The sequence below is a fragment of the Aulonocara sp. 'chitande type north' Nkhata Bay genome, linkage group LG9, assembly GCF_057382095.1.
Source record: "Aulonocara sp. 'chitande type north' Nkhata Bay isolate Kocher_YH1m ecotype deep benthic linkage group LG9, A_spYH_male_GT1.1, whole genome shotgun sequence".
In the NCBI taxonomy this organism is placed as follows: domain Eukaryota; kingdom Metazoa; phylum Chordata; class Actinopteri; order Cichliformes; family Cichlidae; genus Aulonocara; species Aulonocara sp. 'chitande type north' Nkhata Bay.
In genome coordinates, this window is record NC_141352.1 from 26,591,021 (window position 1) to 26,818,855 (window position 227,835).

At 38.6% G+C, this 227,835-nt stretch overlaps 1 protein-coding gene across 2 annotated transcripts; it reads right to left on the reverse strand.

Annotated features, from left to right (window-relative positions):
* Positions 1–25,588: 25,588 nt before the first annotated feature.
* LOC147322264 (cadherin-18) lies at positions 25,589–219,616 on the reverse strand. 2 transcript variants are annotated; one of them, XM_086306746.1, is made up of 12 exons: positions 219,563–219,616; positions 97,185–97,717; positions 79,345–79,639; positions 75,095–75,214; positions 64,532–64,699; positions 63,319–63,506; positions 62,429–62,682; positions 50,714–50,850; positions 47,803–47,924; positions 45,214–45,331; positions 32,773–33,024; positions 25,589–26,383 (listed from the first exon to the last, which is right to left on the reverse strand). In XM_086306746.1, exons 2-12 carry the CDS (start codon positions 97,413–97,415, stop codon positions 25,878–25,880), a joined length of 2,391 nt encoding a protein of 796 aa, XP_086162872.1. In that variant the 5' UTR covers positions 97,416–97,717; positions 219,563–219,616; the 3' UTR covers positions 25,589–25,877. The 2 variants fall into 2 exon arrangements, with proteins under 2 accessions (XP_086162872.1, XP_086162870.1); XM_086306744.1 differs by lacking the exon at positions 219,563–219,616 and adding an exon at positions 122,124–122,318.
* Positions 219,617–227,835: the final 8,219 nt, after the last annotated feature.

The window sequence follows — 227,835 nt, forward strand, 5'->3', positions numbered from 1 at the left end:
CAAACTACACAAAAGGCAGCCGCTAAAGCGTTTAAGTTTCAAAATAGAACAAACGAAACAGACTACTAAATTGTCAATTCCACTTAGAAACAAAATATTAATTCTAAAAATAAATCTTAGTTTGTTTTACAGAAGAACAGACAAAACTGACTAACTTTTGTCAATATCAAATAAACTGAGAACTAAAAGGAAATTCTCAATCTCTCCTTGTTGTATAGCTTAGGTTTTCAAACAGTATTAACAGTTACTTTAGTCTGACAAAAGCCGAATGACGAATTAGCGCTTCCAGTCAGAGACTGAGGCTACGTCCACACGTATTTTTGAAAACGGAGATTTTCCGTTTTCGTTTTAAAAAATAATCCCGTCCACACATAAAGGGAGAAATGAAGGAAAACGCTGCTATGAACATGCCAAAGCAGCAGGTGGAGCTAGATTCCTAACCGTGCAGAAATGTTGGCCAATCAGAAGTCTAGAAGCCTCGGTGGGAAAAAGTAAACAAAGCTGGGGCATAGAAGCAGAACCGAGTCGTATGTGTGGAGGGACAGTAACTGTGTGTATATGTAAGCATTTAAACACTGCAGAGAGTAGAATTAACAGTAACAGTATTGTAGAAATTCATTTCACCGAAACAATAATGTGGCGCACAGTGTGACGTCAAAAAATGCGCACACCTTTGACGCTGCGTTTTCTCCGTTTTTCTAGTCCACACGCAAATGCAAAGACGGAGTTTTTAAAAATCTTCGTTTTCAGTGACCAAAAACGCCGTTTACGTGTGGACAAAATGTGCAAACGCATAGAAAAATCTGCGTTTTCAAAAATACCCGGGTACGTGTGGACGTACGCATGCACCAGTTTATTGTATTTCCAGACTTGCTTTCGGCACAATTTACAGTGCACGCTACTCTGTTTTTTGTCAGACTTGAAATAGCCGAAATACCTTCACACTACGGAACTTTTATGGCTCTTCCGTTCGACAATCTCTCCGGCACTGGAACCATCATCTGTTTTCTCTTCGGTAACCTTCGGTCACGCTCGGTTGATTTTTCTAGTCGGCACACTCATTTCCTCCATTACCCGGGCGGCACGGTTGCTGGCTGCTTCCCAAACAAATACACATGTGCGGCTTGGCACTTGTGCTGTACGTAACAAGTCACGTGACGTGACGCTGCGGCTGTGATTGGTTCGGCTCTGCGCTACTTAATTTGGATTGGCTGTTCTTTTTTTTTTTTTTAAGACGACAAGAGCGGCGAGGTCTTTAGTTTAATTTTTCTATCGAGAAAAAGTTATGTAGCGATACATATCATTATCGTTCTATCGCCCAGCTCTATTACAAGCCATTGGAAACCCAAACAAAACACACCCACCATTTGACCTTAGAATTGAAGAAGCTTCTCGGATGAGAGGTGAAACGCCTTCAAGTAACTTAAAGAAGTCCAGACACTATTACTGAAGGTTACTCGCCATACCAATACCAACTAGATTTTTCAATCTTAATATAAAAAGAGTAACAGTAGGGTGGACATTAGGTAAGGCTGCACTTTTTTCAGCGATTTGACTACGAAGACCTGGATGACTGAGAACCTTCACAGACTTCAGTAACAGTAATAAATCACATAGCAATAGTACATTCATGTAGTTGTAAAAAGCATGACAATATATTAAGTATTCAGAATACGTTACTCTCGTTGAGTAACGTAATAGAACACGTTACAAAATACATTTTGGGGCATGTATTCTGTAATCTGTAGTGGAATACATTTTAAAAGTAACCTTCCCAACACTGTTTAGATGTTAGGCTATTCCTTCTCTAACTTTGGTAATTCTACTCATTGCCGGAAACCCAAACAAAACATGCAATAAGAAGCTCTAATATAAGTGTCCTGTTAATGTTGGTGGCGTCAGTTACACAATGGACCCGCAGCCAACACAACAGAGCCAGCAATGCACAGGCAGGAATGCATTTCTTACTTGAAAATTCTGACACCACTTCACATTTAAAGAAGAAAGGGACGGGTGAAATCTGACCGTGCAATGCAAGCTCTGCAACCAAGCTTCTCTCAGTGTCAAACAACTTCACCTCCAACCTAAAGAAACATCTGTTCTTTTTTAGTTCTTTTTCTACATTTTTACATTTTAAATCCACTAATTATGCTATATAAACTTTTTTTAAAAAATTTTACTAATATTTATCAAACATTTTTCTATAATTCTTGTTTTTTGTTTTTTCCATTAATTGTACTTCTTATATTATCTTCTTTCCATTTCTTATAAACAGAAGTTCTATTCTAATTCTGTTTTAGTATATAACCAGGTAAAAAGAGCTGTGCTGTCTCTGATGTAAAGGTGTTTCTGATTTATCCAATATATGCTTTACTCAATTTTGAATGTAGTTCATAGACTGCTTTCAGAACTGCACATGATTATTTGCAGCTAGCAAAATCTAACAGTCTGCAGTCTTTGAACTAACCTCAGCTAACGCCGGCTAACAATGTTAGCTCGGTGGCAAGTAGCCTTCAGTAATAGTAATAAATCACACAGCAATAGTAAATCGATGATACTGAAGTAGCACATAACCCAGGTAGCTACCACAACTAAAACAAGGTAGTTGCACTAGGCTAACATTAGTTTTTAACAAAGACATACGTGTTTCAGTCTGGATATGCATAGGAAATATAAGTTTTCATACAATTATGCATTTCATGTGTGTTTTAACAGTGATGCAGGTCGTTGTAGGTAGGCAATCTGTGAACAGTCACCATAACTGAAGCAAGGCTCTACAAACATGCTTCTATTATGGGTTTTTGGGGGTTTTAAGTTTGCAAAAATGAAATGTTCTCACCACTCAAATAAAGATGTGACATTCCAACAAAACAGAGCAGGCGAATAAGAATGGCAGATGGCCCTCATGGCATCAGACAAACAAAGGAGAAGGCCAGCCAAAAGTTGTGCACCACCACCAAACTACACAGACAAAAAAAATGGTCAATTTGAATTTGCAAAACCACCACTGTGCAGGAATCCAGTCATTTGCTAACTGTATGGTAAATGTATAAAAACAGATAAATTATATAAAATAAGGAAGAGGTGTTAAACTAATTTATTCATGTTAAATTCCATCTTGAATTTTTTTCCCCCCATTTCCACATCGCTGTAACAGGCTCGACTTTCTCAAAAAAAAAAAAAAAAATATGTGTATGCAGTGTCTGAAGTGTGAGGCACATACCTCAGATTCTTTCAAGAGTACGAGTTTATGTGTCGGAAAAGCTTTACACAAGTTTACTGTCTGTAAATTATCACCCCCTGCATGGTTTGGTGTTGTTTTTGCTTTGGTCTGCTTTCTTAGTTTCTATGGTTTAGATTCTGCTTCACTTCAATTTTATTTATATAGCACCAAATCACAACAACAGTTGTTGTTATATTGTAAGTTAAAGACCCTACAGACAGACAAAACAGAGAAAACCCCAACAATCACAATGATCCCCAACTGTTTTGTTTAGAGTGGGAAGGTTAGGGTGAGGGGAGAAAGTTAGGACAAAGAGACGCTTTACTCAAATATAATTTAAGTTTAAATATAGTAAATTTCAAATGTAATATTAAGCAATTTACTTTTGCATATGTAAGAAGTGATGTCATACCATCTGCTACTAGAAATCATATGTGATAAAGCCCAAATTTCCAGCTCAAAACTCCACCTACAAGAACTGTTTCATCGAACTTTTCAAGTGTGTTGTTTGACATTTTAGAATCCCAAGGTGTCTGAAATGCAGTCTAACTAGGAATATGGTATGTGCTGTACCTTGATTTTTATTGACAGTTTCAAGTCAAGCAGCACAGAGAAAGAAAAGAGGTAGGTGATCTGTCACATAAGTATATACACAGCTATAGAGCTCTATACTGTGAAGCACATCTAAAATGTTTCTGCAGTGCTGTTTTTGTTTCTTCTTGGTTCATTTGTTTCTCTTATGTGTTCACCCAAGCAAACATACAGTATAGTTGTCAGTGCTGAACACCAGCTGTGAAATGTGGATGTTATTCACCAAGCACAGATGGCGAGGCAAAGACTGCTACCAGTCTTACTTAATAAATGTTGGCATTACTAATGAGTCAGTTCCTCATATTTTCATCCAAATAGAAGTGTGTCAGTATTCCAAAGAAATACTTTTTTGTTGCATGTCAATACTTGAGTTCAGTCGGATAAAGGCAAATAAACACACACACACACACACACACACACACACCAAGTTGGGAATCATGAAATATCCACCAATGACAACAATAGATCAAGATGTTTTTCACAAGGCATTTTATCGTCTTCAGTTTGGCTTCTAGTAACAAAGCAGCAGTAGCAACCACTTAGAGTCCCTCTACTGTCCTGGGGCCCAAAGGATGGACAGACCTTTACCTTTACATACAGTTCATATTTCACAATATATTCCAAATCAATTTTGACCTGGGCCATGAATTCTGTCTATAATAAATCTTGACAGATATAGTTATGGGGGACAGTATGTCTCCTAACTATAAAAAATAAACCGAACCAGAAAAAATAAACCAAAATAAAATATTATGCTACTGTTTAATGTACTTTTTAAAACATTGCTGGCATCTTATTTAAAATGTGTTACAGGAGACAAAACATAACATCTGTTTCAAACACAATGATTAGATTGTGCTTATATTTTTGAAAAACAGATTTTATTTCAGTTGATTTGGTATGTTAGAAAAAGCAGATATAGATTCAAGGTAATTTGATTAAATAAACATTTAGGATATTATTCTTCAAACATTGATCATTTTTTAACATTTAAAATCATTTAATCCTACATAACACGTTTCTAAATATAACATTTTTTATGACTTTGTAAATTAAAGAAAACTTTAAAATGAAATTTGAAGATATAATTACAGGTCTTAAAAATAAATATGTCTATTTCTGTCAGCTTTAAATTCTACAGAGCCCTGCAAGACACATGGGAGAAAAAAAAAGTACGATGATCTTTTGAGAGATCTCGCAAAAATTCTTGTTGACTCACATTTTCATCTTTTGTTTTTAAATCATGCTTATATACAGATTTAGATCAATATAAAGTGTCAGAAGGTTGTAGAGATTTGCATTGTGACAGTTTCAGATAGATCAGATAAACCAAACCTGGCAGCTCGTTCCAACTGAAAAAAGGAAAAGGAGGCATCAGGAAATGCTTTGCATAGGCATGCAAGAAAAATGATCCTATCCTGATGCATTATTAATTCTGTTCATCTTATCAACCATATGCAAAATGATAAAACATTTAAAAGGCTTACATGTTTAAAGTAAATAAAATATTTGTTTTTAAATCCCATTAAATATTATTTCCTGTTACTTGATATAGGCATGTCTTTTGCTACAGCATAAAGAGGCATTTTCTGCTATTTTAATGGGTCAGTTAGCTTGCAAGTTGTGTTACAGTGACACACACACACAAGGAAACTATTGGGGGCTCCCCATGAGTTCGCAGTGGTGGTTCGACAAATATGAGGGTAGACATCTCTTTTTGTGAGATGGTGACCAGGCTATTATCCTTTAACGTTTTGATGAGCGTTGAAGTATTTCACCTCCCTTCCTTCCCTCCCCATCTCCAGCTGCCTCCCTCTTCCCGCTCCACCACAACCACCCACACATGCAGGACTTTGGAGTAGGGGTATGTCACCAGGGCGCAGAGGAGACTACCCCCCCCCCCCGTCCCCTTCTGGCTGCCTCTGCCTCAATTTTATCCCACAACTTAGACATTCACATTACTCACACTCTCATTACACATACATATAGGATCTTGGGGGTGGGCACGATACACGGAATCCAAAGTACCATCAGGATGTACACCTCACCCCTGGCGTCGTTGCCCACCTCTCAATTTTAAATACACGTAGACATTGAGGGCTAGCAGGAGGGACCATGCGCTTACCTGCTGCTCCTTGGCAGGTAGCTCCATGCCCTCTTGGGTTTTAAATGCACCTTAGAACACACATGCATCAACACTACAATGAGCAGGTGGAGGGAGGTTTGGATTCTTCTCTCACCCCCATTCTCTGCGGCCTGCTGGAGCGGGGGGGCTAGAAGGAGGAGTTGGCCGTCCGACTGCGGTCTGGAGTGTGGGGCCTCCCTGCTGCTGCGGAGTCGGGGCGGTCTGCCTCCCCACCACCTGGGTCTGGGTGCAGTTCCCCCCTCCAGGGGCAAGGGTACCTAGACCCGGTTTGTAGAGTACGCTTGGGGAGTGTGATCGTGTGTACAGCGTCTCTTTATGTCTGTCTCCACGTTGGTTGAGTGTGGAGTAAGTGCATATGAGAGCATGAGGGTGGGAATGGATGTTTGTATCTGTGTGCGCCTGTATGTCTGTGTCTATATGTCAGGTTGGGTGTCAGACGCCACCTCTCTGGGGACATCTCAGGCCCTCCAAGGTTTGGAGGCCTATCTCCCCCTACCACCACTTCCCCTGCCAGTGGCGGACTCCCTCAGACATCGGTGCGTTGGTGGTTCTTTGTGTCTGGGGATGGGCGTCCAGGTACACACCGGCTCACTCCTTGGTGGCCGCTTATCGGGGCCTGGAGCCTGGGGCTCGCTCGGGCCACTTCGGAGGTGGGGTGCCCCCGGCCTTTCGGCCTGGGGCTCGGTCACTCAGGCACGGCTGGCTGCCGGTGGAGCTCACGGGCGCGTCACTGCAACCCCCCTGGCTTCTGCTCCGCAGCTGCTGAGTGAGCCCTCATCTGGGACTCTCCTCAGCTCTTTCTGGGACAGTGGCGCGGCTGCCCCTCTGTTGGTCTTCCTTGGTCTGTTGTGTTCTGGGGGCCTCTGGATGTCTGGAGTTTTGATCTCCTCCATACCTGCTTCATGCCCTGGAGGATGGGGCTGTGGCCCCCCCCCACACCCTCTAGCAGATCATTACATGAAGGAACCTTTTAAAAAAACAAGCGCGTCCATGCTCACAGGTGTACACACGGGTGGTCACACCCACAAACTACACCCTTTTTGGCTCCTACCTCAAAGCACACTGTGTTCTGTTGATCTTATGTGCTGCACAATAATGTTTAATATTTAGTATTTACTGTCATATTCCCATATATCATTGTGATGTTGTTTATTCTATTACTCTTGTTCTCTTCTGCTTGTTTTCTTTTTTCTTTCTCAGCAGGTGATCCAGGTGATTGATAGATGCATTTTTTTTCTTTTTCTGCCCGTTCTGTTGGTTTTTGTCTTTTGCCCTTCTCCCCCGTCCCTCTTCTCAGCTGTTTCTCTTTCCCTCTTTCTTTCTCCCCTTCTTTCCCCCAGTCAAGTCTGTCCCGTATTCAGTAAGTGAAAATAAAATAAACAATAAAAGGTGAATCAAATGGACCATTACGGCAAGGCTGGGATGGTCAATTTGGTAAAGTAAATCCGTTGGGCATCTTTCTTTGCCTTTAGACAACAATTCTGATGGCAAAAGAGCCAAACGGGACAGGCAAAAATAAATAAATAAATAAAAAACAAAGTATTTCACCTGACTTTCAAAGAAAGTTATGCAATATAAGGGTCAGATTTAAGGACATTTGCAAAAGTTAGCACTGATTTGGGGCCCCGAGGTTCATCCCACAGTCAGTGTTGGCATCACAGTGTATATCCGAACTTATTGGATGGTGTAGCTGTTACAGCTCTGTGCATGGCAGTGAAGTTCTTCATCAACAAACTAGGAAAGTTGAAAGTACAGTATTGCTCAAATCATCATTTCTTATGATACTAGTTTACATTTTCTAATTATCTTGAGTAGAACCAAGAAGTCAAGCACATAATATAAAAACATTGAAGTACCAATTGGGATTTGCAACTGTGTTTCATTTTACTTTCAGCTTCTCCACCTTTAGCCCTATTTTCCCTCAATGCTGAATGGACCAACACCCCAGTCCTGTGAGCCAGTAAGATTCCAGCACTTGTCACAGCAGGTACTTTAAAAGGGCTGCCAATTTTTCATTCACATCAACTTTGCAGCATCAGTGTTGTGTTGTTTGTGTATGTTTAACCTAGAAGATACTTATAGATAGTAGTAGTTTTATAGTTTGTATTTGACAACCTTTGTTCCTGCCTCTGGGACAGAAACAAGCATACAGTACATAAAGGGAAAACCTCTGTTTTCTCTTTATATATGCCTGGATTTTAGTTCTTTAACCCATTCTGAGTCTGAACTATGAATTAATTTAAGGTTTAAGGATTAGGGCCACGGCATTCTTTTTACTTTTGGTTAGTTAGAAAATGTAATTATGAAGCACATCGGCAATTTTCTTTTCTCTTCACAGGATTAGTTAATGTCTCTAAGTAGCACTTAGCTTATGTATTTTTAGTTTTTAGTTTTTCTCTTTTCCTCCTATGCCATTGCCAATTCTGAAAATTTACCCATTGAAACCTATCCATTTGACTCAGTCTGGCAAAGGCTGACTGTGTAGAGAATGAATAAAGGACCCAAGTGCAGACAAAAAAACAGAACGTGGAACACAACTTGAATGAATTAGTAAACAGCCGTTTATTATGGCTGATAACAGTAGTTCAAAAATATGGCAAGGTGAACACTAAACTAAAACCTGAACTGAGAAACACTAAACTGTGTTACTATGACGAAGACATGAACATGATTCAGGGCAGGTATAAGTGGGAACCTATGAAGGACAAGACCTGAGCTGAATCTGACAAGATATGGACAAAGAAACGCAAACAACCTGACACTTAACAAAGGAATACAGAGGAGTTAAATACACACAAGAGCTGATCAGGGGAAGTGGAAACACCTGGGGACACAACTGACTCAAATGAACATAACGATATCACAGGGGAAGAGTAAAACTAAACACACTGAACAAAGAAACAAGACTTTCAAAATAACACTGGAAACAATGAGACATAGACATGACACACAAGCTTGGAAAAACATGAAACATGCAGACAAGAAATACATAACAGGTGACACAGAACACTTATGTGAGAAGAATTCTACATCATCTTCAAAATATAACAAAAGAGATCAAAAAGAACTGAAAATGCAGGGCCACAGACCCAGTCCCTGACAGATAGTTGGGGTGGTAACATGCTATTGCAAAGGATAAAGCCTCTTATTTTCTTTGACAATCATTCATTAGTTGGTATCCTGTTTAAAATGACTCAACTTTTTTTTCAATATTCAATATGGGGTCCTCATGCAATATAGAGACAAAATGAAACATCAGTTCGAAATAGATACATTTTATTATGCTTCTTCTGTGTAATTGACAGATGTATTTCAGCTGTAAAAGTGTAGATGAAGCCCTCCATAAAATGAGATGGTTTATTAGCCACCTTTTTTAGCGGTTACATTAAGCATCAATTAAGTTTTTTTTTGTTTGTTTGTTTGTTTGTTTTGTTGGTATTTTTTTTTTCTTTTTGGATGAAGGCTACCCATTCGAAAGAGGTTCTCCCTAAATGCTACATCAAAATAGCTCAATCATATTTTCAGACTTTGAAATGATATTTCATTTTTTGCAAATATTCAAACCCATTCCGTTTCAATTTGTCTGTCTTTGATCTGTTAGCAGAGCTGAATGCACTGCCTCAGTGCATTTGATGCTGCTCAATGAGAGATTAGTGTCTCAGACATGTAGGATGGTGATGGATATGAGGCCTTCATCCTTGGGTAAAGGTACCTTATCATGCAGCAGCGGAAATATCTTAGCTTCCTAATGAAGTAATCAGACCAGGCAAGATGTTTATCAGTCCAGTAATCACACACTTTGAAATTCACTGAAAGACAGCCAGATGTATTACACGACACAACCAAGCATATCAACAGTAATTTACTTTTTCCATCAGATTTTATCCCAGGTTGTCAGCATTCTTGTTCTTATAGCTCTGATTTCGATATATGTTTGGTTTTAGGGGAATCATCGAGTCAGTTTGCATAGTTTTTTTTTGTTTCGTCACCAGAGCATTTGCACTTCACCACGCTGTTTCCTGCAGCTGTAGCATATGATTTTCATCAGTTTTCCTAAAAGTTCACACTAGCATTTGGGTGTACTGGCAGCCTAGCCACATAAATAGTCCCAATCCCCAATGTCCTTCAGGGTCCTCCCCAGGCAAGGTAGAGATTAAAACTGGGTTAGATATGTAGCTTGTAATATTTTGTGTTGTGCTGCAGTATGTTTTCCGCTACATTACAATACTTGTACTTTACTGTCCTGTAACATTTTAGTTTTACCATAAGCTTGAAAAAGGCTGCCCTCTATGATCATTAAGTATCATATTAAAGCCTACTAAGCCACCCCCCAGGTGTAACGACAGTGAGCAACTGTGTCTTTAATTATTGAATTTGCTCGATGACCAGACACAAGCCTGTATTATATTTATACATGATATTTCGAAAGAAAATGAGGCGAGTTCACTCTGACTGCTGGAGAGTGAATCTTATTATGGCTGCAGATTTGGCTCAGCATTAACACTGTTGCCGAACAGCAAGAAGCCCCTTCGGTTCATGGTTATTTTTCATCATTGACGGGAGGACTCTTATGGTTAACTGCCAGAAGATTATAACATGACTAACAGAATAATTATTCACATAGTTTCACAGCAATTTGCAGTACATTGCTTGGGAATGAAGAAGTTAGAAGCAAGGTAATGCAAACTTTACTAATGGGTAACAAAAAGCTTTTTAAAATAAATGCTTGCTGTGTTCTTTAGGGGCTGCTGTAGGAAACGACCCCAGACTCTGTCATTTACCTTACTGGGTTGTTTTTATGGGATTTAATTATGTCAGTTATAACCAAAACATAGCACACCAAAAACATTGGTTTGTGGCAACTACAACATTTATCCTGCACAATACTTGGAAAGAAACAGAAGATAGTGTAAGGACTTTTTTTCTGGCAAACTTTACTGTTTGTAATAAACGTAGGAAAAAAGCTTGCATACTTTGTCATGAGATATCTTTTTGAAAGACTGAAAAGTTAAATGCTCACATTTAAGGAGAAAACTATATAGAACAATAGAGAGTAGTATGAAAAAGTGTTTGTCTCCTTCACAATTTCCATTTTTTTGTATACTTGTCGCACTTAAATGTTACAAATCATCAAAAAATGTAAATATTAGACAAAGATAACACAAGTAAACACAAAATGCAGTTTCTAAATGAAGGTGTTTATTATCAAGCGGGGATCCAACCCTGCATTGGCCTGTGTAAAACAGCAGTTGCCCCCTAAACCTAACAACTTATTGGGCTACCATTAGGAGCAACAACTGGAATCAAGTGTTTGCAATAACTGGGAATGAGTCTTTTGCAGCGCTGTGGGGGAATTATGGAATCTATGCAGAATTGTTGTAACTGAGCCACATCAGAGGGTTTTCGAGCATGAACAGCCTTTTTAAGGTCATGTCACAGCATCTTAATTGGATTCAGGTCAGGACTTTGACTAGCCCACTCCAAAGTCTTCATATTGAATTTCTCAAGCCATTCGGTGTGCTTCAGCTTGACAGCACAATCAGATGGCCGGACATTCTCCTTGGAGAAGTTTTGATAGACGGCAGAATTTATTGTTCCACAATATGCTGTGTTACTTTTATGCTAGATGTTATGGGACACACACCATCCAAAAAGTATCAGCTTTTGTCTCATCAGTCCTGAGTATTTTCCCAAAAGTCTTAGGAGTCAAGCTGTTTTCTGGCAAAACTGAAACAAGCCTTTATGTTCCTGTCAGCAGTGGTTTTCATCTTGGAACTCTGCCATGCAGGTCATTTTTGCCCCGAACACTCAATTGTTTCTGAATTTCCTTGGCTTGATGCATGATGTCTGGCTTTTGAGGATCTTTGGTCTTGTCTGCGTTGTCAGGCGGGTCCTGTTTAAGCAATTTTTTGATCGAGACAGGTGTGGCAGTAATCAGGCCTGGGAGTGGCTAGAGAAATTGAACTCAACGTTCGAAACATATGATACACCATAGATAATTTATGTTATAATGGGGGTACGATTACTTTCTCACACAGGGCCATGCAGGTTTGGATTTTTCCCCTCTTAATCATAAATGCCTTAATTTAAAAACTGCATTTTGTGTTTGCTTGTTTTTATCTTTGTCTGATATTTAAACTTGCTTGTTGTTGTGAAACATTTAAGTGTGACAAACAGAAACACAGGCAAACACTTTTTCACATCACTGTAGATAGAGAGAGAGCCACAGTGAGAGATATCATTTCAAAGACAATTTGGAAAGTATGGATGCTCCTACCACCAATTGGCTCCTTCTTATGTCCTTTTTATTTGTATTTTTGTATCAAACATAGCCAACACAGAGGGAATACAGTCAGAGAAATAATAAAACTCTTGTGTTGCAGGGTTTCATTTATTTGTTTATTCCTTCTCAAGCATCATATTAAATAAACTTCCCTTGGAGATTTGTCTAGTCAGCTGGGACACAACTACACTATGAGGCAGCCACCATGCAGGATCCACATATTAGCTTATGAGTAACTGGGACAAGATTCAACACAGCTGTATGATTTCAATATGTCATCCACACATATGGGTTGCAAATATTTCCCCGGAGCCTGGAGCTGAAACTGGAGTCTGGAGAATCAATTGTGTTCCTCACACAACACACACTTCATAAAAAATGATTTTACCAAGTTCTCAGCAGGGAAATCTCCTGAGATAAGAAAACTTACTGTCCACGTTTGTTCATGTCTGCTTTTGTAGTTTTTAACTGTTTTCCTGTCTTAGTTTTGCAAAATACTGATGTGAGAGGATTTTTCTTTGATGTTCCCATGAAGGATGCCTCAAGCAAAAGAAGAAACAGCCCTCTGAAAAAATTCCTCAAATCAGTTTTGCAAACAATTTTTCAAACAACAACTACAGTCACCGCCCAGTTTCTACCTGTTTGATGTTCCTTCTTAATCTGCCTGCAAGTTCTGCTTTTCATCTTTCTCCTTATTTTGGAAGCAATGAGACGTTATTTAGCTCAAAGATGAGTAAGTTCCTAGCTTCAGGTAAAAACACACGCGTATGAAACAAGCAGAAATACATCACACACACAAACACACACACACACACACACACACACATATATATATATATATAGCTTGTCAGCAGGGATTATATATAGCTTATATATAGCTTGGAATAGCTTGTGCTTTGTTTATGATTCCACGCTGCTATGAATGTTACTCTTTTGTTAAACACTATAAACATTATCCGATGTTGTCATGACTTTGAATTCTCCTTTATTATTTGTTGCTTACTGTTTATAATATTCCTTATACTTAATTTTCTCGCTCTTTAGGATTTTGAGCCTTAGTTGCTTATTCGAGTTCCTGTTGATTTTCCATTAGGGTTTAATTTGTATTAATCCTTATTGTTATGATTGTTTTTATAACCTTGTGTCCTTCTATTTCAAGTTTGAGTGTTTTAGGTTCTTGCCAGTGTTTTATTATAATAGTTGTTTGTTTTCTGCGTCTTTGTACTTTTAATTGTGCTGTCTTGTTTATCTTGATTCGTTTCCTCTGCTTTGTGTTGGCCATCTTTTCCCACTTCCCTTGGCAACTTTCAGTGTGTCCCAGTATAAACAGCCATGTCTTTTCATCTCTTTTTTGTGTTGCATCATATCGTGTTCTGCCGGCTTGTTTGCCTTGTGTGTTTACTTGCATGTTTCTGGGATTGCATTTCTTATCTTTCTGGAAATTTACATGATTTTGTTTTTTGGACTTTCAAAAACAGATATTATAAAAGCTTATAAATAAATGGCTCTACCTCTCAGAATGTTTGCATTTAAGCCTAACCTGTGCATTGTCTATGACAAATGTTAGTTTCTACAGTACTCATAATGTGTCCAGTTCCATTCCCTACACTGCAAACATTATTTTGTAGGAAGTAGCAATTTTTTCTCCACCCATTTCAAAATATTTGATGTAGTTTCAGCCTCAGGTGTCCTTCCAGAAGTCTCTGGGGTCTTTTAAGCATATCTCAGTTACACCAATAAAATGCAATGTAGCTGCACTAGAAGGAGTACTGAAAACCACATAAATATTTTTTCACACCCTGGAACAAAAACAAAACAAGCCAGAAACAAAAAATCTCAATTTTTGCTTCTTTTTTTTTTTTTTAGGCTAGACGACTCTCATTTATTATTAAAAAATAAATCATTAGAATTTGTCAAAAGGACTCAAGTGTATTATTTTAACAACCGTTCAACCAGGGTATTTAATGCTGCTAAAAGAGAAAATGGTCCATTGTGCACTGTATAACTTGACAGTTACTTTCTGTTATCCTTAATGATTGTTAACAGAAGTGAAATAGTGCCGTGGCCTTCCTTTCACAGACAGGAGTTTGAGAAAGCTCAGTGGTTTTGTCTCTTATGAAGGCAAATCAAAGTGTTTTATATATTCTGTCCCTCATTCAGCTGAATGTCAGACACACTCATCGGCGTCTCCCTGAAGACCTCATTATCCTCTTAATTTCCAATAATTTCAAAGACAAATGAGTACACCTGGCCTCCCAAGCAATCCTGTCAATGAAGAACACAGGAGACTGTATCATCCTCGCCTCTCCCACCGTAGATAAATGGGCTGATGATCAAAACCTATTTTTCTCCCCCTACTCTAAGTAGAACTTCATTCTCATACTAGCAATTTCCTTTTCTTTCACATTCACAGGCAGGGTTTCATGCAGTCTGCAATGCATCTGATTTGCTGCTGGGGTGTAGCTAATTTGGTTAACACTGACATACAATCTGACATAGAACTCAACAGTTTGCAGCTTTTATACTGTGTTTGGCTTTGACATGACCAGGCCCCAGTGCAAGATAGTCAGCAGGGCAAAGCATCAATAAAGTTCCTTTCTCTACTCAATGTATTCAATCTCTTGCCTCTGCTCCTTAGAGCATGCCACAACTGTTATTATTATACACACTGATTAAAACAAAAATTGGCCATTAGTGGCCATATGCACTCCACAGAGGCAGCTCGCTCAGTCTTGCAATATCACATTTAGACACACCATTATATACTGGCAATGGCAAATGAAAGAAATAAAGGCATGTAGCATGTAATGGCATATAAAACATCCAGCAACAGTGAAATGCACTGCGTGGAAGACAATTATGAATAAAGTGAATTCTATAAAACAGACATCTGTGCTCTACATCACAAAACCAAGTGTTAGAGCATCATAATAGGTGAAAAGAATCAGCGACAGTGTTCCAGCTTATTAACAACATAGCTCATGGCTGCACATTTGTATTATAAAGACAAAACAAAAATGTGAAGGCTGATTATTACCTCACTTTCACCTTCACATGCTGGTGCATTCGTGTGAACTTTAGCACGTACAAGTTGTGTGCTGTTGCACTGCTAGTGTGTGATCCAGCCATATTGTCATACTCTTCTCTTCTCCTCTCTTCAAAGGAGTGACCATTTTTCACAGCTTTGCTGTCTTTTTCCAGTTGCTTCTGTTAGTTTTCTCCCAAAAGGTTGATTTTGTTCATCTGGACGTTTTGGGACTTACTTACCTGGATGATTGAGCATGCATCAACACTGTTAGTTTTCTGTTTTGTAACTGGCTTTTCTGTTTATTACTGTCTGTCGTGCTGTCTGCATGTGGATTTGCCTTCTTCTTTCAGCAGTTCTCTTTAGGGGTCATCACAGTGGACCATCTGCCTCCATCTCACCTTATTCTAGCATCCTCCTCTGTCACACCAACCTTCTGGATGTCTCCCTTCACTACATCCGTGTGTCTTCTCTGTGGTGTTCCTGTTTTCCTCCTTCCTGAAAGCTCCATATTCAAAACCCTTCATGCAGTATATTCACTATCCCTCTTTTGCAGATGTCCAACATGTCAGCATCTCTACCTTTTTTTCCAAACTGCTCGACCTTAGCTGTCCTTCTGATACACTAATTCTTAATTGTGCCTGTCCTGGCCAAAAATCAATCTTGTCATCTTGCTCAGCCTCTTCTTTCTTTTTTTTGTTAGTGCCACCATCTCCAAACGAGACTTCATATGAGATCTCACTGACATTTTGTAAACATTTCCTTAATTCTTGTGGGTATCCTTTTATGAGAATCATCCCTGGCAATTATCTCCACCGACTGCATCTTGCCTGCAGTCTTCTACATGTCTCTTATGCACTGTGCGCTGATTTAGATGGTTGACCACAGGATTTTAAACTCATCTACCTTCATAAACTTCTCTATATGTTCACATTTCAGCCTGTGTCCTTCTCATTTGCACACATGTTAACTCAACTTACTATTTTCTATATCTTCATTGTATAGCTAATCAACGTTATGCACCCGTAGTTGTCATGGCTCTGCACATCACCCATATAATTGAAAATTGGCAATAGTGCACGTAGTCCCCATTCACATGGGTTTTTCTACTTCTGTAAAGACCCTATAGTAAAACATGTGAACAAATTTAACAACATGGGATTCATCTGTTAATCCTTATTCTAATTTGAAATGTAATTTAGGAGTATGTGCTAATAAACCACCCATATCTGTGTTTTTAATGTACAAACTGTTTGATTATTTTCCTGCTTAATAAAGAATTGAGCTTGGCAACCAGACTAATGTATGTACTTTCTTCTTATCATTAACATTTCTTTAGCACTTTTTTGTAATGGAAAGAAGGTTCCCCAGCTGAACCTGCCATTCAGCTACAGTTTTTCTGTGTGGAGTTGAATGTTTTCCATGTGCCTTGTGACGTCTTACCAGGCACTTTGGGTTCCACCCACCATCCCAAGGCGGGATACTTGAGATGTTATTTCAGTTGGAGAAATTGAAATAGCATCTCAAGCATGGCTCTCTGACTTTGTGTTAGCCCTGTGACACTGGTAGCTTGTCCAGGGTGTTTTCTCCTTCTCATCCATTGTCAGCAGGGATAGATTCCTGTCCTCTGATGACCCTGAATTGGACAAGACGTTATGAAAATGGATAGGATGAAGAAAGACTTGTCTCTGCACACCCTGAGTCTTCAGAGGCTCTAGCCCTAGTAGCCAAGTAGTATAATGTACCTGTCTTTATAAACATTTTACTGGCTTTAAAAATTTAAGAGCAATTGAATTTGCACATAGCATAGTTGATTTCCTTGGTCAAGTCAGTACAAATATTTTATTAAGTTCTGATCAGACCGCCTGTATGTTTTCCCCTTTATCTCTGTCTGTGCATAAAGTTGCTATAGACCACCTCAAATAAATAAATTAACACCAAATACCTACAAAAAATATGTTAATAATATCACAAATTTTCTATTTGTGTATCTTTTTCATATTTTGACTCTTAGAGGTAAATTTTGCCAAGTAGGCTCATAGACTTGAATAAATTTTAAGGAATTTGTGAATGCTGGCATGTGTAGTAATTGTGGGTATCACAGATGTTAAAACAGTATGTTGAATTAAGCCTGTGAACTCTGATGAGACCTGAACTCACTCATACGGTGCTGACAGCACACAGGCTTACATTAATCCCACAAGAGACCAAAATTACCAAGTTAAAAACACCTAATTTTAATTTGATGCAGGAAAGTGTGATTCTCCCAAATGAGCTCAAGGAATACATTAGTTATGCCATGTGTGCAGTACATATGGCTTATTTAACACTTAATCATTTAGACTGGTGTGATTTCCAACTGTCAGAGTGGTGGGGGGGAGACCAGAGAACCTTGATGAATTGTTAATGCTTGTAATACAACTGCAGTAATCACTTGTTTTGTTTATGGGGCTGTTGACAGTTGGGAAGGTATCAGGAGCTGTTCACAGCAAGGAAGGGATCACTTCTCTATTATTAGTGAAGGGCTGTACAAATTGCTTGCAGCTGTCTTGACTCACATATTAGCAGTCTTCAAATCTAACACATGTTCTCAGAAGATGAAAAACTTTGTGAGTGTTTGTTCTTTAGTTATAGATTCTTACTGGACATCTAATTCCTTACTTTAACATTATGTAAATTTTATGGCAAGATAACTACAATGTAGACTGGAAGTGTAAACAAACACAAACAAATCAACAACCAAATGCAACTTTAAAAGAAGAGTAGAAATAGAGGGAGTAGAACTTGTTCAAAGTTAAAACATCACTTTTTTATGTAAATGATTTCACATAAGCTGTCCAACGAAAACTTTCCTGTTTCAGTAGGAAAGCTTATGTGGGAAAAGAGCCACATCAGGGACTAATTAGTGCATGGAACCCTGACGTTGGAGCAAAGATTTGATATGAGGATGTTTTGCCTAAACTTACACAGCATTGGTTTGTCACTCCAAAGAGATCTAATGCATCATTCTGGCGTGGTTCATTATCCCCTGTGTGTTAACTTAATATATTCCTTCTCCATTTATAGTCACTATAAACTTACAATACAAACACAATGTAAAGGCCCAACCCCATTTTTTCTAAACAGCCTATGACAAGTAAACTTTTTTAACATTAAGATAAGCCAGTGGAGACAAGACAGGGGACTTGAGAGAGAGCAAGGAAAAGACACAAGTTTGAGCACTTTGAACCTGACAGTATAACGCATTATTTGCTCTCATTTCTTTAATTTTATGTATGAAAAATGAACATAATCACAGTTTAACTGACATAAAATTATATTTTTGCACAAAAAAGGCAATTTCCAAAATCTTAGCATATTTAACATGGCATTATGTGCAATAATTCCTTGAAAACTTGGAAACGGGTTACCTAAAGTGGAGGGCAAAAGACAAAATGGCAGTGCTAAGAAAAATATCTACAGTAGGTAAACAGTATCTGAAGGTCATGTCCTTAAGAAACAGGAAAAAGAAAATCAACAAAGATTTGACATAGAGCTGATCCATCCATTTCTCACCAAAGCCTCATCAGAAAGTGTGTACACGAGGAAAACTGTCAAGAAGTCATTCTTAATCAAGAGAAACGGGTAGAGAAGGCTGAAGTATGCCAAATTAGACAGGAAGTGGACTGAAAACCAGGGAAAAAGTTGTTATAGTGATAAATCCAAACTTGATTTTTCTGTTCACTATTGTAAGCTGTATGTAGAGGCGATTAGGAGAGAGGTATAATACTGAATGTCTACAGCCATCTGTAAAACCTGTTGGAAATGGAGGTGAAGACTAAGAAAGTGTGAGCTTGCCTAACAGAGTTCATGTTGTGCTGAAGAATAAATGTGGTCATACCAAATACTGACTTCCAAGCTTAATAAAATTATACAAACTCTTTGATGTTTTGGGGTTTTTTTTTTACCTTAAATACTGCATTTCACTATATTTCGTTTGAGTGTTTCAATTCACTAAAACCATTTCCAAACTAAATGTGGAAATTTGGAAGAAAACAAAAAATAAATAAGAGGTGGCTCAAAACCTTTTTAGAGTACTTAAATGAAATTTTTACAGTGACATTTGTACCTGTAACCTGTTACATTTTTTTGTCTATTGTACACTTAAATAATATTAATTAGCCTCTGAGTGCTAATATACTGGTATTTAAAACTGTACTAATCAGAACTAAACTAACAAAAAACAAAAAAAAATAATTAAATAAATAACATTATTTTTACATGTAACACTATTTTCTAACTAATTAATCTTACTGTGCAGTTCAGACTACTGATTGAGTTCCACCTTAACACAAGCAATTTGCAATCACGGTTTGCTCAATGTGCATTAAAAAGAATGTTAATTTTTCTCTTGTTCGTGAAGAGGTTTCAATTTCATGATGTAGCTTTATATTAGTCACACAGTAGTGAAGGAAGTCAGCAGCAGCCTGTCCCCATTCCCCTCCTGCACAACTTTTCAAGGCTATCTAGGTCAGCTGTCTCCATGATGGTGCTGTTGTAAGCCATGAGTTTAGGTCCTTCATTGTTTATTCTATCATGTCACTGGAAATTATCTGTTACTGCAGAAGTGAAGTATTAGGAAGACAAAGCTAAAAAAAAAATAATTAAAAAAATCCGTCTGTATTCCCTGAAAACAGTAAAAGCTACATAAATCAGTTATATAATTGTGTTTTCTAAAAAGACTCATTTTTAAAGACTGAACTCAGAGGCACACAGTTTTCCCATTATAACCTCTCAACAGTTATAAACATCAGTGGGATAAGTGACACTGATAAGTCATTTTGCATCTTATAAGATGATATTCCAACTTCTACAAAGTACTTTTTAAAAAGCAAACAAACCTCTGCAGCACAGACTTTGGGTAAAACAACTTTAATGATCATGAGCTTGAATTTGAAAGGATTTTTGCTCTCTTTGATCGTTTATTTCCAGTTCACCTTCACATACTCCAGAGTCATGAACATTTATAATATGCAAAGTATTCTCCATTAAACCATAATCCATGTGAAAGCTTCATACCTGCTTGGCACCTTCTGACCTCAAATGCTATGAAAAGCAGCACTGGTTGGGTCTACTGGTCCTTAGTAAAAATATAATTTAAAAAAAAAGGGAGAGAAACACCTTAAAGTGCAATTAAAGCTGTTTTAGTATGCAATTTGCACTGTAAACAAACTCTACTATAAAATGCATGGTTCCATCCCCAAAACATATGAAGGTGTTATAGGTGAAGGAGGCAGTAAAATATAACCCTTTGCAAAAGGACTAGTATTAGATAATCCATTCTGCTTCTTTTGATAAAAGATAAAAACCTGGGGAGCTTTTTCCCCAACAAATATCCTCATACGGTTGAGATATTACCCCTGCCTTATCGCAGAAACATAGGGACAGTGCTTTGATAGATTGTGGCTCTATAAGAAATCTTTATTCAGGGAGTGATGGTTTAATCCATGTAAACCTCTGTCTGTGTCTAACACTTATCTTACCATTCACTTTTTACAAAAGCCCAATTTAGCACTCTTCTGGAAACTTTACACCACTTTTTAATTAGTTGCCATTTGATTTCATTTTTCAGCTAGAACTCGTTCTGTAAGTGTCATGTATGCTTAATTTCCTAACAAGTAACTAATTGCCTCGAGATTAGTTTTTCCAGTCATGGATGAAAAAATCTCTTTCCCTTAAAAAGCTTCACTCTCCACAAGACTTATCTTTTGCACAAATTGCATGCCTATGGACGTGATAAGAACATGCTGTGCACAATAGAATGATATTACATCAGCTTGGGAAATTATGTTCATTTCATGTCATTAGGCTCGTGAGGAGAGGCCGCAGTGTAGCATAAAGATCACACTATCCATTAGGGGTCAAACTCAATGCCTTCAAATGAAATAGGATCCTTAATTACATATAGTAAAATTGGCTAATTGTGCAGCTAAATCATTTAGAGAAAGTAAAATGATTTCCTCCCCTGAGGCTGTTTATTGACTTCGACATCATCAACTATAGGAAAGTTTAAACTTGATTAACCAAAATCAGTTGCATCCACTTAATGGATGGATTGGTCAAAGGAGATTTTCTTCATTGGATGGAGGAGATTGAGAGAGCCATCACAAGCACAAGTAGAAGGCAAGGCAAGTGTCACCTCTCATCTTAGAGCCTTTTTGTCAGATGGGACCTCTCGTATGAGAGTTGAAACATCTCCAAGAACCTAAAATGAAGTCCAGTTTCCTTTAACTCAAGTGCTTAATACTACAGTGACCTGGAGGACTCAGAGCCTACACATGGAGCCTCCAGCTTCTTCACAGTGGACCTCAAATTGCCCTCAAATTCCCCCACTTAAAGTGCTACATACTGTATGTCAATTTAAGAAACACTGGACGGCTGCGTGAAAGTGGCAACATTCAGTAACACTAATGAAAAGACTTTGTGAAAGTTGTATATCATAGTTATTTTGATTAGGCAGTAATAGATGAAGTGTGCATAGTCCAAACATCCCACAGTCTACATTCCAGGTTCATGTTGATCGCTAATAAAACTGAATGCTCATTAGCGCATATGCTCATTAGAGAATGTTTCTGACTGACAAAGAAAACGCATGCTTAATTGGTGATGGAAACATTGTTTCTAAACTAATCAACAAATCATTTTTGCTACATAGATGGACCTTGCAACAATTTGCCACAGAGATTGAATCAAAATACGTTTTGGCTGAAAGAGGAAAATGTGGTAAAGTACATTTTGACCCTACCTGCTTTGTAAATGCATACCGCTTTCAATCTTCAACCAGCAGATAATTCAACCATTTAGGTTGAGGCCAACATCGTCCGGAGTATGACTCCATGTTTTCTGTACTTTAAATTTTCACTTGTTTACTCATACAACCCTATTGCTTGAGGAAAGACATTTAGATGATTTAGAAGCCTATGAGTCATCAGAAATTTGCAGATTTGTACGATATAGTTCCCTTGGCAGTCACACCAGTAAAGAATGATTTTATGAAGGATGGGGGGGACATGTAAAGGATTATGGCAATTAAGATTTGACTACCTGTTGCTGTTTTTCCCTGATAGTCAAATGATTTTGATTCAAAACACCTCAAATAGAAGAAACGGAAAAGTAGCCGCTGCATGTCAGTTTCAGGAAGTTCTCTGCTTGGCTCTCAGTGAATGATGTGACCCTTGCTTGGGGGCCAGCCTCGGGCTCCTCAAACATGCTAGAAAAATTTCTGTGCCTGTCTCTCTGTTTCAATCAAATTGTGAAAAATGACAAAAGCAAGTCAAGTCTGTTCTGTTAGCAGAGGGAAATGTTGAGCAAGGAAACATGGAGGCAGAAAGAATGAGGCAGACGATTTTTATAGTCATGAGTGGTGGGGGTCTGAAATATTCATTATGTTCCCTTTGTCTTTCTCGAGAGCATCGTCAGCATTTCTGAGGCAACCAACATTGAACAAGAGCATGTCAGAAAAAAGTAGTTAGGGCTGGGTAGTGCTATAACATTTCTACAGGTTCTGATATGTGTTTAATAGGTTTTGCTTCCTGTAATGACCTAAATGAAAGCACATTGTGCTTTTTATCAAAGAGCTGTGGAAAAGCTAGTTATGTTAATTTCTATGTGAAGGCATTTGACAAAACTGGCAAAATCCAGAAACCACAGCAAAATTGTGTGGACTGTTTTGGGGATTGAATATGCCCCTGGATATTTTATCCCTGTTTGAGCCCGACAAAGGTGTGCCTGTAATACACTAATTGCTCTCTCTACCTTGCTTGCAGGAGAAAATCAAGCAGTGAGAGCAAGAAAGAGTTGGGCAGTTATAATATATGAATGTGAAAAGCTAGAGAAATCAAAAATTGACTTCATCACCTTTTTGACTTTGAGTTGTGCTTTCAGAAATGTCCGGTCTGTAGTAAACAGCTTCTGAAGAAAGGCTCCACAACAACCATTAAAATTGAAAAGTCAACCATGAAGTGACTCCAGTGGATATTAAGGATATCGAGGTTGCGTCTTTTTTGTCTGTGTTCTCTTTCTAAAAAAAATAAAAATAAAAAATCTTGAAAGGAAAAATATTAATGGAAACACTCCCCCCCCCCCCCACACACACACACATTTTGCCATGTAATGGCCAAAACTGTTTAAATTAATCTTTCACCTCATAATTCTACCCATAATGCACCATAATGACAAAGTGAAAACAGTTTACTTGAAATTATTGCAAATTTAGTAAAAATCAAAAGCAAAAAATTTTTACTTACAAAAGCATACACAGCCTTTGCTTAATACTTTGTTGAAGCACTTTTGGCAGCAATTATAGCTTTTAGTCTTTTTGGGTAAGATGCTACAAGCTTGGCTCACCTATTTTGGAGCAATTTCTTCCATTCTTCTTTGCAGTTCCTCCCAAACTCTACCAGTTTGGATGGTCATTCTCCAATATTTCCAGAGATGTTCAGTTGGGTTCAAGTCTGGGCTCGAGCTGGGTCACTCAGAGACATTCACAGAGTGCTCACAAAGCCACTCCTTTGTTATCTTGGCTCTCTTCTTAGGGTTGTTGTCCTATTGGAAGATAATCCTTCCAAGGTCCAGAGTGCTTTGGAGCAGGTTATCATCAAGGATGTCTCTGTACATTGCTGCATTCATCTTTCCATCGACCCTGACTAGTCTCACAGGTCTTCCTGCTGAAAAACATCCCCACTGCCATGCTTCACTGTACGGATGTATTAGCCAGATGATGAGTGGTGCCTGGTTTTCTCCAGATATAACACTTGGCATTCAGACCAAAGAGTTCAATCTTTGTTTGATCAGACCAGGGTATTTAGGTGAGCTGTCATGTAGTGGCTTCCATCTGGCCATTATGCCATACAGGCTTGATTGGTGAAGGGCTGCAGAAATATTTGTGGAGAGGGGGGAACCTTCGAAAAGGCCAGAGTAACACTGGAAATTGTAGAAACATCTCACAGATGAACGCAAGTGAGTTTGACTTTCATGGAAAAGGCTGTGAATATCTGTGGATTATTATTTTATTTTTTAATAATCTTTTTTATGGTATGTGTAGAATTTTAAGGTGAGAAATGAATTTCATCCATTTTGGAATTAGACTGTAACATGACAAAATATGGAACAAGTAAAGCACTGTGAATACATGCAGACGCACTGTACATTTATTCTTTGCAAATATATATACCTCAGCCCTCTGCACCCCTTTATGGCCGCATGTGCTCTGTTTCCCTATAACTGCTGTGGATGGCCAGCAATTTTCTACAAGCAACTATGAAATCATTTTTGAGACCTTATATTTAAATTTACTTGAATAACACCAACACAGAAAAAATAGATATGCCAATGAAATATTCTGTAGTGTTTTACATTTGTACCCGAGATACTTTAAATGTTCTGGTCAGTGTTTCACCTCAGATGTGAAGCGTCGACATATGTTTGCTCTGGATGAGGCTGTTAAACTTTGTAAAATGAGTCCGATACAGGTCGACGAGTCAGTTCCCTTTTAACCAATATGAATGATGATTTGCTGAGAATATCCTTAACTTTTCTATTGGTTTCAATGCTGTGTCAGTGTTAGTGAACCTTCTAACATTGTCAGACTCAGGGAATTAGCAAATAAACTCTTACAAAGTGGGAATTTAATCAATCTGCTTATTACAGGAAAGTGTGATTTTTAGGATACTTGAGCCTAACATTAGCTAGCATAAAGGTTCATCATCAGTTGATATTTAGCCACCTTGTTGTCAGCTGTCCAGAGCAAGAAGGGTCATAAGCATGTTTAAGCATGCTGATGCCTGTTTTCTGACTTCAGTTCAGGAAATGAGGCTACAGGTAAGGAGGAAGAGGATAAGGGAATACATAGTGCAGTCAGACGAACAATAGGATGAGAAAGAGATGAAAGTCTAAAATTATAAATCTTAAATAGAGAGGTGTTTAGTGTTCACCAGATTTCCCATTTCTTTCTTTCTTTGGGAATTCTCACGACTCTCGAACATTATTGGGGTATAGATGGTTAACTGGATAAGTAAGTACTTTCCTTTTTCTTAGTTAACAAGTGAGAAGTCAGCCTAACAACCACATAAAATAAACAAAACACATTGTAAGCTCATTTTGCTGGAGGTTTCATTGTTGCGCATATGGCTGCCTCAGCACCATCCTCTGTGTGTTGAATCATGAATAGCTTTGGTAATGCCTCCCACCATGATAATTCCATGCTGTGCTGTTATATCCATGCTTGGAGGAAGAAGACAAATGTACAAATTTTCACATATCCACTTATATGGATTTCAGGACTTTATTGAGCATTAAAAAATATACAACAAGGAAAATATCATTTTCCTTTCCCCATATTTATGTTTTTCCTTTTCAAAATCTGATTTAATGCTTCCAGATGAACGACCCATGATCCAAAGGGACAAAATGAAAAACAAAATAAATAAAAATAGAGCAGTCCTTTTTAGTTCAACAGTATAAGTTGGAAACCACTGAAACAGTTAGCATATCTGTTTGTTGATATCCTTCACTGAAAATCTGAAAAACGGATTTCAAACAGATTTGGTTTGAACAAGACTGAAATCACAGACTAGGTCGTCACATCTGACTCTGGATCTCCGTAGAGTTCTGCTAGTTTCTGGAACTGGGGTCCCCAGTTATCCAGATAGTTAAAATCCTGCTCCGAATGTGTGCCGGGTGAGTCTAAAGGACTGATGGATCCTGTAGGTGAGCCCTGACCCTCGTAAGCGTAGGTCTGAAGTGAATCGTACGGCGGCACGCTAGTGTCCATGTCGGCCTCCACTAGTTTCTGCTTGATGAATTGATGCACATCCACCTCATCCAGCTCCACAGACGGGCTGCGATGGATGCGGGGCGGGCCGCAATGTTTCCTCCCCTCTGGGCGAATGTCCCGTCGGAACTTGAGCTCCTCTGCGGCAGCCGGGTTACGAAGAGCGATGATGTCGAAAGCCTCCGTGTCCTCCTCGCCACCGCCCTCATCATCATAGGTGACCACATTCTCTCTAATGTCTTCTTCAGAGATGATAAGGGGCTCTTTCTTGCTCCGCCTTAGAGTAATAAACAGGACTACAATTGCTGCAACACAGAAAAAAGATGGTTTGCAGTGTTAGTGCTAATAACGGTGAGGACAGTTAAAAGATGCTAATGTGCTATGTGCTAATATCGGGCCTGTTAAATGTGTTTGTTTCTTAAAAAAAAAAAATCACTGCACCAAAGCTGGGTTTTTTGGCATATATACAGTATATAATTTCCACCAGGATGCTTAAAATAACACGGGGCTAAAAAGCTGGATACCAGTAAGAAGCATTAGAAATCATTAGCAATGAATCCCTGATTATTATTTGAATGCTAACGATTGACACGGTGGCGATGTGCACATCAGAGTCATTGCTGGAGCCAATTCAACCTCATATTCAATCAAAATGTCCAACATTTCAAATACTTTTCTCATGCAATGACCTCTAAGTTTTATGTGAATAGAAAGAATGTGCCTGCTCATCTACATTAAAGGAAATACGGCCTGATGTTGCCAAATGTCTGTACTGACAAGTAGCTTACAGTGTAAAATATATTTTCCAACTCTTAATGAAGTCATGAAGTCAAGTAATACTTGATAACGTGCTAGAGTTTGAAACTTGTTACTGCAGCTAATGAGAGTTATGCTTCTTTGAGTTAATGATGACCTCTTAGCAATATGTTAACGTGAACATTTATTTAATAAAATGGCTTCAGTGAGAGAAGAAAATTTTTACAGCAGTGCAATATCTAAAAGGAGTTCATTAAGTTACATTAGCACAGACAAGTGAGATATATCAGTATTACTGCAGAGCCGACTGGGCTTCACACTGAAGCTGCATTGCAAGCTACCAGGAGAAAAAACTGTGCATTTTGGCATTGCACATCTAACTGTTATATTCTATATTCACCTAAAAGCAACACACTATTGTGTTAGATCGGCCTGTAATGATGAGGCACCTAACGCATACAAGGTGAGAGATAGGAAGGTGATGTGTTGGATAAAGAGTAACAGGATTCAGCTTTCATAACCTCAGGGATGCACCGATGCATTTACCTGATCTATTCAAGCAAAACATTTTTTGTATACATATTGCAGTAGATTCGGCATGCTGTAACTGACTATAAAGCAGTTCTGTTGTCAGTGTACCTCAAAACATCCTCTCTTCAAACTTGAGTTAGTCAACCACTGGAGACTTTATTCCAGTAGTTCAATTTTGTAGGTAAGAAAAAAAGTAAAACCAAAGTGCAGAGTTTCAACTGAATTAAAAAATCTATACATTACACAAAACACCCTTTTATTTTTGCAACTTTGTAACACTGCTTGGCTTCTTATTAGATTAGATCTATGGATCTGAATTAAACTAGCCTCCTTAAGTTAAGCATGAGGACTCAAATAGTGAAATGTATAAAGAGAAATTTTTTCATGTCTTTAATATTTGATTTTTTTTTTAATGGCAAGATAACAACTTTGGTGCAGTGAGACACACACACACACAAAACTGTCTCACTATACCCTCATACACCTGATGAATAAAGTGATTACACTCAAATTCATTAAAAGTTTCACCACTGAGTGTGTTTCCATGCTTGTGTTTTAAAATTTATTTTTAAAAAAGGGTGATTAATCTGTACAAACCCCCCCTAAACTTTATTCCACCTGGTGCTTTGCCCAAGTGGGGTTATAGAGGGTGAAAAATGCAATTTGTCTGGGACAGTGCTTATCACTCAGCTTGTTTAAAGCAACCAATTACACAAAGCCACCATGTGACTGTGTGAGGCAACTTGGGAAAATCACTGAGCAGAAAAAGGAAACAATTTATTTTTTGATTATTTATTTAACTTTGTCATGCACGTGTTGTAGCTGATACGGTTAAAACTGTTTTGCACCACGTCTCTCTTGCGCTATCTGCAGTTTAATGCCTCGCTGTGATTTGGAGGTAAACAACCTTAGCATACAGTAAAAATGTTACTGAGACTCTGAGAAAACGCACCTTTATTACTTGCTGGCATTTCATACACCAGACAGCAGTTTCCACAGTTCATGATCTACTTGCATTTAAAGTATATTCCTGTCCACTGTGCAAACTATATTGGAATACACTTTCTCCATTAAAGCTTCATAATGGGCTATTCAGGTCATTCCATGTGGCTAGCCTATACCAGCTATAGGGTATATGTGTTGCTCAGTATAACACTCATGGCACTGGAAGCACTATTTGAGTCTACAGATTTGTGTCAGTTACAGTAGAGACTGTTGCACAAGTCACATTTATTATGTGATTATAGGAGATGTGACTGTGTTGTATTATAAAATTAGGTTTCTACAGTAGTGTGCGAAAGTCTTTAGCTGTTGCTCATTTCCTAATATTTTGCTAGAAAAATGGGAACTAGGTAGAGCAATATGGAAATACAACATATAAGGCAAAAAAAGGATTTGTACAATTCTAACAAGCTTGAAAGTCAATATTTGGTATGAACACCTTTATTCTTCAACATAGAATAGAATAGAATAGAATAGAATAGCGTTTATTTTCATTGTACAAGGTACAACGAAATTGGAGTGCCACTCCCTTGGTGCAAAATGCAATAATAAATATAAGTATAAAATATAAAAAGTTCAATAAAACAACCAAAGTACTCAAACAATAATAAGTACGATATATACAGAATAGCAAAATTCATATAATGATAATATGAGTAGCAGCATAATATAGTGACAGTGGCAAGTATGGTATAGTTAAGCAGGTTCAATTGTTTTGTGCTTATTTACTACGGTGATAGCTCTGGGAAAGAAGCTATCCCTGAATCTGTTTGTCCTGGTTTTATGTGACCTGTACCGTCGGCCTGACGGTAATAGTTCAAACAGTTGATTACTGGGGTGAGAGTAGTCCTTAATGATATTGCCGGCTCTGCTGAGGTACCGAGAGTTTGCAATGGCCTCCAGGCTGGGCAGAGAGCAGCCAGTGATCTTCTGGGCTGTGTTGATGACCCTCTGCAGTACTTTCCTGTCTGCAACTGAGCACCCTGCATACCATGTTGTATGCAGGACATGAACCGTCTTAGACAATCTTACTTGAAATTTCTTTAACTAGTCCTCAGGAATAGTTCTCCAGGCTTCCTGAAGGACATCCCAAAGCTCTTTTTACTCTGTTCTCTGTCAAGATGATCCCAGAATGGTTCACTAATTTTGAGGTCCAGACTCTGGGGAGGTAAATCCATGACTTCTGCACAGCAGCCTTTCTGTTATCATCCAGTTAGTTAACCAGTTTCCTTAACGTTTTAATGACATGCTGGACAACATGCCAAGACATTCTGAACCTTTGGCTAATTGGTCTTTGGAAATCACATTGTTGTGAGATACTATGTTACGCCTGTTAAACTGTGTTATCTGTGGACTTTTTCATAGATTTAACTAAAGCACAAATAGTTTGCTTTTGTTTGTTTTCCTTTTTTGTGTGATCCCTCCTAAAATGATCAGGTACAAGGACTGGACTGAAAATGAGTGAAATAGTAGCAGTCAGTGTCCATAGAGAAACTTTCAGAAAGCCTATTGCTCAAGACCAATGGACCATGTGTCTGGCTCCTTGGAAGCAAGACTAAAGAAATGAGTAGTAGCTTAGAACTTTTGCCCTGTGTGATATAATAAGTAACTGGAAACTCATAAGCATCAAACCAAAGGTCAAAGAGAGCAAAACTTGGTTAACTGGAACATTGCTACAGAACTTCTATTATTTTTATGGATCAATATGCAAGCCATGGAGTTCATTATTTATATTTCAAATATGCAAGACAGGCTTTAAAATCATTATTAGAAAAAAAACGTGGTTTGTAAATAAGAGATGGAGTCCTGAGGGAAAAGAATGAGTCAATCAGATTAACACTGACACTTTGACTAGTAGCCATTTTATTTGTACTAAAACGAAAGGCAAGTTTCAAGGCTTATTACATAAAATAAGATGCTAAAATGAACTTAAATCTTACCCTTGAAATGATATTTATGGTAATCTGTGTCAGTACAAACTCATAAGGGTTTAGATATCAAGGAGGCTGTAGAGATTATTCTAAAATTCCTCATTTAACCCAGCTAGTAAAGTAATAGTGTACTATTTCCTCCATAGTGAGTTAATATTAGTATTGGAAACTACATCCAAACAATGATGGGCTTATGAATATTTTAAGCTATTTAAGGCATGCGTAAAGGTCATTATCAGCTGAATCATTAGTTTGCATCCCTTTCTGGTTTGCTGCAGGCCTAATTAAATGGCTTATTAGAGGGCACAGAGATAAAGCACGGACATTAATCGGACAAACAGAAAACAATCAGCCACAGACAAGTCACACTGACAAGCAAAGATGAGCAAGAACTGAAACTGCGTGCGCTGTGTGTTTAGGCGATACACTGATTTGGTAGCACTTCTCTTTACTAAACAGCTAGCTATAGTTTACATGTTTTTAAAAAAAGATTTTTGTATTTTCTGGTCCAAGGTTTATAGCATATTCATTATTGCCCATTAATTAGCTTAAGCAAACTCTCAAAGGCTGCAAAGAGTTTCAAAATAATCAGTGCATGCACATTGTGTTGCTTTCTTTGACTTAGGATACTCCATGTGTGCATAAGCTCTTCCTAATTTGCACTGAGGTCTGATCACAATGACAGCAATATAATGGAAGATGATTAAAGGCCTGTAAGTTTAACGTCATTATGCGGTAAATGTCGAGATACATGTTGGTTGCATGCTAGTACCAAAGCCTAAACACACTGAGATGCTTAGCCTGACAGTACTGAGGGACAGGAGTGTATGACATGCAAAAGAAGTCTCCCAGGGGAATTAAAAAAATGAGCATATCATGTTTAGAGAACGCGCACCATCATTTCAATCCGACATTAAGCTACTTCTTCATTATATTTGGTAAAAGAATGGTGCAGAGGTGCCAAATTTTGAGGAATGGTGAAAAGATGTTGAATTATGAAAAACGACACAGGCAAGAAAAATGGAATGTATTTATTTATTTTTTGACTGGGACACACTGACAAAATCTCAAATTTCTTCGGATGACCCTCTGTCGAGAGGCGCTACGTGAGAGACAAAGAACCTGAGACTAGAAAGTGTGAAAGCAAAATACAACACAGGTGAAACACAAAAAGAAAGCAGGTGTGATATTTTGTGTCTCTTCCTTGTTCTCTTTGCTTCTCTGTTCAAAACAGGCTCTTTCTTGTGCTGATGATTAGTGATTCAGCATGTGTCTCTCGCTCAAGGGTTTGCACCAAACAGTGGTGATGGCCTTTTGTTCGTCTCAGCCAGAGGCTGGCATAGAGGACGAAGAAAGCTGGTATGAATATGCATAACCTTCATGCACTAATGTCCACAGACAATCAGTAAAGAGAGGAGGGGAGAGGAACATTGATGAACCTTTGTTATTACATAGTTTTTCCTAATCATGTTCTGATGTACTTTGGTTTGCAGCAATCCTCACACCTTTAGTAAATTTAACAATTTTCATTCAATCTTCTGTTTGAATTTTCAATATATGTCAAAGATTTATTTATTTTTTGGTCTGACCTCTGATGCTTGCTGTCCAATGTTCTAAATTCATGCGGCCAGATCATATTTCCAAGTTTACATATAATCACTTACTGTCACTGCAAAGAGGGGTTGCCATAGTAACAAGGCATGCATTTTCATTGAAGACATGTTTTCTCGGTGCTGTGACAAGCTGGCAACACCAAATAAGCCCTGTGTATTTTCAATGTATTTCTGATGGTCTTTTATATTCGTGGCGCGTAACACATCCTTCACACATGAAATCAGCAGAGTGGTATCTATGTTGGCTGTCACCATATCCTTCCAAGCTTGTCCTATGCTCTTCTAGTCACAACATGCAATGTCAAACACTTTCCCTGCAGGGAGTGATGGAAGGATTAAAAAAAAAGAGATTTGATTGTAAGTAAGACAGAAGACTCAAACTAAATTCCCAATTTTAAAGAAATTGATTGGATTCACATTTCTTTCTGAATCGAGTTGCCTCAGACTAAAAAAGTTCCCGTCTTCAAGTGGCGCAGCGTCATTCATAATAGCCTGTCAGTTGTACACACCGCCTCTCTCTTCTCGTATTGACCCTACAATCATCATTCCTCTCACCTTTTACTGTCTTTGTCCTTCCCATCTCCTTTTTAGTCACCTTCCTTCTAAACTCTTCTTTGTGTGCTCTCCTTCTCTTCTGTCCTTCACATGCTCTTCCTTTTCTTCTAACTCTTTCTACCCTCATTCCAGATTCTACCTGTGTCCTCACATGCCTTTTCATCCTCTGCCCTTGTCATAGCTTTTCAAAACCTCCCACTCTTCCTTGCACTTCTATGGTCCATCTCCTCCATCCATGGCCTCCATATATTTGCCCCCGGGCAGCACACCCCTGCCGAAATCCCCACAGTGGCTGTCCCAACTTACCCAGCAGGATAACGATGCACAGCAGGATGGCAATCAAGGCCCCCGTGCTGAGACCTGCTGATGATAGGAATGCTTCGCCTTGGCACATCCGGATCCTGCCATGGCGCTGGCATGGGCACACCCGCAGGGTCAAGGTGCTGGTTCCGCTCAACGAAGGCTCCCCACCGTCCCACACTACAATGGGCAGCTCGTAGAGCTCCTGTGTCAGGTGGTTGAAACGGCGTCGTCTTGCAATAATGCTGGCTGTACTGTCTGTAAAAGAAAAGCAAAAGTAAAGAGTTAATAAAAATGGTGTCCTTGGTTAAAAAGACTTATTCTCTGGTTCCTCATTTTAGTCAGATGTCTTTTTAGTCAGATGTCTCTTCCTGTGAAGTATATAATTTCCTGTTTATGTATAAGTGTCATTAGCTAAATACATCAAAAAAAGCATTCACTGGGTATTGTGAATGCTATTTTTTCTTCTTCTTTTGAAGTATTCGAAGCTGGTCGATTTCTTACAAACTCTACAGCTTTCCTGTGTGCCAAAGCTAATTCATTTCAAAGGTATTCATTTACTATTTTAATGTGCTGCAAAAGAGCAGATCACCTTGGCCCTTGCAGAAACATTTCTGTCAATGAAACATGTTACTTAGATAAACAAAAGTAAAAAGGCTGGGGAAAAAAGGAAATGAGGTAGACTTCTAGTAGGTTCTATAGCAAGGCTGAGCAATAAAACTGAAGCAAATGACAAGACACACAAAATCACTGAAAAATCATCTTTGGAAATTACATTAATATTTTACTAACCTTTACCCTGAATGTACCATTTTATAATCGTGTGCACTCACCACATCTATTGGACAGACTGGGGAGTATAGTAGCAAATATTTATTTTAATAATGAAATTACAGATATATAAAATCTAAGGGCTGGATTTACAAAGCAAAGTAAATTAGCAGGACACAAAAATTCAAACAACATCTTCCAAGAGTACAATCATCTTTAAACAAAGTTTACTTTCAATGAGTCAACACCATCAAAGTAGTGGGCCAAAATATAAGAAGAACCACTGAGAAAGCAAGTCATCTAATAAGAAAAATACATATACAATATAATGTAAGCTCAGGTTTACTTGGTGTATTTCTCCACTGGAAGAGTTTAGCAATTCAGATCAATGAAAGGTAATTGAAGGAAATTCAATATGAATTTGATAGAGAGCAAATTCTTCTCAAAGAAATTGTATTTGAGCTGTGTGTGATCTTGAGGGTTTAAAAAGTAATTCTCTGGATAATACTGGAAGCTCTGATAAAGATTCATATGCGAGGCTTGGTTTTCAAACATTCAGGATGACTAAGTGAAGAGCAACAGGACGGGATTCACCCATGCCAATAAAACACTTGTTTTGATGCCTCTGGCATTCCAAAAACAATAAAATTGCCGTAAACTGCCTACAACAAAGGATAGTAAATCAGGTTTGCATGACCAATTGGAAAACTCTCCTTCCAAGATTTTGAGCTCCAAAAAGGAAACTCCCAAAACGGCCAGCTGCATAAATACTTGTGTCTACGCCTTTAATCTGCAAAATTGACACAGTGCCTTATTAGTAAATTCCATTAATAGATTTTTAATGGGAACAGAGGGTTTTGAGGTGGCATCAGTTGCAGATTATTATGCAGATATATAATTATATGCTGCAGCTTCACCAAGCTTTAGAGATCTTTTATTTTTAATTCCTTTGGGATATTAATGACAACTTAGCTGCTGCTGGTATAGGTGTGTGCATAACGACAAATACATATTTAAAATATGAGCTACACATAAAACTGGATAGTTGTATTGTATATTCGATTTGGAAAAGGAATTTCCCCTCTTCCAGTGTAAGAGATGCATTGCAGGTTTAAGTAACAACTTAAGTGCGATACATACTAGTGCAAATCTTAATATTTGGCGGTAGATTTATGAATTTGAAGACAAACGTGCATCGGTGTGCAAAATCTGGAAACGTTAACAGATGTAACATGAACACTAGGACAGCAGCATAAGCAGGACTTTTAAGGTATTGCACATAACTGGACGTAAGACATGTAGGTGTATAGTAACATAAAGATAATGATGATGATGTATCAAAGTACTATCCTTGAACAGAACCAGCTTTGCCATCCCTGTTCATTTTAGCTATAAGCATGGGTGAATCAGCTACCTGGATGAATAACTTGGGCCTCACATGACTGGCTACCCAGAAACTAGCAGATGACACATTGCATGCTGATACATATTCGTGAAGTATTTCAGGTTTCAAAAATGCTGAATCGTGCACAAGGGCAACCTTTTCTCTGCACTCAGTGAAAACACCTCCGCCATGCTGTACTATCGCTCTGCTGCTCAGAGACCTCGCCTCCCACTCCAATCTCTGCTCCATCTATGAATAATTATAATGATCGACAGTTAGAATGACAACACGTACTTCAAGCTTTATTAAGTCAGACTCGCAGTATCACTGTATCAGCAAGCAGATGGGTGGGGGTTTTGAGAGAGTGCAGTGTGAGAGATGCAAATAACAAGAGAGAAAGATGGGGAGGTGGAAGATGAGAGCAGAAGAGGGCGATGCATGGGGATGAATGGAGGAGGAATGTATGTATGTGTGAGCCAAAGGAAGGAGTATTGAGGATGGAGAAGGAGGCTAAAGCACACAGAGACAAACAAGCTCTGTGTAAGTGATGTTCTCCAACAGAGCTTGTGCACTTTGAAGCACAGTTCCACAGCAGCATAGGTCCTTGTACAGACCACAGCGAGGAAGTTCGCATCAATTATGTCATGCTAATTTCACATTAAACCTCCTGTCATCACAGGTGGGTGGAGGAGAGCTCTGTGCTTGTTGATTAATACTGCAGCGAGAAGGGCCATCTGCAAGCACACTGAATCCACGTGAGAGGAAACACAGTACTCTTTCGTAAAGTCTCAGTTTAACCATGTGGCGTCTCCAATACCATGTGGCATTTCTTGCAGTACATGACAGGTAATCAAACAGCAAATGAGAGAAGATCTGGTTTTTAGGAAAGTATTAGGAAAGTTATATTTTGGCAATCACTAGAAAAAATGCTCCTTTTTTTCTGGTGTCTGCTACAGCATGGTGAAAGCCTCCTTACACTGGGTTTTAAAATGGCCTATTTTTTTTTTTTACTTTACCAGAAGCATTAGCATGATGTTGGTTATCACTTACATAACTTTTGTGCCACTTATTCATTCCAGTCTCTCCTTTTTTGAGATAAGGCATTTATTATACAGTGCATCAGAAATTTTACAGCAGAAAAAAGTAAGTTTCATAAAATGTGGTTATGATAAAATTTAAATAGCCAGTTATTTAAACTTTATTATTGCCTTATTTTGCTCTTAACCATGAAATGACAAATAACAGCATTAATATTAATCATTAGTTATGACACTGCTGCCATGACATTCTGATGGTATCAATACACACACACAATATTTTATGATGCACTTGTAATTGTTTAGAAATTGCCAGTGTCAGTTTGTACCAAGGTCACCATTTGTGCTGTTGTTCTGTGAGAGATGTTGTGTTTGACATCTAAGGGTTAATAATGATTAATAACAAAATAAAAGATAGAGTGAAACTGCTCTCTATTCAAACAGATGAAAACTGCAGTTTAATTCACTACAATGTTGCAGTTTATTAATCATGGTTATTATAAAGACCTATCAAATAAGTTTGGTAGACATGCAGAGATGATCAGGATAGTTAATGGCAATGTCTTTACTCAATAATGAGTCAATTATGAACTCAATTGTGTGCTCAGGGTTGTATTTTCCTATTGGTAATGTTCATAGTGTGAATAGGGAATCCTTGTTCTGATGCTCTATAGAACATATGAAGTGTGCCTGAAAAAATAAAACAGAGCTAAAATAAACCAACAATAGACACATGCGACGCAACCACATCTCTGCAGACTTCACACTTGCCTACACATGCACTTACTTGGATTCCTTGTGAACTTTGGTGGGTGTGTGTAGGTGCCGCTGATGGGATTCAGCACGAACTTTCTTCTTAGCTGCCACTTGAAATTTAACATTGTTCTATAGTTCCACTATTTTGGGAAAAATATATTCTGGGTCACAGAGCAAACGTGGGTACTTAAAGTTAATGATTACAGTCATTGCAGATGTTTGTACAGGCTTATACATACAAACAATAAGAAAATATGTTTATTTAGGTGTTACAGACTCAGCAATACTTTTATTAATTAATTTAAGGGTAAGTATGATGTGTCAGTATATTGAATTTGTGGCTACAATCTCACAGTTAATTCATAAGACAATAATATGAGACTCAGATAACAGTTTAATTTACAATATCAAAGAGTATTAAAAACACTTTCTGATAAGGTTCAGTAAAGAAGTGTGTCAAAGTGTAAGGCGAGGAATCAAATCGGACAATTTTGGCACAAGGCACCAATCCCTGTGTCACCTTATAAATCACTCAATGCTGCTGAAACTTCTTTTACTTTGGATGCTGAGACTGTATCATTTATCACAGATGAATGACACTGGCTAGTTTCCAAAGAAAGGCAGAAAAAATAACTTTTTTAATGTGGTATGGTAGCACATCATAAGCACAATGTCTTATGACCTATTTAAACAAAATAGGTGCTTTTTCTTTTTTCCAAATAAGCTTTTATCAGAGAAAATAAGGTCACTTGAAATTGAGTAAATAATGCAGAAACACAGTTTTCTGCCAATTCAATTAAGGTTATAATTCACTGTGAAACTATAATGCTACCAAATATTTAATATTGTGGGAGGGCTTATATGCTCTGGCGTACTATATGAAAATACTAAAACTGTGAGGATTTTCATGTAGTGTAGCTCAAGCTAACCAGGTTAATGTCTGCTGGCAAGCAGTTTAACAACCAAACTACTGTCTGTGAAGGTTCTCAGTCATCCAGGTCATCGTAGTCAAAGGAGCTTGCAAAGAAAAGCGTCTGGACTTCTTTAAGTTGCTTGAAGACGTTTCACCTCTCATCCGAGAAGCTTCTTCAGTTCTAAGGTCAAATGGTGGAGAGTCCCAGATATAAACCTAGTGGGAGTGACCCCCCACAGAGGGACAAAAGGACCCCCTGATGATCCTCTAATCGCCTGAGCCAAGGTGTGAAACTGGGTGTGGGTCCCAATCAGCCAGAGTTTCGGGTGTGTTCATTGTGAAACCTGGCCCCACCTTATCATGCGAATTCCTGAGGTCAGATGGGCCAGGATGTGAGTGGGCGTTAAGGCGTCTGGGAAGGGATCTCAAAACTGGATTATAGATGGCAGAGAGTTGGTGTTGTAAACCCCCTCGCTGGTGTCTGGTCTTCTTTTCTGTGCCTCTTTGCTGACTTTAAGAACGCCCATTTAGGATAGCCGCACGTTTTGAGTGCTTCCTTTACATGTGTGTGTTCCTTCTTTTTTCCTTCAGGCTTAGAGGGAACATGTTCTGCCCGGTGGTGTAGGGTCCTAATTACTCCAAGTTTGTGTTCCAAAGGGTGATGGGAGTCAAAGAGGAGGTACTGGTCCGTGTGTGTGGGCTTCCGGTAAACTTCGATGTTGCTAAAGGTTACTGGGTTGAGAAACTGTACAATGAGACTAATCAGACTAAATATATAGGTTAGGTTAGATTTCAATCACACGCTCCTAGAGACATCTTTGTGACCTTCTGATAGCCACTGGTTGTAAGGGGAAAATGCTTGTTTGACAACTAAGTGCAAGGTTTCTGTCAGTTGTTGTGAAATTGATTTCAAAGTTCCATTCACACAGGCCTGGAGACTAAGTCTGGGGAAAGTGTTGTAAAGGAAAAATGTGCTTTGTATGACTGATTGGTGAGTGGAAATGACATTGATTGATAAGAGGTATACAATGGTGCACTAAAAGCCTCTTTTTGATTGGTAGCAGGTTGCCAAAGTAACCCGTGGTTCGCAAGGATGACACTGGCAGACTACTCGCTGAGTGACAGTGAAGTCCAGTGAAAATGGACAAGGCTTGCTTTCAAAGTAAAAGTTGTAGGTAACTACAAACATTTATTTTGGAGGTGATTGTTCTGTATCCACTTTGTATTGCACTTTTTGAAGTTTCACTGTAGTTTGGAGAATAAAAGGCAAGTGTTTTCAGACAGGTTGGCATCTTCCAAACTATGGGCGACCATGGGAATTTTGCAGAGGAATTCCAAGTAATCGCAAGGAGGATTTGCTGCACTGCCCTCTTTGTCATCCAGTCATCCAGGGGGATCATCGACTTGTGTCTAGGCTTATGTGACTGTGCCCTAACATATCTTTCTTGAGAAAATATAAGACATTTCATGCACAATCAACACTTCTTTCCATTGTTTCACATGACTCCTCATTATATTGAACAAAGATTAATGGGACTCAACTTAATTTATGACAATATGTTCAGTGACAACAGATAGCAGTTTGTGTTTGAGTTTACGGTTATCATGTGTGATGAAGGGTTGTGTTTTGCATGTTTAGTTAATTATGGGTTCATCTTTTTACTTTTGCAGGATGCCGTTGTGCACCTCTTTGTTACTGCATCACATTTGTTCAATTATAAAACGTGACTGCTGTGGCCTTTCATGATAACATAAGCTTATGCATATGAGTTTTTGCCCCCGTGATTTTGTGTTAAGTTTAAAAAATGGACCCAGTTGCAAACAAAAAAGCTAGACTGACTGGCAGGAGGTATGACTAAAAGGAACTCTAATCTCAACATTGTGAAACAACAAAAGAGCCTGCAGCAGGGTTGCAGGGGGAAAGAAATCCACAAGGAAAAAGCAAATTTTCAACAGGGGAAAAAGACTAACTCAGGAAACACACAAAGGGTGCACAAGTGCTTGACAAAGACCTACAGTAGGAAAGACACACAGAGAAACTACACACTGGGGAGAAGAGCGATAAGACACAGATAACCTTAAACAGACACTGGTGAGGTTGGGAAGAGAAGAACATGAGGAATTAAAAACCTGAGGGATCAGCCTTCGAAATAAAAGAATGGAAGTAGTTAGGAGAGTTAAGAAAATATAGATGAAAAAAACAAAACAAAAAACTCACAGACACAAGGGCAAAGCCAAGAAAATGTTACGACTGATCATTTAGAAAACCAATTGAACTTCAAATGAATAAAAGGAAAACTAATCAAATCTTTCAGTGTGAGTTTGTGACAGCGTTTAGTTGTTTGCTATAGGTTTTGACAAAGCAGCACATGACAGGTCTACACAAACAATGCTGTTTCAGCAGATACTAGGTGCTTGGGAATCTAGCAGCGTGACACCAATTGCAAGTGAAGTGTGAATGACATAAAAGCTAATTAAACGTCCCATATTGCTGTGGCGTGACAGCGTTACTTTCAGAACGGCTGATTAACTGAAATATTATAACGGCTTCTGTATAGTGGAAGAAGATGCTTTCAGAAATCGATTGATCTATTTACGTATGTGGCTTATTCAGAGATGATAGCCTTAGTTTAATTGCCTTTTTAGAAGAAAATGCCATCACAATGTGAAAGATAACAAGATCAAAGAGGCATTCAATTTTCAGTCATTGTAATGTAGGCACAGTCAAGTTGATTATATTTAAAGGGCTTTTAACAGAATAGGTTTGTCACAAAGTGCTTTCCCAGAGCAGCTGAGCAGAAGCATCCCCTTGCTTTTCAGCTTTAATGGTGCCTAATAAGCTGTAGGAGTTTGACCTGCAGTTATTGTAGTGCATCCACCACTTCAGCTGCATCAACACGTCTGCATGACAGCTCAGTATTTCAGGTGTCCTGGCTTCAGCTCCACTGCAAGCAGAAGGCACTGATCTAATTTTAAGACTAAATCTGTGTTTTCCTTTTTAGCTAAAAATCCTCACTCAACCTCTTTGCTGATGTGATTTTGTGAAACAGAGCCAGTGCTGTTGCACATCTCTGCAGGAAGCGCACTAGCAGTAACATGATATTAGATGTGATATGGTGAAGTAAAGAAATAGCTTGATGGGAAAAAAAACCCAAAACACACACAGAACTTTAGCTGTCATCTTCTTTTCAAGTGAATACTAAATATCAGGAATGAAAGGGTGGATTCTAATTGGTTAATTAGTTAAAAATATATCAGTGAGTCCAGCTGAACCTGTTTTTCTCACACAAAAATCTGGGCACAAAGCCACCATAATTCACGTTTCATGGCGATCCATTGCAAATGGTAACTGAGACGGAAAGGAGGTCACGAGAGAGTTAGCCGTGTGAGTGACTGAGAGGGATTTTCATCAGTTGCACAACAACAGAGGGGGGTATTAGGCCTTGGCAGAGAGCTGCTACCAACTGTTGGTCTGCTACAACAGAAATGAAAGAAGCTGCTTTGAGTGTGAAGAGCTTACTTTAATTATCAGACAGTGGAGTCAACAGTATGGCTCACTGTGCCTCGCTCTCACTCTCACTCATATATCGTGAGCAGGCAGATACCTTCTAACACAGAGCGCAAGCAAAAAGCTACGCATATGTTTTTTACACCATTTTCTGAGTGCAGCACATGTAGGCTCTAATATTTGAGCGAACTGAAACCACATGAATTCTGAGTCCAGCAGCTTAACATTTCAGAGAGCGATTTATGCAGATGAGAGACAACTTTAGAATAAAAGGTGATATGAATCATTCTAAGTGGACAAGGAATTGTAGTATAAATGAGTAGGCAAGCGAATTAAAAGATCAGAAAGTGCCAAATGGTAAGCTCAATGCTATGTGGGAATAGAAGCACATGTGCTTCCGAGAGAACTTGGAGGTGTCAATCCTTCATCTGGACAACTGCACATCTTGAGTTAAGATAGTCATTAGTACTTCTATGCTAACATAATGGGGAAATACTAGGAGGTTTGAAAGTTACAAATTATGATTATTGTATAACGTGTAATGTGATTTTCTTCCTTTTAGTATAATGTATCTCTAAAAAACTCTTTCCATACCATAACACATAATTGGGTGATCCTTTATGGGATTATATAAAAGATCTACTATGTCAAAAACCAAGAGCCTCTGAGATGGTATGCACTCAAATCTCAACGAAATCTAAAATGAAAAGCACTATTACTCAAACAGCATGAAAAAAACCCTAACTCTTGCCATCGATCCTTCAAGAATGAAGAGCTCCTTTTATTTAATGCTTTGGGAATATTTTACTGCAGACGGTTCTGTTATAATAAATCTAAGAACTTTTGAAAGAATCATTTTGCAAGAGTGAGAAATATTTTCAAATGATGGGTATGTGGACTGGACGTGTAGATTTTCAAAAGCTTTAAAAACTTGAATGATGCAGTCCTCGCCAATCTTAATAGTCACAGGCATGCATTACCCATGAAGCACTAGCCTCTAACACCTGGCTCCAGGAAGATGCCCTGGTTTCCCTAATACAAGCAGATCTTTCAAAAGACTCAGATCCAAGAAGGGCTGTGAATCACTCTTATCTGTAACGTGAAACCAATTTACCCTGTTATACCCTATAAGGAGCTTTTATCCCTACACAGAAAAGCTGCCAGGACCAAAGGTCTGTAAATCACTGGATTAAACTTTTACAGTGAAGCAGGCACCAAAGAAAATGTTGACTGCCCCTTTCACCTCACTATGCATTTACACTTTGATACTGTCTGCTGTGAAGAGCATCATTTTATTTCTAAAGTTCAAAACCATAAAATACCCCTGTCACAATAAAAAAAAACAAAGAAAAGCAAAGAGCAAAGCAAAGAATTACTGTCTCACTGTGACAGCTTGATGTTGTCCCTTTTCTTAGCTTTGCATTAATAAATAATGTTAACAATAACAATATTAATAATAATGAGTTGTTTAAAGAGACACCCTCCCACTGTGTTTGGCATATTCCAGGTAATACACTCAAGACAAAAACACTTCCACAAAGAAATTTAATAATAGCTCCTTTGGCAAGTGTCCTTTCTCCTCTGTCTCCCAGGTGCATCTCAGGAACATCAATTGACCAGACTCAACTGATTTCCAGTGTTTAAAGCTCGGATTAGTGACTGGCTGGTCATCCTTTCATACAAGCGACCCAATACATGGAAAATGTGCACTGTGACAGAGGTAAACAGTCGCACAAACCCTCACAGCTCCATGCTACGCTGTTAGCACGAAAGTGAACGAAGAAACAAAGTTTGCAAATGCACATGGACAGTTTAATCAAGCTAACAAAGGAAAAGTGGCTAACACTAAAGCTATCGAGAGCTCAGAATCAGCCACAAGCCAGCAGCGAACAGTAAAAGATGAAAGCTGCCACGAATAAAAATTCTAGAGTCAAGAGAAGAACTTAGCTTTGAAGCATTTAGAATAAAAAGTGAAGAGAAAGGGTCAATGTCCTGTTACCTGGTGAAGTTATAAACATATTGGAAAATGATGTGTGACAGAATCTGGTTTTTGTTGTATAAATCTGATGCACCTGCTTTTGATCGGTAAGGTAAAATATGTCAGGTAAAGGCAGGTGTACAGCAATTCATTTTCAGATCCTTATTTATGTTGCTTTTCAGTAGGATAACAATATATTGTCAGTTGTGAGAGTGAGAGAGGATCCTGTAAGTTATTTGGGGGAAATTGTTAATTTTAATAATGTCTTTGTTATGAAAAAGTTTCCACAGAGAAAAAGTTGAGTTTTGTTCATATATGCTGTCAGTTACTGTTTCTTAGAAATAAAACTGAAATCAGCGAAATTGGTATAGGCAAGTCACACTAAGAGTATATTTGAAATCAGCCAAGAACATTTTGTAATCAGTGCATGTTTAGTACAACTCCAAGAGCTAAGTTTAATCCTTTGTTCCAAACAGGAACTGGCCCAAACACAAGACTACTAAACAACCAAGCCACATGTCATAAAACTCTGTAGAGAGAAGCAACATGGCCCAAAGCAGAACCTATATAGTTCTGTTGTAGTTCTAGATCACTTTCTTTGAATTTTGTTTAGGTATGGGCATAAAATTTCAGCTTATACTTTAACCACATTAACCGCACAAGGTGCCAACACTGAAGAGTGCCATCAAAAATAAAATTAATCCACTGCGCATTTCAGTAACTCAGATGCCAAGAGTGAAGCCAGGAAAACTTGTTTGCTCACAACATTTGGAAGAAGAAAATTATATACTCCTAATGAAGCCCTGCAGGCAGTTTGTCTGCACTGCTTTCTCCCTTTGCCGAAAACGTTGGGCTTTATTACCTGGCAGGCTTTTAATGTGCACAAAAAAGGAATGTAACACCCTAAGGTAAAACCCAAAAACGCTAAATATGGTCACTTCAACACAGCATATGGCAAATCAGCAAGAGATGTTTTTGTGACAGTGGAGGTGTATGTCTTCATACCCTTTAAAGTGACAAAAATAAGAACTATATTTAACAAGTGTTTTTCCAGGACAGTTACACACACACACACACACACACACACACACACACACACACACGCACGCACGCACGCACGCACGCACACACACACCGACATATCTAAAACAGTTGTAGGATTTATAGCAAACTCAAACTTTCTGGCTTCCTCTGAAAAACTCTTGCACCACACCACTATCTGGAGGTTCAATAGCTGACTGCAGAGCTGCTCTGTATGCATGTCATGTGTAAAACTGCTAAAAAAAACAGGAGCCAAATTAACTACTTATACTGTGTATCCACTGAAATGTTTTTTGGAGCAGTGCTAAAGTCGATCTTTGCCCTGTTTGATTTATGTACCCCTTAGGTGTGGAGGTGGGCAGGGAGTGAGGGATGTCTTTGAGTGCCACTTACATGAATGCAGCAAAACTTCCCTCTGCACTTTAATGTAGTTGAAGTAGGCAAGGGAATTCTTGTGGTGGGAAGTAACTGGACCAAGGGCTAAACAGACTCATCTCTGGTTATCACATTGATTTTTTTGATCTCTCTCATACTACCTTCCTCTCTGTTTTTATGCCCCTCTCTGGCTCAGAGATTCTTCTGGAGTGCTGTGAACTCCTCTTCTCAGTGGGAAACTGTGAGATCTTCAGGCTGAGAGCTTTTAAAAGCCCTGTGATTGCAGACCAACCCAGGGCTAGGTATTCCCCTAAGACTGAAATTGTTGCCATGGAAACACCCACTGTTGGCCCTGGGCTGGAACAAAATAATGCACACATGAGGTGGAAAGAGAGTGCCTGAGCAGGTAATCCATTTGACAACACAATGCTCAAACATGCCAACCCTCTATGATGCTTATGTTTCATGCAAACCTGACTCGCAGTAGGTACTACTGGCAGCATTTGAGTCTTCAGATGCTTACCATACCCAGCTGACAGAGAGAATATTTTTATTGCACCTCCAAGGTGCTGGAATATCAGTGCAGCTTATTGGATCTCAAAGCGTGAGCAACGAGGATATCTCTGTAGGCAGAGTGCAAAACTCATAAGGAATGCAAACAAACATATTGATCACTTTGATTACCTTCATTGTCCTTAAGGGTAAAGTTGGGATTAACTGGTAGCTGGCTTGGTGAAGCAAAGGAAAACCGCTGTCCGTTGGCAAAGTCATCCTTATCCACTGCTGTGACAGTCTGGATCACCTGTTGTTCACAAGACAAAGGATAAATCACGTTCCAGCGACGACACCTGCAACATTTAATTATCTGCCACACACTAACTCTGCACAGAGGACAAGGAGCTGATTTAGTTTCTCTAGCATGTCTTGTGATTTGTTGATCATAATTAGTCACAGTCAAGAGTGCCTCTGACCTCCAGCCAAATGCTCATGTAACTATTTTTTCTTTACTTGTGTGCGGTGCTCGAAGGAGACTATCTAGTTGTGACACTTGCATCTGAGAGCTTTTGGCTTGTGCAAGGGGGAGCTGGAATCTAACAATGAAAGACGTGCTCTCGGGGCAACCTTACTGCCACTTCTGTCAGATTACTACGCTTAATTGGTAAAAGACATAGTGAGAGCGAGGAGAGATTGTGAGGAGAGAAAACAATGACCTGATACCCTCTGTCACCGAGAAAAAGTTTAAATGTGAGATTAGGGGCATTTTTTTTCTTCTTCTCCTGGTGCACTTGCTCAAGCCTCTGTCCTTTGTGTCTATTTGTACTTATGTGGATGTCATGCTTGACAGAGTGGCTGAGTGGAGCAGAGCTCTCTTTCTTCTAAGGGCTCAAAAGCTAAGTTCTAATTGTTGTCGTTTTAATCAGTGTGAGAAAAAACAGACACATGCTAAAAAGATCATTCTTAAAACTCAGTGGGATGTTTGCAAACAAGATGGAGCTATACAATTTGCTGTCAGCATGAAAATGTCTGCATGGTTTGATAGCGGGTGCAAATTTGTCTTCCATTAATCCATTGTTTGGCAGATAGTGACAATCAGCTCTTATTGTAGGCATCTTTTGGGCTGAACATGCCCAGTGATCTTTGATCTAATTAGTAAATTAGTTTAGTGTAAATAAATAAATAAATCCTACATGTCACAATGTCAAATTATACACCAGAACAGCCCAGTGACTGCTGAAGTGAGAATTCACACTGAATTTGTTGCATTGAAAGAGTCACCTATAAAACTAAACAGCCCATCTTGAAAAGTGTTATCATCCCTACTTTTAAAAGTTGTACATGTACACTGCTTGACCACCACCTAATGTAAGGTTTATGCCACAGCTGCACTAAATTAAAAGTACTTCTAATTACTAAACTCGTGCTTCATGTTTATGTAATGATTAATCCACCAGTATGTGCAAGCTCTTTAATTTAAATTACATTTCTAATGCTAAGATGTAATTATTGTTGCCATTCATGGATTTTCAAATATACAGTTTTACAAAAAAAGCCAAAAAATAGTAAAGAACATTATTACATTTTCAATTATTATTGCTATAATCCCTAAACAGAAAACAAGTGTCTTAATAGCTGAATGTAATTTTTAATTTTCAACATGTTTCTAAAATATTTGTGTTTTGTTATTGGTCTAATAAATGTGTTAAACACACGAGGTCACTTATACAAAAGTCAAGCATTTTTACTCCTTTAGCAATTGGCCAGTATTGCTGTAACAGTAACTCATTTTTTTATTCTAACCATGGGACACCTCAAGCTTTAAAAAAAATCAGCTTAAACTTAAATGTACCGTAAAAGGCAAAAACGTGCTCAGTTAGTAAAAAAGAACTATATAAGAACCAGTTCCCAACCATTTAGTGTGTACCACTAAATATAACGTATATATATAACTAAATATAGGTGTGATAAAATGTTACTTCTTTATTGGCAAGAGGTATTGTGTCAAAATTTTGATTGTCATCTTCCAACAAATTAAAAAGAAAAAAATCGAATTGCTGTGGTATTAAAAAGAAATACAAACATATTCTAAAACATTAATGAGAAGCTCAGTTTTTAAATGCATTGTCTTCTGAATAGTGGTATCCTGCTGTCTCATTCGGTGCATTATAATACTTACCAGTTAATCCCGTGAGCCAAGAACCCTCAGGCAACAATGTAACCTTAATACAAATTTAATACAAACTTTCATTCGAACTTTTCTTCAAACTTTTCTTCCAACAGCTCAAAACTATTAAAAATGTATTTAGTTGTGTCTTCCTAGTCTTTACTTCATCATCCTTTGCCGAACCAGCCTTTCAGCCATTTTCCATGCTGCTGATCGCGCTGTATCTCAAAAACCTTCTTAATTTGAATGAATCAAAGACTACTGAGCGCAAATTGGAATGAGCTTCGATTTAGAGCTGTCATGGTTTGCTGCTGAGATACTCATTTTGAATGAGGGATGATTAAGCAGCTCTCTCCAGTGCCTTCGCAGTCTCTTATTGCTCAGCTCTCGGTGAGCAACCCGAACTGCTGAGGGAAACAACAGTTCGGTGCAGAATTCATGTAGCCAGGGAAATGACTGTGCTTAATGGACAGCGCTCAACACTTTACTTCTGAGGTGTTTTTGACTTGAAGGAATGTTTTAATGTTTGAAGTCAGAGATGTAGAGGGAAAAAAACCAAAAAACGGAAATAGGTGTTTTTGTGTTTTTCTAGGCGAGTCCCTGACACTTACCTGTCCCGGTCTTGAGCTCTCACAGACAATAACTTCCTCATCTGTTGCTATTTCTGGTGGATTGTCATTCACATCGAGGACCTGAACAGTTACAGGAACGTGACTGAGAAGGCTGGGATTGTCTGAAGCAGAGAAAGAAAAGAAAAAGAGACAAAAAAGATAAAAGCCAAGCGTGAACCTTAATAGCAAAGTGAAACATTCAACATTTCAAACTAGGGCATGGTGTGCTCTTCCTGTTAGATTGTTTATGGGTTTTGTCTGTCGGTTTGTCCTTATAAAAGCACTGAGGGGTGCAATGCTGCACAAATCAACTTTGTTTATTAAAATTGATATAATCATGGCATTTTTTTCAGTTGTAGTTCTTGGTTATAATACATAACCCATCTTACATGCAAAATATTCACTTTGAAAGATTAAAAAAAATATACTCAATGGTTAATTTTTAAAGTCAATTTAGTGAAACATTTTTTTACTATCTGTGTAATGTGAAGAAAATTAGTATTTACAGGATGTTACAGGTCCAAGACTGCAACATTGTCTAAGAAAAAGGCTTTTATGACCTACGAAGACCACCTGAAACAGCATCAGTACTAAGCAAAAAAAAAAAAAAAAAAAAAAAACAGGGCTAAATGTACTGTTATAATGCAAGTGTCTGAAAATGGCAGATTGAGCTACTCTTATGACTGGGAGTATACAGGTCACATGTAATTTTTCTCTGGCCCCACAGCAAGGGCCCTTGAGCAATCTAGTTAACCTCAGCAGCCTGCAGCCCCTCTGTCACTGACAGAAGAGTTGTTTTGTAGCTTCCAGGTGCGAGTATGTTTTACATTATGAGTGTACCAGAACAGTGCTGAAAAATAGCATGCTTCCTCAGCAGAACCTTCAGTGAAAGAAAAAGATATATATATATATATATATATATATATATATATATATATATATATATATATATATATATATATATATATATATATATACACACACACACACAAAGTTAACGCAGGTGTTCATGTCTTTGATTTAAATGAATGCTCCTGCATCTTTACTTACTTTATCTTGTGCAGCATTTTTTTCACCACTAATTGAAGATTTGACTTTGCACCAATGGTATTCCAAGACAATATGTCCACCATAAACTACCAATTTAAACCCCCAAACACTAAAATGTTATTTTATCATACGTTCATCCTCTAATTCACTTTCTCAGTTTGGACAGTCCATCTATTCCCACGCCTTTTCAGGATAAAATCTCTACAGGATGGTTCGCAGTGAACTGTTTGGTGCTTTGTCTCGATGACACTGTCCTTGCTCATTCAAAGAGGTAAAAATTTATCATTCTGCCTTTTGACAGTGTCTTGGCATGTAACTGTATCCTTGAATACTAAAGAGAAGTTAAAAGAAACATTAGCATTCAGAATCCCACTCGCCTGGCAAGAGATTTGCCTAATTGTGATTACAAATTATCCAAGTTACCTGATAGCAATTGGAGTTAGAGGGGCATGTATTGATTTAATTAATTTTCACTGCAGGAAAGGACACTGAAACAATTGAGACTAATTTGATTTTTTTAGTTAATTATAAGAAAAAATTATACTGCACATTCTAATCAATATGCAAATATTATCCTTCACTGTTGTTTTCTCAAGTCTTCAGACTGTTAATTCCATTACTTACACTGGACTGTTTAAATCTGTTGATTATTTTTGTATTGCTGTTAATAATCCCATTTAGGCATCTTGGTGCACTGAGTTAAACGTGGATAAAATATAAACAGTCCACAGACTGCACACCTTTTTTGGTTAACTACAAAACTTTAATTACTTGACTTTAAGCAGTTTTCTTAATAATGATTAGAAAAATATTTTCCCTTTTTATTTACCATTCAAATTACATTAGATTTTTGCAGCATAGCTCAAATAACACACATTTATGGTCTGTATTTCAAAATAAGAGGAATATAAGATTTTATATATTTAGAAGTTGGTACACCTGTGAGCCATAATATGATTTTATTAACTAGTTTTCAATCGAAGACCTGGGTAGACCTGGGTAGAACAAGTATATTTGTTTGTATTCCAAACATTTAATATAGAAAATTAAATAACTGCTACAAATCTGCAGCAATGAAAGTGTCCATTAACATACACTGTACTGATGCACCTTCAAATATGATTATCTACATGCATTTTTTGCTCAGTAGATAAATGGAAACTGTTCAGTGCAGATTCATGTGCTCATTCCTTTTGGAACCTTTTATTTTGGTGATATTGATTTGGACTCCAATTTTACCCTCTGTCTGAGTATATGATCCCCGCAGGGTGTCTTGTTATCTGGTGGGAGAGCATTTAAGAAAAAAACAAACTCGGGGTAGAACTACAGCACACACCTATTTTGTAATTCTGCTTTTTGAATCATCTTGCTGTCATGACACAGAACTCAACCATAGTTTGAATGTGATTCTGATTTATAATGTCTCTTATTAGCTTGAGGCAAAACAAAACAAGAGTGGAAAGATTGATCAATCTCTTGAGTGCCTCTTTCAACCGAATGCATTACAGCATTTTCAAGTGTTTATGACTGTTCAGTTCATTATGTGCAGTGCATCTCCCAATTTGCTTATTTACATTTAACAAACAGTACATTTAATTTTTATGGATTTATAAAACAAAAAAAATCCACTTTGTTAAATACTATAACTGTAAAATTAAAGTTTAATTAACTACCTGAAATTGTAGGGCTACAAGAAAAGGCAAGTTGTTACTTCATATAAGCTTTGTTAAGATGAAGCACAGCTGGTATCACCACTACCCACTCATGAACATTCACATAAGAGTAAACAGATGTACCAGTGGCATTACATTTACTTACTCTTGTAAACATTTTGTATACGGAAAGCAACCTGGATACCTACCAACCTCCGAGGCCATAACAGTGATGTTGTGCCAAGGCATATCTTCCCTGTCCAGGGGCAGTGTTGTATATATAACTCCACTGTATTCGTCGACTCTGAAATAATTTATACCTTCCTCTTTTCTGTCCAAGAAGTATCTATTGAAAGAAAAACAAGATTGCATTTGATGTTATGTATACATTTGGAATGTGCAGTACAAACCCACAGCGAAACCCTCTGTTAGAGATGTCAGTGTTGTCAGGATAAGGATATCTACACACTGTTCTTTACATTGAGATGTCAGAAAGTTTTTGAAATGCTAATATCTTATTGTATTCTAGGAAATTCAAAATGCTAAACAGACTTGAGCATAAATGACAATCACTCTTCACATGGCCAAAAGTCTGAACGCACCCCTCACTTTTATTTTGCCAGTAAAAAGGTGAATAAGAACAGCAATTTATTTATTGTGCATTCATACATAGAAATACATTGAATAAGGCAAAACCCAGAGTTTGTCCAATTCTACAAGTCTCCCAGTTCTACCAAGCTTGAAGTAAATATTTGGTACGACCACCTTTATATTTCATGTTTGTTCGTTTTTTTCTATCCAGGTATGTTTGTTTAGAACCATTGTTGTGTTGAGAAATGACACCATTGCCAGTCAAATCTTCTGCATGGAAGATCAAAATCTGAAAGTATATGTTTTCATTGATTCCATCAATTCTGACAAGACCCCCAACATCACAGGCTGAAAGACAGGCCCAAACCATGACAGAACCTCTCCCGTGTAAAAGGAGGTCACCGTTGAGCCTCTGTCCTTACCTCAGTCTATTCTTCCTGTTTCCCTTGTCTCTTTGGAAAGCCTTTTCCTATTTCTTGAGCCTAGAGAACTATTGGTCAAGATCACTTTAAAAAATTATAAACATTACAAGAAAGTCTTGGAAACAAAGCATAAAGAAATAAACACTAATTTGTTAAACACTAATCTAACATTTCAGTATTTCATTAACACTACGCCACAGCAACGTGTTTATCAACAACCTAAAATCTCTAAAAGTGCCATTCTGTACTAATTTTGTTCTTCGTTTCCTATTTTGTGTGTAGAATACTTTTAATGTATAATAAAGAATTATAAAACTTTAAGTATTTACTTAACTTACCTAAATTGCATAAATTTAAATGGCTCGTAAGACACATTAAAACAAAACAAAAATATATGAGGTCAAATCACAAAAATCAAAACTGCATCTGTTTTTAATAGGTAGTCTTGTTTTCCATCCCTTTACCATTCTCTGTGCTGCTGCTACTTTTGGATAATTCTTATTTAGTCCTGTCCTGACCACTTGCACATTTGAGAAGCTTGCTGGATCTCACCCAATGTGACAAGACAGCAATTCTTCAACTTTAATGCCACATTGAGGAAGAGGACAAACTTGCAGGGAGCCTAATCTGGTGAGTACAGCAGGTGGCATGGAAAGATTGTTTCGGCAAGGCCGAAAAGCTCTTGTATTTTCATTGCCTTCTGCTATGGTAAACAATGGCCCACACCGCATGTTGTGCTCTTCCCAGATGCCTTAGGACATTACAGCTGTACCCTGTTTTAACAATCTGACCTCAGGGGATGAATTCCCTGTGCACAACTCTGTATTTGGAAGAAATAATGATGCTCATGGTCAGTTCCTGACCTTGTGTGCCACCTTTAGGCTTAGCCTCCACATTCATTCATGGAAAACAAATAAAAAAGAAAAACAAGAAAAGAAACAAGTCTGGTGTCAGAGTCCTGGAGCTTTTATTACCAGTGATTATTCTAGAATCGTGACATTAAGGGGTTAGTCTCACACACTGTTTGCTCTAGATGTTCATTGAGGTGAAATTGCAAATGCACAAGGGTAAGTGGCTAGAAAAATCTAAAATCTGCAGGAACATGTGAAGCGGTCCAGAGTTGCACAAGGAACAGACATTTCATAAAGAGGAGATCAGCAAAATTTTAATTAATTGATACCAAACCTGATGGAATTCCTCCGGTCATACAAAAAATAACTAAAATAAGACGACATAAATAAACTCTTTTAAAGTTGGTTCCTCAAGTTTGCATCATTTTTCCAACACAATCTTGATAATGTGATTAGGAGATTAAAAAAACAAAACAAAACTCTTGGAAGCTCCTTTAGACCCACAGATGACAATACACAACCACCATCACTGAGCGATACTGGTCAAGCGTACACCAATCCATCCATCTATTTTCTGGTTATCCAATTCAAAATCACCAGGGCGTGGAGTCTATCCCTGCTGCATCTTTGTATGTAATTCTTTTAGTATCCTTTTCAGTACCAAGTTATAGAAGCCTCAGGATATTATGCAAGGGCATTGTGTTTTGACCCTGGCTTAAAGTTTACCAAGCCAGAGTCAAAACACTATGCAATAAATATCTATTTGTTTTTGTTTATGTCCATTTTATGGACAAAAAAACCAAAAAAAAAAAAAGAAGTAAAACAAAACCCCGAATTAATAAGATTTAGTAAAGCACAACAAGAACAAACTGACACACTGACGTGACTGAAGTGGAGAGGCAGCGTGAGCCAAAGGAGACATATTTATGCTCCTGTGATTTTCAAAGCCTGGTACCTCCACTAAAGCACATGAATAGAATAATCCCTACAGCTTTTAAATGGACTTTAGGTCTTGACAGAATGTTCTGAAAATACACATTTCTAAGTCAAGAGCAATTATCTTCAATATTTAATAATAACAAAAGGCAGTGTTCTCCTGGCAATGTTTACACTCTTGTAATGGCTTTCTAGCGACAGTGTTATCAAACTGAATGCAAAGGAGTCTGTGGAATACAAAGCAGAAATGAGCTCCAGTGCTTCTCAAGAGTTCAAGCACAAAGTGAGCATTGACTACGTATTCCCTAATTTATCTCTTAATGACCTATTTATACCTTTAATCCAGCATTCATTCTCCTGTGCAATATACCCTTAAGTCGACAATTTTCAATCGACATGAGAGGTAGAAATGCAGTGGGTTTACTGATGCCAGGATTGCATTTATTGAATATTTGAGCTCAGATTGCCAGTGTTCCTGGAACCTGCATGTTGTCATGATTTATTTAATATTTTCAGGCTCATAAGAGCATGACATCCTTTCAGCTGTAAAAGTAAAGGTCTTCAGAAGAAAAACCTATAGTTTGATGGCATGTCAGATAACCACAGTGAAACGTACACAATGCACAACACTAAAAATATGTTTTGTTCTACTTTTTTTTATTATAAACTGCCAATTGTTTAACTAAGCATTTAACCTAAGATTTTAATTTATACACAGTGTTTAAAATGGTAAAACACTATAATAATTATAATGGTAGACTTTAGTGGTATTTCACTGTTTCCCGTCTTACTTTAATGAGTCTGTTTGATACTACAATTGATGCAGTCAGTTAATACTGGCTGAAGATGGGAGTCTGTGCTGTGAGTAATGGTAACTAGGCCAAAAAACTTTTCAAAACTATTCCTAATAAATATGATAATGTATAAGAGCAATCAGAGGTAAAGACCTCTGGAAAACTCATTTGATTATTCAGATGTCAATTTCAAACCATTTCCCAACATTTCAAATGTCACTTCAATCACATATTTATTTCATTGCATGCATGGGCAGACTTCTGATGATCAAAGAGAGGCAAACACTGCTGAATTTTACATTCTGATGCAGACACAAGAAGCAGAGGCACACTTGTTTAGCTTTCAGTGTTCAAGTGGATGTTATCAAAATACTTCCTGCTGCCTTCTTCTTTACGTGATGAACAGCGCAAGTAATGTACTGCGGGAATGGACCAGGTATTCCTCTAGGAACGCAAGGAAAAGTCTTTCATATGTAGATTACCTTTTTGTTTACTACACATCTTTCACAGCTTGTCAAGATTAATACATGAATCAGAAAAACAAATCTTCACCCTATGTTTTCCAGACATTTCAAACTGTACAACATTCATCAAGGACGACGAAGCTCACCTCATGCAAAACAGACTTAATTAGAGATGCTGTGATAGGGGGTTTTATGGCTGATTACCGTAATTGTCGGGCTATAAGCCGCTACTTTTTGCACAAGCTTTGAACCCTGCGGCTTTTAGTCAGGTGCGGCTTTTCTATGGATTGTCCATGATTTTTGTGATATCGTAAGACGATTTGTTTTGTTTGTTCCGCTGTTGTACGGCACTACGTTGCCTGGCGGAAGGATCGGGGTTCAAGAGTGGTATGTTAGTCACATGTCCGTCCGCCAGGCAACGTAGTGCCGTACGAAGTAGCGCGAAAAACAAACTTCAAAGTAGCGCTACGCATTCAGCAGGAGGCGTGGATGACGAGCGGCGATAAACTTGCGAAAAGCAAGTTATGCCCAACTCCACCGGTGGATTCTGACAGCGTGGAAAAGTGTGAAAACATCCACGATCACCAACGGATTTTGAAGGGCTGGACTGCTGCATGATGGAGAGGAGGACACCGCCACGGCCCTTCTGAGGGTGTTCGACTCTGACACTGACAACGAGGATTTCTTTGGTTTTGAAAGTGACAACGAAGGAGAGAAGCGGAGAGTGGATGACGAAGCCATCCTGAGCCTGTTCGTTTCCGACACTGGAGAAGAGGACTTTGGTGGTTTTAGAGCGCAGGAAGAAGAGAAAGATGGTGAATGACTGACTTTTCTTCTTGTTAAAGCCGTGTCGCTGCACCTGAGCCTAAAAGGTAGGCCGAATCTATTTTTCTGGTGTGCTGTAGGTTACTGTTATGTACTACATGTGCAAATATGTACCCATAACTTGTTTTTCAAAATATTAATAAAAGGGGTGTGTCTCCAAACAGCCATCTCTTTCCTGACAATTCCCTTTGTGCATATTCTCTTACATATGATAAGTCAACATTGAAACACCTGCGGCTTTTAGTCAGGTGCGGCTAATGTATGTACAAAACAGGATTTCCCCCTGATTTTAGCTTGTGCGGCTAATATTCAGGTGCGCTTTGTAGTCCGGGAAATACGGTAAGTTAACGGGTGTCATATCTGTGTGGTGCGACTGACACCAATACAGCAAGTCATAATATTATCCAAAAGAAACGTTGAAAAATGAATAGAATAATGGACAGAAAGAAATCTTTTTTTTTACCACTCCAATGTGAAAAGGAATTTAGTATCCCAATTAAAACCATAATGCTGTTTGAAACCAACTCCAAAATGTAAGTTTAAAAAACAATATATAGTTTCTTTTCTACAATAGACCAGCTTCACAGCTTTGAAAATACTCTTCAAACCTGGACTTGATTATTTTTGGTATTTTTAAGACCCTCTTGATCATATAACCATCATTTATATGTAGAGTTGTGAAATCTGAACTAACAAGGAGAAAAGTAAAGACTAATGATTGCATACTTTTAAATTCGTGAAACCTTTACTTTGTCTGTGACAACAAAAATGCCAAACAGTTGATTAATTAGTCTTGGTTTGATTAATCTTGACCTGTGTGCTTTGGTCTAGATGTGAAAAATAAGGCAGAATAATGATTAATGAGCTGAATCATATAATATATTTCATATATTATGTTGAGCTCCGGATACAATGCCAGGTACCTCAAACAAACCTCTGCATACAGTTGGTTTTGATATTATTCCAAAAAAAAAACTTCTGACTGGTTATTCATCTTTGCTGGAAAAGAAGCAGAAAAATCCCAACATAGACTTAATAAAATGGAAAGAAATCCAAACTGTTTCTAAATTAAATATCCTTTCTGGCATTAAAATTCTGAGTGAAGTTTCAAAGGTATGAAGAACACACCCTGCCTAAATAGACAGTGTAGCTTGAGCAGCACATTAGCAGGGCAGCAGCTGTCATGTACCTTGCACTCACAATTATAGCAACATCTCTGGTGCTCCATCTAAGTCAACACAGGAAGCATTCAGGCAGAGTATGAAAGGAAAAATCCTGTATTTTTAAACCTCCACCCTCCATTTCTTAACTTTTGGCTTCTGCATTATTAAAAGCGACAAAAATATTTAGAATTTTTTCAGTATTGGCAACTACAAAACAGTCGTGATACAATGCCATGGGCCAACTGTCCACTTAGTAAAAATGGTTATAGCTGCCAACAATAGGTTTTGATTGTAATATAACAAAAGTCTCACTAAGAGAGACATGCCAACCTAAAACTAAGGTGAGTGCGAGTTAGAGAGAGCAGACAATGTGGCGTAACAATACTGTACATAGTAAATATATGCTTTCTATATATAAATATAGAAAGGTTAGATTAAAACAATAATAATAATAATGGCTTGAGGTTTGGGCAGCAGAGTGATCTAGTGGTTTGGATTTATGTCTCAAAGCAAGAAGGGACATTTGCACATCCTCCCAGTGTCTGGGTGGATTCTCTCCAGGTACTCCAGCTTTCTCCCACAGACATGACTGTTAGGTTAAATGATTATTCTAAACTGGCCATAGTTGTGAATGTGAGAGTGATTGGTGACCAGTCCAGGGTGTATCCAGTGCCATGCCCTACAGCAGCTTCAGCCCAACCATGACCCTGAACTGGATAAGTGGATGAAGACTGATGGGCTTGGGGTTTAAGCATTTCCACATTGTAAGTGCCTTTTAGGGAGCAGTAACTTATTGAATTTACGTGTATGTAAATGCTCTGGTATGTGCACATTTCATTGCAGTTAATTAGAAGGAATAAATAAAAATGCATGAAATTGTCAGAAGTAAACCTGTTGTGATTTTAGTGTTTTCTTTCATATTCGTATTTCTGTCATGTTATTGATGTGATTAGAGTCAGTGCACGTAATTTCTTGCTTCTGACAGTTTTTTCTACTCTTGGGTGTATGATGTCAGTGTGTATTTATATCTAATATTGTCACAACTTGGCCACCTGCTTTTCAAGCCTTTCATTTACTAGGACCAGCCAGTGAGAAGGTTTTTAAAGGGCCACTGTCCTTATTGGAATAACAGCTTGTTTTAGATAGTGTATAAACATCATAAATTCCTTTTCAAATTACCATCCAAGCAAGTGAGTAGTAAAGATAAGGAGATGGACAAACAATTCGTGGCTTTCTTTGCTCAGTAGTGGACTCATTCCAAGCATTTTTGCCCCTTTGATTAATTTTAGACGGAAAAATAGATCCCAGGATGTATGTAGATATAAATAAGCCTCAAGCATAATGTGGCTCCTGTGAGGTAATAAAAATACATAATAAAGTCTTTGGCTCATGTTTACAGTTGTTATAGCATGAGTAAAAGTTTTCATTAGCTTTGTCCTTGAAGTTGATGCGTTGAGCATCATTTGAAGCCGGCCACAATGGATATGGAAATGGAAAGTACACTTGCTATTGGTCACTGTCCTGCAGAAAAAAAGGTGTGTAATAAATTCTGTGGCCTTCACCACCTCCACCCATTTCCATGGGACACCTTATAGACATCAACTACATACCTGCAGCTGTACATTTACTGAAATTCTCCTGCTGGTTATTTGCTAGACTGCTCCTTCAGTAGCTGTTGGAGTGTGACACCCTGACCAATGTGCAAATAAGACTCTTCTTGTGCCCAAGTTTCCACTCATCTATTAGTCAAACTTTAAAATCCACACACCCTAAAAACCTTGCTATGTTAAATGAAAACAAATAAATAAATAAAGCTCTCCATGGTTAAAGGACCTTAATATTAAACAGAGATGTTTGCTGCTGTGAGATTCAGAAAGCATCATACACCAACTGGGCCTAAAATGCCTGCAAAAAGGAACATGTATTTTAATTTGTTGAAGTGAAAGGTCAAATCGATGTTGACTGATAAAATTTGCTTCTGCTTCGGGGAAAGCTGTGACATACTTCAACATTTGAGGTCACCACTTTCGTTTGCTTAAGCTGTGTAGGAGGTGACTAGCAGAGAGATGATTTCAACCAGTGGCTTACTGTAACTGTTTGCTGCTGCAACAGTACAGTATCAAGAACCCAAACAATCTTGTGCTTATGACATGCGCCACTGCAGCTCCCATCAGGCTCCAGCATTAATGGAAGAGTCTTTAGGCACTGCATGATGCCCTGGATAAACAAATTACTGGGAGAGATTACAATTCAGAGTTCTGGGTATATATATTCCCCCCCATGTAACCCCTTTATATTACCTTAGGGTATGTACTAATGAAAATAAACCTTCAGTGCCAGTCCACATTTTTTTTTCTTTTGCACTTCATGAGCCAATATGTTCCAGTTTGAGTCCAGCTGATGCTGATAATGGCTGACACAGCTTTTCCCATACATCCTTAACTGCAACTCTCTTACAAACCTCTGGAGCATGCCTTGTCATGTACCAGTCTCAGATCTTTAGTTTGTTAAAATGTGTGTCCTACACTCTCTCTAGACTTTTCTACAGTCAATTTCTGTGGTTTTTAGAGTATTTTAGTGTTAATAACTAAATAAAATTGTCATTAAGAACTGGGATTTGCGTATCGTACCTTGCCTGCATCCATGCCCCCATTTTAACTCATAATCTTTGAATAATAATGTAATTTTCTTGCTCACCTACTATTCCCACTACGTGTAGTATCAACCAAAACTGTAAAGTGCCATGCTGCTGTTTAAAAAAACCCATTGCTCTGTGGTCCACGGCATAAGAGGTTAACAGCAATATAGGATTGCTTCTTATTGATATAACAGCAATACTTCATCTCAAGAGGAGTATCATGTTTACAGCTGGTCCGCCATTTACATCAAGGCTATAAAGAGAATTCAAATGATTACAAGCAGGACAGTTGCTTGAGTGTAATGTCATGAAATGAGATACCTGTTCAGAGAGACAACCTAGGATTAGTCCACAGCCTAAGGCTAATACCAATCTTCTTTCAACAGTGCAAAACCATGTGTTTATAGTGCATACAAATGTGCTAAGCAGTTGCATTGCCTCAGGTTACTTCATAAGCGTAGAGACAAAATAACCAGCCGTCTGATGCCAAAAAATTCAGATTCACTAGGCTCACAATCTACACTGCAGTTGTTTTTTTGTGTTTGTGTTTATCTACAATTCTAGTATCAGGATAAGACAAGAGTCTATTTGAAATGTTGCAGGGCATCTATAAAACATGATGTTGTACAGCACCATGGAAAAACCCTTTAGACACTGAGAATATAAAGAACATAGAGGAATGATAATTTTCTTGGAAAGAGACAGACATTCTTGCATTTTTAAAGTGGCATTGAGTGATAGTTCTCCAGGCTTTCTAAATGTCTTCCAAGGCCTTTTTTGGACACTGGTAGCTTTTTCACTCTTTGCTTATTTTCTTTTATTTGTTTATTTTTACACAGGACCTGAGAAACGCATCTGCCCCTGAAGATGATCCACGTACTGTTTACTGAAACCTCATCATATGACTCAGTATCACAGCAAAATGTGTAATAAACAAGCTGGTCCACTGTGTCCATTTGACGCTTTGCCTCTCCAAACCGTCAAATGGACACACGTGCTGAAATTACAAGCACGGGGAGATGATATATTCAAAGCCAGGAAGTCAGCAGTGAGCAAAAAAAAATATTAAATGCACACCAGGGTCTAACATGTATGGACATGTAAATGTGTTAATAATTTCTGCTTAAATGTTTTCCCCATGATTATTTTCATGCTGGCTTGAAATAAAATATCCCCCTCAGCTGTTACTGCAACTTCTGCATGCGTGTACACTTCAAGTTTTGGAGAGCTAAAGCGTGAAATGGACACGGTGGACTGGCGTATCTATTACATGCTTTGTCATGATATCGGGTTAAATCAGATATGGTCTTGATTGTTACTAAAGGGAAACAGGGAGAAAAGGCTGGGGTGTGCCAGATTACACTAAACTACACCAGAAATCCCACCAACGGGTCTTATGGGGTGATGAATGCAAATTTGAAAATTTTGGTTCAAACTATTATATACAGAGGGAGTCAGGAGACTATAATAGTGAGTGTCTGAGGCCATGTGTAAAACATAGTGGAGGATCTGTCATGATTTTGGGGTGCATTTCAACCAGTGGTGAATTGATGGAATTTTGACACAGAAGTATCATCAGATTTGGATCCACCATGGAATACCATCTGCAGAGCATCTGACAATGGTAATAGTTTCATTTTTTAGCATGACAATGATCCCAAACACAATACTAGTAAAAGCATATCTGGATGTAAAAACACACAATAGAACACAGAGTCTCCCCAGAGCCCAAATCTTAACATAAAATGGAACAAAAGGCAACCAAATTCCAGGGAAAAGCTTTGAAATGTCCTTTAACCCTTTAAGACCTACCATAGAACCAAGTCCGCCAGAGCTTATATTATATTTTTACATGCTGTGGAGCCATTTTTGGGAGCATTTCAAGTTGCTATACATCAATACAACCATTATAGCCCAGATTTTAATAATATGTATTCATTAAGTGCATAGTAATTACATAAATTGCAAAAAAGTGCAATAAACTACAAAAAAATTGAAAATCGTTTTTGATTTTTTTAACATATATTTGTAGTTAGAGAAATTTAAGAGGCTTATCCCTCAAAACTAAATACAAAAAAGTTGCACAAAATAGTTTCCCACCACAGGAAATTTATTTTGAGTGTCTTCATAGTTTTATTTTTGAAATACACCAATTTTTATACACTGCAGGAAAAACGAAAATAAATATTATAGTGCAAATTTGCAAAAAAGCAGCATGTGCATCAAAATAAACTATTTCCAGCAGTGCAATACGAGTCCTAAGCATCCCAGAAACGACACAGAAAGTCATAAAGTCAAAGATAACTTTTAAAAAGAGCAGTATAGGCCCTGAGGCCCTGATCGCAAAAAAGACTACATTTCCGCGAAAATGACGTCACTTCCGGTTTCGGGCAGGTAATGGCGGAAATGCAAAAGTTCGCGCTGACGTCTATTCCAACGTAGGAAGTGTTATGGACAGCTGATCGGATCGGTAAAGCGTGTTTCTGGAATATTATGTTTTTGTTCCTGCAAGTGCTTTTTATGCAGTTTTTGCAAAGCTTTATGTGGAAGGAAACCGTGACCTAGGACAAGCTGATGGCATAAGATGTAAGTACAACTCCTCCGGTTTCATATGCAAAAAAAATTTTTGCGTTAGCTTACGTGGTTGCAGTGCTACTGGGATTTAAAAATAGTTACGCATAACAGAGCGTTCCCGCTCCGATCGGCTCTAAAGGGTTAACAGTGTTAGATAACTATTCCTCAAGACTACTTAAATACAATAAATAAAATCTGGCTAATAGTTCAGCAGACTCTATTGAAGAATAAGGGTAGTCATACCAAATATTGACTTTCAAGCTCAGAATTGTAAAAACTCTGCTTTTGCCTTATGTACTGTGTACCTTGGATGTTTACACTACATGTGTTATGATACATAACTCCACTTATTTCCAATTTTCCCAAAAGATATGATTAAATGAGGGGTTGCTCGAGACTTACGGACTGTAAGTCTTCTAAATAATGCACAGTTTTTAACATTTCACACGTGTTGCTTAAAGATACTATCCATGGGCTACATCACTTGTTATGCTTTATTCCCAGCTGATTTTGCTTGGCAAACTTATGTTTTATCAACTGAAAAAAGTCTAACTAAAGTCTAAAAGTGTTTAAGTGTCCAGTGTTTAAGGACTGCCCTTCTTCTGAAATGTCTATAATTCTTACAGCAGATTGTATATGTTGGTAAATGTAATAAGAGTATCTCACCTGACATGACTGTTCCTGCTGTCAGGATCTCGAGCTGTTACAGCCCCCACCTCCGTGCCACTTGGTGAGTTTTCATAAACATCCATGATATAATAATCCATAGAAAACACAGGGGCTTCGTCCACATCCCCAACTGTAATTTTAAGGGTGGCAGTGTCTTTGAAAGAGCCAAGATAGGAAAAACGAGGATCCACATGTGTATTCACCCCCTCGATGTTGAGCGTGTAGGTCTTCTTCCTCTCGAAGTTCAGAGGCTGTTGGGGAAAAAGCCCCACAGGGGCCACATGATTAGCATGCTCATAGTACAACTAATTTAATCGCACCCACTATTTCTTTTCGTTTTTTAAAGCGGGGTAGTGAGGAACTTATACCTGTGGTCAGGGCCTAGTGTGTATGGGAGTAGGCGTGCCCCCAGTTTTTAGCAACATAAAAAGAGACTGTAAAGGATTATGGCTTTATCTTGCCATAATTTCTATCAAGAAAGTGAGACTGTTATAGCAGAAGGGATTATTTTACCTCACAGACCAAAGGAGTTTCTAGTTTATTGCTTCCTCAGTTGGTTGTTTTCTGCTGGGTAAAATAACCTTCTAGTGGTTTTGAAGAGATTCATATAACAACTTCATTTACCTGCTGGTAAATAGTACAAGCCCACTTTAAAAAATCCTAAAGCTGACCCATTAATTCCAAACAACAACACACTTTCTGGACCAACTCCACAAACACAACTGTGTGTACTTTGTGGTGAAATTAGTGCATAAATCAATTGCTCCTATATGCTATTACAACACTGCATGTGATAGATCTGTGATATGAGGATTTTATCCTAATGGTCTATGTTCCAACGACATTTTAAGCAAATGTTCCAAGCACTAAAGTGAGAATGCACTTACCTTTTTTAGGCTGATGATTCCTTCCCTCGTGTCTCTGTCTGCAGAAATTGAGAACATGTTGGCCCCCTCTGAATTGATGATGCTGTACCGAATGTCCGCATTGACGCCAAGGTCCTCATCATTGGCTTTGATCTTTCCTACAGGTTTCCCTACTTGAGCTGATTCAGGAACGTAGAGCTGGTAGTTTTCTGTGGATGAACATTGATGTTAGAGACAGCAGAACAATTTTAAACACATAATCTGCCTCCTCTGCCTCATACACTTGTCTGAGTATTCTCCTAAAAAGCCTTAGCTAAGCAATTCTAATGTGTAACCACTTGTTCCTCGGGGAATGTAATTAAAAATATTTTGCTGTGTTTCAATTGTCATTAAATGAGAAACTTAGGTTGATAGCGCTGCAGTGGAGCACATCAAACTCAGAGGCAGATGATTATTCAGAAAATGTTGATGGTCTTGAAATAGTTTTTTTTTTTTCATTGCAGCACAAATGGAAAAAACTCAGAGCCGAGGGGGATTATACTTGATGAGGCGCTTCCAAAGACAAAGAATCACAACTTTGTCATTACTTAAATTTATCATTATAATTGAGAAAATTCAGACTGCAAAACACAGGGTTTTGATGAAATGCTCATTTAATTTAAACAGCTAATTATGGAAAATTTGACTCCAATGTGAGGATACACAGTTACAAAACAAGTATCATTCATCACAGTGACGACTGCTGAGTTGGTGAAATTTATAGTATGAAATGACAATATATGCTGCAGAAAAACAGCCCCATGTTTCCTGTGCAAACGCATTAGGACTTTTAGAAACGCCTTCCCTTTAACGTAACACACTTAAAATACAGTAGAAACTTCCTCTTATAAATGCATCTTTAATGTAACTGCCTCAGGCAGGTGTGTTGTAAGTCTTCTGCCCAAGGCCAAGCCTGCATGGTCATGCAATGCAGCAGAAGCTAATGTATTCAGATAAGCAAACTAAGATGTCAACATTGGCACTGGTTATTTAACTACTGTACATTCACCTTGTGGCTAGTTTGCCAGTTTAAAATGCGCTGCCATACAATCTCCCAAATGGAATTGCACGATATTCCAGCACAAATGCAATTGGAGGAGGTCAGTTCTGCAGCATAATAATTTACTATAATGCCCCTTAAAATAGCACTAAACTTTGTTAGGTCAAACATCGTCTTCAGGTGCATTGTACATACTCTGGGGAAACTTGGGCGGGTTGTCATTGACATCTGTCAGTGTGATGTTGATGGTGGTGGAACCAGAAAGGCCTCCAACTTGACCTGCCATGTCTTTGGCTTGGATGACAACAGTGTAATGTTCCCTGGCTTCTCGATCCATGTTAGCTAAGGCAGTCCTGATGATTCCTGTGCGACATTTGAGAGGGAAAAAATAAACACAAAACATAAACTAGGTTAATAACTTTGCAGTTAACACGTTTTTTATTTATTAGTTTTTATCTAGAGGACAGATAGAATATACTTTTTTCACTGTTACATTGCTATATTTTTTTTCTTACCAACACCTCTTGTACCACTGACACAGCGCTGTGTCACTCTTCTTCTTAAAGGCTAACACTATAATACCGTGCCTCTTTATCTTTGATTTTCCTCATCTCTCACTGTCAAGGTTAGCTTTTCCTTAATATTCATTATGTTATAAGAAATGACTATGCAACCTTGGATTAAGGCAGAATGCAACTTTCTGGGGGACCCAATTTGTCACATTTATTACTACAATAACACAGCAAACACTGCCATGAACTTTCACAATACTAACTCGGTGATATATGACCGGAACTCTTCCCACTATTAGAAACTGTACACAGGTGAATCACAGCACAATAACAAGCTAAAAAGATGGAAGCAGTATTAGCTTCCTGTGTTGCCATTAGTAGGTGATTTATTGAATGTAATAGGTTCATGGGAATGTGTTTGTGCGTGCGAGTGTGTGTTTGACTGCAACTGTATCTTATTTGTTAGCCTATATAGCTTTGTGTGCGTGTATGTCTATATCTGTGCTCGGGGCTTAATTCGCCATCTTTGGTCCTGAAACCACAGCAGCACATGGAGCCTGATCTAATATGTTCTGTTACATGAGCGTTGATTGTAAATTGTGCTTTTCCCCACAGCAGAGACCCTCTGGCAACCACTGAACTCGTGTTCTTTTGAACTTCTGAACTCTGCCATAATTCACAGGGGTTGTCCCGGTGCAGTGCAGTGACACCTGCGGGTTGGTGTTGATCACAGGGTGAAATCCACATTGCTGCTGTCGATTCCTGTTGTGATTCAACAATCAACATGAGAGAATTAATCGAGGCATTTCTAAGGTCTCGGAAAAACCTAACCTGGCTTTTTACAGGTTTCCCATCAACTGTGTTGCATGATAAAACCACGTTTTTCCTCATTGTTTGGCTATTTTATTCATTTCTATATGAAGTTGCCCTGACATAAAGGGGGTTGTGTGTCCCTCACCTGCTGCTTACATTCTACAAAAAAATCAAATCACCTTCATGAGCCTATTTAAAAAAACATCCCTTTTGTATCTTAATTTTGCTCTATTATAAGGTCACCTTCCTTACAGTTATCTTCAAACTTTAACTCACAAAAAAGAATTACAGTATTGTATTTCTATCATAGGAAGACTACGTTTAGATATTATTATATTTGATGTAAAACACTTGCATTTGGAAAATTTAACAGGGGTTAAACTGTGATATGTGAGCAGTGGGATGGGGGCTGTGTCACAGTATAGTGAATTGTTTTCATTACTGGGTCAACTGTCTGTCTGTTGCCCCCCCTTTTTTTTTTAATTCACAGAGTGGTTAGATCAATTTCATGCATCCAGCCGTGCCACTACTGCAAGCAAGCTGCTTTTAAGCAGCAAAACTAAACTATCTGCAATAATCCACTTGATATGGTAGAGGAAAAAATGTGAGGATTCTCCAGGGGAAACAATATTTGGATTTAGCTGAAATTAAAAATGTAACTCTAGTGCCATTGGATTCATCCTGAGTGGGAGTTTTGTTCAGAATGATTTCACTGCAGAAACTGTGAGTCTGAAGCAGTGAAGCAATTTGCTATAGAGAGAGAGGGATGTAATAAGGCTACATAAGATCACAATGGAAAGTCAGAATATTAAAATAATAAATGAAATTACTACTCCTGTGTTATGTTCATAAAATGCTCACAGCACCTATTGCAATATGGGGACAGTATAGATGCTGTTGCTGCAGGTGTGTGATGCTATAGGTCTTTATTGAAGTGGAGGAAAATACAGCATTTTACATTTGATTGTTCGCTGCTACGCAATGTCTGAAATTTGAGGGGCCAAGTAAGTTATCAACATCTGATTTGTGTTCTAAACTCAGCATTTAAAAAAAAATTGAGTTAAGTGAATTATGGCAGGGCTATGATTTCCAAAATTCCCCAAAAGAGGCAGCTATATACCTGAGTTATACGATGGGCCATTTTCCTCTTTCTTTTCTCCTGGACTATAGACAGAAACTAATCCACTTGCCTCAGGCTGAATAATCATTAAAAGTGGGTCAAGGAGTAAGGCAGCCAATAGTATTAAGATCCAGGGGATCTTAGGTTAAACATCACCTGTCACACAGAGCAGTGGCTGAAGTCCCACAGAGTGCTAGTGAATTGGGATTCATTAGTAGTGAATCAACAAAAGCCTTGCCACACTTTAAATATCAAGACCAGAGTGGACAAGTACTATCTAAATATAAAGGCAGGCTTTATGAGGAAAAGGAATTTACTAAAAAAGGCATCCAGGATTTCCCCCAATGTGACTGTGTAATCTTAATGCAAGCTTTAACTTCCTAGGACCTGGCGTCCACATATGTGGACATCACATTTTGGGATGTCTAGACCAAAATAATACATTTTGCTCCACAAGGGCCTGATATCCAGTAACAAGGACATTATACTTTACTTTTTTTTACTAAACTTTTAAGCAGTTTTTTGGTGACATGCTTTCAAGCATAATAATAATAATAATGGATTGCACTTAGCGCTTTTCGAGACCTCCAAAGCACTTTACAATTCCGCTATTCATTCACACACTGGTGGAGGCAAGCTAGCTACAGCTTCCCTGGGACAGACCGACAGAAGCAAGGCTACCATATTGCGCCATCGGCCCCTCTGGCCATCACCAGTAGGCAGTAGGGTGAAGTGTCTTGCCCAAGGACACAACAACCAAGACAGACAGAACTGGGGATCGAACCGGCAACCTTCCAGTTACAAGATGAGCTTCCCAACCCCCTGAACCATGGTCGCCCGTGGTATTCTGCCAAATGCAGTCGTTGGAAGATGGCTGTGAAATTTAAACAATTCTCATGTTTCAATGTATGCCAAGAAAGAACACCCCATACCATTAAACTGCCAGTGTTGGCAATCTGAGCCATTGATACCCTATCATCTGATTATTGCAGCATAAATTGACACTCATTAGACCAGGCAACATTTTTCCAAACTTCTATTGTCCAACTTTGGCGAGCCAATGAGAATTTCCTGTGCTAAGCTAACAGGTTTGGACATATTTAGCATTCAGAAATGCTCTTCTGCATACCTTGGTTGTAATAAGTTGTTATTTGATTTACTCTTGACTTCCTATATGCCTGAAGCCAATCTCCTCTGACCTCAGGCATCAACAAGGCATTTTGCCCAGCAAACTGCCACTAACTGGATGTTTTGTCTTTTTTGTCTTGCAGGTAAGTCCCAGTAGAACAGCAGTTTCTGTCTGTCTGGCACCAACAACTATGTAACACTCAAAGTCACTTAAATCACCTACCTTCCCCATTCTGATGCTGGGTCATCTGGACCATAGCTGCATGCATCAGTGCATTGAGTTGTTACCATGTTACCAAGTGATTAGATATTTGAGTCAACAAGCAGTCATTGTACATAATTAATAACCATTCTATGGAATGTTTAAATTGGGCATATGTTTTACATTATTATTATTATAAAATAATAAAAAAGACATTAAATAATTAAATATAATGACTAACATATTTCACATATAAAATATATTATCAGAGAGGGTAGAAACACAATGTTTGTCTTTTAAGCCTCTCCAGGAGATGAAAATACTCCAGATTTTTATTGAAAAGCTTTCATTAGAGCACAAGCATTTTATTCTTGTCACAGTGTTCTTTTCAAATGCCTGATCTCAGCATGGCTCTGCTGCTTTTCTTAGTTTTAAAACTAATCAAAGCGCTTGCAGCCATTTTCATGTAATGATGCGAGCTTTGCAAACTCTATTGGAAGGCCTTTGTTATTAACTGCAGTCTTGGCATTACTTAACCTGGGGTCCTTGAGACACACAGACCTTGGCAAGTGGCCATGCTTTCCATTAAAACCACACCAAGACAGACGATCTGACCTTTCAAGTCTCTTATTACCCCTTTACTCATGAGGGTGCATCGCTCCTCAGCAATATTTCACGGCAGTGGTTTTAAGAACAATGAGCAAACACGAAAGTATGAGGTTTTCTTCTTTTACTATGGGAATTCCACTGGTATTCACAATAATGAGGATGGACAACTATCAGACATTTAAAATCAAACAAGCAAATGACATAACACCTTCTGCAACGTGTGACCATTCTTTCACAGCTGTTGCAATGCATTTATTGTAGTAATGTACAATCAGCGAACTGCATTCAGTATTAAATAAAAGTCCCATAACAATACAGAAAAGGCGATGAGGGTATTCTTCAGAAAGTGCAAGTACCTGAAAGGTATGTCAGTACTTTGACACAAAGATCGCACCCCTGAACTCCCTATCCTGACCATTTCTGAGCTGTAATACCTCAGAAAGTCTCTGCTAAATCTCAGTGGAGCTCGTCAGTTAATTTAGAAAATAATTGAGAAAGAGCTGACTTCCTTCAACCTAGGCCCATTTGACACAGTGAGGTGGTTAGCCTTTTCCTCAACCTCCCCAGTCTATTAGAGTTGATACCATCATACTATCCACCTCTTTGTCTGGCTGGAAACTTCTAAAGGAGGACAATCTCCTGGGTGAACAAAAAGGATTATAGGAGATTACTAAAGCGCTCTTCAATCTCCAGCTTCAGGAATCTTGGTTTTTTGCCCTTCGATGTTATCCCTGTGTGTCTGAACTCGAAGAGCATTTCCCGGAAAAAAAAAGGTAGATAACTTCAGCAAAAGCCACTTGAATAATCAAAGATATCGCACAAAAACACGGCTTCTTGTTACTTTACAAACTTTTCTCTCTGTTTATATATCAGTCCATCTATCTAACTGTGAAAAACTGATTGGGCTGCTCAAGCCTACATCACAAATGACTTTCCCTGATTCAAGAGGTAAGACTTAATCCGTTAACGGTGAAAATGTCTTGATCTGTGTCAGCTCCATCAGTAAACTCGAACAGTCACAAATCCCAGATCAGCAGAGAAATTAGCCTATTTAAGATGCAAAGGGGACTTAGTGGGCCTGTACTGTGGTTTGTCTTTCTGTGTGTGTGTGTGTGTGTGTGTGTGTGTGTGTGTGTGTGTGTGTGTATAAAAGTGAAGAAGGGTTAAGGGGCAAGACTCAAAAGGAACCACTTTGATGCCTCTGTGACAGATGCACTGTAGTAAAAACAGGAGTTACAACCCAACCACAGCATTAAAAGGATAAATGCTGTCACCATCTTTTGCTGACTTTTTGCTTACTAAATTTGCTGGCTTGCAGTTTTGTGATTTCCAAACCATGCAATCAAGCAAATCCATTGCAGTGAATGTTCTTAACAGAGTTAGCAAGTCGCTAAGCTTCCAACATCAGACTATCAATATTTCTTAAAAAGTTCAACAGCACTCGGATAAAAAGGGACAGAGCCATCACAGAGAAATGTGTGTCAGATGCACACCCATGCAGCATTTTGGACTCTTTCTCTGCAGTGATTAACATTCACTCAGCAGAAAGCAGTTCAGTCTGTCTGTCTAATTCTCTGTTGTCCTTGTGCTTCATCTCTTCTGTTTGACCCAAATCCCCAGACAAGTCACAACAAACGCAGCAGGTAGGGGTTTCCAGGTCCTTCCTCAAAGGGCACCTTGACATGATTTGTGACTCGTATTGGAAACTTTTAACCGCCAAATGTTTTTAAAATGTTAGTTTTACAGATGTCCATATAATGCATCACTTCTGTAAATGTTATCTAACTCTATAGCCTTCAGTAGATAGTCCAGTGTCAAGGCTGGAATTAAGATAAAACATCTAGCCTGCCTTTGCTCAAGGGTAAAATCCACTTACCGGCAACTGTAAAGTTCAGTTAATAATATGGTACTCTCCAGAAAAAGTGAAGGCGACAAGCAGAGACAGCATGAAAGCTGCTGTAGTTTGAAGTGGAAAAGAGGAAAGAAGAAAATAATAAGAATAATCCAGTGAATTGGTGAGTTTAAAAGTGCCGGTAGACAATTTGCATGTTTCCCCCTGCAGAAGTTGTAGTCTTCTCATTTACCTCTTGGCAACAATTTAATATGTTTCGAAAAATGTCAAATATCAAAGCACTTCTTTTTTGTTAAATCCATTTCTAGGAAAATGCTATATATAATAATTCCATGCACACACACAAAAAAAATCACATTGTTTTAAGAGTGTTGAAGTTAGCAACGCACGGGGTAATCACTGATAAGCTTGTGTACACTTCTAGAATATGTGATGCTGTTGTAGCGTGCTGCTGCAGAGTCTCCGTGCATCAATTTCTGACAAGTGAATAATATAACACACCTCTAAATTACATTTGCTTTGTATAATACCAGGGACACCGTGTACATTTGGCTCTGCATAAATACTATTTACATTATTCGCACATTTATTGGCAAAGTTTAAGCTAGCATGCAATCATATTTCTAGCAGCAGTCTGTTTAAAGTACACATTTGGTAGCAATGTCAGTGTTACTTTAATATACATACATATACGTCTTTTGATTATCTGTGAAACTGTTATTTAAGACAATTCATAACATGTCTTGGAAACGCTTGGTTTCACAGTAAATAATGTTAAAATCATGACAGTGTCCACGGGCTAATTCAGTCATTACCTTTTTTCTTTTTCTGCTTTAGCAATCTCCTCTTTACTTACTCTTTTATTAAACCGGTATCATCGTAATTAATTATATCAGTAAGACAGACTGCCGGGCACCTTTAACCATTAAATCTGGTTCTCCTGTTCTGATTCTTCAAGCTTACAAGGACTTAATGAGCTTTATCCAGATGTCAGATCCTAAATATTGCACATACTGGTGAATTGAAATGGTTGTGATAGAAATATTATTCTGTCAAACACTGTCATTATCTGCACTGACAAATCAGAGCATTTAAATTGCACATCATATCGCTAGAGTAGGCAAAGACCCTATTATGTTATATACAGTATGTGCCTGCATACAAATTTACTATTTTCTATGCAACATGGGAAAAATTACAAATGAAAATGGATTCTGTGGCCTCGTTTTTTGTTTTTTTTCCTGGACACACTGTCCCCTCTGGCCTTCCATCATTACCAGTTGTATCAGTATTATTTATAGGCAAATTTACAACCTAGGAACTGTTCATTCTTTTACTTGAAGTACCTTCTCTTCTGTTTCTACACTGCAGAGACTGTGGACAATTTTAGCTCCTTTTGTCAGGGTAAGTCCCAGCACAAAGGAACCTTTGAGTGACCCAAATGTACGGGCGCTTCAGCACATCTGTCTCATCAGTCTGTGACTGACCTTGAAATGCACAGTGTAAAACAGAATTGGACCACGGTTAGGTAAATATCTCAGATGTTTATTTGTGTTTTAATATCTGGTATGTACGAAACTCTAGAAAGAACAAAACATCAGTTTGACACCACGTCCTTCACCAAATGCTTTGATATACTGGTTTCTTGATACCAATGTTTTATGTGTTGTATCCACAATTTTAAATGCATCACACTCTTAGAATCAGTGACCTACAGCTGTAGGATTAAAACGGTTAAAGAAAGCCTTTTTTCATATTATAACTATGTGTGTTAACCTTTTTAAAAATGGTGAAGTAACAAACATAAATGTAAACCAATGTCAAGCTTGACTGTTTCAGGAAGTGTTTAAAGCTTTATGGGATGTTATAAATTAAGCTAGCACTTAATTTGCAGTTAGCACTGCGACAGACGGGCAACCTGTCTGAAGTGTACCCCGCCTCTCACCCTCTGGTAGCTGCGATAGGCTCCAGCCCCTCCGTAACCCTAATAAGGTTAGGCGGAAACAAATGGATGGACTTAATTTGCAAATTAGATCAAGTAATCCTTTTTGAATAGCTGAAAGATTTCTTTTTTCACTTGAAAAGCTTACATAAACTAAATAATACATCCAGGAATGGTTGGTTTGTTTGTTACTTGAGGGTTTTTTGGGAAATCCGAGTCCTAAAATATAAATGTTTTGGCAGTATATACATGATATTTCTGATTACTGAAAGGCATAAAGTACCCCACAGCAACAACCGCAGGTGCCCTTTAGTTTGATCAGGGACATTAAGGTAAAGTAATTTTATTTAATCAGACAGCTGCAAGACATTAAAAATTACTTAATTGGATACACAAATGCTTCAGGAGCTGAAACAACAATTTTTGAATGCTTTGCTAAGACAACCTGTAATGTCAGCATTTTGTCCTCCTCTGAGGTTGAAAAGAGTAATGCACTGTAATTGTGGTCAATTTAGCATTTAACACAATTCATCCATCTCATAACACAAGTGGTTGGGATGATAATGTTAAAACCACTGTGCTCGGGAGAAAGCACAGGTAAAACTGTTCACTTTGTTTCTTAGTGAGGATTTGGGTCAAGTCTGAGAAAATCCTTTGGGTATTCCCTCAATGCCATATGTGCAGGCCAAATGCTATTATTCCCCTGTCCTTAAGTGATCTTTCTGTCTACCTCATGAGTCTTGTAAAATCTATCACTGCTGTATCAGGCCACCAGACCAAGGTCAAATGGGAAGAGGTGCGTGTGTGTATGTGTGTGTCTGTTTGTCTTTGTCTGTATGTTCTTGTAATCTTGCTACTAATATGTGTTTCCCATGACAGCATCTCTGCACTTTAAGCATAGTGGGAGCCAGGTACATGAGGCTAGGAGAGGGTGTAAGCAATCTAATGCACTGTGAGACAGATGCAGAAGCAGCTTCATTTCCCCATTGTGGCACTCAAACGTGGCAGCATGCCAACTCCAACAGCTTTAAGACTTGGACTTGGCATATTAAAGACCACATGCAAGAGTAACCTGCACATTTTCCACTGACCGCTGAAGGCCCTTGTCCTAATTTGAGGGAGGAGAGCGGTTTGCTAGTGGCAAAATCAAAAGCCAACTCGTATAGATTAATACGTGTAGGTGGAACAGCGCTGTGCAGAGTGTGCAGCTGGAAAAGCCTTCGATCGCATCCCCACCTCCTCCTCTGCACCCTATGCTGAATTACAATGAAGACAAGATGCCTAGTCAGCTCAAGCAAAACAAGCCATCTGATGTGTCAAAAACACTCTGCATATGGAAAAAGGAAAAGGAAATCACTGGTGATTAATCATTGTTATGCCTCCAAGCTGGCGGCAATCATGCCTAAAGAGAGCTTTTTTTTGTACACTTGTCCATACATATGTTGATCTGTACATCCCATTTTCGTGAACATGTTGTCTCAGGAATGGTTAAGAGAAAATCCTTATGCTTTATGCCATGTGGACTCAAGGGTGAACTAATTATGGGTAAAGTTCACTGTGATCCCATCAAATGTTATTTTGGTGGCAAATAATGTCACAATTTTACAAAAGCTGTGACAAAATTTCAAAATCGCAAAAGTTAGTTCTGTAGACATATGAATTTAAAGTGCCAGTGTCTATCTGGCAGAGGCATACCTCAAAAACGTGACTTAAATAGAAAGCTACGAATCCAGTAGCTGGGAGGATCAAATATGCTACATTGCACGAGAGAGCCAATTTTCATTCAAAAATCGGCATTGCTTCTGAATCACCACACCCTTGTGAAATTGCTCCATCAATCCCCACTGCCTTTTCCCTCGAGGCAAATCCAAAATATTCAGCAATTTATTTGTGTTGCTATTTCAGCAAAGAATTCATGTTTTACATGGGCGGTATGGTCTCACAGGGACCAATACTTGTTCCAGACAGCAATGAATCAATTCCTACAAGTAGAGTGTTGTTCATGTTAACCAACAGCAGCAGGAGCAACAGAGGCAAGCGTGCAAAACGTCAGACATGTATGCACATGCACAGTCCTCCGTGCTTTTTTACATTATATAAAAGTTATATATGTCTTGCACTTTAGATGCTTTATTAACATTTAATAGATTCTATTAGCCTCCCTGGACAAAAAATAATTTAAAAAAACACTGAGCGCTGCCTGCTGTGCGGCCCCCACCAACCCCTTTCAAAAAAGGTAAGAAACAATGGCTTCTGAAGGCATCTCAACAAATGCCTCCTTTGACCCCTGAGGAGTCAGTTATTGCTCACAAAAAGTGGATCGCATGCTCAACAATACAGCAGTTGCACTGTATGAGCAGTCCATAACTCTGCTGTGGCTGCTTTAGCTTTTACGATATGAGACGTGCTGCAATAACAGAACAGGATGTTCCACTGTGAGAAGCAAAGACTTCACAGCATGACGCACACATCATTTTAGGAGATCGACATCAAAGTTATACCTCCCATTTATAACTCATTGTTACCATGCTTTCAAGAGCATGGATGCATTTTTTCCCCAAGCATGCAGTTATACCATACCTGTTTTGGGGTCAACAGAGAAATATGGCTGTCCTTGTAGGATACTGTAGACTATTCTGGCACTGTTTCCATAGGTGGGGTCGTCCGCATCGGTTGCTGTGACTTGCAACACAGATGTGCCTTAAAAAACAAACAAACAAACAAAAATCCAGCACATTAGTCTTGTTGTTTCTTTAAAAGGTTTACAAATGTTAATGCAACTATGAGTTATGGCTACTTTCAGCTGCTTCTTTGCCACAAGAGGTCACCACAGCGGGCAGCTCCACATGTTTGATTTGGCAGTTTTATCCTTGATGACCTTCCTGCCACAACCCAAGCTATAACTGTGCAATTGTTTTTTTTAACAAATAGATTCATGTAAAAAAATTATTTCCATGTAAAATAATAATAATAGTAATTTGAATATGGGATAACAGTGCTAGATTCAGAATGATATGATATGATATTTAAAATGCTGGGCATTTCTTAACTTATCCATAAATTCTGAACTATTGTTGCAATAAATAAAGAAATGAATCTAAATTAAAAAAAAATCTTGCCTGCAGAATGTCATGAGCTATGTCATGTCATGTAAAAAGATCATTTGTGTTTCCGATTACGCTTGAATGGGAAATTTTTTATTTTTTTTTTGTTATTTAGAAATTAAACACTTGGAGTGTTACTCATTACAAGGTTCATTAACTCATTATAATTACTTGATGAGTAGACTGTAATTGGACTACAGGCTAAAACATTATTTAATGTATATGTATGTGTATTTAGAGGTAGATCTAGAGGCATGCAGATAGATAAAGTATAAATATCTTAAGGCATCTGGACACTTGCTTTCTTGTGCTCCTTAGAGAATTAAATTATATTAAACAAGAAAACTGAAAAAGGGAAACTCACTCTACTGTGTCCCACCAAATATGATTTATTTTTTCCTTGGAATCCTGCTGGAGCAGAGGAAAATGCCAGCCATAATGAAGCGTGTACCTCACAGTATGCTTGTGTACTCTCAGCCTCGCAGCGGAAATTGTGCCGGGAATTATTTGGACTTCATCACCTCTGGGATTGCTCTGGAAACTCAACTGGTTCTAAATCATCTGTCAATTAAAACTTATTAGAACATGATTTAACTGACAGACCTTAGCTTGTTCCGTGTTACAGGCATAAGCAACGTCTCTATAAATCGTAGCAGAAACGACAAAACAGCTTTACTCTGCTTTCTATTTGGTGTTTGCGTGTATGTGTGTGGGTAATGTTTTGCTGTAATATCCCAGTAGAGACTTTAAACTGACTGCAAACGGAGCCATGCAGACTGGACCAGACTGCGTTTTTTGAGGGTAAAGACTTCATTTCAGGATTACGTTTAGAATTAATGTTCAGGTTAGATTCTAATTTATGGTGGTTAAGGTAGGGTTAAGGGGCTAAAGGCTGCATTATATGAGGGAGTGTCCCCACAGGAATAGCATATATAATGTTTTTGTGTGTACGGCTGCTGGAAGAGGCAGTAACGGGTTCGTGTTAACGCATATTCTGAGTGATAATGCACTCATTATGCTGCCCTAATACACTGTACAGTGTGCTTGGCTTTGCTCACAACGCACTTCAACTCAAGTGTTCAAGTACTCAGTGTATATATGTACCGTATATTTACAGTTATTAACTTGATGAGTTCTGATTGTACTCAGCAGAAAATGAACACTTAAATCTCATTTCTAAAAGAACAGAGAAGTTAAATGGAAATCTGTTTTTTTTTCAGGACTTTTAAGGTCACTGTGCCTTCATTTCATGTTACAGTCTTCCAAGGGATTAACACTTTTACACCACAAATAGCTGGTGGCTGCTTGACCATCATGTCTTACACAACCACTCTAACTAAAGTGGAGGCTGGAAACTTTTACCAGCTGAACTATGGAAAACATTGCTTAACCTAAACCCTGTTTACAATTTTTACATCTAATTTCATTACCTTATTTAAAGATTTTAGCAATATTTCTGTCATACGGGACAACAAATTAACTTTAAAGGGATAAAGGCTCGTCTGACTGTGAAACTGGATAATGAGGTTACCAGTAGATTATTCTCACGTCTCTTGTGTTAGCTTCTTTCCTAGTTTGGGATAAATTAACTTGAAATGTGAAAGCAAAAACAACATGTGCTACAAGTACATTAGAACAAAATGTATCTGTGCTTTCTCATAGATAACAGCATCTACTGGAAATAGCAAGAGATAAAAAAAAAAATAAGTCAAATGCGTGCAAGCATTACATTTTATTATGCTCATTAAGAGTTTAAGACTTACCTGATTGTGAGATTCTGCTTAACATTCTTATCAATAAGATTTATATTCCCAATAACACGCATTTAATCTAAACTATTCATTTAAACAGGGGGCTATCCAAGCCTTTGGGTTTTGAAACCACTAACTTTTCCCTTTAAAGAAAAGAGCAACTATAACTCCATCTCAAGTGGGAAAGATAAAGCAGGAAATTGATACTCCTTTCATCTTGTACTCAAAATATAACTGTTCAATTAAATAAAAGGAATGAAACAGTTGGACAACCTGGAGCATGCCCAGCTGATCAATTTAGACAGGAAAAAGAACATCACAACCAATTAGTTGCTATACTCCAAGACAGCCCTTTCCCACACTTGGGAGCTCCGGTATTGACAAATGCAGGGGGATTAGCGCTTTAGAGTGTGATGACAGTTGATTGTTACAGCCGATTTGATGCTGCAGATGCCAAACCAAAGAGGAATTACTTTAATGGACATGAGCAAAAGAGAGGGTGGGGGGGAAAAAAGGCTAATTATTTTCCTCTTCACAGACCTTGATTTCCTCCCTTGGGTCATCAATGGTGATTGATTCTTATTGTGTAACCGATGACGAAGTTTGCAGCGAACATGGGAACTTTAGAATAAGAAGTCTTGTTAGAACTAAACTAAGGATGCCAATACAGAAATTAGTGCTGTTTTCATTAACCTATAATGAATTAATTTGTGCTGACGATTACAGCAACTGCTGAATTTTTTTTAATTACGACCGTTTCATGTGGAGTTTAAAACATGTGTAAGGGGAAGACTCTCCCTTTAATGTACTTAAAACTGGACCCAAAAACCTAATGATAGTCTGTAAACAAGGTATCACAGCATAGAGTGCTAAAGCACACTCTCAAAAGAGATTAAGGCATGCGCCTGACACTTCTGAGAAAGAAATATACTGACTAGAAATATATGTTCATGAGGCCTGCCATGAATAATCATGAACACAACCAGGAAGATATTGACTGTTTATAAAGAGGGAGCGTACAGGTCTGCTGGGGTTTGCATATTTAATTTCTTTTATCACATTTCCGTCTCGCTCCTGCATGGAGCTGATGAAGTTATTAATTTTCTGTTTAAAGAATTTTCCAGTAACTCAGGAGATTCCTTTAGACAGATGGATAGAAATGGAATGTTTTCAACAAACTGTCAGCGCCAAGAATTTATTATCACATTGTATACCGAGTAAAATTGCTCTGACAGCAGTTTGTCTACCATTTGGACAACCTACATATTTTGAAAGAGTGTTGTGAAATATTAGAGTAACGTTTTTGAGCTATTGTGTCTTGAAGCAGAATCCACTGGACTGAGAAAATGGTGGCTATTGTTCACACAACCTAAAAACAGAACAAGAGAGTAAAGACATACAACATCGATGTTCGCCACAAGATGCTATGCGTATGGGACGCTGTCTCGGTGGAGGTGGATAGAGGCTTTACTTTTCTCCGTGATATGGAAGACTTCACTGTCTCAATGGCGGGGATTGCTGCAGAGCCACTATTGAGTGCTTTGTAAAGACCTGCCCACCAGGGACGGAAACCATCGCAGCAACCAGAAAACAAAGATGAGAAAGAGGACTTTGCTGGCTTACAGAACATCAAACATTCTGGAGAACATTATCGCAGAGGACAAACCAGAATGCTGCATGGGGTAATGACATATTTGATAGTGGTTCTTCACACTTATATCTTTAAATCCATCTTGTTGGAGCTTTGGGTTGTACTTTAGTGTGTAAAGGCAAAGATCTAACTGTAATTTATTGTTTTGTTTTACCTTTTTTTCTTTTTTTTAAGATGATGGATTAAAAAGGATTATAAACATGAAGAAGATTTGAAAAGCAACAAAAGTTTTTCATCTCTCAAACCATTCAAATGGAGGCTTACTGCTATTGGCAGTAGAGAACAATCACTTGAAGGTCCAGTATATTTTGAAGAGCTACTCACCCACTTCAGACATCTCAGGGACCGAAGCTACAAAGGGTCCATCTGGAAATTTGGGTGCATTGTCATTGATGTCTTGTACTTTGATGATGAATTCTGACTTTGGTTCCAGGGCCTCCTCTGTGTTACGGTCCAATGCTTGCGCATGGAGGACATAATGTGTTTTCCGCTCCCGATCCAAGCTCTTAGTGGCATGAATATCCCCTGTCACCTCATCGATGATAAATATAGTCCCAGCTCCTTCGCCGCTCAGAATGTACCTGACAGATCCATCACCTTTGTCTGAGTTTGAGTGAAGCTGGAATGAAAAACAGACAAAGTGTGTGTGAATATGGAGAAAAAACAGTGCAAAGTCAAATTTCTTCTTAACAACTGCAAAATACCTGCAAGATAAAATTACTAAGGCACACTTAAAGTCTGTTTTAAGCTTTTCTCATTTTAATTACAACTTCATCATGAAATTAATTGGAATATCTGCAGATTTTGGTCTTAGTAACATGAAGGCTTTGGAGTCTTGGAAATGATCTGTAGAAAAACTGATAAAATACTGTTGAAAAATATTAAAATTAGTATTAGAATTGTAACATCTAACTTGAAAATCCTTTCTCTGGCTCGTGCTAAAGTAATGCATCCTTGGAGATTGAAGTTTTTGGGGGACAATCCTTCCAAAGCTGCTCTTCTTTCTCACCAGGGGAGAGAAGAAGAGAAAACCAAGCCACTTATTAAGCCATAATTGTTACCAAAAGGGTTAAGATTTTTATCCCCACAGCTCAGCAGGCGGTTAGATATGAATAACATTTTACTATTTTACAGAATGTCAAAAGAAGGATATAATGGTATTAAGATTCAGATTTGAACAATTTAATTTTTTCATCTTTAAGCAATAAAAAAGCATCTGGTTTGAGGGAAGATTTAGTCTATGGAGACACATAGATGTAGGCACGTATGCACTAGATAAATAATTTATATTAGTTGTAAAGACTAAATAGTAAGCAGCACAACACAAAAGGTGAAAGAACATAAACTCATACAAACTGATATTTTCAGTGGATCAGTGGAAAAGATTTCTCACATTAACTATTTTTAGCTGAGAAGTAATAAATCACAGTCACATTTCTGTTCAATGACAATTAGCAGCATCTGTCATAGCACTAAATTTTCACAGTCACCAACAGTTCCTAACAGAGGACCACAGAGGGTAAATCATAGACACGCTAAAGAAAAAACGTAAAAAAAAATCAGTATTTATTAAAAAATTGCAAACACAGACAAGAAACAAGCTGGGACTTGTTTGATTTGCAGGGGTGCAGCAGCAGTGTTTCCAGGGAGACACAAGTCAAAGCCTTAGATGCCTAAACTAGTTTGTCAACAAATAACCTTCTCCACTGACATATCGAGTTTGGGCTCAGCGATATGAAACTTAAAAACACTGAACGCAATAAAGAATTTCCTCAGTGCTTTGTCAGCTTAAGAATATCAACCTTTTTGTCCTTGAGATGGAACACACTCTCCCAAATTCAGTTTGACAAGGACCAAATGATGATAATGTACAGTATATGCAGTATTATAATACAAACCTAAACCAAATAAGATAGAAAACCCTCTGCATAGCACACCCTCTCAAACCACAGCAATTAGACCCATTTCCTAGATGAGATAAAGAAGCAGTAAGGCTCTCATAGAAACACTGGAGCAACATTACTGTGAAGCAGTTGCTTTTGTATTAGCACAAGACATTAATGAGAACTTTAAACCAATGGAACATAACTGGTACAAGTATTTAGCTTTCTGGCTGTATCATTTTACAAAGTAAGAGTCACAAAGGCTTATACTGAAAATCATTTGACAAAGAATTGTTTATTTCTATAAATAATTAAAGTGATTATTTTTAGTGTATATGAAAGTGTTGGTAATGTGCTATCAAGGATTTTTAATAAGTGGCCAGCTAGCAGCTTTGATTTTATTGTGGGGGGGGAAGAAAAAGGACTGGTGCAGCGTCTGAATTAGGACACAGCTAAAATGTTTTGAAGTGCAGAACTGAAGACAAGACAGCCCATTTTCAAAGTAACCTAAATATAGTAGCAATTCATCTTACCATTCAATTCATTGAGCGCATTTAGGAGTGCACTCGTTATTGACTAAGACTCATCATATTGTGTCTTTTTTGTGTTTGCTTTTTGCACCACAAGAAAAGCTGTATAACCTCCCTGTAACATGCAATAGGACATGTGATGTTAAAGCGCTGCTCTATTTTCACTTTCATGTGAGTAAAAGAAAAGCTGAATTAAAATAGCAAAGAAGGACACATAGTCTAAAATGTACAATCGTTATAGAATACACAGAGTTATTTAACATGTCCTCAGCAGAGGTCCTCTGGCCACATCTAATCAAAACCTGGACTAGCAAATAAATGACTAATTAGAAAGCTGCAGCTGGTTGCAGCCTGACTCTTGATGAGAGCTGACTGTCCTTTCTGTGGTAAATATCAAGCCTGTAATTAGATAAGCAGTCAAAGATCCTGTTGAATTAGGTGGTTAATCAGCTTCTTGATTGTACTAATATGAACCTACAAAGCAAGAAATCAGGATGTGTCCACATACTAGTGGACACAAGTTACTTTTCAGACATGATTTGACCCACTTTTAATTCAGTTCCAGCAATTTAGAAATATTAGCTTCAAGTGTTGGCTGTAGAAGGATAATCGAATCACCCAATATATTAAATAATTCAAACATAGAGAATTACAGATATTACTTAACAGTTCAATTCTATATCTTCAACATGCACGTATTCGCTTCTATCAAGCAGCACTCTGCTCCAGCTCATAAACAATTTTGCCTCCAGTCAGACTGCTAATTTAGCCATTGACTTGTTTTGAAGGAGTTAATATATTATGCTTGGCAAAAGCACAAACCAATGATGCACATGGTGATGATTGCCTTCCAAAATCTATGGATGACGAATGATTGTTAACAGGTTGCGGGTCGTTACATAAACACCATAGGCTCAAAGTACAGCAGCTGAGAATAAAACAATAAGACAATGAACGTTTAAATCAAAGGAGTTTAATGAGCAATAAGGATGCCTGCTCAGTATGGTAAGTGGTCTTGACTCATCTTCATGATAGACATGTAGCACATGCAATGCCTTTGATAAATAGTCTGTCCATTTTGATCATCAACATGTTCAAGCTCCCCAACCTTCTCTGCTAACAAATATGGTCTCTTCAGCATTTTTAGAGTTTCTCTAGTCCATTTACCTTGCTGCCTTAGAAGACACGGTTCTGCTATAAAAAGTAAATCACAACCATAGGTGTTCAGCAAAATATAACTGAGGTAAATTTTCCCTTCATTACATTTAATATTTCAGAGTTTATAACATTTACTCATCGGCCACTTTTTGCATCTGTACAACTGCTTGTTAATGCAAGTTGATTTCCAGCTTGGCAGCAATTCAGTGCATTTAAGAATGTAGACATAGTCAACACGACGTGCTAAAGTTCAAACTGAGCATCAGAATAAGGGAAACAGTGGATTTACATGACTTTGAATGTGGCATGGTTGTTTGTGCCAGTGTTTATGGAGAATGATCTGAAAAAGAGAACGTATCCAGTGTATGGCAGTTTTTTGTTGATGCCAGAGGTCACAGCTGATAGAAAGGCAACAGTGAATAATACACAACTTGTTAAACTAAAGTATGCAGAAACGCTTCTCTGAATGTAGAGCAATGGGAAATGGAAGCACAGGAGCTACAGTTGTAGAAAACCACACCATGCGCCACTCCTGTCAAATGAGAACTGCTAACAATTTGCAAAGATTGGAAAAAAAAAAAATGTCGCCTGGTCTGACGAGTCTTGATTTCTGCTGCAACTTTTGGATGGCAGGGTCAGAACTTGGCACGACATGAAAGGATGGATCCATCCTTCTGGGCATCAACAGTTCAGGCTAACAGTGGTGGTATAATGGTGCAGGGGATAATTTCTTGGCACACTCTGGGCTCCCTATTCCCTCCTTATTCCCTCCCTAAACAATATTTTAAACACCTCAGCCTACCTGAGTATTGTTGCTGACCGTGTCAGCATTCTGACAGCTGCTTCTAACGAGATAAAAAACCATGTCCCAAAGCTCAAATCTTCTCAAACTTGTTTGTTGAACATGACAATGAGTTCACAAATGCCTTCCACAGTCATCAGCTCTCACTCCAGTAGAGCACCTTTGGGATGTGGTGGAACAGTAGACTTGCATTATGGATGTTCAGCTAACAAATCTGCAGCAACTGCATGACACAGTCACAATAGACCAAAATCTCTAAAAAATGTTTCCAGCACCTTGTTGAATCTGTACCAAAAAGAATGAAAACAGTTCAAAAGATGACCTGGAATTAGCAAGGTGTATGTATTAAAGTGAGAGGGTGTGAGTGGACTTGATCCTCATGTGAAAAGATCAGCTTTTCAAATGTATTCATGTTCAAAAAATAGCCCCGTCCCTTCATTTTTGTCCCTTCATTTTGTTGATTTGGATGAATTCTGGGTGAATCATAACATTGCTGTAGGTAACCATCCATTATACCATAAACAGAAATAAATAGTTTCTAAACATAGAGGTGGACTTTCAAACTTTTTTCCCCTAGATATTATTTTCCCTTCCAGGCCACAGGTGATCCAAATCACCCAAATGTCGAGTAATTTTACAAAATCTGCCTACTTTGGGGTTTAAATCAACATTATTTTAAAAAGTCTGATAACCTATTTAATCGTAAATACCGTGAAACTTAATAGACTTTACCCAGGACGGTACCCTGACTTTACCACTGTCCCTTTATGGTCCCCATCACTGCTATTAAGGGGGACATTTATACTTCACATATTTCCTCCCCTAACTGTACCAAAACAAGCTTGTGGCAATTTGCTGTCACACTATTTTGAAAACTAGGCTTTATTTCTCTGCAGTGGGTGCTTCCACTACATTCCGCCTTCAGTGTTGGAATATTTTATTTATACTTCATTAATTTTGATCACACGGAAAATTTCATGACATCCTGCCTTAATGCAATTAGTGTCAATTTTGTTAAACCACAGAGCGGGCTTGATGTGAACTTAGCATACATCAAGACCATGTGTGGCAATCCAGATGATGGGGGATTGAAAATGGTGGCAATGTCCAAGTCTTGCAGTAAATAATAAATGAAAATACATGACAATCTTTCACAAATGCTGCCAGGAAAGGTCCAAGAATTTATGAGGAAGGTGAAATATAACCTCTAAACCTTGTTGTTTTGATATCTCTGCACAAAATCTTTGAGGAATTCTTTTCATCCACAGGCCATCAAAACAGGATTGTGTTTATCTCTCTGCCTCTACTGGTGACTATATTAAAGACTAGTCGAATAGATGATTGGCATGTGGCTGGCAGCTGGAAATGCATTTCTGAGGAGTTTAAAGAGATCAACAGAGTCTGGAGCTCTAAAGCTGCATAGCGAAAACACTCCAATGTCAAAGAAAACCAACCTTGTGCTTTCATCATATGCCCACAGGAGCAACCCGGTATCTATAGCGTATCTTCACTTTCTTTTGTCAACATGCTGTATATTTTCACAGTTTGGGCTACGTAGACTCATTCTTGAGAGTGGCTTGCAACTGTTTGTGTTCACAAGCTAATTGGTACTCAGAGCCAACCAGTTTACTTTTGGTACTGTCAAGCCAATTACAGGAAGAGAAGAGATTTGAGGAAGAGAGGGATCCTCCAACCTGAAAGAAATCTGCAGCTAGAACATAAGTTCTGCAACATTAAACATGGATTTTACTCATTGTAGTCATGCTGGAAAGCATAATAAAGTTAATGGGTCAGACGTAATCAAACTAAAGCTGTAACTTATGATTACAGTAACAGAATCGCCCATTTAGTCTGTCAGAGTTGATGACAAATAGAAATTCTCAAATTACAAATTATGAGTTACTAAAGCATGATGTGAAAAATTGCACCCGCAAATTACAATAACTGAGCAGCACACGAACAATTTCTTCTACACCTGCATATAACATTTAACCAGGAAACATATTTGAAATGTGTTTTCCGCGAGTGTCTTGGGATGAGACCGGCAGCATAATCTTGGCACATTTTTTGATGGTGGGAGAAACCACGGCGCCCTGTGTAACTCATGCAATCCTGGGTAGCATATAAATGCTCCACACTGACGAGCCCTGTCAGATTACCAGCTGACTACCAGCCTTTGAAAGGGTTCACATTAACAACTGATCAAAATAATCAAATAGTATAGTATTTGCAGTATTTTTCTTTTCTTTTGCTTATTTTTGATTTGTTTTTGTTGTAATATAAGATTGCTGTGTTGAGTTATAGCTGGTTTAATTATATTTATTGTTGCTAATCTTGCACTATGTGCAATTGGTAAATGGCCTGTATTTATATAGCGCTTTACTAGTCCCTAAGGACCCCAAAGCACTTTACACATCCAGTCATCCACCCATTCACACACACACATTCACACACTTTTCACTTTTCACACAATTCTTCTGGTGTATTTATTAAATCTTTACAAGTAGAATTAATTAATAAGAGGGTCACACAGTTATGTAGCCTTACAAATGTGGTTTCATACTTTACCCTCCCTTTAAAAGGACCCTGTCTAACAAACCCTGTCTAAATATGTGGACAGCACCTGTCTTTCTATGTAGATGTCCCTGAACACACCATGGCAAAGCTCAGCTGAAGTAATCAGCTGATTTGGCATATCTGGTCTGGGGAGCCAGGATAAAAGCCACTCCAGCTCATTTAGCCTTCTCTCTCCCTCTGTGGCTTTCCATCTGCGACTGTTCATTCTTTGGTGATTTAATTTAGTTCATGCTCCAAAATGCCCCACAACTCACCATGCTCACATACATACACTTAATGGTAGCAATATTTCTGATGAGTACGTGCCACATTTAAACTGATTTTTATCGTTAGGTTCAAAGAAATTGTGTACCCAAAAATGTTACTACAACAACAAAACTAATTTGTAACATTTATTATTATTATTATTATTATTATTATTATTATCATCATCATCATCATCTGCTATAATAATTAAGTTACTGGACCCATCCATCCATCCATTCGCTTCCGCTTATCCTTTTCAGGGTCACGGGGGGCGCTGGAGCCTATCCCAGCTGTCATAGGGCGAAAGGCGGGGTACACCCTGGACAGGTCGCCAGGCTGTCGCAGGGCCAACACACAGGGACAGACAGCCATTCACACTCACTCGCATATTCACACCTAGTGGCAATTTGGATTAATCAATTAACCTATCCCCACAAGCTGCATGTCTTTGGATGGTGGGAGGAAGCCGGAGTACCCGGAGGGAACCCACGCAAACACGGGGAGAACATGCAAACTCCACACAGAAAGACCCCGGCCTGATGGTGGAATTGAACTCAGGACCTTCTTGCTGTGCGGCAACAGTGCTAACCACCGTGCCACCTGTTACTGGACCCTCTCATCATATCTAATTTAAAATGGCTGAAAAAAAAGAGTTAAGTGTAAAAAGTTTCATAACTTCATATAAATTAACGGGAGAGCTTTAAAAATTCACTTAGTAACACTGGCACCAGGGCCTTGGTATTTACAGTCAATAAATAAAACCACTGCTGTGTTTAAACTGTGCAAAGAAATATTTCATACACAAATATGTGATCCCTCAATAATTTCTTACCTGATTTTACTTATAGTCTGAAAACCAACAACAATAAAAAAGCTCATAAAATAAACACAATTTTAAAAGAATACAACATCTTAGCTGAAAGGCTTAAGTGTACATTTTTCTTTTAAAATATTCTGATAGAGAACTCTCCGCACTTCATGAGAGACTCTCGGCTTTCATAATATTAGCTGTCCCACAACTGCAACATTTCTACAAAATAGTGATTATGCCCTAGTTTAATATTTGTTATACAACAGCAGTCGCTTTCTACTCAAAGCGCCTTGAGGCAACTGTTGTGATTTGGCACTATACAAATGAAAATTGAATTGAATTGAATCTTAGGCTAACAGCTCCTTGTCCTCCACTTGGTTCTTTTATTTTTTCACATCCACTTTGGTGTCAAACTTTTTGGACTTGAGCCACGGTCCATGTCTCAGGGGCTATGGCATCCAATACCTTGGTTATTGCAGCCAAAGCCTTGCTTTTTGTCCCTAAAAAAAATTGAAGAAAAACATCGGCTCTCCAAAGGAAATTTGTGACTTTTGAAGGTCCTGACACTATAGATTAATTTTCTTCAAACAGCAGTTCTCCTCTTTTTTGGTATAGTTCTCAGGGTTGTCTCTTATGAGAAGATTATAACTTTCTCTATGAAAAACCTTCATGTTTTGTATTCTCTAACGTTTCAATGGTGGTAAGAACAAAAATGGCTGGTGTGCATTCTCCATCTGAAGGTAATTTTCCGTGTACTTTTTCAATTCGAACAATTTTCTGCACGTTATAGTGACTGACCCAATCAGTGTCAATGCAGTGTCAAGTCCCAGTCTGTGTCTGTGCTGCTGATTAAAACTCAGTATAAGTATCAATCTGCAGTTGGTGTGAAAAATGTGAATGAAATCGACATTGTCTGCCCAGTCATCAAGCCTAACCTGGCAAGCATGCTCTGTCAAAACTTTCGGGTGAAGGTTGTGCTTTAGAAATGTAATTTCAAAAGGTACAAGTAAGTAGACATGAAAGACTTCGAAGACTAGCTGACTCACAGGGTACAGTGAGCCAATGAATCTTTACACCAAACGGATGTGAATACAAATTTGACAGATTCAGATTTCACAACTGAAAAATATTAAATCCTTTGTTTTATAATGAGAAAGAAACACATCAAAACCACATATCCCTAAGCTTGACCCATCAAATATTGAATTAGCAATTTTCTGCCAACTGATCATCCAATGTATTAACAGATTTTACTACTAAAAGGGACATTATCTAGGAGCTGTTTAGTCCCCCTACATAGCTATTTTTCAACCAACAACATACAGAGAACAAACAGTTCTAAATGCAATGGCAAAAAAATTATAGGTAAAGATTAAAAGTCTTAATTTATGAAATATTGGAACATGAACTATTAAGGCATTAAGTTGTGGCTTAGACATAACCACCATGCCAACAATTCTCTTCCTTCCATTCTTCTCTGCTGAAGAAAGAGAGCTGAATGACTGCCTGGTTCTGCAGCAATCAGGCAAACGGCTTAGAAGCTGTGTGCAAATCAAACCAGAATAACTCTTCTCCCATTACAGGTGGAGACGGGAAAATTACTTAAAGCCTGCCTGTGAACTTAAATGGAGTGTGCAAATATCAACTTCCTAAAATAAAACAGTAACAGAATCTTAACAATTAGGGCTGTGCGATATGACCAAAATCTCATATAAGAATTCTATCATCCCGATAACGATATAAATCACAAAAATGTAACATTTTCTGTAAATTCTGTGAATCTCGGGCAGCTCGACTTGCAGGAAGTGTTTCAAGCTGCGCGTCATGTAGCTGGAGTCGAGTGTTTTAACCGATGCATGAAACTATACATTTTTAGACATAAGTTGTAACGGCCGCCGTTTTCTTTGTGAGTATATAATACACGGCGTGCTGCCGGGAAAAGCCTCTTCTAACGTTTGAGTCTAAGGTTTATTTTTTAGCACCTGACGGCTTTTTTTTTTTTACTTCTCATCCGTAAATAATCTGCTCTTTCAAGTGATTCAGTTTATTTTGAAAAGTCTCAACAGGATCTTGAGCTTTATTGTGAAAGGTTTGTGGAACATAAACAAGCGGACACGCGATGGTGTTACTGTCGTTGTTGCTAACCACAACGCATAACAACAGTATTAAATATAAGAGAAAGAGAGAACTTTAAGAAATGAATATAGCCACTACAGTGACCATCAGGACGATGAAAAAATATTGCCGGAAACAGTTTATTTTGCGACACCACGAAACAAACGATAGCGTAAAATGAAACGATAGACGTTTTTATATCGTCATCCAATATATATCGTTATATCGAACAGCCCTATTAACAATTACATCACACTAGCTGCGATACACTCTACTGAGTGCCATCCTGATACATTATTAGTGGCTACGCAGTTTGACCTTCATCTGTTTCCCCCCTTATACTTCTTTTCTCTCCTTCACTAGATCTATCCCATTCATTGTACAAAGCCTGATAATGTATGTGTCTCGTTGGATTGCATTATTGGTGAATGCCCTTTCTAATGACTTTGTAGTATTCAGTGTAGAGATCTACATAATGTATGTGCCTAGCTTCTCTTGTTTTCTCTATGTTTGTTTAAAGGAAGCCACTGTGGAGCTGATATGTCCAATCAATATCAACTGAGTGAAGAAGAATGTTCTCCATGCAGACAGAAAACGAAGTACATAAAATTCTCGATCAGATTTCATACTACATGTCAAATACAACCTTTTTCCAGAAATGAATCTTATCCTATTTCTAACTGGTTTTCCAGAAAGCTAATGTTCAGTCGCATGTTAATTTTATGACCAGTTAAATCAGCCTGGGGACTAGTGGGACACAAAGCAGCGAGTCCATAATTCTAGGTCAACATCTTTGTTTACCAGTGCATGTGCACTGTCGTAGTTTCACAACTCTGTTAATCAGAAAAGCACTAGACAAAGAATAGACACATTTAGTTCATGCTGTTTCTGAAACATTGCTTTGATGTTGAAAGAAGGTCTTTCTAAAGCATGCACAGGAGTTGAAGGTGAGAGTCACACCGAAGAACATTTATTTCATCAACAATGTGCATGGCAAGTGGGGTGAGGGTGGGGGCTTGGAAAGGAAAGAGAAATGAGGAGGCTATGCACCCTTGCTGATAATCAATGTCTTGGCTTCATATTTGCAATTAGTGAAGGGGATGGGTTTGTTTTTGATTAAATCGCGGCTCTTATGCTCCACTCAAGAGGACTTAATCACTTTTTATGTGGGTGTGCTTGATTGTCTGATTATCACCACATTTTGACCATGCTCCCTCCCAATCAACTCTTCTGAGCACCCCCTTCTATTAAATTGATTTGTAACAGTCACAGTAAACCCTGATGATGAAGCACCCGCCTAATGACCATACATCAAGAGGTGGTGATGAGGGGCGTGCTGAAGACATGCCGTCGATGCACATCGCGGATCCGCCCTGATAGTTGTCCTCTATTTTGACATCTGGGGGGAAACGGAATGAGTCGTTGTCTTCGCAGAAGGATGGTTTACTTCTTGATATACAGTAATAAGATTATCACTGTCCCGGAAGCAACTCTGACACTAATTTAACAGCTCTGCCTCTAACCGCTGCTAAATTTGATATTTGAATGAGAGAAATGAAAATGTGAGCACATCAGCTTTTGAAAACTTGAAGCCTCTGCCTCATAGTCAGTCATAGTGAGTGAAGGCAAATGGTTGAGGCTCCAAGTATCTAAATTGTGCTAATATTGTTGAGTGCTTCAGCAAAAAGAGGAGGGAGTGCACCTTGGAAATAAGGCTTGTCTACATAGTTGTATAATTTTCTGAAGTGTAATTTACTTAACCCAGCTTCCGCTTGTTAATTGTTCTCTTTTGTCAAAGAGTAATTGCGTTGCGTTTAGAATATATAAAAACATATTGATCAGCTTTTACAAATGAAGACTGATTATAATAAATCATTTGGTTTCTTTAAACTTAATTTTGTGTTCATACAATATGGTCATCATGCAAAAGTTGGTTGTATATTCATACCCAAAGCTTTTTAATAAGGTTTTAATCTTATTTTGATTTGACTTTTTCTTTTCAATTTAGTTTAGTTTGTGTTAGTTTCAATCTTAATGTATGGAGGATATATGCCAGCATTTAAGGACATGTGCACAGATATGACAATCAGAACACACATTTTGAAAGCAGCTGAGTCTTACTCTTGTAGACATCCAATGTCTCTGCGAACACATCCACCAGCTAAATTAGAATAACATTTATTTATTTATTTTTTTACAAATATTACAGGGTTTTTTTTAGGTGTTTCAATTTGTTTTAACCTTTAAATACCTTTTTTTTTTTTTACATGCCATTTTAGTCAATAACCTTGCTAATAGCTAACCTAATTGATATTGAAATTCATTAATCATTATTATTTTATTATAATAATAAAAAGTACACAAATTATCCAAACCGTTTGGGTTTCATTCTTAATCATTTTTTGTGTCTGAAATCAAAGTTAAAATTTTTTCTTCCATATGATTATGGGCTCTCCCATTGCTAGTTTTTTTTTTTGTTGTGATTCTGTGTTTTTTTATTTATTACTTTTAAAATCGAATACGTCTTATTTATTTATTAATGTCAGTTTAAGTTCCCTCACCATTTTTTTCTCATTTTCCATCTACTTCTAATTACTTCCCATTTTAAAGGTTAGCTCTCTTTTGTATCCTGCGATTCCTCCCCTGAATTTCTTTTTCACCTGCGTTAATTGCTTTCACCTGTGTCTCATTCCCCTCCTGTTTGTCATCCCCCAATCTGCCCTGAGAGTATAAATAGTCTTGTCTTCCTCTTTGTCAGCTCGTTTGTCTGTGCTCCCTGCTGTGCTAAATCTGTTTTGTGCAGCCCTCTTTGTTCCTTTTTTTTTTTTTTTTAATTCCAAGACTTTTGTTTTTCCGGATTCCTATTTTATCTAATCATTTGGACTTTGATAATTTTGGATGTTTTACTAACTGTGTTTTTGTTTTCCTGGACTTTTAGTTTTTTAGACTCTAAATTGGCCAATAAAGAGCTTGCTTTTGTTTATCGTCTGCCTTTATGTCCTGCATTTGGATCCTCTCTCGTTTGCAATCCTCATGCTATGACACTACCTGCCAGTCAGTGTTTACAAACTCTGATAAATTTAAAAAACAAACCTCATAAAGTGAAATCATTGTCAGACTATAGCGAGTTGTTTAGAATGGATTTTGACAAATGTCTTTACCATTTTGCTCTTCGCATGTTTACCTGCAGAGAAGCCAAACCTGAGGCCTGCGCTGGAAAGCAATTTCAACATACCCACAGAATCTGTATGATTTCTATATTCACTTACCCTGATGCCTGCAGTCAGAATAAGCCGTGACATGAATCTAAGTCAGCCCAGGCTTTAACACGTGTGTGTGTGTGTGTGTGTGTGTGTGTGTGTGTGTGTGTGTGTGTGTGTGTGTGTGTGTGTGTGTGTGTGTGTGTGTGTGTGCGCGCGCGCTAATAAAGCTAAACCTATTCGAAGCCAGGAAGCAAAACTGGTAAAAATGCAGACACTGTAAGCGACAGACTTATCATAATTGACTATTTTATAAAATTTTATTAAAAAAGTTACCTGCTCGGGGTGAAATATTGCCTTTATAGTACAGGCTTCTGCTCAAACATTGGTAAATAAAACCAGCAAATTGTTCAACAAGGAGTCTAACTTAAGATGCTGCATTAACCAGATTTGGTTCAAACAGCTGTGAATGTGTTCGACCGGAGTTAAGTGCATCCATGACTAATGGGGGGGGGGAAGGATCGTTATCAATGGAACTTATTGCCTATATTCACCATGGCAACTTGTAAATAAAAAGCAACACCTTAATTTTTAATCCAGTGGAGAGAGGAATATGAATCCATGTCTGTGTGGATGATGATGATGTCCTTTTATTCAGTGCCATGCAGTCATCATTTATCAACTTTACATTTATTATAGTTAATAAATGTAGCTGTAATCCCAGTTTACTGTGGGATTAACCAGTTTACTTACAGGTCTGTGACTTTCAGAACCAGTAAGACTCATTTAGTTGATTTCCTGGAGATGTGGAGGTTCAAACTTCAGACAACATACATTTTTACTGTATTTCATCGTGCCAGCATGTTTTTAAGATGAAACATTAAAACTCTGCTTTTAATCCAGTTTTAGAAACATGACTCATGTTCACATCATCTCCAAGATCCAATCTGTGAGTGTTGCTGATCACAAAAAAAAAAAAAAAAGATTCCTACAATAGGAAACAGTAAATGTTTCAGTGTAGAGGAACTGATGTTAGGCCAGCTGCTGATTCTAAACGGACTTGAGGTGTGAATGTGAGCGTGAACGGTTGTCTCTGTGTGTTAGCCCTGCGACAGATTGGAGACCTGTCCAGGGTGCACCCTGGCTCTCGCCCTGTGACCGCTGGCATAGGCTGTCACATTGCAACCCTTAACTGTATAGGCAGAGGGAACACAAACGGACGAATGAAAATAACAAGCTAATGTCTAACCTGAGCATAAACGGATGCAAATTAATGCGCTCTGAAGAATGATGAAATGACTCCAAATATCAGTCGCTTAGCTTAGGTGCATCAGGAGGGGAGGAGTCAAGGTTTTTTTGTTGTTGTTGTTGTTTTGTTTTGTTTTTTTTGAAGAAAGCTTGCCAGCGAGCAGGTTAGGTTGACCTGGTCTGTTGCTTCATTAAGGGAATCAAAGTTTAAGTTTTTCTTTTTAAAGGAAAACTCAGAGTTTCCCTCATCTCAGGGTTAATACACTCTTCACTAAACCTGCTTCCTGGAACGCGGCCCAGAAAGCTTCAGATAAGTTTCTACTTGATTTGTAAATAAATCAAGTAGGACTATAAATATGATGCTGCTGTTCTAAATTATTCACTGTGCAGCTCCTAAAAATCTATTTGATGTGCATATGGATGGAAAATATTTCAGTTTTGAATTAACAGGCACATCAAAGACGAAGGTATTTCAGCTTTTAACATGTCATTAATAGCGCACTATCAGCTCTGCAAGTTTGGTGTCACAGATCAGGCTGAAAGCAAACCCAGCTGACATTTATACCTACATCAACTCAAGGTGGCCAGTCAATCCGTGCATGTTTTATCAACATCTGAACAGTAATTTTAGTGCAATCAATACTGAAAAGTGCATCTTTAGCGCTCTTGCATGCATGCATACAGACACACATCCTCGCTCTTGCGGATGACTGTGTCCCTAAATATTTCTCAGTGGTTGCTGAATATTTTTCTGCCCTTTTTAGAAAGTTTCCAACAGCGCAGCTTAATGGTGAGATGCTGGCTGTGAAATTTCTCTTGTTACTTCGCTTCAATGGTTTAATGCTGAAAACATCTGAACGCCCTTGTGAAGAATGATGATGAAAAGAAATGTTATGTAAAAACTTTACTTTGCTATTTTTCTTCTTCTTCTTCGCACTGTTGCGCTATTACTATACATACAACAAGACAGTTGCCTGATTCTGTCAAAGCACAATCCATTTTTAGATGCATGAATAAAACATTTAGCCATCTTAGAGGTTGCCACTTTGCTCTGCAAATGAACACAGGATAAGACAACTGGTGCTCCCTCTAGTTTGGGCTGGAGCTCCCACTCCGTCAAATATCGCATTATTTAATGTATAATTTAGCGGCAGGCGCATACCCAGTGAAACTCATTTGAAGTTTTTTATTTCCTGACTAGGGGATCTGGTTCCAACAGCTTCCACTACGTCACAGTAGTCAGTGAAGCTTCACTCATATACTGTATTCAGGGTTTGGGGATTTCCATCATTTTCAAAAAATTACGGTCCAATCTGTACCCGTCTTACGACTTCAAAGCAGCCTGCTGAGCTGACTGACATGGATACATTTGCACCTCCCATTGGGAGAATGGGTTGTCTCCTGTCTACTCTCTGGGCAAGCCCTGTCCCCTGCCAAGCATTTGCGTCTCACTCATGCACGAAGCTGTCATTTTCCAAATGCATCAACCCCCCCAGAAAGGTGTCACTGGGGATTATAGGATACCTCGGGGGATTAAAATGTTCTTGACAGACTGGCTGTTTCACTTATTCCCAGGCGTCTCTCTATGCTGTCGTATGTGAAAGTATTGATAAAAAGTTCACCTGAGGTATCTGACTGTCAAAGGCCAAATCTTATAATGCGATAGACACGTATGTTTGACTGTGTAGATGTCCTAGCACAAAGCGGCGGGTTTTTTTTTTTTTTTTTTTTTTGTGGTTTTTTTCTTTGTTTTGTTTTGGGGGTTTTTGACCATGCAATGACTTTATCTGAATTTTTTAATGATCACGGAACGTCTGTTTCAAATTTTACATTTTTAGATGAGTGTTGGCAATTCCCTGCAGTGGAGCTGCTCATTTGCTGCTTGCTAACGTCCAGAGTTTTTTAATCAAGCAAAGGGGGAAAAAGAAAAAAAAAAAAAAAAAATTTGCCAAGTGCATTCCTCCTCCTCCTCCTCCTCCTCCTCCTCCTCCTCTGTCTTTGTCTAATTAAGGGTCATTCTGTCTCCTGGCCACATTAGGACACTGCACACTTGTCTCAACCCACATAATTAAATGTTTTTGTGCTTACCATCTGGAGACCTCATCTCTTTAAACATGCATGTCAAATTGACTCCTTAATAATGTTTATGTTTCTTCTCAGTGCTTTATTATCATCCAGGATTAGCTGTTTGTGTTTACTTTGCTTTCATCAGCATCACCCTCCACACACACATATACAAACACTCACACAAACACAGAGTGAACACGCAGAACAAGAGTACCCTTAAGGTAGCAGCAGATCTAGCACAGAGCAGTCAGCAAACTTAACAATCGTGAACTTCAAAGCAGTGGACAAATTTAATATAAAAGTAACCATGTTTATGCAGTAAGTGCATCAACAAACCGGTGCCCCAGATATGGTGCAGCTATTGTTTATTACTGCTTCTACTAAGGATGCGATGCCTCATCGATGATAAGGATTATATATTTTTGGTTTTCTGGGAGTGCCGATGTGGGATTTTACAATATATTAGGGAAAAAAGAAAACTTTTCAACAATAAAGATCCCAGATTGGCACGAATAGCAGACATTTAAGGTTGAAAGAGATATTTGCTGATGCTTTTTTTTTTCCCATCTCACCCTTTGTCCAAGCATGTCATCCCTCTTTCCTTTCTTTCCCCCTTCAAATAGTACCATTGTTGAAATACAGACATATGTGGAGTCAGAGAAGCGTTCTGCCTTTCTCATTCCCTTTTTCTCAGAGCGCAGTTGAGGATTAGTCTGTGCCTGAGTGCCTAGAATAATGATCACTGCAGCGGAGAAACACATTTTCACATTTCAGGAGATAAGGGCAGGCAATCTGCAAGCAGAGGACTTAACCAGCTCCCTGTGGCTTATTGTGGAGCTGACAGAAAAGTCACAACCAAACGCCAACACTAGGCTGCATCATACCTTGCACAACCAGGAAGAACACCCACTACTATGTTTTCCACTGTGAGGGATATCAGTCACTCTGACACTCCGGTGGCACTTGTAACATTTCCAACGACGAGGCATCCCAGCTTACTGTGCCAGTGTCCAATTTCTTACTGAAGTGGTTAATTTCCCACCATCTGATCAAATCTGGGTTTATTTCCCACAGAGAAACCAAATCTAATATTTCACTTCAAAGATGGCTTGATGTAGAGGGCTACTCTCACTTTCAGCCTTAATCCACTCTTGCGCATAGCTGGCTTCCCAGAGTTGTAGGCATGCTGAGAGGCACTCATTAACTCCAGAGAAGAGCACATTTTTGGACATTATCATGACAGAATTGGTTGGACATCATAATGTCAGAACTACACACCTTTACAAATGAGACCTGAATATTTCACATCAGAAGACAAGGGATTTGGTGTAGTGGGGGGCACATGTATAATGTGCAATAAAACAGCTTGCTCCTTTTGTAAACTGTTATAAAATAATAAAGAATATGGGGGAGGGGGGGAGAAAAATGTCAAGTAAGCATTTAAAAGCAAGTTCCCTGAGATAAAAATAGTGGTTTTTTTCCCTTTTTTTTTCCTCCACGTTTCAGTCAATTGAATAAAAACCCTACCTTTCCCACATACTGTGCATCTGGTCCCATGTGTTCTTCTAAAACAAAGAATTGGTTCCAGATCCATCCACGCTTAGGCCTGTGGTGCACCTCCGTCTCCCCATTAGCCAGTTTGGTCTGGTTCTTGGAGGGCACTTTGGTAGGAACGTGATGGCTCGCCCCAGAGCACCTCTGGATGAAACAGAGGCAGACCAGAAAGGGACACAGACAAGAGGTGGTGGATATCCTCATGGTGGCGTGTGCTTTTGTAAAGTTATCCCCGCGTTTCGAGGTGGCAAGGTCCTCCCGCCGCCGCTGCAGCTGCCACCTACAGCCACCGCTGCAGACCTGTGCAGTAGTCCCAGCAAAAGAGGAATCTAAATCCAAACTATAGATGGGATGGTCCGGGAGGATCCTCTAAGGTTCATGACCCAAAGTGATATACATTTACATTATGGAATTTCCCCGACTAAGAAAGGCTGTACACATGGACGTGAACTTCTGGGTAGATCTATGAAGAGCAGAGGTTAATCCCGGAAGCCATTCTGGATTTCCTGGGAGAGGGAGAAGAGGGAAGAGAAACACAGAGTTAGAGATTAATTTGATGGATATTAGAAGCTAAATGTTCACTAATTCCCTCCAATTAAATTGCGGCTCGTAAATCCTTACAGATGAGGATGCCCACTTCAAACTGGCTGACTGTGATAAACAAAAACAAAAACAAAAAAAGCAGCAAGAAATCCTGCTTCAGTATTGCAGCCAATTTTGCCATTATGCAGATAACAAAACAACTCCTGACTTGTTGAGTAACAGTGCTGTTAATAAGGTTGTCCGTGCCTATGAGGTCAGAGCGCTTGGTGACTGATCCTGCCCTGTAAGGTCTGATTCATGGATCGCAACAGTGTGACCCAAACGAGGACTTTAAAACCTTTTATTAAAACCTTTATTAGCTTTATTTTTTTTTAATGTGGATGTTTTAAATACAGCTAAGGCGTACTGTGAGGCTGAAGACTGTGCCACATGCACAGTGAATAATAAATGTGGCAGGAAGAAACACATTTATAATGAAAAGGACAGACATCAAGCCACTCAGACGTAAGGCAGAAGGTGATTTTCAGATGGCAGTGGAATGGAAAAAAGGGAGAAGGAATATTTTTCCTAAATCAAAATTATATACAGTATCGAAGATGGAATTAAAGTAGTAAAAAATAACTGCAAGCACTGCTGGATTTCTCTTAGTGTGCATTCAAGTGAAGCGCAGTCAGTCCCTGAATTCCCTTTAAAAAGAATGTGCATTACAGGCGCACCTGCAACTCAGCGGCCTTTAAGGAGGAGGTATGAGTGAGTGAACTGTCTGATTTCTGGGGTGTATTTTAAAGCTAGATGTGCTATTTAACTGCTGCTGAAGCATGACATCAGTATTCACTGCTCATTTTCCTTTTTGTTTTTTTGCTGAGGAAATTTTTCAATGTGACCTTGCTATTCTGAAATGCCCTTCAGTTTGATGCCACAACTAAAGAAAAATGTCCAACTTCAGTGTCTGATATGTGATTCTACTGCACGGGGACACAGGAGAATTGTGCATTAGTAGTAGGTATAACTGTAAAGACACAGAGACGCATAATGAGTTTTGTTGGGTTTTTTCTTTTCCTTGTAATGCGCAAAGCTAAAAGTACTTAGCTGGAGAGCTGTCCGCTGTTACCAACTTAAATGAACACAAATGTTGAAATTACCTTAGGCCAAAACAAAACACCTTGTCATGGACAAGTTTGCACCATTTTTGTAAATCATGTTTAGAGTAGAGATGGCACGATAACACTTATGTCCGATACCGATATCATAAATTTGGATATCTGCCGATACCAATATGAATCCGATAGTGTTTTTTTTTTTTTTTTTATATCTTGCTGCATTTTGTATAAGTTCATACTCAATTTTAAATAAACAACAACACTAAAGCTATTCTGTTATACCTGTATGTAAAACAATACACTGCACCCAAAATATTTCATAGTTCAGCAATACTGATCAATCTAATAAACTTAAACCTACTCCATCCTTCCTATTCTGGTATTGTAAAGATTACTTAGGTTGCTTTATATTTCTAACTATTATGGTTGCAAACTCCCAGCAAAAAAAAAAAAAAAAAAATAGGGAACCACCTCATGATGCTTAATCGACGTAATCAACTTTAATTTGATGCAGTGTGGAAAAAAAAATTGCACAGAATAAAATTATTTTTCAAGAATAATTAAATAGATTCATCATCTTTCTTCTACAGAATTGCAGACTGCACAGATGGTATCTTTCCAAAGGAAAAAGTACTATAGCTTACTAGGGTATATTAGACTTAACAGTTACTATATACAGTAATGGACTTCTATATATTTTACATCAGATTAAAACTTTGGGTGTAAGATTCAGATAATTATTTATTAAAAGCTAGACATTTTAAATGAGAATAAGAAAGAAAAGTATGTCTTTGTGCCCCCCTCTTCCCTGTTAATGCCCCACCTGGCCCCCTGTCAAAACTTTGCTACATCCGCCCCTGCCCAGTTACCAGCCGTCAGCTGCGTAGAAAAAGATCCTGGTATATAAAGTAATACCAAAAAAAAATCTAACAACAGCTTATCAAGGTTAAACGTGCTGCTGTTGTTCAGCCGCTGGTTTCCTCTCTCTAGTGCAAAGTGGGCAAAAAACAAACAAGAGAGAGCAAGTGTTGTGAGGAGCTTTTGTGATATTTAATGGATCGGATTACATTTTTTATTTCTCTCCGATATCCGATCCAGTAATTTACGTCAGTATCGGACCGATACGTAATATCGGATCGGTCCATCTCTAGTTTAGAGTATACAGTTAATGTACCGTGTCAAACATTTGAATTTCACCTTCACAGTAAAGCAAAAATAGGGTTAGCAAACTCTAAGTCTTGTTTTGGCTAATCACGCATACTAGGCATCTGACAGGATACATGTCCGCTCCATATTTACAGAAAGCATCTGTAATGCATGTTGACTGCATCCAGACGTAGAATTGGAACATACTGACTGACATTTCAATTCCACTTTTCAATTCAACTCTGTTGGGTTTTTCTCTTGTTGTGATTTGATGCTTTATAAAAAATCATATGGACCCATATGAGCAAGCACTCTGGCGACAGTGGGAGGGGAAAAACTCCCTTTTATGAGGAAGAAACCTCCGGCAGAAACTGACTCAGGGAGGGGCGGCCACCTGCCATGACCAGTGGTGAGAGAAGACAAGAAGTTTAAAAAAAAAAATGCTTATGACAAAAAACCATGTTTGAAGCAAGTAATAATGTCAAATATTATACTAAACTATTTATAATGCATGGATTTTTTTTAATTAAAAACCTCTGCCCATGTCTTTTGCTTTTAAATTAAAACTTAAGTTCTCCATTTGAACATGAAATGATAAATGAAGTGTGAATAAACACAAATACAGTACAAGAATACAAAAAAATGTTTAAAAAAAAAAAAGGAAATAAATACAGGGAGGAAAAACGTGTTTGTACTTTGTTTCCCTTCTCTTCCCCCCATAATAAAATGTTCCACAGTCTTGAATACTAACGTACAGCAGAGAGTTGGTCTAGCATTCAAGTGTTACAGCAGAATAGCAGCTTCACAGGGATTATCAAGAGGACAAATACTTGCATTTGATATATAACAGGATAAAGGAGCTGACAGACTTCAAAGTGTGCTTCTATCTCTTACAATGCATGTGTCAACATTAGAGAGAAATGCTGAAACAGGATATTAATGCAACTTACCACTGTCACATACTTTGAAGGATAATCACTGAATTATTTTTTTTAGAAATTTTTTTTTCTCCTCCATGTGGATTAAGATGTGCTCAGAACTCCTTGGCTAATCCCCATGTATTAAATATCTTTACACACAAATTATTGAGCTAAACTATAGTTGTTGGTCATGTTCACTAAGTGCAGTGGTTGTAATGTGAAATACTGAATGTTAGCCCGTGCAGTCAAAGGAAAGGAAAAGTGGTGTGGTACAAAGTCTTGGATTAAAGCTGAGCAGGATAAATACTCAACCACACACTAAACCTGCAATCTTGGAAATGATTTTCATCTCTATAGGTAGCTACGCCCAAATCCTGCTTCCCCTGCTCTCCACCTATATCTGAGAAAATTATACCAAACCCTGCAGAAAATTGTAAAGCAATATCATAAATAAAGTGTTTTAGAGATTTTAAGGTTTGTTTCTTGGATCACAATACTTTTTCTGACTCAATAATACAATTCAGTGACAGTGTAAAACATTTTCCTACATGGGAAAGCACTGGTGAACCGTTTGAGGTACCTGAGCAAGTCAGACTATCTTTTCCAGTAGTTTCACTTTCACCTCCTGGGGCTCACTTCAATCAGCCTCCTAATTGTCTGATTATCGTGCTGATTCTAAGCAAAATACATTTCAGGGAGCCATGAAATCAACAGCATCTGGCTCCATCAATGGAAATAATTTCCCCCCTTTTTATGATGATTATATTGTTTTGAGCAGCCTTCAGCCCACGGCATGTTTAAATATGTGCAGCGCTTAACAGGATGGGTTATGCAGCACAGGCAACCGCAAAGATTTTGGCAGAATGTTTGCTAGACTGTCTACATTTATAAGCGCGTCAGTTATAATTTATAATTTATCTGTGGTGATTTTAATATTGATTTGCTAAATCCAACAAGGTTAAAAGCCATTGATGACTTTACTGACACGATGTACAGCTTATCACTATATCCAACAATAACAAAGCCAAGCAGAATAACTTCACATAGCGCCACTATTATTGACAACATTTTTACTAATGTCATGGATTTCCAAATTAATAGTGGCCTGCTTGTCTGTGATATAACTGACCACTTACCAGTTTTTACTTTGTGTGACTGTGATTTTTAAAAAAATAGATGCCAAGATCATGATAGCAAAGCGAACAATAAATGAAGAAGCAATTCATGCCTTCAATTTCGATTTAGCACAACAAGATTGGAATTCGGTGTATGAAGAGTCAGATGTGGACAAGGCTTATGATAATTTTCTAGATATTTTTACTATGTGGTACAATAAACATTGTCCTGTAAACGAACACATGACAAAGAAAAAAAAGATAAAAAGTCCTTGGCTCACAAAAGGAATTATTAATGCTTGCAAAAAGAAAAACAATCTGTATAAACAGTTCATCAAAGTAAAAACAAAAGAAGTGGAACAAAGATATAAAGCATATAGAAATAAATTGACTGATATTATAAGAACGAGCAAACAACTTTATTATAGAAGAAGATTATATGAAAATAAAAACAATATAAAAGGAACTTGGGATGTGTTAAACAACTTAATTAAACAAGGATCTTCTGGAACATCATATCCTGAATATTTTACTGATGCAAATGGTGAAAATCACAACATGAGTAATATTGTCGATGGGTTCAATAAATTCTTCATAAATGTTGGCCCTGAACTAGCAGCAGACATCCCGTGTCATAAAAATGAAAATATCAGTAATATAAAATCAAATCCCTTTTCACTGTTCCTCTCAGCTACAAATGAGCAAGAAGTAATAAATATCACATTAAAATGTAAAAGTAAGTCTTCAATGGATTATCATGACATAAATATGTCTGTAGTTAAACAGGTTATTCTGAATATTGCTAGTCCCTTAACATATATCTGTAATTTATCATTTCAGTCTGGTTGTTTTCCAAAAAAAATGAAAATTGCGAAAGTAATACCACTATATAAAAGTAATGACAAACACAGTTTTACCAATTATAGGCCTATTTCTCTACTGCCTCAATTCTCAAAAATTCTAGAAAAACTTTTTAATTCAAGATTAGAAAAATTCCTTGAAAAACATCAAATAATAAATGTTGGTCAGTATGGTTTCAGAACGCAAAGAACCACTTCAATGGCGATAATTGAGGCAGTAGAAGAAATTACTGATACACTGGATAAAAATAAATATGCAGTTGGTATTTTTGTTGATCTCAAAAAGGCCTTCGACACAATCAATCACTCAATATTATTGGATAAATTGGAAAGATATGGTATTCGAGGGAAAGCTGGTAACTGGTTAAAAAGTTACCTAACGGGTCGGGAACAATATGTTAGCATTGGGCATTACCATTCAGAGAAACTTGGTATTACATGTGGTGTTCCCCAAGGGTCAGTGTTGGGACCAAAACTTTTCAATGTATACATAAATGATATTTTTGATGTTTCTCAAGTACTTAAACTCATACTGTTCGCAGATGACACCAACATATTTTTCAGTAGCGATGATTATACTGATCTTGTAATGACCGTAAACAGGGAGCTAAAATTAATAAAAAAATGGATGGACATAAATAAATTATCATTAAATATAAATAAAACTAAAGCAATGTTTTTTGGTAATTTAAAATATAATGTAGAATTACCAATTATCATTGAAGGTGTACCAATTGATAATGTGAGTGAAAACAAATTTTTGGGAGTCGTAATTGATAATAAAATTTCATGGAAACCCCACGTCAGACACATAAAAACCAAAATTTCCAGAAGCCTCGCAGTTTTGAACAAAGTGAAACAATTCCTTGATAAAGATGCACTTCGTACTCTGTACTGTACCCTGGTTCTTCCACATCTTACATATTGTGTGGAAGTGTGGGGAAATACATATAAAAATACAACTAATCCATTAGTCACAGTACAGAAACAAGCACTGCGTATTATTCACAAGGCTGGTTATCTAGATCATACTCACAAACTCTTTCTTCAGGCAAAGTTACTTAAATTCCAGGATCTGGTTAATTACAATACATCCATAATTTTGTATAAAGCTTTTACTAAACTTTTACCAGCAAATTTACAAACTAGATTTGAAATTCGAGAAAAGGTTTATAATGTGAGAGGCTTTGGAGAATTCAAATTACCCAGAACTCGAACAACCCGTAAAGGTTTTTGTGTGTCTGTATGTGGTGTGAAAATCTGGAACAGTCTGAGTTTACAATTGAAACAATGCAAAAATATTCATAGATTTAAATTTCTCTACAAACAGTTGGTCTGGTCACAGTATACTCAATGATGCTTTTAGTGTGCTCTGTAATGTCTGTTCTCTTACCATTGCTGGTATGGATTCCAAAAAAAAAAAAGTGTGCGTATGTATGTACATATATGTACATGTGTGTGTACGTATATGTATGTGTGTTTGTTACTTGTAGTTATTACTGCCTGTTACCTGTGGTAATGCAATTTATAATTTATATATTCTGTATTCAGTTATGAAGGCTCTAATTGTTGTTTGCGAGCTGCCGTTTAGATGCTTGTATGTGCCCAGGGCTGTTGATGGGTCTGTATGCAATGATGGGCGTAGCTGCGGGAAGTTTGTTTTTTTTTGTTGATGAGTGAGTATAGGGGTGGGATTTAATAAGTTTTCTTCGTCCCACTCCTTTTTCAGGCAATTTTTGTTTTTTGTTTTGTGCATTTTATGTTCAATATAGGTATTTGTTGTGCCTGAAAATGAACAAATAAATGAAATGAAATGAAATGAATGAATTTTGTGCATGAACTTAACTGGGATAATATAATGAAAAGTACTGCATTGACAAAGTATGCCAAACCAAATGTTTCTACGATAGTTTTAAAGGATAAAGATATCAACAATCACCAAATATTTGATATTTTTCTATAACAAATCCAATGTGGGTTAACTGGTTTTAATGGATTTGATCCAACTACTGTACAGTAGTAGGACAGTTTTTTCTATAGCCAAAGGCCCATATGAGCAAGAACATTTAAATACAACAATACAAACAAAATAAATAGTACAGAAAGATGTATTACATTACAAATATCTGTATCTGCAAACAAAAGCATATTGGCAAAAAAGCTCCTTCTGCAAATATTTCTGATTTTTCCTAGTGGCAACCTCAAGGGCTGAAAAATGAAGCCAATCCCAAAGTGCCAGAAACGACATCTCTAGAGGCCACTTAAGGTTGGCTCCAAAAGGGAGTCAATCCCCTACACTGCCATATTAAAATCCTGAACTAGGCAGCACTGAGAAGAATATTGAGAACCCTTTGCAAAATAAATAAATAAATGTGTATGTGTGTGTGTATACACAAAACAAAAACCACCAGAAAACTTTGTGTGTGTTGCTATTGTCCAGAATTTAGCAGTCTATTGGCTGTGTGGAAGAAGCTGGTTTGGGATTGGAGCCTGTACCACCTCCCAGAGGGAAACCCAGTGAATTGTTTGTGGTTTGGAAAGGAGTCATTTATGATGTCGTGGGCCTTCTTCACACTGCTCTTCCAGGATCCCAGGGTTTGTTTGTTTGTTTGTTTGTTTTTTATTATACATACAGGCATGAATATCAGCTATGGGATATTTGGTTAAATATCCCTTAGCACAGCGGTCGCCAACCTTTTTTGCGCCACGGAACGGTTTATGCCCGACAATATTTTCACGGACCGGCCTTTAAGGTGTCGCGGATAAATACAACAAAATAAAACTAGTACCGGTACCGAAAAAAAGATTTATTCATAACACACGTGAAAAGACTCAGGAAAACCGAGTTAACAATAAAAACAATAACAAAAAAACCCTGAAAACCGATAAAAACCCTGAAAACCATACATTTCAGACCTGGGCCTCAACTCTTGCGGCCCGGTACCAAACGACTCACGGACCGGTACCGGTCCAAGGCCCGGAGGTTGGGGACCGCTGCCTTAGCAGGTTGCACCTTGACCAGATGCCTTTGGTGCCCATCAACAAGCTTCTGTCTTCTAGTTTTGACAAGACATTTTCAGAATCAGAATCAGAATGGGGTTTATTGCCAAATGTTGAGCAGGTTTACAACATTAGGAAATTGCTGCGGTGCTTCAGTGCAAACATTTTAACACTCTGCTTATGAGTATGCCTCTTGCCAAAAAACCAACCAATTTAAAATAACTCTACCAATTTGGCCAAGAAAAGGCCATTCAAGAACCTTAATGTTAGCCTGTTTTATTCATTCCAAAACCAATGGTGATGTGTGTTTGATATCACTGTCCTGTTGTTCGGGGATGGGGAAGAACGATCAGCCACCTTGACTTCTCCCACAATTGGTGGTACTTCAATCTTTACATACTTTTTCTTCTACTTTTGTTCTCTCTAAACATCAAACAACTTAAAAAAATATATCTCTGTCTCCTCTTTTATTCATGGGAACTGGAAAACTCAATCGCAGTGACTCGACTGGTCCTGTAAACAACTTGAATTTAATAAGACCTCGGCAGAGCCAATCGTTTTTGCACGTAATCACACCCGCTGATGACACTGCAGGAGATGAAACACTTTAAAACGCAGAAAGATAAAACAAAATGACGGACCAATATGGTGGAAGAGATGTTGGAAAACGCAGAAGAGATGCACCTCAATTCAGTATGGCAGAGATGGAGAACAGGCGTCTGTCGCCTGCTGCTAATAGCTAATGTTTTGGCCTCCTGCTGAGAGCTCACCCACTGCATTCGATTTCACAGCATCGGCTTTCTGTCTATGTCAAACACCAGACAGCAGAACACAGGGTGGGTCAAAACACATATCAGTGAACTACTGTTCTATCCTCAGAACAAAAAGGGCCAGCTAGAGAGCGACGGCCACAGCAAAAGAGACTCTTGACTTGTCACCTCACAGAGGAGAGAAATACAAACATTTTCCACCAGTTTATAGGGCCTGTTTGTTGCCTGTAGTCTCAGGCAATGTTACACTGAGCTGAAGAAGGTAAACAAGAGGGCTGAAGTGAGTACAGGGAAACAAGCAACAAAGAAAAATTAGTGACACAGCAATACGTGATTATGTGAAATCAGACTGAAACACTGCTGTGAAATGTTCCTGAGGCCTGAACATAATTTTATGTTTCTGGTGTTTCTGTTGATTCAGAAAGGGCTCTCAATAAACTTGTTTTAATGGATGCTTAAAAGAAGCCAATTTAATGGCATATTTTTCACTAATGGGTCCGTTGAGTCATTTAGTCTCCTCTTTAAAAAACAAACATTTTCTGAAAAGAGGAGAAAGACAACAATTTAGTTGCCAAGTGTCACAATAGAAGCAGCCAGACAACATAGATAAATCTATCTTCTAGTGGTTTATTATTCTAATTATGATGTTCTAGTCTTTTAAAATCCCCCCGCTACAGTTTTGTACTTCTGTCTTCTGTAAGGTCAATAAGGAGTCCCTAATCTTTTTGGTCATAGGTGCTAATCTTGCTGCTCAGTTGTCTTCATCACTTTTGTTCTCCCATGCTGTCAACACCACTCTCTTTTCCAATAATCTATCTGCCCATGTGCTTCACTTTACCTTTTGACCATCTATTGCACATCCTTCCTCCTGCCCATCTCCGCCTTATCCATAAAGACCCTGGGGGTGTAAAACCACTATTTCTTACCTTCATCTGAGATTCTCTTCTCTGATGTTGCTTCTCAGCTGATTTTAACTGCCTAAAGGGTTTTTTGGTTATTCGGCAAGCAAATTTTAGCAATAAATGCTGCTGATCTGTCCTCATTATATTGTTGTTCTGGTCAATGCTGCAAATCAATGCAAAGGATTTGCCAAACCTTTGAAGTCTTTAACTACTTTGCTTTGTCAGACTCCTTGTCCTGTCATTGTCCTAAAACAATCCTATTTAAAACAAATATGTAAAACTTAACATACTATAAGAGATATTTATCCTTAAAACCACACCTGAGGCAAGTGTTGGATTTATAGAGATCAGTGGCGTGTGGTGACTCTTACAGAAAGGCAAGCGGAGACAATTTATGGATCATTTTTTCTTCACAAAGTTTTTAACTATTCTTTGCTCAGTTCTCTGTAACTGAGGACTAACGGTAAGACGCCCTGCTGTTTGGAATTTGTCTAATGACTCCCTGTTAACACAATTTACCTATTTACTACAATACAGAATTGAAAAGTTACTTTTATGAGAACTGTAAAAATCACATTTGATTGATCTGTACCTGTTCTAAAAATAACCACTGTTTAGCTAGAGTCTGTTGGGTCATTCGACCCAGCTCATTGTTGATGAAAGAAAGGAGATTAGTCTGATCAGCTTCACAAGCAGGGCAATCCTCTGAATGTGTGGCAAACCCTGGAGGTTCCATGAAATTGGAGACAAATAGGCTGTAGAGAGATGCCAGGAATTCAGAGGTTTACCCAAGCGGTAATATTTCCACAATGAAATCTTATTAGAGTATGCAGGAAATCATGTCTGAATGGACTGCTTTAGTGGTTAGTTTATTGACCCAAATGCCTGATCTTACAACTCTGGCATAAGCTTTCTAAGATGCAATCTGGCTTTAGTTGGTGGTGATTTCCCAAAAAAAACCCTTCCAGTCTTGATGCATTAGAGGTCCAAACAGCTTTAAGAAAATGACTCTTACAGATGAAAGCTACCCTACAATAATACAGTTTTTGTGTTACAGCAAGTGGTGCTCAGGTGTTGGTCTTCCTCAAGAGAATATTGCAAGTTTTTAAACCAGAAATATGTCCTGCAGTTCAGACAGGCAACCCACATTGCAAATCACACACTTGTCTCTCTAACATCCCAAAATTCCAGGACCCCTAAAGACAAAACACCAACATTAACAGTACACTGGAAAGGCTCTAACATCCTACTGCTCTACACTGCTGCTTTTAATAGAACTTCCCAAACTTTTTTCATGTGTGTGTGTGTGTGTGTGTGTGTGTGTGTGTGTGTGTGTGTGTGTGTGTACTTTCACTGTTTTCTTCTCCAAGTTACTATGAGCATATATTCCAGTACCTGCAAGAATCAACTTTGATCACATTGCATACCCCAAGGATGGTCGGCACAAAACAGCCTCGGGATCATATATTAATCATGAGTAAGTTCTATAGATAACATTTCCCTCATCTTGTCAAACCAAAATCTAAAGAAGTGAGAATCTGCCCTCATTATTTTAGGCAAGAAGAAAGAGCGAGCTGAGTGTTTTAACTTGACTGACTGACTAACATTTTAAATGAATGTGTATTTTGTGGGATAAAAAAAAAAACAGAGAGAATACTGGGCTGTCAAAAACACTTGTGCTGCAGAGAATGAGGGAAGTAAAAGCCTTCAATCGACAGAGTGCAGGAGACTCCAAACTTCACAGTACCTACAACTAGGTGTGAGAAGCTTGAAAAGGTGGCATATTGTAAACATTCCTGCATATATTCTCTCTCTCTCATGCACATGGCAAATGCAGAAACACAAGAGACAAATGCTCCAGCCTTGCATTTCAATCTTCTTCCAACACTTGTGGGTAATTAAAAGCAATAAGCAGCAGGTTTTTAAACACAGATTAGGCCTGAAGGTAATTAGGCCCATTGCAGTAATGACTCCCACTGAGTCATGTAGGCAGGATGGTGTGTCAGTCACCCCCTCCCACCATTTCTCCCAAAGTCAACAGCAACTTGTCCTTCTAGTAAACAGCCCTCCAAACACCATCTGTCCTAACCCTTAGCTTTGATTACCTCAGGCCTAAAATGCACCATTTCTCACTTGACTTGGCAAAGCGAAGATTGGCAAAATGAGAGCGAGAATTAGATTAGCCTTTGTTGTCTCCCTTAACAGAAGTTTGTCTTTGGCACTCGAGTGAACACAGTGAGCATAGCTGCACATATGTACAATCAAACTCCGGTTAACACTAAGTGTCCCAACAAGAATAGTAAACACTGAAACATGCGTACAACGCTATTCCACCAATGATCTGCATTAGGGCGATATGGCCTAAAATCCATATTGCAGTAAAATTTGAAGCATGTGCAGTAATGATATATATCGCGATATATTATTTCTTCTGTATGTCAAAATGACTGAACAATATATCATGCCATTTTAAGAAGATTTATTGTGCAAAACTTTTCTTGTTTTCAATGTGACACAAAATTCTTAAATAACAAATAAAAATGAAGACAAATGCGCAAAAATCTTTTTGAGTAAAAAGATACAAGTAAAATATCGATAAAACACAAAATTCTAAATGGTTTAAAATAAAGTGCAAAATGTGCCTTAGGAAAAGGCTTGGAGAATATCAGTCTATTAGTGTGTAGGGCCACCTTTTTTCTTTCCACCTGACTGACTGGGCGTTTGTGAAAGGCGCAGTTTTTGGCTTTCCTCATATTCCAAAACATGCTTCATTTTCAGGTGATAAAACAAATTACTTGTACTCCTTCTCTTGGCTATTACTGTCGCCCGGCATAATTTGCAGATGATATTTTTCTGCTCAACTTCCGACTGCCTAAACCCAAACCAGGTCCATATGACCGATGTTTATGAGCACCTACTCACACATAGCGCTGACCATCTTAAAAAGTTATTATGGTACGTCTAGTATTAGATAACTAAAACTGGTGCTTTACACAGTCTGTCATTCAATACTGCAGAGATGCCCCACATTACATTACAGGTTTCTCTCAATATGATCCATAGCACACACACAAAACGTGTAGTTCTTCAAAACCTCTAATGGTTTCATCTCCCCATGTTGACAAGTTAAACAACCTTAATTATATCTGTGAAGCAGGACTCCTTCCCAGACTTTTTTTTCCCCCTTCTTGGTGTCAAATTAGAAAACATGCCTGCACTCGTCAGCCACACTATATGTTGTTTGGCTGCTTAATGAGAGCTGGGCGGAAGATGGAAAATGTCCCATCTGTTGTGTGTTTAATGGTTGGATTTCTTGAGCTCTCCTCATACAGGAGGATTGCCAGGATGGAGTAGACAGCACCCATCTGCTGGCCACTGCAGGGAAAAAACAGTTTTTCAGCTCGCATCATCATCATGTCTCTTCACTTTGAGTGCAGCAAAACACTCCAGCAGAGGTCCATCAAAATTATGCAGACAGACTACAGCACACTGCCAAATGCCTAAATGTAGGAGCTTATTATTTATCTTTTTTTGTTTGTTTGTTTTTTGTAATCAAGGAAAAACATAAAATGAGGCGGTTCAACAGGCGCACCATTTTGTGTCGCTATTTAATCACTTTCTATGAAATGATCAGTTCATTGTTACTCTGGTTTTTTTCCATTCCTATAAGAGATTGTATAGCTGCACTGAAAAATGCTCAAAGGTCACCTGCAGTCTTTTTTTGGTTCTTTGTTTCTTTGTTTTTTCTTTACTTTTGGTAGCGTTAGAGATTAGGGGAAGAAAACTATATATTGCCACTTGATTATATACTAATTTACAACAGTATCAATACCAGCAGTAGTGTTGTAGTTCACACAGCGCCACTGCAGACAGGCTCACAGCCTCCCTCACTAGCAGCTGAAGTAGTTGACATTCACGGCACTGAGTAACACTTTAAGAGGAATTTTGAGAGGCCAGTAAAGCTCAAATCTCACCAACGCTGAGGTTTAAAACATGTAAAACTGTAAAGTATCATGTATGTGAACCTGGCCGTCACACTTGTTTCTTTTAAATATTAATATTTATTACAACGTGTTTATTGGCAGTTGTCTGAGAGCCATATTCTGCTAACTTATCATTAAGGTAGTGACAAGAAGCTATGGATAATTAAAATATGACTGTAATACTGGAGCTGGGCACCAAACAACATCAATATTGCCCATCTGTAATATTAAGATACAGTTCTAATTTAAAGCATAGCACGATTATTAATGTCTTAAGAAGTGTTGTGTTTTTCTTAAAATCCCAGATTGATGGTGAGAAAAATCTACTGGTAACTACACAGAAAGAGTGGCAGCCTACTTTAACATCTCTCTTTGATCAGCAACAAAAATATGGCCTCAAACAACCTAAAAACACTGTCTTCTTTGTGTTTTTGTTTTGTTTCTTTGCACTGCCTAAAGGAAACTGATCATATACACCTTACAGTTAAATTACCTTTTCAGCTGTTTTTGTTAGATAACTAGTGTTGTCTTTCATTGTTTTGTAATAAGTTTTTTATTTAAAAAAATAATGCCATTGTATCAAAAATGGTATTGAGTATTTTCTTGGGTATCTAGTATCGTGACAGGCCTACACATTATTAGTTTTCAGTGGTAATTCAGCACTATAAGTCCAAATGCAGGGGAAAAGGGGGCTGAGAAGAATTTTAAATCTACACTGTTTTCATCCATATTTCCTTGATAGCAATGTCAACTAAATAAGGATGAAATGAATTTGAGATTGAAATAATGAATGTTATAAATCCTATAATGAATCTTCAAAATGATGAATTTATTTTTTTATCAAAACAAACAAACAAAAAAGGCATTGATGATCACATTTAATAGCTAGGAGGTGGTTCAAGAAATATTGGCCATACTGCATTAATAAATGACTAATTGCTCAGAGAATTTGTTGAATAATTTTCCACCAATTGGCTGGTCATTGAACTGACTACTCATTGTAGCACTACTTGAATGAACACCATGCTTTTTGGGATTCAAGTCAAACAGAACAAGAGAAAAAGGCACAAGGTGGATTCAGACTGGAAACATATTCATATCACCTACAGCACTCGGTTCTCTTCATGTCTGAGGAGTCTAAATTCAAGCTGAAGCTACTGGAGTTTGGCAGGCTTCACTGTTTCACACATGCTAAAACACAGAGAGCAGGTGGGTTTTACAACAAGGAGGGTGTCTGTGCTCTCATCCACAAAGTAGGGCTGAGGCTATTCACATTAGCATTTCATACACAGATAAGCTTGCTTTCTTGCTGCCAGGTAGATTCCCTCATGAGAGGATGAAGTGCGAGAGATTTGGGGGTTTCGCAGATGCTTGCCGCACTGCTTTTCAAGTGCCCACAGAGACTAGCAGGGAGGGTGTTAGGAGCATCAACAGACAAATATGCCACCTCATCATCCAAATAAAGAATAAGCTGGTGATGCAGACGGCAGAGGCAGTGAGAGGAGAGAATAGTCATAGAAACGTGTAAGGAGGTATATGTACAGCGGACTGTGGGCAGACGAGGGCAGTAAAGGTTTCATTTTTTTTTTTTATATGTACATAACTTTCAGGACTGTCAAAAACTAAAATAACTGTAATATCGTTAACGTAATCTAGCCCTATTTATTATGAATTTGAGAATCTGATTTATGTTCTCTGAATCACCACTGGGGTTTCCTAGATTTCGATTCCTTCAGTTTTCTGTTTATCGTTCCTCCAACAATTACTTTTTCAGTAATTAGAGTGAGACCTGACACATGGTACGTTTTCTTTCACCACCCTGGCTTAATGCAGGTTTCCATGTCTTGATGCAATCTACATTCCTTTTTGTTGAGTTTTATACATTTCTGACTATGGTCTTTAGCTCCTTGGTGTGATGGTTAGCTCTGTTGCCTCATTGCAAAAAAAGATCCTGGGTTCAAATATACCCACTGGGACAGTTTTATGTTGAGTTTGCATGTGCCTGTGCTGCTTCTCTATGCAACTCTAAAGTGGCTGGAGGTTTGATTGTAGTCTTTAATAGTCTGGCAACCTGTCCAGGGGGTACCACACCTTTTTTCCCTATGACCGCTGGGATACTCTCTAGCCCTGAATTGCATGGAATGAGTGGAAGAAAATGGATGGATGTATAGAGTTCAGTGTATTCTGTGCTAGGAGATTTGAGTAATACAAGATTATCACTGCTACAATCAACTTTACCCAGGCCCCGTGTTGATGTCTTCAGATCTTATTGTGTACTCAAAAATATTGCAAATTAGATTTCTCGTGATTTATAATCCAGTCGACAAATCTGAAAATGTCTAATGTTGCCTCATGCTCCAAAAGCAAATGTCAGTTTCTCACAAACCTTTTTATTTTCCAGATTCTGGATTTAGTTTTTAATGCATTCTTGCAAAAGAATATCAAATTGGCCTTTTTGGTTTGCTCGTTACAGAGAAATTGGTGGTACTTGGTGCAATGCCACAAATAAAATGCAATGCAAAAAAACAAAAATAATCAAACATCAACTGGATGTCAAGGTTATCGAGCTTAAGATTTGTTCTTGGCATGTTTGGCAACAAAGTGTCTCTCCATGCATTGAAATTAATTGAATGTGCGTGAGTAAGTCAAACTGTCAAACCATGTGCCAGTTTACAAGCTCACACGTACAGTCTTTGTGCTGTGGTAGCAGGCAGATGTTACAAAATGGATGGTTCAATCATGAGTCTTAAAACTACAGGCTGATTACACGCCACGCAACTTGGCTCGAGAACTAACAGTAATGGCAGTGAGTCAGTACAGTCAGTGTTGTGACAGGATAAATTATATTTTTGTTATTTCAGAAATATTACGTATGAATACTTGGGTATAAATACAATTCAAAGTCTAAAATTTAAACTAGGATAAGGAAAAGAGCACGCATGGCACCATTCTTGCTATGTGGGAACAGTAATGTTAAACTCCTCTAAAAGGTGATGTTGGAGTAGAATTGAAGTTTCAATAGCTTGTTAGACTATTTTCTAACTTTAACAATTACCAGGAGTAACTCAAGGGGTGTTAAAATTCCATGTGTTGTCTAACTCTATTGGACAGCCTCCTATGCTTCTCTCGTGTTCCTCAGGCCTGTGAATCAGTATGGATACCCTATCCATCCCCCATCTTGCCCTCTCACTCTCATAAAGCATTGACATGGCCCAATTAACATCTCTTTCGCATGCCAGAAATGCACATGAAGGGTGAACAGGTCTGACAGACTCAGAGCACACTAATGTTTTATCAGCACCACACACCAGGGTTTCTCCGCTCTGTGACACAGACAACTTACCGACTTGACTCTGTCAGCTCACTACATGACTTCTGAATTAGTCTGCATTCCACCCATCAAGCCATCCCTCCATTTTCTGCCTCTTATTCAAGTCTAGGTCTTGGGGGGTGCAGTCAGAGCAGACCCACTGAGAGTTCAGTCTCCCCTGCCATCTCCTCTAGCTCTTCCTTAGAGACACAAAAGGGTCCCCAAGCCAGTTAAGACACATCTTTTTTCTGTTTCTTGGGTCTGATCTGAGGTCTCATGCCAGTTGGGCATGCCAAACACACCTCACCTTGCAGGGTATGCTTGTGTTGTGTTTATTTTTTATTTTTTTTATTTTTTTTTTGGTGATGAAGAACATTAGCTGTACTTTGGGCCCCTCTATAATGATTTAGCTCGTCTTCCTTGATTAAAGGACGAGTCCATACAGCCTTCAAACACATATCATAGGTATAAGGAGCACACCACTTCAAGGACTTCAAATGTAAACTTGACATATTTTAAACTTTTTGTACCAACTCATTTCATTTTATTACCTAAAACTAAAAAAAGTTTTTCTTTTTTTTTTCCTTCCTCAGTGAGAGTAAAACGGATGTGACGAAACACCTAAACATTGGTAAATGCAATCTTATTTGATTAAAGGCTGAAGGCAGTCAACATAGTACTACTAATAATAATACTCCTCTTTACACGACATATTGATGCATTTCTAATTTCATGGTTGTAAATGAAACAACAAGGTTAGAACTATGATTTAGGTCACAGTTAGGGTTTTATACATTGTTAAAAATACACAAAAGAACAAAAGTGCATACTGGTAATACAAAAACATTGATTTTATGATATCAGTCTGTCAACAGGGGCTGATATCTATAATCTTTTTGTTTTGGTCACTCATAGCTCGTGGCGATGGGGTCATGGGTAGAAATGTAGATAAATCATCAGTTTTTGCCTCTTGGCATCGCTCTCCTTTCAACAGAACAAAAGTACATTATCTACATTACTACAAACTGCACAGATCCATCTGTCAATCTTTCAGCCTACTCTTCCCCTGTATGCTCATGAACAGGACCCTGAGGTATTTACCCTGAGTTGTTACTTCCACCTGAGGGTCAGGGTCCGTTGATCGGCGGACAGAGGCAGTTTCACGCAGCTTTAGTACAGTTTTTTGTTTTACGCCGGTTTTTCCCGAAGTCACAAAAGTATGACGTCACAACATTCTGATTGGTCACTTGCAATGTTGATCCTGGAACAACATTTAGTATGATGATCTGGGAACAAGGATATCACACGAGGATATCAGATCAACCCAATTCTGATGAGGTTTCCACAAACAGCAGATGGATACACTGAAGTTCCAGATGCATCTCTCAGGTCTCATTTCAAGTCTTTGCTGGATTTCTTTTCCCTGTTTCTTAAGGAGATGACTTTCAAATTCTGTTCACTGGTTCTCCATTTGTCCACTCCTCAAATCTTTTAAGAACAGACTGTGACACACACCATGCTGAGAGATGCTAAATTTTCAACTAATAGCTCTTTAGGTATTCCACTTGTTGGTGCAGAAAATTTTATTCCTGTGAAACTGTTATCTTTGTTACTAGCAGCCTGTCACAAAACCATATAATTTGTTTCCATTTTCAACACATTTTCCTAAAGTTGCAACTTAAAATGGGTTCTTTGCTAAACTGTCTGCTATGTGTAGACACAACACTGGTTTATTTCTTGAGCCATTTCTTGAGCCTCGTTTGTGCTTGAATGAGTCATAAGCCGATGTTAAGTGGTTCAACAAACTAAAAAAATCTTTCGACCTTCAGAAAGCCTGAAGATCTATTGCGGAAGACAACTTTAAAAATTACCAGGAAGTCTGAGTGCCTTGTAGAAACATATGAAGAAATGTGGATTGACTCCAGACTTTTACACACTACTGTAGATGGACTGTATTCTTTAAAGTCCTATTAACGCTAAAAAACACAATATGTCTTCAGATGTCTCCTGTTAATGAAAAGAATGTGTTTCGTTCACCGGAGGTTTAATCCCATTTTGGATATAATGAAATGAATAAATGTGCATAAACAGTGTTGAACTGTTCTTGAGCATAATGCTAAATATCAGCCACATTATTAATTTTTGTACTTGGGACTACGTATAATAAAAGATGTAACCAGGTGAATATGGTGAGTGTGACCAAAAAGGCGTATCCACAACACACTCAAGCAAAGAAGAAAATAAAATACTGTGAGGCAGCCTTCAGGATCCCAGTCACAAATGCACAGTGATTACATAATGACAGTTCACCCGTAAGAGCTATGTAATAAAAGGAAAAAAAAAGGAAAGTCTCTGAACAAACCCTAACAAATGTGAAATGGAAATCCAACCCCTCTAATAGTACATTAAGTATTCATGCAGCACATTGGCAATCAAATGGCTCTGTTTTCATGGCTGGCAAAGTCATTCTTCCAATAAAACACTGAACAAATATTCAGACAAAATGCTCTCATATACTTTCCTTTTTTCTCTCTTTTACAGGACACCTATATTTTCATTCATTTATATTTCACTTCATACACTTTTGTCTTCATTTAAATAAAGCATTGTGCAAAAACTGATTTTTAGATGCATTGTTTTTATGTAATTCTCCTTAATGGCACTATACTCATTCTGACAGAACACAAAGCCTGTCTCCTGTACAAGAGACCAGTGTTTCAACTAAATCCTTAAAAGGCATTTTTCAGTGCTTAGAGAGCTGTGAGCTGGGGCTTTTGTCTGCTGAAAGTTAGCAGATGCTGGAGACGGGGAGAAGACGGGGCTCCTGTTAAGATTGGACGAGTCATTTTAAGGATCCTAAAGTTTAAAAGAAGCCAAAAGAATGCCTCCAAAATCGTTCAACGAAAAACTCTGGTTATGGATTCATTCTTTAGCCAAATAGGAACAGGTTTATCATTCACTTTGTGTTACTGAGAAACCACAAAGCAATGGCCTACAGGCTTGCCAATGATCACACTTCCATTTATAGTGGTGAGTGCTCTATAAGGAAATGCTTTACTGCTCTTTCGTCACTGACAGTGAGAGTAGGAGATGAATCATTCTAATGTTGCTCTCCCCCATACAGAAGACACCCATAGTGCAATAATGTCAGGGTGATGCAGACTGCTCGGAGTTCCACTGTAAGCAGTGGAACCCTAAATCAAAATATAGGAAACGCTAGATGCCAACTGACCTGAAATGGCGAGTTAAAAGTAGAAGAAATGATTCAGGCTCTTACTGGTGGGTATTAATGAGCCAGCTTTGTGTTATTGGGTTTTGCTGAATCACTGATTTTTCTTTGCCTTTCTTCTAAGAAAAGGAAGACCAAGGCTCCTCCAGGATTATTTGATCTGAGCCACTGCCACGTATCAGTTAAGCAGTGTGGGCCAAGACCTGATCAACTAACTGTCCATAATTGCAACTTTAATAGCGTGAACAGGAGAGCACAGAAACTTTAGCAAAAGGTGCCTGTTAAGGAATGCTAATGACTATCTTATAACTATCTCACAATGGATGATAGTAAGCACCGATCCTGATTAACTAAACTGGTTAACAAGTGTACAGTAGGCACCTACCATAGGACAATGGATTATATACCAAAATATCAGGAATATGTGATAAAATATGAACTCCAAACAGTATGATATCAGTGAATCCAACAGACTTCACCCCATTTAAATGATTTTCTACAAATCTTAAAACTATTTTACTAAAAAAGCAGTGATGAAACCAGAATGGGTTACAATTCAGCTTGAAAGATGTCTATATTTTATTTTATTTTTTAACTTTGTTCTGCACCTCATTTGCAACAATCATTTTCAATTATATCCTGGTAAAGGTGTCCCCTGGATTCTCTCAGTTCCTTAATTTTTATTAGGGCTGCTTTTTCTCCCTCCATCAGCTGTTCAAATTAGCTATTTCTTTCTTTTTTTTTCTTACTTGTTTCAAATTAATGACTGCTGCCCCTGCCGGGAATTTAAAATACAGTGTTTAGTGCATGATTAACTCTCAATTTGAGAACTCATTTTTGCGTGTATGAATACATTCCCAACAAGGTGTCATGTCGCAGAAGTTTAACAACAAAATCCCATACATCATTTAACACTGCAAGCCACACAATACAGTCACACTGCTGCATTACAAGCAGGGGATTATTTCACCATCCTGGATTTAGAAGAAGATTGCAGTGCTGACAAGACTCGTCAACACTTGCTTTTCCGAATCTATTATTCTTCCTTGAATTATGTTCTTATGTTTTATGTGCTATTGAGCACACATAGGGCGAGTATGACCACCTTTGCTCTCTGGGAAGAGATTGTTTGGAGGCATGATTCATCTTTTAAATGACCTTTTTGAATGTGCTGTTGGAGCAATAACAATCCACTGTTCTTATTGCTGTCTAGTCTCCTAGAGATATGACAGAACCTTGGTGTTCAGTTAGACAAACTTATCAAAGAAACGATCAAAACATTGCCTTTCAGAGTTCTTTGGCACAGTTTTTTTTGTGGCTAGCAGGGGGTAGCTGAGTGTAGCTTTCCTATAATTTGAATGCCTTCTCTGAAATTGCACCTAGTTTGACAAACTGTTATTTTGTAGCTGCCATGCTGAGTGTTTAAGATGCCTGCTCTGTTACAAACACACTGATAATTGACTGATAATTGCTAAATTTTTCACACTTCAGTTGACACTTGACTTTATGGTAATGTTTGCATAACTCGCATCAAACAAGGATTTCAGTGATTAACATGTTCACTTTGGCCTTGATGCATTTATCACACTATGAACCATATGCATTATACACAGCGTGATATTCAAACACTTACAGATGATTTTAAATGCAGCTTGCTTAAAATCAAATTTGACTGAATGGTGCAATTAGCTCTGGACACTTTGGAGAAAATAAAAATCTTCCATATCAACCAAGAGTGTCTAATGAAGTCAAGTCAGGCTACTTTAGTACATCTGCATTTCACCTTGGATTATTACCAGGCAGGTAATGATCTCTAATGTGCCACTCCATCTTATTGGATAGATGCATCCTACATGATCATCTGGTCTGTTAAATGCTGGAATTACATGATTTGCTCATGTGTGTGTGTGTGCACGTTTTTAGAAAATGAATTTAACTCCAATCATTCACTCATTATTTCACAGAAGTTCATTATAATTTGTAAAACTTACTATCTGGGCCATGTTACCAGGTAAAAAAAAATATAGGTGTGTGCAGGTTCATGTCAACATCATAGATTTAACACATCTTACTCAGATGAACATGAAACTGAGGCTGATCACCTAAAACTGCGAAGTCAGTCTATCTGCTCCTCTTTAGCTCTTATTTTTTTAGGTATTTTATTTTTGCTAGTGCAGCTGGTGGGTTATGTTTTGCATATGTTGCCATGCTATTCCAGACTCTTCCACTTGCCAGATTAAATTGGGCAGATGACCAGTACATTTCAGATTCAAGCACCAACTCTTAAGGCCTCTTTAGAACCCAGTCAGCTGCCTCAGTTTTGCTTCAACAACATGCATAGAAATGATGATAAAGTTAACACTTGCTGTGTTATGTTCCTGCTATCATTATAACTGGACTTTAAAGGCTGTGATAATTAATTCAAAGCTTAGGTCAGTAATCGTGTGGTGCTCCTGTAACATCTTCTGAAAAATATTCGAAAAATAGGCGATAATGGCTTATCCAGGCAAACACAGAAAGATAAGACTGGCAATTTGTAGCACAGTTCTGCAGAGGGCCTTTCCTTCATGAAATGAATGCAAGTATGTGATGCCTTTTACATACAGATGGTCACTGTTGTCACCAAACTACTGGTCTTCAGTCTGGCTCTGAAACTAATCAATGATGTTTGATTGATTAATTATTGGAGCCACCTATAATGCAGAAGTACGAAGTGAGTGTTGGTAAAAGCTTTCCAAATGTGGGCCTTTAGTGATTTTTGCTCCATGGAATACTCTTATGGCCATTTTAAGTCATCTTTCACCATCCTATCAACTAAACCCTTGGCCAAGTATCTGGCAAATGTTTGACAAATTAACTGATACTAAACTACTAAAATAAAGTTGTTTTTCCTCTAATTATATCTAAATTGGCAATTGGAATAGTATCCACTGAGTATTCCCAGGGCCCCAAATAAAGAAAAGGAACATTCGTACACAGAACCTTTTTTCATAAGAAACAGGATTTGCATTTCTGTCTACATCAATGTCAGAACTCCAACAGTAACAACCAGATGGTTTCTAATAAAGCCATTCAGTATTCAGCTATGAAGCAAATATCATCCTTTTCCCAGACACTGCAGCCCAAAACATGCCACTGAATTGCACGACACTTGGCATCTTTTTTCTCAAACATTTGCAAACACATCAAAGAGGTGAGGATCCCTGAAAGATGCAGCGCAAGACTGGCAGCTATACAATCCACCCTGTGCTTACCAGGAGCCAATCAACGCAACATTAACAGGGACAGCTAAACAACTGACACTTGCCTTAGGCATTTTTACATTTTTACACACACACACACACACACACACACACACACACACACACACACACACACACACACACGACTGTCAAAGCATCTCCCAGAATTCAGATAACTGAGGCATTCACTCTAAATGCGCCTTTATTTCTGTCTCCCTACAGAGAGACGGGGTCTGGTGCGGAGAGAGAAAGCTCTACTTAGAGAAGCTGCAGTCAATGAGTGGACTCTTGTTTCCTGCAGTGCGCGTAAAATTCAGTCTGGCTACACTGGTGCGGCACACACATCAGAGGTATCGGATAGCCTCCAACTCCCACTCTGTTAGAGCAGCCTGTCCATCATTCATAACTCCACCGAGCCGATGTGTGAAACAACACCCCGGGAGAAAAGACCGAAACGCCTCAGAGCCAAATACACTTCTGATAACCCCAAAAAATGACGTGTGCGCACTCTTTTACTTTTTTCCCCCCACCTTCTTATGTCCGTTTCTTTCCGCCTAATGCTCAATTTCATGCGGGGTGAAGACGCAAACGTGCGCACGGTCAAACTCGGCTTAGAAGCGCGTACTCACACGCGCAAGACCCCCAGGCAATTTATTTACCAGGTCTATGAAGCACAGCAGCGTATACGCGGAGGCACAAGCACGCCACCGAGAGTTAAACGCACACATACAAATGGCAACTTAAAATAGGTTAGACAGCGAAAAAAGCCAGACAAACTTATTTTTCTCTTACCTGTCCACGCGCACCCCCCTGAACCCACATGACAGCTGATTAAGGGCGAAAAGAATGCTCGCGTTTGAGTTTTTTCCCCATCCTCTGCTTTTCTGCGTCTCTTTCAATTCCCTTCCTCTACCACTGTCATCCTCTCCAGGGCAAAGCTTCACAGCGCGGCTTGCAGAGAGCCGACACTCTCCCTTCCTTCCCGTGTGCGTGTGCGCGTATGTGCGAGCGACCGGACGAGAGCCGAGTCGGTGCGTGTGTGCGCATCTCTCCGCCAATGAATCCTCCAATCGTGCCCGGTTACTGAGGCGGCTCAAGTCGAGGAAGGCGCGGGATTGGTCGGTTTTCAGATCAATCCACGGCTCTGAAACTCGCCTCGCAGCGCCCCCCCCCCCCCCCCTCTCCCCCCTCCGCTCCCCCACCTCTCTCCATTATCTCCCTCTCTTCCTCTTCTCCTGTCTTTCTCTGTTAACACGTGATTATGTAAGATAGTGATCAGGAAGCGATACGTTATCCCATTCTCATTTTCTTACACACTCACACATACACACACACACAGAGCACCAGACACAGCCTACCTTCCTAGAGCGTCCCAGCAGAATACAGAACACAACGAACACTACTTCATGGCAAGAGAAGGGGTGTACTTGAAACTGGAAAAAAAATGGCAAATTGAAAGTTTAAAGGCTTTAAAAAGTTACTAAGGGTGTTTTACCGTTTTCTAAATATCATTATTATTATGTTCATGTGCAAATCATCTAAAAAAGTTACTTCCATTGAACATTTCATTAATTACACCTTGCTACCACTGGATTGGACCCTTCTTTTGCCTTCAGAAGTGCCTTAGTTATTTGTGGCATATACAGCATTGCAACACCACCACCAGCAGTAGCCTGAATCATTGATACAAGGCAGGATGGAGCCATACTTTCATGTTGTTTACACCAAATTCTGACTGTAGCATTCGAATGTTACAGCAGAAATTGAAACTTATCAGACATGATGGTGTTTAACAATTTTTCTGTCGTCTAGTCGTAATGAGCCTGGTTGAATTGTGCAGTTTTCTCTGCTTAGCTCACCGGAGTAGCACTTAGTGTGGTCTTCTGCTGCCGTAGCCCATCTGTTTCAAGTTGAATGTGTTATGCTGAAGAGCATCTCTGAATGCAGAAGCTGGTTGGATAAAGGATTTGAGCTACTGTTACCTTCCCGTTAGCTCAAAACAGTCTGTGTCTTTCTCCTCAGACCTCTGGTATCAGCAAGGCATTTTCTCCTAGAGAACTGTCACTCACTGGATACTTTGTCTGTTTTGGACCATTCTTTGTAAACCCTAGAGATGGTTGTGTGGGGAAAATCCCAGTAGACCTGCAGATTCTAAAATCCTCAGACCAGCCCATCTGGCATCAACCACCATGCCACATTCAAATTCACTTAAATCACCTTTTTCCCCCATCCTGGTGTTTGGATTGAATTACAGCAGGTTATCATGACTCCATACCATATGATTAGATATTTCCATTAACGAGCACCTGAACAGGTATACCTAATAAAGTGGTTGGTGAGTGTATGTGTTCTAGTCTGTTTTTCACTTGAAGCTAGAGTTTCATTTTAAAAGCACAAGAGACTATAAATCAAATTGGTGTTTAGAACAGTGGGAGCAACAGACTTAATATTAAGTTCTCATTTTAAGTGTTTAAAACTAATTCAGTTCCAAATTGTCTTTGTTTTCTTTTACCCTTCCCACACTGAATTTTCCAATTGTTAAAATAAAAAAATATATTTTTTAAATCAAAAGTTTGTGATTAAGATTTATGAATTCATAGCACATTACTGTTAGCAATTCTGACTCAAAGCATTGAAATGAATAGTAAACAAAAGCATTAAACCACATAAATGGACAGTAGAAGAAAGTAAATGCTGATGCCCTCGAGGGGGAAAATTATAAACAGCAAGCTACAGTTCAGTCATAAATTACAGCATAACAGAAATTCTTATAGTTAAATCAGACCTCAGTGTAACTCAGTTGCTCAAGCCCAGACATGATTTATCATCAACATAAAGAAATAAAAAAGCAGAAAAGTAGGCATAAAATGTCATATATTGTACTGGCCGGCAAAAAGACTCACATGAATGTGTGTGTTTAAGTTCAAACTGCTAATTTAGTTGTGATGTATTGGTTGTTTGTCATGTTGAGTTTTGAATGTGATTGTTGTGAAAATGGGATTTCCAGTGTTTTGTATGGCTGACAAAATTATGAAGGTTCAGCCAGCAAATAGCTACCATTGTCAAGATTTCTGTAGCAAATGAGAATGTCTGGCCAGTGCTCATCTTCGGGGGGGGGGGTGTTAAAAATTTCAGAAGCAGTATTTCATCAGCTGTGTTATAACTGTGAGTTGCAAATAGTAGGAGAATCATGAGAGAAGCTGATTTAAGTTGATATCTTGCCAGAATTCATCAAACAAGGTACACAGGTGATGGCATGCAAGTTGAGTCCCAGTTTAGCATGAGGGATGATGTTTTTACGCATATAGATGTGTAGTACTTTATTATATCAATAAAATGTAAGATTGCACCAGTAACACTAAATTAATGCTTGATTTATAGTGCTGCATTAAATCTACACTGTTGCTCTGGCGTGTCCTATGCCGCAACTGTAACAAGTATGCTTGGAAGTAATATGAGATGTAAACACAGTATATTGATTGACATATGGATAATGTCTTTGTGAAAGAAAACAAAATAGACTGTAATTGTATTTATGTTTCACATTATGCTAATTCAGTACCTTGTATTTTATCAATGTAGACATTTTTTGTTTTGCTTTTTTGTTTTCATGGCCCTGACTATACATGCATTGACTCACTTGGCTCTGAAGTTGTTTCTTTTCTTTAGCTTATGATATCTTAGCTCAAAATCCAACATAAACAGTTCAGTTTCACTCGTGCAAAGCTGACACGCCAGCACCAAAATATAAATGCAAACAGCGATGTCGCCCACAATGACAAAGTTTCTACAGGGATTCAACTCAGTGCTAAATTTAAACTTAACAGATTAATAATGCCAAACAACTGGTAGTGATACACTGTAAAGCTTCCATGCAACACAAGACTATAATATAATTTTTTATATTGCAAAACTGTTTCTGTAGGCTACAATAATAATAATAATAATAATAATAATTATTATTATTATTATTATTATTATTATTATTATTATTATTATTATTATTATTATTATTACGAACATGCCTGACCAAATAATTGGTCTGCGATTTGGAGGGATAAAAGCTACACTTCTGAGGTTGATCTTTGCCCAGTGCAGTGCTAGCAGGAGGGTCTGTTTCTGATTTTTTTTTTTCCTCATAAAAAATTTTCTGATGGGGAAAAAAACCCATTTATATGTGATATAATATTTCAAAAGCTTTCAACCCAATCAAACATACTTAGCTTTAAAATGGAGCACTCGTTAAAAACATGTAGCATCCGTTAGATTCTCTGGTTGAGATTTCTGAACCACTAGGAGTTGAGCACTTTCATCCTCCAGAATCTCAATAGTGCCATAAGCGAAGCATGGCTAGCAATAACTCCGGTGAGTTCAGAAGGCTTGAGGGAGTGAGGTCAACATCTAAGCAGTGGTATTCAAGTAAAACATGGTGAAGATTTATAAAGTTTAATTTGCTTCTCTGGCATTTTCTAAGACGAAAATGTATAGATTTCAAAATTTGAAATTTCTTCTACTAGCTTATCTTTTATGTCTCAAAGAAATGAAAACATATATCCCTCCTGGGTTTACTATATACATTAGTTTCTGCTCCAGCAAACTGTTGTCTGCAGTGTCTTTAAGCACTCAAAAGTTTTACACATTAACCTCATTGTTACAAATATAGACTCCAGGCATAAGGAGTGTGGTTTTCCACACTTTGTGCAAAAGTCTTGGGCCATCTTTTGCTAGGAAAATGCTAGGATGCAGTAGTTTAATGAGCTACAGTACAATCAGCTTCTTGTTCTGTTGTACATCTTTCAACCTCCTCCAAATATATTAACAACATTTGGTCTCTTCACTTCATAAGACCAGTTACCACTTTTTTCAGTCCAGTTCTTGAGTAATAACTCGTTGCTTTCTTACTTTTCCCCTTCTCTAAGAATGGCTTCTTGACAACCATCCTTCCACTGAAACCATTTCTAACAAGGTTTCAGTGAACAGGTTCAATTGAAGGGCCAAAGGATGCATTTCTAAGACCTCGTGTCAGGTCTTTGTTGGATTTATTAGATATTTCTTAAGGATGTGACTTTTTTCAGGACACGCTACACGCTTTCTGTTCCTCCTTAAAAGCTGTTTCTAAATCACCTTTTTAGTGCCTATCAAATTGTGTTATCATTGGCATTTTTCATTGATTCAGCTAAAGAAATGGGAACAAATTATGTGATTTTTGTGACATGCTGCTAGCAATAAAGTGCCCTAAAAGCAGTTTAAAACAGGTAATTTGCCAAGTTGTTTTTATGTAGACACAACACTGGTTGATATTTTAAATTATGTAGGTGTGTTTTTAATACTTAACATTGACTTATAAGTCATTTATGTAGCTTATCAAACAAAAACAACATTTATGATAAATTAAGATCCATGAACTGAGTCCAGCTGTCCCATGTATTCATACCAACTGAATTTTAATTTTTCTGTACAGAATAGATTCCTTTGTGAAAAAACAGAAATGTATTGGTCAGTTCTGGCCTTGCTGTGCATATGTAATGTACTGAGCCACTGAATAAAGGTTTGTTTTATTTTGAATCTGTCCTTGTATTGCTTTACAATGCTCTATGAAATTTGAAGCTGCATCTTCAGCCACATGTGCATCCATAATATCCATGCTCTCTGCCCAGCCTGGAGGTCACTGCAAACTCTCGGTACCTCAGCAGAGCTGGCAATATCATCAAGGACCACTCTCACCCCAGCAACCAACTGTTTGAACTATTACCGTCAGGCCGACGGTACAGGTCACATAAAACCAGGACAAACAGATTCAGGGATAGCTTCTTTCCCAGAGCTATCACCGTAGTAAATAAGCACAAAAACAATTGAACCTATTCCATACCGTCACTGTCATTATATTATGCTGCTATTCATACTGTCATTATATTAATGCTGCTATCCTGTATATATTGTACATACTATTGTTTGAGTACTTACGATTGTTTTTTTGTACTTTTTATATTTTACATTTATATTTATTATTGAAACTTGCACCAAGGGAGTGGCACTCCAATTTCGTTGTACAATGACAATAAAGGCTATTCTATAAAGAAAAACTTTCCTACTCAAGTGTCAGCACATCTCATGTCACTGTCAGGCTGTCACAGTGTCTGTCCCTTGGGGCTTTTAGATGTTGTTTGTCTGGCCACAACTTGACCCAAGAATAAATGCACAGACTCACAGCATGAACAAACAGCGTCACAGAATATGCAAAACTTATTTTTAATATATTCAACAGCTGGTCAAATATTAATTCTCTAATCCCCAGTACACAAAAGTAAACCACTAAACAATCTTTTAGCCTGTTAGTGAGAATGGATTAAATTAGCTAAATGTGTTAGATGTTATTATCTGAGTAAATCCATAAATCCATAGAATTCCAATATTCCAATATAATAACAATAATAATAGGTGAGTGAAATGGCAGTATAAATTGATTTAAAGTTAACCATGTAAAATTATACTCTGCCATGTCCTTAATTATTCTTTTATTCTTCTAGCTTGCTGTGCATCCTGTTGGCATCCTCTACTGCAGGTGTTTCTTTCAAGCTTTCTCACTATTTCCCACTATCCTGAGTTCTGTCGCTTGACTTTCCGTTTAATTTTGAGAGTCACTTTTCTTGTGCATCTTGCTTTAGTTATTTAATATATGTCTTTGTTGCCAGCTGTGTAGCTCCCTAGTATTTTTATGCATTGCCATACACAAGTTTTTGTTCTTTTGTTTATTTTATTTTTTGATTTATGTATATGCCATTCATTATTATCATTTTTAATGATGAGTTGATGGTGCAGTGATGATATCATTAATAATAATGATGTACTACAACTTTGTCCTGATTTAGCATTTCACTTCAGAAGAAAAATAGGATCTAAATGCAAACAAAAAAACTAACAGAGGCAGAATACAAGGAACAAAAGTGTTCTTTCATGAATCTGTTGGAGGTAACATTGGTACAATGGGGCAATAAATGAAACATAGCGAATACCCAGCAATTAACAGATGAGTCCAACAAAGAATAATCCAAAATGTAAACAAGAGTGAATCCAATAGGTGACCAAGAACATGGGAAATAAAGCTGAGACAGGTTCACAGCAGCGACACAACTGACAAGAAACACTTGGCACTGTATGGGGAGCTGACAGGAAATGAGCCACAAGTGGAAATGATTAGGGCGAAAGGAAGAAAACAAAGAGACACCAAATAAATTGAATACTAAAATAAAGCATGAGGTGACTTCAGACTAAAACAAAAACAAAACAATGAACACTGACAGGGTGAACTGGAGACAAAGGCAAAAAAGAGCCATTAGACGAACAAGAAAAAACCAAACAGATGAAAAACTCTAAGGGCATTGCAGTTATTCAGTGTAGGAAACACCAGGAAGTCCAGTTGTTTAATGATTACTAGGGCAAACGGCAAACAATATGTCTTGAAATTATACTGATATTCTATAGAACTGTTCTGCTAAAACAACACACAAAATAAGTCTGCTTTTTATCCCGAGTCCATGAGTGCATTCCGCCTCTTACCTTAACGACAGTCCTTTTTTAGTTTCAAAATACAATCATCTCCTATAACCAGCACTTCTCAGCTTGGCTGCACTGTGTTTCATGGGTTCAGAGGCCAATTACACTGTTTGGAAACTCTTTTTCAGCACGGTGCTCTGCATTATTTGACTTTCACTCTTTCCTTTCTATCAGTCAACCACTCTTTACTGCTCTCTTCTGCACACACACATTCACATCACTCAGCTACCCTTGGGCCAGCTGTTGAGTTCGCCTATGAATCCAGCTATGCTATTGCTCTCTCTGGATCCAAAGGGAAACTTAATGAATAATGAACACAGCGGTGAAATGGGAGAGTGGGGGTGGAGGATGAGTACAGGAGTGGGGGAGAGAGAGGCCCTTCAAGAGCAGGATACGTTGGAGAGATTGAGGGAGGGCAACTTGTTAGTGTTCTGCCATCAATTAGGCCACAGAGGAGACATGAAGAGAATGGAGGCTGATGCATCACGGGGTTCTGTAAACCAGAGTGTGCTTGCTGAGGAGACAGATTAGGCGTCAGAGACGAGGAGGAGAACAGCAAGATGAGAGACAGAAGGAAGTGGACATGGAGAGACAGGGGTCTCGAAGGCATCGGTTCCTCAGCACACTGCCTCCAGCTTCATCTATCATCCAAGCCTAGTTCTTCCTGCCAAGACAACTGTGTTTCTGGTCTGGATCCAGAGTTGGCATACAGCTTCAAAAACATTCTAAAAAGGATGTGCTCAGTATATTAAACAAAGTAATGACTCTCCTTGAAACGGCAGGCAGGTGTTTTTAGTCTTAGCACTTAAACCAAAAAAAAAACAAAAAAACCCTCTCACACTTCATGAGGATCTGACTTTTCCATTACTGCCAGATGTTCAGGCTGTATTTTACACTTTCACAGGCATTTGTGCAGTACAAGTAGCTGGTTTAAATCATAATCCTGGTGTTACTTTTGGTCCTTCATATGTCGTCCTAAATTATTGCTGTTTGTGTTTCTAAAAAAATTAGAGCATGCAGCTTTCTGGTTTTAGTTAGTTGCAAAATATCATCCCAATTATTTTAAGTTTAAGAATTGTATTTATAACCACTGGCAATGCTTTGCAGCAATATCAGTACAGGTAGTCAGGGCTGTCTCCTACAGATTAAATATTAATACACAACTAATTTTAAAAGCCTTTGTTGACTCTGCCGTGTAATATATGCATCACTTGTAGACGTTATAGCTGATTTTTCTGGATTAGGTTTAGAAGAGAATCGTTTGTAATGTTATATCAGGCAAACCACATTGTTGACATCAGCTAGTCTGAGTGCCAAGCCACAATTCCTTGTGTCCAATTGGCAAATTCCAAATAGTGTGAGATATTTAAGTTGCTTTGGTCACTTTACAGTTGCTGCACATATGCAAACCTCTTTGCAACCCACCTCCATCCAATCTCCTCCTTTTACTTAATTACTGTGTCACTTTTGTCACTGATGTCTGCTCTGTTCTGTACAAAACAAAAACCTCTGACTTTCAACTCATGTGTCTGGCAAACACAAAATAATGCTCCTGAGATTTTGTATTGTTAGTCTTGTGTTTTGGTTTGACTTTAAGTTTGGTTACTTTCCTTGTGCCTCTAGTTTTCCTGCCTCATGTTTTCCCCAGTCTTTGTCGTCATCTTTAGTGTTAAATGCCATGTCTCTGTGTCAGTTGGGGTTACTCCTTGTTTTACTTTGAATGTTTGGGTAAGGTGAAATACCCAGAAATACTGCCTCCTATCTCCTTTTCCTAATTGATTTTCCTAGACCTTGGTGGAAACCATCATGATGTCGAGGAAAGTTGCAAAGGAGAATTGATAAACACTCAGGAAAAGAGAATGGTTAATGCACTTACACTAGAATCTGTAACAATGTGGCAGCTGATATCTGCTGTTTTGAAACTACAATATCAAGCAGATGCAGTTAAAATGCACAGCTTAGTTCACCCCTAATGTGCTCTTACTGTGAAAAACAATAAATGTTTTGTGTATTTTCCTGCTGGAGACTATAATTCCTTATGAGTGTAACTCCTTTCCTGCTCCTTTTTTATGATTTGTTTCAGAATGAGGTAGTATTCTGTCCATTAATACTGATCCAGATTGAAGCTAAGTAAAAAATGAATTCATGATCATACAAAAAGCTGACAATGCAAAAATTGTCTCTCATTGCATTTTGATCATTGACTATACCTCACAATCTGGAATAAGGGAGTTTATATCCAGTTTATACTGAATTTAGGAGGCTACGGACATGCAACCAGTACTTATAGTTAACATTTATATGGTCTGCAGCACTTTGTCAGTATTGTTGATCGTTTCCATGAATGGTCGAATGTTGCATCGCTATGAATAGTGTGACAGAATTACTACTTCTCTACTCTTCAGTCATTAAGGAGGCCAGGATTCCAGTTCACTTGAAAGTATTGTAAAATCTTTGGTGGAATAAGTGAGATGAGGACATGTTATTCTGGCAGACTGATATAAAGCAATCCATACATTCTGGTTTCTCAGAAACTTCAGTCACTGGTTACTGTCCATAAAGTTATAATTGCTTGTGGTAACCAGCACTTAAATTATAGCTGATTAATTATTTTCTCCCTCTAAACTCCACTTTAAGCTATTAGGTGACAACTTCCTGATTCTATTTAAGACTGCATGTGTTTAAGGGATCAAATGTTTATTATGACATAAAATACACCAGGTTCAAGTTTTAAAAAAGTGTATGAAGTTCACAATATGGTAAAATGTAAAGTTTCATCAAAGAGTAGCAAATAGCCAGTAAACCTGTATGAAGGTGACAAGAAGTGAATGATTTCAACGATGGTTCAATAATGAAGGCCTAAATAACTTCCTTGAAATTATGAGTATGAAACTGTAAACACGAATGCTTCTTCCTTATGACAAGCTACACATTGCTTCAGAGGTTACTTGGGTATCGATCTGCAGGGCCATTTCTCTGCATGATGTCTATTTCCCTGACGGGTTTTTAATGACGTGTCAGTAAATCATTTTGCCAGGGGGGCTAAACGGGGAAGAGCTTTTAACGATACTCTGAGATTACAGTGTGCTCCTTGGACAAGTTTGTAAGCGATTAACTTGTGAGGACGTTGTGTTGTACAAGATAGCCCGTTTATTTATTTATTTCTTTATTTTAATTGTGAACGGTTCTGTGGACACTTCATATATAAGAGATATTTGGTCAATTAATCACAGCTAAGCAGAACTGAGGGATTATGCACTTGAGTGAATCTCATTTCAAGCTGCTGGTTTGGGCGGGTGTGTGCACTGGAACTGTTGTGGACACAGACAAATGGCAGAGGCAGCCGGCTATACTGAAGCTGGGAGACACATATCAGCAGAGTAGGACTGGGAATTTGTTTTCCTTCCACAGCACATTTAATTTATGTTGCTGACGAGCATCAAGGTTACACACTGCCCTAACATTTAAAATACATGTACCACTTTTCCCTCTGTGGAGAATACTTGGAGTACTGTTACACATGAGCACTTAACCAGCCAAAACAAATTGCTGCTCAGGAATCAAACAAATCGCTGTTTTTTCCGCCGACTATGGAAACATTGTTTCCTCATTAGAATGCATCAAACGTCTTGCTGAAGAGCACGCTGCCTCTAAAGGGCTGCAACACTACAGTATCTCATGCACAATGGTTTGTGAATATCTGAGTGTCTACAGTTAATGTTTTAGAAAATCTGCTGAGTAGCTAACTAAAGGATTTAGAGAACTTTTAAAAGAATACATGATATTAGTTGAAATTATTACAATAAAATATGCTTTTGGAAAATGGTATAACTAAGTTTTGAGGGCCTTTGAAAGTAGCCTGATTTTATAAATTTGCCTAATTACAGAAACACAATGGATTTGAAATAATAACAGTTAAAATGTGATTAAAATGTAGACTTTTAGCTCTGTTTTTAGGCTTAGTTGCAAAGGTCATTGACCTGCAAAGGCTGTTGGAGAAATGACTGACCGGAAGTTAAATTGCTAAATTATATGATCTTGTTTCCTTATTCTTTTATGAGACACTAAGAAGACTCCAAGCGTTGGATTTGCATTACAAGATGCACAAGATAGGAAGTCTAAGTGGCCGTCACTGGCTGTAACTTTAACAAAAGCCTACGACAGAAAAAGCTTTACGAGTGACAAAATACGTCCTCCACCTCAGCAAGGTGGTCACTGATAATAACCCACTAATCGTGACTGGGTTTCCATGGTAAACGTGCATCCCTTTACAATGACTTCTGATTTATGCACAAATAAACAAACAAATAAAGAACGACAAAAAGGAAAATAGTGGTGCAAATGAAGGTAGATCATATTTCATATCCCTATGACTGTTAGAAGATGTTTTCATATCCCAAAGTTTTTGCAACATGAACACATTCCAAATGAGCACATATTTCTTTAAAAAACTCAAACCAAACGAAACAGTTTGAGCATTTGATGTGCTGTCTTTGTGCCATGATGGATTACACATAGGGTGTAAATGATTTTAAAACTGCACTTGATGTGTCACAGATTTTTTGGGAAGTTTAAGCATCTAGCCTAGACACTCATTGGAAACACTTAGTACCCTCAAGTCACATCTTTCTTGAATTATCAGCTGTAAAGGCAAACTGTAATAACTGTAACATCTGACAAACAGCAAACATTACATCTGAAAAGAAACGCATCAACCCTATAACAGAACAAAGTCATCAACTTTCAAACCTATTGTTCGTACTTTTGAGTGACATCATGTAGCTGAGCTCCATTTTCGTAAATGATGACTAAACTCAAGAAATTATGTTTCTGAAAAGAGACACTGGCAAGGCTTATAAATCCTAGTGGGAGAGTTTATAAAATATTTAAATGGCAAAGAAAAAAGGAACTTTGATTAGTGATGTCGTGTCAGAATGCTTGTCTTTCTCTGTGTAAGCAGGATAAATACTTTAAATTAGTGGCTAATTGTATATGTCAACAAATATGTTCAAAACACTCAGTTGCAAAATATTCTATTTTCCATTAGTTACTATTAATGCAGCAACTAAACATTTTTCTATACCTATTGTTAGGATTTCTTTTGGGATGCAAGGTTGGAAAATGCACTGTAATTTGCAAGAAAGTAGGAAAATTCTCCATTTCCTTCAAATTAGTATTTCAGCTATTTTCGTTCCAACTTTGGCACCTGAGAAAGAACTTTGATGGGTGAAAAAATGACAACAAACCAGTTAAAGCTGAGAACCTGTCAGTTCAAAGGAAGAATATAACTAAAGGAAATTAGTCTAGTCTGCAGTCCTATAGGACTAGATTACACACTTTTAAAATGTAAGATTCCTAAAATCCACTTGAGTTTGGGCATTATACAAGCAATATTTTAGCAAATACAAATTGCCATTGAGAGAGTACAGGGAGTGCAGAATTATTAGGCAAGTTGTATTTTTGAGGAATAATTTTATTATTGAACAACAACCATGTTCTCAATGAACCCAAAAAACTCATTAATATCAAAGCTGAATGTTTGTGGAAGTAGTTTTTAGTTTGTTTTTAGTTTTAGCTATTTTAGGGGGATATCTGTGTGTGCAGGTGACTATTACTGTGCATAATTATTAGGAAACTTAACAAAAAACAAATATATACCCATTTCAATTATTTATTTTTACCAGTGAAACCAATATAACATCTCCACATTCACAAATATACATTTCTGACATTCAAAAACAAAACAAAAACAAATCAGCGACCAATATAGCCACCTTTCTTTGCAAGGACACTCAAAAGCCTGCCATCCATGGATTCTGTCAGTGTTTTGATCTGTTCACCATCAACATTGTGTGCAGCAGCAACCACAGCCTCCCAGACACTGTTCAGAGAGGTGTACTGTTTTCCCTCCTTGTAAATCTCACATTTGATGATGGACCACAGGTTCTCAATGGGGTTCAGATCAGGTGAACAAGGTGGCCATGTCATTAGTTTTTCTTCTTTTATACCCTTTCTTGCCAGCCACGCTGTGGAGTACTTGGACGCGTGTGATGGAGCATTGTCCTGCATGAAAATCAAGTTTTTCTTGAAGGATGCAGACTTCTTCCTGTACCACTGCTTGAAGAAGGTGTCTTCCAGAAACTGGCAGTAGGACTGGGAGTTGAGCTTGACTCCATCCTCAACCCGAAAAGGCCCCACAAGCTCATCTTTGATGATACCAGCCCAAACCAGTACTCCACCTCCACCTTGCTGGCGTCTGAGTCGGACTGGAGCTCTCTGCCCTTTACCAATCCAGCCACGGGCCCATCCATCTGGCCCATCAAGACTCACTCTCATTTCATCAGTCCATAAAACCTTAGAAAAACCAGTCTTGAGATATTTCTTGGCCCAGTCTTGACGTTTCAGCTTGTGTGTCTTGTTCAGTGGTGGTCGTCTTTCAGCCTTTCTTACCTTGGCCATGTCTCTGAGTATTGCACACCTTGTGCTTTTGGGCACTCCAGTGATGTTGCAGCTCTGAAATATGGCCAAACTGGTGGCAAGTGGCATCTTGGAAGCTGCACACTTGACTTTTCTCAGTTCATGGGCAGTTATTTTGCGCCTTGGTTTTTCCACACGCTTCTTGCGACCCTGTTGACCATTTTGAATGAAACGCCTGATTGTTCGATGATCACGCTTCAGAAGCTTTGCAATTTTGAGACTGCTGCATCCCTCTGCAAGATATCTCACTATTTTTGACTTTTCTGAGCCTGTCAAGTCCTTCTTTTGACCCATTTTGTCAAAGGAAAGGACGTTGCCTAATAATTATGCACACCTGATATAGGGTGTTGATGTCATTAGACCACACCCCTTCTCATTACAGAGATGCACATCACCTAATATGCTTAATTGGTAGTAGGCTTTCGAGCCTATACAGCTTGGAGTAAGACAACATGCATGAAGAGGATGATGTGGACAAAATACTCATTTGCCTAATAATTCTGCACTCCCTGTATAACCAAAACACCCAAAACAGAAAAGAAAAAGATAAACTGTTGGTTTGTAGTGACCCCGCTAATATCAGGGATGAGTCAAGTCCCAGCTGTCATATCTTAAAGCTTAACTGGGGGCTCCAAGGTAACCTGTTGAAAAATAGTAGATATTTCTGTAATCCTGCTTTTTGTCCTCTGTTCAGTTATTCAGCTGTGAGGGAGGTACAGCATGCCAGATCTATCAAACCCTCCAGTGAGATAATCATCTACTATTTGTTCCTGCCATCTTAAATGTTCCTGAAATAACACGTGCTTTAACTGTTTTCTAAAATATCTATAAAGTCTGCATAGACAGAGTAGTAGTGGTGCAAATACTTTTAGTTAATGTTTGAACAGGAGAGACCAGGAACTGAATCTCACATAATGATATTTTCAATTTTTCAGTTTATAGCTTTTAAGTTACTGTAAGGTTAAGATCAAGATATGTACTAATATACATCACTTTTACAATAATAAATGGATTTTAAAATCTTACATTTAAATTGCTACAGCTATTCAAAACGAGTAGATGATACGTCTATATTGAAAGAATACTGGTCTATCTAACTGTAGGCCACCCTCTCACACAACTGATCGTCATCTCTTTTGGGAAGACGAATCAGATCTTGCTATTAAGCTGCAGATAGCCAAGCTTTATACAAAGAAAATGGTTGTGCATCTTCTTCAGGTGTCCACCTTCTTTAGTGTCTTGACAATCCCATCTGTAAAAGTTACAATTGAGACTGGAAATCATGTGGAAATTAAAAATTAAGTAGCATTTTTTAGCTTTCACCTTGTGGTAATTAATTCCGCTGTTATTGAGTGAAATTTTATTCTGCTTTAAAGGTGTCTCATTGTTTTGAAGTGTGAAAACCTTTCTATTCCATTTTTAAATGGCAGTGCTAAAATGTAGTTGTGAATGAATTACTTAACATCACGTATGGCGCGGTTTACACCATCAGATACTGTATGTGTGATTGTGAAGCGTGTTTCTATGCCATTGTAGGTGGGTGCCTTTCTTTCTTGCAGTCACACTTACATGAGACTGAATTTTATGTGTGTAGATTATAAAATTATATCAGTAATTCAAAAACCATAGAATATTTGGAGGTTAATGTTGGAAACCCTCCACAGCTGTGTGTCCTGCCTCTTACTAGCCCAATGATCTCTGTCCTCCCATGCACAGAGACGTTAGCTATAGCCAGTGTAACCAATCAGGACTCGCTCAAAGACTTTTAGTTCACACTGAGGCACTCAGCATAATTAAAGTTGTAGAGCATAGTTCTTAATGTTTCAAGTATTTTATCATACTTTTTGTACATTTTTGTACATGGGGGCGATCGTGGCTCAAGAGTTGGCAGTTGGCCTTGTAATTGGAAGGTTGCCAGTTCGAACCCCGGCTCCGACAGTCTCGGTGGTTGTGTCCTTGAGCAAGACACTTCATCCGTTGCCTACTGGTGGTGGTCAGAGAGCCCGGTGGCACCAGTGTCTGGCAGCCTCGCCTCTGTCAGTGCGCCCCGGGGCAGCTGTGGCTACAATGTAGCTGCCATCACCAGTGTGTGAATGGGTGGATGACTGAATGTAGTGTAAAGCGCTTTGGGGTCCATAGGGACTAAGTAAAGCGCTATACAAATACATGCCATTTACCATTTACATACATCAGAAGCTCAGTCTATTGTAATAAGGATTCAGTGAAAATATATAATACATAAGTGGGTATTCTTTCTACTGTAAAACAAAACTTCACCCCAGTCTGAGTTCAAGAGCACTATGGAGTCGGTTATCATCATCAAGGATGTCTCTGTACATTGCTGCATCTATCTGTCTCTTGACAATGACTAGTCTTTCAGTTCCTGCAGCTGAAAACCATTCCCACAGCATGATGCTGCCACCACCATGCTTCACTACAGGGGTGGTGTTGTTCATTTCCTGGTTTCCTCCAGCATAATCTGAGTCCAGTTGCCTTTAGTCAAACTTTGCCTTTTACTTAGAAATGTTCTGAACACTACATGCCTGATTAGCAAAATCCTGCAAAAATGGTTGTCCTTCTAGAAGATTCTGCTCTCTGTAAAGAGCAATGCTGGAACTCTGTCAGAGGGATCATCTGGTTCTTGGTCATCTCGTTGATTAAATGTTTTCTACCCCAATCACTCAGATTGGCTGGGGTGCCAGCTCTAGGAAGAGTCCTGGTGTTTCCAAATTTCTTCGATGTATTATGTGGACCTTCAGTGCTGCGTTATATATGTTATATAATCAGGCATGTGTCTATGTGTTAGCCCTGCGACAGACTGGCGACCTGTCCAGGGTGTACTCTGCCTCTTGCCCTAAGACAGCTTGGATAGGCAATCTGATGATGTACTGTTTACAACTAAGTAGGATATGTATGTACCTGAATCTTTTGAAATGCTGTGAGTTTTTTAAATTTTTTTATTATTCCATTCAAATACACATAAGGAACATAGCTGAGCTGTTGCAATGTTCGTACAAAGAAGCTGGACAATCGCTTTCCTTGGAAGCCACAGGCTTAACATACACCACTGATTCACTTTATGCCACTTAATTAATCCTTTAATTCAATAAAGACAAATCATACGTATTTTGTCTTATCTGACAGCTGCAAATAAAAATAAAACGATGCTCTAAATTTAAATACTATCAGTGATGGCATATTTGTTTATTATTGTCATTTGTCTGCTGCTTGTGACTCCCTTTACCCTTTGAATCATTGATGTGATCAATACTGCGTCTGAGTACTGCAGCTGTGGATGAAATCCAAGTTGGAACGTTAATATCAGGTCAGGCACAGCGACCACAAGGCATTGAATCATCTGTCCTAATAGCTGGATGAGAGACTGCATGGCGAATAACAGTTAGCAGCAAATGCATTAAGAGCAATGCACCAGAAGAGGCTGAAAACATGGATTCATTTCATCTTTTGGTTTGACAAACCTCATGGGACAGGTAATAATAGTACATATCTATGACTACATGACTCCATGTTGTGAAAATGAAATGAAAGGTGACTCCAAGGGGTACATCACTGTATTGAATAGCTCCTTAATATAGCCTGCCTTGTACTTTTCGTGATGATATGGGTTCTGTTCCCTTAACAAATACCAGCATCAGTTCACTGCTACCCAGTAAGCAAGGTTGAAAAGAGGATTTTGGGACAAATAAGCAATCAACAACGACTCGCTCATTAGGTTGAGAAGATTGTGTGAGAGGATTGATATGAGACACCATGAACTCTCCCCTATTGATGCAATGAGTGTGAAGGTGACTGATTTGTAAACCAGAATTGCTTTAACAAAGTTCTGCCAAGGTTGTACTCTGAACCTGGAAAATTGAGCTATATGTCATTTGAATAACACTTGTGTAAGTGTGGGAGAAACGGGTGTCAGCATAGTTCAGATGAACTTGATCATTTAAAGGCATTAATAAGAGTAGTTTCTGAAAATGTTTAACCATGATCTAGTTTAACAAGGTATTGCTATTATTATTATTTTTAAATAAGAGAATATATATATTCTTTTAAACATGTTTCATTACAATGAGTCACATTCTGTCTGAATTCTGTCACGTTGTTATTCAATTTCTGTTTTTATTGCTGTTTTATTTTTCTTTTGCAGACTTTTCCTATTGGTGTTTTCTTAAGCTGCAGTCCATCATAGTATTGCCTTTACTTTGTGATTTTGTTTGAACAGTTCAAAAACTGAGCAAATAACAACTGATCAAATTGAGATAAAAACAACAACAACAACAACAACAACTTCAATTTATAGTCTGACCATCTGTATTGCCAGTCTTCTGTCTGCAAAATGTTCATGGTATGAATTGTGTGCAATATCCCTATCTATTTCCTTTTAAATAAATTCTAACTTTTGAGTGTGCAGTGTGCATACCCCCTTTCAGCTGTTTTATGTTTAAGTTAGGCATGTTTATAACATATAAAAAGTCCTTTACTGCTGATTGTTACTTATTTTGCCACCTTTAGCTATATGTCCAGCAATTGCTCTAGGGTGTATTGGTTTACACATTTTCAAAATAAGTAAAAGGTCCCTGGTTCAATCTTGGGATGAAACACAAATCCCCTTGGAGTTGCGTTTAGGGGGGGGGGCTAAAATGTGAAGCCACCTCCACATTTCCTTTTCTTCAGTGGGCCACTTGTGCAAAAGTTATCTGTAGACATTACAGATGTTACAGCAGGTAGCAGCAGATGCACATGCTTTGCAAACCTTCCATAAACTTATTCCTCTTTGTGATAAGCTGCCTGTTCATGGTAGGCCAAAATAACCCTCAGGCCACTGGGATATATCTCAGTGCAGCTGACAGAGAGTCAACTACCACTGAGTGAGCTGTGCATCATGTCATAGTTGAAGCAAATATGGTATAAATGTTAAAAAAACAAACAAACAACAAAACTATTTTACTCATATTGTTGCAATGCAAAAAGCATAGACCAATCGAGATGCCATGCTAGCAGACATCAACATCATCAGCAAGCCAGGAGAAATATTGTTCCAGAAATCAGCTTTCCATGTTTATATTAATTTGAGTGCTTACATGGCATATTGCTATTAAAATAAACAACCGCTTGTGGTCTGCCTAACAACAACATGTTGTCACATTTTGTGCGTGTCAGGCTGCGGTGCCGGCTATTTTGATGGGCTCAAAATGCAATACATCCAAGACTGATTCGGGTATCAGAATCTGGTCAGGGTATTGCTTCAACACAGCAGTGGAACATCTTTTATGTCACACTGTCATTTGGGATCCTATCTGTAGAAATGGTGTTGTCACTTAAACTGCTTATGTGATATCTAAGTCAGTAAATGGATCAAGACATAATTTAAAGTTGATTTAATAATATGCTTCCATATAATGTATTTTGTAAGAGAATCTGACAATATTGCATGTGACCATTCTGATTACACTGTATTTCAAATTCTTTGCAATATTGACATAAAATATATTTTAAGTAGCTCCTAAAACCCAGCGGGGTGGGTGCATTGTTTAGCCATTATTATTTTTCATTTTCTATCAGCTTTTGCTGCACTATAGTCAATTATAGTTCATTATTGCATGTATTAATACAAAGCAAACAGGCCATGTAAAAACGACTTTAAATTGCCTTTAAAATGTCAGCCTACAGCTTCCAGACTTTTAGTTGTTAAAAAACAAATGATCTTTAGTAATCTATGTAAAGAAATACCCAGTAATTTATGGATGGATGCAGAAAGTCATAGGTCAAAATGTTCAATCACACACTTTGCACTTTACTTAACTATGCTAATTTCTAACCCTTAACCCTCAACTTGATAAATACATTAGCTTAGTGGAGTAATGCAATAATTAACTATTAATCAATAATAATATAAATATTACAAAAAGCTGAAATTTGCATGCAAAACTTACTACTGTAAATTGCCTTTTACATTTACCTTCTGTGTTATTATTCTAGGAGAAAGTATTGCTTACAAAATACTGTGGTTTCTTGAAGGATACTCGTCTGCTAAACAAGCTCTCTGAAGCTTTTAGATGGTGCTGTGCACATATAAAATGAAGGTAATATTTTGTGACAAGTGAAATTGCAATCTTTTCTTATAATGGCAGGGATACATGGGGATTGTAACATTCAAGGGACCAATTAGAATAATGTCCTTTTAGTGCTGAAGTCCCAGTCAGCCTCTGTCTCATCTTGTGTTTCATTCACAGCAAAAAAGCTATACTAACACTAATAAGCCTGTGGATCATTTCCAATATCTTTTACACCCTTTCGGATGGTTAAACACAGTTAGTTCAAAGGCATCACTGGCATGGATACAAGTTACAATTTGGTTGTGGCTTTAAGAGGTTCTCACTCATTGCTGAGTCAAGAGCATGTGATAAAACATGAAGTGACAGGCGTGTTTTCTACAGCAACACCACCTAAATGTCTGGAAGGGATTTGCTGCAGATGAGACAAGCTGAAAGGTGCCTGAAGCCTGGGAGGGAAAAAAATATTCAGGGGAAATCCACACTGTCAGATGTCATTCAGATTAAGAGGAAGCAATGTGGAAACACCTGTGTCACTCAAATAGTCTTACACTGTAGACAGGAAATGATTACAGAAAGTTAAAATATGTGAAGTTTTAGTTATATATAATTTTTTGGTAGTGAATGTTAGACTGAAGTAAAAAAAAACCCAAAAAAACATAACTAATAAAAATAATATTATAGAGACTTAAACACTAATTACCAACATTTTTTTTTTCTCATGATATGATTTGTTGTCATTGGCCACGAAGGAATAAACGTACACTCATACCCATTTTGATTTTTTATTACTATGTTATGAAGTCTTTTGTTTTTAATTGGGCAAGTACAAGTGTAAGTAATGAGATTTATGTCCTCCTACTCAAAACTTGGTCCACAATTTGGACGTCAAACCATGACCCGACCTGGACATTAATATGACGCTGAACATTTGAACTTTACTGGGCAATGTTTTTGACCGCCATGTGGACGTCTATGACAGGTGCAGGGAATTTACATGATTAATAAATGTAATAATTAATTTACAAATATAAACATTGTTGTTATCAACATGATACATATGAATAGCGATTTATTATATGTTAGCGATTTTTTTGTTTGTTATTTTGCATTTTCCTGTTTTTCTTTAACTGGTGTATTTGTTTGTAACCAGGTAAAACTGCCATTTATTAAAATGTGTTAACATGGATTTCATTGTTTTTCATATGTTAAGGTATGAAATAATGTAGGCACACAAAACAGACTCTTGATTAAATCTTAAACAAGCCCTCATTTCTTTATTCATTAATTTGCTTCTAGTGAACCAGAACATTTAAACTTTTCCTGAAGTGGTTCTGGGCCATAGTTCTCCAGGTTTTCTTAAGGTCTTTCAAAATTTTAACTGACAATTTTCAGAGGACCGTTTGGAAGCCACTCAATAGTTGTGTCTACACATAACAGAGGACGAAAGCCATTCTTAAGGAAGGGAATGGAGTGATGAATCCAAACAATTTTTTTTGTTGAAATTGTAGGTAAAGAGGAGGTCAGGAAAGAGGTACAATAGTGAGTGTCTTGGTTTGGGGCTGCATTTCAGATAGTGGTGTTGGGGATTTTGTCTAAACTGATGGAATTATGAAGGCAGAAAACTATGACCGGATTTTAATCCACCATGCAATACCATCTGGAAAGCATCTGCTTGGCAACAGCTTAATTGTTCAGTATGACAATAATCCAGAACATACTGCCAATGAAGTGAAAGCATAGATGGAAAAAAAAACAGTAATTTATAGATTGGCTTCTTCAAAGCCCATGTTTCAACATTATTAAAGCAGTGTGGGATGATCTTGACAGCGACTGGAACAAAAGCAAACAGCATCCAAAGAGTCATTTGAAATGTCTTTCAAGAAAATACTTAAAGAAATTAAAAGAAAGACATTTTTCTACCTTGATATTTTCCTAGCAAAAAAAGCTGAAATGAGGAATGGCTCAGAACTTTTGCAAAGTACTGTACAAAACAAAAATACTGATGTTAGTGTCTCAAAAATAATGATGCCATGTACTGTGGTGGCTAGCTCTGTCACATCACAGAAAGAAGATCCCAGTTTCAAACCTCTTTGTGGAGCTTTCATGCTCTCTCTGTGTGCCTTGATGTCATGTACTCTGGATTCTCCCACAGTCCAAAGTCATGAATATTAGGTTAACTGGTAATATTAAATTGGTAATAGGTGTGAACAAAAGCATGCATAGTTGTCTGTCTCTGTCTCCCCTACAGCAGACAGACACCCTGTTCAGAGTGTACACCCCCAGCCTCCCCCCACACCTACCCTAAGATTGTGAAGCTGTGAACCCCCTTTCACTCTGAATTTGACAAGTGGAAAAGGATGGATGGAAAAACAATGGTGTGCCCACCATCGGCATTCAAGACAATCATGACAAGTGTTGTGGTCGTTACTACAAAAAAATTAATGCATTTCACCCAATCATTACTTTTCAATACCTTACTTAATTACTCGCTGGAGAAAGGAGAAAGTAATTTATTGCACCACTCATTATATTACTTTCTCATTACTCAGTTACAGTCCCACACACTAATGCCAATCCCTTTCCTAATGAAGACACGCATACAATCCTTCTTTAAAGTTTACATGTGAACAAAAAGCAACCCCCCCCCCAAAAAAAAAAAATACAAAAATAGAAAGAAACAAAAAAAAACCATAATAGCTCATAGAGAATTCAAAGCTATCGCCTGATTGATTCTACTGTAGAAACACGAGCATGAAAAACGAAGACTGTTCATCAGTTTGCTACTTGTTAAAGATCGGGATCTGGTCGCTGGGCTGGCATCTGCATTCATAGCTTTATCATCACTGTGGATTCTTGGCTGTCTTTCTGTTAGTATGCTGTCTGTGCAGATATTTGCAAAAACACAAAGCGTTTCTGGACGCAGTTTGCACTTTCCTATCATGCTTTTTCCTTTTGTGGAATAAAAATAAAAGTAATGTCCATATCCCTGCTTCTGAAAAGCTGCATCGCTGTTTTGCTCCACCATTTTTCATTTCCAATTTTACATCAGCTAAAATCAGCTTGTTGTCGTGGAAGTGGACAGGAAGACAAAAGCGTGTTTGTTCAATGTTTGTGAAAACACACAGCGTTTATTTTGGTGTGGCAAGTTTCAAGCTAACATATCTCAGCCTGGTGGCGACCACCCTCCTCTGGGTACCGGCATCACTAAAATAGTTATAGCCTGATTACCTGAGTGGCCCCAGCTGCGCTGCCCGCTGCACCAGCCCTGCAGACCACACCTCCACTACTTTTGTATTCTTTCTATCCACCCGACATGCAGATAACTGAAACACCTTTGTAAATAAAGTAACAACATAATTGTAAATGTAATCTGATTACTGAATTTAGCACATTAACGCTTTACAGTGCTGCGTTACTGTAAACATAATTACATGTTTTCTAATCTTGAGCCTACTATGTGTTTTTTAAACACATGGGTTGCAACAGAAACAAAGTGGGCGAGCTGGCTTTGCTGACCTGTAACCATGAGCTGAGTTTGCTAAGCACAATATTATCAAAAGGCACACGGCCACACAGACAGTTTCAGATTATATAAGCCATATTTCTCAGCAGAACAAACACTGTCTTACGATAGCATGGAGTAACACCATTTAGGAAGAAAAAAATTACACTTCTTTTGCACTCTAGGTATCATACTGTCATGTCAAACTTTTGTTTTATTCATAAAATCATATTCAAACTAAAGCAATAAACCTCTGTCCTTATTCAGTGCAGGTAAAAAAGCATTTTGAGGAAAACTCTGGATCCAAGAAGACATGATGCAAAAAAAAAAAAAAAAAAGATGATCATAATCAGGCATGCTTTAAATCTTCTACAGAGAAAGAATAGTTCTCTCATTCAGTCATGGCTGCTTTGGCAAATTACACTATCTTTTCCTTTGAGAATAAGGCTCCATAATCTTGGAGCAACAAGATGCTCTCCCACTGAGAAGTGAGACTGTTCACAAATGTTGCAAGCGTCTCGATTTGTATGCAGGCCTTGTTTCAGCTTCTTTTCTCCAACACAGAGTGTTCCATGGGAGGCACTCATTATGTTCCATAACACCAAAGTAGACATTAAATTCAAAGACCATGTGTCTCGGATACAGCAGAATTCAGCTGTTTACACCTTAGCTCCAAGTATTTTCTGGGAAATAATAAAAAAAAGCTATAAAATCTTAACAATATTAAAAATACATATCATGTCTATACAATTCCTGAAACTACTTTCTAGCGATATATAAAGATGTAAATTGTCATGAGAATTTGCATATTAATGGGGATTGACCTCACAGCGCATGCTCATTCAGTGGTGCTAGTTTCTGTCATTATGCAAATGTTTCTATGGTTTCTAAGTTTATAAGGTCGGGGAAACCTGCTGTCAGCTGAGACTGAAGAAGTCACTTGGATGAGTGACGAAACGTTTCTCCCATTGAAAACGTTACGTCAACAGAATCAACCTTTTGGGATAAAGAGTTAGTTTTATTCCATTCTCTGTCGAGATGATCTGGCACTGCTTCAGTAATGTTGACATCAGGGCTATGGGGAGGCCAATCCATGAGTATTCTATTGTGTGTTTCTCTACACAGATACGACTTTACTACACTGTCACTGTGTTGCCAAATGTGTTCCAGCATTGCATGGTTGATAGAAATCTGCTTCTCAGTGCTCACCAATTTTTTACAAGATCTCCAACTCCACTGGCTGGAATAAAGCCCTTAACAATGACAGAGCCTCCACTGTTTTTTACAGATGGCTGTTGTACCCCTCTCCTGACATTCTCTGTACATATTGACATAAATTTGAATAAAAAAAATTTCAAATTTAAATTCATCACACCAATAGCTCTTTAGAAATTTCTTGGGGACCTCCCTCTGTTGTGGGAATCACTTTTTATCTCTGTCAGACAGTTATCCTTCGCCTTTTTTTTCATAGATGTAAATTAAGAATTTAACTCTGACAACAATCCTCAAGAAATGCTAAGCATTGTTCAAATGAACATTTGATATAATATTTACTAATTAAAACATTTCTTTTAATTAAAGTACTACCGTTATTTTTTTAAATTTTCTTTTCAAGTTACTGTAGAGCAAATTATTTCATCCGGGCATAGTTTGTCTGAAGTGAAAATGTAAAAATGACAAGTCTACTGTGTTTTTGTTCTGATGAAACCCAACAAACAACTTCCTCCTTCTCCTGCTTGTGGGAAAAATCATTATCTAATGAGAGCAATGTTTGGGGAAGCTGGAATTAGCTCAATTAATATTTTAAAACCACTTGCACCAGCAGCTATTTACTAAGAGCTACTTGCAGAGCGGCTCAAGAAGAAAGAAAAAAAAAGTGGTGGGGTGCACTGTGGGGAGTTGAGGCGTGTCACTTCTCAGTCTCATGTAAAGTTGATTTCCTTAGCACTAATCTTTGAGAGACAGATCTGGGATTAGAGAATCAGGACCATATCACCAGGTAATCCAGCTTGCGTCTCAATGGCAGAGGTCACGCAAGTCAGCGTCTGCTGCTAAATACAGCCTCCAGCTGGTGTTCTGCAGAATGGCAGAAAGAATCCGGTGAGATAATCGTCTCACCTACTCTAACAAGCTGTGTTTGTAGGTCAACTCACTGGAACAGGTCGCTGAGTTATGAATACTCTGAAAGTTAAAATACTGCTTTGTAGTCTCTTTTTAGATTACCAGAAGGTAAAATAATTGTGAGATAACGCTGCGTTTATTTTTCTATGCTTGTTGATTTTTTTTTTATTTAAGAAAAAAAGTAAGTATTTTAAAAGCATATAAATAACGAGAGAAGTAAGGTTCCTCTTTACACTGCCCAAAAGAACCATGTCTTACCATAGGGTCAGAAGGAATTGTGTCCCTACCACCATATTTAACAAATTCAGACCTCCAGACATCACACTTACAAACTAGAGGCTCTCTACAGAGTGCATCCAAGATTGGAGAATCACATAATCTTTACTGTGAACTCCCATGTCAGTTGCTGTTACACCTAGCCCAATCAATACTATCCACCCATAACAGCCCTCCAGCGTTGCATGCTGACCCATGGAGGCAGAGGCAGTTACCTCTGAGGTTGATATAGAAGTTGAAATACATCTTTTGTTCATACCATATCCTCAACTATGAAAGAGCCTTTCAAATGTAACACTTCCTCATTTTCACCTTTTAAGTGTGACATGAGAAGTCTTAGAGAAGATTTACTTTGTCGCAACGAATCTATGAAAGGAAGTAAATTATTCTACTTTCTGTGGTGTCCATTTCAGTCTTTTTCCTTTTCATAGTTTCATAGTAAAGTTTCAGAGAATTTGACATAATTTTCATTTAAGTTGTTTTTGAATTGTGGTTCTTCAAATATCAATGCAACCCAGTAAACTTGTATCATAAGTATGATAGGAATCTAGCAGAGGAACTGCAAACTCCTGTTAGATATGAATAATAATGCCATTATGTTCATGCTTCTTATTTTAAATAAACCTCTGTTTATCTGTGCAAGAATCAGCACATTATTCAACCTCTGTCTCGAATTGTCCAGTCAACCTAAGAGGCCATAAGAAATCCCCGTCTACCAACTCCAAATTCCACCCCTAGAATTTACATTCAAATTACAGATTTGTTGAGTAATCAGAATCCACTCCATGACTCTCGCCCCAAACAATGCAATGAGAGGTAACTGCTGAGCAGAGTCATTTGGAGTCCAGTGTGCCAATACAGCCTTTGCAATGCAAGGGCAACATCTTAATCTCTTACCTCATTAAGTTGTATAATGTGGAATAAAATTCTCATTCCAAGCACAGGAGAGAAGAGTTTAGACTCCAGAGTCCAGTGTTATTTCCAGTCACTGTGGTGGAAAAATCCCACATGGACATCAGCAGGTGCATTGTGTGAAAAGCAACACACAGCAAGTGTAAGACACTTTTATCCAGGCTTGACGTTATTAGCTGATTAATCCTTTCTTATTAACTCAGGGAAATAAACAGATAAAGAGATTGCTGTTGCATGATTGATTTGTAACAAATCATTATTATCTTGTTTTTTTTATCGTTTTGTTTGTTTATTTTTTTGGTACAGATCTCTGAACTTTCAAAATGTCATCACTGTAATCTTTCTAACCAGGTGGCAGCATTAAAAAAAAGAAAAAGAAGGAACAAATACATCCACTGGAGAAATACAAATAGTGAGTTTGTTTGTGAACATAATTTAGTTCTGTAAAATACAAAGCCAAATTGGAAAAAAAATGTAGCTAACATAACATTACTTTCCATTAGTAGGTTACATGATAAATAAATAATAATAATAAATATATATGTAGGTACATTACTATCCAGCTCTTTTCTTAACCACCTGTCGAGCTTGTGGTCAAGTGTGGGCAGGGGTGTAGCATGGCACCTGGCCCATGAAATATGATTGCCTCCCTCTTTGGTGTTTAACTGCAAGTATTTTAAAAACTTTGTACTTTGTTGAAATATTTCAATGTCATCTGCTTCTACACCACTTTATTTTGGGTGTAGTTGTTCTTCTTTGTACTCCATGCTACTTACTTTAAAACTTTAGTTAGATGGTGCTGATCAATTGCATTATTATAGATCAAGCTACCGAGCAATATACAAGTAATTAAAAACATCAACGGCTGCAGCATTAAAGTAATATGAATGTCAGTGAATCAATAATTATGATTCAATTTTGATTCTGGTGAGTATCATGATATCAGGAGTACAGTGTGTCATTCCATTTAATAATTGTTACTTCAAATATACTCGTTCACTATGAATCAGTAATAAATCTACTTAAGTAAAAGGTTGAAATACTTTAACAGTTTGCAAACCAAATATCCAACACAAGATCGTGTTTAAATTCTTATGTAGATCCACCAGGTACCGGTCTTGTACGTTTATTATATTTTTGATAAATATTCAGATTTCTTGGGTACCTCCCTCTGTTGTGCTCTTGCCACCCCCTGCAGGGCGCACCTTAAAAGGACCTTTACAGCCAGTTTAAAATGACCAGTTAACATGGTCATACACATGAACTGTGGGAGGAAACCCATATATGTTCAGGGAGAACCTGCAAAGAAAAAAAAAATCATACCAGGTAATTCAATTTTCTTGCTATGAAGAAAAAAAAAGTAATTTCTATTAACATACACTGACAGCGCAATGTCAGCTGTATTTAAACTTTTCTTCTGTAATGGGATCCCATCAAACTACACTCAGGCTTCAGTGACAATTCATCCTGAGATATAGAATCTCTTGTCAAATATAATGGATTAGGACACAAATGGGCCATCTCATCGATCCAGTCTCAAGGGTGCTTTAAATTGTTTCACTACCACTTAAACACTATGGCAGTGAAAGCAAAAGAGAGCCTCCACTCACCCTAATATAGCCCAGCGATGGTAATTAACAAACTAGATTTTAAATCTCAGAGAGACCGTTTAGGATACTCCAGACAGCCTTTAGTCCAGACGCCTTAGATTTTTCCTGCTTGCATCGCCAACACTCTCTCCGGGGCTTTGCCTGCTCCAGAAATTTCTGTAGGAATGCCTACGCTTCGGCCCTGTCAGTCCCAGTGGTCTTCAGGAGGAATGGCCCTGAAGAGATAAGGCAGTCGGACAATGAGCATGTCCACCTGGAAAAGCGAGATTCTCCATCACAGGGCCCAGGGTTACTAAGGTGTCAGTAGCTCTCCCACTGTGCTACAGTGAAGAAGTGCCATATCGTCAGTGGTCCTTGGCAGATACAGAAGACCTCCTGGCACAGCTATTGCCACTGACTGCAGTGTCTGATTTTATTCTAAAGCGAGAATCCAAAATTAAAGCTGCACTAAGCAGGAATGTTACATAAAAGGACAAAGTGTCACCAGTGGGCAGCACTCAAAATGAGACCCAGGAGAGGAGCAGTGCTAGCACTTTTTACTTTGTCTGGACCTGCTGTTTATGGTCAAAGCACTGCTACCTAAAGGCAATGCAAGTAAAAGCAAGCAAACTTTGTCAGTGGGTTTCATCTGGAGGAAAGACAGTTTATTTACTCTGCTGACAGATACATGGAAGAAAAGCTGTGATTATCCCCTTGCTAATCTGTAACATGTCTATTTTTTTCATATAATTTGTGAACATGTGCCCTTACATATATTCTAATGGTATATTTCTTTCAGCAAGTTTAAAAAATATCCTCTTCCTTTCCATAGCAACCCCAACCAAGCACATTCTATTGTGGCACGGTGATGTTATAATTTGTCCAAGCATACTGAAAGCATACTGAAAATTTAAACTGCAGGCCTTTTAAATAAATAAAAAAAAAATAATAATAACAACATAACTAGTGTGTGGTCCTTTGATCATGTCAGCAAACCAGCAGGACAGCTGAATGAGCCAAGACACCTAGACATAACTGGAGGAGAGGAAAGAAAAGGGAAAAGACTCAGATATAACATAAACAGAGTTATGAGATTGTATTGTGGGCCACTGATTGCAACACTTATGGTGGTAAAGAAATTGTTATCCAAGTGCTCTCCAAATGGCTTAGGTAGCGCCACTGTTAGCTAATGTTAGTTTACAACTGTTCTGACAATAACTGAACTCTGTGATTTAGCCATGCTGGTTTAAAGGATTTTGCACCTTATGGATTATGCTCATAATCCACATACCTAATTATATACTAGAGTGTTGTTGTGTCTTTCCTTGAAAACAAAAGTGTCCTGAACCATGATAAAATTCTTGAGCGAGGTACAAACCAGGCGAACTGAAAATGAAAGAGTGAAGTACAAACTTCACTAAATGGCCTCAACTGATAAGATTTTATTTTTTCCTCCGGCTGACATTCAAGCTGACATTTAACACTTTTTATTTCTTTAATTTCTTACAGAATGTGACAGGTGTCTCGCTCAACACCTAGAAACTCACTAGATGGGAAAAACTTCCAGCTAGTGCGCAGAAAGTTATCGCTACAGACAGAAGATTAGATACCAGTGTATGTCAAGCAAGCATTAATGGTTATTTGATATAAATCCGTTATTTTTTATTCTTGAATGTATTGGCTCAACATCAGACTGTGCACTGGAGCTTGGGAGAAGTTTTATTTGACACTTCAGCAGTATATAAATGGACTGTTCAAATATTAGTCTTCTAAAGTTTTGGCTGAACTTTAACCTCCTAAGACCTGAACTTTTCCACGGCATTTTTAATTTCTCTTTGATATTTGGGCTGATTGGGACCTGATGAATGTAAAAACAAAGAAATAATAGATTTTTTATTTTACAGAATTTTTGTTTCTAAGAAAAATGAGAGCCACATATGAGGATATTCGTTTAAAATGTCGATAGAACAGTAGCAGTATAACGTCCTCGTAAGTGGATATCAGGCCCTTGTAGAGCAAAATTGAGTATTTTGGTCTAAATAACCCAAAATGTGATGTCCACATATGTGGACGCCAGGTCCCAGGAGGTTAAAAAAAACTGAAAAATAAGGGAATCAGTTACATTTTTCAAATTGCACCCTTAGAACAATTAACCAAAAAAAGAACAAAAAGAATAATAAATCAGTAGATACATCATGTTTGATCACTCATCAAGTGATTTCTATAAATGCACATGAATAAACATATGGGAAAATGAAAGAAAAATCATTATTGCTCACAGGAAGTCCCTTTTTTAGACAATCTTGACAACTTGTGATCAATGCCCAGGTGGAACGGTCGCTCAAAACTCTGGCTTTTGCTACAGTCACACTAGGGAAAATAGTGTTTGGAGACCATCTAAAAACCAAGATTATTGCTAATGTGTGCAGTGAATTTGGATGTTGTTGCCTTTGAAATGGTTGCTTCACAGACAGGGACCAGGTTTGTGAGAGCCAGTTCACTTTTGTAAGATTTCTTTGAGCCAAGATGGTGATAAAATGGTAAAAATCTCAGGCTGCTACCAGTTTGTGACTGATTTACAAACCGAAAAAACTCTGAATGCAAGTAATGAATGTGAATTTCTGTGCATGCAGATAGCAACAGAGTTCAGTCAGAATCTTGTATAGTTGAAACAGAAAGTCCGTCACAAAGAATGACGTAGTTGCTATAGATATTTGCAATCGGTTACTGAATGTGGAAAAGCGAGGAGTCTGCTGCCCTGTTTTTTAGTCTTGCAAGACAGAGCCATTAGACACCACAGGTAATTCTAGTTACCGGTGTTCCAGTGAAGCATTCGCAGTTCAACATTCAGAGAAAAATTAAATAGGACATGAGAAATGGTTTATCTGGGGAAAAATACAAAACTAAAAGACAGCATGCAGCTGCCTCTGGAGCAATGTCCCCGATCAAGCGAGGATCCAGTTTAAGTTAATTTAGTTCATATTTGCCTGTTTAGGCACAATAGCTGTGGTGTGTCAGTGGTCCCTGAGGTTATTATGGGGGAAAATAATTATCTCCTATTTGGGGTGCTGACATAAAAAGTGACCACACGAGCAGTGCCACTGTTCATCTTTTGCCCTCAAATGCATACTGCATACTGTGTCGTAAACTAGATATTATTGTGATAAAGTTATTTTTAAAATGAACTGCCATAATATTTGCATCATTATCATAACAAAAGACAATTAAAATGACAGGTAATTAATAGATTACATAATTTGTTATGGCCTTGTCAATCAAAATGACAATGCGACCCTCTAAGGGCGTATCAGAATACTTACAGATGGGAGGTCTCAGAACTCAATTTCCTAAATCACACCTTCATTGATTTATTATAAGATACACTAAGAATTGTCATTTGTCATCTCTTGACAATTCCTGAGATTGCTAAATTATGAGACTCTTCAAAAGTTGTAATAACTGTCAACAACTAAGAGCTCTGAAAAGAAGCTAATTTATGAATCCAGAACAGGAATATACCTCGTATATATGAGCAAATGTTCTTTTCCCTTTTCCTGGGACTATCTCACCTAATGGAAAAAGGACAATGCTTTAAACTTAAGCAGTTAAGAGCAACAAGAGACAAAAATAATACAAAAACAAATAAATACATAGAATAAGATTAAAAAGATAAGTTTTATATTGCATACTGCATAGGAGCTTTCATTCCTTCAGACCTTCTCACAGCAACAAAAAGAAACCTTGACTTCAGCCTCAAAGGCTGATAGAGAAAGATCATTAATTATTTTGTTGCTGACCACCAGTGTGGGAGGAGTTATAAAGCCATTTCCAAACTATCTGAAGTCCATCATTCTACAGTGAAAATAATTATTCACCAGTGGAAAACATCTCAGCTTCATCTCAGACCCAGCGGGCCTCAGTTAGCATGTTAAATGTTAAAGTTCATTACAGTACAATTAGAAACTAGAATTACAAGAATGTATGAGTATTGCTTATTTGGAGGAGTTACCTTTACTTCCTAAAAAGAACATAAGAGCACAGCTTTGGTTTGCAAAAGCTGTATCTGAATGAATCACAAGACTTCTAGGCGATTTTAGCCCATATAGTTGCATTCAGAGAAAACATAGCACTGTTACACCTCACACCAACTGTCAACTATGGTGGTTGAAAGATGACAATTTGGGTTTGTTTTGAAGCCACAGGGCCTGGGAAACTTTCAGTCAGTGAGTCAGCCATGAAGTCATCTATATACCAAATCATCCTACAGTCAAATGTGATCTGTCTGACAGTTAAAGCTAATTTCATCATGCAATAGGAGAATGATCCCAAGCACATGAGCAACAGAATGACTGAAAAAGAAAAGAATCAAGGTATTGTAAAGGCCCAATCGAAGTTCTGAGCTCAACCAGTTTGAAGTGCTGTGGGGGGAAAACTTAAGAGAGATGTGCTGAAACACATCCCCAAAAACCTCAATGAACAGACAGTGCTGTGAAGAGATGTGTGAGAGACTGATAGTCATATGAAAAACAACTACTTAAAATCATAAAAGTTGTTCTACAAGCTATTGAATCATAGGGGGTATTTAGTTGTTTACATACATGTTTTTGCTTTTCGCCTCATTGCCTCATTAAGTCCTGGTATGATTCGGACTATGTTCTGATATGTAAAACATATCAATTGGAAGGGGTACTTTCTTTTTACCATGACTGTACTACAAAATCATCCATGAACCAATGAACTACATAAGGCAGTGTAAGTAGGAACACTTTTCACAATGTCCTTGACTGAACATTATTATGAGCGCAAAATAGCCTTAAAACCTAAAGTAATCTGACGTTAGAAGGGCTGAAAAGAAAATCCAAATTAAGATGAGAAAACCTCACTAGCTTCAAAGAGTGTGTCATCTTCCCACTGACTTAGCTGGGTGTCCAAACATTTACTCACTCCACAACTATGACTTCTTTTTCTTTTTATGTTCATAAAATACAACAATGTATTATCATAATGTATTGTTGCATTAGGTTGCAATTTTAACTTTAAAAGTCAACTGCACTGTCCAAACAGCTTCATCGGTATCATTTCCATATCACCTGTTTGAGTAACAGCAATTAACAAAGTGCAATTAGACAGCAAACTCTTTTACTTCCTTATATTTTGTTTTCCAAGGAATCATAAAAAGAACATAAAAGACAAATTCTGCAGCAAAATGTAATTTAAAGCAGATTCCTTCTGAGCAGCAAGAGTTCAAATGTTAATTCAAAACACACAAAAATACAAATAAGCAAAAAGAAAAATCTTGGGAGCATGCTGAATCACTAATAGCTTTAAGCTCTTTTTTTAATTGTCTGAAGTTGTGGCCAAGTAATTTCTAAGCAGTTACCATCTTTCTCTTTGGTCAGAAACGGGCTGGAGTTAAAAACAACAACAACAACAAAAAAGACACTGTTGCCTGCTGCTTAAATCACACCAGATGGCGCAAGATGCGACACAAGAAGTAGGTAATCTGGATTTATGACCTTGGACATGTGCTGAGTGCAGGGGCATCTGTTGTGATGAAAATGGCAGCTATTTTAATGAAAGCTGGAACTATGTGCTTAGATCTCATAGAGGGGAAGCTGTAAAATTACAGCACATTACACCAAGGTTACTCCTGAAATAACCCCGTGTTTGGCCTTGCAGACATAGAGCAGCTTTGAATCATATTCAAAAGTTGTCAAACTGCACCACGATGCTTCTCTGACACCTTTCAAAAACATCCGAGTTCTGGAAAGAGCCAGCTATAATAACAAAAATCATCACCATCACCATCATTAAAGTCTTCGACTCTATTCATATGGCAGAACTGGAATGCTCTTTGTGCCTGGTGTTGCATGCCTTACACCTACCGCTTTCTCCCTCACTGGTATCTTCTTTAACTGGGCATGGTTAAACAACAGTCAAATTCTGGAGAGCAAAATGATACAAAATGAGACAAATGTGTTCTGTTGAGTCTGTTAAAAACAAATGACATCTCTTTTATTAAAAATAAATAAATACACTCCCTTCTTTTGTAATCACGATTAAAAAAGAAACTTCCTGGCCATGCACAGATGTCTCTTAGCAATTTGCTTCACAAAAGAAAGACTTTTAAAAAAGCCAACAAACCAAACATAACTGATAGGATCGCTTGCTTGACTCCGATTTTACTGTAATGTTCTTGTTTTAAGGGTTATTTCTACCTTTTCAGATAATGATGGTCCGGTTAAACACCTAAAATATTTTCCTGAGCTGCTGCTGCTACCAGAGAGATGACCTGATTTGTCTCTTCATACTTTTTTGCGATGCAACATTGCATTTCAGCATGTCAGCCTTAAACACATTATCCTCGTTCTGACGTGATGAGGAAGGATTTAACTAGACAATGAATCAGAGGCTCCCTAATGAAGGTCTTGCATGAAGAATAACAACCTGTAGCAGGGAGATGACAACTATGCTGGTTGTGATACTGCATGTGCACCGCTGATAATGGCCTCTTTGCTCCTATGGGAGGACTTTTCTGTCTTAAAAAAAAGAAAGAAAATGTGTTAATATTGTTTTGGCATGAAAAAAATAGGCTTATAAGTTAGAAAGCACTTTTAATTCCACATAGTGGGGAATGTGAATTCTCATTTTGTCCAGTTGAGTTGTGCTTAAAGCTTAAGCTTTATGACTAATTGGTTGTTAAACGAGTCGAACACAAACAGATTCTGTTGTTTTCCTGCCCCCTCATCAAGGGAAGCGACAAATGCAAACAACATCATTCATTTGATGTGTGATTGTTTGATTCAGAATGGGGTGCCTCAATCAGAACAAAGCCAAATCCTCATTAGTGATCTGAGCTGTCAGCTCCAACAAAGTCATTTCCCACATTAACTTGTAAAACAGTCTGTTAAGTCAAGGCTGCTAGGTGAATAAGAAAAAAAAGCCTTTTTCGACCCACAGTCGCACAATCCAACATGACATATTTGTTAAGGATTCACTGCAAATATATAACTAAAACTCCTCCTGTGTGAAATGTTGCACATTATCACATAGGCGCTAGGTAAACTAATCCAATTTAGAGCTGACACGGGAAATGATGAATAAATGTTGGTGATAAGATGCCCGGCATGATTTCCTGAGAATAGATAACATTTAAACAGTTTTTTTATTCTGTGATAACACTGCAAAACTAAAGGATGACTGACACATTTAAATGTTGCTACAAAAATGTCAGATTACCTAATCCATATGGATAAAAGTACTGAGCAACCTGCAGATTAAATGCCATATAACAAAGCTAGTGGTGCACATTGTTCTTTATTTTTTATTTAACTGCAAGAGAAGATTTGCAGTTCTGCAGTTATTGAGTCAGCAGAGCATTGGTGACTCTTATGCATTATACACCTCAGCCTTTGTGACCCTGAAGGCCTTTACACACAGTGTGAAATTTGTGCAAATGTTTTGAGGGTTAAAAATATTTTTTAGATTCAACTATTAATGCAGCCCATGAATCAGACCGTGTGATTTTGAAGGGCGAACTTACAGAATTTGTTTTATTTTAGTTTTTGATCAAGTTAGACTTTTCTGATTGTATGAATAAACATACCTGACCAATCAGACAACAGCATTTTGCAACAAGTGCCCTCGTAGCTCAAAACTGGTACTGAATATACAGTTATATGGAAATAGTGAAATTATTCTCCGGTAGTTTATCTCAGACACTCAACTAGATGTTGCTCCAGGTCAATCGACTCGCTGAAATTATTTCTCTGCCTCCTCAGATCTGGTCCCAACTCTGCCAACAGGAGCTCAAACTGCCCCACTGACATCTGATATATGTATGAAAGTGGTCGTGATACAGCTTCAACTACTGGGTCAAACTATGAAATTCTTCCTGCTGCTGCCAGTGTGTCTTTTGAGGATACCATTTTGATAAAAATGCAGAACTTTTGGTGTGTATATACAACAAGATTGGGTCCAAAATATTCAGAATTGTTTCCTAAACCGAAGTTAAAAGATGTTTTGTCATTTCGTGCACCTCTGAGACTAAGATCATCTTTATGCTTCCTCACTCCAAAAGCTTCACAAAGCTACAAATTTTGTTGTTGTCCGTCTGGATAAGTGTGGACCACACACTTAGGAACTTTCAACACATCAAGATTATCGGTTACATTTCTCTGCTGCAACACAGGGTCTTGATAATGTGTAACTCAAAGGTACTGAGTCCAGTGCAAGTGACAACACTTTTACTCAGAAGAAAATGATCTAAAGATGGCAGGTCATGGATCCTGACAGATTAATGCCCTTGGATCTATCAAGTCACTATCAGCCGTCCCAAGTGAGATATGAAGCTTTTATGCAATCAACAAACTTGAATAGAAAACAGTTTTCCTGACACAGAGCAAAAAAAACCCCATTGTCATCCCGTCAAATTGAATCATAAAGCTCGTTGATACGGCCATCCATCTTTTACTGTAGAGCTCTAGAGTTTAAGTGCAACTATCCTAATTCACTATGTCCAAATGGTAGCCAAGTGTTTTACCATTTTGTAATTTTTCCAAAGGCTGGCTTGTTAAGATTGCTTTAACCACTTAGAGCCTGTCACATATGCCTCTTTCTCTCTCTGATGATGATGAACGTGAGCAAGTGTGAAAACTAATTTTTTGCTCTATCTTGTAACCAAGCAGGGTATATTTTCCATTTCTCTCCCCACTACTGTATTCTGGATACATGCCTACTACCCATGTCCTGAGCTGTCACAGCAGATCCCTCAATCTTTTTACCCTCTTTGAAGAGCAATTAGTGTTGATGAAGATCCAATGCACGCAGTGGAACTGAAAATCAAACCGGAGCAAAGTCAATTTGATTTAATTTGTAAAAATGTAACTGCGAAAGCAGCAGCATCTCAAGTCATCCTAGCTTTAATTGTGACATTTCTTCTTCTAGCAAAGGAACCACATTGATTATGGAACATTCACTGTCATGAGCATCTAGTAGGATTTTCAGAATGTGTTTGCCAGCTGAATAGAGGGATAATGATACCTATTTCATAATATCTGGACAGTGACGACACCACTGTTTGACATATGCTTGAAATTACTTTTAAAAGGGCAAACAAACTCGCATATGCATGCTATCTGGTGCACATCCTGCTACAAGCTGCAGTGGTTACCAGACAGCTAAATTAGTGCTTGATGCAACTTAATGTAGCCTCCCTAAAGAGGCTGAGTTTATATTGACAATTTGTTAATCAAATTAGAAAATGGATTATGCGCAGAACATCTGGTCTTTGTAATAACACTCATTATTAAGCTCCACTGTGTAGCTGTGGGCACGCTGTTCGAGCACTTACATTGCTGGTGTCCATATCTCAGTGCCAACATATGAGCTCAGTGGTTGTGATGCTCAACATTCTTGTCACTTCACCTTGTCTTTACTCTGTCATGAGATTTCCTTTTATATATACGTTTCGAAAAGGAAAAAGAAAATCAATTGAATATTTCATTTTTTTCCCCCCTCATATAGTGAGAGATGACACATTTCAATCTTATGGCTGGCCCCTCTGAGAGCTTATCATCGCTGATGTATAAACTTTAGTGTAATTTAATGAAAGCCATTTTTTCTCTCTACTGTGTGGCACATAGCTCAAGTGCATTATGTTTCACCCAGTCTGAGAATCACAATCTCCATGCAAGTCTGATTGTTTCTCCCAGGGGAAAGAAGGCATCTCGTAATAATGCATCAAAATGCCCCTTCTTGCAAGTAGCTGCTGACCTGTATGCCTCTATGTTCTTTGTAGACCAGTTTTTGTATTTATTAACATCATTTACCATCATTAAAAACCACTCATCTGTGTTTTTTTTTTCACTTAAAAATGTAAAAGCAGCAAACATGTCCAAGGGCAATACGGCACATTTTTAAAAACCATACTGTATTTACGTTGCTCTGTAGAGGTAGCACTGGCATTTATATAAAATCTGAAAAACTCGTAATGTTTTGTGGTTAGCAGGCCCTCCCAAAACCATGACTGTACAGTTAATATTACTTCAGATCGTTGGCATGAATGGAAATCTTCCCAAGATTGTAGCGTTGCATTGCTAATTGCATCCAAACAAAATAAAGATTTAAAGTAATTACATTTTGTACCGCTCTCTTCTCTTATTTAGCATCAGCGGTGCACACTGACAGTCATAAGGGGACTTACAGCTGGGATTACCAAAGTAAATCAGAAAGCTTCTTAGCCCCAGGACTTCTGTGACAGTGGTAGCACTCTGAAAATTTGTCTTCTGTTGTGTGTAGTGTATGTGCCAATGTGGAATTGTTTGTGCTGCAGAGACTCAGTTGTATTCTGTTTTCACTCAGTTTTCTTCTTTTTTTAACTATTTGTGTTCTATTACTTCATAATAGAACCTTCAAATTTGACGGCTATGTCTTCCCAGCTAACGTCACAAGACTAAATGTAACAACCAATGTAACTATTGTATACCTGTAATTTTATATGCACAATAAATTACCCAGTTTATTTAGAAAAGAGTATTTCCAACTGCAGCCTTTTTTTCTTTTTTTAATACATACTACCCCAAAAAACCAAAACAACACCAGCTGCTGTTCCAGTGGAAAACAGATTGTTACATGGAATTTCACATTAATACGTGCAGTGTAAAATGCTCATCTATTTTGGGTTTGTTCATATACAGATGAAGCCCAATATTTAAAGCAAAAAAAAGGAACAAAAGAAGAAGTGTCATCTAACAATTTAGTTGTCCAGCAGCTTCTCTACACCCGTTGAATTATTAATCATTAAACATCTATGCCCAATAAGGAGCAAACTTATATTTCTAAATCAGCAAACTCCCATCTCATACTGGGAAGGCTAGAATACATATCATCAGTTCACGGTTGTTTGGAGCCCATGAGATTCTGAGTGAAAAATGAGAAAATGAGTAGGCGATGTGGCCGATGCGACCCTGACTGGGTTTGTGTGGCATACCAGATGATCCCCATCATCATTCTCCTGTTAGTGTAATTGGAGTCGGTGAGTAGCTCTGGATCGATTTGGTCTTTTCTGAGCTGTGCCTGCATTGTAAACAGACCTGCAGGGCAAACAGGCCTTCTGTCTTTCTGATTGTTAACTTAAATCACCAATCCCACCCTTTAAATCATCCCATTGACCACCAGTTTGATATTATTTTGTAGCAATTAATAATTTAATTCTGTTGGACCACCCTGGTTCAGTAAGCCTTTGGAATCACTGGAATCTGTGTTTTTGCACAAAAACCACAGGACCACTGAGGGACTCAAAACCAGAATGCATTTGCATGAACTGCTGAGGTTTTTGTTAGTCCTACTGCGAGCTGATGAGACTTAGGCTCTGACAGCCTAGGGTCTTGAAGCTGAGCTGAGGTCTTATTGACATGGAGCACGCAGCTTTGCTGTGACCGCCACCGCGGCGGCCGAGCTGATCCATCGACCCTGCCGCAGAGACACAGATGCCAATGTTTAAGAACACAGCGGGAAGCAGTGGAAAGAGGGGGGAAGCTAAACTAGTGCCAGAGAGCAAACAAGCAGACACAGGGAGAGAAGAGTTCTTAATTCCCCCTCTCAGGAATTTGAATTCAAAAACCAGTCAGAAGCTACTAGTGAAACAAAACTTCCCAAGAAATCTTTAAACACCGATCAGACTTTTGCCACACATAAATGAAAGGTTGTGTGGAATCTGAGGTTTTTAGCCCACAATAAGGCCACATTTGCAGGTTAAGACATGCTATGGATTTTCAACTCACCCGCAAAAACACATTTAATGTCACTTGCAGGAGCAAACACGATGGGGAGAAAACAGGAGAAAAAGAAGAGAAATTCTGGTGCCTGCACAAAGAAAAGTGTTTCAGTTCTTGACAGCATGCCAATTTTTTTCAGCCGTCTTCATCACTGATGTTTTCCTTGCACAACAAATGTATTCTGCATTGTGAGTACAAAACGCCACTTTGAAAGGAACACAAGCACCGATGAAACATTATGGTGAGTAATTGGACAAAAATGTAAACATGGCACCATCAATGTTTTCTATTCAGTTTCTGTGGCATCCTTTAATGTGATGTCCGTCACTGGGCATAAAGTTTAGAAACATGTTTGAGGTTCTACTGTGTATGCAGAAATTACTTTTTCTATGATCAACAATTTGCTGGAGATTGTGGAGTGGAAACACATGTCAAAGGCATGACCACGTGATGAAGAGAAAAGGTTTGTCAGCATCCTTCAATTCATTTTATTCTTAACTTAACTGAATATCTAAATAGTGGTACACTGCTGCAGGCGAATGAGATTGTAAAAGTCATTGCCACTTTAAAAAAATGTAGTCAGATTGATTGTTGCTTAGCAGGGTACTATAATCAGCCTCAGGTTCACTGTAATTTATTGTTATTATTCTTCACAAAGATAATTCCCACACTTGATTAATTGCTTTGTTAATTTGATTTTTATCTAAACAATTACAGTCACAGTTGCCGTCTACCTTTCTGTCAGTGCAAACTGCATTAGTACTGACCCATGCTGACAGTGAGAAACATCGACATAAGTCAACTAACTGACCTCATGTCTGGGCTTTGTTTTGTGTGTTTAGATAAGATAAGATAAGATAGAACTTTATTAATCCCTCGGGTGGGTTCCTCTGGGAAATTCGACTTCCAAAAAAAGCACAGCAACGACCAAAGTTACAGTTACAGAACTGTTATATATATATATATATATATATATATACACACACACACACACACACACACACACACACACACACACACACACACATACACACACACACATATATAAATACAGAGACAAATATAAATAAAATATACAAAGGGGATAAATAGAATAAATAGGAATAAAAAATAAAAATACAAGTGAATTGCACATTTCAAGTATTGAGTCTATTGCACTGTTGACTATTTACAAAAGTATTGCACAAGGTATTGTACAGTGAGGTGCAGAGGCACTACAGCTTAGTTGTTCCCCCCTCCTTTGTCCTCCTGTTTCCCCTCCCTCTCCCCTCCAGAGAGGAGTTAAACAGTCTGATGGCGTGTGGGACAAAGGAGTTTTTAAGTCTGTTAGTTCTTGTCTTGGGGAGAAGCAACCTGTCACTGAACAGACTCTTCTGGTTGTTTATGGCCGTGTGCAGAGGATGTCCAGCATTGTCCATAATGTCCAGCAGTTTCTTTAATGTCCTTTTCTCTGCCACTGTCACCAGAGTGTCCAGCTTCATGCCGACCACAGAGCTAGCCCTCCTGATCAGTTTCTCCAGCCTGGATGAGTCCTTCTTTGCTGTGCTGCTCCCCCAGCACACCACAGCATAGAAAAGTACTCCAGCAACCACCGACTGGTAAAACATCCTCAGGAGCTTCCTGCAGATGTTAAAAGACCTCAGCCTCCTGAGGAAGTACAGTCGGCTTTGGGCTTTTTTATACAGGTGCTCTGTGTTGCATGACCAGTCCAGTTTATTGTCCATCCACAGCCCGAGGTACTTGTACTTGTTGACCACCTCCACCTCCTCCCCCTCTATCTGAACCGGCAGTGGACCTGCTCTAGACCTCCCGAAGTCCACAACCAGTTCCTTAGTCTTTGAGGTGTTGAGTTGCAGGTGGTTTGTGTGACTCCATGCGACAAAGTTCCTCACCAGACTTCTGTACTCCTCTTCCTGATCATCCCAGATACACCCCATGATGGCCGTGTCATCTGCAAACTTCTGAATATGGCATAATTCAGAGTTGTAGCAGAAGTCAGAGGTGTACAGGGTGAAGAGAAGAGGGGACAGCACAGTTCCCTGTGGTGCTCCTGTGCTGCTGACCACTGTGTCAGACGTGATGTCCTTCAGCCTGACGTACTGTGGTCTGTCGGTGAGGTAGTCGGAGATCCAAGCCACCAGGCAGGGGTCCACCTCCATCCTGTTCAGTTTTTCCTGAAGCATACAGGGCCGGATGGTATTAAAGGCACTGGAAAAGTCAAGAAACAGGATCCTGACCGTGCCTTTTCCCCCATCCAGGTGTGAGTGGGCTCTGTGTAGGAGGTACAGGATGGCATCCTCCACTCCGACACCCACCTTGTATGCAAACTGTAGTGGGTCCTGGGCATGTTGTATCTGTGGTCGGAGGAGGTTGAGGAAGAGCCGCTCTAGAGTCTTCATAAGATGTGACGTCAGTGCCACCGGTCGGAAGTCATTCAGCTCATTGGGCCGGTTCTTTTTGGGGACCGGGACGATGCAGGATGTCTTCCATAGGGCGGGCACTCCCCCCAGTCGCAGACTGAGGTTGAAGACTCGTTGTAGCGGCTCCCCAAGTTCAGCAGCACACGCCTTAAGCATCCTAGGACACACCTTGTCTGGGCCTGCTGCCTTTCTGGGGCGAAGCTTCCTCAGTTGCCTCCTGACCTGATCCACTGTGACACTGGGAGATGTTTGGGAGGAGGGGAGGGGGGGAGATGTCTTGCTGCTGAGAGAGGGATTGGAGGAGGGGGGTGTCATGGTGTCAGGAAGGGGGGGAAGCGAGGGAGGCAGGAGAGTGGGGAGAGGACTCTGTAGTGAAGGTGAAAGTGAGGGTGGGGGGGTTATGGGCTGGTCAAACCTGTTGAAGAAGTTGTTTATGTTTCCATCTTACACTTGAAAACACTCCAGCTCACTTTCTGAATGAATGTAATTAGGTCCTTTCTTGTCATGTGAAGAAACAAAGGACAGACACTTGAAAAATAGCTACCGGCATTGTTCATAACAAAGAGCAATCATTTCTTTGTACTGAAGACCGACCAAAATGCTTTTGAGCTACAAACAAAAAGAGGAAAATTGGTTACAGTGCCATTTTCACCACAGTCAAACGCATCAAGAAGCTAAATGAGGATAGGCATGAAAGACATGTTGTAATAAACTCCAGATGTCCAGCACCTTCTTGTTTAATGGTGTAAAAAGCTGCTGTTCTGTCTGTTGCTGCTGGGGTGACAGAAATACTCACAAAGTGTCCTTTAGTACTCGTGCCTTGGCACAGTGGAAGCGGCAATATTGGACCCAATCACATGAAGTGTGTGTGTGTGTGCGCATGATGTAATAAGTATGTGGTTGATGATGCGAATGACCCATCATGGTATAATTGAATACCAGTAGTGATAGAATTCAGGACAGGCACCCTGGACGTTGGTGGTGAAGATGAAGATTGAAGCTTGTATGGAGCTCTGAGTGGTTTGGGTGAGGTGGAGATAGGGAGTAGGTGGATTCCACGAATGAGAGCCTGAAAGGGAGCACGACGGAGAGCACAGATTTAAACAACGCAGCGTCGAGGCTGATTGGCTCAAAGAAGGTGGGCAAGAAAGTGACTGGACTAGAATAAAGATGTCAGTATTGAGAATGACACAGTGGGAAAGTGGTAGTGATGTAATGAGCTGATGATATGTAATCTTCAAGGTGCTTTTATTTTAAATGTAAAGACCCTATACTTTTAACCGGATTATTCGTCCAGAATTGCTGTGCGTTGCTGACCTACAGCAGACAAGAGCTTCTGGACATCTGGACTCACAACTTCAACAGTTTTATCGCCGATCTCCGACTCATCCCAGAGATCTCCAGAACACCGGAGGCTGCCCACTCTCCCCGGCTGGGCGGAAGTGCACGCAGACGGCGCCGAGATCGTAAACAAAGGCGAGGTAGGCGCGGAGGGCTACGGGCTAAGCTAAAGCTAACACCACACCGGCTGCCTTTACCCAGTATTTTTCTCGCCAATGTCCGTTCTCTGGCAAACAAAATGGATGAGATACGGCTCTCCATCACTAACAACAGACAGATTATGGACTCAAATGTCATGTTTTTCACCGAAACATGGCTGAACAACAGCTGCCCGGACAATGCTATCGAGTTAGCAGGACGCCACACACACCGAGCCGACAGGCTAGCAGATGACTCCGGCAAGACCAGAGGTGGAGGTTTGTGCATTTATATTAACAATGCTTGGTGCATGAACTCCACTACTACTGAGAGTCACTGCTCACCTAATGCGGAGTTTTTAATGGTCAAATGCAGACCTTATTATCTCCCCAGAGAATTCACTTCGATCATACTCACTGCCGTGTATATACCCCCCGACGCTAATGCTAGGTTGGCCATGAAAGAACTTTCTGCAGCCATTAACAAACACCAGAATAAACACCCCGAGGCTGCTTTTATTGTTGCTGGCGACTTCAACCACACCAACTTAAAGACAGTCCTCCCCAGATTCCACCAACATGTCTCCTGCCACACCAGAGGAGACAAGACTTTAGACCATGTGTATTCCAACCTGGCTGGAGCCTACAAAGCCACACCCCTCCCCCACATTGGACAATCGGACCATCTCTCCCTGTTCCTCACACCTCGGTATTCACCACTCATCCAACGTGTGAAACCTGCTGTGAGGACAATTAAAGTGTGGCCAGAGGGGACAGACGCAGTGCTCCAGGACAGATTTAAAAACACAGACTGGAATATGTTCACCCACACAGACCTGGACCAGTACGCCTCATCTGTACTGGATTACATCTCCAAAACCACAGACAGTGTCACCACCCAGAAACGGATCACCATGTACCCCAACCAGAAGCCTTGGATGAACCGGGATGGTCGTCTCCTCCTGAAGGCCCGCAACACTGCCTTTAGGTCAGGAGATGCACACGCCTACAGTACAGCCAGGGCTAATCTAAAGAAGGGCATCAAAAAAGCCAAACACCATTACAAAAAGAAGGTAGAAGTACACTTCTCCAACTCCAACCCCCGACGCATGTGGCAAGGACTCCAGACCATCACAGACTACAGGACCACCAAACCCTCCCCCGCATCCTCTGATGTCTCCTTCCTCAACGAGCTCAACAACTTTTATGCTCGTTTTGAGCGAGGGAACCCCACAACCACAACCAAAGCAGACATGACGCCAGACCACCAACCTATGACTCTCTCCCCCACCGATGTAGGAGCGGTGCTGAGCAGGATCAATGTCCACAAGGCTGCAGGCCCTGATGGCATCCCCGGGCGTGTTCTCAGAGCGTGTTCTGGGGAGCTTGCAGGAGTGCTCACAGACATATTCAATCTGTCCTTGGCCCACGCTGTGGTACCGGCCTGCTTCAAATCCACCTCCATCGTCCCGATACCCAAAAACTCCAACCCATCTTGCCTCAATGATTACCGCCCAGTAGCACTCACCCCCATCATCACTAAGTGCTTAGAGCGACTGGTCCTAGCACACTTCAAATCCTGTCTCCCCCCCACCCTGGACCCCCACCAATTCGCATACCGCCGGAACAGGAGCACAGAGGATGCAGTCTCCATCGCAATGCACTCTGTCCTCTCACACCTGGACAACAACAACACCTACGCCAGAATGCTGTTTATAGACTTCAGTTCAGCATTCAATACAATCCACCCCTCACAACTCATCAGGAAACTGACAGACCTGGGTATCAGTTCCCTCATCTGCAAATGGTTACTGGACTTCCTGACCAACCGCCCCCAACATGTCCGGCTGGATAACCCCTGCTCATCTACCATCACAATGAACACCGGTGTACCACAAGGCTGTGTGATGAGCCCTTTCCTCTACTCCCTCTTCACCCACGACTGCAGACCTGCTGATGGTTCCAACACCATCATTAAGTTTGCAGATGACACCACGGTGATTGGCCTCATCAGTGACAACGATGAGGCCGCCTACAGGGAGGAGGTGGATCGTCTGGCTGAGTGGTGCGACAGAAACAACCTGCTGCTTAACACCGAGAAGACCAAGGAGCTCATCGTGGACTACAGGAGGAATGCTGACCCACATCCACCCATCCACATTAAGGGGACGGCTGTGGAGCGTGTGAGCAGCTTCAAGTTCCTGGGAGTCCACATCTCCGAGGATCTCACCTGGACGACCAACTGCTCCAAGCTGGTCAAGAAGGCTCACCAGCGCCTCTTCTTCTTGAGGACTCTGAGGAAGAACCACCTGTCCTCAGACATCCTGGTGAACTTCTATCGCTGCACCATCGAGAGCATCCTGACCAACTGTATAACAGTCTGGTACGGGAACTGCTCTGCCTCGGACCGGAAGGCGTTGCAGAGGGTCGTGAAAACTGCCCAGCACATCGCCGGAGCACCACTTCCTGCCATAAAAGACATCTACAGGAAGCGGTGTCTGAAAAGGGCTGGGAAAATCATCAAAGACCCCAGTCACCCATCACATGGACTCTTCACCCTCCTGCCCTCTGGGAGGCGCCACAGGAGCCTCCGGACTAAGACCACCAGGTACCGGAACAGCTTCTTCCCCACAGCTGTCAGACTCCTGAACTCTGCCTCCTGACATCTGACCCACGTTAAACTCATGGACTGAACATACACACACCCACAATGGACAACTGTACCCTCAAACACAATAATAACATGGACTGAACCACCACTCACAACCACTAGCACTTTATATAGCCTCTGTAGAAACTATCTACACCCTCACTTACCTTAACTGCACTACTGTATAGCTCTGTGTAAATAATCATTCTGTACATTCGATAATCTTTAATCCTACAACTGTTTACAACTTGCATAGTTCCCATTTCTGTATAGCTGTATATCCCAGATTCTGTAAAGTTATTTATTTCATTTCATATTCTGTATAGTTTTTCATATTTATATCCTGTTCATATCCTGTACATAGCTTGTACTCACTACAGCCTGTACATACTTATAGTTATAGAATATTCACAACATACTTCATACCGTGTACATTATAACATACCATAATAGACCCATTTCTGTAATATACTCACATATCTATATTATTGCTAATATATATTGTAATATATCTATATCACTAAAGCACTTCTGGATGGATGCAAACTGCATTTCGTTGCCCTGTACCTGTGCATGTGCAATGACAATAAAGTTGAATTCTATTCTATTCTATTCTATTCTATTCTAATAAGAGCGAAAACCCCAGCAAAACACCAATCCCTTTGAGCAAGCAGTTAGCAACAGTGAGAAGGAAAAATTCCCTTTTAACAGGAAGAACTCTCCAGCGGAACCAGACTCATGGGAGGTCAGCCATCTGCTGCAACCGGTTTGACAGGGAGCCAATGAAAATAACCTTATATGCTCATTACATCACCAAATGCACAAAAATGAAGAAAGTCACTAACAGAGAGAAGAACTGCACACAAAACAACTTCACCCGGTAATAAAAAAAAATTAATTAAAAAAGAAATCCCAGAAATAATTCTTCCTCTTATACTCGCTAAGTACGATCAAAGTAGACAAAAGGCTACATTTGTTCCCGTATGGCCTTCATATTCTCTTTTAATTGCCCAACAACCAAAAACATCTGAAATAATCTAAAGGATGCTGTGAACTCTAATTCTTGTCTTATAAATAGATTGATGTTAATAGCCTTTTTTAAAATAAAATAAAAAAAACAAAAACATTTGCATTGTTTGGATTTTTAGCTCGGATTGAGCAGCTGAATGAAAATTTTTGTCATACAGGAGACTCTGATGTCCTACAGTGATAGAGCTGGATTTCCTATTACGTTGTGCTGGCTCTGTTTCACTTGAATTGATTCAATATGCAAAGGCCCTTTGAGAAATCAGACAGCCTGTAGGGCGTGTGCCATGGTAATGTGGCCCTGAATGAAAAGCATGAAAAGCATGATTATGAAGCTGGTAATGCAGAGCACACAGAAAATGACTGTCTACTGTATCTGACCATCAGTGTATCCACTGTATTTGCCTCCCTGTCCTTCTCTCATTTCTCTCACCTTCACCCTTTCCCTTTCATACATCTCATATATTAATTGCACTTTTAGGTGGGACATTGACCTCAAGTCACCATCCTTGAAAAAGCTGTGTCTACAGAGTCCCGCTTTTTTAGTCGCTACCAATACATTGTGTGTGGGAAGGGATGGTTATGGCTCTTCTAGTCCTTGCCACCATATTTATTAAAATATGCTAAAACCCATGAGAATAAGTGATAGTCTTTAATACTGCTAAACAGATGTCTTGGTTTTTATGCTTTAAAAGGTATACTCTATAAATTACAGTACTGCTTTGGATCAGCTGATCCAATCCTCATTCTGGTCCATCAGAAGGAGGATTTTTCATTCTTTATTCCCATTTGAGTCAAATGTGTAACTACAGACAAATTGCCTATTGTAGGATATGTGTGTGTGCTAATATAGAGTTTTCAGTTTCAGAATTATTCTGTAAAATATGTTCTAATTATTTCAGTGTGGAAGTTATCACATACATAATAGTCCAAATATGAATTGGATTGATTTGGAGTGGCTATAATTTCTACTTCACAAAGGTGTGAGGAGTTTCTCACATCTTTGTTTGACCAGTGGTGCAACCTGTACACTTAGCTTCCAGGGATAAGTCACAATTGTCTTTTGTTACACAGTGGTAGTTACCCTAAGAAAGCTAATAGTCTGGTACAGTAGTCATCTAATGTCAGTGAAATCATGTAGGGCCAAACTTGAAATTAGGAACACATTTCTAGAGTCTTTCATTTTAACTAAAAATGCATTATTGATCGGACCTGAGCCCTCGTAATGTTTAAAGATGCTTTTAGTGGACAGGGTGTATTAACATTATACTTTTAAAAGTTTCTAAACAAGTTTTAGTCTTTTATGATGGTTTGCTGTAGTGTTTCACCCATCTATGAAATTTGGGGAATGTATCGTCATAACTGACATTCTGTAGTAGGAGCAGGGAGCTGACAGAAAATAACCTGGAGAAGCAGAGTTATATGCACCAAAGAGAAGCAGAAGTCAGTAGAAGCAAGATAGAATACTTGTGTGTGAATGAGAGGGACTGGAATTCCAAGGAGTAGAGATTGTAAAGATGGACGTGTTTAAATACCTGGGGTCAACCATCTAACGCAACAGACAGAAGATATGAGGGATGGAGAGGAGAGTGGAGGCAGGGTGGAGATAAGTGTCAGGGGTGATCTGCGACAGAAGGATAGCAGCAAAGTGCAAGAAGTAAGATGGCAGCGAGACCTGCTGTACTGTGTGATTTGGAGATGGTGGCACTAACAAAATGATAGGAGGCTGAGCTGAAAACTGCAAGATTTTTACTACGAGTGACCCAGATGGAAAAGATTAGAAATTAGTATATCAGAGGGACAGCTCCCGTGGAGTTTTTTGGGGACAAAGACAGGAGAGGCAATGCTGAGATGGTTTGGACATGTGCAGAGAAGAGATAATGGATATACTAGACAAAGGATGCTAAAGATGCACCTGCCAGGCAGGAGGAAAAAAAGAGTAATATGACCACAGAAAAGGTTTGGGGATGCAGTGAAGAACATGCAGAGGATTGGTGTGACAGAGGTGGATAGGGTGAGATGGAAGTGGGCACCGTTGTGCTCCCTGAAAAGGGACAAGATCCTCACAACTAAAAATTTGGGGGAAAAACCAAATTCCTTCTACAGATGGGGAAACACAGTAACAGAGATAAAAGGTATCTAAACTTTATTTCAGTATTCATAATTCAGTACATATCGAATAACTGCACACACTCCAACTGCTATTATAAAGTTGCATAAACAGTGAACAGGATGGCTAATAGAATAGACAAATATATTAAATAGCCAAAGTAAAAGGAGAATGATATGATTTTAATCATACTTTCAACTGGAGAACAATGTCATGGAAAACATAATAAGAATAGCAACTACAGCACACATTTTTGTTGTTACTAGCTTCTTCAAACAGACATATGCATTCTCATTGTGGAAACGACAACAAAGATACACAGTTGAAACCCACAAACCTAATCAGGTCACTTGTTAAACACAATGTGGGCCATAAATATCAGATTTGACCAAACAAATTGCATTCGATGAGAGTGTGAGCATCCCTCTCTCTCCCTCCGTCTGCATAGAATCTCAACAACAGTCCTCCTCTTCCACTCAAAATAAGAGGGAAATGAAGCCAACACTGTAAAGCAGGCATCCCAGCGGGCCCTTAAACTGTAAATGTTTTCACACTACGCCAGCTGAACCAGTGGTGTGCAGCCAAAGCGTGACATGCATCCTTACACAGTCACACTCGTGTTACACTGCAATCGGTGATATGTGGTGGTCAGGTGAGCAGGTCCTTAACCTTCAGACCGGCAGAAGATGAATGGTGTTGTGAGAAAAGGCTATGACTTAGCAAGCCGGCACATGTGCAAGTGGAAAATGGTGCGTTTAAAAAAAATAATAACAAACTGTTCTTATATGGCATGAAAAACATGTAGTTGTTGCATCTGATGAAATCAAAGGGAACATTGCACAACGCCTTATACCACAGATGTTCCACTGACTGCAGGTTTCCCCGTGCATCCTTTTGTATTTAAAAGTTGGTTTCATGTACCTGTCAGGGTAAACTGATAAATAAAGTGAGATAAATGACTCATATGCACATCTGTTAATGTCAATTCAAACAGGCAAGCAGGTAATGTCTCAGGTGCCGAACACCAATTGTAGGAATTTAGATGAAATAAGTCATAAAGTGGATTTTGTCTACTGCCTGTTACCTGGTGAGTTTAGCCTTGTTACACCTTGATTCCTTTTGGTTTCACAGGATCCTTCTGTATCTTTAGCGCCTTGAAAACTTGAATGTGGCGAGTTATCGCACCTGGACAGAACCCCTGACACACTGCTGCAAACATTTCGGAGATATTTTGTAGAAAATCCAATAGTACATCAAAGATCTTGTCCATCCTATAATCTGCCTAACACCAAGTAAAATGTAGTTTTAGTATGGAAAATTGCTGCAGTAAATACTACTGTGCTGCTGAGTACATGGAGCTCACAGGGGATAGCATGATGGCTGCTCCGCAATTTCTGTGTTTTCCGGTCACCTCACCTGGTAAACACACTTGGGGATAGTGTAAATCTGGAGTCTGGAAATGAAGCCAGTGACAGCTCTCCACTGATTTCACTGAATATTCTGAGTTGCAGTCATAATGCAGGCAAAATTCACCATAAAAAAACAAAAACAAATAGGATTATGTTAACCTAGTTTCACTTTAAGTTTCACTTAGTCAAGCTGCATTGCCAGCTACACCACATTTCTAAAAGCACAGCTAAGTAGTTAGTCAGAACACCTTCAATTCATGTTGCTTTGCTATGTATGTTGTCACTGTTCACTAATTAGATTGTCTTGTTGTGATGATACTTTGACTCTGTGCGCAGCAATCTACACATCCCTCTGATTAGCTTAGAAGCATTTGCTGTGCTAATTACAGTTCCTCTTTCGACTGCTGACCTCCTATGGACTTCTGTGATAAACCTTTTTTGTTAGGATTCTCTTTTATTTATATTTATTTCTTTGCTACATGTTTCAATTGTTTTTTGTTGTATGGTAATATGACTGGTGCTTCAATAGTGCTTTTGTAACTGAGAATTCAGAGTACTTATGCTATCATTAATGTCTTGCTTAATTCATCGTTTTTATCTGGTGATACTCCCCTGCTTCCATAGCGAGTGGGGGGGTTCACAACAGTATTACATTTTAAGGTCCCGGTGTTGCTTGACGGTTGCATGATTAGAAGAACCACTGAACTATAAGTTCATTTCTATCCATCAACATTCAAGTGGTCCTTTTCTTTGACAATTTATGGTTGAATGTAAGCTTTACAGACAAAAGATACCAGGCCCAACCCAGTGAGCACTTTTCCCAATGCACTGATTTCTGGAACTGATTATTTATTTATTTTGGCCCTTTAATTTTCACCTTTGGTAGGGATCCTGGACATTATTTTAATAAAATGAGCCACCAAGGACGTATTTTGAACATACTTTGGGAAATTCTGACAGTGTGATAATTGAAAGCTATTATCATTACTTAATTATAGGGTTTTATTAACAATTGAATTTAAATCATTTTAAATAGAGTTATAGATGGCTGTACAGATCGGACTAATATGGCTTATGAATTATATGAATTTTTAAGGGTGAAAGCTTAAAGAAAAGAAATGAGCAAAAGGCAGGTCATATTTCTCAAATGATGAAACTGACAACCAGCTAAATATCATATTTCTTTGTTCTTTGTAAACAGAATTTTAAATTACATTATTTTTCCCATTTTATAATACTGATATGGATTTCACAGTCAGGTCTCTCATCTATAATTATATACAACTGCAATAGCTTTAGTCTCAAAATGACTGCAATGGTAATTTTTACAAATTTCATCCATTTGATATGAAGCACACTCTGGCCAAAATGTTCTCTGTTTCCATCAACAAACTCAAATATGGAACTAAAGGCAATTCACGAGACATGAAAAATTAAATTAAAGTAAACTGCGACTGCTGCAAGCTTATTTCCCCGCCCGTCTTTTTCCACCAAATAAAATGCTATTCACCATCTGCTCCCTCAGGCTACTTTAAGACATCACTTCAGAAATTCTCTCATGAGTGTGAAATTTGGATTACTAAACTTGCTTTAATCACTCATTTATTTCCTAAGACTGTCATAGTAAGCTTGCTAATGTCTTGTGAATCTACAAGAGCAGAAGTGTCAAGGCTTAAGTTTATGCAGACGGGGTGTTTTTGTTTGTTTGATGGTTTTTTTTTTGAGAAATGCATGAGCTTCTCTCTTTTGGAAGGCTACATGTTTGAGGGGATTTCATTAGAGACATACATAGAAGGGATTGGTTGATCCAGCTCATATTGCTACCTTGGCTGTGGCTATCTATCTATGTTAAATTAATAATATCTATCCTTGAGTATGAGGGAGAAACTGGTAATAATTTTTTTTATGTGTAACAAAACTTCAAGCTTGACTTAAAGCAGTTTTGTAAATTAAAAATGTATACAAGTTATGTATCTAAGCCCTACATTTACTTAATTGTAGGGCTTTATTAGTGAAATAATAAATTTTTAAAAATGAATTGTAAAAATATTTAAAAAAACATGTATTAATGCTATTTTTTTGACCTGCTCTAACTTCAGAAGCTGCTAAATGCTGTCATTTAGAGTCCCAGTAATTTCTCCTCGCACACAGGTGTTGACCGGACAGACGACAGCTGGAATGATATTTAAATGCCTTGAGACACTGACAACACGTTATATTACCATAAGTATGATAAAAGTAGTACACTGACTCAACGTCCTTTTTGTTGAGTGAAAGTATTGTCGTCTCAGATCTTCATTGAAGTTCACTTACCTTGACCATATTGTCCAGTTAAAAAAATACTGTCAGCATTAATCTCAATGCGTTAGCGCGGTTAGTCTGTGAATGCCTTAGCACCGTGCAGCCCCTTGCACGGGGTGATCCGTGTTAATTCGCTAACAGAGATTTGCCATGTTAATGTGGTTATGGCGTTAACGTCATTTTAATGAGATTAATGCTAACAGCACTAGTAAAAATCTAATTAATAGATAAAATAACAGTTAAAAAAAAACCTTTGCAACTTGTACATGTAGCAACATGGAATACCTCTAAACTGCTGTTAGCTTCCAGCATGCTATATTAGCTAGCTGCCACTAGCATGTAGTTGTCGAACAGCTCATTGTTACTGATATATGATCTGTTTTTGGGGGTGAGTATTGGGCAGATATCTGATGTAAATATAGGAACAATACAGACAAAAATCACAGTCAAAAAAAAAAAAAATCAAAGTATTAGCAATCAGATTTGTGTGTGTGGGCAGTGTACTTTGAATAATGTGCATGCGACTCCAGTGACTGTATTTTAATTAGTTTTGTTCTGTCTCAACAATTAAACAAAATTGATTTCTAAAAGAAAAAACAAAGGGCATTGGCATTTCTGTAAGCATGGTAAGTTACTGTACAAACATGCTTGTTGAGAGGATCAACACCCATGTAGCGCTTCACACCACGGGACTTTTTCTTTTTAAGTGTTGCCTTTGTTTGCTAATTCATGAAAATGGTGCTCCCTCTTCAATAATTAAGAGCTTTTCTCCTTGCAGAGGAAAATGTGTGCGTGTGGATTTGTTTTCGTGAACGGCTGCATCGCATGTAACATGATACTTCAAAACATCCCTACTGTGAGCAAATCAGCATATGCCCAGCACACATTACACAGACAAATGCTCACACTCTCTCACACGCAGTGCACTCATCATCACATGCTGTATGACACGCTAGCATACTCATAATGAAACACTGCAAGTACACAAACAGCCAAGGGACTCGTACGTCCATACAAACAGATTCTGTAAATTCACACACTCACACTGCGGATAAAACTGTGTTTGTACATTCTTATATTCTCATCTGAAAGCAGCACAAATCTCTCAGAGGATACACAGATAAACAATGTGTGCATTTAAGACTGTTTGGCAACACAGCCATTCTGTTCTATGGGCAAATAAACCTTAGTTTGCCTTGGTTTGCAGAGAACCTTCGCTTGGATCCATAAAACTGTCAGCAGCTGGCTTTCCGGTGGTCTGCAATGTGCAGCCACAGCAGTGAAATAAAGACTGTCTTTCCCCCTGCCGTACAATGCTATCATGTATCTTGGAAGCAACCAATACAAGCAGAGGCACAAGGAGACGGCTTCACAATTCTGCAGATTTATATCTTCTTAAACATATGGAGGCAAAACACTTTTCTTACATATCCCATTTGAAGCTTCCTGCAGCTGTTTGTTATTTGTGACATCACTTTGCATCTCATCATTCTTTTAAATTGGCAATGTCTATATGTAAAATTGATTAACACAGACATGATTTTTGTGCACACTTTCTTGTCTGCTAAGCAGCATTGTTTACTCACTTAGGATAGATATCTTACACTGAGCTTTGTAATTATATAACCTTAGTCAGAAAACTCAGTGGTCAAAGCACATTAATTTGCCTCATCAGTGCACGTATAGTTTATGCATTGCTAAATATAGAAATGGGAAACCTAATTAGAGTTTTTTTGAATTTTCTAAACCCCCATGTTTTTTGCAAAACAAGTCATTTCATATGAGATCATGCAAAATGAGGCAGATTAATTCACAGAGATAGCTTGCACTTGCTCTTCCTTCTTTAACTGCACTTATTGTCGGTGGCTTACAGTAAATTGTCTTCCCTCCTGGCAGCCTCACAGTTTTTTTGACTTTTTCTGGGAGCTGGGGATCATCCAAATAAAATGCTTTGAAACCTGGCATCATCTTGTTTCTTAAAAAAAATATGTTGACATAGGCCTAGGCACCCCAAAACATTGCCAGTTGCACAGGAATCTTAGCAGCCTTCGGTGATGCCTCTCTGTCTCTCCTTTCTCCTTTTAATTTGGATAAGAATCAATGAGTATTTTCTTTGCTTTCTTTCTTTGTCTCTTCATTTTGGACCTGGACAATAGTTAATGTTGTGACAGATGGCAAACTCTAGATTTGTTTTCATAGTTGAGCTCTTGCTGCTAGTGATGTTACCAAGATTTCAAAGAAGTGGCATTAATCCGCCTCCTGTCTCATAGTGAGCCAAGAAACCAGTTCAAGGTGGAACCAGTACAAGACAAAAGTCCCAGAAATTGACAAACCAGCACAGGGCACTTTAACATTCATCAAAGAACACACACACACACATACACACACTGGCTTTGTTGGATGCTAAAGCAGAATATTGGATGATGAGAATGCTGTGTATCTATTTTTATTCATTTGATTTTGTTACACATGACAAAACTAAATGGATAAAAATGTTGTGTTTTGACATTCAGGCAAGCTAAAAAATATCTGTTGATCTTCCTCTTCAAGTGTGTACATTTTTCTTAATTGTGTACATCTCAAATGTACTCTGCCTAACATCAAAACAAGATGTTGGGATTTCTAATGACAGGAAATCTGTGCATGAAGTGGGCTAATATTCCCCGAGGTGATCAAGTGATTTATAATAATCATGAGGAGTTGATTAATATAATCCCGTAAGGTGCTGTAATTTATAAACCTATCACGCTTTTTTTTTTAAGGAGGACAGATGCCCCCCTGATAATACTAATCCCATGAATATCAAGTTCTTGATCATTTTCTGCTTTTATTTAAAGCCATGATAAATTTTTTTTCCTTTTGGTGGTTTGTTGTTTTTGTGAATTTCTCATCAAAATAAAGGCAGAAGGGAAATCTCAAAAGAAAGAAAAAAGCAAAATAAACAAACAAGCTAAATTTGATTTATTTTCTTGAATCAGAATGTGGCATCTATCCTGAGGTGCCCTCATAAAATTAATTACACCAAAACAAGACTAATGCGGACACAAAACAATAAATTCTGGTTTTCATTACTATTCATAAGGCTGTGACAATGTTATAAATTCAGATGAATAAAAAGCAGCATATACAACGATCAGTTAAATGGCTGAATGTGGAATCGCACCAGTGTGATGGCTTTAATAAGCTCTAATTGACTGGTTTGTGAAATTGCCAACCTCCACATGATGAAAGGCAGATAAAAGCCTTTGATGTTGTTTTTTTCTAGCTGTATTTTTTTTACTTGAAGTCTGAGGTGGAGGGAGAGTCACAGACATCACTCAGTAGCCAGGAATCTCCTCTGAAATGCCTGATCCAGGCCTTCATCTGATCCTAATGAGCCACACTAATGAAATATGATAAAATAGGCTCCTACTGAACATGAGGCAGTTAGCCATTACCCAGGTTAAATGTCAACAGTAAACAAAACATAAATAGATTTTTTTTTTCCCTGTGATCCCTTTCACTGGATGGATGACATCGGAATATTCCATCCTACACTACTGTGATACATTTACTCTGCAAGATTCTCACAGACAGTAAATATAACCTTGAAAGTTTTCTTTATGTGGATATTTTAATAGCTTGTGTGGATGTAAATCTCTGTGTGAAAGTCTGAAAGATGTCCCTTGTTCAAAATAAGCAGGGCATGGTGTTCCCTGCCACTTTCACTTAGACTTGTCCGTTCCTCCACACAATGATTTGAGACACCTGAGTGAGACATTCAAAATTCAAGCATCCTTTGGCAAAACCTTGGGGCCAACACTGATGCAGCCTTTGCTGACCATGATGGATGCAGCCATCAAGGAGACTGACATGGTAGGCTAAATTACATTACTTTCAAACTATTTTTTTCAGTTCTTTTCAAGGCTGACGCTGCAATGAGATGAGGCACATGTCGTGGGAATATTCACATCTCAAAGAAAGAAGGTGACAGCAGTAGAGGTATACAGTTTGGGACTTTGCACTTTGATGTTATATAACTGACTCTTAATAATGAAATGTAATTGTTGTTTGCTTAAGTATTTATGATGAAGCTAATGTCTGATGGCTTACATCGACCTCACTGTCTGTTCCCACAGATTTCCAGCTCAGGATTGAAGCATTAGACTCAATTTTTATAAAATAAATACACTTAGATCCATAATCTGCTGGACAAAGATACTTATTTTTTTCATTTTTAGATTTGCCACTGTACCCTTAAAGAGGCTTTAAAATAAAATAATATGTAGATAAAGTATAGACTTTCAGCTTTAGTTCAAGGAGTTTTACAAACATACTTCATTAACTGTTTAGAATTTACAGCCATTTTTTTCAGTTCTCTATTTCCATAGGCTCAAAGTTAATTGGACAATTGGGTGAAAAGCCTTTTCTTGGCCAGCTGAGACTTGTTCCCTTTAGTTTTATGACAAATGAAGCAGACATAATATCTGAAGTTGTTTCAGTGAACTTGTATCTTAGAGCTTTTTTGCTGTTATTTTAAATATGAGGCCCAGGGCGCCAGTTTAGACCATATGCCACAAGGCTCAATGTTTGACTCTACCCCAGGACCCTTGTTGGGTGTCTTTCACCACTTTCTTCCTCTATGTTCCTTTCTTTTTTAGTCTTTACTGTTTTATAAATGATTGGCTCCAAAAAAAATATTACCAAGAGTTGTCACTGAAAAAGGCCATGACTAGGCTGAAAAAAATAAAATGAAACTAATGGAGAGATAGCAAAAGCTTTACGAGTGACCCAATCAAGAGTCAATAACACCGAAAGGACTGAAAGACCACAGATGACAACTAAAATGTTTGATCCTTTTTTCATGATTTAGAAAAACAGCATCAGAACATCTAACCAAGTTGACAACACTTAAAGTCGTTGTCAAGTGGCACCTTAACACAGAGGGTTTACACCAAAGTGCAAGTCACTGGTGACACTCTGAAATAGTGTAATTCTTTTATTTAAAGTTATGTTAGTTGGTCTGACCAACTTTAACTTCTGAAAATTAGGGATTATGTTTAAAAAGGATTATAAATTAATGTTGAACTTTTGTAAAACCACTTAAATTAAAGTTGAAATTATTGAGTGCTTGATTTAAAATCCACCGTGGTGGTGTACAAAGGCAAAAATGGTATCTTCAGCCAACAAATTATGAGTCTAACTCTCTGACTGACTCTACTGAAACTGCATTAGTAAATTAGTTCATTGCATGCTTGCATAAGTAACTATCCTCAATGCTAATTACTTCTTATACCACGCTATTTGTACATAAAGTTCCAGAACAGAGAAGCTATATTAGCGAATCACAAGGTGATGCTTCAGTTCACAATCATAGTTCCTAAGTTTTGCTCATTCCTTGTCTAATTACTAACTAATATAACATCCCACAGTCAGCAAATAATCATTTTCTAATTTAGATTCCCCGGAACTAAACTTATTAGCGATGTGCTTGTGAAAGACGCATTAACAACAAGGTTATTCATGATTAATTTAGCTGCTTCAACACAGTTGTGTTTCATCTTTTGCATGACTTTAAATCACAGGGGCATTTTAGAAGCAGAGTATGTAGTCTTTACAGGGTTTTATATTTTGGAAAGTGAACAGATTCTCGGTGCCATTCCTGTATCTAGTTGTCTACCCTTCTTACCTGCTCTGTGCAGCTTGACATGACTTCTGTAAAAAGTAGACCAGGTGCTATTTTAAGCGACGCAGAGAGCTGAGAGCTGCTTATGGGAGATTCTGGGACTGGCTGAGCCACGTCTGATTAAATTGAAAGCATTGTCTTGAGTGGGTGCAATCAGATCCAGATGTGTCACTGCAGCCAGAATGGGTAAGAATAGTAAGTGCGTGAGTGTCTGTGTGAGTGTAGAGTAAATTAAGCTGATTTTTATGTGTTTTTATTTGTTCATTATCGGTGCTATTACACATCACGGCAGCAAAGTCAAAGTTGTGTATCTGTGAGGCATCGGTGGTTTTGGTAAGACAACAGTGTTTGATGTTTTGGAAAAATAATTGGGTTGGGTACACCCCTTCACTCTAAGCATCATCACTGGCATTAAGGTAATATTTCATTTTCCTTTATTAATACAGAATTTCAAATGTCCAATCAGCCAGCTCGTGCCTCAGAGGGAAGACTCCACAGTCGGTATTGCTCCCATGCAGGCAAGTGTACAGGCTGTTTAACAGGCTGCAAAGTTGTGCATGGTCACTACATTTCATTAAACAAGACAAGGTCAGCAGCCTGGGCAGAGGGATGTGTTTTACTGGCATTCAAGTAATGCTGTGCTGCTAAGCGGCAGTTGACCTTGTTGTTGTATCCTGACAGGCAGTAGCTCCTATTCCCACCACTCCGCTCCATTGAGGGTGGGGCTGACATGCTGCTTAGCCACGATAGGAGTGTGCCCCCACTGTGCATGCATAATGTTACGCTTTTGCCACTTTATTACAATATTATTAATTCATCCACTCAGGCTCTTTTTCAGTCAGAGCCTCTAACTGCCCAGAGGAGTTCATCCCCCTTCTTCGATGTCCACATGGTCATGTCAAGGGTCTACGCCTGGGTGGCTAATACGGACAATTATGGAAGGTCATGTGTTAGCTTGTCCGTTAATCATGTGGTACTGAGGACTGTGTCAAGTGTGCAGTACAAGAATTTTGAAGGTGCAGCTGACTTTAAGGAGCCTTCGAGGATAGACTGCAAAATGACAAGGCACTGTAAATTTTTACCTTTGCTAAATTATTTGCTTTGTATTTACTGTATATCTCAAAAGGTGTATAAAATATGATGATGAAAAAATTAAGATGGTAAGAATAGTGCTAACATAAAACACTTTACAGTGATGTGCAGTACATTATCCTGGATTTGATAGTTCATCCACTATTTTTTTTTTTCAACAGAGCTATAGATTTATCAAGATTAAATGAAAAAAACATATGTAGAAGAGAATATGTTATGGCAATGAGTCACTGATGCAACAAATTGTGCACTGACCTGTATGTTGCACAGTTCATCCTTATAGAAATGTCCCCAAGTTTAGGTTTCCTTTTTGAGTTTGATCATTCTTGCCCTCGGAAATGTCAGATGACAAAACGTCCTTAACTCGTTTTTCACTGGTCTTGTGCAGTCTGTATCTGATCCTCAGTAATAAGCAGGGTGATCGTCAATGTTGATTACTTTGTCACTAGCTGATAATCATCTATTTTATTGTATATAATAAAATATTCTATTAAATATAACAAATTTAGTTATGCTTTAGTTATTTTGCTAGGTGCTCTTTTATTTCTCCCTACCAGAGCCCCTTTTCCTCTCTTATCTACTCTCCTCTTCCTATGACTTATACTCACTGCCAGCAGCATGAGACTCAAGGTTCATAGCCCGACTCGTCTTCTCATTTGAAAATAGTGCAGCTGAACATTCATTACTTCTGGTTCACGTGAGGGGATTAATAACCTTATTACTCATATTGGACATGCATAAAATAGAGGCCTGACCTTCTTTTAACCCGCCTTCAGCAATAGATGGAGGGTGTCCATTAATTAATATAAAAGATCTTCAGTGTACTCTAGGCTCCTGAATTTACTTTGGCTTTGCTGTAACTGTTACTGTAGATCCCCACTTGGTAAAAAAAAAAAAAAGAAAGAAAGAAAGAAAAAGAAAGAGAAATTGCTTTGCTTTTTGTGAGGGAACCAATTTATTTATGTTCCCCAAGTACAAGCTTCAATATGGGCCTTGTGATGATAAAAGACACCAGATTCTGTCTACTATTGAACCTGCACGTTCACAGTTTTAGCCCAAAATGATGGATCCCACTTGAAGAATGGGAATCTCACACTCACAAAATAATTGCTGGCAAGAATATGGAAACTTATCAAAAACACACTCTGATTTCCATCCCACTTGGCTCTGTTTGAATTATCAGTTATTTTGAAATGTTTACACAGAACAGTGACAGTTCAGAGAATAATGTGATCTGTAAGAATATGGAATATCTTGACAGGAAATGTGATTTTATACAGTTTTTCAGAAGGACACTCCTTATACACAGACCCTATGAATAAAATAAAGCTAAATGCTGATTTAGATTTATTTTGCTTTCTGAACTCCATGTTTTTCCTTTACTTCACTCTGCCTCTAAAATGTTATGGTTACTTTCCTCCACTGCTTTCCCCTCTTTCAGTAGAGGTTATATTTTATCCACAAGAGAGCCATTATTTAGGGTCTCCATCTCTGCTGTCCTCCTCCTTGCAGCTCTCCTGACTCAGTGCCATTCTCCTTTGTCATTCTAATCTTTTCCTCTGGCATCAGTACTTTGTTTTGACCTCCGGCCTGCATATCTGTGTTTGTGTGTATTTGTGTGAGTGCATGCAAGTCTCGTTTGTGGAACCTGCTTTCATGGTTAAAGATATAGGATAATGAAGGACAGTCTAGGCAAGACTCTTCCTCATAGAATCTTCCTTTCTTTATCTATATGAAAAAAAAGGATTTTTAATAATGTCTTTCTGATATGGGGCAAAATGACACCCTGTCTGAAACACAAATTAATCAAAATAGACAAAGAGACTATACCTTGTTGAAATAATTATAACACATTTTTAATACTAATGCACAAATATCATTTTTCTGAGATAAAGTCATTAAAATTTTTGAATAGCTCTGGGCATTAGTGCTATAGGCCAGTTAAATTTCAATAGCTTAGTTATGATTAGGGCCACTACTATCTAAAGTAATGGATTTTTGTATCTGTGGTGAATTTTGAATGTTTTCAGGCACAAAAGGTCTATAAAAGCGCTTGGCAAGCAAAGATTTATAAACTACAGAGATGTCAAAGAGGTTCAAGAATAATTTAATAGAGCCAAGGTGATGTCTTGAGACCACAATTCCTATTTTAGGACTCTAATAATAACTCACAAGACTGAATAAACTCAAAATGCAACTTTATTTAGAAGGAGGATAAACAGACTCTGCAAAAAAGCCAATTTAAGGGAAGGCAAACATAATGCAAAGTACTAAACAACTGGATGGGAGAACATGCGGAAGAACTGACCGGAGACAACAGAAAATAAGCTGTGCGACACAAAACACACACACACATATATGTATATATATATATATATTTATTTTGTCCTTGATTGTAAAGTTGAAAGACTGTTAAGCAGTACTTAAGATACCATATCAGCCATCAGGTTGTGTGGCAAAGACCCAACATTTATGGTAAACATCATCTCTGGTGACAGTGAATATTATATTAAGCTCAAATGACCTGAACTTAGGTGTGTTTGAGGTGATATTGCGAAAGGGGTAAGACCTTGACCTACTTATCAGATTTCACTTTTTTCTTTACTCTAAAATTCAATTTAGATTTAAATTTTTTTGACACAATGGAGGGGAACTAAGTGGAAATGCATATTTGTAAGTGATCAAAAAAAGAAGCTTCCAGGCAGCCATTCAAAAGCAACAGAGCTCCAGGAGCTTCATAGGGTTTGGATTTGTAGGACTTACCACCCAGATTTAAATTCACTATTGGTTTGGTCTTATACTGTCTTCAATCATAATTTTCATGTACAAACTAAAATTATGTACAAACTAATTTGTAATTTGTTATACATTTCTACTAAATTACACTGGCACTTTGGATTTTTGTAATATATTTTCCACATCTAAGTGCTCAGTTTTTAATACACACTGAACATGTGACCAAATGTTCACTGTGACCAACTAGTGCGTCCACCAAGCTGCAAAATATTAAACTAGTGTTTAGGTTAGGGAAATAGGCACTAAAATGTGTGAGTTCAGGTGTGGCAGGGTGTGGTTTGTGGCTCAGCTGCAGGAGAACACCACGTACATATCCTTTGTTCTTTGTGTGCTTCAACAACGAAATATCTGAGGGGTTTGACAGAGTTTGTATCGCTCACTGTATTTGGCAATACAGGAATGCAATGAATAACTTAAATAGTTGCATTTACTGTACATTGAAATAAAACAGTACCATTATTAGTTTACTTTGCATACCTTGCCCCGGGGTAGAAATGAAAGGTAATTACAAACAAACAAACAAAACTAAAAAAAAAAATGCCACAATAAAGTGGGTGTCAGTAGACTTAAGACAAAAAATAACAACATGTGATATCAATGAAATAATTTTGGGTGTACAGTCTTTGATTACATTAGATAACATTCCACTCAATGGTTATTTTGTATGGAAAATGAGAAAAGTTTAGTCAGTACTGCTTCTCTGAGCTGTGAAGTATTTAGTCAAGTCATCTAGGGTCGTCTAGTTTCTTCGTGTTGCACTCAATACTAATAGTAAAACAACAGTTAGTCTTACCACATTAGCGCATGTCACCAATGAAGGAGAAGGAATAGGAGGATTTCTTCTATAATAGATCGAAAGATCTTGTCCTTGGGCACCTCCTAGGCCAAGGGGGAAATCAAAGCTCCAACTCAAGAGAATTTCAAAAGGTCTATCCATCCATTTTCTTCTGCTTATCCTTATCAGGGTGACGGAGGGGCTGGAGCCTATCCCATATACCATAGGGCGAGAGTAGGGGGTATACCCTGAGCAGGTTGCCAGTCTGTTGTAGGATTAATGCAGAGAGACAAACAACTATTCTCACTAACAGCCTAACAATCACAAATATGGGCAATTTAGAATCACCAATTAATCTAACCCCACTAATCGCATGTCTTTGGATTGTGGGAGGAAGCTGGAGTATCGGGAGAGAACTCACGCAAACACGGAGAACATGCAAACGCCACACAGAAAGTCGACCTTGGGACCTTCTTGCTGTGAGGCAAGAGTGCTAACCACCGTGCCAGCAGTTAAAAGGTATCCAAGAAAACCCCAGCCAACATTAGAACCTTATTGTCATGGTATTACAATCATCTGTGGCCATATTTCACTTAACATAATGTAATAACAACTTCATGTATGACCTTTCTTTTTTAAACACTACAAAGGTAGCTTACCTTTTCATCAGACAGTGAAAAGGCAATGTTTTAAACAAAGTTTTAAATCCTTTCTGCCTTAGTTATGAAATATTTTAAATATTAAGTCAAAATTTCTTTTAGCAGTTTTTAAATCATGAATTATGATATGATATGATATGAGTGCACATAACCTCTCATACACAACCAAAAACACTAAACACCTCTACAAAGCACAAACAATGCAGTGGTACAGCAATACCCAATTACACACACAACCAAGCAGAGCTACAGCTCACACTTGTGACCCAAGTTTCCTGTGTAAAGAACAAAATATGTTCCCCTCTACAAAAAAGTAATAAAGATACATCTACACCACCAAGTTGCACCTGGTAAAAAGGCACTTACTTCAGCAACATGTCATACTGGCTGACATGCCAACACTATAGTTAGCTACATTAGCTTAGATAAAATCTCACGTGATTATTCACTCACCAAGGAAAGTAGTTCAGCTTTATGAAGCTTGTTGCCTGTCGCCTTGGTTACTTCTACTTTAAATTGTAAAGACAAAAGGTTTTAGCTTCTGCTTTAGCTGACATTGCATTCTAATAGAGAGCAAGTCAAATCTTCTCCCTCCAATAGGATTCCCATAAAGCCATGTAAACCAAGAAATTGAAAACTTTTCAAAATGAACTTAAAAAAAATCCATAAATTAACCACATAACTAAGTCTTTAATCCAAATGTGTTAAATAAAGATAAAAAAAAGCAGAATAAAATATGAATGCACTGCTTCAACTGGGTTCCAAACACCAAGGTTAAAAAAATAAATAAATAAAAGAGCTAGATATTCTCAGAGCAACAACAGGTACAAAATTAAATAGTATTGCCACGTAATAAAGAGAAAACAGGACGGAAAATACAAAGCAGCACAACACCACCCGCATCTTAACTGACATGTGAGAATCACATGTGATTCTCACACATGTACCACAGCATGAGTAAAAAAGTGATCCACCTCTTTGCTTTGCAGATGACCACTATAATATTGATTAGAGTAAGTGGTATTACACAGACACCCACCTTCTCAGTGAGGCCACCAGCATGTGAGATAATTCCCATCAATATTTCACTGGGAGAGTGACAGTAGGGCATGAACTGATGCAGCTCAGGAAAAATCAAAATTTCTTGCCTTTGACAGATCATAACTCAGCTGCTACAATCCATCAAAGTAAAAGGTGAGGCCCACAAGGAAAGTTACTGACAGGGATTTGACTTACCGCTGTTTGCACGGTAGCTTGTTGAGTTTGAACTATTAGAAAAAGGAAGCTTTATATTCTGGTCCAATGTGTTTTGTGTTATGCAGCATCTTTGGTGCAAGATTCCAGACTTGTTTCAATTGCCATTTCAAAGAGACAAGTTTTAGTGAAATGATCCAATCTCCTGAACTTGCTCGTAAAGACTTCAGAAGCCTAATCTAGAATGTGAGGACTCCTCAAAGGTGTAAGGACTTGGCATCTACATATGCACCTCACAATATACTTGCACTACTGGTCAACCAACTACTAACTAACTAGTCATCCAATCCGTGGCGGGTTTACTAAAATATGCCTGATTAACAATGTTCCGCTTACCTTTCAGCGGTGTCCATTAATGGTTACCATTTATTTCTTCTGTGTGTGCATTCTAAGCCATCATCACACATGCACTGCAGCCTGTTTAGACAATACCCGGTGGGTGCTAAACAGTCATTAAACAGTCTTTAACTCACCAGCTATTGAGGCAATTTGAGCCACTGTAAGAATAGCACAGTTAATGGTCCAGTGAACTTACAGTTAACACATGGTCATCATGTCCTTGCGTGTTGCACACTATACACCGTCAGCATTGTCACCTAAATAAAACAGTATTCCCAGTAGTGACAACACAGCTAGTGCAAAATATTTCTGCTTTATTTTAAATGTGATAAACCATGTTTCTGGACGATGCCCCAGCCTGATTTCTGTAGCAGCTGTGTTCTTTCAGTAGATTGTTCATTCAGTATTGTCATAGCTGTGATTTGATTTGTTCTGTTGTCAAAGCCTTCCTTTGCAGAGCTGCTGCACAGTTTACTATACGCTTATACAAAAGATGATGTGTACATTAATGCAGGATTCAGAATACAGAGCAAGATGCATTAAATTTGAGGTCAAACTGTGCTCTGTGTATTTTATATCCATCTCTTTTCTTCTCGTTATTCAGTTCAGGGAGACCTAGTGGCAGGAACCTATCCCAACAGTCCTAGAGCAAGAGGCAGAGTACACCCTGGACAGGTCGGCAGTCTGTCACAGGGCTGACACAAACGGAGACAGACAACAATTCATGTTCACACATACAGCCAATTCAGCATCAGCAATGGAGAGAACCAGAGGTGTGGACTCAAGTCACATGACTTGGACTCGAGTCAGACTCGAGTCATTAATTTTATGACTTTAGACTTGACTTGAAAAAATGTTCTAAGACTTGTGACTTGACTTGGACTTTTACACCAATGACTTGGGACTTGAATTGGACTTGAACCGGTTTACTTGAAAAGACTTGATATTTTACCCCAAATATAAAATTTAACATGCATATTATATAGAGATTGAAAATGTGACGTCATTCACGGGTAGAACCGCAAAGGATTCTGGGAACTCGTGGCAAGCGGTACTAGCGCACGCAGGCTTTCAATTGAAATCAGTCACACAGCGATAAAAAGAAACACAAAAATGTCAAGAAGCTGTTGTATTATTAACTGCAATAGCCGGTCGCATGACAGCCACGGGAAGCCGACGGGTAAAGAGATCGGTTGTTATCGGATTACGTCGTTGAAGAGAAATTGTTCGAGCCATGTTTCCGAAGTAACAAAGACGCGACTGGATTGCAGCCATTCAAAGATCAAATATAACGTCCCAGAACACTCCAGCTCACAGGTTAGTCTGCTCCAAGCATTTACACAAAGGTCAGTCTGCTGTTGTAGTTAATGCGTCATTTTCATAACATAATTGGTGATATAGGTTACAAACAAGTCTGGCGCTGAACAGAAATTGTCGCGCTATGCTCCTTTATTTATTGTGTTTATTGTGCATAAATAGTGAATTGTCCTGACACAATATTGCGTTTCGCTTCTGTTATTATGGTACATTGACAAAAACATATAATTTTATTCACAGGATAAAACAGTTGTTTTGTATCACTAATTGTCCAGTGCGATTACAGCATACAATATTATTGTCACTGCTACATTTCTGTGATGCTACCAGAAATTATTTCCACTACTAATTAATTACCGTTAAGCTCAAAGGTTATATTAATAAACGGTTAACGAATGTGTATTTATGAAGACTATTTGTGAGACTGGTAAACTTATGATACGTACGATGGTCTTTACTTTCTACACGGTGCATTTCAAGGTCCTGTACCCATCCGTCGGTAAACTGTACCTGGGCTTGTTGCAGTGACCGGAAGTTACTAAACTTCATGAGTGTATGCACTCACTCCAAGAAGCGTATAATTATAAATATGCATATAAATATGCTACGATGAGATAGCTGACTTCATCTAACTAGCAAATGTTGTCCAGGCTACGTTGGTGATGCAGTTTTTTTAATGTATATGATATTTTTGTCATGCGATTTTAAAGCCGGTGTTGTGCCAAAAAGTGATTGTCTGCCAAAAACTGATTTCCAGTGTTTCTGTGTATTTTTTATGTGTAATATCTTTACGTATGTTCGTAAATAGACTTCGGTGAACAGGGGATACAAAGGGGTTACATAAAGAATTAAAAAATTATCTGTTTTTTAAGTATCTTTACAACTTGTACTTACATTATAACCAATCCGGTCCTTTATCCCCACTTAAAATATTTTTACAGAACTATTGTAATATTTGCTGCCATTTCTGCTGTCCTGTTGGGCAACTTACTCTTACAAAATACATTTTTAATGTTAATGAGATTTTTTTTACTGCATAAATAAAGGTTATATAAAAGTCGCTGCCAAAAACTGATTGCGGCTTGTATCTTGCTACACGAATGTTGTTTGTGGCTCAAGATGACTTTATGTCATCCATAAGGGATGCATTTGACATATGTTTAACATATTATAGCCCAACAAGTTACTTATAGCACTTTAAATATGAGCAATCGCTTTTTGGCAAATACCGGAAATCAGTTTTTGGCAGACAATCACTTTTTGGCACAACACCGGTCCTACAACCGCATCCAAGAATAACATGCAGCTTATCTCAGAACTGTCGGTGAAAATTATTCTTGGAGCTAGGTTTAATTGAGCTGCATTTTAAAGAGGTGCAATTTCACAATTTGTGTATATTTTCTAAGTTCACTATTTTGTCATGTGTTGAGAAAAACACAGATTTAAAAATTACATGGTCTAATATTTACATTTAGCATAACTGCAACATACTTTTTTCTTCTTTTTTTTTTAAAGACTCGAAAGGACTTGAAATTCAAAATTTCAGACTTGTGACTTGACTCGGACTTTTACACCAGTGACTTGAGACTCGACTCTGACTTGCCTGACATTACTTGAGACTTGACTTGAGACTTGAGGATAAAGACTTGAGACTTACTTGAGACTTGCAAAACAATGACTTGGTCCCACCTCTGGAGAGAACCCACACATACACAGCGAGAACATGTAAACTCCACACAGAACGGCCCCAGGTGGCCAATTTGAACTCAGAACGTTCTTGTTGTGAGGCAACAGCGCTAACCACTGCACCACCATGCTGCCTGATATGGTTCACAGTATTTCTTTATCATTAGTAAATACAGAAGCTGGAAGACTGACTTATTGCCATTCAGTGCATATTGACTCTCGACAGTCAAAATGACCCAGGTGGAGTGAATCACCAAACAGTACAATTATTCATGCAAATAAATCTACTTTTATCACTTATTTAAATATATATTTTTCCCCACAATGCTTTGTGATTTTTTGCTCCTAGGTCATCCACTATGTGGAAATATATTGGTAATGGCTAGTATATGTTGGAATCAGCATTTGCAAAGCTGCACAAGGGCAAGATGGTGAAACAGCTGCAGAAAAAACTGAAGTCACGAATTTAATAATCAGTGAAGTAGATAATATGCAACATTAATTTTTCCTACTTGTTTTTTTTAAACATTTTCTTTGTAGATGTAATCATACTCCGTGAAAATACCTTTTTTATCACTCAGTAGCAGTACTTTGTGGTGTTAGGGTGGATTTGAGTTGGCATTTAAGTGTGGCTACATGAACTTAAGGACTTAAGCCTGAACCAGAATAGAAAATTGTATTTGAAAAGAAGTCATAGTTACTAATCATTCTGTTAATATTATATACTTCTCTTTAGGCAGCTGAGATTGCCTATTAGAGACAGAGGTTTGTGCACAGGTGGAAATCAATGGCACTGAAGCTCACTGTGGGTGTTCCCTATTGTGTGTGCCACCAAAGACTGAGGCACAATCAGACATATAGTTCCCGCAAGAGCAGGAAAAAAACAAGTTTGCACACTTCAGAGTCTGAGCCAGAAATATATTCAATGCAATGTAGCCATGGGAGGTTTGCACATAATAGACCCTGCTGTCACACTCACAGCTGCAATAAAATGTGATTTATATTTTTATATCAAAGGTAAAGTTAGTGTGGACTTTAGTTCTATTATAATGTATGATGAATCAGCTTAAATAAAGTGAAGCGGTTAGACTCTAATAACTGTCCAAAGTCATATTATTCTAATGGCTTTTTTTTAAAGTAAACATATTCTGAAGTTAACTAGAATATAATCTATCACAAATTAATTCACAGTGTGATTTATCCTATATGGACATTCAGAAAGTGTGATATACAGAATGTTAACAAAGGCAAGACTGTTTTAAAATGTGCTGTCTACCAGTATGCAAACGAGAAGGCTGTGGTTCATTCGAAATATCCCTTATTGTTCAGTAATCATAAAAGTCAAGTCCAGCTGCAAGCTGTGAACTGAAAAGGAAAGAGACATCATCTTCTGAATTGCTACTGAAAAGAAGCTAAGATAGATTGAATGTTTTACTACCTCTGCAGTTCCAGCAGCTGCAGGGTCTGTATTTTCCAAACACAAACGACAGTCACCTTCTCAAATGTGTGAAGTAGCATATCTTTTTCTTTACAAAATGCATTTTGTCATTTTTGCTTTTAGTTCTTTGGAAGCCAGCAGGGAGATGGCCATCTGTAAACCCTTCTTCTCCGAATTCCTGTGAAACCACTAAATGTAAATCAAAATATAATAAATTTAAACATAGTGAAATAATAAAGCACTGTTTCTGCCTCAGAGCATGTGAAATTATTTACCATGTTGCCATTTCCCTCTTCTGTAGTACTTAAGTGATGCATGAATCATGGAAAGGGAAAAAGAAAACATGCACTTTATTCAAAAGGATTACAATCCAGGAAGAAATACAGACTCTCCAGTGTCTTTACAAAAACATTGCAATGATGAAAAATATAAATAAATAAATGTGACTATTACAATATTAATCTGATTTGCTTCTACACTACAATTAATATTTTAGAAGCATGATTTGTGCTTAATCTATAATTCCATTGTCCTTGACTGAAACTGATGGTCGGTGTTATATTTATCCAGTCTTGATTTTCTTGGATATTAATTATTTTAATATTCGTAGGCAAGAGGTTTTGTCACAGACACAAAAGTGATTGATTATTCAGTGTAACCATATAAAAACAGATGAAATTATCACATTTGTGGCAGTTTTTCTTTCTCTCAGAGTCCCTGGTCTCTGGCTGGCGCACCTGCATTTCATTATCTGATCATCATCTTCAGTATATCAACTCTATCGTGAACGTTCGCCCCTCGCCAGATCCTATCAAGAGCTCAAGTGATCCTCCTTTGGCTGACATCTAACTACTCGTCTGATCACTGCCAAGCAGTAACTTCCTGTATGAATAATGAAGATGACAAGGAAATGTAATAAAAAGTTTATTGGATTTACCTGAATAGCACAAAGTTGATTCTGCTCATCTGGACGTTGTGTTTTCAGTGGGACAAATGCTTTATTTAAATGACTGAAGTTGATTTCATTTATTCCTCTGTCAAATCATCTGTCTACTCATTCCAAAATGTGAACACTGGCATCCTCAAGAGTCTCTCTTGTCTTTTAAGTATAGGTGTAACCTGCACTTAACCCTTTAAGACCTACCATAGAACCAAGTCTGCCAGAGCTTATATTATATTTTTACATGTTGTAGTGCCATTTTTGGGAGCATTTCAAGTTGATATACATCAATACAACCATTATAGCCCAAATTTTAATAATATGTATAAATTAAGTGCATAGTAATTACATAAATTGCAAAAAAGTGCAATAAACTATAAAAAAAAATAAAAAATCGTTTTTGTTTTTTTTAACATATATTTCTAGTTAGAGAAATTTAAGAGGCTTATCCCTCAAAACTGTAAATACAAAAAAGTTGCAAAAAATAGTTTCCCACCACGGGAAACTTATTTTAAGTGTCTTCATAGTTTTATTTTTGAAATACACCAATCCTCATGTACTGCAGGAAAAATGAAAATAAATATTATAATGCAAATTTGCAAAATAACAGCATGTGCATCAAAATAAACTATTTCCAGCAGTGCAATACGAGTCCTAAGCATCCCAGAAACGACACAGAAAGTCCTAAAGTCAAACATAACTTTTAAAAACACAATTATAGGCTCATAAGGCCCTGATGGTAAAAAACTACATTTCCGCAAAATGACGTCACTTCCGGTTTCGGGCAGGTCATGGCGGACATGCGATAGTTCACGCTGATGGACGTAGGAAGTGTTATGAACAGCTGATCGGGTCGGCAAAGCGTGTTTCTGGAATATTATGTTTTTGTTCCTGCAAGTGCTTTTTATGCAGTTTTTGAAAAGTTGTATTTGGAAGGAAACTGTGACCTAGGACAAGCTGATGGCACAAGATGTAAGTACAACTCCACCGGTTTCATATACAAAAGAAATTATTGCGCTAGCTTATGTGGTTGCAGTGCTACCGGGATTTAAAAATAGTTATGCAAAATGGAGCGTGCCCGCTCCGACCCACTTTAAAGGGTTAAACTGCCTGTCTGCAGGAAATATAGAATGTTCTTACAGTGGTGGTCAAATATTTGCATACACTCATCACAGGCGTGAATATCACGGTAATTTGGGGGGTTTTAATGATTTATTTTAACTGTTCTTTTTCCAGGGTGGAACAATTGTGCATACATCTTTGATAAGGATTGGGTGCACAACACATACAGGCTGAAATATATATATATATATATATATATATATATACACTCACTATGTGTATTTATGTATACACTATATATATATATATATATATATATATATATACACTCACTATGTGTATTTATGTATACACTATATATACTCACTATACTACTCTTCGATGTCTGGAATGTCTTTTATAGAATCTTGACAAGACCAGGGCCTGTAAAGTTCTTGTCATTTATCATGACTGTCAACAACTACAATAATAATAATATAATATATGGTAAATGGTAAATGGCCTGTATTTGTATAGCGCTTTACTAGTCCCTAAGGACCCCAAAACGCTTTACATATCCAGTCATCCACCCATTCACACACCCATTCACACACTGGTGATGGCAAGCTACGTTGTAGCCACAGCCACCCTGGGGTGCACTGACAATGGCGCCACCGGGCCCTCTGACCACCACCAGTAGGCAACGGGTGAAGTGTCTTGCCCAAAGACACATCGACCGAGACTATCCAAGCCGGGGCTCGAACTTGCAACCTTCCGATTACAAGGCGAACTCCCAACTCTTGAGCCACAATCGCCACGATTAATATAATAATAACAGTAATGACTTAATTTGAAACGGAGCTTTACAACAGTTGTTGATGTCACAAGGGCTACGTCCATTTGTTATATACAGTCTATGATCCCTGCCTACCCACTTCACACAACACCACCTACACCCTTCTGCCAGCCACAGATGTCTGCCAACCCTAACTTTAGCTTCAACTTTTTTTAATGAATTTATTTAACTCTCTCAATGGACTGCGTCTACATTTCAGTTCATTTGTTGCCAGATTCACCTCACCTTGATTTGCACTGCTTGATAAAACTAAAAATGTAAGCACCTTTTATTTTCAAGACATTACATGTTGAATTTGCAAGTTTTGCTTAACAATAAAATATAAACTATTGGAATCACTTATACAATGTAAAATAAATCAATCAATAAATAAAAAATTAGCTCAAGCCCAGCCAAAGTACAAAACAGCCCTCTGTGGAGGTTAGCCATGATGAGCCACAGGCTGTTTAAAAATTCCTTGTAAAAAATGGTAAGGTAGTATTTTATTTCCAGAATCTTAGCATAGATAACATGGATTTATAACTAAATATTGTGTTAACTGTAATGAAAGCGAACTGCACTTTTAAATTGAGCACTTATGGCAATTTTCATTTATTACAAATTTATCAAGACACAGCAGGAAACTATCAGTACTGCTGGGCAAGATTCACTGCTTCCTAAAGTAGAACAATTTCTTTTTCTCTGTAATGGAACCACAAGCATGAGCCTGGGGTTATGTGCGGTACCTAGGAAGGGATAAGAAATGGTCTAAATCCTAAAGCGCAGGCTTTTTAGACAGATTACTACCAATAGTTTTCTATACATGTTTGGAAACATGTATTGGATTTGCAAGCACTAGCCTGTATCAGACTGCAGTACCATCAGGAATAACTGTTCAACACACAACTGAAGTAAATCAAAGCTCCAGAAAGCTTTCATTTACTGTTCTAACCACCCACTGTCTGCTGGGTTTTTCAGGGGAAGAAATCCTCTGGCACACAGGAAATAAACATTTTCTGCTTCCAGCAGCAGATGAACTGGATTGTTACTGAACTGCCAAATCTCAGCAAAGACTAAATGACTACAATTTCATCACCAAATATCATCATTTGTAATATAAAAAAAAAAGATTCTGTAGTATTGGCCTAAAAATGTTCAATGGAAACTGCAGCGAGTTGTCCAATGGTTATATAACTGCCAGCAAGATAAACAAAGTGATAAGAAAATATGGAACTTGGGACCCACTGCAAGAATTTGAATGCATTAAATATGGAATATGCTTCACAGAGCAACAAAAAAAAAGTTTGATATATAAATTTGAAGCACGGTCAGATCAAACCTGTGTTCACAAACCGTTTTGCAGAACTTTAAATGTCACCACTGTAAAACCTGCAACCCTCCACAACTTTCAGTTTTTTCAGCAGCACAAGTTTAAAACACACAAACAAACAAACCAGTTATTAGGAGCTACTTTTGGCTGCTCCCTTATTCACAAGTGGTCTGCACAGCGGGTAGCTCCACGTATTTGATTTGGCAGATCTGAATATAATATGAAAGTAATAGGGGTGCAACGATATTCGTATCGATATTGAACCGTTCGATACAGTGCTTTCGGTTCGGTACGCATATGTATCGAACAATACAACATTTGTAATTTATTTTATCAACTTTTCTTCTGACGGTGCTGTCTGTGTTGAGCGCTCAGTGAATCTGCGTTCGACTACTCCGCCTAGGCTGCACTGTCGAGCGCAGATCCACTGAGCGCTCAACACAGACAGCATAGTCAGAAGGAAGAGCGCAGGGCAAGCTAGCAAGACAGAAGTTAAGCTCTCCTTGCAACATTCAGATCTGGCGTTTGGAATTATTTTGGTTTTCATGTGACGTATGACCCTGAAGGTAAGCGAGTCATGAACTAAAGTAAAACAGTATGTTGGATGTGCCACGCAATGCTCAATTACATGGGTGGGAACTAGTGTGTTAGCACAGTTAGCTCGTTAACGTGTTGGCCGTCTAGCCCCATGCACGGGGCGATCGGCGGTAGCTCGTTAACGGAGATTTGCCGTGTTGTGGCGTTAAGGTCATTTCAACGAGATCAACCTGAAAGCACTAGTGGGAACACAACGAATATGACTGCACATTTACGCCGACATCATCCTAGTGCAAAGACAAAAACAACAAGCATGCTACTAACTTTAGCCGAGTCATTTAGACAGCTGTTAGCACATGATTCTCCTTATGCTGCTGAGAATATAGCCCAGAAGAAGCGGATAGTATAGCTTTTATTTTGGAAAGAGACATTTCTCTGTAATAAACTCTCTTTTCCAAAGATGAGTGATTCCTCAATCAGATACAGGGCTTGCAATATCGTTAGCCCGACGTCCTGGGGCTAGCGATTTTCTTTCAGTCGGGCTACCAAAATCTATCTCTGCCCTGCCCGTCGGGCTATTGTAGGAAGGAAAAATATATGTCAATGCTTTTGCATTCTTTCAGAAATGTAGCTGGGTAATTATGTCATTGGCATCGGTGAGCCACTGTCAATATGTGACATATTGAAATCACGTTTGAATTTGCGCTTGTTTTTTTGCTTTCACTTTGCAATCGTGCTAACTGTGTATAGAGAGCGACAGCACTGATCTGTGAGTGATGATAATTTGTGCACCAATTCCTCTGACATCGTCTTATTAATCGTTAGCTTACTATGCAAACATGACAAGTGAAATCTCCCGCAGCAAGCTTAAACATGTGAGAGGTTGATCGCGCAGAGAATCGCTGAGCTTATGTGAGTGTGTGTGTAAAAGCAGCACGATATATATTTTAGTTCTGCTGAGCCAAATAAGACAGGTCAGGGTGAAGAAGTGACAGCCAAAGAAAAGCTTACCACAAAACGGAGAAGTTTCACATTATTTTGAGATGCTCTAGAGTAACTTCACATGAATAAGTTAACTTTGAGCTCATACACCCTGCTATACTGGCTTCTTTCAGAAGACAAAAAAAATTAAACAAACGTTTTAAATTTCGTTGTCAGTCTTTTCAAACAAAGTCAAAATGAACTCATGTGGTGCAGTGAACATTTGTTCAAATTTACTGATTTCATTTATTCATTATTGATTATTTCAAAGATAACAGAGACTGAAGAAATACTGTATGTCAGCTAAAATATTTAATGAAACATTCATCAAATAAGGGACAACACACAAAGGATACCAGCTTCATAGAAGAGCGATTTCATTAAAAAAAAAAAGTGTTTCAGTACCTCACTTTAAAGAAATTAGACAAAGAGTTTGGGATAAGTTAGTATAAATGTAGGTTATATATGATACTTGTGAGACAATGTGCAAGTGAGGAAAGTGGACATTATAAGGTGTCATGATCCAGCAGTTATGACAATAACATGCAAATGGTCATGGTCCCTGTGTCTTCCTGGCCGGCCCAGTGAGGCTACATGTTTTGTTTTGTTTGTTTTTTTTTGCTCTTCTGTCTTTGCTCTGCCTGGGCGGAGCTCACTGTGGCTCCCACTCACCTGCCAGTAATCACGCACCTGTGGCTCATTATCCTGCCTTCTCTGGCCACTACTTAAGGCGGTGGCTCACAGCTTCTCGCTGCTGGACCGTTGTTTAGACACACGTTAGCGCCCATCATCTCTCATGTTTTCCCCAGTGGTTTCCTGGTTCTGCTTGTTTGTACATAGACTTCCTGGACCCGTCCTGTAACCCTCTTCCCTGATTCCTGGGCGTAAGTGTTTGGTAGTTTGGTGTCGGGTGTTAGTACAGAGCAAGTGTGCGGAGATTGGGACGAGTGGAGCGTGGATCCGCGAGCGAGTGTGGAGCACCTTTCCCCTTCCTGCCTGTGGATGTCTGGAGCCCTGACCTTTCCACTCACTTTGTATATAGCTCACTTGGTGTTGTAAATAAGAACTGTTTGATTTAATCCCAGAGTCTGCGCTCGAGTCCGTTCCTTCAGCCTTGACACAGAAAGAAACACACAGAAAGAGCCCAGCTGGCTGACTAATTCAAATCCGGGGCTTGCTGTGCCACCCACCCCTTTAGTAAACTTCCCATCATGAGAATAACTGAGAAAAAAATGCATTATAATATATGATAACAGTGTCTCTATGACAACCAGACACAGAACACCTTTTCTTTTGCTTAGGATCCTTTAAAGATCGATAATCTGTTTGGTAGCCATACAAATGCCACTGAAAATTCATCTGACAGATTTTCAATCCTGAAATGTTCCTTAAAACAACTCTGCAACATCTTCCTGGTTGGATGAATAAGAATTCATTGATTTGTCAGAGTAAAATCAATCAGCCCGTCTTTCTAGTTTAAGGCGACACAAGGTGATGGAAAAATACAGCTTCATTGTACTTTATGTACCCAGAAGGAAGTAGTAAAGACCTAAGGACACTAGTTGTCAGATATTGGTTGTCAGTGTTCAATTGAAAAATTTGTGAAAATAACAGATTTTTTGTTTTCACTGTGATATGCCCTATTGGTGTCGGTGTGATTATTTAGTAATAGAGTATATGGCAAATGTCATAAAGAAGCAATAAAATAAAACATTTCATTAAAGAAAATGAAAACAAGTGCTGTGTAAGAATGCTTCACAGTATTTACCCTTTTAAATGTTAAAAAAAAAAACATTGTAAAGTTTTAATATCTACAATTGTCTGGTAATAGCAACCCACAATCTCTATATACAGTAAGTAGTAAATTGGCCTGCACATTAAACTGCAGTCTAGAATATACATTTTTAGCTTTCTCTTCACAGTCATTTGTGATACTGAGTGCATTTTTAGGATAAAAATACTTGCTTCTTTCTTCACCCAGTGAGGGCCGGAGTTACCTTAATTGCGCTAGGGTTGTACAGTAATGTGGCCGTATGATATATATATATATATGAGCACAGGATGGCGTGCAAACAAATGAGGCTTTCTGACAGTTTTTAAAATGCCAAATATCTGCCTGGCAGCAAAGACAAGTTGCTATCCTAAGGGACATTTAGCATGGCAGCCTTTCAGCCATCTGTGAATAGGGGGATTGGTTTATTTATTTATTTGCTAATTAGGTCCTTTCTCCTTGTTCTCAGCCAGCACTTTTTTTTCAACTGTCCAAACTATACAGACTGTCTGAATCTTCTATAATAGTTCCAATGCAACGCCTACATAGTACGTGACATGCAGAAAGGATAACTGAATAGTTATAGACTGAAATTCATGTAAGGCCAGCATATATATTCCTAAAGTGTAATGTGATGTAAAGAGGTTTGAATGTAAAACAACCATAGGCATGTTTGCACTGCACCCAGACTGAGAGGAACACTTATTCTGAGGATATAACATGTCTATTTGAAGAATACATTTAATACAGAAGATCCCAGTAAAATCCCTGTAAAATGCTCTCTGAGATGTTTTAAATCCAGGAAGGGTTTGCTGAGGAGGCACATTCCTTTTCAGCAATGGCCAATTTTAGATGGAGACTAACACTTAACAAAATATCCAGTAAAACCACTGCAGCTTTGTAAGACTTCTGCTTTGCTCAATAGCACAATATTTGATGAGTTACAGCAGGCAAAGAGCATGTGATCTCTGCAACCTTCACTATTTTTTACCTGGATGAAATTAAATTTCTGTCTTTTGAAGATCTGTAGGGAATGTTTTCATCTTCAGTGAATTCCTGGCAGTAGAAAGGTGACAGGAAATTAGAAAATGACAAAGATGGGGAATGATATGCTACAGAGGTTCCCAACCAGATGCAAATTGGGAAAATTTTGGCTGAAGGGTGAAGAGATCAAATGTGTAAGTATTCAGTTTTACTTCTTTATTATCATAGAGTGTATTAGTAATTTGTACAGTACATGTTTTAGCCAAGGTCTGAAAATCTAATAAATCTCAGCTTGTTTCTATTTGGACTTTTTGCAATTCTACATGAAAACAGTCATTCTGAGCTTTGGAAAGTTGAACACATGAGACAGCTGATTTAGGCACATTTTGGATAACTAGAAATTAAAATAGAACCTTAGAAGGTGTGCCCTACACTACCTACACTACATACTTACAGTAACATTCACAGATGAAAAACTGCAAGCACTTGCAAGTGGTTACTCTAAAGTGGTAATAAAAACAAAATATGCACATTTAATGGGAGACAGACCGCTACCATCACAGCTCATAATAACCATTCCGTGGATGGTCAGTAATGACACTTGATATGAGAATACACAACATCCTGTTGAGAATAATCCATTACACACCACAAATGACTTTCAGGTATACCATTTGTCTCTACAACTGGGATTGCAGATGCAGACTTTAAGGGGGAGGGTCAAGAAGTCATTACTATGATAATGCAATGCAAAGACCGGAGGCAAGGAGCCAACAATTGATCTTGAAATTGGCATGCTGTCACCATGACTGGTCTCAACTCCTTTGAGATAAACAAATGTGCAGCCTAAAAAAAGAACAATCAATCCTGCATCCTCGGGCTCCAAAGCTGGTAAAATGATTATTTTCCGTGACGTTATCAGATTAAAATGTAAGTACCTTAAAAATGCCAGGACTATTCAAGCTACAGTGAGGTTTTAAATTTGTAACTGTCAGCGCCTGAGTACTGGGATGAGACCATATCATGATCGCTGAAAAATACAAACCATAATGTATTCATTTTATTTAAGGTCAAGTTGGATGGAATTTACAACAGCACACAATAAAAACTGTATTATTTGTTTTATGCTTATTCATGGTTAGTTTGTGGTGATCACAGATTTTTTCTACGATTTGTCTGATATCAAACCGTTTCAAGGTCAGAGTGATGGGGCTGCATCTCGAGAGATAGAACATGAATTCAAAATAGACAATTGCATCTAAATAAACTGGTTCTTGGATTAGAATGAATGGTGCCGTGTTCTGGTTTCCCTTCTATGACTACCCATTGCTGTGGCTCTTTGACTTTGGTAATAACAACCGATTTACTGTTTTTGTCTTTGACAAGAGCCTTTACAGCTGTCACAAAAGTCATATTTAATCCATCCACCCGACACTAAAATATTTTTAGAATCCCAGAATTGACCACAACGATTAGGTTTCGCCACTCTTAGCAAACAAGTGCAGGGTGAACACTCAAGCATTTAAAGCCCATTTCATTTAAAGGAATATCCAACAAATGTTGTCTACAGAAGACATCAGACTGCAGATACGTACTGTACATAACATTGCTGAAGCTTATCCAATTAAGACATAACCTTTGCGCTCAGTGTGGAGGTCAGTGGAGAAGCGGCTACTGAGGGTTCACACAGTGCTGACTTAATCCCTGCATCAGATGTGCTGAATCTTAACTCACATTGCTACATAGTTGCATCATGTTGAAGAATAATGTCAGGTCACCGCTGTCTATTAGATTAGATTTAGGTTCTGGATTTCTACGTTTGCATAATACATTTACAGAATTCAGCCAGTGCTCTTTACCAAATCAGCTGAGTCTAATAAGCTTGAATTTTTCCTCATCAGTGATAAGCAAATAGTTAAATGGATATGGTTTGAATGCATTATTCCTCTTTTCTTAGGATAAATGATAGAAAAGTGCTTTATAATGAATGATAGCTGTTTGGGAGCTTGGGGATTGCATCCAGCAATCCACAGCTAGGAATAAATCAGGCATAAATATTATATCAACCGAATATGTGCTGTAAAGCATATACTCATTTGTTATGGGAGGATCTGGAATGGTGCAACACTTGGCTTTATTTCTTTCATTTTTTTAAGGCAAAGAAGTAACAAAAATACAGTGACCCAGATCTACAGGTGTAAACAAACAAGTCAAGTTGATGCAAATAAATTTTCTGCTAAGAGTTATTTTATTTATAACGAAAAATAACAGAAGTACATCTTTAAAGCATGTGTAATGACTATAAAAACAAACAAACATGACAAAACATATCAAGAGCAAATGCCTAAATCTTTCTTCCAAAAAGGTTGCTGTAATCATTATTTGTATACTGTATACAACACAACCAGTTTTTTTTAACTTCTCTTGTTATTCTAATTAAACTGAATCTAATTGCACTCTTGCCTAACCTTTTATTTTTTGTGTTCAACAAACCAAACATGACCCACTGGCAAGTAATACACCGAGTCACTGCTTGAAACATTTCAATTTCTGTTGTCAACTTTTTCCCATTAAGGACTTTGTCTTGATGGAACTTAATCAGAAATTACTGACTTGGGTCAAAACCTGCCACCTTTAGTCATTTAATATGTCTGGGCATTGGACTCATTTATTGGCCGTGGCATGCAAAATTAAGGTAGCTCACAGCAAGGGTTTTGGTAAAAATGGAGATTCATTAAAGTTCATTCTAATGCCTCAAGGGAAATCAACAGTGATAGAGTCAAAGGGCTTTACCGTAATCCAGTCTGCCCAGATGTGAGTAATACAATCAGCAGTGCATTATGAGTAATAAAGTGGAGAATATTTAGGCTGCTCAAAGACTTGAGGGGGCAATCATTCAACAGGGAAATGATTCACATAGACAAAGACCCTCTGTCTCTGAGTCGTCATGCACATCCTGAAGTCCCTGAAGTCAAGCTTCAGTTTTACTCAGGTGGCTAAGTTGGATTTTGAAGTAACAACCACTTCACTGCATATATTTATGAATAATTTACCATCAATAATACGATTCTGTGTAATGGCTTTGATTAGTTAGATATGGTCAATGTAACATTCATGCAACTCTAGTATTAATAAAAACGTGTCCTTAAAGCCAACACATCCTTGTGCCTGACAGTGGCAGTTTATTATAGGCATATCTATGTTTGACGTCCATGTTCATATACTTGTCACAGGCATTAGTCTGAGGCACAGACCGCTTCCAATGAATCCACTTTATGCCCAAATAATTAAAGTTTTGGTCATCAAATTCATTTTCCACCCCACGTCCCAAGACCTCAGAGGAATCGTTTCAGAGTGGGAAAATGCAGTATCAGCATTTAAAGGCAATGGCCGTGATTTATAATGTTTTGTCAAGATTTCACTTGGAAAGAAGCTATAAAGCTTCATTTAGTTTATTCTGCACTGTGCTCAGCACTTATTAAAAGGTTGGCTTTTTTATTATTATTAAGAACTTTTGAATTTTGATATTTTACCAGTGGCAATGATTTGACTTTCATTGTATTAATATTATTTTTGTAATTATTAATTTAAGTGAATGCAGTGCTCAGTCTTGTGTGGTATTGTGCCTGTCAAGAGGTTTTTGCTTCATTAAGGCTAAGCTATCATTGAAAGGGTTTTTCAAGTGGATGCTGCTGTCTTTTATGTGAATTTAGGTTATTCTTTGTCATTCAGGAGTGGATTTAGCTTAGACAGAAGGGACTTATGAACTATTAGTTTGGAAGCCACTTTGGATTTGTGCTTGTTGTTTGTGTTGCTTATAATATCTGACACATTTCTGTGCAAAACATAGACCTGCTTAACATTCATTCATGTTAGTAAGGTATATAATGCACATAATCCACAGTATACAATGCACCATTTACAGTTTAGGTGAGTGACATTAAGATGTTACAATGCAATGTGGCATTCTTTCTACTTGTACCACCCACCTAAACATTAATCTAGAACAAGTACCCGTACTCATAACAACACTTTTTGATTATAGAGGCTCACACTACAATGGGCCCACACTACAACAACAGCTTATTAGCAGCTTAAGGAACATGACATAGAGTCCAAGGTACTGGCAGAGCCTCCAAACTCCACAAATCTCAATCCATTAAGGGATTTACAAAAACAAACAAAATCCATTGAAGCCCCTCCCCACAACTCACAGGACCCAGAGGATCTGCTGTGAGAGTATTTTTGCCAGACACCACTGGACATCTCCAGATGCCCCATGTTGAAGCCAAAGGGTCAGAGTAAAGCAGAAGAAGGGACCAGTACATTATTAGGTAGCTGGTTTTAGTGTTGTTTCTGACTGGTGTAAATCCCAGTACAGCCCGTAGAATATGTTTTCTTTGTCCTACATCTGTCAAAGAAGAGACTTTTCTGTCAGCTGACATCCATAATTATTAAATTGTGACCAACAAAGATTCTACATCATTCCCTGACAGCATCGTTTGCTGTCATACATCAGTAGTTTCGGTGAGTCTTTGATCAGTAAACCACCAATGTTGGTAGGCTTTTCCCCAAAGAAGTGCACAGGCTGCCAAACACATCAAGTCTTTTTAATTTTTTTTAATTTTTTATTTATGACTGATTTCCTGGAGGCATGTGGAACTTGCAGATTTTCTTTAAAGTCCCACATGGTTGCAGAGGATGCCCCGTGCACAGCGGCAGTTTTCTTATAGCTGGGAGTATTATTAGACCGGTATCAAGCTCTGAAAAGCAGCAAATCTTTTATGTTTGCTTCATGTCCTAAATGGCTCATATCCTAAATCATCACTACATTAAAACCAATAAATGAAGTATAATGAAGTATATGCTCTTTCTTTTCTTGGAATTATGAGATTTATTAAGCAAAGAGACTGAACTAGCACGTTTCAGTACCATGGATAGAGACAGATGAAGCAACTCTGATCAACACTTTCATTCACACACACACAGTGAGCAAGAGGGCTTTGAGTGTTTCAGCACCATGGGTGGATACACAGAGAAACTTGGTTTTGAATGTTTCATAACTGTGGACAGAAACAGAGGAAACAAGACTTGAGTGGTGCCCAAGTCAATTGCTAGATACAGAACACATGCCAGACGGGTTTTTGTTGTAGAGCTTCGGATTGGGGGGGAACCTCCCCCCACTGCAACCCAATGCAAACATGTAGCCCAGACGTAAAAAAAAAAAAAGTATCAAAATTACCAGAGATTGCATGTTTAGACTGAAAGGTAAAGACTCCTTATATATTTGTATATATGTGAGCATTTTACATATATTGAAATTAAGAGCTTTTAGCCAGTTTGATGCTTAATTTCAATCTTGCTGCAGGCTTGTGGGTTCAAATGAGAACAAAACAGACTAATTCAATTACAGATTGTACTGAACGGGAAAGCGCTCTGAGGTTAAAACACTTCTAAAATCTCCATCAATACACGATCTGAATCTTGATTGCCTGTTTCATATCACAGAGAAGCTGCTGAACAAATAATTCAAGGCAGCCTGGAGGGATTCATTGATGAAACCGCAAGACCCTCTGATATGTTGCATTTACCAAATGCTTTATGGAGTGTCTCTGCTTTTGAGCATCCAGACATTAAAGCCTGACCATATGAAGCAAAGCTTGTGCTTCTATTTGTGTTTGCTTGTGCTTGTTAAGCAACTCTCTGATGACCCCCACCCCCACATGCCTCTATAATTAACCTAAAGATAATTCCTGTTACAAACACCACAGTGGCCCTCATTAGGGCTCTGTTGTCCATTAGATGCGACTTTTATGCATTTCATGTTGCTCTCATTTCTTCCCACAGACAGGTGCAGAACACTATAAATTCCAAATTAAATTCAGTCCATAGGTTCTCATTTGAGCTTGTTTTTCTGTAAATGCCTTGTGCTAGACATGCAATCTGTCCTTAGTGTAGTGTAGCAAAAAGTTGAGAAAATATGCAAATAGCTTTTGATGAAGATAGGTTATAAAGAAAAAAATAAGGTTTTTCATTACTTTGCCTGAGTTCCTTACGTATTCACATTTCTGAGATATGTGATTTCTTATCTGCTGTTACCCTATAGCATGCAGCTGTTCACACAGTAGATCATAGCATGATTTAGCAGGGTATCGTGAAGATCCTTTATGGTATATTACAATACTTTCATGTATACATTTTACATAATGAACATGTTTCCCCAAATGAACGTTAACACAGATATGATCAGACTATGATCATAGAGGCGGTTACAGGCTTAACAGGCCATGTAATGTGATTAAAATAAACACACCATGGGAAAGATCGACTGGGAGTTCCTTTACTTTAGAGCTACATGCTTCTTTTTCTTCGTTTCCACATCAGTGAGCTTCACATTACATATGTTAAGCACACAATGTGTTCAAATGTACCTATATGTAGAAATCAGTGGTGCATGGGGTATGATTTAACCACTGCATTACAGAGGGGGTCATTTAAAGGAGCGACAAGTTACGGTATGCATGTGTGCACTGCTAAAAGGATGTTTAGTTGGACTTAAGCAGTTATATAAAACCTTTATTCAATGCAGAAATCATCTTGCATGATTTAAAAAAATATTCACTCATGAAAATAGCTTCTGTGCAATACATTTGATAAAGTGCTAATTGTCACAAATTTCTGTTCACTCAGCAGTTTGTCTGTTACAGTTTTTCGGTGATTGCTTATAGTACATTGTGCTGAAACTGCATTTTTTGTTCGCCAAAGCCATAAAGCTTTGTACGCGTTTAAAGTAACCATATATGCTACATTAACTCTGACTGGTGTGAATATGAATTCCATCATTTGAGCCCAGCTTTGATTTCACCTACACTTTTGTTCGGCAGGTTTAATCTGCTTTGTGAGAAACGTGACTCAGAGGATCACTGACTGAATCGAGCATGAACACGAGCTCAAGAATTAAACACCCCAGCACAATAATATTTATTAATCTGGCGAAGGTTTGCTGAATCTGCATTCTTGTTCTGAAGAATGATCCCGTTTCACAACATATACACTTTATTTCTCAGCCCTTTAGTAAAACTACATATTTCAACGACACTCGAGGCCACAGAGCATTTCCGCTGCAGTGCCTGGGGACGTGTTCTTTGCACAAAAGCATATGATTCACTCCTCCCAGTGCAAGGATTTCAGCCAGGGAACCCTTATCTTTTTAATCTTCAGTCTAAACACCCCCCCAACTGTCTCGTCTGAGCCATTCAGCTGGGGGGCACTATTAGAATATTTTTGCTCAAGGCACTGAGATATTTCAAAGAAATAACAGCAGGGTACAGTGAAACTTTGGCATAGGAGTAAGGGTGAGACCACAGCTTGGAGCTTCACACTGAATGCATAGTGGCAGCAAACTTCCCCAGTGCCCCAGTGGCTCTGCGACATATAAACCTAATGCTGAGCTGTTGCAGTGGGAACCCTGGCAGCAGTACATGAGCTGCCAATCATTAAAGAAATGACTGAGTCTGCACGGAAATGGGTATGGAAGAAGTGACACATTTCATTCCTCTGTGTCCTGGTTGCAGCACCTCAGGTGTACTGCGTGCTTTGAAGAATCGATTTGATACAGGAAAATGGTGTTTATATGGTTGATAAGGCATTTACAAAATGATCCCCCAAAAATCTATATTTCTAATAATTGTTTATAATCTAATCATTGACAAACGAAAGCAGCAGCAAAGCCTTGTTGCTTAAATGTCAATATAGTAAAATCTCTGTCCAACCTCTGTATGTTGAGTTGTTAGTTTTGTCCTTTTTTGCAAGATCATGAAAAAATATGCATGCCAGCATCAGATATCTCAAAAGACCGACATGTTTAGTTTTTTTTTTTTTTTTTTTTTTTAAAGCTAAAATAGTCAGTCAAGGGCTTTGAGAGAAAGGGCTGCTGTTTGTCCATAAAAAGTGCAGCTGCACTTCAAGTCAATTTCAAAGGCAATATAGCGCCAGTCTAAAGTTTTTTAAACTTCTATAACAAAGATTTTAAGGTTCCACAGTGCAAAAAATGACTGCAATATATCTCCAGGGTTTGATAAGGTTGTTGATCATTACCAGTGAGGCAGCCACTACTGAGCCAAGAACCCAGCTTTTCTCACTTTCAAAAATCTCTGTACTGTTGGAATGACCTCAGCAGTTCTCATATTTTCAGCTGCTCAGTGATGGATGGCAGTGCAGGAGCCACAAGAAATTTTGCTCTAAAGCCAAAAAAAGCAAATGGAAGATTATTAGACTACTTAGCATTTGATAGATTTCTTCTTCACTTGATGTTTCTGTTACCCCCCTCTAATTAATGTGACTTTAATATTTATGTCAGTTGCAGTTTGCCACGAACTGTGCTGTAAAAGCTTTTGATGCTGGTGAAATTCTGGTAGCGGTTGGTCAATGACAAGCCTTCATGCCCCTGTCAATATCCATGCTCATTTATACTATAGACAAATAATATGACCCTGGTTTCCTCCTCAACAGTTCACTTGATATAGGATATAGTCACTTATTATAGCTTAATGAGTAAGTAAGTCGAAATGGCAACAACAACCTAGTTGATATTTATCAAAAAAAGGGCCAAATAAATCATCAAGGGAAATGTCACACGCAGCTGTAACCTTTTAGAGCGGCTAACCTTTGAGGTTTAGTGACACGATGGAGAATCATTTGGTGGAGGTGGAGTGTTGCTGAGTTGTAATGAGGGCCACTGTGGTATTTGTAGCACGAATTATCTTTAGGTTAATGATTTGGGAGCATCATCTGGTATCTCCTTAGCACACAAGTGCTGCAGAAACAAGGACAAACAAAACCACAAGCTCCAGCATATGCACAGGTTGTAATGCCTGACTGAACGCACAAACGCATGACAGGATTGGTAAATGCAAAGACTATCTTTTGGTTTCATCAGTGAATCCCTCCTGGCTCAGTGGATTCTTTTGATCTGCAGTTTCTTCACGATATGAGGCAGCGAGTGAAGACTCGGGTCCTGCATTGATGGGAATTTTAGAAGTGTTTTAAACCACAAAGCACTTTCCCACTCACTACAATTTGTAATTGAATTAGTCTTTTTTTTTTTCCTTCTTTGTTTTGAACCCACAAGCACAGAGCAAAATAGAAGCGTAGCTTCCCGCTGGCTGCAAACTCTTGATGCCGATTTAGGTAAACATCATCATAAATGTACATGTAATAATCCACAGGAGTCTTTACCTTTTAGGTCAAACACATGACTGTAAACAATTCATCAGTGATATGTTTGGTCATCATCACACATCATTTCTGTAGCCTATGCACTTTGTGCAGCTTTGCCTGCATGATGAAACATCTTGCCCCAGGTTTAAGTCATAAAAGTGAAGCTGCTGGGCCAGAAAACCACATTTTCTGAGTAGGTAATCATGACCATTAATCATGCCGGCACACTTCTCTTTCCCATTGGCCAAAAAGAATAGGTCATGGCTAAAGACTGTACCTCCACACTGGAATACTCAACCCCCTCCTCCCTCATTTCACCTACTCAAGGCCATTTGTGCCACAGTCCCATGAAATACCCGATGGGTGGTTGACAAAAAATAAATAATGAAATATTAAAAGCTATCTATATAAATATCACATCTTTCCTAGCATCCTAACATTTTTCAGTAACTGACAATAGCAGCTAATTTAATGCCCTATGTTAATAGATCTTGCTAAGAGCCTTAGCATATTGATTTTATGTGAGTTTATCTTTCAGCTGTCAGGAGATATCTCTTATGGTAAATCTATTTGGGATTTTTTTTCTGTTGCACTGAATCCATTTTAAGAGTTAAAAATAGATCTATGGATATTTACCTTATAGACCTTTCTTGAATGTAATTTAGCTGGTTTGCAGAGGTTCCCCTAAATCCTTGAAGCAATAAAAATTAAAGCAAATCGCTCAACCTCAGTAAGATAAAAAGTGTGTTCTTGAGTGAAATCAGTTTTACTACTTTAAAAATGCAATGATTTGTTTGTTATGTCAATATCTTGAAATAAGGTAGGCCGCTCATCTAGTTTCAAGAGTCAAATCGATCTGCAAGAGCTCTTTACACAAGTTAAATTGCCTTAGCAGCAAGTGACATTCACTCCTTGTTGAGTAATGTTGCAAGACAAGACAAAGTGACTTGTTAAAATGAGCAGTTTTAACAAGTCACACAGTCATTGCACGTTCGTTTCAATGGCCTTTGATGCGCTTAAATGTTGTCATTCCGTGTCACCCATTGAGATCTGACTCAGCTGAGGCCAGATTATGATTGTATTAGTTCACATGCATAATATGATTGCTGTTTGTTGCAAACTGCCATATTTTTGAGACAGAATCAGGTTTGTCATTTACCCTGTAGGTCCATTGAATTCTTAAACAAAGACTGTCAAAGCCTGTGACCTGATACATAGCAGCTTTATTGCTGTTGCTGAGAATATTGCTGTCATACTGTGCTGATACTGGATAACGACTTTTTTCACGTGGGGAAAAACTCATAAAAGTAGTTATTAGACCTACCGCTAATTTAGAATCGGAAGCGATTAAAACTGAGACTTTATCTTGTCAGCGCAGCATTTGCAATGCCGACTGTGAAGGTAAAACCACCTAATGCTACAGAGGTCTATCATAGCAGCTTTTATGTCTCTGAGGCAAGGTTAAATATTACATGCTCAACCTCTTCATCTTTTTGGTATATTTAAAAGAAATACTATATTTGTGTGCTTTCCAGTGAGTAGGTTTACCAAAGTCAATTCTGCAAGAATTTCACATGTTCTCCCATAATCTCCCATATTAGCCTCTCTTCACTGGCTCCTTGTTAAAACCAGATTGACTTTAATATCCTTCTCCTCACATACAAGCTCTTGTATAATCATGCCCCCATCATCAAATTTTGCAAAAACAAGGCATCGGTAGAGCTATAAGGCAGAAACATGATATATCTCAGCAGGTTGTGCAGTTTGCCTTTATGCAAATTTGAGGAAATCAGACACATTCGGTCTTAAGAAGGAAGTATGGAAAAAAGGCTGAGGTATACCAAATTATGCAAGGACTGGACTGAAAATCTGCAGCAGATCTTAAGACATGGTAAAAGCTTTGTCATAGGGATACCTTTCAGCCAATTGTGTTTTCAGTGGAATTAAAAGTACCGTGAGATTGAGATTCATCATGCAATATAATCTGGAATTAGTATAAATCATAGATTGACCTTCCTAGAGCCTGGACCTTGAATTTATTGAAGCAGTGTGGGATTAACTTAACAGAGAATGGAACAAAGAGGCAGTTAACATACAAAGAAGAGCTTTTAATGGCCTCCAAGAAGTCTGGAGAACTAAGTTTGAAGATTACTTAAAAAAAACACTTTCGTATGAGAGTTGAGACTTTGTTGAAGATCAAAGGTGATCATACCAAATATTTACTTTTAAGATCATTAAAACTGTTCAAACTCTTTTATTGTGTCTATATGTATGTTTTCATGTTATAGACATAATATAAAGAACAGATAAATATAAAGAACAATGGCTATAGACTTTTGCACAGTATTGTATATGTAAGGTTGTCTTACATTTTTGATATGTTAACATGCTGCCATCATTGTAAAGGATGTAAAGGATCTCATAGAAGCATAAAATCCCAATAGAGCACTTCAGTGTCAGATTGCACTCTCTCTCCCATGGAACCAGCTCCCACTTAGGAGTTCTCAGAAATAGGTATCCTGTTAACTTTTAAGATTTGGCATAAAATTTTCCAATTTGATAGAGCTTATACTGTAATTAGGGCTGGATCTGGTGGCCCTGAACCACGTCTTCGTTATTCTGCTACAGGTTTCTGGGACACTTCCCATGATGCACCCAGAATGAGTATTTCTTATCCACTCCGATCGTTTCACTCACATGTCATGCATCAGTGAACAGATGGAATGTCATTAAATTTCTCCCACAGTCTGTGTTTTGTCCTTTCTCCATATCTGATCATCATTTTTCTCTTTCCCACCACCCCAGTTGGTTGTGGGTGATCACTGCCCCTCCCTGAGCCCAATTCTGCCAGAGTTTCTTCCTGAAAGATTTCCTTGCCACTGTCCCCAAGAGTTTGCTCTCAGGTAGTCGGCTGATTGTTGGAGTTTCTATCCAACACTATAAGGTCTTTATCTTTCAATACAAAAGGCAACTGTTTTTGTGAATTAACCCTAAATTTTGGATAATAAATGACATTATTTTTATTGTGAAAGTTCCATTTGTCAAGATATTAATTGAAGTATTTTAGAGAGGGAAGGTTACAATAACTTCCTGCATTATTACAAACAGACCTTGTTTGTCATCATTTTATAATAATAAAGAAGTATTTACATTGATCCAACTTCTCAAGGATTTCATTAAAGTCTGATATTAGGCTTTGAAACCTGAGTCTATGTTAAAACCGTCACTTTGAGTGGAATCCCCACAGTGAATTGAAGCAGGCACTTAGATACTCCAAAAACAGAGCACAACTTTGACAGATTGGGCGCATCCACAAACGTATGCACCACAATGTTTGAATGCCTGTGTGTGTGTGTGTGTGTATGAGTGAGAGAGAGAGTGCGTGATGTTAATTACTTAAACTGGCTTGGATCAAATATATTGTCATCCTATTATGTTGACACACTCGAAACAACAACATTTGTCTTTCTCTGGTATGTATCATATATATATATAGATATATCACTTTCTGTTTTTTGTTTGATTTTCTTTCCCTAACACAACAGTGGAGTTTGCTTTGAGCAATCTCTCTGCAGATCAGCTGTGGAAAAACTGGACCTTTTCAAAACAACATCCACTTCACTGGCCACATGAAGGTATTTCTGCCTCTTGAGGCTTTAAACTGTGATTTTGATCTTCCATTTTTGAACCATTTTTGCTTTACTGCATTCCAGTTTTCTCTTAAATTTGTGAGAGAATAATTTTCATTTCAAAAAGAAAGAAAGAAAGAAAGACTTTTCCTCTGTTCTTTGTTGATCAGTATCTTTGCAATATATTAACAACACCTGAACGTACAAGGAGATTAGTATGGACGCAGGGAAAAGATAGCAGACATTTGTATTTACCCACTGGACCCATTGATCAAAGTAAACACATGGCTGGTAGAATGAATGTGCCCCATGTGGAATGAATCACTGGGGATCAATGAAATGAGACCAAACAGGTTACAGCCTGTATCGCAACTAGGTCTCACTTTCTTGTCACATTCAGTAGGTTGGTTGGGAGTCCTTGGAGTCACATGTTAATGCACTTTATCATTTTGTGGAGGGCTATCATTGTGAAACGGGGCATTTTAATCCAAAAGACATTACTTCTTAATTCTATCTGAGTTGTCACACAGGGGACAACATTCCTAGCCTTCTTGGGAAAAGTGATACAAATAGTGTGAACAGATCTTTCAGTCCTTAAAAGGGACACATTTCTTACATAAGTATTGTAGACATGTAGTAATTTAGGGGGGTATATGTAGAGCTATAAGCCAGAAACTTTATATATCTCACAATATTGTGAAGTTTGTCTTGAAAGTTGGGGAAATTGGAAAAATCCCTTCTTAAGAAGGGGAAGCACTGAAAAAAGGCTAAGGCATACCAAAGTATGCAAGAACTGGACTAAAAAGCAGTGGCAGCAGATCTAAAGACATGGTGGAGACTGTCATAGGGATGCCTTTCAGCCAATGGTGTTGTCAAAATTAATGGAAACAAAAGTACTGTCAGATTTGGATTCACCATGCAATACAATCTGGAAATACTATTAGTCATTTGTTGGCCTCCCCAGAGCTCGGACCTCAACATTACTGAATCATCTCAACACAGAATGGAACTTATATTTATATTTAGATATTTGTGAATGTTTGGTACCTGTTGCAGATAGCAAAGAAAGAATGTAATTCTACAGTGACACAAGTTTCTTTATTGTCTTTATACACAACTTAAAGTTCATCCCAAAAGGTTGATTCTATTCATCTGGACATAGTGTTTTCAGTGGGAGAAATGTTTCGTCACTCATCCAAGTGACTTCTTCGAAGTACAAATATACCGTTTATATGGTTGGGGAAACCTGCAGTCAGCTGAGACTGAAGAAGTCACTTGGATGAGTGACGAAATGTTTCTCCTGCTGAAAGCGCTACGTCCAGATGAACAGAATCAACCTTTTGGGATTTACTTACCTGGATTTTTGAGCATGCATCAAGACAACTTTTAAAGTTTAAACCTAAACAATGTGTAGTTCAACATTTCAATCCTTATTTTCAGTGCTGCCTTGAAATTCTGAGCACTGTAATATGTTCCTGTGGACTTTTATTATACTGTAACCATATTGGTTGTCTGTATGACAAGAAATAACCATTTCAAACAATTTGCTCTCAGTGTCTAATATTGCCTTGACCCATGTGGCACAGATGAAAAGAACACGTTATGCATATCTCACATATGCGATCCTATTTGGTGCCTTGGAAATGAGAATGTGTTGGTAAATTAGTAAAGGTAAGTTTGCACGGCCAAAAATACAAAACGATACACAGAAGAAAAATAAGGTGAAGGTCATAAAAAACTGGAAAAGTTCCAGATGTGAAAAGTTTGTTATAAAACCAAATACCTTTGTTCTCATTGCTAAGCAGATAATTCTAGCTTCTAAAATAGAGACAAACAGATGTATGAATCACAGACGCTCAGCTGGTGAAGGTGTTTTCAAACTAGAGGAAGCATCTCGGATTTGCCCAGAACTGTTGTTGCTTTGTTAGACCCCCTCTCAAACAGCTTTTCTATCTTTTCACTTCCAGCTGAGTAATGATGAAGAAATGCCATCAAAGTAATCTTTTAAAGGGCACTTCCCTAGACACACAAAGAGGATCTGGAGCCATGATGCTCCCTCAGGGACACATTCAAAAAAAAAAACAAACTCTTAAAGTGAGCAAAACCTCAAAGGTGGAAAACATTTACAAAGCCGCTTACTTTCCTAACTTTGTTCTTTTCATTTTCCCCCTCAAAGTTCCAGCTTTATTAAATTGTCTTACTCTCTGCACTACATTTTGTCTTCTCCCCTCCATTACTTTGAATATAAAAGTTTTTATGTGAAATACTGAAACGCTTCTTTTTAATTGGTAAAATGCAAATAAAGAGAACGTTCTTTTGTATCGTGCTCGCAGAGTGTGAAGTTCCCTCTCGTATTCACAACTTCCTCACTCTTAAAGCAAGACAGTGATCAATCATCCATTTGGCTTTAACACTAGGCTTCTTAAAGTACAGCCACTTGGAGATTCATTTTCTTGATGGTTCGGAGTGTTATTTTCTAAAAGAGGCAGATGTCAGCTAGGGGTTAGAATAAAGGTTTGAGTTTCTTCTGAATGCAGTTTGACATGTCAGTAGAAAGACATTTTGGCAGCTTTTCCATCTGAAGGAAATCTATCGCGCACAGACTGAAGACAGACAAAGAAGGCAGAGCTTTATGATTGTATAGAGAAGATAAACATCAGCGTTGCCTACACTGCTGACTAAATATAGCTATTGCATCACTGAAAGTTAATGTTTATTTTTAAGCAGCAAATATAAAAATATGTTGCAGCCTTAAAATTGGAAGGATCTTTCAACCCTGTATTTCAAGCTATTTGAGAAGTGTAAAATTCTTGTTCTCATTTAAAGTTTCATGTCGTTCATGTCAAGCAGAGTTCAGTCTGTGGCATGAAAGTAATTTAGCACTGGCACCATTATACTTATTGTATTCCAGTATCAGGTAGCAGCTGGGTAATTCCACCTATCTGCTGGAGGCATTTTTAATCAACAGCTATACGGAAAGTGCAACAATGGAATCCTGTTAGCTCTGAAACCCAGATGCAGACCATCCGTTGCTAATAGCCCTATTCAAACAAGAGGAGCATTATGTTCATTATTAATGAATTATGCCTCAGCTTCTATGTTTCATGATTTCATTCGCATAATGAAATTTCCTGAACCTCTGCTGGGCTGTACACAATCGTGCACAGTCACAATTTTATAATTGTTAATGTCTGATTAGGTAATGCAGCTCATGTTTTTTGACAATAAGACATATTTGTTCTATATATTGTATTAGTAATCCTCAAACAGTATCTATTTTACTGATCTGACATAAATTTAGTTCCCCCTTTGTTCGGTTGTATTGTATGGACTTCCTAAGACTGAGGCTATTTTGATAAATGTAAACACACAGTTTCATAACAGTGTCTGTGAATGTCTTTTGCGTTATATGTGGAAAATCTAAAGATGGCCACCAAAAGTTCAATAGTGCTCTGTTCACTAAGAGTAACTTTGGGTAAGTTGGTAGGAAGAATACATGAAATCAAGCATATGCTGACAGCTGAATAGATAGCCTGACCTGAAGAGCAGACCAGAGTCTGCGCATGCCTACAAATAAGAGGACAATTGATGCTTTATGAACTCTTCTTCTGCACAAAATGGATTGATCTTGAGCTGCCTAGAATGAGTCAGGGGAGCAAGTGATGCAGATATATGAAAAATATATAATAATAATAATAAAAGAACCCAGTACTGTAGCACAGATGTTACCATAGAAATCTAGCACGGTAAAAACAGAATTGCCCTTATGATGCTGAAACTCTGACTTTAGGTTCAACACACTTTGCCAAGTCATTAATCTGTACGGCCCTCAGGAGTCCTGTCAGGAGCCAAGTTTTAAAAGGATACAGTTGACACAAGATGTCATTAATTAGAAAAATGTCAGCAGAACTTGTTCTAATGTTATCACACTACCAACGGGTGGGTTGCCTTTGTTTGTCTTGCTGTTGTTCCCCCCACCCCTATACAGTTTCATGAAAACTGCCTGATATCACGGCTGAACACGGTCACTGCGGAATTGCTGTAATCGAAAAAACAGGTTGATCGCAATCTCTTGTAGTCAATGCAATGACTTAGGGAGCGCCAGTGAACTCAAAATAGAACAATTTGGTAAACATACTGCTCTTTATCATACTGCACACCCAATATAGATTTAAATAAATCTTGGTTTCTAATATGTTCATGCCGCAGCTATTGCTCCATTGAAAACAATATGGTTGTTCTATTTCTGGAAAATTAAGATTAATCACGATGTATAATTGCATTCAGGACTCATTCAAAAACAAAAAACTAAACAAAACAAGAAAAAACGAACACTCCCGCAGGAATTTATATTGATATTCAAAATCTACAAGGTGCAACATTAGCTTTGACATCAGTGGCAGAAAGAGACTTAAAGGTGAACTCTTAGAAGTGCACAGCATGAACACCTCTTTAAAGACAGATTAGCAGGAGAGTTGTGACATTGCTAAAAATGTTGCTTGAGAGAAAAAACAACAAAATTGGCTAAATCAATGTAAATACAGCCAATCTGATATAAAACTGATGATGCTCTGTTTTTGATTCTTTTAACTACTACAACATTTTTACGATACCATTTTAAGACAAATATAACTGTTCACATAAACTGTTTACCATTTCATTTATACATTTACAAAATACTGGATTTTTTTTAAACCACAGTGCTGCTGGTGCCCCATTCAAATGAGAATCTTTAACAATGCTGTTAGCCAGAAGTGGAAAAACATGACCGCGTACGGCACACTAAGCCTTGACATGACAAATATCACAAAAAATAATAATAATAAAAAAATGAATCTGTTTGATGACATAAAACCAACACTAGAAATAGTCCAAATCAATTACGGTGAACAAGCGGTGAAATCTGCTTTCTCACGGGTTGTTTTACTCAGTAAACATCACTGCTGAGTGTTGAGGGTGTTGTCTTACTCGATTGAAAAAAAATCTCAACAGTATCACACTCGGAGCCAGACTCTTTGAAATCCAGCTGTGTTGACAATCTTGCGTCAGACTTCAGCTTCAGTGCACCTCAATACTTTCTCATGTAGGAGCACATCAACAGCCAGCCTCACTGAGATGTTACACATTCTTTGTCTGTTCCCTTTTGCTCTTTCCAGCAGCTTGTCTTACACCGGCTGCATTATAAAACAGAGAGTCAACATGAAATCAACTTAAAGCTATGCCACAGAGTATCAAATCAATTCCCTTCCCTCAGGCTGGGGTTGCATATCAACCTCTCGCCACATTTTGCTGTGTGTGTGTGTGTGTGTGTGTGTGTGTGTGTGTGTGTGTGTGTGTGTGTGAGTATAATAGAGAAGAATGCACTAAAAAAATCTGTCATGCAGTACAACAGTTAACTTCATAAAAATCTTTGTTTTTCACCCCCACCCCCGCCCTACCACCCCCCATTCTGAAGGAAAACAACCAGCAAGAAGGACAATAAGTAACTGAGTGCCTTCAGCAGCATATTTCAACACATTTATACAAAAGCTCCATTTTAAAAGTTAGAAACTCTGATGCATTTTTCCACAGTTCCTGTGATCAACAGTTGGTATATGGCTACAATGTAGCTTGCCATCGCCAGTGTGTGAATGTGTGTGTGAATGGGTGAATGACTGAATGTAGTGTAAAGCGCTTTGGGGGTCCTATGGACTAGAAAAGCGCTATACAAATGCCAAGTCCCACTGAAGCAGGATGTACCATAAAATACCGAGAAGTGGGTTTCAGCCAGCAAGTGTGCTTCTGTTTGGCAGAGCAACACAGTGCAGTTTCCTTTGAGCTCCACCAAGAGTTCACTAACTGAATTCACATGTCTCAATATCTCAATGTTTCTCTTTATGAGACACAGTGCGCCTGCAGACTGTGGGAACCATGATTGCGTTTGGTTGTCTGTGGTGGGGGTTGGGATTAGTAACTTGCAAGGGGACATTAAACTTTATTGTATGCCATCAAGTAATGCTCCAGAAATGTCTAATGTAGCCCCCACCCCCGATGTGTTAAAGACCATTACATAGTTAGCTTTTGGCTGGTTTACTAAGCTACCATAGCAACAGTGTCACCAAATCCTTCCTGAAGAAAAAAAGATCTAATTGCTACTAAATGTGAATTAAACAATAAATTGGGAAGCGACTCATCCACAAGACTTTGAAAGATGCATTCAGCCAGCATACATTTCATACACCACAAACTCTGAAGCTTATGAAGGCAATGCGGTTTGTTTTGCTCTCACCTTACCTGTGCAGCTTGAGTTCCAGATGGGCGGTTTACAGATGACTGATACTTCAGCTTGTGGATGGTGTACAGGAGGAAACACGTTTAGCAGCAGCAATAGCAGTCAGAGGAGAGGAAAGGAGAAGAAAAATAGGGGAGGAAGAGGAAGAAAGCGCAAATGCTGAATTATGGATGTGGAGGGGAGGTGGTGAGGAGGGGGGCGAGGGAGGGATTCCTCCGCCGCCCTTACTTCCCAGATCGCAAAGCGTGAATCATCTTCTGCATGGATCAAATGGCACAGTCCACTGAAGGGCTGGATCTGCGCAGTGAACAGAGCAGAGGGTATCTGCTGAGGCTGGAATGGGACGCAATGGGGGAGGCGGGGGAGGTGATGGTGGTGGTGATGTGTGCGTGTGTGTGTGTGTGTATATAACAGGGGTGGGGGGTAGTTATGCTATATGAGAAACAGCCCAGCAGAGGAGTGTTACACGTAGTATGGAGAACCATTCGTCAGCTCAAATATGCACCAGCTGTTAACTAGCTTCTCTCTCTTTCTTCCTCTCGCCTCACTTCACATTCAGAGTTCAGCTCGCCTCTGTTCACGCAGTTTATACTTCAGGTAATCAACCTGGGATTCTTTATGGCAACTGCCTTTCAAACAATATACGTTCTTTCTTAACCCAGACTTTCTTAATACCTTAGCTTGTTTCAACATAGTTCCAAACAACTTTCTTTAGCATCAGATTATATTCTACAAAAGGATGCGGTCCCTGAGCTTTTCCTCTTTGTTTTCTGGCTACACTATTTGCATCACACTGCAGTTTGTTCCTATTTATTTATTTATTTTGGCTATGAAAGGCGAAATTAAAAGAATATCTGGCTCCTGGGAAGCAATATATAAAGAAATGAGAGGTATAATTTAAGTCTGTTTTATCTTGCAGCAAATCTACCAGACAGCATCTCCTCAACCCATTTGAATTTAAGAAAGTAACCCTCAAGTCCCTCACAGACTTTCTGTAGACGCACAATGTTAGGTTTTGTATTGTTGATTGTCATTTATGCTTAGAAATATTTAACCATATATGCTTAGAGGTGTATAATCAATTGTGTAGTGATAGTCTGCAAACTTTGTGTGTATTAGAGAGCACTCTGGGAGCACGAGAGAGGTCGTACCTTGTCTTATTGTTTTATGGTAGGATTAACGTAGCTATGTTTGTTTTAGTCTAAGTGCCTTTTGTTTAGATGAACTGCAGGACTTCCTCACCGTGTTATCTAGGGTGAACCATTTAGGGTGAGGGGGAGGCTACCCTCTTCCTGACCAAGGATGTTAGTTTGTGTGCTTTTATGTTATATGACCCTTTGATCAGCAACACACACACACACACACACACACACGGTACTCTTTGTTTGTATGTGGACGTCATATGTTAATGAATCTATGCATATTCATGTAGCCTCAATAAAAGAACAGTGTTACGGGAGAACGAACGAGAGCAACTGGGGTCAAGCGAAGGAACGGCGTCTGTCCGGTTCTCTCCCGTGCACGAGAAACATGAAGAACTTTGCCTACTTCGTGTCTTGCTTGCGGTGTAATTATATTGTCTTCAATGTTCCAGCGAATAGGTTCAAGCTACAAACCTATCACACACTATAACATTTTAAGTGTATAAATTATATAATGATACATTCCAGCCCTATGGTGATGTGTGTTCCCATGATCTATGAGTGGACAAACAGTAGAACATATACTGTTTTCCAGCAGTATCACGCGTAAATTCAAATGATATGGTTTCCTTATAAATCTAGAATGTTCGATTTGTTCAGGAAGAGCTAGTTCATTAAACATCTAGCACATATGAACAACATTAACATATTCATTTATATCTGTCTCTCTGGCCACACAGCAAGTTTTGTACCCACTAACTAATAAGTAAAAAGTCTGTCTGTACCACAGCTAAATGCTCCACTAAGTTGGTCAGCTAACTTTATTCATTTGAGCTTTTTGAACTGGAAAGTCTATCCCTCATTAAACAACTTCATTTTTGGCTGGGAATGCTGTTAATGAGAATGGTGGAAAGTCCAATGAAGCAGTGTGTTGTACACTCTAAAACGAAAAGCACTGAGCCAAAGTATGTTTAAAATAAAATATATATTTTTTTAAAGAACTGTCAGCTGATAATTCTCTGTGGGTGCACCATTATGAGCCTGAAGGTGCTTTCAAATAACACACACTTCACTGAAACTATGGAGGGCAAAAAGTGGAGTAAAAACTTGATACTCTTTCTGAATGAATTATACAACAAAGTACATCCGAGTTTGTATTGAGAGTGCATCGAGAAAACCCTTTCTTGGAAACAGGTTTCCATCTAAGTAGTGGTGTGTGTTTTAACAGTTGAATGGCGTGTAGTACACAGCTTGGAATATGTGTTCCCCCGGTAGCTTTATAGATCTATTAAGGCTTTTGGAGTAATGAGGAAAAGAGGTTTAGAAAACAGACTGAAATTTGCTGGTTGTTTTGAAAATTCTTTCTATTTTGGTGGATCCTCTGCTGCTTTCTTGACTAGTGAGCTGAACCAAGCAGCAAGCCCATTTTCCCTTTCATATTACAAAGAATAAAACCCTCAAATAACACTAAGTACTGCAACTTAAATTGGCTGGATGAAATTTCTTCTACTGCTCATCTTTTTAAACAATGCGAAGAGGATTCTAGCTGCACCACTTTCTCCTGTGATATGTGTTCTCAGCCAGTGAGAAAAAAGATTCAGTTGCTCCAAACACTAAGTGAATTTCCATTAAAAGCTCCTTAAACGTCACCTCCTTCAAAGTAGATCCACAATCTTGAAAACTGTAAGCTGAGTCTCACTGAAAAACTTCTGTTTGAGCTATATTTCACCTTGTTTAGCAGCATCTACTTATACTTCATCAACCTCAGACTTTATGAAAATAAACCAGAGGTAATAATGCATCTCCGCTATACTGCGAGACAAAAGGCAGGGGTCTGCAACTCGAAGCCTCTCTCGTCTACCATTTGAGAGTTAGTTACATCTCATTACATTATCTTACAGCTTTACTGCTTCCATTCTGCACAGTGTGAAAGCTATCATTTACAGTAGAATATAATAAACTGGTTCAAGTGATCATTTCCTGCATTGATTGAATACTCCGGCAAACTCAGCCCTGTGTTATAGCAGTGCATTTTGAGGCTCTCTGTCTTTCATCCCAGTGCAATATTCAGCTCTGAGAGCATAATATTTTATGGGTGATGGACAAGTGATCACTAGAAAGTGCAGTTCAAGGACACTGCAGCACTGAGCAAGGGTGAGAAAGACTGAAACATTTTGATCTAGCTGCCACTTGAATTCCGTTTGTCTGCTTCTGCATTACAAATGAATATACTTTGGTGTATATCATCCATAATACTGAAATCTCAGATTTAAAAATCTTAAACTTGATTTTAAGGTATTGGGTTTTTATTTTATTTTTGCTGACTTTTCATACTTAACTGTCGGCCTGTCAAAAAGCTGGCCAGAGGCTTTGTGGAGCAGGCTTTTAGACATAAAAGCCTACTCCAAAAGCTCACAGGGCCACTGAGGACCAAGCTGAGCTGCGTTCTCCATCTCAACCACTGCATGCACAGCCTCAAATGCATGTTGTTCAACCTGCTCCAGTGCAGAGAGCAGAAATACACCGTGCAGGTGAGCCAAGAATACCTGACTTCAGGGAAGGTGAGGATCCTGAAAGTTTCTTTGTACGATTTGAACGCATAGCTAAAATGTGGGGATGGCCACAAGTTGAATGGGCAGCTAGAGTGGTCAAATGTTGAAAAAGTTTATTGATGATACTGGCAAAGATTGGGATAAATGGTTGCCTTTTCTGTTGTTTGCATACAGAGAAGTACCACAGGCTTCAACTGGTTTCTCTCCTTTTGAGCTGCTCTATGGAAGGCAAGTTAGAGGCCCCCTGGACATGCTGAAGGTGAACTGGGTGGCTGGAGTGGCACCGGGGTCTACTGAAGTGGCTTTCGACGATAAACATTGTTTCCTACATATTGCAGATGAGATACAAACTGGAAACATACAGAAAAAAGGTTAGAGACCATATGCAGAAAGCACAGCAAAAGCAAAAGGTATGGTATGACAAGCATGCCTGTGAGAGAGAACTAAAGACTGGTCAAAAAGTTTTAGTACTTTTGCCTACTGGACCAAGTAAGTTGCTGGCTAAGTGGCAAGGACCTTATACTGTGGCCAGAAAAACTGGCCCAGTGACATATGAGGTCATCTGTCCAGACAAACACAAATCGAAGCAGCTGCTACATGTAAACTTGTTAAAAGAGTATCATGACAGAAATGCCCCAGAACCAGGTGTGAAGCAAATCCTGATGGTACAAGATGTTCAGCCTGAAGACAGTTGCGTTTTGGAGGTTGGAGAAGCTGAGATGAGTCCATTCAGAGACATGCCCAAATCTGAAGACCCTCCTGAACATCTGACTGAAGATCAGTGGCATCAGTTGAATGAGGTGAGGCAATCTTTTCCATCTTTGTCCTCAGACACACCGGGGCGAACAGATGTCATAACACACAACATCATCTTGAAAGACACAAAACCTGTTCGTCTTACAGGATACCAGAATGGATGGTGGGACCGTTGAGGAAGGAGGTTCAGATGATGCTGGAACTGGGAGTGATTGAGCCATCAAGGAGTGAGTGGTCAAACCCCATTGTACTTGTTCCAAAGAAAGACTCACCTCAACTACGATTTTGTTCAGACATGAGAAAGCTAAATAGTATTTCCTGTTTTGGTTCTTATCCAATGCCACGCATTGATGAGCTACTGGAACATTTAGGAAAGGCTAGATACATTACAAACTTAGATTTGTGTAAGGTTTACTGGCAAGTGCCTTTAGAGCCATCCTGTAAAAAATACACAGCCTTCCAAATTCCAGGAATGGGCTTATTTCAGTACACTGTGTTGCCCTTTGGTCTTCATGGGGCACCTGCAACTTTTCAAATGTTGATGGACATTATCTTTAATGGTTGTTCCAAGTTTGCAGCTGCCTACCTGGATGATGTGGTGATTTACAGTGAGTCTTGGGAGGAACACCTGCAGTATCTAAAGGTTGTGATGGCAAAGATCCAGAAGGCTGGTTTGACAGTGAGCAAGTGTGCCTGGGCACAAGAAGAAGTGAAGTATCTAGGATACATTGTTGGCCATGGGCTACTGGAACAAGAAGGCATCGGTGGGCAAGGGACGAAAACAGGGCGTTGTTGGAATGCTACTACGCAAGTAACCCCGGCGGAAGGGGCTACATGAATAGGATGAGGGACCTATGGATTCTTCGATACCCAACATCCACTATGACGGCGAAACAACTAGTAGCTCAGTGTTCCAACATTCGAAAGAAGGGACTGCTCTCACAGCTAGAGATTGACGAGGTACAACACAAATGCTACGGCAAGGACGAGTCAGGACGCCAGGTCAGGGGGGAGATATCATCACCCCCACCCGAGATTGGGTACATAGCCCCAAGTGCGATAGGAGAAGGATCGTTGAGTGCGAGAGGAACTGACCTGAAAAATAGGATCATGGCCAAGCTTGAAACCTGGATCCCCCGTAGCCGGTTACCAAGATTACGTGAAGTACCCTCAGAAGGTCTGCTAGATGATGTTAATGCAGCACTACGGGCAATACCTACAACCACGATTACCGACACTAACAAGCTGATCTACAATACGGCAGCAGTGATCAGTGAGATGCTTGGCTACAAGTTGAACAGCGACAAGGGGCAGTACCCTCCATGGAGAAGGAGGCTAGAGGGCAAGATCAAAGTAGCACGGAGGGAGGTTAGCCAACTAACGGAGTTGCAGAAAGGTGCGACAAATAAGGTGCCTAAGAAATACAGCAAGCTGTCCATACCTGAGGCCTTGGAAACTGCCAAGCAAAGACTCACAGCCTTGGCCAGCCGCTTGAGGAGGTACACCAGAGAGATTGAAGGTAGGAGAATAAACCAGCTGTTCTCCACAGAACCAGCAAAGGTGTACTCTCAGTGGCAAGGGAACAATAAGAGAACAGCACCACCAAGGCTGGAGACGGAGCAATACTGGAAGAGCATATGGGAGAAGGATGCAACCCATAACGGCAATGCTCAGTGGCTAGAGGATCTGAGGGCAGACCACAGCGACCTCCCTGAACAGGGTCCAGTAACCATCACAGTGGCAGATATCCAAGAAAGGGTCTCCAGTATGAAGAGGTGGACAGCACCAGGGCCCGACATGGTTCACGCCTACTGGCTGAAGAAGCTGACTGCACTCCACGAGCGTCTGGCAGCACAAATGAACCAGCTGCTAGTTAACGAGAGACACCCAGAATGGCTAACCGAGGGCCGGACGGTCCTGATCCCCAAGGACCCCAAGAAGGGACCGGTCCCCACCAACTACCGACCAATAACCTGCCTCAGTACTACATGGAAGCTCCTGTCAGGCATCATATCGGCTAAGATGAACAGGCACATGGGTCAATACATGAGCGGGACACAGAAAGGAATTGGCAAGAATACCAGAGGCGCAAAACACCAGCTACTGGTAGACAGAACAATCAGCCGAGACTGCAAGACCAGACTGACCAACCTGTGCACTGCCTGGATTGATTACAAGAAGGCCTATGTCTCAATGCCCCACAGCTAGATACTGGAATGCCTAGAATTGTACAAGATCAATGGGACCCTAAGAGCCTTCATCGGGAACTCAATGGGGATGTGGCGTACAACACTAGAGGCCAACTCCAAGCCCATAGCACAAGTCACCATCAAGTGCGGGATCTACCAAGGAGATGCTCTGTCCCCACTGCTGTTCTGCATAGGCCTGAACCCCCTCAGTGAGATCATTAACAAGACTGGCTACGGATACCGACTACGGCCACCTCCTGTACATGGATGACATCAAGCTGTATGCCAAGAGTGAACGAGACATCGATTCACTGATCCACACTACCAGGCTATACAGCAATGACATTGGAATGTCGTTCGGACTGGAGAAGTGTAGTCGGATGGTAACAAAGAGAGGGAAGGTAGTCAGAACTGAGGGGATTGAACTACCAGAAGGCAACATTGCAGACATAGAGGACAGTTACAAGTACTTGGGGATCCCGCAGGCGAATGGGAACCATGAAGAGGCCGCTAGAAAAGCTGCAACCACCAAGTACCTGCAGAGGGTCAGGCAAGTCCTGAGGAGTCAGCTGAATGGTAAGAACAAGATCCGGGCCATCAACACGTATGCCCTGCCCGTGATCAGGTACCCTGCTGGGGTAATAGGCTGGCCAAAGGAGGAGATAGAAGCCACTGACATAAAGACAAGAAAGCTCCTTACCATGCATGGAGGGTTTCACCCCAAGTCCAGCACCCTGCGGACGGTTTATCCTTCAGGATAAACCGCCCGCATGGGCGTGCTGGGTGTTTTTATAAAAAACACCCAGCACGCCCCTGCGGACGGTTTATCCTTCAAGCTCGGGTCCTCTACCAGAGACCTGGGAGCTTGAGGGTCCTGCGCAGTATCTTAACTGTTCCCAGGACCGCGCTCTTCTGGACAGAGATCTCCGATGTTATTCCCGGGATCTGCTGGAGCCACTCGCCTAGCTTGGGAGTCACCGCACCTAGTGCTCCGATTACCACGGGGACCACCGTTACCTTCACCCTCCACATCCTCTCGAGCTCTTCTCTGAGCCCTTGGTATTTCTCCAGCTTCTCGTGTTCCTTCTTCCTGATATTGCTGTCATCCGGAACCGCTACATCGATCACTACGGCCGTGTTCTCATGTTTGTCTACCACTACTTTGTCCGGTTGGTTAGCCACCACCATTTTGTCCGTCTGTATCTGGAAGTCCCACAGGATCTTAGCTCGATCATTCTCCACCAGCCTTGGGGGCATCTCCCATTTTGACCTCGGGACTTCCAGGTTATACTCGGCACAGATGTTCCTGTATACTATGCCGGCCACTTGGTTATGGCGTTCCATGTATGCCTTGCCTGCTAGCATCTTGCACCCTGCTGTTATGTGCTGGATTGTCTCTGGGGCATCTTTACACAGCCTGCACCTGGGGTCTTGCCTGGTGTGATAGACCCCAGCCTCTATGGATCTTGTGCTCAGAGCTTGTTCTTGTGCTGCCATGATTAGTGCCTCTGTGCTGTCTTTCAGTCCAGCTTTGTCCAGCCACTGGTAGGATTTCTGGAAATCAGCCACCCCCTCTAACTGCCGGTGGTACATACCGTGCAGGGGCCTGTCCTTCCATGATGGTTCCTCGTCTCCC

Coding starts and splice junctions, on each gene's coding strand:
- LOC147322264 (XM_086306746.1), bottom strand. CDS start 97,415: ATGAGGATATCCACCACCTCTTGTCTGTGTCCCTTTCTGGTCTGCCTC. Junction 50,851..62,428: donor AGCAGGAACAGTCATGTCAG/GTGAGATACTCT, acceptor TTCTTTCAATAG/ATACTTCTTGGACAGAAAAG. Junction 33,025..45,213: donor TACCCTTAAGGACAATGAAG/GTAATCAAAGTG, acceptor TTTCTTTTACAG/ACAGTACAGCCAGCATTATT.